This window comes from Lepidochelys olivacea (genome assembly GCF_965140295.1).
Source record: "Lepidochelys olivacea isolate rLepOli2 genome assembly, chromosome: 7".
NCBI classification, from domain to species: Eukaryota; Metazoa; Chordata; order Testudines; family Cheloniidae; genus Lepidochelys; species Lepidochelys olivacea.
In genome coordinates this window covers 91,179,121-91,458,764 of record NC_140417.1, presented here as the reverse complement: position 1 = coordinate 91,458,764, position 279,644 = coordinate 91,179,121, and the positions used below count along the sequence as shown (strand labels likewise).

The window sequence follows — 279,644 nt, the reverse complement described above, 5'->3', positions numbered from 1 at the left end:
GTCTGAAAACATCACACAGAGTTAAACTGTAGGAATAAAGACTGAGAAGGGGGACGAGACAGGAAGCATTTGTATTCCCATTTTACCAGTGGGGAATTGAGGCACTGAGAGATTAAGTCTTTAGCATAATAAGGGATTTGCAGGATTGGGGCTGGTAGTGATGTGATAATATAGGGCCAGACTGATGTGGCCTTCACATGGGTGCTTGAGGAGAATACAAGGAAACCTCTACAACTCAGTCTCTGAGCTCCCTGATCACAGGGACTACTCCCCTATCGAGCCTGAGGGGTATACACTGACCCCAAAGTTGTGAGGTAGAGGTGAAGCCAATTCCACCTCCCACAATAGAAAGAAGGATCCCCCTTCATTCCAGGAAACTTGGGGAGGGGACTGTGCCTTCCTGAGCTCCCCTTGAGGAGGTGCAATCACCCCCAATGTTGGCCTGTGTCTAAATGGCACCATTTATCAGTGAAAACTTTGGAATTGCCCTGCCAGATCAAATGCAAGGAATAGCTAGCTCAGTGTCCTCATCTCCAATAGTGGCCAAAACCAGCAGCTTCAGAGGATAGCATAAGAACCTCACAGTGGCAAGATGTGGAATAACCTTTCACAGGCTTCCTGCTTCCGATATAGTTAAAGAATCTCTTGGGTTTTTTTTTCCCCACTCTTTGCTGTTTTCTCCATTTTGGCCTTTCTAATTTCTAGTTATTTAATGAATGAGTGAAGCACGCAAAGTGGTAAAACCCAATAAGTAACACATACAGCTATGCAAGGTGTATTGGTTTAATTTGATTTATTTTTATTTATACACATTTCATACACTTCCATCCTTTTCTCTGGATTCTCCTTGACATATTTAAAAAATACAGTTACAAACAACTCCGGGACTCTCCTTTTAGCAATAAGCATACATACATAACCTTGCAGCCAAAAACATTTATGAGCATTATCATCTCCCGCCAAAATCTTCCCAATCCCTTAAAGCTAAGAGAAACAAATAGGCCTCAAATTGTGTCCTGAAACAATCATGATTTTTTTCCACCAAAACCTTAGCAGTTTTTTTGGTTTTGTGCCCCCCGAATATCACTTTATGAAATTACCTTTTCTTGTTGAAAACATTCAAACAAACACATGAAATTTTGTATTGCTGAGGCTAATGTTATTTGAATCAGTCACTTACGTGAGGAAAATGAATCCCGCTATATTATTTAGTGTGAATTTTCACAACTGTCACAAAAAGTGAAATTTCCACCTTCACATTGAAATATTAAAATTTTTAGGATTTTCATTTTCATTGTTCAACACATTTCTAGGCATGGGATAAATTTGAAGCCATAAAAATCTCTCTCCTCTAAGAAATCAAATTCAGATCCTTGAGGATGTCCTCGAATTTCCTGCAGGATAGACAATATGGTAATGACAAGTAGTGCAAATCCAAGGAATCATAGCAAACACCTTTGTTAACCCTACAATTAGTTCAGAAACAATGCTTATTTCATAGGAATCCTTCTAAATCCTGCTTAATTCTACCATACTAATATGCAATTCTATGGATGTTTCTTCATCAGATCAATGATTTCACTGTATACTCGCTCAGGAGCATCGAGACCTCAAATGAAATCAAAATGGGCCCAATCAGGAATATACTTTTCATACTGTAGATTTGTGAGAGTAATATTATTATATCCTCCAGGTCCTCAAGCCAGTCCTCGCCACCATACCACAGTGCAGTTGGAACTTTCATATTTTCTAACCTATACAAGGGGGCTTCAATCTGGAAAACAAATTAAACACCTTTAAAAGTGAAAGCCTGTGAGGTAGTAAGTTTTAAACACAAAATATTCATCTGTGGCTTGATATCTGCCTGAAGTTCTGGGTGCATCCAGAAAGAAGGCAACTATTTCATTGTTAGATGTAGCTAGAACATTATTAAGTTTCATGGATTTCACTGGAAAGTCAATAGAAAAACAACAGCTGGACAGGGACAGTGGACAAACACCAAAGAATTTGCAATGGTGAAAATATTTTGAGCAGAGTATTGAATAATTCAAATAAATCAACTAAGATGATATTTTCACTACAATCAGACAGGAATCCAGCTCTCCATGCAGCTAATATACCAATTCACTTTATTCCCTCACTAGAAATATTCTTGCTGTAGTACTCTGTTTATTTTTACTTTTAAGAGATCACAGATTTTTCTTACCTGGTTGGATTTAACTTCATTCTCCTCACTGCCATAATCAAAATATCTGAATTCTCTTGTTTTAAATGTCTAAGAAAGAAAAAATATACATATTTTAATATTCTTTATTATTTGTTCTGTCCCAAAGTATCCTGAAATGATCAAAATGAATAGTGGATTTTAAAAAGAAACATTAGAAATTAATTAGACATTGTTTCTATTAAAAAAGGAAACACTAGGCAGCTTTTCAGAATGGAGACTGATATCATGATCTTGTTAAAATACTTGCTTGCTTCACTTTCAAAATTTAATTCCAGACTGATAAGGCAACCAACCAGAAGGGTTTTTTAAAAAGTCATGCAGCCCTAAGACTGAGTGCATCATTTCAATACTGGTCCACAGTTCGCATTCTGTGTTCATTCTTACATTGATCAGAATTATATTCTTTCTGAGATTCTATGCCCACTGATTTACTGGTACAAGAAGGTGTTTGCAGTTAAGCAAAGAACCAACAGAAATACAATAGATTTTTCAATATAACAATTAACCTTCTGTAAACCAGAGCATTAAAGTTGATGGTTGAGAACTCTTGGAGATTATCCAAGTTGATTCAGTTATAGTTGATAATGTAGTTGGACTAGGGACATATAAAATATCCCTCTTCATGGCTTTGAGACATATGAAATAATTCTTTAATATCAGACAGGGAAATCCATTAGAATTTTGTCCATCGATTGACAGAATTTGAAAAACGACTCCACATCCATGAAACACAAAGGCTTACTTTCCATTCTATACAAAGTAATCACTGTAATTTACAGCAAATAACTATGTTCATGAAACGATAGAAAGTTGACATAGGCAAAGACACCAAAATCGAGGAATGGGCAAATATATGGGGCAGTGTTCCCCACTCCTCAATAAACACATTATTAAAAGAAAATTACATTAAATTTATCAATTTTCTCACTCCCCTTAAAATTAAACATATTTATGGTACAGGGATAGAGCAAATGCTAAAGAGAATGTAACAAAATAGGATGATTTCTCCATATATGGTGGAAGAGGTCAACAATTAAAACATTTTGGAAAACCATATGGGAAATCAGGATGTCAGCTGTCAGATAGCTCAAGTATTTTTATTAAGTTGTCCTGAAAACTCTGCATCTTATAAAAGCCAGAAATAACTGATCACTCATCTCCTAGTTGCCACTAGAAGTACTATAGCAAGATGGTGGAAGAGGAGTTACGTCCTGAAACTACTGACTGGTATCAAAAAGTGTGGGGAATTCTGGTACTCATCAGTCAGGGCTCTACAAGGGAGAAGATACAAAGATCGTTACTTAGAAATCTGGTGGAACTTTTTGGCATATGCTGGAACAGGGTCATTCCCAGCCACCAAACCTGATAGTATTAAAAAAAAAAAAGTTCTTAAAGTAAGGGGAGAGAAACCCTTTCAACTATAGCCACAATTAAACTTCAAGGAAAAAAGAAAAAAGATTAATAACAGAGAGTTTTGATATAAGAAGTAAAACAGGTTACATATCTAAATGTAAGAAAAACAGAAGTTTGGACCTAAACATACAGTAATGAAAGACTTTAACTGATACGGAAGACGAAGAATAGAAAAGCATCAACCAAAACATGTGATCAATACTACAAGCTGAAGAAAGCAACTGGTAGCAAATCTTGTTAATACAGCTTTAGGGACTTCCAAAGGCCAATTCATAATTGTGTATTTGTGTACATAATAAGTTTATTTAAGCTGTAAACAAGTTTTATAAGATTTCTGTTATAAAAGAATGGATCTATTAATAATAAGGAAAGGAAATTTAGTCCATTGGAATGAGATTACTATTTTATCTTATTATCTATACATATATTTTGTTTTCATATTGTAACAGTGAGTGTGCATGGTATTTTGTTTTAACCAAATAATTTATTCCAATATTTTGATAAATGTTTCTGTTAAAGTCTGTAATAACTTATTTTAGACCTTATTCTCCTCTCACACTGGTTTTCAGACCAATATGAACCCAGTTCATGCCACTCTGATCCATGTGTGAGGGCGTCTTCCCTGTGTGGCTCTCTCTAGGGAGATTCAGCCATCTCTATGTCAATGTTTCCCTTCCTTTCCCTATAGAAGCCCCATCATGCATTGTTTGTGGAGGATGCTGGAAGGACTAAACAAAGGAGTGGGTAGCCCAGCACCAGGGTAAGATGCATATCATCTCTCCTTCATTCCTAGGGGGTATCCTCTGAAAAACTGATATAGGCCCAGGCTGTATTAACTTTTTTGCTAAGCCATTCCCTCATATGGTCAATGAGAGTCCCTGAGAGCATGGTTATAATGAAGTCGCATTACAAGGGGGCTTTGGGGAATGGGGAAGTGTTCTACTGGGCACTGGATGCTAAAACACAGGATGGAGACACGGGTTTGGGTGTGGCCAGGTAGCCTTTTCTGGGGAACAGGGCAAGTCTTGACTCCTGTATTGATCCTCCTGCTCCCTCCCATGGGATGATACTGGGGGGATCTCCAGGAAAAATTCTTACAGAGGTTTCCTCCCCAAACAGCCAATGCTTTCAACAGCTCCAGCTCCCACCCCTCTTCTATCTCCTTCTCTCAGACCCCAACTAAATGGCCTTTCATTCAGCTTCCTACAATCAGTGGCTCTTCAAGGCAGCACAGCTGCTTCCCTGTGGCAGCTGACTGTAGAGGCTGGGCTAGGAAGGGAAGCACTGTTCTACCTTTGATAGACTGTTGCTATCACTCCTGTTCCAGAAAGACATCAAAGGGAAGAAGCTGCTTCCCCACACAGGTCAGCTACAGTGCTCAGCTGTGCAAGAGAAGACAGGTGTGATGCTTTGAGCAGCCTCTGGCTATAGGAAGCCTCATTAAAGCTGCATTAAAACTCTTATGTCCATATCCTGACTGAAGAGGTTAATTTTAAGCACATGAATAGTTTTACTGAAGTAAAGACACACACTTTTAAAAAATCATATTCTTTTACCATGGACTGCCTTTCCTAGTGTAAAGATATGTTATGTAATTTACCAATCCATCAGCCCCTCTCCTTATTCATATCTCACCTAATGACTCACCTCTGCCATGAAGTCTATGGAATGTGATCTGATTCATGTACTAAAGTGAAACTTAGGGCATGGCTACACTTGCAGGTGTAGAGCACTGTGAGTTAAACCAGCCCTCGGAGAGCGCAGTAGGGAAAGCGCTGCAGTGTGTCCACACTGTCAGATTCAAGTGCACTGGCATGGCCACATTAGCAGCTCTTGCAACGCCACAGAGCTGTGAATTGTGGTAGCTATCCCAGCATGCAAGTGGCTGCAATGTGCTTTTCAAATGGGGGGGGGGAAATGGGGTGGAGTGTGACAGGGAGTGTGTTGTGTGTATGTGGGGGGAGGGGGGTGGGGGGGGTCGAGCATGTCAGCATGCTGTCTTGTAAGTTCTGACAGCAGCAGACCCCCCTCCACCATGCCTCTCTCTCAAACACTCACAGCAAGCAACATTCCACACTAATGGTTGCTTTGTCCTGGAGCAGATAAGCAGCTGGCTGTCAGAAACGGAGCTTTGAAAGGGCATATCCACATTCCTACAGCTGAGTTCAAAACAATGACAAGAGTGGCCACTTGACTTAAGGGGATTATGGGATTTTTTCCAGAGGCCGATCAGAGCGCAGTAATGCAACACCTAGTTCACACTGACATCGGGGCATTTCAGCCGAGGCACAGCAAGCGTTATGCTTCTCGTGGAGGTGGATTACCAGGAGCTCTCCAGCTGCAGAGTCCAGGTACGCTAAGTGCCTTGCCAGTGTGGACGGGTCGTGAGTTAGGGCACCTGAGGCTGCTTTAATGCGCTCTAATTTGCAAGTGTAGCCAAGCCCTTAAGAAGGAGTCCTGCTCACTAAGGTGATCACATGAACTAACTGAGACCCCTATCCTGCAAACACTTATACAGGAATATGAGTCTCCACGTGATTTAATTTATGTAACCCTGTCCAAATCCACCTGCTCCTTTTGTGCCCCTTTTTTGTTATGTGATGTATAAACTGAAGATGGTAAATGGCTTCCAGCAGAGACCCAGCTAGTTATCTGTTTGCAAGGTACCCACTTCACCTTCAGGTATGTCACAAGAAAGAAAAAAAAGCCATACACTGTGTAGAGCAGGGGACTAATGGTGCACTTCCTGCGTAGATGAAGGCAAAAAGCTGAAGATCTCACGCTTCATAACATACCCAAGTTGTGTAATCTACTGCACACATGGCAACAAACTATTCATGCACATCCTTGTCAGGGTTCCTTCCCCACTCTGAACTCTAGGGTACAGATGTGGGGACCCGCATGAAAGACCCCCTAAGTTTATTCTTACCAGCTTAGGTTAAAAACTTCCCCAAGGTACAAACTTTGCCTTGGCCTTGAACAGTATGCTGCCACCACCAAGTGTTTTAAACAAAGAACAGGGAAAGAGACCACTTAGAGACATCTTTCCCCAAAATATCCCCCCAAGCCCTACACCCCCTTTCCTGGGGAAGGCTTGATAATAATCCTCACCAATTTGTACAGGTGAACACATACCCAAACCCTTGGATCTTAAGAACAATGAAAAAGCAATCAGGTTCTTAAAAGAAGAATTTTAATTAAAGAAAAGGTAAAAGAATCACCTCTGTAAAATCAGAATGGAAAATACTTTACAGGGTATTCAGATTCAAAACACAGAGGATCCCCCTCTGGCAAAACCTTAAAGTTACAGAAAATAGGAATAAACCTCCCTCTTAACATGGGGAAAATTCACATAAAACAAAAGATAAACTAATCCATCTTGCCTGGCTTACCTATACTGGTTGCAATATTGGAGATTTGGAGTAGGATGGGTTGGAGAAGATGGATTTCTGTCTGGCCTCTCTCAGTCCCAAGAGAGAACAAAATGTAAACAAAGAGCACAAACAAAAGCCTGTCCTCTCTGCTCCCCACAAGCTCCAAAAAATATCAAATGTCCAAGTCCAGAAGTCTCTTTATGGCTGTGTCTAGCCTAGCATTTTATGTCAAGTTACTCACTGGTGCAGCCACACAAGTGGTAGCCATGGTGGAAAATTTAATATTTTGATCTTTGCACGTTTTCTTTTTTAAATTCTAATGAAAGAGAACATTAAGTTTAAGGGGGTGGTTTACGTTGTGTATGATGATAATGATTTATGATTATATGGCAATGATATCTGAACTCGGTGTCAGAGTTAATAAAATTGCACATTATTTTGCATGAATAAATCTTAACACCAGTGCCAGGGCAAAACAAAACAAGGATCTGAGATGTAAAATTTCAGGTAGTTCTCTCTCTTTCATGAATAAATCCAAATTCAAGTATGATCAGACAGGACCCATGAGAATATAAAATATCAGAATTGGCTGCATAATATTTAAATATAAACAGTGAAATAAAGCCATTTTATATTTCAGAAACTCTACCTGGCTCCAATGGAGCATAGTTTTTACAGACATTGAATCTGGAAAGCATGACAGGTAGATATCAATGCGACTCTGCAAGAAAACATTTTAGACATTTATCTTCTGACAGAAATGGATGGAGTTCAATTCATCTTAAACTAAATACCATTCAGTTCAATAACTACAGAAGGTGAAAATATCTGTACTTTAGAAAGTCTTACTGAAAGGGACCGGGAATACTGCCACTAACAAACAAAAACTGGATTCATTTCCAAGAACGGAGCTAACTTTTTTAAATGAACATTTTCACTTTACAGAGTAACAGCCATGTTAGTCTGTATTCACAAAAAGAAAAGGAGTACTTGTGGCACCTTAGAGACTAACCAATTTATTTGAGCATAAGCTTTTGTGAGCTACAGCTCACTTCATCCTTGATTATCATACACATTGTAAGGAAAGTGATCACTTTAGATGAGCTATTACCAGCAGGAGAGTAGGGTGGGGGGAGAGAAAACCCTTTGTAGTGATAAACACCCATTTTTTCATGGTTTGTGTGTATAAAAACATCTTCTGTATTTTCCACAGTATGCATCCGATGAAGTGAGCTGTAACTCACGAAAGCTTATGCTCAAATAAATTGGTTAGTCTCTAAGGTGCCACAAGTACACATTTTCACTTTAGTTCTACAAAAATGTAACTATATTCAGCACTGTTCAGATATATGTAATGAACTCCACTATGACAGAAGTTTTGCAAACCATTCAGTGAGACTGACAATTTTCAAGTAAATCTGAACTAAGGTATGGATCCATATGGTTTTCTAAACCAGAAAAAACATAGTAACTTCAGCTCAGTTTCCCTCTGAGTAAGGTTGTTCCTTTATGATTGTAACAACATTTTGACTTTCATGACAAAACCATGACTTAAGGTTTCTATAACAAATCCTGGAATCCTGGCCAGCCTCTGTTTAGCAATACTCTTCCATAATTTGTTACAAATCTGAGTCTGATTCTGCCCCACTTGCTCGCATTGAGTAGACCCTTACACAGTAGGTAGTGTCATGAAGTACTCCGCAGTTAAAATAAGGGTGGCAGAATCTGGCACTGTATGTCCAGCACCGTGGAATATGGCGAATAATCAGAGGATTTTAGTGGTTTTAAACTGTTTGCTCATCGACTTTTGCAGGGTTTTACAGAGCCATGTCTTTTCCAAGCTTTTGCCATGCCAAACAACGAACATTAACTTTTTCAACCTCATAATCCACGTGAAATGAAAACCTCAGTTTCCAATTAGACCCATTTACCCAAACTCCAGTCATGCAAAATATTTCAAACTGACAAGATGGCAACACCTCTGTGAAACTAGTGATCAGGGCACTTCTAGAGATTTAGATAAAGTATAGATTACAGATGGATGACACTAAGGTCATGTCTACGCTAGAGAGCTTACAGAGGTGCTGCTGTAAGGTCTCCCCTATAGCCGCTCTATGCTGACAGGAGACCGCTCTTCCGTCAACATAATAAAATCACCCTGAACGAGTGGTGGTAGCTATGTCTGCAGGAGAGCGTCTCCTGCTGATATAGTACTGTCCACACTGGTACTTATGTCACTGTGGTGGGGTGGCTGCCTCACACAGGCAGGAGAAGGATTAAGGCAGCCTTTGAGAGGCTGCGCAGAACCCTGCCAATCAGGAAAAGGTTTATTGGGAAAGCCAATTAGGAGAAGGCTTTCTGGAGCCCATATATAAAGGGCTGCTCAGCAGAGCAAGGGGTAGTCTCTTCTTGGAGGGCAAAGGAGAAGGACTGTCTGCCAAGGAGCACTGGAGATACCCTACCCTACCCTACCCTACCCTACCCTGCCCTGCCCTGCCGTAGCGGAGCAATAGGAGATCTCTTGGCTGACCATGCCAGACTGAGGCCCTGAAGCCAGGCCAGGGAAGGTGCTAGGGCTATAGGGGAAGTGGCCCAGGGAAAGTAGGCAGCAGGAATAGGAGGAGGGGTAGTAAGTGGCAGCCAGCTACAGGGTCTCTGAGCCGGGACCCAGAGTAGTGGGTGGGCCTGAGTCCCTCCCCCATTTATCCCTACTTGCCAATGAGTAGAGTGGCCTAAATCCAGAATGCAGTTTGCCCCTGAAGCCAGGGGCTAGACTAGAGACTGCAGTTGGCCATTGAGGCAAGTGGAAGGACTGAGGACTGCCTGTCCCCCAAAAGTGGAGAGACAGCAGGCTGGGGCATAGCTGGAGGGCTGTGCCCTGAAGAGGACACTGCAGTCTGGGAGAGGTGAGATCCAGATGGTGCAGATAGTGGAGGAAGTGGAAGTAATGGTGAGTGAGATACTGCTAGTAAAAGGTGCCCTGGTAGTCCAAAAGAGCTAATTTCCAGTATGATCAGTAGGAGGCGCTGCGACAGTGGGTCTGCACCTCTACAGCCACTCAGGGGGGCATTTATTCACAACCCTAAGTGACATAAATTATACCGACAAAAGTGCTAGCGTAGACACAGAGTTTGCAACTAGAACCTCTCAAACTATCGCTTGAGTTCAGAGCTTTTTTTTTGGGGGGGGGGGGGAAAGCGGGTCCTGTTAATATAACTTGTTTTGTAAGGGTGATTTAATTAAGTCAAATAGTCTAGCTAAAGGGAAAAGGGCAGCTAGTGTAATGCGTTAGAGAAGTATCTCAGCCTCTATGATACTCAAAGCTAGGGTGGCACAAGCCTGTGTCCTACCTACATCTGCGTTTTTCATCCACGTCATCTCTGTTCTATCTAGGTATCCTACCAAGAGGAAAAAACAATCATTCTGTTTGAAATGTCACCAAACAACATTCCTCCCTGGCTGACGCTGCATCGGTAGGTGATAATTATACTTCAATTTGTCTGTAGGAGAGGAAATGCTGGGCTCTTCTGCAGCCACATTTATTCTGGAAATACTTGTGCAAAGAGAGTGGTTCTACACAGATGTCTCAGGCCTTGCCTACAGCAGAGAGATTTGTACATGTTAACTTGGCGTAGTTTCTGGCATTAGTCACAGCCCTGAGCCAGGAATACGTCACCAGCTGCACCTTCCCCACATGCATTGTGATTTGGAGACACTGCTCTTGGTCTTAATTCCTCCCCTGCTTCCTCTTTGCTCTGGGGCAGGATGGGAGAAGAATTGTAGTTTGCTGCTGGCCTATACCATCACTAGAAATAGATAATTTTCATATCCTAGAAAAGGCTTGAACTATACTCTAACTCAGTGAGATTTGTAAAAATGTAAACTAGGACCTTGAAATAGACCTAGAATTAGACAGGGAGTCAGTGGAAGTTGCATCTACACTAGACTTTTTTACATCTCTCACCAGCTAGCAGAATTAACAGGAATGATAGAGTAGATAGAGTACTGATATTTTTCACCACTGAGTCTACCAAACCTGTTCAAAGCAGGTCTAGATGACGGAAGTAAAAATGCTTGAGTGAGATGCAGCAGTTATGCTCATGTTCTTTTGCAGGTTGGCTGCTACGTACTATTGAGTGTATGTGTGTGGCTTTTAAAGAGCTATATGGCTATACATTGGGTGTATGTTGTACTTAGATTATTTTTTCTTTTCCCTCTATATTTTTCCTGATGCCCTCACAGTTGTTTCCTGCTGGAATGTGAACCCAATAATGTCAGAGTTCAAAAAGAACTTTCAAACCTACAAAGTTCAAGTGGTTTCAGAACAACAAAGTGATTCTGCCTATGTTCAGTAAAAGATTTTGGACTGAGGAGTATTGCATTATGTTCACACAGTGCATTTGAATGCAGAGACTAATACTTCAAGATATTAAGGGCCTTGTTTTCCACTGCCTTGTGCTTACTGTAATCATTTACTCCTGCCTGAAGTGAGGGCAAACAAATGGACCGGCCCATCCTACAACATCCCAGCCAACCTGCACTCCCTCATCTGCCACACACAAACTTTAGGAGGCAGTGTCAACATGTTAGCCTACACGGGGATCCCACTGGTAATGAAAAGAGGCCAATTTTGCTGTTAGAAATTAATTATCCATGCATACGTGGCCAAACAAAAGTTAGTTCATTTTAAATCACTAAACCCATACCATATTTAGACTCTTTTCATTAAAACCCCCGAAGACAGAAAAGACCAAGGAACAAAGCTTCTGAAATACTCTGTAGTGGCACACCTGAACAGTAAATTTGCTCAATCTCTCTCTTCACAGACAACTCTTTCTTGCTGAGAATAGTCTGTAAAAACGCAAAGACATTACTCATTGTGATGAAGTGGAGGGTTTTCATGGTTTTTTCCCAACAATTTACATGCAGTTGGGGTGGGACGCAGTTTCCCTGGTTGTTACTGGTTTAACGAGGTGATGGGAGAGGGGAGTTTGTCACAGAGGACCTGCGACGGAACTTGGGACCCCGACCAATGGCCTGGAGAATGGATACCCCAGCAACTGGTGACTGGGAGGCCCAGCTTGGGAGTCGCAACCAGTTCTGGCCAGTGGGAGGACAATGTTGCTGCAAAGAGTTGACCCCAGTGACCTGACCAGCCAGTTCCAGCCAGAGGGGACAGAGGACAGCAGAGAGGAGGCCCAGGAGACCCTGTTTACCTGGACAGAAGACAATGGACAGAGGCGAAGCTTGGGGGAGGTGATATTAGATGCCCTGTTGGGAAGCAGGGGGACTCGGGTCTGGAGAGAGGGAGCAAGTAGAGCCCATCTGGATGCAGGGGAGATTTAGATGTGCGGTGCTGAGGGACGCAGTGAGTCTGTGGCACGCATGATGGTTTATATACTCATAGTACTCACCATAGCAGGGAGTGGGAGTGCTCAGGGGTGTGGAGGAGCATGGCTTCATGTGCAGGAAAGCACAATGCTACGGATTCCAGGACTGTAAATTTTCCCCTTAGCTCCTTCCTCCCTGGCAGTGTTCTAATAAAATACTGTGCCAAGAGTTGCAGCAGTAGGGGACTGATAAAAGCCATGGAGTGGGAGGTATCAGTGATGGACAGAAATAAACAATTTTATTTCTTTTATACATGGAGCACAGAGATCCTTAAATCTCCTTTTGAGTCACAATTTTAGTTAATTCATTTTAAAATAGTCCAGGAGATTTCTCCTCCCTCAAGACTCTTCTGAACAATGAAGTTATTCTACGAAGCCTCTAAGACCAACCCACCCTGACACATGACAATGAAAGTGTTGCATTCTTCTCACACTGAATAAGGAACTTTCTTAGAAATAAGGAAAATAGTATAATTCCTAAATTTTCTCTCTCCTGCTCTATATCCTTCACCGTAGAATCTCTGCTAAAACCTTTCCAAGCCCCCTCCTGCCCTGTTTCCTCTTACAGATTTAAAGAAACAGTACACATCTTCACACAACCTATGATGAGTAAAATATAAAACAAAAACAAAAAAGTGCAAGATCTGCCAAAAAATGATAGAATGAATCATGCAAGCTACAGAGAGCAAAAGATCTTCTTCAGGTCTGGGAAAGGTAATCTGACCTGACCTGAAGAAGAGCTCTGTGTAGCTCAAAAACTGGTCTCTTCAGTTGCACTTCAATGCACTTTCAACACAGCAACCTTAATAATCAATTATAAAGAGAGATGAAGATATTCATTCTCTACCCTAAACAAAAATTATGGAAACTCAATGGTCATGACCTTGAATAAGTTATCATATTTTCATATTTGTTCTTGACTGAAAATGTGAGCATCATAAGTCCCCCGGGAAATTAAGAACCTTTCAGGGAGTTCTCATATTACTAGATCCTTAAGTGCTAACTTCGTGTCACTAGCAATTAAAGCTTTACCAGCTAAAGTGCACACAAGCACAGTGCTTCCCCGCTTTCAGATCTGACCATGCCTTACCCATTGGTTGTGATGCCTACAGAAAACTGCCATCTGCAAGGCAGATAGCTAGTTGATATCACTGTTATTTATTAGTGCTAGTGCATCTAATTACATCTATGAATGGTACACACAAGTAGGATAGCTAAAACATATTGTTGTTGTCACCCAGTCCTCTTTCCCTCATCACTTGTTTATTTCACCCTCCTGTTACATCTTATCTTTTAAGTTATAAGCTTTTGGGAAAGGAACTGTCACTTACTATATACAGCAGATAATACAGTAAGGCTCTAATTTTGATGACAACAATTTGATTTCTCTTACCGTACCCAAGATGTACGTAATAGCCAACGTAATACAGTTTCTCTTGCCCAGTTTTCTGCAGAATAAAGTTTATTATGGCAGGAAGGTCATGTGTGGCCATTTCGTGAAAACTGCAACATAAAATGAAATTACATACATTAAGAAGTTATAATTACTGTCCGTGGGTGCAGAATGCAGCATTTTTGAATCAGAGACACAGCAAAGCTCACTGATCATTTCAGCCACCATGGGATTTAAATCTTTGTCTCTTTATGTAGTAAAGATACCTTTTCATTTTTACTTTTAAAACTGACATATTTGGGCTGGTCTTCGTTAGGAAAATATGGTGTGATCTTAGCATGTGTTAAAATCACACTGAAGACAAGGCAGTTGTAGTTTTAACCTGTGTCATCAAGTCAAGGTAATCCCTAGGCTTGAGTAATGCTTGGACATAAGGAGAGCTGGTTGGAGAGGGGTATGATGTTCACTGGGTTTAACAATATGTTGGGGTGTTGCATATGCTGTTTACAATGGCATTCTAGCAAGATTAGGTTATTTTTGGAATTGGTTTGGGGTAGGATCCATAAAGAGACTTAACCATTACCTTGCTCAGCATCACACCATCTAACTTTTAGGTGCCTAGAAAAACACTGCAATCCACAAAGTCAAGTTAGTTACCGAGGCTCTCAATACAATGAATGGTGAGAGATATCTAAGAATGCAATCCACAACAACCAGCACGGTAGGTGGAGGGCCTGCCTAAGGTAGATAATGGGAGACACCAATGACAGGAATGTGTGCTAAGCTTGGCTCCTCTCTTGGAGATAGGTGTGTAAGTCCAGAATTCAGAGAAGTGCCTCTCTCTGCTTAGTGAGCCACAAACTTTAATTCACTGCCTGGAGTCAGATGGAACCCAAGGCATTTCTTGAGGGAATGAAAAAGGATTCCTGCCTCACACCACAAAAGACAGCTGGAAGAGAAGGTGATGGTGGTGCCCACATTCTAACTTTTAGCCTAGTAGTTAGAACCTGGGATATGGGAGAACCAGGTTCAATTCCTCCCTCACTGCCAAAAAATTTGAAGAGGCGACTCCCACCTCCCAGGAGAGCTCTCTAAATCCCACTGAGATATGGGATATTCTGACATGGGGCCTCAGTCTCTGCTGTTGAAGCTGTTCCACTGTGGATAAATAATGAAAGAGTGACTGGAGCAGAGGAACTAGACTCAAGTTCTCTTGCCTCCCAGGTGGTGCCCTAATCCCAAACCATGTACCTCCCAAGGCTAGGAGGATCACAGCCATCACTCCCAAGAGGAAACGAAGGATGGTGGTTGTCAGTGACTCCCTTCTGAGGGAGACAGAGGCATCCATCTTCTGTTCTGACCTGGCATACCAGGAGGTGCGCTGCCTCACAGGGGCCTATATCAGAAACATTACAGAAGGATTGTGGAGGATCATCAGGCCCTCTGACTACTACCCCATGCTGATCATTCATGTGGGCACTAATGATACTGCAAGGCATGACCCTGAGCGGATCAGCAGTGACTACAGGGCTCTGAGAGTGAGCGTAAAGGAGCTGAGGGCACAGATAGCGTTCTCATCAATCCTTCCAGTCAAGGGTTGGGGCCCAGAAAGACACAGACACATCCTGGAGGTGAAAAACATGGCTGTGCACATGATGACACCAGAAGGGCTTCAGCTTCCTCAGACATGGGATGCTGTCCGAGAAGAGGGACTGCTGAGAAGAGATGGGATCCACCTATCACGGGAGGGGGAAGAGTATCTTTGGATACAGTTGGCTAACCTCGGAGGTGGGTTTTAAACTAGGTTCAACAGGGGCAGGAGAAAAAATCCCATAGGTAAGTCCAAAACATGGAGACCTGGGTGAAAGGTAGAAATCTGTTGGGAGGAAGGTGTGACACTGCACCACGTATTCTTCAGTGATATTATTATGACAATCAATGTAAGTTTATGCATGATAAGTCATGTGAGGTGCTATTGGAAAGGTTATTTACTGAATATGATTATCCTATTTGTATGTATGTATCATTTTTGTATCTGAAGTTAGGAATATTGACTATATATTTGTATTACAAATGTGTTTACACCTGGGGAACGCCCACTAGGCAAAAGGCTCTTGGTCTAGATGGTTGGCTGGGAAGGGCCCATTCAAGTTAATGAAGCACTAGGGAGAGCAATAGGCCTTAGAAGAAGCTTATTTCCCACCTGGGGGCTTTCCTGAGGATGCTACAAATAGCGTCCGACTCATGACTGCTGTGACACTACAGGGACATGTCACCAGGTCACCTGGTGCTGGACTCCATTTTGGGATAACAGTGTTTTTCCACTCATTGGCGTGGGAACCATGCTTTGAAACAAAGGATTCTGGCCATATGCAAAGGCTATTTAAGGCAGGGGAGCGATATTGTGGTTCTTCACTGACTCCCCACACAAAGAGACTCCTGGAAACACCTGAGAAACAAAGAATGAACTGGGGGAAGTGCTGGACCCAGGCTAAAGGGATGTTTAGCCTGTGAATGGAACACCCCTGGGGTTTCTAAACCAGTGCAGCTTGCCCCTTAAGAATCTGCAGCCTGCCTGTATTATCACTTAGGGTGAGGATCTGCTATTCATATCTAATGTCTTTAGTATATTAAGCTTACTTTGTGTGTTTTTGTTTATTTGCTAGGTAATCTGCTTTGATCTGTTTGCTATCCCTTATAATCACTTAAAATAGATCTTTTGTAGTTAATAGACTTGTTTTTGCTTTATCTAAAACCAGTGTGTGTGGGAGTCATAACTCAGGACAGAGGGAGGGGGCAAATTTCATGAGTTTATGCTGTACAGTTCCCTGTGCAGGGCAAGACAGTAAAGTTTTGGGCTTACACTCCCGAGGGGGGTGCATGCCTGAGTAGCTGGGAAGTTCCTTAGCTGAGCCTTCCCATGCAGAACTGATCACAGCATCTGCATGCAACTGCAGCTGGGTGTGTCCCTACCTATGTGTGTGCTGGTGAAAGTGCAGGCTGGACACAGCAGTACAGTGTAAAGGGAGCCCAGGATGGTGGGTCAGGGAGGCTCAGGGGTACCCCAGTTCCAGGTGGCACCCCAGGGGGAATGCATTACGGATAGAACATGAGCAATCACAGCAGGAACAAAGAAGAGACCAGAGGGAATAGAAAGGGGAAACACAATTAATGTCCTAGATATCTATACACTAATAGAAGTAGTATGGAAAAAAACAGGAAGAACTAGAAATACTAGTGAATAATCACAATTACAATATAACTGACATCACAGAAACTTGGTGGGATAATTCACATGATTAGAATATTGGTCTAGAAGGGCACAGCGTGTTCAGGAAGGTCAGGCAAGGGAAAAAAGAAGAGATGTTGCCTTGTACATTGGAGATGTGTACACCTGCACTGAAATTGAGTTAGAAGGGGAGGCAGACCTGTTGAAAATCTCTGCATATGGATAAAAGGGGTAGAAAAAAAGTGATGTCTTAGTAGAGGTCTACTGTAGACCACTTGTACAGGAAAAAGAGCTGGATGAGGCTTTTTTTAAGCAACTAAAACTCAGGACTTGGTGGTGATGGGGGACATCAACTACCCAGGCACTGGTTGGGAAAATAATACAGCAGGGCACAGATTATCCAACAAGTTCTTGGAGTGCACTGAAGACCACTCTTTTATTACAGAAGGCAGAGAAAGCAACTAGGGGAGAGGCTGTTCTAGATTTGATTCTGACGAACAGGGAGAAACTTGTTGAGAATTTGAAGATGGACGGCAGTTTGGGTGAAAGTGATCATGATTTGATGAGTTCATGATTCCGAGGAATGATAGGAAGGAAAACAGCAGAATAAAGACAATGAACTTTAAGAAGGCAGACTGTAGCAAACTCAGGGAATTGGGAGGCAAGATCCGGTGGGAAGCAAGTCTAAGGGGGGGAAAAAAAGAGGTCAGGAGTGTTGGCAGTTTTTTAAAAAGAAACATTATTAGGAGCACAAAAGCAAAATTATGCCAATGTGTACAAAAGATTGGAATAATAGATTATTAGGGTTGGAAGAGACCTCAGAAGGTCATCTAGTCCAATCCCCTGCTCAAAGCAGAACCAACACCAATTAAATCATCTCAGCCAAGGCTTTGTCAAGCCGGGCCTTAAAAACCTTTAAGGATGGAGATTCCACCACCTCCCTAGGTAACCCATTCCTGTGCTTCACCACCTTCCTAGTGAAATAGTGTTTCCTAATATCCAACCTAGACCTCCCTCACTGCAACTTGAGACCATTGCTTCCTGTTCTGTCATCTGCCACCACTGAGAACAGCCTAACTCCCCTTCAGGTAGTTGAAGGCTGCTATCAAATCCCCCCTCACTCTTCTCTTCTGCAGACTAAATAACCCCAGTTCCCTCAGCCTCTCCTTGTAAGTCATGTGCCCCAGCCCCTTAATCATTTTCACTGCCCTCCGCTGGACTCTCTTCAATTTGTTCACATCCCTTCTATAGTGAGGGGACCAAAACTAGATGCAATACTCGAGCTGTGGCCTCACCAGTGCCGAACAGAGGGGAATAATCACTTTCTTTATCTGCTGGCAATGCTCCTACTAATGCAGCCCAACACGCTGTTAGCCTTCTTGACAACAAGGGGCACACTGCTGACTCATATCCGGCTTCACGTCCACTGTAATCCCCAGGTCCTTTTCTGCAGAACTGCTGCTTAGCCAGTCAGTCCCCAGCCTGTAGCAGCGCACGGGATTCTTCCTTCCTAAGTGCAGGACTCTGTACTTGTTCTTGTTGAACCTCATCAGATTTCTTTTGGCCCAATCCTCCAATTTGTCTAGGTCACTCTGGATCCTAACCCTACCCTCCAGCATATCTACCTCTTCCCACAGTTTAGCGTCATCTTGCTGAGGGTGCAATTAATCTCATCATCCAGATCATTGATAAAGATGTTGAACAAAACCGGCCCGAGGACTGGAAGCATGGTAAGAGACCACCTTGGCTTAACCAGGAGATCTTCAGTGACCTGAAACTCTAGGAGTCTTACAAAAAGTGGAAACTAGGTCAAACTATAAAGAATGAATAAAATAAATCATAATAAGCACATAGGGACAAAATTAGAAAGACCAAGGCAAAAAATGAGATTAAAACTAGCTAGGAACTTAAAAGGTAACAAAACATTTTACAAATACATAAGAAGCAAGAAGACGACCAAAGACAAAGTAGGCCCATTACTCAGAGAGGAGGGAAAGACAATAAGAGAAAACGCAGCAATGGCGGAAGTGTTAATGCCTTTTTTATTTCAGTTTTCACCAAAAAAAAGTTAGCAGTGTTTGGACGACTAACATAGTGAACATCAGTGTAAATAGGAAAGAATCTGAGGCTAAAATAGGAAAACAACAAGTTAAGAATTTCTTAGACAAATTAGATGTCTTCAGGTTGGCAGGGCCTGATGAAATACATTCTGAGAATACTTCAGGAACTGGCTGAAGAGACCTTTAAACCATTAGTGATTATCTTTGAGAACTTATGGAGAACAGAAGACTGGAAAAGGGCAAACATAGTACATATCTATAAAAAGGACAACCTAGGGAATTATAGACCAGTCAGTTTAACTTCAGTATCAAGAAATGTAATGGAGCAAATAATCAAACAATCAATTTGTAAGCACCTAGAAGATAAGAAGATGATAAGCACCAGTCAACATGGATTTGTCAAGAGCAAATCCTGTCAAACCAACCTAATATCTTTCTTTTACAGGGTAACAAACCTTGTGGATACGAGGAAGCAGTAGATGAAATAGGTCTTGACTGTAGTAACTTTTTTTTACTGTACTCGAAGAGTAGTTATCAATGGTTCACAGTGAAGCTGAAAGGGCATTGTGACACTACACCCCACATTCGTAATAGTAATTTTGTACAAGATGGGTCATGTAAAGTGTCATTGGAAAAGTTATGATTTGCTGAATATAATTATCCTATTTGTATGCATGTATCATTTTTGTATCTGAAGTTATAAATATTGACTATGGATCTGCATTTCACTGTGGGCTTACTCTGGAAAACACTCACAGCCAGCCTTTCAGGTACTACAATGAAGAAGCCAGATTGTTGATGAGCCAGTAGCACTAAAACAATGGGCTGTGGAATAGCTTAACCTTCCTGTGGACATTTCAGCCAGCCTGTAAGTAATGGCTGCTATGACTCTGCAAGGGCATGTGACCAGGCACGACTCTGGACTCCATTTTGGGACGTCAGTATTTTTCCACAAACTGGTCTGGGAAACAAGTTTGAAACAAAGGGCTCCTACCCTGTGCAAAAGCTATATAAGGCAGGAAGTAATATCATCTGTTGTTCTTGATTCCCCCACAACTCGACACCAGAGAAGCTCCGAAAGAAAGAGATTTGGAAGCAGGAAAGGGATCCCAAGCTGCAAAGCAAATGCAGCTTGTCCCTTAAGAATCTGCAAGCCTGCTTGTATCATCAGCCAGGGTGAGAATCTGCTAATTCATATCTTATCTTTCTACTATTTTAGGCTTAGTTTTTGGTTTTGTTTATTTACTAGGTAAATTGCTTTGATCTGTTTGCTATCACTTAAAATCTATCTTTTTGTAGTTAATAAACTTATTTAATATTTTAACCTAAATCAGTGTGCCTTTAAGTGAAGTGTCTGGGGAAAAAAATCTCAGCTTGGTTACCACAAGTGTGCATATTCCTTTCCACATAGAGGGAGGGGCAGACATATTAATAAGCTTACACTGTACAAATCCCTGTGCAGTGCAAGATGATATCATTTTGGGTTTATACCCCGGGGGGGGGGGGGGAGTGCCTGGGAGCTGGGAAACTGGCTGGGGTCAGCTGTTTGTACTTGGGTGGCTTAGGTAAAGCACTCTCACGTAGCTCAGGTTGGGTGTGTAGCACCATCTGCTGTTGTGGGAAGTGAGCTGTAGCTCACGAAAGCTTGTGCTCAAAGAAATTTGTTAGTCTCTATGGTGCCACAAGTACTCCTTTTCTTTTAACAGGGCCTCGGCAAGTCTGGCTGTGTCTCCAACCAAGGAAGCAGTGTGAGCAGGGCCAGTCCAACTGAGTGGTTAGAGAGGCGCAGCGGTTTCTCACAGCTCCCAGACTGCACCCCAGGGGTGACAACCCATCACAGACATATCAAGTAAGGTCCTGCAGGGATCTGTCCTGGGTCCAGTTCTATTCAATATGTGCAGAAATTATTTCGAGAGTGCACTTATAAAGTTTGTGGAGGATATCAAGCTGGGAGAGGTTGCAAGCACTTTGGAGGACAGGAGTAGAATTCAAAATGATCTTGACAAACTGGAGAAATGGTCTAAAATAAATAGGATGAAATTAAATAAAGACTAAGGCAAAGTACTACACTTTGGAGGGAATACTCAGTTGCACAAAAGCAAAATGAGAAATGACTGCCTAGGAAGGAGTGCAGCAGGAAAGGATCTGAAAGTGATTGTGGATCACAAACTAAGTAAGAGTCAACAATGTAATTCTGTTGCAAAAAGAGCAAACACCATTCTAGGATGTATTAGCAGGAGTGTTGTAAACAATACATGAGAAATAATTCTTCCATTCTGCTTGGCACTGATAAGGCATTAACTGGAGTATTGTGTCCAGTTCTGGGCAACAAAAATGATTTAAGGACAAGAAAACGTGACCTATGGCAGGATGGGAAACACTTTTTCTATCAAGGGCCATTGACCCACAGGAAAAAAAAATCAATCACGGGCCCCACACAGCTTCGAAGGGGGGGCGCCGAGGCTTGGGGCTTCCTGTCCACGGTGGGGCGAGCCAGCGCTCATGGATCCAGCCCCTCGGGGCTGAGGCTTGGGGCTTCTGGCCCACGGCACCAAGACTTGCGACGGCCAGGTGAAATTAAGCAACGGCACCAGGAGCTGCAGCTAGTGAGAGATTTTAAGAGTAACAAGAAAGGTTTCTTCAGGTATGTTGGCAACAAGAAGAAAGCCAAGGAAAGTGTGGGCCCCTTAATGAATGAGGGAGGCAACCTAGTGACAGAGGATGTGGAAAAAGCTAATGTACTCAATGCTTTTTTTGCCTCTGTCTTCACTAACAAGGTCAGCTCCCAGACTGCTGCACTGGGCATCACAACATGGGGAATAGATGGCCAGCCCTCTGTGGAGAAAGAGGTGGTTAGGGACTATTTAGAAAAGCTGGACGTGCACAAGTCCCTGGGGCCGGACGAGTTGCATCCGAGAGTGCTAAAGGAACTGGCGGCTGTGATTGCAGAGCCATTGGCCATTATCTTTGAAAACTCGTGGCGAATGGGGGAAGTCCCGGATGACTGGAAAAAGGCTAATGTAGTGCCAATCTTTAAAAAAGGGAAGAAGGAGGATCCTGGGAACTACAGGCCAGTCAGCCTCACTTCAGTCCCCGGAAAAATGATGGAGCAGGTCCTCAAAGAATCAACCCTGCAGCACTTACATGAGAGGAAAGTGATCAGGAACAGTCAGCATGGATTCACCAAGGGAAGGTCATGCCTGACTAATCTAATCGCCTTCTATGATGAGATTACTGGTTCTGTGGATGAAGGGAAAGCAGTGGATATATTGTTTCTTGACTTTAGCAAAGCTTTTGACACGGTCTCCCACAGTATTCTTGTCAGCAAGTTAAAGAAGTATGGGCTGGATGAATGCACTATAAGGTGGGTAGAAAGTTGGCTAGATTGTTGGGCTCAACGGGTAGTGATCAATGGCTCCATGTCTAGTTGGCAGCCGGTGTCAAGTGGAGTGCCCCAGGGGTCGGTCCTGGGGCCGGTTTTGTTCAATATCTTCATAAATGATCTGGAGGATGGTGTGGATTGCACTCTCAGCAAATTTGCGGATGATACTAAACTGGGAGGAGTGGTAGATACGCTGGAGGGCAGGGATAGGATACAGAAAGACCTAGACAAATTGGAGGATTGGGCCAAAAGAAATCTGATGAGGTTCAATAAGGATAAGTGCAGGGTCCTGCACTTAGGACGGAAGAACCCAATGCACAGCTACAGACTAGGGACCGAATAGCTAGGCAGCAGTTCTGCGGAAAAGGACCTAGGGGTGACAGTGGACGAGAAGCTGGATATGAGTCAGCAGTGTGCCCTTGTTGCCAAGAAGGCCAATGGCATTTTGGGCTGTATAAGTAGGGGCATAGCGAGCAGATCGAGGGACGTGATCGTCCCCCTCTATTCGACATTGGTGAGGCCTCATCTGGAGTACTGTGTCCAGTTTTGGGCCCCACACTACAAGAAGGATGTGGATAAATTGGAGAGAGTCCAGCGAAGGGCAACAAAAATGATTAGGGGTCTGGAACACACGACTTATGAGGAGAGGCTAAGGGAACTGGGATTGTTTAGTCTGCAGAAGAGAAGAATGAGGGGGGATTTGATAGCTGCTTTCAACTACCTGAGAGGTGGTTCCAGAGAGGATGGTTCTAGACTATTCTCAGTGGTAGAAGAGGACAGGACAAGGAGTAATGGTCTCAAGTTGCAGTGGGGGAGGTTTAGGTTGGATATTAGGAAAAACTTTTTCACTAGAAGGGTGGTGAAACACTGGAATTCGTTGCCTAGGGAGGTGGTGGAATCTCCTTCCTTAGAAGTTTTTAAGGTCAGGCTTGACAAAGCCCTGGCTGGGATGATTTAATTGGGGATTGGTCCTGCTTTTGAGCAGGGGGTTGGACTAGATGACCTCCTGAGGTCCCTTCCAACCCTGATATTCTATGATTCTATGAACGGGATGGATCCGGCCTGCAGGGTCCCCATCCCTGACCTAGGAGGAAAGATTGAAAAAACTGTGTTTGTTTAGTCTGGAGAAGAGAAGTCAAAAGGGGGACAGGACAACAGTCTTCAAGTATGTAAAAGGTTGCTATAAAGAGAAGAGTGATAAATTGTTCTCCTTAACCACTGAGAACAGGACAAGAAGTAATGGACTTATATTGCAGCAAGGGAGATTTAAGTTAGACATTAGAAAATCTTCCTAATTGTAAGAGTAGTTAAGCACTGGAACATATTATCTGGGGAGATTATGGAATCTCCGTCATTGGAGGCTTCTAAGAACAGGTTACACAAACATCTAACAGAGATGGTCCAGATAATACTTAGTCCTGCCTGAGTGCAGGGGACTGGACTAGATGACCTATCGAGGTCCCTTCCAGTCCTGCATTTCTGTGAGTCTAACTATTGGATTACAGAGTCATTCCCACTCTCTCCTTCTCTGATCTAATGACTGTTCCACTGTGGATAAATCGTTAAACAGTCACTGGACCCAAAAGGGAGTGAAAATGGGAATTATTCTGTAAGTCAGTTGTTAGGGCACCCACCTGGGAGGTAGGAGACCCCAGTTCCAGTCTTCCTGCTACAATCATTCTTGCATTATTTATCCATAGTGGAACAGCTTAAACAAGAAAAACAGAGAGCTCCCACATCAGAATATCCCATAATTCAGGGGTTAGAGAATGCTCCCGGGAGGCTGGAGACCACTCTTCAAATCCTCTCCTCCTCTAGCAGTGAGGGAAAAGCTGAATCTGGGTCTCTCACAACCCAGCAGAGTGCTCTAACCCCTGGGCTAAAAGTTATGACAGACAACAAAAACTCCTCCTCTTGCTGGATTTTGAATGGGACCCGATACGACAGGTGGCCTCCGAGCACCCCTGCAGGATTGGGCCCTGCATGCAACTTTGGCAGCCATATGCCTGGTGTGTTGGTGAAGTGTTTCACTGGTTTATGAATCACTCTGGGGTGGGAGATAGGGTCTCTGGATGCCTAGAGGGAGGCTGCAGTGTGCATGGCCAGAGGCAGAAATTTAGGTGCAGAGGGATTTTTTTCACTTTGAAAACGGTTCCGAGTGAGTCTAGGCTTCAGTGGGAGTTTTGAGGATCACAGTGGAGCCAAAACTGGAACTTAGGTGCCTACATACCTTTGTGGATCCCACACTTGAACACCAGCAGATGTGAGTAGCAGAGTAAATGGTTAAATTTAATTAAGTCTGAGTGGTATAAGCATGTCAGCTGATATAAATTACTGACCTACTGGTAGAGACAGTCATCAGCCCATTACAATGCTTTTGTCACTATGTTGTGTCATAAAGAGTGCAGTGCAAAGAAGCTGGAATGTACCAGTGAATCCAACCCATTTATTTAAAAATATAAAAATCCCTAAAATATAAAATAAAATAGTAAGATTTTAAAAGTTTCTCTGCCGTTCAATTTAAGGTACTTATTATCTGAAGGTACCTTAAAGTATCTGTTATTCCTCCTGGTCCGCGCTAAGGTTGTAGTGTTTTCTTGCCCAGTAGTTCACTCTGTTATTTCCAATCCAAACATCATAGCCAGCATCTGCTAGTATGAAGCCCAGGCTGCTGTTGGCCATATTCGCAACCCAGGTGGTTCCCTCTAAAACTAAGCCATGCTGCAGAAGAACAGGCTGAAGACCTGAGAAAGAAAGAGAGGGATTATTTTACAAAAGTAGAATCTCTCTAATAGGATAATAAAATAACACTTGACTCCCTCTCCTTGGATTTCTTTCACAATGGCACATCTATTGGAAATATTTGCTACTAGCAGTCGCATACTAGTTACATGCCATTGTAGGCAGTGTCATCATACCACACTCGCCATAATCTTATAAAGCTGAGTCTTGAAGTAAATTAGGTTTTTTGTCCCCATTGCTCCCCTTGGAAGGCTGTTCCACAACTTCACTCCTCTGATGGTTAGAACCCTTCATCTAATTTCAAGCCTAAACTGATTGATGGCCAGTTTATATCCATTTGTTCTTGTATAATCGTTGGTGCTTAACTTAAATAGGTCTTCCCCCTCCTTGGTATGTATCCATCTAATGTATTTATAGAAAGCAACCATATAGAGTGACCAGATAGCACGTGTGAAAAATCAGGACAACAGGTGGGGGGCAATAGGCGCCTATATAAGACAAAACCCTGAATAATGGGACTGTCCCTATAAAATGAAGGCATCTCCCCTCAGCCTTCTTTTGGTTAGGATAAACAAGCCAAGCTCTTGAGTCTCCTCTCATAAGATAGATTTTCCATTCCTCGGATCATCCTAGTAGCCCTTCTCTGGACCTGTTTCAGTTTGAATTCATCTTCCCTAAACATGGGAGACCATAATTTCACACAATATTCCAGATGAAGTCTCACCAGTGCCTGTAAAATGGTACTAACACTTGCCTTTCTCCACTGGAAATACCTCACCTGATGTATCCTTGGACTGCATTAGCCTTTTTCACGCCCACATCACATTGGTAGCTCGTAGTCATCCTGTGATCAACCAATACACCCAGATCTTTCTCCTCCTCTGTGGCTTCCAACTGATAAGTCCCCAATTTATAGCAAAAATTCTTGTTGTTAATCTTGCCCTTTGTACTATTAAATTTCATCCCATTTCTATTACTCCAGTTTTCAAGATCCTCCAGATCTTGTATGATTTTCCAGTCCTCCTCTGTATTGGCAATACCTCCCAACTTTGTGTCATCTGCAGATTTTATTAGCACACTCCCACTTTTTGTGCTAAGGCATTAACAAAAATGTTAAATAAAATTGGTTCCAAGACTGATCTCTGAGGAACTCCACTAGTAACTTCCATCTAGCCTGACAGTTCACCTATGATCCACTGTATGATCAGTATGATCCATTGTACTCTCCCCTTTAACCAGTTCCTTACCCACCTTTCAGTTCTCATATTAATCTCTAATCTTCTCCACTTTAACTAATAATTTCCCATGTGGAAGTGTATTGTATCCAGGTAGATTAGATCTACTGCATTTACTTCCTATAAAAAATCTGTTATCTTCTCAAAGAAGGAAGTCAGGTAGGTCTGGTGCAATCTACCTTTTGTAAAACCATGTTGTATTTTATCCCAGTTACCGTTTACTTCTATGTCCTTAACTAATTTTCTCTTTCAAAATTTTTTCCAAGATTTTGCATACAATTGAGGTCAAACTAACAGACCTATAATTTCCCAGATCACTTTTTATTCCTTTCTTAAAAACAGGTACTCTATTAGCAATTCTACAATCATAGGATACATCTCCGTGTTTACAGATTCATTAAAAATCCTTGCTATTGGTCTTTCACTTTCATGTGCCAGTTCCTGTAATATTCTTGGATGAAGATTATCTGGGCCCGCTGATTTAGTAAAATAGAGCCATACCTGAGTTCTTACAATTTCCTATGCCAAAGGGAATTCTGTTGATACTAAGATAATAGCCATCGTCTGTCATAATTTCATACTCCTCACTCAGATATCCTCTGTAGCGAATGATCTCACTCTGCAGGAAACAAAACTAAGGTGTTTTCTAGAATTGTTTGCACTTTTGACATTATCTGGGGGCAGTTAGGAGGGCGTCTCTCACATGGAAGTATCTAGAAAGACTTATTTCTGTTTAAAGAAAAGGAGTACTTGTGGCACCTTAGAGACCAATCAATTTATTTGAGCATAAGCTTTCGTGAGCTACAGCTCATTGCATCCGATGAAGTGAGCTGTAGCTCACGAAAGCTTATGCTCAAATAAATTGATTGGTCTCTAAGGTGCCACAAGTACTCCTTTTCTTTTTGCGAATACAGACTAACACGGCTGTTACTCTGAAATCTGTCATTATTTCTGTTTAATTTTCATAAGCTTTTACAGTTTCCAGTTTTCAGATGAGCCAGTAAACAAATCGGTGTATGTACAACCTGTCCCAAACAAGGAAGTACTGAAACTAGGACAGCTCATTTTTCACTACTTGTCTTCTTATACCATAAGAATATTTCCATTAAGATGGAATCAGGTTTTCTGGAAAGGTCTTGGCTAACCTTCAAAAAAATATGGAGGCAGAAGCTGATTTAAACAAATCTCTAAAGGATGAGAGGTGAAATGTAGAAGAAAATAAAGAGATTGGCTCTGGATTGTTGAATGCACTCCTCTTAGAAGACAAAGTTAAAAGGAGTACACTATTGCCCCATTCTCAGGCAGAGTGCATCTGGGGAGTCTGGAGATATGCAGTCACTGGGTTTACCTGTTACTATTATATTTACTTTGTAAAGTTCAGCCTTGGAGATCATTGGGATAATTATTATTGTACTCTCATTTCTGTCTCCATTTCAAACCTCTTCCTTAGCCTCCTTAGAATGAGCAGGTAACTGGACACAAAAGATGGCACGTGCTTCTGCCCACCAAGTGCCTCCAAACCCTGTGCAGCAAGGAGATAGCAAGGGCTGACCTTGCAAATCACTCCTTACAATCTTGGTTTTTAAAACTTCTCTTTCCTTTTCTTTGTTCTTTGCTGTATATCTGTGTCCCTCTACCATGTACATGACAGTTCTTTGTGAATATGGCATTGGATGTGATCCAGGTGCCAATATATTGTTTGTACATTTAATTCATTTTAGTTTATTAATTTAAAATTTACAAGAGGTCATTTCATATGCACCCAGCCCATATTCTTTACATACATTGCATTTCAGAATGGTGAGATATTCCTGTATCATGTAATGGACTGCTCATAATTAAGCCTCCAAAAGAAACTAAGAAAGGTACTTGTGAGTTTGTTTTTAGTTCTTTACCAGCAAAAGACTAACACATAAAACATGCTCAGAAAGAAAATCTGTAATTTATATTAAGCTGGGATCTAATGGAGCATTATGAAATAATCATAACCAATATACCATATATGCGAAACTAGGCTGGGTAACATATTCAGTTATTGCCTCACCTAGGAAGCAGAATTTAGTAAACTTAAAAACTGTCTTGCTCTGGTTACTCAGCTCTTTCTTCAAGCCAAATATGTTCTCTTCATATTAGAACACATGTAACCATAAGGGATAACAATGTCTCAGGATAATTGTAGGGAAGGAACAGTGGGTTCACAGAAATGTGGCTTCCCCTCTGCTCCCACAGGGTAGTAATTACTTGTGGCCTACATCATGCTCTCTCTCCTGCACTGGCCAGTGAGTAGGGGGTGATGTTAAGGCTCCAGTCTTCTCCCCTGCTTGCTCCAGGAAGGAAGGAAGCAGGTGAACTCCTGTATACCTGGACACAAAATGTAGGTAGCCTGTGAAAGGGGGAGTCTTATGCCCTTTTAGTCCCCTGAATAGACATATAGCCCAAGTTACAATCCAGCCTTTAATACTCCCATGAAAATATTACATTTCTTTTTAAACTGACAGCTATTACTTTGATTAAAAAACAACATAAAGGAACTATTCACTTTACGTGCCTCTTCCACCAGCAGGACTACACCGAAAACAAAAGGCTGCTCTCTCGAACAAAAACATAGCCAAGGTCTCACTTATTAGTCCAATATAGCCTTCAGCAAAGGAACACTCCAGGGGCTCATTTTAAGAAAGAAAAAAAAAGTGTGAGAAAACAATTGCTACATTGGGGAAAGAACTTGGTTAAAAGGACACTCTGTTAATGAAGAAATTAGTTCGGATGTTATCAATTCATAATACACTTCCCTACTCCGAACCTTTTCTCCAGCAACAATATGCAATGCACAATATTCACAAATGCTTCAGGATTTGCATCCATTCTCCTGAACTCTCAATTCTGTGGGTCATACACGCTACCGTAATAAACAGCCACATCTTGGTTCTGTGTGAAACAATGCACCAATTAACAACATGGATGTAAACACATCTTGGCTTTGAAAAATTGCAATACACAGATGCAAAAAAACCCAGTATTATAGTATTACTCAAAATAGGAAACAAATATTAGGGATAGTGTTTCAGTTGTTTGGCCTCATCCATGTACAATGCCTTTCATTTAACACATCAAGATGATCACGATCAGATGAGTAACGGAATTACATCATTTTTAAATACTGAATCTTTCAGTTTGCCCAAGTTGTCCATTTTCCCAGACAGATCTTTCCTTTCTGTGGGAAAACTAATAGACAAAGCAGGAAACTCCACTTAGTTCCACCCACACAGAGTTTCCATCAGATTGGGGAGGAGAATTTACTCACACGTGTGCAGACTAGTTTTAACAGACTATTTATTTGAACTGAGTTTCAAGCAACATCAACCCTCATTCTCATCAGCCTAACTTTTGTTCACATCACAAGTTGAATACAGTGGGTTCCAGTTTTCTGTTTATAATTTGGTTGGGACTATGGTTACTCATGAAAGTGGGTGTTTATTACTATGGCATAGGACCCAGCCAGTGAATGCAGAAACATTTAAGCTACTTTTAGAAAATTAAACCAAAACATAACTACTATTCCAGTCATGAGATGCTACTGCATAGTGCTTGCTCAGTGTGCCAGAAACATATGCTTTGTGGCATGTTCCCTTGGCAAATTTCAATTTCTGAAATTTCATTGGTTTGGCACAATCCTGTAAAATTAAGGTTTAGAAGAAGTAATCACAACCGTAAGTTAATCATTTTAAATTCACTGCTTACATTCATTTATTCAGGTGTACAAAATTATGTTAAAGTTAGGAAATGTCAGTTTCCAGTATAACATCAATTCATCCCCCCATGTGTCCATACACAAGCAAGAAGAGAAATGGCCATTTTTAACAGTTTATATCTCAAAAGATAAATTGAATTTCATGGGACAGAGGAAAGGCACTTCTATAGTCTGAGGGCATTCCCCCTGCTGAATTCCTCCCGTGCATTTGAACTGATTTGTGGTTATACTTCTGTTATAAACCTAAGATTGTGTCAACCACATTAAATATAAAACATTGTAATTGCAAAGGGAACATAATAAATCCTCTATTATCTGGCACCCCTGTTCTCAGGAGACTCATGAAATATCCTCTGGATGGAACTCAAAGTACCATGCATATCCTAATGTTCAGGTGAATAAATCTTCTGAAAACCACTGCTGGAGCATACACCTTCTGAGAGCCATAAAGGAGTTAAATCTATTAGGTACTTATTGCACTATCATGTTTTCTAATCTTTATGTCGTTTTTCCATTAAGTAAAGATAGATGCACCCTCAGCAGACTTCCCCATCCCCCAGTTCTCTCCTTCCTCATTAAAAACAATACAGACCTCCTCGTTCCTTCAGAAGGAATCCGACAGCCAGCAACAACATCTCTATCTATAGAACTGTCAAAATGCTCTACAGATTTGTTCTGATACAATAACCATGTAATTCAGAGACAATTTATTTATCAGTCTATCTCCAGAAAGGTAACCAAAAAGCAGTTTTGATTCAGGGAAAAAGAAGAGATTACCAGAGTTCACTTGCTGTACCAGATGGGAATCAGATGCCTTAATGGTTGCGCTGTTGATGGCCGTAATTTAAATGAAGCAGGAGAGAGAAAAGAGAATAAATCACACAGAACTTTTCTCCCCAGCTTGTTATTACATCAGTATGTTATTATTAAAGAGTGTGCACAACAGCATCTCTGTTGCCTCCCTTTATTATTAATATTAATAAGCATAATTTTGCAGGCTGTTATCTGCTTTCTAAGGAAAGACTCAAGCCTTGCAGCTAAAAGACTGATTTATGGTTAGGAATTTCAGCTATGAATACGTTTACCTACACATAGTCACAGCTACTGTCTCTGTCCGTAATGCACAACTGTTTATTCTCAATTCAACCTAGCAAAACTTAGGCCAACATAGCAAGATCGCGCTCCATAGTCCCAAAGGTCATGGTTTGCTACCTTTGGGGCACAGTCAGATGCCCAATCTTCCATGTGAAACTGCAGCCGTTTCACATCTTTTTGGAGCAGCTGTGAAATTTGCTAAAACGGCTTGTGCTCGCAGCACCCTGAGCCATCCAGAGGTGCACAGACAGGATAATGCAGGAATCTGCTTTTTGGCCATCCCTGTTCCACTCCGACAGTTGGCTCAAGACTGGTGGGATTTTTTCCAAAACTGCAATTCTGTATTTTAGTAGCCAATGAAACGACTATTAGGGTTTTGTTTTTTTTTTTCCAAAAATGATCTCATCCATGCTGAACAGGAAAAAAGTGTCAGGAAAAAGCTGGAAACAGGAAAAACCTGTTTAAATATGACTGTTGCTACTGTGATTTCAGGACTAGAGGGAGTGTGCCTATGGTGCTTTCTTCATGCTCCCACCCCCTCAGGAGCATAGGGAATCTGTCAGTTTCTGCCTTTTTTTTTTTCCTGACACCTTTTTCCTGTCTCTGTCACCGATTGACAGGTCTGGTTTGCTCCTTCAATGTGGCATAGAGAAGAGACCCAATGTCATCGCGTGACAGCCCTCCTGGAGCAGGACAACCCTGCAGTGAGCTCTGCATCTATCGTTAAGTGGTTAATCAACAAACAAACTTAGAATTCAGCTGTCTGCACCTTTAACCTAGTAAAGGAACACAAAAGGTGAGGTACATTCCAAAAGGCCATGCCCTGGCCCTGAGGGGTCTGGAACTGAGGCACTCCTCTCCATCCTGTCCCAGCCATTCCACTGAGATGGTGCAGGCAAGCCCTCTTAACTTGCCAGCTAGCTCCTGGGCCTGCAAGGAAGTCTTGTTGGTACACTGGGAAGAGTGGGATTTTTGCTAGTCAGGGGATGTTTCAGGGCACTGATTAGCATAAAAAGACTTGCTTTCTCCACTGAAGTTTCTCCACTGAAGGAAGAAAGATCATATGTCTAAACCAAAACATGCCAGGCAAAACATTTTGAAGACTCAGTGTGGGCATGTGTGGCTCTCCCTCGCTGTCAGTCTCTGAGGGAGGCCATGCCCCTTTGCTGACACACTCCTGAAACCACAGTCTAATAAAGGGGGAAATACAAGTCTCCGACTCCAACCTTTAGGCAGGGTAGCGCTGGGAATAGTTCAGGGGCCCAGGCCCTCAGCCAGGGCGGGGCACCAAAAACAGGGTCTAAGGTGCCAGCAGGGTTTAGGGGGCCAGCAGGGGTGACCACCACCACAGTCTGTCGTCCTGGCTCTGGTGGGTGACACACAAATGCAGGCCTCTTGGGCCTACAAAGGAGGAGTGCTGCCACCCCAGGGGTGGCGGTAGGGGGATGCAGGCCCACCCGACTCCACTGCATCCCAGCCCAGGGCCCTAACAGCAGTCTGCCACTGGGTCAGCAGGGAATCCCACCACAACATGCTGACCACGGTTCAGATACCCCTGCAGCCAGACTACAGTTGGCTATCCCCGGGCTCCTTCCTCCCCTTCCCTCCAGGGTCATCCTCCGTTTCCTCGGGGTATAGCTTCTCAGCGTCAGGCATGTCTGGCAATCCTGGTCCCTGGGAGGTGTCCTCGGGGCAGCAGAAGTCTTCCACGGATTCCAGCTCCAGCAGTAGGCTGGAAGCATCTGCCTTCCTTGGCAGCTTCTGCTCAATTGAGCTGCAGGGCCCGCCTCTTATACTTCCTGTTCCTGCTCTGCCCTTCCACTTCTGGCATGGTGGCCTAGGTCTTCTGGGTTCTGCCCACCAGGGGGCACCTGGCACTCCCTTGCTGTCAGTCTCCGGGGGAAACCACGCCCCTCTGCTACACAGCAATAGCTTTCTCCAGCTTCTATGGCCCCTTGTTCCTACAACCCTGACCCGCAGCTGGGTTCTGTCCCTTGCATACATCAAGCCAAACAGTAGTTCCTAGGCTGAACTTTAAATAATTGAATATAATCATGTAATTTAACTATTCAGAAAAATTACCCATCAAATTTGACAAGAAGTTAGGAATAATTAATATATTTGCAGAAATCAGGGAGAGCCCATGAATGATTCAGTTACTTGTATACAGTCTCAGGGTTCCAAATCCTCTGTCTGCTCTGTAGAAGCACTCCATCCCCATCAATGCATCATGTCTCTTTTCACAGGAATGCAGAAGGATGTTCGTAGGCAAGTCTTTTCTGTTCATTCAGTAACAGGCTGAGCAATAATCAGCAAACATTTGTAAAGATAAAATCACTGCTTTGGGTCAGAGCGAGGGACTTGAACCACCACATCCAATGTGAGTGCCCTAACCAGCGGGCTATAGTCTAACTCTCGCTCTGGCACAATGAACATTTAATTTATACAAAGTGGAACAACTCCCACAGTAAATTAACTCTATAGCCCAGTGGTTAGGCTATGGATATGGGGCACACAGATTCAAGTCCTTACTCTGAATCAGGCATCCCTCCAAATCAACCTGCAGAATAGATCTTGTCCATTTGGTTAACTTTACAGGATATTAGACAGTAGCAGCAAACTCATCAGTCTCATTTAGCTGGTCCAAATATGAGTAACCACACACTGGAGTCACAATATCAAAAATGTTACAATAGCACATGTATTGGTAACCCTTCACAGAACAGGAAGCTGTGTGCCATGCTCTCCATGATGGTGTGACACCATGGTATATCACCAGCTGAGGAAGATTGATTTGTTCCTTGTAGATTCCTTCTTCAAGATAGCTCACAGAATGGACAGCTGCCAATTTGTCAAATACTGCTGTGTTGGGGTCCAGCACAGGCAAGGATACTTTAAATGACATTTACAAAGGGCCTGACACAGTTGATGATTTTGTAAGATAATGTGAGTCTTGGTTTGGATGCAGTATTACTAATCCCAGATTTCTAAGAGTGTTGAAAGGCACTCTTTTACAAAGTCTCTCTCTTCTCCTGGTTCTGAGACATCTGGGCCATTACCAAATAAGGAGTTGCTCATCTTTAATAATTTCAGGAATTCTCTCTTGTTCCAGATCTTTTAAGATTTTGGTTATAATAGTTAAACATAGCTTCCAATTGCTTTTTTATTGTTTATATTAATGTATTAATTTTTATGTGTGTCTATTTGAACAATATAGCAATGCTGTGCAAATTATAAATAATTTCTTCTATTGCAAACTTCTTACTCTTGTTGTTATGAGCTATAAAACCTTTTCTACTTCATGTTCATAATATCTAATATGACTTTTTATATGTTTCATATTAACCAACAAACCCAAAATAGATTTAACAAACTTGTTTAAATTATGCAGTTTCCTTTTCTTAAAATCTTCTCATTTTGGTACCATTTCTTTCTTTGCTATTGGATTTTGAGCTTGTTCCTGATAAATGTTATTACATTCAGTAACAGGGAAATGTACGCAATGATACATTTATTTTGGTACCTTGGCCAAATGTAGCCATATTTTCAGTGATAAAAGAGTTAAAATTACATTGTATATACACACATACATACATAAACTATACGTTATTAAGCAAAGTTCCAGATATTGAGATAGCAATTAAGCCACTTGTTGATTCAGGCTTTACATTGGGGCATCTTACACTAGGTCTGCACTGCAACTAAACACCTGCAGTTGGCCCAGGCCAGCTGACTCAGGCTCAGGCTGTTGGCTATACAACTGCAGTGTAGATGTCTGGGCTCAGGCTGGACCCAAGGCTCTGGGACCCCATGAGGGGGGGAAGCGTCCCAGAGCCCGGGCACCAGCCCAAGTGTCTCCATCACAATTTTATAGCCCTGCAGCCTGAGGCCCATGAGCCCAAGTCAGCTGATATGGGCCAGCAGCAGGTGTTTAATTCTAGTGTAGACATATCTTAGAGAAGCAAGGATCACAATCTTCTCTAGTGTTGTAATGGGTGTGGGCAGTTCATGAGTTGAAAGATTTTTTTACCACCCGTGTGACCAATCTGTATGCTGTCTATGTAGTGAAGAGGAGGTTACTCACCCTGTGCAGTAACTGACGTTCTTTGAGATGAATGTCCCCATGGGTGCTCCACTTCGGGTCAAAGTGCATCCCAGTGCCTTCAATCGGAGATTTCTACAGCAGTATCCCTATGGGCCCTGCACGCGCTGTGCCTACCTCTCGAGCGGTCAGTGATTGAATAGCGTGTGCACAGCCCGGGCTTCTCAGTTCCTTCTTTACAATGGAGTGTGTTCCAAATTCCAAAGTAGAGGGGAGGAGGGTGGGTAGTGGAGCACCCACAGGGACACTCATCTCGAAGAACGTCAGTCAGCACAGGGTGAGTAACCTCCTCTTCTTCGAGAGAAATATCCCTGTGGGTGCTCCACTTCAGGTGACTGAAAAGCAGTATCCCTTAGGATAGTTGGGACTTCAGATCAGGCAAGGTGACTGTTGACAAGACAGCTCTACTCACTCTGGTGTTGGACGCTGCAGTGTGGATGAGAGCATGATGATTGGGGAAGGTAAGGTTTGATGCCCAGGTAGCTGCCTTACATATGTCAGAAAGAAGGACATTACAGAGAAAGGCCGTGGAGGTGGAGACAGCTCTGGTAGAGAGTGTCCTAATTAATGTAGGAGGGTGTATTTGCCTCAGTTGGTAAAGTCGTATGCAGTCAGCAATCCATTTGGAAAGTCTCTGTAGAGATAGCGTTTTCCTGCGAGTGCTGAGCAGTACAGACAAAAAGTCTGGGGGGTTTTCTGAACGGTTTTGTTCTATCCAGGTTAAACGATAATGTTCTGCAAACATCAAGAGTGTGCATTGCTGTTTCAAAGGCATTAGTGTGAGGTTTTGGGGAAAATGTTGGTAGGTGTATAGGTTCATTGAGGTGAAAGGAAGAGTGTTCACCTTAGGTAGGAACTTTGGATGCGTGCGGAGTGTGACCTTATTGCAGAAGAACAGGGTATACGGAGGGTCCGCCATAAGCGCTCCCATTTCTCCTACTCATCTGGCAGATGTGATTGCTAGGAGGAAGGCGGTCTCCATGGATAGGTGGAGAAGGGAGCAGGTAGCCATTGGTTCAAAGGGTTTAATTCATCAGGATTTTGAGGACTAGGTGTAGGTCCCAAGGTGCAGCAGGTAGTTTCATGTCCGGGTATAACATCTGGATACCCTTCAGGAAACTTTTGGTGATTGGATGGGCAAAGACGGTAGCATTGTCAATCTTATGGTGAAAAGCTGTGATTTCTGCGAGGTGGACCTTGAGAGAGCTTGTGGAGAGGCCAAATGTTTTAAGGTATAGCAGGTAATCTAGTACCATTGGGAGTGAGGCTGGAGAGGTCTGTTTGTCAGTGCACCAAGATGTGAACCATTTCCATTTATGCAGGTAGGTAGTGTGTGTGTTGTGTGTTCTGCTGTTTAGCAAGACAGTGCGCACTTGATCTGAACATGTTAACTCCTCATTAGAGAGCCATTGATGTGCCAGGCCTTCAGGTGGAGACGTTGTGCGTCAGGGTGAAATAGTTGTCCCCGGCATTGTGATAGGAGGTTGCTGAGCAGGGGAAGGGGGATGGGTGGCTTGACCAACATGCGCATGAGAAAGGGGTACCACAGTTGTCTAGGCTATGCTGGGGGCTATGAGAATGATGTTGGACCTGTCTGTTCTTATCCTCTGAATTACTTTGTTCAGCAGAGGCATTGGTGGGAACACATAAATGAGAGTTTCGGTCCATGGGAGCATAAAGGCATCTCCCTGCAAGTGTTTCCCCAGGCCTGCTCTGGAGCAGAATGTCAGGCATTTTTTGTTTGTTGCTGTGGCAAAATAGATCCAGTTGGGGATAACCCCAGGTCTGGAAAATGTTGGAAAGAATGGTGTTGAGTTCCCACTCATGCTGTATGGGGAACGATCGGCTGAGCTCGTCTGCGGTGGTATTCTGAGAACCTGACAGGTATGAGGTGGTGATATGGATATTGTGTTGAAGGCACCAGTTCCAAAGTTTTACCGCCTCTGTGCAGAGGGAGTGGGACCGGGCTCCCCGCTGTCTGTGGACATAAAACATGCACGCGATGTTGTTGGTCATGATTCGAATTCGATGGTTTTGGATGATCGGAAGGAAATGGAGGCAGGCATTGTGTACGACCCCGAGCTCTGCAAATTTATGTGAAGCTTGGTTTCCGAAGTGGTCGAGAGGCCCTGAGTGGTGAGGTGGCCCATGTGTGCTCCCCATCCTCTGAGGGATGCATCTGTAGTGATGGTAATTGAAGGGGGATCTTGTTGGAAGGGAATCCCAGTACAGAGGTTGATGGGAGAGGTCCATCACAGAAGTGAGTACTTGACTTTCTGGGGCATAGTTAGTAACTTGTTTAACCTGTGCGTGTTTGGTTTGTATACCGTGGCTAGCCAACCCTGAAGGCATCGCATGTACAGGTGAGCATTTGCAACCACAAATGCGCAAGCAGCCAGGTGTCCTAAGAGCTGCAAGGAATCTCAGACTGTAGTCTATGGGCTGGCACGTATCTGGGTAATAAGGGTGCCCATTGTGTGGAATCTGTCCTGGGGAAGAGATGCAAGACCAGCTGTGGCATCGAGGTGGGTGCCGATGAAGTTGATTTGTTGGGTAGGTTGTAAGGTAGATTTGTTTTTGCTTATTTGCAGAGCCAAGGTGCGTAAGCAGTGAAGGGTTGCAAGAGTTGCGTGGTTCGCTTCTAACTGAGTGGGGAACTTGAGGAGACAATCGTCCAGGTAAGGAAATATGAAGATCCCTTTTTTTCTGAGATGTGCTATTACAACTGCTAGCACTTTCGAGAAGACTCGTGGTGTGGTGGAGAGGCCAAATGGGAGGACTCTGTATTGGTAGTGTTGCGCTCCCATGGCAAACATGAGGAAACATTGATGAGCAGGGTGGATAAAGACATGCAAATATGCATCATGGAGGTCAAGGTTTGAAAACCAATCTGCTTGCTCCAGCATCGGAATCATCATTGGGAGAGTAACCATTGGGAATTTCTGTTTCTTGATGAACTTGTTCAAACATCGAAGACCAAGGATAGGGCGCCAACTGTCATTTTTCTTTCCGTCAAGAAGTAGTGGAAGTAAAACCCTTTCCTTCTGTGTTGAGGGGGTACCTTCTCTATTGCTCTGAGATGCATGAGGTGTTGTATCTCCTGACAGAGCAATTGTTCATGAGAGGGGTCCCTGAAGAGGGATGGGGTGGGACAGTGGGTGGGAGGTAAGGAGAGGAAGGGGATGGCATAACCCGATCTGATGATTTCCAGGACCCATCTGTCCGTAGTGATGGTTTCCCATTTGGCAAATGTTGTCCAAAGAAATGGGTGGTTAGAGTTGGCACTGGAGAGGGTGCGAGGTTTTCTATACCCTCGACCAAGACTTCAAATCTGCTTATTTGGGTGAGGAGTGTGGGTCGCTGTTGTTTGCGGAGGGCGATGTCATTGGTTCCTGGGTGTATCTCGTTGTTGTGGCATATCATATTGCCTTAAAGGTGGATGTTGCGCAAAGGTATGGTAATGCTGTCATTGGTATGGCTGATATCTATATTGTCTCTTCTTTGAGGCAGGTGTTTGGACACCTAAGGATCCGAGTATTGCACGTGAGTCTTTCATGGAGTGAAGGACCTCACTGGTCATAGAGGTGAAGAGTTTGTCTCCATTGAAGGGGAGATCTGAGACAGTGTTCTGTATCTCCTTGGGAAAGGATGAAGCAGCCCACCATGAGGCCCACCGCATGACGATGGCCATGGCTGTGGATCTGGCCGCTGCATCCGCAGCATCTAGGGTGGCTTGAAGAGCTGTCCGGGAGACCAATTGGCCCTCGGACACCACTGCTTTAAACTGTTGTCGTTTATCCTCTGACACATCATCAATAAATTGCATTACTTTAGCATAATTTTTGTGGTCATATTTTGCTAAGAGCACCGCATAGTTCACTTCTCTAAATTGCGAAGTGGAAGAGGAATACACTTTGCAGCTGAAGGAGTCCAGTCTCTTGTTATCTTTGTCAGATGGGGTGGATCGGAAGTGTTGGTATATATTCTTCTGGTTGGCTGCGTCGACCACTAGTGAATTAGGTGAGGGGTGGATAAATAGAAACTCAGAACCCTTAGATGGGACAAAATATTTGTGGTCCAGTCTCTTGTTAGTGAGGTTATTGTGGCCGGGGTCTGCGGGATAGTTTTAGCAGGTTCCATAATGGCCCCATTAATTGGTAGGGCTATTTTGGAGGAGCTTGCAAGGTGTCGGTAAGGTTGTGGTGTGTTTCAGGTACCTCCTCCAGGGTAATCTTGAGCTCCTCTGCTACTCTCTTAAACAACTCTTGAAAGTGAGAGAGCTCATCAGTAATGGAAGGTGGTGGGGGTACCATGGCATCTTGTGGTGGTATTGCCATAGAGGAGGTGTGCGGGGCAGTATCCTCTGCAGGCATGGCAGCCACTTCAGGTCTTATCTGGGTTTCATTGTAAGCCGGCAGTGTGGAGGGTCTGACAACTTTCCTCCAGGCAGCCTGTGGAACACCTGAGTGTGTTGTGGTGTAGTTCCATGGACCCCAGTGTGGCCATTGCCTGGGAGGGGCATAGGTGGTCCCATCCAGGGATTGACATACCAGTGTGGATAGCCATGAGGATATGGAGACCGTGCTGTAATGTGTCTCCCAGTTGCAGGTAACTGAATCTGGGGAAAGTATTGAGAAGAAAACATCTTGTCATCATATTCCTCTTCCTCCTCCTCCTCCTCATTGGAGAGGCTTGAAGGGGTAGGGGAGAACTGAAGGTAGGGTGCTGAAGGTCTTGGTGATAGATTAGTTCTGAGAAGAGGAGACTCAGGGGCATGGGACACCCTTAATTTTCCTGGCTGTAAAAACTTAGGTGGAGCTGACTGACAAGGGGCTGGTGCTGGTGCCGGGGTAGATGGTGGAGGCAGTGTCTGCTGGGGCATCTGCTGATGCACCAAAGGGTGTCCCGGGGGTGCAAGCTGCCTCAGAGGAGTAGGTGCCCCTGAGGTAGGCACTGTTAGGGAAGCTGGAGACATCAGGAGGCTCGGTGCCGAGAGCGTCGGCTGCAAAAGTGGCGCCGCATGATCAAAGGACAGTGCCGCAGCCACCACTTGTGTTCTCAGCACTGTAGCAGCTCTCAGCACCGTAGTGACAGAGGTGGCTGAGGGAGAGCTGAAAGAGGCAGGCAACTGAAAGCCCTGAGCCTCGGCACTGGGTAGCGTGGCAGCCAACTCACGGTCGGTGCCTGAGGTGCCTGCTGAGTTAAAGGTACTAAGCTGCGGAGCAACGGTTACCAGAGACAGGAGAGCTGGTTTTGACTTCTTCCCTGAGGGGTGGCCCCTGAAGCAGGAGGAAGCTGGCCATTTTTTTGTTTTGCCTCTGGAGTGTCACAGAGGCTTGCCGCCCAGGGTCAGATGCTGTTCTGAGGGAGTTTTCCAGGAGGAGCATTTTAAGTCTGAGCTCCCTGTCCTTGGGAGTCTGCACTTTCAGTTTGGTACAGTGAATGCATTTTTGGGGTACATGAGACTCCCCCAAACAGCATACACACTGGGAATGACCATCCGAAATGGGGATGGCATCATTACAGGAGGCACATCTCTTGAAGCCTGGGGAGCTAGGCATGTCTGTAACCACAGAGGTGTTAGGTTTTTAGTCATTTGAGTTAATATTTAGATAAGATACATTAGCTGTCACATTTACTTCTGAAAAAAAAACAAAAAACTAACTAGCTAATCTCAATGAGCACTACTGAACTTCATCTCTAGCTGGGGACGATAGAGAAGGAACCAAGGAGCCCGGTCCGTGCACACGCTGATCAAACACTGACAGTTCAAGAGGCAGGCACAGCGTGTGCGCTGCCTGTAGGGGTACAGCTGTAGAAATCTCCGATCGAAGGCACTGGGATGCACCTTGACCTGAAGTGGAGCACCCACAGGGACATCTCTTGAAGAAGAATAAGGCTAAGATTTTCTCACAGGGGTCATAGAAGTTACAGAATCCATGACTTCCAGAGACCTCCATGACATTTTCCGCTTCAGCTAGCCATCAGCTGGCTGGAGCCCTGCAGCTCTCAGCCGCTAGGGATGGTGGGGGGGCACCCCTGCCACAACTCCCAGACACTGGGAGCAGAGGGGAGACCCCCATGGGACCCTCCTCCTTCCCCATTTTGTCAGGGATATTTTTAGTAAAAGTCAGGGATAGGTCATGGCTTCCATGAATTTTGGTTTATTGCCCGTGACCTGTCTTTTTCTAAAAATATCCATGAATCATCTGCTATAGGGGCTGCAGAGATTACATTATGCAGTTCTATATTTATAGGGATTACCAAAACAGGAGTCTTAATTGGTAAGACAAGGCTGCACTGTGGTCCCTCGCTGGCCGCTGCCAGCTCCAAGGGAGCGGCACCGGGGGGCAGACTGATGTGACTGCTGCTCCTGCGGAGGCAGGAGGAGCAAAGTTTTGGTAACAAGTTTACTGCTTCCCCACAAGCACTTTGATTTAATCCTTAGTGGAGCACAGGATACGGTTCAAGAGGTGAATATAGCTGGACCGCTTGGGAATAGTGACCATAATATAATTAAATTTAACATCCCTATGGCGGGGAAAACTCCACAGCAGTCCAACACTAGCATTTAATTTCAGAAAGAGGGAACTACACAAAAATGAGGAGTGTTATTGAAACAGAAATTAAAACGTACAGGGCCAGAAGTGAAATCCCTGCAAGCTGCATAGAAACTTTTTAAAGACCCCACAATAGAGGCTCAACTTAAATGTATACCCAAATTAAAAAACATAGTAAGAGAACCAAAAAAGTGCCACCATGGCTAAACAAGGTAAAAAGCAGTGAGAGGCAAAAAGGCATCCTTTACAGAGTGGAAGTTAAATCCTAGTGAGGAAAATAGAAAGGAGCATAAACTCTGGCAAATGAAGTATAAAAATATAATTAGGAAGGCCAAAAAATAATTTGAAGACCAGCTAGCCAAAAGACCCAAAAAGTAATAGCAAAAAAATGTTTAAGTGCATCAGAAGAAGGAAGCCTGCTAAAGAATGAGTGGGGCCAGTGGATGATCAAGATGACAAAGGAGCACTCAAGGTCGATAAGGCCACTGCGGAGAAACTAAATGAATTCTTTGCAGCGGTCTTCATGGCTGAGGATGAGAGGGAGATTCCCAAACCTGAGCCCCTCTTTTTAGGTGACAAATCTGAGGAACTGTCCCAGATTGAGGTGTCATTAGAGGTGGTTTTGGAACAAATTGATAAACTAAACAGTAATAAGTCACCTGGACCAGATAGTATTCACCCAAAAGTTCTGAAGGAACTCTAATGCGAAACTGCAGAAATACTAACTGTAGTATGTAACCTATCATTTAAATCAGCTTCTGTACCAAATGACTGGAGGATAGCTAATGTGACACCAATTTTTAAAAAGGGCTCCAAAGGTGATCTCAGCAATTACAAGCTGGTAAGCTTGACTTCACTACTTGGCAAACTGGTTGAAACTATAGTAAAGAACAAAATGGTCAGACACTTATCTATATCTATATCTATATCTATATAGACACACACAGAGAACATGAAAAAATGGGTGTTACCATACCCACTATAACGAGAGTGATCAGTTAAGGTGGGCTATTATCAGCAGGAGAAAAAAAAGACCTTTTGTAGTGATAATCAGTATGGCCCATTTCCAACAGTTGGCAAGAAGGGGTGAGTAACAGTAGGGGGAAAAATAAGCATGGGGAAATAGTTTTACTTTGTGTAATGACCCATCCACTCCCAGTCGTTATTTAAGCCTAATTTAATGGTGTCCAGTTTACAAATTAATTCCAATTCAGCAGTCTCTCATTGGAGTCTGTTTTTGAAGTTTTTTTGTTGTAGTATTGCGACTTTTAGGTCTGTAATCGAGTGACCAGGGAGATTGAAGTGTTCTCCAACTGGTTTTTGGATGTTATAATTCTTGACGTCTGATTTGTGCCCATTTATTCTTTTACGTAGAGACTGTCCGGTTTAGCCAATGTACATGGCAGAGGGGCATTGTTGGCACATGATGACATATCACATTGATAGATGTGCAGGTGAACAAGCCTCTGATAGTGTGGCTGATGTGATTAGGCCCTGTGATGGTGTTCCCTGAATAGATATGGGGACAGAGTTGACAACGGGCTTTTTTGCAAGGATACGTTCCTGGGTTAGTGGTTCTGTTGTGTGGTTGCTGGTGAGTATTTGATTTAGGTTGGGGAGCTGTCTGTAAGCAAGGACTGGCCTGTCTCCCAAAATCTGTGAGAGTGAGTGATCGTCCTTTAGGATAGGTTGTAGATCCTTGATGATGCGCTGGAGAGGTTTTAGTTGGAGGCTGAAGGTGACGGCTAGTGGCGTTCTGTTACTTTCTCTATTGGGCCTGTCCTGTAGTAGGTGACTTCTGGGTACTCTTCTGGCTTTGTCAACCTTTTTCCTCACTTCAGCAGGTGGATAGTGTAGTTGTAAGGATGCTTGATAGAGATCTTGTAGGTGTTTGTCTGAGAGGTCGGAGCAAATGCGGTTGTCATCTCTGAATAATGTCTCTACCAATTATAATGTCCGGTGACAGCACACAATTAAAACAAGTGTTGAATTATTTGTTCTTTTCACAAATTCACAATGTAGTCAAATGCAAGTCATATGATGTCAAATATATCCCATAATATCTATGTTTACGTGTAAGTGCTCACAACTATTTGAAAATCCAAGCACTGTGTAGGAAATATGAGAAACACACTCATTCTTTATTCTTGGTTCATCTTTTCACTGAATGGGGACCGTAATGTCACAGCCCTACTCCGTAAGGGACCTGATTGGTTTGTCTTTCAACAGATTAGCTGTTCACCTCATAATTTTTCAGAAATAGAGTCTACAGCCTTATCTCTATTCCTGACTATTGCAACATACTGTCTGACCTCCCTAACTCCTGTCTCATCTCATTTAGGTCCATTCAAAATGCTGCCGTGAAAACAGTCTTCTTCATTCGTTGCTTTGACTGTGCCCTACACCGTGCATTCAACTCCCTCCACTAGGTGCCCCTTCTACACCACATCAAACACAAATGGTTGATCCTCACCTTCAAGGCCCTTTGCAGCTCAGCTCCACTTTTCTATTTCAGGAAGTTTTACCCTTCCCCCATCCCTCCAGCTGCACAACAATGCTGCCCTCTGTTGCACCTTTGCACAGCTGTCCACCTTTACCACAAACATGTTTGGCCTTTCTTCCCTGCTGCCCATTACATGAGTCACCCTCTGCAAATCAATTTACTCAGCCATTATTCTGTCCTTCTACAAATCTCTCCCAAGATGAACCTTTACCGTGAAGTCTTTGATACACTTCCTAATACTAATGATTAGGCAATTTGCTTGTTAACCACTTAATATTTTGAAAAAACCTTGAAATCTGCAAAATTATGCAAATAGCAAATATACATAACGTGATATTCCTATTACTGTTACCTTCTCCTTTCCTTCTCTGCTCATCCACCCACCTGTCATGCCTTTTCTTTATTGAGCTAGTAAATTCTTTGAGGCAGGCACTGCCTTTTACTGTGTCTGCACCCAGTACAGTGGGGCCCCGATCCTGATTGGGGTTCACAGGGCACTACAATTACAGAAAAAAATAGTAATAATACCTGAAAGCCCAGTGTTTCTCTTGGCTCACTGAAAGGGTCTTGTCTTCTAGATGACATTCCTCTACTATCAAAACATCATAGCCAGCATCTGCTAGAATGAAGCCCAGGCTGTTTGTGGCCAGATTAATGATCCAACTGGTACCATCTGTAAGCAAACAATGCTGCAGAAACACAACAGGCTTGGTACCTGAAAGAGAGATGCACTGAATATATGTAACAAAAAAAATATTTTGTGACACTGCTAACAAAGTGACATCCATAAAGTTAGACATTGTGTGTCTCAGACTTCCAGTCTAGCATCAAGTGCTAAAAGTAATGAATTTGTATTGACAGTAGCCATGTACTAGTAACTGAGTTTTCAGGACCTAAAAAGAACTTCTCTTCCTCATCTCTTGTGTTAGAGTCTGTAATATGATAACAAATGTCTGTAAAACAACATTACTGACATGCTCTAAGCTCTCTATTTTGAAAGTTTCAAAGAAAATGTCTTACCATGTGTGGCTGAATACTAACCAGTATGACTCCTACTGCATTTGATATTTCTAAGATTAATATGTAAATTATAAATACATGGAGAGATGTATCTCAGTTTTACCAAGTGTCCTGCCAAATAGAGGCATCGAGGGCCAGATGTTCAGCTCATGTAGTTAGTAAGTGGTGTCAAACAATCATTTGACAGAGAGTTTTTACAGAAAGGCATGAATGACCCGGCACATAGACAGACATGGAGTAACAACTGATAACCAATCTCAGATCACTTCTAGGAGCTCCCTGTGCCCATTTCACTGACATACGCCTACACACAGGGTGTAAACCTGGCTACATTATAGACCATGGCAAAACTCCCACTGACTTCAGTGAGGCCATAATTCTACCCACAGAGTAGATATTGTCCTTGTTTCACTGACATACACCTACAAAGAGTGTCCAGTTTGTTGGATCTTGGAAACTGCCTTCAGGAAACTTTCTTTGTGATCTTATCAGAACTGAACTTAGTGGCCATTAGCCTGTGATAGGGTCCTCGGGGGCTAGGTAGTGTAGTGGTTAGTGCGCACTTGTCCTCCACACACTCTCTCTCTCTCTGAGGCAGATGGAGTTTCAGAAGTGATGTCTGGTCCCTGACCCCAAACTAAGACTGTTAGGGCCTTCCTCCTGCATCTGGGCTTTTGCCCTTAAGTGGGGTATGGTAAGGGGACCAATGCACTCCCACTCCACCAGCTCCCAGCCCAGGGCCCAGTGAGAAGTGATACTGGCAGATTCCTCCCTGTAGAGAGTAAGTCTGCCACCCTGGATTCCTGGGAGTTTATTTTGAGAAATATGAACTCCAGAGTCAGAAAATGAAGAGTTAAGATTGAAGTAATCAGCCCTACCACCACACTATATAGACATATACCTAAAAATCTAGGCCACATGTTAATATTATAAATCTCTTTTCACATTGAATTAAGAATTAGATAATAAAATCTTGTAACTGTCAGATTGTCTTTCCTATATCTACAAAAATGAGGAGTCTAGTGGCCACCGGACTCCATGTTGTTTTTGTGGATACCGACTAACACAGTTACCCCTCTGATACTTTCCTATATCTGTATTTCAAGATTCATTGTATCAGATTCTTCCTTTCTGATCCCTTATTAAAAAAAAAGAACACATCTAGAATTTGAATATTTAAGCTCTATTTGTGTTGAATGCAAAGGTAGGTAAACAGAGATAACATACAACAGATCTGGAGATTTGTTTCACATTTATTTATTTTGCATATGTAGAACAATCCTCAAAATAACTCTACCTTTTCCCTGCACTCTCGTTCAACAAACTAATTACACCTCTTTGTGGTCTGTATTAGTAATCATTTGGGTCAGTTCATTACCTCAGTCCTGTGACAGCAGTAAGGACTGACCCTGGTCAGATGATTGGGGTGATGAAATAAAGTCTCTAGTCCTGATCATCGGCTGCATTAGGTCAGTGTAGCTCCACTAATGTCAAAGGAATGATGCACATACTCAAAGTAAACCAAGTGTGAATCTGATGAAATGAGCTGTAGCTCACGAAAGCTTATGCTCAAATAAATTTGTTATTCTTTAAGGTGCCACAAGTACTCCTTTTCTTCAAGTGTGAATTGGTACCATTGTGATTGCATGTCTAGCCATATTTATCAGTTGTCTCCCATACCCTCAATTAAATTTTATAGAAAAGGTCATCTAGACACCAGAGTGAAAGAATTATCTTGGAACCAGACCTTCATGCCTGTCCATGATGTGCTTTATTTCTAAAACTTGGCACATTAGAAAAACAAAAGATTTACATTTACAATGCATATGCATTGTATACTGCAACTCAATATTTCCCTTCTTTGGATACATTTGTGCTGCTCCCCTAATACTGAAGTTCATTAAAGAGAATTTTATTAAAGTAAAGTAAATTCATCAAGTATAGATTGTTACATATAAGAGTTTTGTAATTCATTAAAAACCAAATAAGACAGATATCAACAGAAATGAATATAATCCTTGATCCCAAAGCCATATTTTTAAGTATTCTTCCTCATCAAGTCGAGGATTTCATTATACACGCGCTCAGGTGCATCAAGGCCCCAGATGAAATCCAGGTGGTTCCAGTCAGGAATCACCTTGTGGTAAACCAGATTAGTGACTTGTGGGAACAAAAAGGCAACATCCGTAGGGTCAGCGAGCCAGTCATTTCCACCACTCCACATCGCAGTTGGGACTTGCATGTCTGTCACATTGTATAAAGGCGGAATATCCTTAAAAAAAAAAAAAAAAGATTTCACAAAAGAAAACAAGTTTGGATTGGAATGCAATGAACAATCAGTTACACATTACTAGAAGACTATTTTAAACAAAGAACTTTATAATGATTTACGGTAGTTCTTGAAAGAGAAAATAATTCAAATTAAACATGATGTGTAATAATTGTAACTTAAATATCACAATTTTGATGACAATAGAGAGAGAGCTTAAAATGAGTGTTCTCACACGAGTTTCATCAATTTCTGGCTCTGAAAGAACGCATTCTTATTCAATGTGTTGTAGAATTTTAATGACCTCAGAAGTTACACCTAAACCTTACACTGAAACCTCCACTATCGTAGTCTGCTGCCACATATAGAGGACATTTTCAAAGGAACAATCACACAGCAGGTAAGAGACTTCAGGATACTCAGACAAGATAAAAACAAAACAAAAAAGAAACCAAAATTCAGGATCTCTTCTGTTTCCTTCTCACAAGCCTGGTTTTGTATCTAGAGTTTCTGAGCCACTGAGAGCTTATCTATGTAGAGCAATAATGCAGATGTTCAGAGTGTGATTTCTAAAGTGCACTAATGTGTTGCTCATTAATAGGTCCCTGTAGACCTTGCTGGTGTGAACTAAAAGTTCCCTAGTGCACTGAGAACTTTTAGTTCACACCAGCAGGATCTATATGGACCAATTAATCTGCTACTTGTTAGTGTGCTTTATAAATCACACCTGCATAGTCCACTTTACTGCTCCATGTAGACAAGCCTTCTTTACATTTTACCTGAACACCTCTTTTCCTCTCATCTTATGACTGTAAAATGTTTGGAAGTAAGGATGAGATATTCAAGTAAGATTATATATATATAGTATCTAGAGGGCTACATTGATTCATCACCACAATATTTTTCCATCAGATGAGTCTTCAGAGCACAACCGCTGAGCTTCCAGGCAATGTCTAAACTGCTTTTCTTCCAGTTAAAAACTCAGCTCTCTCTGAGGAGGTGCTATGCCTCTTGCTAGCGGAAGCCAAAGACTTGCTTTTGAGTCTTTTCATGCTTCAAATATCCTGCACCTCCTCGCAGCCCCCAATGACCCAGCAGACAAAACTCGAATTCCTCCAAACAGACTGGTCTCCTTTCTGACTGGTACGCAACCCAGCAGGTTTTTAGCAATAATATAATGGTATTAGCAACGACTTCATTTATATTTCTGTACTCTATCCGAACTAGAATTTACAGATGGATTAAGAACAAGGAGTGTTGTGGACCACAAGTTTCAACTTTCCAGATATTTTCATTTGAATTTTCAACCAGGAACTTGGGATGCATCATTTTTGTAACTGAGTTTCCTAGTTCTTTTAAAGAAACCAACAGTAATTGATCAGACATGAACACAACAGATTTTATATTTGAGATTAGAGATTCAAATTGGATGGAAAAGTAAGAAAATTCCAACTAGTTTTTTTCTGCTTTGAAATAAATTAGACCTTATTTTAAAATATGCTCTATTATAACCATAGGCACAGAGATACAAATGTATACTGGTGACTTACTACATAAATATGTTAAGTGTGTGGTTTTTTTTAAATAGAGGACAGTAAATTCAGTGGAATTTCTCTGGATTTATACTGGTATAAATGAGAACATAATTTGTCCCCTAATATGGAATTTTTTTTAAAGTATAGCTTTTGCTTGGCTACCATAGCTTTTGCTGTCAAATGGGATAGTATGATGCCCACTCTTTTTTTTTTTTTTTTTTACAGTTTTTTAAAGTGAAAATACTAAAATGTTTTCACATTTTACCTTACCTGATCATAGTGGACTTTGTTAGACGGTATTTCGCAGTCATAAGCTTTCAGTTTACTACTTTTAATTGCCTAGAGTAAAAATTAAAATCAAATGTACATGTTTTAACTAAAACAAGGAAAAAAATTGTTACTGAATTTGCCCCCACAAAGTTAGCCTTTGAAACAAGCCACTGCAGAGGTTTGCATAATTTACTTCAAACTGGATTCTCCAGGGTCCAACAAAGAAAGGATTTTAGGATAAATAAACTGGGATTAGATTGACTCAGGACCTTCTCCCTGATCCAACAAATGAACAGGATCGCTGGCCTATGGAAGGCCCCAATCCTTAGGGGAGGGTTGGAAGGACTTGGCCTATTGAGGTCATGTAAGACTGAGTGCTTGTTCTGAGCTTAAACTGTGATGAACTTGTGACCACAAGGAATCCCCTGAGTGGGGGTTTGTCAAGGTTCCTCCCCCACTCTGAACTCTAGGGTATAGATGTGGGGACCTGCATGAAAAACCTCCTAAGCTTATCTTTACCAGCTTAGGTCAAAACTTCCCCAAGGTACAAAATATTCCACCCGTTGTCCTTGGACTGGCCGCTACCACCACCAAACTAATACTGGTTACTGGGGAGGAGCTGTTTGAACGCGTCCTTCCCCCCAAAATACTTCCCAAAACCTTGCACCCCACTTCCTGGACAAGGTTTGGTAAAAAGCCTCACCAATTTGCCTAGGTGACTACAGACCCAGACCCTTGGATCTTAAGAACAATGAACAATCCTCCCAACACTTGCACCCCCCCTTTCCTGGGAAATGTTGGATAAAAAGCCTCACCAATTTGCATAGGTGACCACAGACCCAAACCCTTGGATCTGAGAACAATGAAAAAGCATTCAGTTTTCTTACAAGAAGACTTTTAATAAAAAATAGAAGTAAATAGAAATAAAGAAATCCCCCCTATAAAATCAGGATGGTAGATATCTTACAGGGTAATTAGATTCAAAAACATAGAGAACCCCTCTAGGCAAAACCTTAAGTTACAAAAAAGATACACAGACAGAAATAGTTATTCTATTCAGCACAATTCTTTTCTCAGCCATTTAAAGAAATCATAATCTAACACATACCTAGCTAGATTACTTACTAAAAGTTCTAAGACTCCATTCCTGGTCTATCCCCGGCAAAGACCCAGCATACAGACAGACACAGACCCTTTGTTTCTCTCCCTCCTCCCAGCTTATGAAAGTATCTTGTCTCCTCATTGGTCATTTTGGTCAGGTGCCAGCGAGGTTACCTTTAGCTTCTTAACCCTTTACAGGTGAGAGGAGCTTTCCCCTGGCCAGGAGGGATTTCAAAGGGGTTTACCCTTCCCTTTATATTTATGACAGGGTTGAAGGACTGCTCCTGCAGAATCCATATTAGGGTGATGTCTGGTGAGTTTATTAGCATGCATGTAGGTTCTTTTATTGTTTTAACAGGTTTTCTGTGTAGTGTTTTTAACTTAAGACTAAAGTAGGCTTGCATAGGAAGTGCTATGTCGTACCTTCTAACTCTAGCAATTTTACCTGTTAACCGTTTCTGAAGAGAAAGCAAGCAGGTGTCCTTGGGCAATCTGCCGCTGATGGGAATAACACAGTGAAGGCAGGGAACTGTGCAGCCTGGACATACCCAGGTCAAAAGGGATTGACAATGTGGATTTCCACTCCAGAAAGCCAATGGCTGGTGAGCTGGAAGCCTAAGAGTGGGTGCTCTTGCTGGACCACTGAGGGGGAATACAGCTGCTGCTGCCCTGAACTGAGACAATGGCATGTCTTCTCTATCATTCCTTTATAGAGATAAAAAAAGGATATTTTGTTGATTATATTTCCATGTATCCTGGGTGGGGACTGGCACCGAGTACTAACTTGCAAGCTAATTTGTACATTATACAGGGAAAAAAGAAACTAGCAGTGCTGCCCTGTGAGGTTGCTCTGTATTTAGCTATGTTCATGCCTCTGCCAAGTTCTCTGCTTGCAGAATATACTAAGCCACATATACTAAGGGTAGACAAAAGTATGATTAAGGGACGATTAGTTCTTTCAATGTGGCAATGCCAGCTTGATTGATAAATTGTTGGCACTGAGAATAAATTATGACAATAGAATAGGAGACTGGCCCTAAAATCAATTTTCAAACATCAGGTACAATTGTTACATAATGATTGCAGGGTACTTTATATTTCAGAAGTTCTACCTGTTTCCCGTGAATCACGTTTTGTACAGAGGTTCCAGCTGGGGCATGTGTTATATACACATATATTCAGCTCTGAAAGGAAACATTTATATTTCATAACAAGTTTCATCTCACGAATGGATCTACTTATTTATCACAAATCAATGTTGGCAATTTCAAGGATAAATCTGTTTTGCAAAAAATATCTGAGGAACAATTGTTGTTTAGACGTACCATATTTAAGTTCTTCCCTATAATCCACATAGCTCAGACATGAGGTTGCCACAAAACTCTGATAACATGACCAAGCTGCAAAATTCAGCAACAAACAAGTCAGCAAAAAAATTCTGTCGTATGAATTCTTTTACGCCAACTACAGTCTGTAAAATTACAAAGATTGGAGATAAAACCTTCCCTTCCCTCTATCTGCCAATCAAAGAATGTCTCCTACAGTATATTCAAGTTCTGTGTTCAATACACATTTAAATAACTCAGGTGATTAGGAAGTGGAATACTATTCGCCATTCCAATTGTCCTCACAGTTAAGAATTTTTCCTTCAGATTTTCTAATCCTTAATTATTTCCTTCGACTTACGCCTTTTGGATAGACTTAAGTAATTCCTCTCCCTCCTTGGTATTTACAACCTTCAGACACAGCCAAACTACCACACTATCCCTCCGTCTTTTGGCCAAGCTACAGGAGCATAGGCATTACTATACCAGATCAGACCTCTGGTTCAACCAGTACCATTACTGGTCTCTGCAGTACCACATACTTCAGAGGGAGATACTAGAATCCTTATAATAGAGAATCATGGAACAACACGCCTGAAGCAATAAGGCGAAAATCCCTTGTTTTGTACCTTACCTAGTACAGCTGGATGTACTCATTAACCATATAAATGCCTAATCCTCCTTTGAACCCTGCTAAGCTTTTTCCTTTTAGAGTTTTAGATTTGTTGCCCTTCAGTTTTACTGAATGCTACCTTTTTCTTGTATTAGGAAAAGAGGTAAGTGGCAATGCTTTGTTATAACCTCAACACCATTTTCTATTTGATAAACCTCTCATGTCTCCTTTTATTCATACACTCTCTGAATAGTCCAAGATTTTTTCATTCCCCCATGACTCTGAAGTCTGCCCTTCCCTCTAATTGGTTTCCTAATTCTGCTATAATATACTTTATGGGTAAATTTTAGCACAGTAAACACAGATTATGGATTAAGATATGTGACTAGTTTTAATATTTGTGCAAATTTACACAGTAAAATCTCTGGAAATCCTAGAATGTCTTACTTCATTTTAACTGTTCTGTCCTAATGGGTTTTAGAATCCCCACCAAAAAGTCCAACTAACTTTGGTTAACAGATATTCTGTCTAAAAAAAATCACCTACCTTGATCACTGCATCGGGAAGCAACGCAAGCTTTGTCAACAGGCTTTGGGCATATTTAAGTGTGGCTATAGGAGCGAAGGCAAAATACATTTGGATTATTTGAGCCAGCTGGGGCATGGTTGAAAATGCTATGAAAGCTGAAAATGAAGAAAGAGATGTACAAGTTACTATTGCAAGGAGTTCAAGCACAATGTTTAGATTTTGTGAAAACTATTTTACAAAGTGAAAGGAGAACAGAAATGTTGAGAATTTTTAAAGGGTCAATTGAAAACACAGGCTGTTTACAATGTAAACATTCCCTAGCTACATTTGCAGTCGACACATTGCAAAAACCCCCATTGAAGTATGAAGATAAGATGACGACACTTTCAGTCTGAAACTGTCTTTCAGATTAAAGTAACTTGAATGGAATTTAGTGCCTTTGCCTTGCTTAATAAAACACTGTTGTGGAACAAAGTTTTGCTGGCTTGTAAATAAATAGTGTCCTGTGTGCATACTTCAGGTTTTCCTTAAAGCGTGATTATAGTCAGAAGAACGACTGTCAGAATGGCACCTCCTACTTAGATGTCCTTCCTTGGTATTGCCAGGCCCAGATTTACTTATCTGAGCAAAAGAAATAAGCATTTATTACTCATTAGCACTGCAGAAACCGAATAACTATTGTGATGCTGAGTGGGCTGCTACTGTGGTTCATGTATCAACAGAATTCTTAACTGAATTTCTATGTTCCTGTCCACCCTAGGATAAAATGGTTTATTTTACTATGTGGCAGCTACTATGAAATTCTAAACCTAGAGAAGACAGGGCAATGGTATTTTAAAATGTAATCTGCTTGTGGACATGTATTGTTAAAACGTGACCTAACACTTTCTTTCTAATGTGGACAAACCCAAGAGCACAATCTGCACTTCATGGTGTACACCTTAATTTCACCTTAACCACACACTCCAGCTGGATCAGCGTTATTGGTGACGGTGATGAGCAAGTCAAAAACCAGAACGTGACGTTCAGATGACACAGCTATCAGAACATGATATTGCCCTAAAAAGTTCCCCTCTGGTCACATGTGATATCTCCAGCACAGCGGAAAGTGTGTGAGTGTGTGTGTAGCGGGCTGGGGGAGGTGGAAGAGATCTAGACTTCAAAGGACGGAGAGTTCAATTGTTAACGACAGACACTGCATTCCCCTCAACTCACCTGTCGTGGTGCCTTCGGAATGTCCAACATAATACAGTTTCTCTTGTCCAGTTTTCTGCACAATAAAATCTATCACAGCTGGATGGTCATATTTAGCCATTTCATCATAGCTATAAAAGGAAGGGTGATCATCTTTATGTCAGTTGTGTAATTGTCTGCATTTGAACACCAAAAGCCTTAGAACTGAAAAACAGTCATAGCACTACAAGCTTCTCCATATTATTCCCCCCAAGCACCTCAGATGTTTTTAGTCCCCTCTACACTGGGCCAGGAACTGACATAAGGAACTATATTTAAACTAAAAAGAAGAGGAGGACTTGTGGCACCTAACCAATTTATTTGAGCATAAGCTTTCGTGAGCTACAGCTCACTTCATCGGATGCTTATGCTCAAATAAATTGGTTAGTCTCTAAGGTGCCACAGGTCTTCCTTTTCTTTTTGCGAATACAGACTAACACGGCTGTTACTCTGAAACCTATTTTTAAACTCTGTTCCAGCTACACCAAACAATATAGATCATAGGCACTAACTGTGTTTAAAAGAAGAACACATTGTTTTAGATACTAACCAAACTTGTATTTTGCAACTGCAGCTGTTTTTAGTGCCAGGGTTGCAGGGTTGTGCAGAACCGTTTTACTCCTTTCGTAAATTCACACAATACAGTCAGTAATTTGACTTAACGGATTTATCATGTACCACAATAATTTTAGTGTTCATCCCCAGAGAACTCCAAATACGGTATCAACAGAGAAAGACAATACGACCTACGTGTTTGTGTGTGTCCACTAATTCTGAAGGTGCAGTCTGACATCTCAAGGCCTGATTTTTTTAGATGCTTAGCAACTCCAACTCCAATTGACTTCAATGGAGCTGGAGATTTCAACTCGTCTGAAAATCCAGCTATAAATTGTGAAATTAGAAATTAGTGTTTTGGCTTACTTCTTACTTTATCAGGACAATGGATTCCCAGCATCACTTTATAAAACAAAATAAATTGGTCATGTCATAGTTTTCCCCAAAACTACAGTCTACCTGAAAGCCCAGAATTCCTCTTGGTGCACTGAAAGGTTTATGTGTCGTCTGGACCAAGTGTTCCCTCTGCTATTTCCTATCCAAACATCATAGCCCGCATCTGCTAGAATGAAGCCCAGGCTGTTTGTGGCCAGATTAATGATCCAACTGGTACCATCTGCAAGTAAACCATGATGCAGAAACACAACAGGCTTCGGACCCGAAAGAGAGAGAGAGAGACACACACACCAAATATTCCACACAAGCAAAACTTCTGTGACGCTGATAATGAAACAACACTCATGCTTCATAGTCAAATTCCTAAATCTAGCATTAACCTCTGGAGAGAGATTTGTTGAATTGCCAAGGACTGTATTTTAAAGGATTTTAATTTAAAAAGACATATGTCCTTACAGTAGGAAGATTGCATAGACCCCTTTCATTTTTTGTGCAAGTGGGTCTAAACCCAAGAAAAGTGTCAGGGGAAAATGGTGTTTCTCAAATGCATCACTACTAAATATAGAAATCTTTAGAGAAGATTTAAGAGAAAGGCTTGCTATTACCATAGCTACATGCAAACAGAGAGTATCTTTCAGGATTAGTCCTATTGTACTTGATTTTCAAATGATTTGATTTTGATATGTAGTTTAGGCTCCAAGCAGTACATGTCTGGTTGTATCTTAGGTTAGTGAGCATCACTCTGATTATTGGATCCAGGATTTTGTTGTCTATTGGAGAGAATGCAAGCAATTGGGCTCCGTTTCCTCAGGTACTCCACACCTGTTCCCATAATATCAGTATCTCACTGCATTAGTTTCTCTTGCTCTCCCCCACACTCAGTGTCCACGTTTATTCCCCATTCAGTAGCTTCTGATAAGTGATATATGCAGCACTCATATATACACACAGTTTTGTGTAAGTGACCTAGAATAAATAAGTATCTGCCAATCATCCCAGCTCGATCTCAGTTGTGAACACTTGTCCCAAAGAGCTGATATCTGAAGTACACTAGTAGGTAAAGGAGCCTTCCCTTCCACTTCAGGAAAACTAGCAGCTCAAGACCAGAAGGGGAATCACTTAATGTCTTGCTGCAGAGAAAGTGGTTCCAGGGACCAAAAGGGTTTGAATGGCTAGGAGGGGGTGCCACTACCAAAGAGCATTTCTAGCCTTCACCACAATCTTGACTAAGTTCACCACCAAACTCTCAGTCCCCTTCTCCTCCAAACCAAACAACCACTCACTCCTGCTCTGGAACCTACCAGCCACAGTCTTCCACCACCAGAGGCCCATCTCTCCCCCCTTCCTTTCCATAAATTGATGTGATAGAAACATTTCACCAGCCCTGGTACTCCAACAAGCAGTTTAAAGCTGACAGCGTAGCTCATGTCCTTAGCATACATATGGTCTACTATATACAATTAAAGCCCTCCGATCTAACAGCCAAAAGGTCTATTTACAACTGAGGCTAGTTAAATGATTTCTCTACAAAATTAATACAGCTGGCACAGAAAGGTATTCCATTTTGCAGAGGATTTCACTATTTTGAAATATGGTTTCATTTCAATTCGGAACAAATCCCCAAAATTTCAGATTTATCCACAAAAGGGAATGGAGTCCTGGCTTCAGAGCAGTCCACCTGGTAGGCTGCCCTGGAGCTGTGTGCCCTGGAAACCTGGGCTTCAGAGGAGCCAAGGTGGGCAAGGGGACAGGAAATTAAGCATGTGTCCATTGGAAACCTGCCTCCCAGGCAGGGTTCTGAAACCTGGCTGGTTTCCAGAGGATCTTCATTAAAATTGAACCATCTCCATGTCACTCAGTCAGCAAATTCTGACAAAAAGCTTGCATCTGCAGTGACTCAAAATTAAGTGTGCAAAAATAGATTGACAGAAGAAGAAGCTTTATACTACTTCAAAAGAAACCATCTCCAAAGAGCACTACGAAGAAGATGAACAGTGGATGCCAAGGAAGAGATTGGTTTTCACATTACATAGGCAAACATTAAACTAAAACAGTAACCGAAATTTACACAGCATTCAGACAAACGTATGAAGCTTTTATATGAATGATGTTCATATATGTCTATAATAATACTGATGGCTTAGTGGTTTACGTTTGAAATGGATACCAAAAAATTTGGAAAATCTGTTAGGTTTTTGCTTACTCCAAATGACTTATTTTCAGACTTATAAATGACAGGAGTTAGTCAAAAAACATCATAAATTTGGGAGACTGCACAAAGAAAAAGAGACAGAAAACCCAGTACCAGTCTCACTGGAGGGATAACAGCAGTTTACAAAAACACTATACAAAAATACAATATCAGCATGAATTAAATATACTTTATCTATTACTTCTACAGTTACTGTCCCCCCATTCTGTAAAGGTTCCCCCTTTATCTATTACTTCTACAGTTACTGTCCCCCCATACTGTAAAGGTTCCCTGAACAGCAACAAAGCCTACAGACTGATGGTCTCTGTTTTAGACTTGTGGCTGGTGCGTCTTCTGGACAAGAGATAATGTTGCTCAAGGCAGAACAATTCACTTAGACCTCAACATTTAGATTGCAGCAGTGGCACTTCAGTCCTCCTAGCCTCTTTTTCACATCCATAAAGGTTCATACTACCGGGACTCAGTTTTCCCATCCACACAGGCAAAAGCCTTTCATCACATCAGCCTTCAGTTTGTCTCCCGATTTTGCTTACTCCCTCTTTTCCCTGACTTCTATGTAGTGCTCCCACTTTTCCTCTTGTGCTCCCTCGCCGCCCAGTACTCCTTTGACTTTTAGGAGACCTTTACCTGCATCTTTATTCTCCCTGGTTCTCATATACACTTCACGGTCCTCTAGCAGCTTTTAGAGTGCTTCTCTACAGCATTTTCTGCCACCTACCATAAAGACAATTTGCACTGCTGATGTGTTCTCTATGGGGACTAAGAGTGGAAAGCAGGGTATGGGCATGTTTGAGGGTCCTTGCAGGGACATTGTTTAATTCCTGCAATGCTGAAGTTACAGATGAACTTTTCCACAGCTGGAGGCCAGGACTAGACTGTCACATGCAGGAAAACTAGCATTCAGGTAACTCGGGGTAACTCTCCTCCATTCTGCACAAAAATATCACACACATCCATGCAGAGCAGACAGAATGCCTGCTGAAATGCTTAGGAAGAACAGTAGCATAAGGGATAGAAATACAAGATGGTTCAGTTGATGTATAAGGAACTTTTGTTCATTGTCATAGTCAGTAAACTGATATGAAATGAAGACTAGTATGTCTGTCAGCAAAAACATTCAAAAACTTCTAGGCTTAATTTTTATAGCCACAAATCCTTTCTTTCATGCATATTATAGAAATTAAAATTTATATTCTACACCACAAACATCCCCATAAAACTAAAACTATAGAGAAAAATACTGGCTCCCCGTAACAATAGTAGAACCCCATCTTTAGATTTGCAGAATTTGCTAAGACCCCTGAAAACCTCCTGTATGTATTGCTGTAATCTAGGTCATATTTAAGACAGGGAGGAATTTAAGGTTACAACAACTTTCCTATTTAATACGGACATAAATTTTACCTGTGTTGTCAGCATTTACTTTCTCATGAAGAATTCTGTTAACACTAAGGATATAGCCGTCTGCTGTCACATCATCATGCTCTTCACTAGGGTACCCCCTGTATTGAATTATTTCACTCTGCAGGAAGAAAAAAAAAATAAATCAAAGGCTTTGGTCTCAGACTGCCAACAGGTTTTCATTTTTTGAAGGCTTTCCTAGGCCATGTATTTACTATTAGGGGGTTTTACTGGACGTAGTTTCTGGTGGGATATTTTCAAGGAATCTGAACTGTGAGGCATTATCTATTATAGCCTCTGTCAGTTTATTCCACCAAATAAGGTGAATTAATAATGTATATTTCATTGTTTCTCAGAGATTCCCCCGACCCAACTCTCTCTTTAATACATTACTTACAATATTCATATACATTCAGGATGGTCATTTGACCTGCTGTCAGAGAGTCCTTGCATCAAAACAATTCCATGGATCAAACATGGTACAGCTACAGAATGCCACATCTTGGGTCAGCCTAGAATAATATGTTTCATATTAGTGCTATCTGAATCATGCTTAACTCCTCCAAGCAGAATGTGTCCTCACCAGTTATGACTAAGTAGCTTAATGTTCCATATAGTCTGCCTAAGAAAACAAGTTACAATGGGCCTGCAAAACTCAGGAACTATGCTATGTATTCTTGAGCACCGTCTTGTCCATTAACACATAACTTTTATAAGCTGAAAACTGCAGGACTGAGTCCTGTTTTCCTGTTGCTTATTTTACTGGTCATCATATACTATGTTGGGCACAAAATATTCAGCCGGGGCTATGTGAAGCTCTAGGCTGCACTGATTATGCTGTGTTGGGTCTCAGTCCTGTAAAACAGCAGTACCACACAGAGTGTCAGAGACTCAGTAAATGTGGTGTAAAGAGCCATAATTACTTTATATCTTAATATCCTGTTCATTACAGATACTACAGATGGGTCTGAGATGTGAAGTTCAGATTCAAACTTAATCAATCAAAATTAATGGTTCAACCCATGAAGGAAATAGGAGTTAGGTGCAAAGCTTCGATCAATTTTTCCAGGGTAAGAAAGACAAACATTTTTCATTCCCTTCTAATTAAGCCAATTCCTTCAGCAAAGAAGAAAATAACCAACAATGCAATTTAGAAAGACAGTTCTCCACTGCAGTCTCTTCTGTATTGTCCTTTCCATCTTTCTCCTCTTCTTCCTGGGGAGCAACCTGTCCCTCCAGCAGTTCTTTGTAAATTATCCACATCTTCATAGGAATTAAATCATTTATCTGCCTTTTCTGGAGCATTAACTAATCTAGCTTTTTCACCATTTAGGATCTTTTTTGGCTGGACACCATAGTGCAAAAAAACTTGAATCCTTTCTCCTGGAGATGTTGGTTTACATTAACAAACTAGAATGTCTAGCATTGAGAGTCTATTTCTACATCCATAGTTGTAAGCTGATTACCTTGAAATATTCTTACCAAATACAGTCTAAGTCTCTAGCAAGCCTCAGATCTTCCCCTGGGTGCTGGAGACAAAAAAGCTCTCTTATAAGTAGTGGGGGCATGCTCTCAACAGGTTTTGAAGTGCAAACTGCAATGTGCCCAATCGCTAAATCAAATCCTTTATCTTCAATTGCAATGATACGCAAGTCAGAAGGAAGTTAACATGCTGTTCTCCTGGCTCCCTTTTAAGGATTTTAGTCATTCCTTCATTTGATTCAAGTTAGATCTGCCAGTGGGCAGGCTTTCTTATTTTACACTAGTGGGCAGTATTTCAACTTCATTGTGCACTTTTGGGATCTTTCAGGCATCCCATTCTCTGGTCCACTTCAGTGAGCCTCTCTTTACAACCATCTATGATGGTCTAATGGATTTGAGGGTAGCTTGTAAAGCTATGACATGTTCGAAGACATATTCTTTATCACCTCTTGGTACTCTTTGAAAAAATGTGTTTTCAATTCCCGCCCCCCCCCCCACCATCTCTTGCATGCATTATTAGCTACAGAGTTTGCAAGCAGCAAATACTGTAAACCAATTTAAAATTAAAAAATTAATATTACAGCCATCCTAAGATGCTTTTGATATCGGAGAGTGTTTTTTCTATTTAAAGTATTTTCTACTCTGAGACTTCATGTAAGCAATAGTAAACAACATAACTAAGACTGAAATGTAGCTTCTAACCCTTGCTAACTCTCAGAAACATTTGTTTTGTGCTAGAATTTGTTTTAGAATTGAGAAACACCATTTTTAGTTTTCTATGTATGTACATGGCAATGGGAGGAGAGAAATGCTCTCAGACTCCTATGCATGCACAAATGTGCTGATTGCTTTAAAAGGCGGATATAGTTTTGTTCAGATTTAGCAGGTCTCTTAGGCTTTAATAAGCAAGATTTAAGACACTTATATCTTTAAAACTACTGAATAAGTTATTTAAAGTTTTTGACTAATGAGAACCAGGATGCGGAGTCTCAAGTTGTTCACAGTTTAAACAATTAGCAAGATTCTCCTTGTGATTTTGCAGTCTGTTTTGGGTGTTTTGATAAAGTAAAAGAAACGTGTCTTTGAATTAAGTTTTTGGCAAAAAAACCTAAATATTGATTCAATGTGAATATCAGCTACATGTTAACAGTGTGTGTCTTTTCTCACTGAATTGAGCATTAAATATTAGAATCTCGTAATCGTTGCATTAGCTTGCTATTTATCATTCAAGATTGTTCTATCAGATTCTTCCTTTCTGATCTTCTAATTATGAAACAAAAGAAAGAATACATTTCTGAATTTGAACATTTAAAGAACTTTACTTTTATTGAATTCAAAAGCTATGTAAATAGAGCTGATAGATTACAGTTGCAGAGATTTATTTTTAGTTAATGGCACACATCAGCTAATACGTATATAGAACAATCTCCTCCTAATAGCCTTTTTCTACTACCTTCTTCTTCAAGGGGACAATAAAAAGACATGCCTACTGGATCTCTTCATGGTCTGTATTGATAATCACTGGGATTAGTACAGAATGACTTTTGGTCATGTGACAGGAGTATTGACCCTGACCCCAGGTGGCTGACTGGTACCATGAAATAAAATCTGGCCCAGATCCTCAGCTGCATTAAAATCAGCATAGTTCCAGTGAAAAAGCAATTACATATTTAAAAAGTAATTAACAACTTGGGTGCTTTTCTGAATTTGGGTATGTGATTGCATGTCTAGTTTAGCCACATGTATCAGTTGTGCCCCATGCATTCAATTCACCTTACAGAAACGGTCAACCAGACACCAGCTAAGAAAATCATCTTGGAAGCAGATCTACCCTCCTATTCATGATGTATTTAATTTACGATACATACTTTAGAAAGCAGAAGACTTTAAACTTGTGTGTGGTGCTTTTAAAATGTACGTTGCTAGTTGAATTACTTTCTTTGGATACGTATATGCTGCTGACCTAATATTTAAGATCATTAAAGAGAATCTTATTAAAGTAAATATAGTGAATATAGACCATTATGTTTTGTATGCAAACAGTTTTGTAGTTCACTAAAAATCAAGAAAAACAGATATCAACAGAAATTAATCAAATCCTTGATCCTATAGCCACATTATTTTCACGGGTTTTTCCTCATCAAGTCAAGGATTTCATTATACATGTGCTGAGGTGCATCCAGGCCCCAGATGAAATCCAAATGGTTCCAGTCAGGAATCGCCTTGTGGTAAACCAGATTAGTGACTTGTGGGAGCAGAAGGGCAACATCCTTAGAGTCAGCGAGCCAGTCATTTCCACCACTCCACATTGCAGTTGGGACTTTCATGCGCTTCACATTATATAAGGGAGGAGTATCCTTTAAAAAGGGGGGTTTATAAAAGAAAAAAAAAGAGTTTCATGTCACTAGAGGATTATTTAAAACAAAGAACAACTTTATAATGGATTTATTGTCATTCTGGAAAGGATAGCACTGAGGACAAGGGAGTTGTGAATCAGAAGTTTTGAATTTCCCTGACAGTTCGTATTTGAATTTTCAACCAGGAAATTCACTGCATCATTTTTGGAACTAAGTTTTCCTAATTTCTTTAAAGAAACAGTAACAGAACAGAAACATGTAATATGCAAGGTTAGACATTCCAACTGGAAGAAAAGACCAACTAAGTGATTCTATTTTGAAATAAATTTTGAAAATGGTTCCTAGCCTTTGCTATCTCTCCCCCTCCCCCTCCCCTTTTTTTTTTAAAAACAGAAAGACAAATATTTCCCCATTTGGAGAGGTTTACCTGATTATAGTGCAAACGGTTGAACCAGATTCCCCAGTCATAAGCTTTTAGTTTACCAGTTTTAATTGCCTAGAGTATAAGGTTAAAATCAAATGTATATACATTTTAGTAAACATAATTGTGATCATTGTGAGGAAAAGATAGGTTCATTACTTCATACATTTGCAGATTTTTCACATGTAGAGGCTAATAATTCTCTCTGCCTTAAAAACCTGAGGGGGTGAAATACAGGGAGACAGCAGCTGAACGAAAACTGGGTTGTCATACTACCCTGAGGTAACTGGAATGCACGTAGCAGAGCAAGTCTGGTGCTTCTAAACAGATATACGGCCACAAGGGGAAAGTATTAAAAATATATGGTTACACCATGTTTACTCTGCTATATCTATCTATAATTTAAATAGCATGACAGAAAAAAATTGATATTTTGTTTGCTGCAGTCCCATGTATTCTGAGTGTGGGTTGGCAGTCAATATCAATTTGCAATATAATTAACATCTTACTCAAGAAAAAAAACCTAAGGCTTTGTCTACGCTTTGTCTGTGGTAAGTCGACCTAAATTACGCTAGTCCAGCTACATGAATAACATAACTGGAGTCGACGTAGCTTATGTTGATTTACTGCAGTGTCCACACCACACTGCGTCAACAGGAGACACTCTCCCATTGACTTATCTTACTCTTCTTGTTCCGGTGGAGTACGTAGTCAACTGGAGAGTGCTCTGCTGCTAAATTTAGCAGGTCTTCAGTTCACCAGACCTCCTAAACTGACCCCCGCTGCACTGATCACAGCAGTGTCGATCTCCAGTAAGTGTAGACATATCCTTAATAGTAGTGCTGCCCTATAAGCTTTCTTGCATTTAAGGTATTTTCATGACACTGCCAAGGGTCTGTTTTGCAAAACATACTGTGCTAGGCCATTAAGGGATAATTAATTTTTTTGATGAGGCAATGCCATCTGGATTGATAATTTATTCTGAATGACAACGTTTCCTGACAGAATAGTATCGGAGACAGACCGTAAATCAATTTTCAAATACAACATATAATTTTTACATTACGATTGAAGGGCACTTTATGTTTCAGAAATTCTACCTGTTTCCAATGAATCATATTTTGTACAGATGTTCCCGCTGGGGCATGTGCTGTATACACATGTACTCGGCTCTGAAAAGAAGTATTTAAATTTCACAAGAAGTTTCATTCAGGAAGCGGCTCCATTTATTTATCACAAATCAATGCAGACAATTTCAAGGATAAATCAGTCTTTCCAAAAAACAAAAACAAAACAAACACCCTGATTTATACATACCATATTTAAGTTCTTCTCATTAAATCCACACAGCACAAACAGGATATTACCACAAATCTCTGATAAACTCATATGGCGGCAAAATTCAACAGCAACCACCTCACCAAAGTAATTGTGGGGTAAAAAATCTTTATTCCCAAAAATAATCTGTAAAATTACAAAGATTTATATTTATTACAATTACAGATATTGGCGATGAAATCTTCCCTTCCCTCTATTAACGCTAAACTCAGATGTAATATAGGGGACATTCTATGTTCAATGTATATTTAAATAACTCAGGTGAGGACAGTTCCACCACTTGGAAACAGTCAACTCCCTATTCCAAAAGTTTCACTGTTAAAATCTCGATTACTATTTTCTAATCCTTAATTAATTCTTCCTAGTTTTCCTCTTTGGATACTCCTAAATAATTCCTCTCCTTCTTTGGTATTTGCAACCTTCAGGGTCTACTAAACTATTGCATGGTCTCTTGGCAAAAGTTATTGGCATTACTGTGCCAGATCAGGCTAGTGGTCCAACTAGTCCAGTTATTGCTCTCTGCAGTAATACATGCTCCAAAGGAAAATACTAAAATCCTCATAATGGAGAATCATGCCAGTGGGAGGAAGTAACTTCCAAACTCATGGCAGCTCATGCTTAGTTTATACCCTGAAGCAATAACGTACCCTTATTTTGTATCCTACCTACTATAGCTGGATACCCTCATTACCCATAGAAATGTCTATCCCTCTTTTGAATCCTGCTAAGCTTCATCCTGTCAGAGTTTTAGATTTGTTGCCCTTCAGTTTTATGGAATGCTAACTTTTTCTTGTATTAGGAAAAAGGGTAAGGTAGAATGGCAATGCTCTGTTACCATCTCTACACCATTTACTATTTTATACACCTCATGTCTCCCTTTAATTCATACACTCTCTGAATAATCCAAGATTTTTTCCACTTTCCCATGAAAGTGAAGTCTGCGCATGACTCTAATCCATTTTCTAACATACTTTAAGGGTAAATTTTGGCACTGTAAACACAAATTATGGACTAATGTACGTGACTAGCTTTGACAGCAGATTGCACACTAAAAATCGCTGGATATTCTACAGTGTCTCAACTCATTTTAGAATCCCCACCAAAAGGTCCTACTAACTTTGGCCAACAGATATTCTGTGTGAAGAAATTGCATACCTTGATAATTGAATTGGGAAGTAATGCAAGCTTTGTCAATGGGGATTTGGCATATTTCATTGTGACTACAGGAGCTAAGGCAAAATACATTTTGATTCTTTGAGCCAGCAGGGGCATGGTTGAAAATGCTATGAAAGCTGAAAATGAAGAAAGACATACAAGTTACTATTGTGGAGTTCAGGCACAATGTTTAGTTTTTGTAAAAACTATTTTACAACTGCAATGAGAACAGAAGTGTTGAGAATTTTCAAAGGGTCAATTGAAAACAGAGGCTGTTGATAATGTAAACATTCTCTAGCTGCATTTGTAGCCCACACCTTGAAGTGCAATGCTAGGTCGCAATTTTCAAAAGACTCGATTACTAGGAAGTTCCCATTGAAGTTTTAGGATGAGAGGATGACACTTGCAGTCTGAAACTTTCTTTCAGGTGAACTTAACTGGAATTTAGTGCCTTTGCTTAGCTTAATGAAATGCTGTGTTAAAACAAGGTTTTGACTATTTGAAAGTAGAGTCCTGAGTGTGCATGTCAGATTTCCCATAAAGTGTGATTATACTCAAAAAAACAACTGTCAGAATGGCACATCCCTACTCAGATGTCCTTCCTCTGATTTACTTATGCAAGCAAATGAAGTAAGAATTTATTACTCTTTTAGCACTGCAGAACCCAAATAACTATTGTAAGGCTGAGTGGGGTCCTACCATGGTTCATACATCAAAAGAATTGTTAACTGAATTTCTCTGAGTCCACCCTAGTATAAAATGGGGTTTTTTTTCTATATGGCAGCTACTGTGCAATTCTCAACCCTAGAGAAAACAGGGCAATGGTGCTTTACAATGTTAGTTGGTCAAGGTGAACCACGGGTGTTCAAATACAATATTCCTGCTCTCTGTTAGGATTTTATAATGTGCTAGTTGAAACATGTTAACTCACATGTTCTAGTAATACACTTTCTTCCTAAAGTGGACAGGCCCAAGATAAAAATCTGTACTTCATACTGTGCACCTTAACTACACACTCCAGTTGCATCCAGGTTATGGAATGATTATGTGCAAGTCTAAAAAGAACAGAACATGACTTTCAGATGACAGAGCAACCAGGACATGACATTACCCTAAAAATTCTCTTCTGGTTGCATGTGGTATTTGCAGCACAAACAAAGGGAATTGGAACCAGGGTGCATGTGGGTATGGGAGGCGGATGTGTGGCAAAGGAGAGAAGAGATCTAGCTTATAATGGACAGTTATTTCCATATTTAATGATACACCGTATTCCCCTTAACTTACCTATAGTGGTGCCTTGTGAATGGCCAACATAATACAACTGCTCTTGTCCAGTTTTCTGCACAATAAAATTAATCACTGCTGGAAGGTCATATTTAGCTAGTTCATCAAAGCTACAAAAGGAAAAATACTATCTTTAAGTGTAATAGAATTAGAAGTCTACTTTTAAACACAAAATGTCTTTGAACCATAGAATAGGCATCGCACATGTACTGCAAGCCTCTCCAAATTGTTCCCCCAAAATGCCTCTAGTGTTTATAGCCCCATCCACACTGGGCCAGAAACTGAAGTAAGGAATCATGTTTAAACCCCTTTTCCACTGTATCAGTCAGATTGATTCACTGGTCCAAACTGTGTTTAAAGAAAAACAAACCAAGATTTGTTGTTTGAGATACAGCTCTCTCATATCCATGTTAGCTGCAACTATGTTTAAACAGAGTTTCTAATGGCAATCTTGGACAATGACTGTCAGATACTGTAGCAAAGCTTTTGAACTTTTTTGTCCTTTGGTAAGTTCATATTCTAGTTAAAAGGCATTTGATTTAATTTATCCTGTCCTCATAATAAATTTAGTAATTCCAAGAGAACTCCAAGCATGATACAGAGAAATAGACAACAACACCTTCATATTTGTGTGTCCACTAATTCTGGGGGTGCAGTCTGACGTATCAATTGCCTGATTTTCTGAGATGCTTACCATCTACAACTGCAACTGACTTGAATGGAACTGGATGTATTCAACACCTCTGAAAAAATCCAGGTGTAATTGTCAAATTGGGCATTCAAAATTATTGGACACATTTTAGTGTTTTAGCCTAACTCTTTATTAGTTTCGCACTGAAGTAGTGAAAGCTTTCATAACACCACTTTATAAAACAAAATAAATTGATCACATCATTGTTTTTCCCAAATTACAGTCTACCTGAAAGCCCAGAATTTCTTTTGGTGCACTGAAAGGGTTATGTGTCGTCTAGACCAGGTGTTCCCTCTGCTGTTTCCTATCCAAACATCATAGCCTGCATCTGCCAGTATGAAGCCCAAGCTGTTATTGGGCAAATTGGTAATCCAGGTGCTGCCATCTGTAAGTAAACCATGCTGCAGAAACACAACAGGCTTTGGACCTGAAAGAGAGAGACAGACACATGCTGCATATTCCACACAACCAAAACTTCTGTGACATTGATAATAAAATGACACTCATGCCCCAACAGCCAAACTCCTGACTCCAACACCCAGTTCTAGCTGTAGAGGGATTAAGTTGAATCGCCAGAGACACTAATGTGGAATTCCTTAAAGACACTTCTTACAAAAGGAAAACTACATAGAAGTATTCTCTCTCGTACTACTGGGTGTTAAACAAAGAACAATTTTATGGAAAAAATTGTGTCTCTCAAATGCTATCACTACTAAATATGGAAAACTTGGGAAAAGATTTGAGGGAATGGCTTATAATTACCATGGCTAAATGCATACTAAAGGTGTACTTCAATATTAGTCCTATTATATTGATTGTCAGAAAACATATTTGTTGTGTACTTCAGGATCTAAGCAGTACATGCCTAGAAAGCTGTATCAAGTTAGTGAGTTTCATCCTGATTACTAGATCTACAGCCTCTCTCAGCCTCTTCACATAGTCCACACTAATTCCCATAATAACTGTATCTTGATGCAGCAGTTCCTCATGATCTCCTCCCACCATCATGTGGCTATGTTCGTTCCCCTCCTAATCATTGCTACAATACTGTGAATCCCGAAGTGGGGTCCCTCGACTTCTGCGGGTCTGACGTGGGCTCTGCTGAGATCTGCCCCGGAGCGAGGGCCAGCACATACTGGAACAGCGTTCCAGCTCTTTTTCCATGTAGGGTATGCCATTTTGTTCTCAAAACGGCATCCTCTGCACAGCATGACCTCTGACGCACTAGGCACGCCAGGTCATGCTGGAAGGGCCGTTCCAGTAGTACCAGAAATTAAAGGGGTCCAGGACACTTAGTAAGATGCCAAAGAGTTCATTGGGGGAAAAAGTTTGGGAACCATTGCTATAAAATTAACTGGTTTGGGGTTTTTTTTAAGTGTCATGGAGTCAGTGCCAGAGAACCTTATACTACTGCATTTCAGACCTTTTTCCTTAAAGAGCCCTGACATGAACCCCTTTCACTGCACTTACACCCATGGACACCATAATTAGTAGTAATTCCAGTTTGATCTATGTTGTAATCACTTGACCAGGGGACCTGGTGTCCAGAGTACACTGGTAAGTACAGGAGGCTTCCCTGTCCCCTCCTGAAAACAACTAGCAGCTCAAGCCCAGCAAGGAAATGACTGTGTATTTTACTGCACAGGACGTTGTGCCAGAGAACAGAGATTTGAACTGCTTGAAGGGGATGCTGCTTCCTAAGAGTTTTTCTTGCTTTCATAGAATCATAGAATATCAGAGTTGGAAGGGACCTCAGGAGGTCATCTTAGTCCAACCCCCTGCTCAAAGCAGAGCCAATCCCCATTTTTGGCCCCAGATCCCTGAACGGCCCCCTCAACTCACAACCCTGGGTTTAGCAGGCCAGTGCTCGAACCCTGAGCTATCCCTCCCCGCCATTCTTTCACTAGGATCTTGACCAAGCTGGGACTAGCACCATTCACCTTCCTGCCTTTGAACCCCCTACTGTCTTTCCACAGTTGCCCACCTCTCCTGCTTCCCCATCCCTAACACCATTGCAACAGTTTGTGGAAACATTTAACCACCCCATGGCACTCCAACAAAGCAGTTAAAATAGACAACATAGCTCAAGTTCCCGGGAGAGCCCTGCAGTTCCACGGATACAGATTTCTATCCACAGACAAATTTGTATCCATGGAGGTCTCTAGTCACAGAACATTTTTTGTGAGGGGGGTTGGAGTCGGAGTGGGGTCGGTACCATACTGGTAAGAGTTAAAAATCTACTTGTATCATTGGTGTTGATGGCCCATTAAGGGCACTCAGCACTCACACTGGGCCATTGAAGAAACTCATCCCACCCAGCAGGTCTTCCGGCAGATCCCTCAGACAACAAGAAGCTGATGGCAAACCATGCAAGGACATGTGATATGCTCCTGTGACCCTGGACTCCATCTTGGGCCAGTAATTTTCCATACAAATGGGCACTGGGCTTTATTTGGGATGGTGAATTTCCATGCACATAGAGGATATAAATTGTAGTTGGAACATCTCCATTCTGTCTTCATTTCCTGCTTCATTTCTCCAGACTGGATTTCTATCAAGGAAACTTTGAACAAGGACTAACGATTCCCAATCTGTTTGGGTGATTCCAGAGAGGCTTTTTACAAGTTAGCAGACCATTCCACCACTACTACAAACCTGACATAAATGATTGCCAAGTGCTTATATATATATATATACACAATCTATTAACCATTTTAACTCTCTTTTCTTTTAAGAAATCTTTAGTTAGTTTACTAAGGATTGGCTGACAGTGTGGTTTTCGGGTAAGGTCTGAGATACATATTGACCTGGGGTAAGTGTCTGATCTCTTGGGAATGGAAGAACCTCACATATGGGGAAATGTATTTTCAGTAACCACTCAACTTATTAGACCAATTTGTCTGGATGGGAACCAAGGGCTGCAATGCCTAAAGGGAACTGTGTTTGACTTCTTGTTAACCAGTGTGGTGATACAGAATTTCTTTGTTTTTGGTTTGGTGAATCTAATTATAGAATAAGTCACCAGTGTTTGGAGGATTGTCTGTCCCATTTCTTGGGGTTTGCCCTAAGCATGGCATTCTCAGTGTGGCCCATCCCGGGCACCCAGTCATGAAGGGTTTTCACATTACGTAGGCAAGTGTTAAACAATAACCAAACTTACATGAATTCAGACACTGTTCTGAAGCTTTTCTACGACTGATAGATTGTTGAAACCCATCATAAACTTTCTGTACTTCTTCCCCATCCCCTTATCATTGCTGATCATCACTTCAATAACAACCTCATTTCCAATCCAATAGCTCCCCCTGATGGATTCATTTAGCCACACCATCACTCAGTGTACAATGGAAAAAAACAAACCCCCCAAAAACAAATACACATTGGTAACATTCACTTATTTAGATTTTAAAATATAAAGAGATGCTCATCCATGGCTCTAGATGCCCTATCATCATCATCAACACGACAAATAAATTCACAGCAGTATTAAATAATCACTTTACACTAACTCAACAGACACCTACTAAGACTGCTTTACATCTCGATAGTTTAGCTGCGCACCATACCCTTTTCTATCAGTCCTGCACGGTGACACTTCCCAGGCTGTAAAGATTTTCCCTTAAGTAGGGAAATGCTGAAAGGCAAAGCAAAAAAAAAAAAGAACAAAACAAAAAACTTCTCCAGGCTGGTGGTCTCTGTTTTAGGTTTGTGGCTGGTGATTCTTATGGATAAGCAATAACGTTGCTCTCGGCAGGACAACTGATTTAGATCTCAACACCTGGATTGCAGCAGTGGCATTCTAGTCATCCTGGCTTCTTTTTCATGCCCAACATGGTTTATACTAACAAGACTCAGTTTTCCATACCCACAGGCAGAAATCTTTAACCTCTCCTGCCTTCAGTTTGTCAATTTTTTTTTACTCCCTCCCCATCATCTCTCCATTCCCCATTATTTTGCTTGTATTTTTCCTCTTCCCTCCCACTTCCTCTCTCCTCGCCTCCCTCCCCATTCAGTACTCCTTCCCTTGTCCTCTCACTATGCTGAGATCCTCACCTGCATCTTCAGTCTCAGTTCCTCATATACCCTTCACTGTCCTCTTGTGACCTTTAAAGTGCACTTCACTGCAGAATTTTCTTCCCATTTTTATACAGTTAGCACTGTTTAGCTATACTCTAGGGATTCGCAGAGGGGAAGCAGACTACCTGTACATTTGTACACTTTGCAAGGACAGTGCTCAACCTCTACAAGGTCGCTTGCGGATGCAGAGTGGACAGGCTTAGTTTAGAATAAGATGCAAACTTTACATATAAAGACTCTTGTCCTCTTGAGCATTTTCATAATTTGTTTGAGCCGCTGCATTTGGTTATTTGTAGTCTTCAAAAAAGCAACAGTTGAGAGGAATCTCTTATTCCAAAAGAGTTCCCATTAGACAACCATAGAGCCCATCTATAGTCAAATGGCAATATAAATATTGATTTTCCCCATAACAAAAAAGTTTTGGTTTATAAATTTTAAAGAAACAAGTGATCACATAAATTCAGTATTGAAACACTGAAAGTATGTAAGAGATTAGAAACCTAACCGTAGTAAATGAGACAAGTAGTTTAACATTCAGTTATTTGTTATACATGCTTTAGTTTAAGCCATGGGATCACACAGATAAAACAGATGACTAAGTGAAAGACTGGTTACCCATTTGAAGACTGACAGACAAAAAAGCCCAGGAAATAAGCACTTCTCTAACAAGGGCCCAGATCACCCCCCTCTGCTCCTAGGATCATGGGGAGGCTGAGATCCAGTGGCTCCCTAGGGTACAAGCACAGGGATGGTGTTGGGACTATTCAGTAATACTCTTTCCCCACTGTCAGTGCCCTGTGGAAGCTCCACTAATGATGCTCCAGAAGTCTTCGGGCAGAACTAGAACATAACTTTGTTCTCTGTGCAACCTACTACGCAGCCACAGGACTCTGCCAATGGCAGCATGGCTTCTGTAGGACCAGTGCTGTCAGCTGGGGATTGTGGGGGTTAGGAATAGTGCAGAGCTGTGGGGTAGAGTAGGCTGTGGGAGGAAAACCCTTTCAGGGCAATACAGGGAAGGGCCTTCTCCATAAATCTGCCTTTACTGGATGGAAACTCCATGAAACCAAACTCATGGGATTTTCTGGGACCCCTGTAAGCCTCTTGAACATATGTCTATGGTCTAAGTTAAATTCCTTCCTAACCTAACCATAAGGATACAGCAAGTGTCCTGTTTAATACTGACATCAATTTTACCTGTGTTGTCAGCACGTACTCTCCCTTGAGGTATTCTGTTAACACGAAGTATGTAGCCGTCCACGGTCACAACATCATACTCTTCACTGGGGTATCCCCAGTAGGTGATGATCGCACTCTGCAGGAAGAAAAACCAAAGTCTTTTGTCTTTAAAAACAGACTGTCAACAGGTTTTCAAAGGCTTTCCTAGGCCATGTATTCACTCAGGATTTTAACTGGAATTCTGTTTCAAGGAATACTGAACTGTGGGCCATTATCTATTGTAGGCTCTGTCGGTTTAATCCACAGACTTACACATTTAACTACTAGCAATGTACATTTCAGTGTTTCACAGAGATTTCCCCCCACGCTTGGACACTTTACTTACAATATTCATAAATGTTTCAGGATCTAAAGGTGTGTTAACAACATGTCCTTGTACTGATACAGTTCCATGGATCAAACATGTCACAACTACAGCCAACCACATCTTGGGTCTCTTGGGAAAAAAAAAAAGTGTGCTGTGTTAGTGCCCTCAGAATCAAGGGTAACGTACAGAAACCGTATCAGTTATGACTTAATGTAGCTTACTATGATTCGTGTTTATTCTGCAGTGTTATATTCTAGGAAAAATATTATGAAGTCCTGTTTTCTGCGTGGTTATTCTACTGGTCATTAATTGCTAGGATAGCCTCAAACAAACAACAACATCACTCACATAGTTCAAGACTCAGCAGATGTAGAAACAAAGCGTAGATAACACTTGCACTGTACCTTGTTAATACATGGTTTACAATAACAACTAGAGATGGGGTTGAGCTGGAAAGCAACTAGAGCTGGATCAAAACTTATTCAGCATTTGATGGCTTTGGACCCCCAGGTTTTGGTTTGGCTCCCATGTCTAACAGCAATAACAACTGCTGAATCCAGCATTTCCTTATAGTTGACGTCCAGCTGGTTTAAAGCCTTCCCATCCATATACACAAGGGCTACATAATCAAGTGCTAATCTCTATGTTAAGCTAATTGGAGAAGAGTTCCAGAAATACTAGTAGCTAATGTACAGGACAATAATTCTCTATCAATGCCCCGCACATACCATCTGAAATTGTAAAGTGTATTAAAATAGACTGGCATATGCCTAATTTTTAATTTCTATTTTCATTGTAGACTATCTCTCAAATTCACTTCCTTCTATCTTGTCACTGAACCCAGAAAGTGCCCTGTGTTTCCAATCTATTGCTTAAGTAATACAGACCTGAGAGAAAAGGAGGACTTGTGGCACCTTAGAGACGAACCAATTTATTTGAGCATGAGCTTTCGTGAGCTACAGCGTAGCTACAGCTGTAGCTCACGAAAGCTCATGCTCAAATAAATTGGTTAGTCTCTAAGGTGCCACAAGTACTCCTTTTCTTTTTGCGAATACAGACTAACACGGCTGTTACTCTGAGACCTGAGAGAGGCCTCTTTGGACTAATCTCTGTTGGTATCTGGCAGGGGGAAAAAAGTCAGATGCAAAGAAAACCTATCACTCTCAACAATATTTGTTGGGTAAACAGACCACTCTAATAGAAAGTTAGCAGGTGTCTGTCTTTACAGGTTATTATAATTTTGTGGGCACATGTATTTTTATTAGCTAATGAATCTAGGAGTTTATTCTTAGTTTGCTACATAGCCTAGCCATTAGGAGTTCCAATCCTGCAAACGCTTACACTTGCCGTAGCCCCATCAAAGCCAATGGTGCTACTAATGTGAGCAAGTCAAACAGGACCTGTCTTGTGATGTTGAACAATGCTAAGTATTGTAGTGAATAACATGCCTCCAGTGCAGCCTGATGTGCCAGGATGGCCTACTTACTGCTGCACACATTCCAACAGCAGAGAAAGGGATATGACATCTTTTTGTAGTTAGAGTGGGTCTGTATTACATTTCTCTTGCACTAATCAGATCATAAAGTGATCTGTCTCCCATCAATGCACAGAAGAATAGGTGTACATTTTCCACCAGCATTAAGTGACAGAATAGCTCCCTTTAAGGTCAATCTCACCTGCCTCTTCCCCTCTCTAGGCAGTACTATTATGATAGTATGGAAACGTGTGTACTCATCTAAGGAGAAATTTTGCAGGCATCAGTATTTTGTATGCACAAATATTTCTTTTAATACAGCTAAACAAGTCTACCCAGCAGTTTGTCATCTTTTTTGTCTCTATCTGATTCTGAACAATTCAATATATATGGTAAGAGCCCAAAACAAAAGAAGCGCTTTATTTCTAGGCTTGGAAGGATTACATTTGTATTGGTAACTATCGATAAACATTAATTTCACCATACACATACAAACAGACAAAAAAAATTTCCTTTGATAATAGAAATGTATACGTAGGCAAAAAAAATGCTGTTTGAGAACTTATTAGAGGTGATTTAAGGATATTTAATTTCCATGTTTTGACATGTTAAAACTTTATAACCATTAAAACACAAATTGTCAACATCACATTTGAATCTCAACATCTCTCATTAAGTATTGTCTGACTCCCTCCCATAGTTTCCAACAGAGAAAATTTAAATAAATAAACAGAAAAAAAGCATAAACCCCATAATTTTGTGCAACTGTGCAACATTTAAATTGGTAAAAATAAAAAATCCTATAAAATAGATGTTGACATTACCTGTCAAAATCATATATATATAAATTTTCTATTTCTGCCAAGTCTATTTATTTCCTTTAAAAACAAAAACAAAAAAACTGGTTAAAAAGAGTTGCTTTGTCTATCTTAGGCTTATAGTGCTCATGATCATAGTGAAAGTGATACAAGAATTTACTACAACAATTTTTAATACATTTTCTAAAAATACAGATGTAAGCATAAATCACACCATATTACACTGATTAACACACCCTACAAAGGGTGTGTTGATCAGAACAAGTATCACACACACATTCTATTGTTTTGTGAACAGCCCATCTCTAAATTATTTTTCCCGGTACTACACCTACCACCTAAAAAGCACAGGTTACCAGCTTCATGTAGATACAGGAGTAGGATAGCTCCTTTGGAGGGATTCAAGGACAGGATTCAGAGCACCTGTGATGGACAGTGCTAAAACAGGTTTCAGAGTAACCGCCGTGTTAGTCTGTATTCGCAAAAAGAAAAGGAGTACTTGTGGCACCTTAGAGACTAACCAATTTGGTTAGTCTCTAAGGTGCCACAAGTACTCCTTTTCTTAGTGCTAAAACAATGTCAGGTTGTGGGAGGTCAGAGGAGAAGGAACAGTGACAGTATATGGCACTAGGGAAACTAGTCTTCCCCTCCTCCCCCGACTAGCATGGTTTGCTGCACTTTGTGTCCCTCACTAGCCAGACCTTCTTAGTATTTGAACTGTGGCTGGGGAGGCAGGGAGAGAAATAGGATAGAAAGAAGAGATATAACTCCATCAGACTGTTACACATGTAGGTTATCTGCCACTCTTTACAAATCTAGCTGAAGTCAGAATGCCAGCTCGAACAGGTTGTACTAAATTCTATTTCACCATTCTGCAAATATTTATGAAGGTTTTAATAGTATTTTCTTTAGTGAGATGCTTGATATTTTAGCAGGCCCTAATTGCATTGGCTTCCAGTTATCTTATTTGTCAAGAACACTGTCTTTGTTAGAGTCTCCATTTATTATAGGATAAAGCAGTAACCTACTACAGAAGAAGTGTTCTGCACAAATGCTTTTGAAAATCTTTAATAAAAGAAGATATAGCTAGGAGTCAAATGGGTTTCCCACAAAATGGAGTAGAAACAAGAATGCTGGCCAAAACATATTAGCGAGGGAAAAATCAATATTTAGGTCTTTTAATCTGTACCTTTAATGCAAACATACTTCCAGAGCCAAAACCTATTTCTCAGGAGCAGTGATGTGGTGGAGGGAGCTTTGGGACCGTTCATTACAAAATACATACAGACACTGACAGAATATGAATTTATGCTTGAAATATCCTTTTCTTTGAAGGTTACAGCACATGCAACAATATTAATATATCTGCCTAACCTCACAGTTGTCATTAACAAAAAAGTCTAAGTACTAAAATACAGAGTTTTGGTGTAAGTTTTGTAGACTATAAGGAAGAAAGGTTTCGCGTTTAAGGCACTGGGTTAGGAGTTGGTATATGTAGATTTGTAACTGGCTCTACTATAGACTTCCTGTGTGATCATGGCCAAGTCACTCAGGCTACATTTTTCAGACATGGGTAAGTGGGTGCATTGTTCGCCCTGTGAGCCCTCAGAGGAACATGGGTGTCATCCACAACTCCTAGCCCACTTTCTTTCAGTGCTTTTGGGTAGAATGCCCACAGTATGGAGTTGAGTGGTTCTGCCCATGGGCTAGATGATATAATCAGGTGCCCTCCTGACTATGGAATGCCAGAAGTCCTCAAGGCAGTAAACTGAGATATGGTAGCCGTGTTCCCTATAGACCTTTAGATAGGTCCAGAGGCCAGTGCGCCCAGAGTAGCAATGATCCAGAGAAGGACAAAGCATGCATGGCAATTTTGTGGCCCTCTCCAGGTCCTCCCTCAGCTCACCTCTCAGATACGTCACAGTGGCGATCTGGGGTTATTCTGACTAAACCTGATAAGGAAACATACAAGTTGGCTGCCCTGATAATATCCAGCACTCCTTTTTTATGCAATCCCCCTTTCAGCGCTGGCTGAGTACCTGTAAGATGTATTAACAGGAGAAAGGTCACTCACAGTATATGGACAGTTCCAACACTGCTGTTGCTTTGACTCGTTTCACTGTGCCCCCTCCTCATACTGGTGTGCTTAAAGAATAGAGCTACTTAGCCGGGCCTTCAGTGAGACAAGGTGTCAAAACACACTTAGGGCTAGTCTACACTAGAAGCACCACAACGGCACTGCTGTGCCAATGCAGCAGCGCCACTGTAGCACATCTGGTGAAGATGCTCTATGTCAATGGGAGAGAGCTCCCCTGTCAGCATAATAAAACTATTTCCATGAGCGGCGGCAGCTATGTTGGCGGGAGACTGTCCACACTGGCGCTTAGGTCAGTGTAACTTACATCACTCCGGAGGGTGGCTTATTTACACCCCTGAGCAACATAAGTTATACCAACAGAACCTCTAGCGTAGAGAAGCCCTAAGGCAGGGGCTACCACGCTTGAACAAAAAATAATCCAAACTCAAACAAACAAGTTAAAAACAATAACTATAAACTGTATGTAACAATTTTATTAAAGACAAATATACAATAAAAATATTAAATGATTGAAATCATTAGAGATATTAATACTGCTCTTTAATTATTAATGGCTATGCTGGCAATCACACTAGGGCATGTGACCACACACTCCCTAATGTTCCTACCAAAAGTGTCTCCTCCTTCAGTCCCCCACATTTCAGGTACCCAAGTGGTACATGTGGAGGCATGTTGCAGGCCGGTAAGGAGATGCTCTTAGAAACACACTTTATTATACTGGGAATTGTAGTGCAGATCTTGATGATCTAGGCAGATTAAAGCCCTTTCACTGATGGAAGGTGCCTTAATGGTATAAGATTAAACCTTAACTACCTAGCTAGCTGTAATACAGGATACTCACACAGGATACTTCCTTTTCTGGCTGAGCGCTCAGAAGACTGGTGCAAGCATGCAGGTCCTTCCTGGGGATCACTGGAGAGGAACTAAAACATCCACACCCTTCTGGAACAGTGCTGACAGTCTTTAAAGCTTGGTTCAGATGCAAGCAGGTCAGGTCTCAGGCTCCAAAATCCTAGATTGGGTGTGGGCTGGCTGCAGGGCAAGCAGGCTGCAGGTGGTGGAAGGAGAACCAGGCTGTCTCCTTCTGTTGCTGTCAAGAGGGGGCAGGAGGAGCAGATTGCACCCTCATGAGGCTCTTCTGCGGGCTGGGGTTACAGACAGGTCACTGCTGGGCCTGGCAGTGCTATGCTGGCCAGCTATAGGGAGACCTCCTCTCTGCTTCGCTCCCAGGCTGGTCTTGCCACACGGAGGAAAGCAGGGCTATTTGTAGCCTCCCTCTTGCTTTCCCAGGCATCCGGGGCTGGGCCCAGGGTCAGAAACTGCTTTCAGTGCTGCTGCTTGCCTGTCTTGTGCCGTCTAACTGGCTGCTGGGGACTTCAGTTGTCTCTCCTCTTCCCATTGGAGGAGAGTTGCCAGGGTGACGGGGGTGGGGGAGTTGTGTCCCCTTCCTCTTCCCTACTGCTGCCAGGGTGGACACCAGTGCAGGACTCTGTTGTGGACCCCAATCCCACAAGGTGCATCTCTTCTCTTGGGACACAGCCCCCTTGCTATTAAAACCAACTTTAGCACCAAAATATGAATTTTTAAAAAAAAATAATCACAGAAACCTAGAGCTGCAAGGGACCGTGGGAGGTCATCTAGTCCTGTCCCCTGCACTGAGGCAGGACCAAGTAAACCTAGATCATTCCTGACAAGTGTTTGTCCAACTTGTTCTTAAAAATCTCCAGTGAGGAGGATTCCATAAGCTCTGGTATAGGCTTCCAAGGGAGGTTAACTACACTTATAGTTAGCAAGTTTCTAGTATCTAACCTATATCTCCTTTGCTGCAGCTTAAACCCATTATTTCTTGTCCTACCTTCAGCTGATATGGAGAACAACTAATCACTATCCTCTATGATAGCCTTTGCATATTAGAAGACTCTTATCCGGTCCCACCTCGGTCTTCTTTTTGCAGAATTAAACATGGCCAGTTTTTTTAACCTTTCCTCACAGGTTAGGTTTTCTAAACCTTTTACGATTCTTGCTACTCTCCTCTGGACTCCTTCTGATGGTGGTCTCTGAATTTGTGGTCTCTCTAAACAGACATGCTAGTCACAAGCAGAGAGTATAAAAAAAAATAAGGTTACAACGTATCTACCCTGCCACTCCTTTACAGCAGTATGGTACAAAGACAAAAAGGGAACATTTAATTTACTATATTCTGATGTATCCTGAGTGTGGACTGGCACACAGTACTAACATGCAAGCTAAGTGGCACCTTATGTAGAGAGGGGAGAGAGAGAGAGAAAAGAAACTTGTAGTACTGCCCTATTAGTTTGCTGTGCACTTAAGATATTTTTATGCCACTACACAAGCACAATTAAGGGAGAATTATTTCTTTCAGTGTGGCAATGCCATCCAGACTGATAATTTATTCTGAATGCCAACATTTTATGACAGAATAATATGGCAGACTGACCATAACTCACCCAGTTTTTTTTAGTCCTTCCTCAGAATAAAAGATTTAGAAAACCTGCCCTATTTTTGTTCTTCCCCCCTGGACACTCTTTAATTTGTCCACACCTTTCTTAAAGTGTGGCACCCAGAACTGGACACAGTATTCCAGCTGAGGCCTCACAAGTGCCAAGTAGAGCAGAATAATTACCTCCTGTGTCTTAACTCCTGTTAATATACCCCCTGAATTATATTAGCCTTTTTCACAACTGCATAATATTATTGACTGATTCAATTTATGGTCCACTATAACCTCCAGATCGATTTCAGCAGTTCTAGTGTTTAGCCCCTTATTCCCCATTTTGTAGTTGTGCATTTGATGTTTTTCCTTCCAACATATAGTACTTTCCACTTGTTTTTATCGAATTTCATCTTGTTGATTTCTGACCAATTCTTCAATTTATCAAGGTCATTTTGAATTCTAACCCTGTCCTCCAAAGTACTAGCAAGCCCTCCCAACTTAGTATTATCTGCAAATTTTATAAGCATACTCTCCACTCCGTTATCTGAGTCGTTAATGAAAATATTCAATAGTACCAGACCTAGGACAGACCTTTGCAGTACCTCACTAGATACGTCGCCCCCCTTCCCCCCCAGTTTTACAGTAAACCATTAATAACTACCCCGAGTACAGTCTTTCAACCAATTGTGCATCCACCTTATAGTAATTTCATAGACCACATTTAGTTAGTTTGCTCATGAGACTATCGTGTGGGAACGTGTCAAAAGCCTTATAAAAATTAAGATACATCACATCTATAGTTTCCTCCTATCCAGTAGGCCAATAACGCTGTCAAAGAAGGAAATTAAGTTGGTTTGGCATGATTTGTTCTTGATAAATCCACGCTGGTTATTCCCTAAAACCCTATTATCCTCCAGGTGCTTATAAACTGATTGTTTCATAATTTGTTCCAGTATCTTTCCAGGTATAGAAGTTAGGCTAATTGATCTATAATTCTCCAGGTCCTCGTTTTTGTTGAATGGTACTATGTTTGCCCTTCTCCAGTCCTTTGGGATCACACCCATCCTCCATGGGAGTCAGAAACTAGGCCTAATTACTAGCCAAAATAATGAAGGCATAGGCTTTTCCACCCACCATTCCCTTTGTGGGTCCTTAAAGAAAGACTCTAGGGAGAAAAATAGGCTACTGGAGCAAGTTTCACCATTGTGGCTGCCACCACCCCATTTCCTGGACTTTCATCATCCTGATCCTGAGAGATGTTCTGACCAGACCGGGCCAGAGAAAGGGACCTAGGTGACATTGCCATCTCTACTGGCTCCAGCTGAATCCGAAATATCATCTGGATGAAATGGGATCTGACTAACAGCAGCTCTAGCCCACCTCAAGTAACTTCTCTTTCCCCAAAAAGACAGGTATGACCATCTTTGATACCATCTAGAGAGACTGTTTAACTGGGGGGGGGGGGAAGCAGCAGGGATTCCTTCTAAAAACTCTACAGAAAAAGGAACAAGGGATGTTGTTAAAATGAAAGCATTACTTAATACTTTACATTTCAAATGGTTTAACTAATTTTCCTTCATTTCTTTATCTTTAATTAAAAAAATCTTTTAGACCTTTTAATCATGTGTTTACCATATTAAGCAGGCTGAGGTCTCTGTATACCTAATCCCGCAGCCTGTTTAATGTTGTTTAATGTTGGACAGTGACAGGATTATGTTAACACCTTTGGCCCATATATTCCATCTAATACAACAACGGAAGTACAACAGGTATTTCTCAAGAGTGTGTGTGTGAGAGAGATATATATATGCAACAAGCTTCAGTCAGTTACAAAACGGGCACTTCAGAGGTGCAGCTATTTGGCTCTGCCACAATTAAAAGGGCCAGCTCCAGAAAAGCACGCTGAGAAAAATATATTCAAGAACTGGGGATCCCTGCACTCAGGAAAGTGAGTAGGGAGCAGGAAAACACCAAGGAAGGGATTGCTTCTCTATTGTGTATATCACCTTCATCACATCCATATGCACATACATTGTAATAGGAGAACTAATGAGATGAGAGAACTCAAATATTAAGAATACCCCTAGATAAGAATAAGTACTGAAAATTAAAATACATTAGTGAACAAGATACCTACCATAATGCAGCTTTAGAGTATGCAGCAGCCATACCATTGTACCCTACAATTTTGTCCGCTTTTATGCTCTAAACAGGTTGAAGATGGATCAGTATTTGGATGGCAGACCTCAAAGGAACATCAAGGTGCTACAGCAAAAGGTAGTAGCAATTCAGCTGACACTCTCATTTGGTGGCAGTATCAAACCAACATCTTGGCACAGTGTTAAGGGGAGTGTCCTTTTGAATGAAATTTGAAATTGAGATTCTGACTATTTATGGTCACTAAAGAATTATGGCACTTGTAAGGGTAAGGGAGCTATCCCAGCTATCACAAAATGTATCACTATCTTGGGCACCTTCACTAAAGGCTAAATGTTCTAGCTGGAAAACTGGCAGTAATTGTGATTTAATGAGCTCAGTATTGGGCCCATGGGTTACTTGCTACTTAACTAGTGTCCTACCACATGCATCCTTCATACAGAGGTTTCCCTAGGTCTTCTGCTCCTTGGTGCACACTTCAGCAATAGACTCTACCCTGGAGTGGTTATAGCTCTTGTAACCACTCTTGAAGAACCTCCGATATGAGACAGCTCATTACATTATCAATATTTACTGATTGCTCTTGAAAAATTCCCAGGTTTTTGAAAAAGCCAGTATATGTGTTTTTATTGATTTTCACCTGAATTTTGGCTTTTTTGGGACCTGGAAATTTTTAAGAGGGCAAGTAGACTGGCCCATACTAAAGGGCAGGATCAGAAGAGGGCTCTGCCCACCAAGGGGACTAGTACACATGGGTTGCAGCCTTCCCCTGACCTCCTGACCCTTCAGTGCAGCCCAGTTTGCTTCCCCACAACTTGTGCGGGGAACAAGATAGGAGAGGAGCCAGGTTCCAGTAGCCGAGACAACCCACCACTGCAGGGAGTGGAAGGCTTCCTCAACTGGCACATGGTGAGTACCCTCTGAGATTACCACCCCTCCACCCGCCTTTGATTATGGGGACCCCTGCCCCACTTGCTGACTTCCTTTTCATTTTTACTGATACCCTCCCATTTTTTAAAATTTTTGAATTAAACCCGATAAATTCCTGGAAAATAAAAAATGAAAATAAAGGGCCTAACTCATACGTCATGTAGTTCTTTCTGGGGGCACTCTTGTCTCCCTCTTTCCAAGCAACCTTGGTGACTGACTTACCAGCTGAACATAGAGAGATTTTCCTTCTAACTGTAAATCTTTGGTTTCCAAACTCTCATTGATGTCTGTATTCACATTTAATAAACTCACCTTCTGTAAAAACACCAACAGGGACTCCATATATCACTCTTATTTTCTTCTGAGATTTCACTTGTACTCATAGCTTTCTGACTGCTTTAGATGCCTACCTCTAAACCCAGAACTGTAATGTCCAGCTGACCCACTTCTACTGGATTTTAACTAGAACAGCTCACCAAGGAAAATCTACCAGTCCCAGGAGAACCAATCCTGTTTATCTATAAATTATATTGATGAATAGTAGGCATAGCACATTTCCTAATCATACACCAGACTCTTTGGTAAAATAAATCACTCCCAAAACACACAATTAAGTAACATGAAAAGTTATGATTCATAAAGGAAAAAGTAAATCTAGCAATAGAACACTACTCAACTCATTGCAAAACTAACTTCTCTTGGGCCTAAAAAGTCTTCCAGAAGATAACTGTAAAATGGGATTCAAAACAAAAAAGGAATCACTTTAAACTACATTGAGCCCCAGTCACTGTAATGCATGGAATGTCTTAACTGGAGATGTATATACACCTGCCTACTGTTTTTTTCACTCCATGCATCTGATGAAGTGGGTTTTAGCCCACAAAAGCTTATGCCCAAATAAATTTATTAGTCTCTAAGGTGCCACAAATACTCATTGTTTTTGCTGATGCAGACTAACATGGCTACCACGCTGAAATGTTTACAATGGTTACCACGCCTGTTACAAATAGAAGTGTTACTGGCCTGTTGCCATCTCAAGCTCAAGTTTTCTTGAATATGAGCTCAGAATTAATGGAGGTATATAAGAAGCCTTTACATTTTTCTAAAATCAGATAACTATATTCAGAAGTAAAGCCATTATCTACCCCAGTTGAGAAAATAACCTAGATCTCTATAATTTGCCTCAAACTTAGTAATGAGCTCAGTTTCCAACTGATAAAAGCATTTTCTACTGAAAATGTATGTGGTTTGAAAGCCCCCCATTTTAGCCTGATCACTTTTTATAGTATGATACGTAGGATTTGCCAGCAGCAAACACTAGAAATACTAGAGTGTTGCAATCCACAGGTGACTCAGCTATGTCTACACTAGACCTTAGAGCAACACAGCTGTACCGATGCAGCTGTGCACTGTAAGAGCTCTCGTGCAGCAGCTCTATACTGACGGGAGAGAGCTCTCCTGTCAACATAATTAAACCACCCCCAACAAGTGGCAGTTGCTATGTCAGTGGGAGAAGCTCTCCTGACAACATAGTGCTGTCCACACCACCACTTATGCCAGCTAAATTTATGTTGCTCAGGGGTGTGTTTTTTCACACCCCTGAGTGACATAAGTTTTGCTGACATAAATGATAGTGTAGACATGACCTTAGAAACAAGAGGCAGTATGGCAGGACAGGGAGCCAGATGTGGCATGATTTGTAGTGCAGGGCCCTTTGGTTGGACTGGATATGGTCCATAGTGAGCTTTAATTCACCACTAGATAGATATAAATCATTGCATTAAGAATCATACAATTCATTTAAAAACAGCACGCTGCACTGTGAGATGTTTGGGACAAGGGCTGTCCCTTTTGGAATATCTGGAAGATGTCCAGTACATTGCAGATTTTATCAGACAAATGATTGAAATTTCCTAAACTTTGGTATATGCCGAAGCAGCCAGGACAATGTGGAAGATGTATAGATTAAGATGGACAAGCCATTAAGAATTCATGGTGGGATTGCAGGGGATGCAACTGATTTCATTTTTCTAAGGGGGTTCAATTTACAAAAGTTTTGGAAACACTGTAAAGGAAAATGATAAATATGGTGACCACACTAAGTATATTTGCAAACTACACGTTTTGCTATAATGCCTAAATGTCCACAGATATAAAGACTCGAAAGGTTACATTTGTTATTCTAGTTAACAGCAGGTTGAACGGATTTTTCTATTCTGAATTCAACAAACCATTTATTAAAGGAGTTATAGGCAGCTGGGCAGGGAATGGAATGGTTTTGAGGTAATGGGTCGTCTCGTCCCTAAAAGAAGGATGAACTAAAAGAAAGATAAAGAATAGAAAAAGTATACTAAAAATACCCACTACTTTAATAATGCTCAAAATCTTGGAATTCAACCCCGGCTGGGGCAGACTGTACCAGACAAAGATTACAGCCAAACTTCTCAAAAGTAACCCACGGGAGCTCCAAGTCCTTGGCATCTCTGAAAAAAAAAAAAATCAGGCTTTAAGCCCCAGATCCTCAAAAGTATTTAGTAGCCTAATGCCTCATATTCCTCTTACCAGCCTCCTATAACCCCTGTAATAAATGGTTGGTTGCAGTCAGAAGAAAAAAAATCTGTTCAACCTGCTGTTAACTAGCTTAATAAATGTAAACCTTTTGAGTCTTCATAGCTGTGAACGTTTAGAGCATGATGACTTTAGGAGCCTAAATACCTTGAGGATTTGGCCCTAGGTGCTTCAGATTGGTACCTAGAAGCTGACACACCCAAAATAACCAGTCAGAGAACACTTCAATCTCTCTGGTCACTTGATTACAGACCTAAAAGTGGCAATACTTCAACAACAAAAACTTCAGAAACAGACTCCAAGGAGAGACTGCTGAATTGGAATTAATTTGCAAACTGGATACAATTAACTTAGGCTTGAATAGTGACTGGGAGTGGATGGGTCATTACACAAAGTAAAACTATTTCCCCATGTTTATCTCCCACCCCCCACTGTTCCTCAGACATTCTTGTCAACTGTTGGAAATGGGCCACCTCGATTATCACTACAAAAGGTTCACTCCCCGGCTCTCCTGCTGGTAATAGTTCACCTTAAGTGATCACTCTGGTTACAGTGTGTATGGTAACACCCATTGTTTCATGTTCTCTATGTATATAAATCTCCCCACTGTATTTTCCACTGAATGCATCCGATGAAGTGAGCTGTAACTCACCAAAGCTTATGCTCAAATAAATTTGTTAGTCTCTAAGGTGCCACAAGTCCTCCTGTTCTTTTTGCAAATACAGACTAACACGGCTGCTACTCTGAAACCAAAATAAATGGTTACTTCTGAAAATACAGTATATCCTATGGCTCCTACTCTTATCTTCTGAGGTGCATGATCTTCAACTGAGGCCAGAATTTGGTCCTTTGAAATATATGTTGATAAAGGCTCTTTAGAATACCTACTGAATAATAATATTACAGCAAGAACATTGGAAACATTGAAAGTTTACAGCATAAACTACAGAAAGTTTTCCACCTTCCCACACTGTGACTTTCTACTATTCGGTTCTACAGTTTTGTGGTGGTTGTTATTTCTAACCCACTTCCCAATTTCTGCAACAGTTGGCATAACCGTTGACCGCCATTTCCTAATAAAACATCATATCGAAAAACTGATGTCTAACCTTAGACCTGGCCTTTGGTTTCCTTTCTGCTGGCCTATGCCCAGTCACACATTACAGTGGTGATTTGCTCACTCTTGCTTAAAACATAGACATTGCCACACAAGGTACCATGTACAAATAGCAAAAGAGGCATGTGCCCAGTCTCTGGACTGGAAGAAAGGCTTAACTGTGAAGTTGCTAGTTTTTTTTTTTTTTTTTTAAAAAGGAAGACTGCAATACTTTAAGAGAGTCAAATAATTAAAACAGTAAAGGAAGAGAGACATTCAGAGTTACAGGTTTCAGATGAGACTGGAATAAAGCTAGTCAGTGAGGAGGAGAAATACTTGGAGGGGGGTGGGAAATGTGAAAATTAAAGAAAAAGAAACAGTACTGGCATAGTGGTGACCCTTGCCCATGGAGTGAGTCAGACGTGGAGAATCTGAAACGCTAGTCATAGGTTGATGCTTGCAGAAGGTACTGACATTATTCTCTAGAAAATGTCATTAATACTGTATTTGAAGTGCAGAATTCTTTGTGATGAAGCACTTCATATTTTGTTTTAATCTAAATGCATGGAAAGGAAAAGTGTGTGACGGGAAGGGGTATGCTTCCCCCCCCCATTCAGTGTTTGTTCTGTCTTTTTTGCTACCAGTGAAAGACGAAAATAAAATAAATCCCCTTTGCCTGTTTCTTATGCTAGTATTCAAAAGATTTACAAGAGAGTTAGAAGGTTCAGTGTTTAAAATGTTGCTGGCTGTTTAGGAGCTGTGTTGCAATGTGGTATAGCTTGAAAGTCCATCCTGAAAGAATATGTGGAAGGACAGAAAGACAGTATTTTCTTAAGTGCTTTAGATACAGCTGAGTGTTTTTCTTACTCTGCTGTACATAAGAGCACAAGAAAGTATGTTAAAAGAATGGGGGGAAAAATAGTGGACAAAACACAGAACCTCTGCCTCATTCAGACCCTGCTTCATCCAGCATAGGATGGATGGTATAATTCAATATTTTGTTTTATCCTCAGTTGTTCAGCGTGTGGCTCCAGGCCTTATTTACTGCATACTATTCAAACCTTGCTTTTAATACAGAATTAGTAATTTCCTCCGGGGTGTTTGTATGAGGTTCAACAGCATACTGTCAGAGTGCTTCACAAACACTAATGAATTTATTTTCACAACATCCTTGTGAGGTGAGGTGGTGGTTGTGATGCTGGCAGTTTAGGTGCCAGCTCATGCCAAAGTCCGTAGGCCTCACTGAACACTGACATAGCTGAAAACCAGTCTGGCCTACCTGTGTGTTCGTTTTGTTAAAATAGGTATTAGATTTATAGAAATGTGTATAGTGTTTGGATGTTATGAAATGCTTGAGAGTTGCTGCATGTATCAATATCACTCATAATATCTGTATCCAATGTTATAAGGTAATATATTAAGTGATTGCTTTAACTATGAAAGTGTTTGCTATGAAACAGGAAACTCTCACATTCAGGAAAGAAATATTACCAAGTGTGAAATACTAGTTTACCACAAGAAGTGTCATCTCCTGCCCAACAAAAGAAGGCCTATACGCACCAGACGAGAGAACACAGAGACTAGATTCACAGAGTTTAACATCAGTCACTCTCACCATCATTAGGGAGCCTTGTCTTGACTGGCAGAAACAGTTCTTTGCTATACGCTATTAACAGCAAATTCAGTGGATAATAAAGTCACTACCATCCATGAATGAAGCCCCTTAATTTATCTCTATAACTGAAACTTGAATGGAGGACACTGCAAGATTATTATTAATCTAGATGAGTCTAGTCACATATCAGCATGAGTTATGTGGTAACTGGGGAGTCTGTGGTCATGTATCTGACATCAAATTTAGGCCTTTGTGCTAAAACTAACTGCACATGTGTCTTTATAATACTGCATAGCCTGTTGTAGTCGGGGGAAGGCTTTCTGCGTACTTCAGTGTTTATATTTAGTCTTCTTTAGGAATCCCTCTTATTCCTATAGAGAATGTTAGGTTAAGTTAATAAAGCCAACTACAACCTCTTAATTATCCATGAGGCTTACAGTGGTTCTGAGGAATCCCTAAATAACGATCTTTCTGTTGGATTTCATGAGTGTTACATGCCAAGCTTCCCTTAAAGAAGATACAACTTAATATATTATATCCTAAGAAGCCATGCCAGATTGTAATTACATTCTTATGCAGTAAGTCTTGATTTAATATTTGTAGGCTAAATAACATTACTTACCAATGTACTGTGTACAGCACAATCAGACATATAAGTAGTACACATAATATACACGACAAGTATTACAAATGGAAAGTGCATGATAAAGTATAATGTTGTATCTGATGTTACTAATTCAAATAGAATTTTAATTAAAGTTATACATAGCTTTAGCAATGGGGGTAGGAAGTTGAAATTTGGCTGGGAAAGGGTCCTTGTGGAGGAAAAGGACCTTCAAGTGCTCTGGTGAAAATTGGTTTTGATTTGACTGAGTTATATGTGATGGAACAGTGTACATTGTAAATCTGCAGTTCAGTTTGTAGGATTATTTATATATATCTGCAGTGCTGAGAGCAAAGACTGGCTGTATTGTAGGCCTCTCTCTCAGTGCTTCTTTTAGGTCCTTTATGCTGTTCATCAAGCCCTGCCTCATCCCTGTTCATCTTTTAAGAATTCAGCCTTGCAAAACGGATAGTTATTTACTTGCATGTCCCTAACATAAGGATTGATCATAATAAAATGGAAAGTTATTCTACATGCCTAAGAAAAAAATTCAGCTGTCCAGGATCAAGTAAATATTGTGTGCAAGATACAAATTTCCATCTGCTATGTATTGAATGAGGCAGAGCTTATAGCAGCCCACCTCATTTGTGGCATATCTTGTAAGGCGCATCAAGCAGTCTGTATGTACCTTGTAGTGTACAAATATTCAAACAAGCTCCTCCCTACTAACCTAGTAAGACACATGAGACTGGATGCTCTCATGAGGTCTGACTTTTGACATTTTTCCTGGGGAAAAGAAAAAAGTGAATTAATTTTTTTATATATATAACAACATTTAAGGTTGCACAGTTAACCACTCAGGTAAGCACAGTTAACCTCATCTCCATCAGGCCCCAATCCAAAAAGCACTTCAGCATGTGCATAATCTCAATAATGCGATTAGTTCCGCTGAAATCAATGAGACTATATGTACACTAAGGGCTTGGCTACACTTGCAAATTAGAGCCCCAGGTGCCCTAACTCACGACCTGTCCACATTGGCACGGCACTTAGAGCGCCTGGACTCTGCAGCTGGAGTGCTCCTGGTAATCCACTTCCACAAGAAGCATAACGCTTGCTGTGCCTTGGCTGAAACGCCCCAACGTCAGTGTGAACGAGGTGTTGCATTACTGCGCTTTGTTTGGCCTCCAGAAAAGTCCCATAATCCCCTTAAGTCAAGTGGCCACTCTTGTCATTGTTTTGAACTTAGCTGTAGGAATGTGGATATGCCCTTTCAAAGTTCCATTTCTGACAGCCGGCATGCTTATCTGCTCCGGGACAAGGAAAGCAATTACTGTGGAATGCTGTTGTTGAGAGTGTTTGTGAGAGAGAGGGGGGAGGGAAGGGGATCTGCAGCTGTCTGAATTTACAAGACAGCATGTTAACATGCTCTCAGCCCCCCAAAAACCCACTCTCCCTCCCCCCACATACAGACAACACTCCCTGTCACGCTCCACCCCACCCATTTGAAAAGCATGTTGCAGCCACTAGCATGCTGGGATAGCTACCACAATGCACTGCTCTCTGTTGTGTTGCAAGAGCTGCTAATGTGGCCACGCCAGTGCGCTTGAATCTGACAGTGTGGACACACTGCAGCACTTTCCCTCCTGAGCTCTCCAAGGGCTGGTTTAACTCACAGTGCTCTACACCTGCAAGTGTAGCCATGCCCCAAAGGTTAATCACTTGCTAAAGTGCTTTGCAGGACTAAGGCCTCACTACATGTCACAAGATGTGACTTACAAGGTTGTATGAAACAACTGTATGATATTCTATAGTACATTCGCATTTCCTAACAGTGTGCTTAATCATTGGACTTTAACAATCTTTTAACATCATTTTAATAGTACAGAAATTAATCTGAGGAGAAATATTTTAAGGCAATTAAAAGGGTTCATTGAAATGCATATATAAATGGAGACAGTACTTTCCCGAGTATATGCAATTCAAAAGAATTTTAGTATCATAATTATTGGTGGCCTTCTTCTAAGGAAGACATTAAAATATCTGACCTTGTATAGCTCTAAATTATGAATTTAATTTAAATGTTGAAAATTATAGGATGTCATGGGCAGCAAATCCTATGGGCCTGTGGTGCCTGGACACCAGGAATATTTTTGTATTCTTGGCCCTGGGCCTGGCTCCAGCAATGTTTGGGTCCGGGTGTCTCCCTCGGCCCCACCTTCTGCCCCCCCCCCCCGCCCCGGGGCCCCCACTCACCACGGGCAGCGTAGTGGAGCTGAGCGGCTTCCTCCCTACTCACTCCATGTGGTTGCCAGCCCCTCCCTGCAGCCCCTGGGTGAGGTGGGTCTGTGTCCTGCCCCAAGCGCCCCTGCAGCCAATGGGAAGCTGGGGTGTAGCAGGACATGGAGACTCCCCGCCTTCCCTGCCTAGGAGCCCCAGGTAAGCGCTGCACCCCTGCACCCCCTCCCAGACCCTGCACCCCCTCCCTCCGCCCCCCAAACTCCTTCCCAGAGCCTGCACCCCCACCCCTTGCCCAAGCCCAGAGCCTACACCCTAACTCCAGCCCAGAGCCTGCACCCCTCACCCCCTCCTGCACCCCCAGAGCCTGAACCCAGCACCGAAACTCCATCCCAGAGCCCAACCTCTCACCCGTCCTGCACCCCAATCCCCTGCCCCAGCCCAGGACCTGCACCCCGGACCTTCTCTCCCCCACCTAAACTCCCTCCCAGAGCCTTAGACAGGTGGGGGGTGGAGTGGGGCGGGGGCGGCTTCTGGGCATCACCGAAATTTCTACAAACCTGCCACCCTGGAGTCTCTTCATGCAGAGTCACTTGCAGGATTGGGCATTCAATTAGCTGACTTGTCGTTTGACTCCTGTAGAGGGAGTGTGGCGGGCCGGAGGAGAGAGGGGAAGATATGTATGCGGCGTGTGTACGGATCGTGCTGGGCAGGGATTTGTTTATCTAGGGTCGGGTACGGAGTACACATATGTAGTTTGTGCGTGTCCCTGTCTCTGGTGTGCGCACGTGACAGAGCTCGCCCATGGATACAAAGCAGTGGGAACCCCGCCCCATTGTGAAAGCTCGTCCCCCGCCCTGAGCCCCGGCAGCCAGGAGAGGCAGCGTTAGTACGCGGCCCTCTGGGGGCCGGCTCCGACAGGGTGGCGCTGGACTGTCACTGCGGGCCAGCGGCCCGGCTGCTCCCCCTGCAGGCGAGCGGGGCTGGGGCAGGCTCCGCCGGGCACCGCGCTGGTTGGGCCCGCAGCAGCAGCGGGAGGAGCCCGGGCCCGCCGCCCGAGCGCAGGCTCACTACCGTCGTCCGGGGACAGTCTGGGTGGGAGAGCCGGTCTTTTAGTCACATCTCCGTGTAGGCCAATGGCCGGCGCCGCCGTGGCGCGGGTGCTGATCGTGGGCGCCGGGCTGACCGGCAGCCTGTGCGCTGCGCTGCTGCGGAGAGAGCTGCCCCAGCGCCCGCTGCGCATCGTGCTGTGGGACAAAGCCCGGGACGCAGGTGAGGCCCTGCCGCGGGCAGAGCGGCCTCTGCAGGGCCGGACAACTCCCCGCCCATGCACGGGGACAGGGGAGCAGGGATCAGCCCCGGGCACGGGCGCATAAGCACTGGGGATGGCACCCCGGCTCCGAGCCAGGCATCAGCCCCGGGTCAGCGCAGAGCCCGGGTGTTCGCATGCCGCAGGGGAGGGGACGTGAGCAGTGCCCCATGGAGACTCTGCACAGCATAGCAAAGCTGCCAGTCGGGCCTGACGACAGGCGCGGAGAGAGGGACTCTCCTCCCCAGGCTACTGAGCGGGGCTGGGGCTCCAGCATGTGCTGAGCAAGAGCGAACAGCTGTGCAGGAAGGAGGCCAGCCGAGGGCTCTGGGGGCTTCGCCTGGAGGACTGGGGCGCTGACCGCCCCTAGGGGCCAGAACCAGACATACAAACATCCTGCTGGAACGTCATTTTTGTAACCCCCCTCATGTTAGGCGCTAACTGTGTCCGGGGACAGTATATGTGGGGGAGCCTGGCCCTCTTTTAGTCACGTCTCCATGTTCCCAGGAGGAAGAATGAGTACAAGCAGGAGCCCGCACAACCCTCGCTGTACAGCGGATCTGGGAGCACAGTACATAACGCTTAGGCCCGCCTATGCCCCAAAGCATCAAAGGTGAGGTGGTGAATGAAAAGCTGTTGCAGCTGTAAAAGGATTAGGAAAAGTAACAAGCGAACGAGCGTCATCTTTTTAATAATTCATGGTGCACTGCCCAGTCTAGGATACAAACGTACAGGTGATGACACTGATCCTTTAAAAATAATTTTCAGCTGTCAAAGGGTAGTTATATATTATAGCATTCTCTTACATGGGTTACTAACAACACCCTTGTCATTGTTTATGGGATTTGTTTATTTTCTGCAGTTTTCTCATCTTGGACAATTAAAAATAATCTGTGAGGTCAGTTTCGTTTGTGTTTTAGTAAGTTTCACTTTTAGTAAGTTTCACTGTTGAAATTTCAGAGGAGGATTTATTTGTCTTAAACCAGCTGGTCAAGAGGAAGCTTTGTTTAGAAGTATGTGTGTGTGTGTGTGTATATTAGTTGGTTTTAAAAAAATCAATTCACAGTATTTAAATTTCAGGCTGCACATAAATTGACAGTACCTTTTTATATGATTTGAAATATTACTGTTAAAGTAATTGTATTATTGAATTCAAGAGACCGTTTTAGCCATTATTTTTAGTGCATTTTGTAGGTAAGTGGAATGAAGATCAGACTCAAAATAGTCTGACATTTTAAAATTAGCAGATTTACAAGTATGTGGCATAGATATTAATTTAGATATAGTAGCACTTGTTTGATGTGAACAACCTCTGCTAGTTTTTAAGTATCAAAATGTCATCAAATGAAAGCATGTATTTTAGTGTAACAAATTTCTTAAATGGGTCCAATAAACTATAATGACAACACTGGACCAGGACTGTATTGTGATTGTCTTATTCATGCACATAGTTGAAGTTAATAGGACTGCTTATGTTCAAGTCTGTGGTAGTTTGGCCTTGGGAAAGTAACAAATAATCAGACTGCATGTACTCCTCAGCAGTGTCCTCACTAGACAAAGATGCAAAACAGTAGTAAGAAAGCAATTAAATTTCATGAAGCATGTCCTTTTGCCTGCCATGCTGTGCATTCCAGGAGTTCAGTAAACTTCTGCCATTCTTACTCATGCTGAGTGGTAATTTACTAGTCTGCCAGTCATTCCACCAATCACAGTGAAAGTATTCAAGGAATGAGGTACCACTTGGTGTAAACAAGGGTGACAGAACTGGGCCTACCTAAGTAGCACAATTAAGGGAATAGTTTTGGATGGCAGAATAGAATACAGAGAACCAATTAGAGGTTTGCTTGGGCTTAAATTTTAGGCCCTGACCCAAATTCAAGCCTATTTGACCCTGCCCCCCAAACCTGAATCACCACTGCTGACTTCTGGCCCTGGGGTTGGTGTGATTGCAGCTGCATTCATCACCCCTGCTGTACCATGGCTGGCTGCAGAATGAGAGACTCTGCCACTCTGACACACTCACTCCACAGCACACACAGCGCACAGGGTGGTAGAGGTGGCCAGCAGGAATGAGGATAAGAAGAGCCGAACCAAGCAGGTGGGTTTGTTTTCCGACCAGATCTGGATCTGACACTTCTCCCATTGAGTTTGGCTCGGGTTGCGGGGTTCTAAGCCAAATTCTGCCTTGAGTTACTTTATACACTGTCTGTATCCTGATTGGAGTCAGAGGCATTACATGTGAAAAATCAAGAAAAACTTTTGGAATTTGTCCAGTTTTCCTTCTAGGCTACTGAAAATTAAAAACAAAACCTCAGACTTACAGAGTGTACTGTGCCATCAGACTAGCAATAGCATATTCGTTGAAAAGTTCTACAGGTTTTATAGAAATGTTACTTCCTATCTTAAAAAAGCATCATATCAGGTGTCATTAAAATGGTTTTACACTGCTTTCCAAATGATAGCTTGTCTAATATATTAAAGTTATGTCTCTCTCATCTGGAGGTATTCATCTTATTGATTATCTTAGGGACCCTGCTTGACTTGGCACCTTGCCTAAGTCTCAAGGGTCTAAATGGTGAAAAATGCCTTTTTCCAGTGGCTCTTCACTCTGTCCTTCCAGGTGAGGATCTGACCGCAGAGATCCATCCAGGCTAACGTAGCTCACTGTATCTGAAAATAGCAACAGTGCAGAGACTCCAGCCTGGATAAAATACTGTAGTGTTTGCTTTGTTAGTGGTCCAGACTGCCATGAGTACATCACCTCTCTGCTGTGCTACCTCGGCTAACTCCTAATCCGCTTCCATTATCAAGTCAAGGCCTTGGGTTTGATCTTTCGTGCTGTCAATGGTTCAAGGCCCAGGTTCTCTGTCCGAGACCTCCTTAACAACTGGAAAAAAATACAGCTCAGAAAGCTGAGGGCAAAGCAAGCATGTCACAGCCAGACACATCATTTGCAAAGGGAGGGGTTCAGCTGCGGAACAAGCTTCTAGAAGAGGTCAGGCTAATCCAGAGTTTGACCACTTTTAGCGCACATTGCAAAACCTCTTTAACAAGGCCTTCCACCATTCCAGATTTGGGGGTGAGAGGTGAAAGGGAAAAACCACACACAAATATCGATCCCAAAACAGAGCTGACTGCCAGGCAGGGCAAAGAACAGAAGTCTCAATCTACTAGGAACTATGCAGACCTAATGTACCAGGGAAGTACTTAGATTTTACAATGATAGATGCTGTGGAAAACTAAGGCAGATAGTGGCTGAGTCTAGTTGGAAAGTTGGGAAATCATTGATTTCCAGTGGCATGAAACTTTTTATTTCTTGCCTTATGGAACTGTGAAATATCAGACTTTAAAGATCTGATGCCTTTACTGCTATAAAAAAAAAATTATTACCTGGGCCAGGGTAATATTTTGGAGAGAAGGAGAAAACTGTTTAAAATAGGGGTGACTGTTTGAAGCTGCTCATTGGTTTGGAATATTACAATAAATCCTTAGGAGCTGGGTTAGTGGGCCGACAATGTAATGATAGGTAATTGATGATAAACTGTACAGGACATCTTTTGTAAATACCAGAGGAAGCAAAGTTGCACCTGTTAGAAGATACTCGAAGTCCAGCTCTGACATGATCTAGAGCTTTCACAAGAGAAGGAAAGTGGGCAGTAAGTTAAATACTTTTAGCTCCAGACATCATTTATCTTCCTGCCACAGTAAGTCAGAATTTCCAACTGATGTGAAACTTTCCAACAGGATTGCAATGGGGAGAGCTAGGTGGGTATATTGTCTTTCCCTTGAAAGAGATCAGTCCTTATGAAGTAGTGAAAAGTACATATAAGGTCATTTTTATTTATGTAATTATTAGGAATACATTAATACTAAACATATATAGTTCAGCTTCAAACGCCAGTTGAATAGGTTATAGAAGACAAAGGTTATATAGTTTGTGTGTTATGCCAGTCTAATTGCTATGATTAACAATTAATGCTGCTGTTACTGTTCTTGCAGATAGTTAGCATGTATATTTTGTTTGATTTTTAGCTTCTACGAGGACCTTCTGGCCCATGATGTGTTGAAGCCATTGACTGCCCCTGTGGAAGGCATGGTGATGGAAGAAGGATCTCACAATTTTGTGACACCTCAGGGAATCTCTTCAATTGTCAAGCATTATTTAACAGAGTCAGGTAGTCTTTAGACATCTTGTGTAATTAAGAACTCTCCGATAATTATCCTTCCTTTGATCAACAAGGAGTGACCCAGGCTCCCACCCACCTCTTGAAACTACTGTCACTTGAATGTGATAGAAAGTTTTCCCTTGCACCCCAGGCTTAGTATACCCTCTGGAAAGGGGTCTGAATGCAGTGACACTGCACTGCTCTCATGTCCTTTGGTCAAGGAAGCTTGGTAGCTGAGTGTAGGATTTGTATATGTGAGGCTTCGCATGATGGATTGGAAAGCATGCCTTATAGAGATGGACTCCAGGAACTCAATCCTTTTAGCTGAACAAAGTGAGGATTAAGGGGTGACTTGATGAGTCTGTAAGTGCCTACATAGGGAACAAGTATTTGACAATGGGTTCTTCAATCTAGCAGACAAAGTTATAACAAGAGCCAGCAGCTGGAAGTTGAAGCTAGACAAATTCAGATGGGAAACAAAGTAGTGAAGGTAACTCACCATTGGAACAGTGTCCAAGGTTTTAGTAGATTCTCATATCACTGAGAATTTTGAAGTCAAAATTGGATGTTTTTTCTAAAAGATATGGACTAGTTCAAACAGGGCTTATTTTGGAGAGAGTTCTGTGGCCTGGGTTATGCAGACTAGATCATCACAGTTGTCCCTTCTGGCCTTAGAATTTAGGAATCTATCATGGCACACTAGCATTTTGAATGGATATGGCTTGATACAGTCTATTTGAAGCTGAAAAAGACTAGATTCTTTTTCATAAAAATGTTTCATGCTGACATCTTGAAGATGTTTAAATGGGTAACGTCTAATTTGCAAAACTTTAAAAACCAAGTCTCTAATCTTGTAAGCATTTACACACATGTAATTTCAGCTGAGTGAGCAGTCCTGTTAACTTCAATGGGACTGCTGGCATGTGTACATTTATGCACATGTTTAGGTGTTTACAGGATTGGAGGCCAAAGTTATATTTGCACTCTTTGCTTTATCAATATAGTCCAGATCCTTTAGGATAATGATAATTTTGCCATTTAATTCTGTGGGAGTAGGATCATACCTTGAGTGAGAGGTTTAGGGGGAAATTTGAGTCACATAAATCTGGAGTAACTGCATCTGACCAGAATTTGGAATTTTTAAACTAATGTATAGTATTGGTTTAAACAGTGTTCAGTTGATGATCTGGGAATCTATCAACTGACTGTAAAGCCTGGTGCTGAAAAGGAAGATTTATTAACTGTTACAAACAGTTTCAGAACATGTACTTGTGATATAAAGCTGTACTATATTTAGAATTGTTTACAAAAGACTAAGGAGCAGATAACCAAGCTGATATAAACTGTCATAGCAGCATTGCTGTTTTTCTTTGAAAAGCAGTGGAATTTGAGGGTTTTGTTACAGTATTTAGTGTGTGTTCTACCTCTCCATGTTGAGATAGATTTGCAACATCAACAGATGAAAAAAGTGTTAATATTAAAAACTGTTATAATTGTGATCATAATTCATTAAGTTTTTACGCCCCAGTCCTGCTAACACTTAGGCATGTATTTTAATCATGTGAGTAGTTCCACTGATGGAAATGGGACAGATTAGGTGCTTAAAGTTAAGCACATGCTTAGCTGTTTGTAGGACCAGGACCATAGTTTTGATTACTTGTGGAAGTTATTCTGATATTATGCATGTTCTCTACTATCTGATACAGAATTGTATGTATTAAACTATTCTTTTTTGAAGCAGGTGCAGATGTCTTCTATGAACATCATGTAACACAGATCTACCTCAGAGGGGGGAAATGGGAGGTCTGCAAGAAAACAGGATCCCCAGAACAGTTTGACATAGTTGTTCTCACAATACCTGTTCCACAGATTCTTCAACTTCAAGGTGACATTGTGAACAGTAAGTCTTCCTACAATAAGTATTTAACACAGAATAATAATTTATAGTATGCTATAGCAAAGAACCTGTGAGTTTGTGACCAGTTCTCATTTCAGAAAGAAGGAAATATTTTGTGGATGCTGTAAATCAAGTAGGGGTGCATTGTCCAATAAACATCAGATTATGTTTTTACAGGCAATATCTTAACTGAAACCCAGTTTTCGGAAGAGAAAATCTGTTCTTTTGGAAAAAATGAGAATTCTGGTCTGTAATTTTTATATTCATAGTAAAAACTGGGACAGAGCTGTAGTAACTAGAATTTTTTGTTTGGCCCAGTGGAGGAGAAAATATAAATAGTCCCTCAGCAGTCCCCCAAGTGGCTGTTTACTGGCTTACTGCCTCCTTCAAGGCCTCTGGTTATAGGAGTAAATAAGCAGCCTTCTAACTGAGAAGCTTGTTGGGGTGAGCAATGAATACAATTTTAGTAACATCTGCAGTTTCAGGAAAAGTTTATGTTGCAATTAAACAACCGCAGATGGCCCATGTCAGCTGACTCAGCTATAGGGTTGTTTCATTGCAGGGTAGACATTCTGGCTCGGATCCTGCAAGCGCAAGTCAGCTGATACCGGCCAGCCGCAGGTGTTTAATTGCGGTGCAGACATACCCTCAGAGACATGAAGTCAAAACCAATGGTGGCCTATTGATTGACCAGGACTAGCCACTGAGGGCATACTGCCCAAATATTTTAAGTCCTCAGTTGACTCCCTGAGCACTATCGTATGCTGATCTTTAATGCACATAGATGACTGGGACCAGACTACCTTAGAGACTGCCTCTCTTTTCACTGCCTACAAAACAGTGAATATCAGAGACATTAGCTACCTGTGTCCAGAGTGAAATAGTAGAAGCAAAGGGTGCAGCTACTGCTAGGCTGTGGAATAGAGCAGGGCAGAAAAATTTGGCAAATAGTAAATTTCCTGAAGAAAAAAAAAAAGCAGCATTTTTCAATGCACTGAAACCTTTTGCTGGTTTCTTGTGTTGAATTCAATGAATAGCTTTGGCTGAGGAAAAAAAACTGAAAACAAGAATTTCAGAAATGTTGAAACTGATCATTTAAAAAAAAATGCATTTCTAAATGAGAAAAGTCAAATCAATTCAACATTTTCAAAACCCCCAAAACGCGTTTCAGTAAGCAAATAGAATAAAACCAAACCAAAATAAATCAACTATTTGCTCAGCTCTACTGTGGAATATCCTGTCAGAGAATATTAGCATGAGCTCTAGTCTGACTGTTTCCAAGCCCTACATAAAGCTAATCCACAGTAACCGAACCTAATGAACAAAAAGGAGGGGAAGATAAGGAAAGAGCGAAGAACAAAATCTCAAGTATAAGCACCATGTCTAGAATAACAAAAGCAGAGTCCATGTCTGATGACTGGAGATAAAGGAAAATATTTTCATTCCAGTCTAATTCCAAGTGCCATTCCTTTGCTATGGGACAAATAGTGCTTTAGTGACTATGGAAGAGTCTACTCACCATAGGAGTGTCTCTCGTGGCCGGGTGGCATAGCAGCCTCTTCTTTGGTGCCCCCTGCCAACAGCCACTCCAATACTGTAACGGAGTGCCTCTTCCTTTGACTTGGCCCTCCAGCCAGGTCACTTTTAATCCTACCCCTTCCAGGGTAAACCAAGCCCAACACACCAATAGTCTGGCAGCATTGAACCAGAACTTTAGCACAAACTTCGGGATTTGTGGACCTTACAGCCCTTGACTCCAGCAGCTTAACACCACACCCTAGGGGGTGTCATTAGAGAACTCAGGTCCACCTTCTACTCTGGGTTCCAGCCCAGGGATCCTGTATGAAGCAAATAAGGTCTGTTCATTCAGATCCTCTGCTATATCTTTGGGGTGCTTTTTACTAGTCCTATCTCGTTAGTCTCTTCTTCAGATCCCCAAAAAGGGGAACCAAACTAGTTATGATAACCAAAAGGTCCCGTCCCGTCCCAGACCAGGCCCAGCTGCCCCAAAGAGGCATTGATCTTAGCCAGGCCTTCCTTCACAAGCCTAACTCAGGAAATGCATTCCCTCTACCAGTCACATTTTACTGAGCTGAGCCTTTCCTCTTTATCTCCTCCCTCCAGGCTTGATGCCTTACACAGGTGTAATGGGGTGGGGCTGATTGGGCTCAGAGGCTCTCACTATTAACCCTTTTCAGTCAGTGTGGGGTCTGTGTACCCCATCTCAGTGACCACCTCTGCCATTCATGATTTTATATACTCTCTCATAATTCCTCTTACCATACATAATTCCCCTTTACCATACTAAATAATCCTGTTCTCTTTAACTCTCATTTGGAGGAGATCACTTCTAATTGTCAACATAAACAACATCATGATTCTAATAATTTTTGTAGCCCACATGTAGACCTCTTGTTTTATTAAATAAAGTTGTTTTGTTTGAATATTTAGGTTTGAATGTGGGTTTTTTAAATACAAAGTTATACTGATGGTAGTTAAAACAACAACAAAAAACCTGGCTAAGACAAGTCACTAACCTAGCCCTGGACTTTAGGCGTTTGCTGAAAAGAGTACAGTGATATTTTAATAATTTGGAGTAGATTAGAAATGGGGTATAGATCAGAGAGAGGAAGAAGGACTTTGTCTATATAATAATATCACTATAGAGAAATACAATAAAGTGACTCTTTGACTCGAGAGAAAGAAAAGGTGAGATATCAAAAATTTGGAGTAAATTGGTTGGGAGGCCAACATTCCCAAGAGAGTGCTCCAACAGTCATGGTATTTTCTGTGTAATTAAGAAGAAAGTGTAGTGGAAAGTGTGTGTGAAGATTGTCAGTCATCTGTAGTGGATAAATTGATGTATGGCCAAAAACAGTTCTGCTGTCAAACTACTGGCTGTATTTGGAAACAGTGTTTTCACAATAAGTCAAGTTATTTTTTTTTTAACTGAAGGAATATCTCAGGTGGAGTGAAAAATAAGGGGAGTAGAAAGAAGGTGTAAGATAAACATGAACATTGCTAGTATATATTTATCAGGACTGGGCATGCAAGCCAGTGCTGGTTTAAAATTGGGTTTGAAGAGTGCTGGGTGATGAACCAGGGTTCACAGGCGTTAAGTAGCATATAAGCTATAACTGCCATCTACTGGTTAGGCTGAAATGGTTTTTCAAAGTAAATTGAGTTGGTGTTCAATTTTACATGGACAGAATATCTGGTAAAAGAATATACAAATAAAGAATCAAAGTCTATTTTCTGTACTAACACACACGTCATTTATGTAGACTCCCCCAACTGGATAGGACACTAGACTCGTGTCTCTTAGTTGGATGTGTTGCAAATGTTCAGTTCACAGGTTTTTAAGTACAAGTGAATGTGTGTTTGTGGTGGTTTCAACAATATGTTTAATGACCTCAGCGTGACCGTGGATTTCTCTCTAATCAGCAGAAGAAGGCACTTGTCCTCGTAGCAATCAGTTGAGCCAAACCTATGTCAGGGCTTGAGTGACCAGACAGTAAGTGTGAAAAATCGGGACAGGGAGTGGGGGTAATAGGAGCTTATATTGTTATACCAATAAAATAAAAACCAGCAGGATCTTATTAAAGGGGAAAAGGCAAAATGCCACATTATTGTGACTATAGAAAGAATCATAGTAAGCAGTTAGTTATAGCTATAACATTCCATTCAATTTCATATTTATTCACACATTCATTCATACATATACACACACACACACACACTCAGGTTCTGCAAGGTTGTTATCATAGTTACCAGCCTTAGAGTTGCTCATGCCAAGCCACTGGCCAGGTGGCCTGGACATGAGGGCGGAGCAGGGCCTTGTCAGATGCTCACCTGATGCTCCTGGAAGTTGGTTTGCAGAATCAAACCCCAAAGTTCTCACTTTCTAGAGTCCATTTTTATAGGAATTTATTCCTATGCCAGTCTGTGGGAATTGCTTCATCATGCTGTTGCTGAATCAATCAGCAGATGGCACACTCCTGACGGCTCTGTGCTGCCAGATGTTATCTTGTTCTTTGGTTTTCCCATCCTTGAGGCTGTTGGGTGGATTCCAGTCTGCCAGTTGGGGGTCCTCTGGTTATTTCCACTTGACGCCTTCTTCAGCCGATGGACACTGGATTCTTAGGCTGGCACCTCCCTGATCATTCAGTTATTATCCACACCAAGCATCCATCCACATACATCCTCTATCTCTATTTTAATCACAATTGTTAACAAAGCAAGATGAATACAACAAAAGGGCGGGGAGTCTCTGGGTGCTGTTTCTGTTTTTACCGAGTATTGCTTTGAGTCTCTCTCTGTGTGAGTAGTTGTTGTTACAAAGAATTGCTTTGAGAACAGACTCTGTCTTAGAATGTACTAACAAAATTAGCCGCTTGCAAGTTTCAAAGTGTAGTGTCTGTTCTCATCAGTTTAATCTCTTTTGATGAACACTTGCAACACCTGCTCTGAAGATGGATTCTCCTGCTGCCATTTTTGAAAAAATTGATGCTGCTTTGAAGATGTATTCTGCTGCTGGTACTTTGGAAGGAAATCCTCTCTCTGCTCCTGAGACATCTCCAGCTGCACCGTGTACCACCACTGCTGCTGCTCCACCGAAGGTCTCTTGGACAATGACTACAAAGAAGATCCTAGGTGCCTCCAGGACATTGCAGACCAGCAGCACGAAGGGGAAGAACGGTGGCTGCTCGAAGGACCCCCTCCAAGATGCTGTTCCAGTAAGATCCTGCATCCTGAGGCCAGCCTGTCAGGACATCACAACCATCACAATATCTCCCCTGCTCCCCAGAAGCACCAGCCGCCGAGGGACAGCCCCCCCCTGCCTTACAGCAGCTGCCGACGGAGAGCCCCCCCGCTCTCCAGCAACACCAGCTGGCAATGGAGAACCCCCCCACCCTGCAGCTGCAAGGTGTTCTGAGGCGACCACGTCCCACCCCCGCAGCTGCCCAGGTTCCTGACGCTGGTGGTGCTCTCGCTGCTCTACACACCATCAAGAGAGGAATCTCCACAGACGGGACCAGCATCTCTCCAGAGACCACCCAGAGGGATCCCAGGACCTTGTCGGATGCCTGCCCAGCCGGACCTTTCGACCCAAGCGCCCACACCAGGATGAACCAGACAGCGATACCACTGATGCTGCTGGAACCACCCTTCTGCAAGGTAATGAGGACACCATCTACCTGCAGTACCCCCTCCCTGCGGACGTGCTCATCTGCGGACGTGCTCTCCGCCCTGAAGCTTCTCACGAACAAGGTCAGCTCCCAGACTACTGCACTGGGCAGCACAGCATGGGGAGGAGGTGACCAGCCCTCTGTGGAGAAAGAAGTGGTTTGGGACTATTTAGAAAAGCAGGATGAGCACAAGTCCAAGGGGCCGGATGTGCGGCATCCGAGAGTGCTAAAGGAGTTGGCGGATGTGATTGCAGAGCCATTGGCCATTATCTTTGAAAACTCATGGTGATCGGGGGAAGTCCCGGACGACTGGAAAAAGGCTAATGTAGTGCCCATCTTTAAAAAAGGGAAGAAGGAGGATCCTGGGAACTACAAGCCAGTCAGCCTCACCTCAGTCCCTGGAAAAATCAAGGAGCAGGTCCTCAAGGAATCAATTCTGAAGCACTTAGAGGAGAGGAAAGTGATCAGGAACAGTCAGCATAGATTCACCAAGGGCAAGTCATGCCTGACTAATCTAATTGCCTTCTATGATGAGATAACTGGCTCTGTGGATGAGGGGAAGGCAGTGGATGTGTTGTTCCTTGACTTTAGCAAAGCTTTTGACACGGTCTCCCACAGTCTTCTTGCCAGCAAGTTAAAGAAGTATGGGCTGGATCAATGGACTATAAGGTGGATAGAAAGTTGGCTAGATTGTCGGGCTCAACGGGTAGTGATCAATGGCTCCATGTCTAGTTGGCAGCCGGTATCAAGTGGAATGCCCCAAGGGTCAGTCCTGGGGCCGGTTTTGTTCAATATCTTCATAAATAATCTGGAGGATGGTGTGGATTGCACCCTCAGCAAGTTTGCAGATGACACTAAACTGGGAGGAGAGGTAGATACTCTGGATGGTAGGGATAGGATACAGAGGGACCTAGACAAATTAGAGGCTTGGGCCAAAAGAAATCTGATGAGGTTCAACAAGGACAAGTGCAGAGTCCTGCACTTAGGACGGAAGAATCCCATGCACCGCTATAGACTAGGGACCGAATGGCTCGGCAGCAGTCCGGCAGAAAAGGACCTGGGGTTACAGTGGACGAGAAGCTGGATATGAGTCAACAGTGTGCCCTTGTTGCCAAGAAGGCCAATGGCATTTTGGGATGTGTATGTAGGGGCATTGCCAGCAGATCGAGGGACGTGATCGTTCCCCTCTATTTGACATTGGTGAGGCCTCATCTGGAGTACTGTGTCCAGTTTTGGGCCCCACACTACAAGAAGGATGTGGAAAAATTGGAAAGAGTCCAGCGGAGAGCAACAAAAATGATTAGGAGACTGGAGCACATGACTTATGAGGAGAGGCTGAGGGAACTGGGATTGTTTAGTCTGCGGAAGAGAAGAATGAGGGGGGATTTGATAGCTGCTTTCAATTACCTGAAAGGGGGTTTCAAAGAGGATGGATCTAGACTGTTCTCAGTGGTAGCTGATGACAGAACAAGAACAATGGTCTCAAGTTGCAGTGGGGGAGGTTTAGGTTGGATATTAGGGAAAACTTTTTCACTAGGAGGGTGGTGAAACACTGGAATGCGTTCCCTAGGGAGGTGGTGGAATCTCATTCCTTAGAAGTTTTTAAGGTCAGGCTTGACAAAGGCCTGGCTGGGATGATTTAGTTGGGGATTGGTCCTGCTTTGAGCAGCGGGTTGGACTAGATGACCTCCTGAGGTCCCTTCCAACCCCGATATTCTATGATTCCACCTCCTCGGTGGCGTCACCAGCCACCTGAAGAGATGCCACAGCAAGCGGGTCGCCTTCAGCTGTGCCCTCTGCAGCCTGCCCTTCGAGACGCAGAAGCAATGCAAAATGCACTAAGTCACCTGCAGAAAACTCCTCAAGGGAATAACACAGTCTCCTGTCCCGGCTCCCAGCCCTTCTGCTGCGCGCCGGCCCGCTGCTCCTGAGCCTCAACAAAGAAAAGTGATCTTGCAAGCTGCTGTCAAGAAGCCTGCCCCCGTCGCCAGGCCAGTGGAACGGGATGCTGCGATCAAGAAGGTACCTGCTGCCTCTGGGAACATCACCCAGGTCCTCACCAGCAGGAGGCCTGTCTCACCCTCTCATGTCGCCAAGCAAATCTCCATACTGAGATGACTCAGTGCTACCTTGCCACCTGTCCAGCACGTCCCTATCCCCAGAAGGATCAGCGCCCCACCACGCATAGCTGCTCGAGATCCTGTCGCCGGACGAGCCAGCGCCACCCCTCAGACCGCCCTGTGAACTCCAACCGCCGGAGGAGCCAGAGCCTCACCTCAGAACACCCTATGAGCTCCAGCAGCCAGAGGAGCCGGCGCCAAGCCTCAGAGCACCCTGCGAGCTCCAGACGTTACTGGAGGAACCAGCCCAGCAGCCACAGCAAAGCACTGGGCCTTCATCGCCAGACAGCCCAGCACGGCCCCCAAGTCCATTCTGCAGGACACTGCCTATGGGAGATCTCACGCTCCAGCAGTAACCACCCAGGCAGCAGCCACTCATAGAAGGACCAGCGGTGTCCCAGCAACCCCCGAGCCAGACCGCGTCTCTCCAACCACTAGCAATGCCAGCATCCCACCAGAAATCCTGCCCCAGCACCCAACTGAAGGGAATCCTGACCCACGAGATAGACAGCAGGCTGACCACGCAGGCTTTGAGCCTGCACCACATGAGATCGAGGACCATGCGGGCCAGCAGCCGATGGTGTGGGCCGCCACTCCGTGGCAGACTGCCTGGACCGAGGAGCTACAAGCGGCAGCTTCCTTTGACGAATTCGACCTCCTCGTAGACAGGCTCACCCAAGGCCTCTCTGCGGAAATCGCTCCCAGGAGAAGTTTGAACCAGGAGAATGCCCCGCCTGCCCACAGAACGCCTGCTCCAAACCACAACACCACCACCGGGGAGCCAGAAGTAGAGATGTCAGCTGCCGCTACGATCCAGCAGTGGCTTTAAGGATCCAAAAGCTGTACTGGGCAAACTGCTCCAAGGCCATGAGGGAGATCCTAGATGAGCCCTCACCCTACTGCACGATCCCATCTGAGAATCTCTACAGCTACTTCAAGGATGTATTCGACCGCATAGCCTGGAATGACTCGCAGCACCCAGAGTGCCTCTGCCCCCTGCCCCGTGTCGATGAAGCAGGTGTCCTGGAAACTGACTATACGCCCAAGGAAGTGATGGCCAGACTCTCAAAAACAAAAAACACAGCTCCTGGGAAAGACGGCATCCCCTACAGCTCCTTGAAAAAACAAGATCCCGGCTGCCTGGTCCTCGCCATCTTCAACCAGTGCAACCGATTCTGCCTGACTCCCAGCTCCTGGAAGAAGACCATGATGGTACTGGTGTACAAGAAGGGCGAGCCGGAGGACCCCAGCAGCTGGAGGCCCATCTCCCTCTGTTCCATGATGTACAAGCTCTATGCCAGCTGCCTGGTGTCGAGGATCACGGAGTGGTCGGTGAGTGGGGGAGCCATCAGTGCCATCCAGAAAGGCTTCATGTCCTGTGAGCGCTGCTATGAACACAACTTTATCCTCCAAGCCACCATCGAAATGGCCAGAAGGGCGCTGAGGCAGTGCACGGTAGCGTGGCTCGACCTGGCTAACGCCTTTGGGTCCATGCCCCACCACCACATCTTTGCCACGCTCCAGGAATTTGGGATGCCAGAGAACTTCCTTCATGTGATCCAAGAGGTGTACAAGGGATGCAGCACCACCATTCGCTCGGTTGAAGGGGAGACCACGAAGATCCCAATCCGGAGTGGAGTTAAGCAGGGCTGTCCCCTCAGCCCCGTCATCTTTAACCTTGCCATGGAGCCATTGCTGCGAGCGATCTCCAATGGCACAGATGGCTTCAACCTCCACCGTGAAAGGGTGAGCGTCCTGGCTTACTCGGATGACCTGGTCCTGACCGCGGACGACCCAGAGAACCTTCAACGTATGCTAAATGCCAGCAGTTGAGCTGCCGATTGGATGGGGCTCCGCTTCAATGCAAAGAAGTGCGCAGCTCTCCACATCGACGGCAGCAAAAGGGAGTCGGTGTGGACGACAGCGTTCCAGATCCAGGGCAAGTTCGTCATCCACCTGGTAGAGGGGCAGGCGTACCAGCACCTCGGCATGCCGACGAGTTTCCGTGTCTGGCAGACACCCGAGAACACCATCCAGATGATCTTGCAGAATGCCGCCAAGATTGACACTTCCCTGCTAGCACCGTGGCAGAAGATAACCACCCTGAACACCTTCCTGATCCCCTGCATCTCGTTCGTCCTAAAGGGATCCGCCGTGGCGAATGTACCCCTCAACAAGGCAGACAAGATCATCTGGCAGTTGGTGAAGAAGTGGCTGTTCCTTCCCCAGAGAGCCAGCAACGAGCTGGTCTACATTGCTCACAGGCATGATGGTGCCAACATCCCCTGCATGGGTGACCTGTGTGACATCGCGGTGATCACCCACGCCTTTCGCCTGCTGACGTGTCCTGACTCCATGGTAAGGAACATCGCGGCAAATGTCCTCCATGACGCAACAAAGAAGTGGATCGGCAGAGCCCCCTCCAACCAAGACACCGCCACCTTCCTGAGCAGTTCCCTGGATGGCGAATTCGGATGGGACGGGCGCGACATCGCTTCACTGTGGTCCTGCGCTCGCAATGCCATGCGTTGCCTGGGGAAGCGCATCGGCTGCCGCTGGGAGTGGTGCGAGGAGCACCAGGAGCTGGGAGTCCTGGTGCCGCAGATCAGGTCCGACGACAATGCCATCATCACCCCGAGCGCCAGGAGCATGCTGGAGAGAACCCTGAAGGCAGCCATCCACTCGCTTTACATGGAAACCCTGAAGCGTAAACCGGACCAGGGTAAAGCCTTCAAACTGACCAGCAAGTGGGATGCCAGCAACCACTTCCTTGCCGGGGGCGGCTTCACCCGTTTCACCGACTGGCGGTTCATCCACCGTGCCCGGCTTAACTGCGTCCCGCTCAACGGTGACGTCCGCCACGGGAACCGAGACAAGTGTTGCAGGAAATGCAGCTACTCCAACGAGACCCTGTCCAGAGCCTGGCAGCTGCGCCACAACACCATCCAGAACCGCCTGGTGAAAGCCATCGCACCGCGCCTGGGGGAGGTCGCTTTGAACTGCGCCATCCCCGGTACTGACAGCCAGTTGCGACCTGACATGGTAGTCACCGACGAGGCCCAGAAAAAGATCATCCTCGTTGACGTCACAGTCTCCTTTGAGAACAGGAGCCTGGCCTTCCGTGAAGCCCGAGCTCATAAGCTGGAAAAATATGCCCCTCCTGGCCGACATCCTTAGAGCGAAGGGCTACGAGGTGCAGATGGATGCCCTGATCGTCGGAGCCCTGGGCACTTGGGACCCCTGCAACGAGCATGTGCTGTAGACCTGTGGGATCGGTCGATGCTACGCACAGCTCATGTGGCACCTCATGGTCTTGGACACCATCCGATGGTCCAGGGACATCTACACTGAACACATCACTGGCCACTGACAGTACCAGGAGGTGTGAGCCGATATGACATCATGCATCAACTATGGGAAAGGGACTGAGAGACTTTTTCCATTGGACCATATGAACTGGAACCATAAACTCACTGAACATTAAATCCCACCAAATGAGGGTAAATCCATCCTCATCATCGTATCCACTAATTATACTCCACACCTGAACATAGCCATTATATGAACAACATACCCCCATATCTCAATGTCTGTACTTTGACCAGTTAAACTTTTACCCCCAATCGGGGAGATTGCAGATTATGTATTCCTTACGCCACCTGTTCCTAAACCAAATTTTGCACCCCTTGATAATCTGTACTTTATTCCCAGATAACCAGAAACTTCTATGCTTAAACTCTGTACTGTTTTCTTTTTACTTCAGCATCATCTGTACTAACACAGTTAGCTGCTTGCAAGTTTCACACAGAGAGGGAGAGAAACAGTACCAAAAACCAAGAGACCTCTTAATTAGTAATACCCTGGAATTTAAACTATGGGGAATCAAACTCATTCGTGATTTTAATACAGAACTTCTTTAATATGATCCAACAATATAAGAAAAAGACCCAAAAATCCGGACTGTCCCTATACAATCAGGACATCTGGTCACCCTAGTCAGGGCAGCTATGGTTGCACCAAATCTGCCTGAGTAGCTGAAGAAAAGTAAAATCTAGCACCATCAACTGAAGCTGCCAGCTGGTTTGCTCTTGCAATGCTTATACTGCAGCAGAAGTAAATGTGCAGCTATAGATGTCCTTGAGAGAGGCAGAAGTGAAGACGGGGACCTTTCTGAAGGCCCACCTCACTCAAGGTTAGCAGTCTCCTTTGAGGCCACCTACTGCTTCACCGGCCATGACAATTAGTTCAGCTGTGGTGGTATATGTGGCGGCATTGTGCTGAATTACCCATGTTTCCCTGCACAGCTGTGCGGATGATTCCCCTTATCAAGGCCTGACAAAATTGCGTTCCTGGTTAGTGAATTACTCTCAAAACCTAGAGATGGTACATTTCTATTAATGTAGCGCCTAGGAGCTCTAGTCTAGTCTAGCTCAGTACCCCATTGTGCTAGGTGCTGTACAAACAGAACAAAAGACAGTCACTGCCCCAAAGACATTGCAGTCTAAGGGTATGTCTACACTATGAAATAAGTTCAATTTTATAGAAGTCGATTTTTAGGAATCAATTTTATATAGTCAATTGTGTGTGTCTCCACTAAGCGCATTAAATCAGCGGAGTGTGTCCACAGTACCGTGGCCAGCGTCGACTTTTGGAGCATTGCACTGTTGGTAGCTGTCTCACAGTTCCCGCAGTCTCCGCTGCCCATTGGAATTCTGGGTTGAGCTCCCAGTGCCTGATGGGGCAAAAACGTTGTCGCGGGTGGTTTTGGGTACATTTCATCAGTTGGCCCTCCCTCCGTGAAAGCAATGGCAGAGCATCGTTTTGCACCTTTTTTCCGTGCAGACACCATACTGCTGTTAGCAGATGGTGCAGTAGGACTGCTAACCGTTGTCGTCATCCACCGCTTCCGCTGCAACTCTGCTCTCTCGGTGCCATGAACCCACCTCGCAGGTCCTCTCGTTGTTCTGTACAAATATCTATTCTCGTGGCATTCGTTGTCATCCACCGCTTCCGCTGCAGCTCTGCTTTCCTGCAGACAACATACCATGGCAAGCATGGAGGCCGCTCAGCTCACTGCTGCTGTTGTGAGCATTGTAAACACCTCGCACATTATCCTGCAGTATGTGCAGAACCTGCAAAAGCAGGCGAGGAGGCGACGATAGCGTGATCATGATAGTGATGAGGACATGGACACAGACTTCTCTCAAAGCACGGGCCCTGGCAATTTGGACATCATGGTGGTAATGGGGCAGGTTCCTACCGTGGAACGCCGATTCTGGGCCCGGGAAACAAGCACAGACTGGTGGGACAGCATAGTGTTGCAGGTCTGGGACGATTCCCAGTGGCTGCGAAACTTTCGCTTGCGTAAGGGCACTTTCATGGAACTTTGTGACTTGCTTTTCCCTGCCCTGAAGCACAAGAATACCAAGATGTGAGCAGCCCTCGCAGTTGAGAAGCGAGTGGCGATAGCCCTCCAGAAGCTTGCAATGCCAGACAGCTACTGGTCAGTCGGGAATCAATTTGGAGTGGGCAAATCTACTGTGGGGGCTGTTGTGATCCAAGTAGCCAACGCAATCACTGAGCTACTGCTATCAAGGGTAGTGACTCTGGGAAATATGCAGGTCATAGTGGATGGATTTGCTGCAATGGGGTTCCCTAAATGTGGTGGGGAGATAGACGGAACGCATCTCTATCTTGGCACCGGACCACCTTGGCAGCCAGTACGTAAACCGCAAGGGGTTCTTTTCAATGGTGCTGCAAGCACTGGTGGATCACAACGGACTTTTCACCGACGTCAGCATGGGATGGCTGGGAAAGGTGCATGACGCTCGCATCTTCAGGAACTCTGGTCTGTTTGAACAGCTGCAGGAAGGAACTTACTTCCCAGACCAGAAAATTACCGTTGGGTATGTTGAAATGCCTATAGTTATCCTTGAGGACCCAGCCTACCCCTTAATGCCCTGGCTCATGAAGCCGTACACAGGCACCCTGGACAGTAGTAAGGAGCAGTTCAACTATAGGCTGAGCAAGTGCAGAATGGTGGTAGAATGTGCATTTGGATGTTTAAAAGTTCGCTGGCGCAGTTTACTGACTAAGTTAGACCTCAGCGAAACCAGTATTCCCATTGTTATTTCTGTTTGCTGTGTGCTCCACAATATCTGTGAGAGTAAGGGGGAGACGTTTATGGCGGGGTGGGAGGTTGAGGCAAATCGCCTCATGGCCGATTACACACAGCCAGACACCAGGGCGATTAGAAGAGCACAACTGCGCGCCCTGCGCATCAGAGAAGCTTTGAAAACCAGTTTCATGACTGGCCAGGCTACGGTGTGAGTTCTGTTTGTTTCTCCTTGATGAAAACCCGCCCGCTTGGTTGCCTCTACTTCCCTGTAAGCCAATCACCCTCCCTCCCTTCAATCACTGGTTTCAGAGGCAATAAAGTCATTATTGTTTCAAAATCATGCATTCTTTATTAATTCATCACACAAATAGGGGGAAAACTCGCAAGATAGTCCGGGAGGGGTGGGTGAGGAGGGAAGCTCTGGGTGGGGTAGTGGATGAGGGAAGGCGGGAAGGACAAGGCCACACTGTACTTCAAAACTTATTGAATGCCAGCCTTCTGTTGCTTGGGCAATCCTCTGGGGTGGAGTGGCTGGGTGCCTGTAGCCTCCCTCCCCACATTCTTGGGCATCTGGGTGAGGAGGATATGGAACTTGGGGAGGAGGGCAGGCAGTTATACAGGGGCTACACCTGAGCATGTCAGTTTGTTCCCCCATTAGCCTCAGCATTGCATCCTGCTTCCTCTCATCGCTCTCCTCCCTCCTCTCAATGCGTTCATTTAACACTTTTCTGGATTCTGCCATTGTTTGCCTCCACGCATTCTGCTGAGCTCTTTCAGTGCGGGAGGACTGCATGAGCTCTGAGAACATTTAATCTTGAGTGCATTTTTTTTCGCCTTCTAATCTGCGCTAGCCTCTGGGACGGAGATGATAGGGGGAGCGTAGAAACAGCAGCTGTGGGAGGGAAAAAAGGGAGAGTAGTATTTAAATGATACATTTTAGAGAACAAAGGAAAGACTATTTCACACTGAATCAAGCGATTCACATTACATAGCATATGTGCTTTTGGTACAAGGTCGCATTTTGCCTCTTATATTGAGTGCCTCCTGGTTTGGTGTGAGACATCACATGCTCGGCTGGGCAACAGAATTTGGCTTGCAGGCAGCCATGGTAAGGCAAAGGGTTTCGGCTTCTTCAGCCTTCATAACATGTGGGAACTGTTTCAAACAGCAGTACCCTCCATTCCCATACCAAACAAAGCCCGTTGGGTTGGCCATTTAAAAGGAGGGGCTGTGGTTTTGGGTGAATGTGCAGCACAACCCCACCTCCCCCTCCCCCCTGTTCTCTGGGATGATCGCTTCCCCCCCACACTGCATGGCTAGTATCAGGGAAGATCCCTGTCAGCCAAACACGAACAGCTCAGCATGAAAGGGCCTCCCCACACCGCGTGGCTAACAGTGGGGATGATTTCTTTTCAGCCAAAGGCAAATAGCCCAGCAGGAACGGGCACCTCTGAATGTCCCCTTAAACAAATTTCCCATATTTTAACCAGGTGATCATGAATGATATCACTCTCCAGAGGCTAACACAGAGAGTACCTGTACCAGGAGAGCTTCATGGAGATGTCCCTGCAGGATTTCAGCTCCATCCCCAGACACGTTAACAGACTTTTCCAGTAGCTATACTGGCCACGAATGCATCCCAAGTTTCAGGGTAAATTAATAGTTAAACACGCTTGCTTTTAAACCCTGTATTATATTTACAAAGGTACACTCACCAGAGTTGCCTTCTCCGGCTTCATGATCCGGGAGCTCGCCTTGGGAGGGTATCGGCTCCAGGGTGATGAACAGTTCCTGGCTGCTGGGGAGAAGGAATTCTCCGCTTGCCTGCTGTGTGCTATCCTCAACCTCCTCCTCCTCATCTTCCTCATCCACAAAATCCTCATCCCTGTTACGTGAGGACTCCCCCCTTGCAGGTGTCCACAGACAGTGGTGGGGAAGTGGTAGGGTCCCCCCCTAGAATTGCATGCATCATAGAAGCAGCATGTATGGGGTCTGACCCACAGCGACCGTTTGCATCCTTTGTTTTTTGGTAGGCTTGCCTCAGCTCCTTAACTTTCATGTGGCACTGCTGTGTATCCCTGTTGTGGCCTCTGTCCATCATGCCCTTGGAGATTTTGGCAAATATACTGGCATTTTGTCTTTTTGATCGGAGTTCTGCCTGCACGGATTCTTCTCCCCATACAGTGATCAGATACAGTGCCTCCCGTTCGGTCCATGCTGGAGCTCTTTTGCGATTCTGGGACTCCATGGTCACTTGTGCTGATCAGCTCGCCACGCTGGCCAAACAGGAAATGAAATTCAAAAGGGCTTTTCCTGTCTACCTGGCCAGTGTATCTGAGTTGAGAGTGCTGTCCAGAGCAGTCACAATGGAGCACTCTGGGATAGCTCCCGGAGGCCAATACCATCGAATTGCGCCCACACTACCCTAAATTCGACCCAGCGAGGTCGACTTTAGCGCTACTCCCCGGGCCGGGGAGGAGTACAGAAATCTATTTTAAGAGCTCTTTAAATTGACAAAACAGGCTTGTCATTTGCACAGGTGCAGGGTTAAATCGACCTAATGCTGCTAAATTCGACATAAACTCGTAGTGTAGACCAGGGCTAAGAATCTGTTATTAGAACTGAGATTGCATGTTTTGTTTGGAGTGGAGGCATGTGTGTGTCAGCAGTGGCTGTGGAAGAGGTAACAGAGGAGGTGAAATCATAGTTGTGAATTGCAAGAGAAGAGCTTAGGATGTACCTACTGTGTTGCTGAGATATTTAGGGCTATGCTGGTGATTTATGTACCCAAGCCTTAACCGGTTTCAGTGAAGCTTTTTGTTTTAGTGGATTTAAGTTGTATAATTGTGTAAGTGCGAGGCAGGATATTTTGAAGAAAAGGAATGGTTTAGAACTAAGGCTTGAAATGCCCTTAGTTTAATTGCTCACATCGCAGGACTTTGATACACTACAAGTCAGAAACTGAAGCCAAGAGACAAAGAGAAGGCTCAGTGGCATTGTAACATTGTTACCATGGTTTCAGAGTAACAGCTGTGTTAGTTTGTGTCTGCAAAAAGAACAGGAGGACTTTGGCACCTTAGAGACTAACACATTTATTTGAGCATAAGCTTTCGTGAGCTATAGCTCACTTCATCGGATGCATTCAGTGGAAAATTTTCAGTATTTTCCACTGAAAACTTCCGATGAAGTGAGCTGTAGCTCACGAAAGCTTATGCTCAAATAAATTTGTTAGTCTCTAAGGTGCCACAAGTCCTCCTTTTCTTTTTATTGTTACCATGATAAATATAGAAGTACTTAAAGAAGAAATGTGTGATAACTGCAATGAGGGAAGGGGAGGTGTGACATTAAAGGGAGATAAGTCACCTGTCCTCAAATCCACAGAGAGCCCTAATCATGCTGTTAGCCCCCACATTCAGCAATACATTCCTTTGCTTTCTGATGTATCATTATCCATCTTTTGATAAATTCTTAATGAAATTAAAATATATGTGGCTCTAGACTGACTACCCAGCTGCTGCCCTTTCACCAGGTGCTGTGTTCTCCCTCTCTGCTGTCACTCTGGCCTAGAGGTCCTCAGTTAGGTCCTCCCCGCACTGCTAGCAATGGTTTTCCTTTCTTGGCCAGAATGAACCAGGATTTTGTTCTGAGAACCTTTGCTCACAAACAGTGAGTCTCTAGCATTGCTGCAAGCATTCCTATCCATTCTAACTGTGTAAATTATGCTAGACCCAACCGTGTTTAAACGTGTTTGTCGCTATCACCTACTGAATGGCTTTTGATAAGATATTGTTTGTACAAACCTGTAGGTGAGGATTGTGAAACGAAAGTGGTGCTAGAGACCTCAGAGGTTTAGATCGGTTAGTGTGTGCCAGTGTTTACATCAAAAGTTAAGAATCTATTAAAGTGTTCATTGATCTTGAATGCAGCAAATTGCTAATCAGATGTGTCTGACAAGTCTTTTCCTTTCAGAACTAATGGGACTTGTTCCTTCTGTCTCCTTTAATATGGAAATGCTCTGTTCTTACTGTACTTTTCCCCCAGCTTAGAATAGTTAACTGCCTGAATATTGTACTTTAATTGTTATTCCATATTACTTATGACTGAAAACCACTAAACATATAGCATGTTTTTCTAAAAAACAGACTAATTGGAAAATTTGACCCAACGTTTACAGAGTTGTTTCTCTGAGGCTCCAACATCTATGTTTAGGTACCTGAATAAAAGTGGCCAGATTTTATTCAACATGACTAAAACCTGCTGCTCCCAGTAACTTCATTAGGGTTTGTGGGTGCTCAGGACTTCTGTTAATCAGGCAGCTTTAATTTAAGAGCCTAAATATCAATTAAAAAGCCTGACTTTAAGAAGCCTAACTGTTTCCTTACAGGTAATTTTAGAGTTTAATTTGCAACTTTGACAGATTAATAAAATCAGGCTTATCAATTAGAAAAGGGCCAGGGACTTCTCTTTTATGGGCTGACCCATTTGTTTATTTACACCCCGCTAACAGAAGTGAGGTGTCTGTCAGTTGGCCAGTTTGATGCGCTTTGTTTTAAAACAATGTTCATTTACTTACCAAATTTTCAGACTAAAACATCAGACTATACAACAGTGAGAGACATTTGGAAAAACTAAGTTTAATTTGCCTGGGCAAAGGTTTTCATCTGAAAAACTTGAAGCTTAACAAAGTGAACTAATGAACCACGCTAAAAAACTGTAAGACCTCTATTACATTGGGACATATTCTCTCTTTCTGGCCTCTGCCCTCTCCGTTGATATTTAATAACAATTCCAGGGATAGACTAAACTGAGAATTTAGACACCTTTGTGTGCATTTGGAGGGGAGGGGGGTGTTGCAAAGGAAGGAGATGGCCGTAAATTAGCTGCTTCTTGGCTTCCATTCCAGAACTATTATTTGTGATGGTTGGTGTTACGGCTGTCTGCTGCAGAGTTGCTCTTCTTTTGGGGCATGCTTCAAAGGTCATTTTAGTCAATTCGCAGTATTTCCATTTAGCTGTGTCCTTTAGGTGGGACATTTTTGTCATCTTTTCTTCCTTGAAGAGTCCAGAAGGAGAGGGTACAGAAGGGTACGTAGCTGAACTTCTGTACTTCATTCCCACCCCAACCACAAATAAGTCTAAGCAGTTGTGTTTTGTTGTAGTAGCTGAGGAAAAAGGAGTAATCAACGGTAATGGATCCCATAAGATGTTGATCTCAATTTAATTTTTAAAAGTGTGAACGGAAAAGCAGTTCTTATGTAACCAATTATACTGATTTCTTTTGAAATTATCCTTCGGTATTAGCTGGTATTCACAAATAAATTGTATGAATACAGTGTTTCCTTGCAGCTAGAGTGGAGTTACCAAGAAAGTGAATAAAACTAGACTCCTATTTTTTTCATTGAAAAGCCTTTGGCACTTGACAGATTAGAAGCTTTCTGAACCTGGAAGTATACCGGAATTGTCTTGTGGCAAATTAGGAAATTCTGTTTAGTTTGTTGCAACATCTTTAAAAAAACAGTAGGTGGCAGTGGTTAAATAATCTTTGGGACAGCTAAATCTGTAGGCCTAAAACAATTTCAACTAGGTTTGTGCATAGATTTTAACTGTAGCCAGTGGTTGTGTTTGTGCTTCATATCTTTCATTAGCAATTCCTGAAATTGCAGAACAGTATAAAGAAAATAAATGGCACCTTTCTGATTTTACAAGGTCTCTCATAAGTGCAGAAAAATAAAAATCAAAGCAGGAATTGTAAATTAAAGGATTCAACTCTACAAAACATACATTATGTAATGAATATTTTAGAGATGCTAAAGCAGCTGGAATCTCTATTGAAATGAATAATTTTTGAAGAATTATAGGTATGAATATACATTTGTGAGTGGGATTATTAAGCAACTAAAATTCTTCTTTTTTGTATTTACAAATTTAATAAGTTTTTGTCTTTCAAGTCTGTTCTAGAGAATAAGCAGTTTTTACATTGTAAAGCTGAAACATTTAGTAAATGATTAATGCAACAAATTAGGGTAAGTTTCATTTATTAAAATATTAAAGAAGTCATTTTGGTCCAAGTCAGAAGTTACACTTTTGAATTGAGTAATCTATTAACAGATGTTTAAAAAAATTTTATTTCCCCTTACATATCGATTTTTCATGTGCTATATGAATATAATTAGTATAATTCAGCAAGGAGACATGGCAATATAAATCATGAGAGCAAAGGTCATGTCTTTTCACCATTCCCCAAGTCTTTGGCTTACATTATTGCATATATTTTTATAGAAAGATAGAATGTTTAAATTTGATCCTATTCCAGGAAGGCACAGCAGGGCTTGTCCAAACTTAAGTGAACAATTAGGTTCAGTCACATTACATAACATGACTGAAAAGTGTACTGTAGACAGGGACAATACTGTAGTTTCAGCTGGTTGTCATGTGCTTAGTGTTATGATATAATACCGTATGACTTATTGTTTGTGCTCTTTTAAAACTACATGCAAATATTTAAAGGTTATTAGCTTTAATGTGACAAATTGTTGATAACAATATGGCATTTTCAAAACATGAAGTATAAATTAACATTTCAGATGGAAGCATTCTAATAATAAATGTTTGATGTTTTGAGAATAAACCACATGAACTGATGTCACCAGAACAACTCGTAGACTCTACTAGGGGTGACAAACATTCAGAGAGGGCCAAATTCCAATTTTAAGTGTGGTTGGTAGGCCAGGGTATAAATATAGATATCTCTCAATACAGAGCAAGACCCCTAGTAATGTCAAAGGGAGTTTTGCATGAAGATCAGGATTAACAGAATGTGGCTCTTGGTAATAATTAAAAGGTTAGTTATATTCTTTATTATTTGCTGAGTACCTAATTGTCATATTCAGCATTGCTCAGTGGGAAAATAGGCTTCCTTTAGGAACACTGGTATTTCTGTCTTTTACTTCCCATCCTTCTTTCTCCGTTTCTTTCCCCCTCTTTGTCTTTGTGTGTGTCACCTTTGTTCTTCCCTCTGCATTTCCTTTGCTGTAGCAACTCCTAATCCCACCCCTTCCCTGTTGTATTTGCTAAAATGGTCAGCAATGAAGTACTTAATGTTGACATTGAAGTGAACTTTAAAACTGACATGCAGATTAGGTTAATGGGGCAATGGAGTTCACAACTCAGAGTCATTGTTTCACACTCTCTCAGAGAGGTTACCTTTGTTTAACATTTGGTTTTCTTCACCACCATGAGGGCTAGAAAGTTACTGCTTGTTGTTTAATAACTTAAATTCTGAACAATTGGAACATAATCATACAGGACAATGCATACAACAAGTAGGATACATTTGGCTGGCAGACTGTGTTTGACCCTTCTGGATCTTTTTTTTACATGTCTGCTTACCTAGTATGATTATTTTGGACCTGCTCCTGTAGCTATTAATTAAGCATGTGAGAAGTCCTGTTAAAGTCATATGAATAGTCACATTGACTTCAGTGGGACTTTTCATATGAGTAAGGGCTAGAGGATCAAGCCATCTGTGTGAGTGTATATGTATACAAAATATCAGGAGAATAAAATATGATACATGCAGGAAATTGGGTCCAGTTTGTATTTTGATCTGATTCCAAATACTGCCTACCCTTGTCAGCTGAAAAACAGAGTCCCTGTCCTGATAGTTCGCAGAGTTTTTGGCCAGACTGAAACATTACAAATAAAACACAAAGCTGGAAAATATAATAGTGTCTCACATGTATGTATTTGGCTATATTGACAAGTACAAGACTAGAGGCTTATTTGTGGGGGTTTCAAAGGGATCAATTCTCTCTCTGGTCCTTTTCAACATCTACATGCAACCACTAGGTGAACCGGTCAGCCGAGATGGATTCAAGTGCCAAACAGAGCTCTACCTGTCCTTCATTACCTACAGACCGCACCACTACTACCAAGATAGCCCAGTGTTTGGATGAGATCAGATCATGGATGAAGTACAGCTGGCTGAATTGAATCTGAGCAAACCCAAGGTGATGCTGGTGGGCAGAGGAAAGTATTTTGAGCTGTTTGCAGCCATGGTGCAGTCTCCTTTGCTTGAAGGTTCATATCCACAATTAGCCAATGCAGTCCATACTCTTGCAGTCCTCACTCTAGGAGTACTTTTGGATTCCTCACTGATGCTGAGCTCTCACATTGCAATGGCCACAAGTAATGCTTTCTGCCATCTCTGGTTGGCTAGAGGACTTCATCCCATCCTCTTGGATGAAGACCTGTCCTCAGTTATTCATGCCTTCATCGCTTCTCAACTGGATTGTTGCAATGTTGTATACCTGAGCAAAACATTTTCTGCATTCAGGTAACTCCAGCTAGTATAAAATGCTGCAGCAGCACATCTACTGAGCAACACAGGCTGCCGTGAGCACATCACACCTATCCTCTGCTGTCTACACTGGCCTCCAATACAATTTTGAACTAAGTTCAAGATAGTCCTTATCTTCAAAGCAATCCAGGACTTGGGTCCAGGATACCTAAAAGACCGTCTAAAGCTCCAGGACAAAGACCATGGTCAACAACTAAGCTCCTTTAGCATGAAGGAATTCTCAATGATAGGAGTGAAGTTCATCAGTGCAGGAGACAGAACCTTCTCCAGGTGTGGTCTGAGACTGTGGAATGAACTCCCCCAGGAACTACAGACCATCACAAACCTCACCATTTTCTGCTCCAAGTGCAAGGCACATTTCTTTCACCTTGCTTTTTCTAACAGAAATACACAACAGTATATTTATTTAATAATAATAAATAATAAGCTACCAAAACAAGTCTACACCGATTTTTATACCAGTTTAACTAAAGCAATTTAAAAATCACATCTGGCATTAACATGGTGCAGCTTTTCTGTGTAGACAAGCACATCTTGCTTGGGGCCATTTTGGCAACCTAGAATTGCTGGAGCATAGACATGCTCCAGCCACACTCCCTACATTAAGTGCTGTGAGGGTTGGTGGGACAGAGTTTCTCCATGACCTGGGGATGCCCTCTCTGTAGGATAACTCCCAGCTGACCAGATCCATCTGTTTTAAAGCTCCTTTGTGCTGTTGGAGTAGCAAAGAGAGGCCCTCTCGTAACAGAGAACTGTGTTCAGGCTGCTAAGCTTGGTTCCCATTTTTTCAGGTGATATAGAAGATGATTTATTGGCAGACAATATCTGTATTAAAATATACTATTTAAACATAGAAATATTAGCCTCAATAGAGCAAAGCATACCAAATAAATGCTTTCAGTTTTGCTTGTCTCACTACTAAACAGATACATTTCCATTATTCCAGAAGTCTGTTTCCCCTTTTCCTTCCAAAAGCAAACAATCTTTTTCTGTACATCAGGTTTTGCTTGATGGAGATGGGCCTTAGAGGCTTAACATTGGATTTGACATGTGTACCTTTCCAAAAAATGTAAAGACGCTGAATAATTCTGAAATTTGCTCCCTCCTGGGACAAATGTTTAGTGAGTAATATGTTTTCCATATAGCCTAGAAGGCTTGAAAGCAGTGGTGGGTGTTTGTTTTTCAGTAACTTCTAGATCATGTATTGATGCTAAACTTGACCTTTCAGCTTCTGGATGCAGAAATACCTTAATGTCTGACCTCAAAAATAGCAACAATCTACATTTTAGCCTCATCTCTACACCCCGTCCCCCACTGATAAAATCCCTCTTTCCTAATTTTATATTATACCTTTTTGCTGAAGAACTGTAAAACTTCTTTGAAAAAAGATGTTTTTCCTCACACAACTGAAGTATGTGTAGTTGACCATAGGATGAGTTGTGGGATTTTTTTAATTTTTTTTTTTTTTACACTTAGGCTGAAATAAAATGTAAGCTTAACTTCATTCCTATGGCAAAATCGCATTAATTCTTTTGGTTTTAAAAGGATACATTTGAAAACCTGCTTTAAAAAGCTCATCCAGATTCACAAACTATTAACCCTGATCAATTACTTTTGAAGATTTTACCATCATTATCAGACAAGGGTCAACAATTTTATTTTATATGGCATAGAATCATAGAATATCAGGGTTGGAAGGGACCTGAGGATGTCATCTAGTCCAACCCCCTGCTCAAAGCAGGACCAGCCAGGGCTTTGTCAAGCCTGACCTTAAAAACTTCTAAGGAAGGAGATTCTACCACCTCCCTAGGTAACGCATTCCAGTGTTTCACCACCCTCCTAGTGAAAAAGGTTTTCCTAATATCCAACCTAAACCTCCCCCATTGGAACTTGAGACCATTACTCCTTGTCCTGTCCTCTTCTACCACTGAGAATAGTCTAGAACCATCCTCTCTGGAACCACCTCTCAGGTAGTTGAAAGCAGCTATCAAATCCCCCCTCATTCTTCTCTTCTGCAGACTAAACAATCCCAGTTCCTTCAGCCTCTCCCCTATGTCATGTGTTCCAGACCCCTAATCATTTTTGTTGCCCTTCGCTGGACTCTCTCCAATTTATCCACATCCTTCTTGTAGTGTGGGGCCCAAAACTGGACACAGTACTCCAGATGAGGCCTCACCAATGTCGAATAGAGGGGAACGATCACGTCCCTCGATCTGCTCGCTATGCCCCTACTTATACATCCCAAAATGCCATTGGCCTTCTTGGCAACAAGGGCACACTGCTGACTCATATCCAGCTTCTCGTCCACTGTCACCCCTAGGTCCTTTTCCGCACAACTGCTGCCTAGCCATTCGGTCCCTAGTCTGTAGCTGTGCGTTGGGTTCTTCCGTCCTAAGTGCAGGACCCTGCACTTATCCTTATTGAACCTCATCAGATTTCTTTTGGCCCAATCCTCCAATTTGTCTAGGTCCCTCTGTAACCTATCCCTGCCCTCCAGCGTATCTACCACACCTCCCAGTTTAGTATCATCCGCAAATTTGCTGAGAGTGCAATCCACACCATCCTCCAGATTATTTATGAAGATATTGAACAAAACCGGCCCCAGGACCAACCCCTGCGGCACTCCACTTGACACCGGCTGCCAACTAGACATGGAGCCATTGATCACTACCCGTTGAGCCCGACAATCTAGCTAGCTGTCTACCCACCTTATAGTGCATTCATCCAGCCCATACTTCTTTAACTTGCTGGCAAGAATACTGTGGGAGACCGTGTCAAAAGCTTTGCTAAAGTCAAGAAACAATACATCCACTGCTTTCCCTTCATCCACAGAACCAGTAATCTCATCATAGAAGGCAATTAGATTAGTCAGGCATGACCTTCCCTTGGTGAATCCATGCTGACTGTTCCTGATCACTTTCCTCTCATGTAAGTGCTTCAGGATTGATTCTTTGAGGACCTGCTCCATGATTTTTCCGGGGACTGAGGTGAGGCTGACTGGCTGTAGTTCCCTGGATCCTCCTCCTTCCCTTTTTTAAAGATTGGCACTACGTTAGCCTTTTTCCAGTCATCTGGGACTTCCCCCGTTCGCCACGAGTTTTTAAAGATAATGGCCAATGGCTCTGCAATCACAGCTGCCAATTCCTTTAGCACTCTCGAATGCAACTCATCCGGCCCCATGGACTTGTGCACGTCCAGCTTTTCTAAATAGTCCCTAACCACCTCTTTTTCCACAGAGGGCTGGCCATCTACTCCCCATGTTGTGATGCCCAGCGCAGCAGTCTGGGAGCTGTCCTTGTTAGTGAATATGTTAAACTGGACCTGTAACTCAAACAGTTCTTGCTTAAGATTTTATATCCATCTTTAAAAAGGGGTTAACTATACACACTGCTGTAACTGAAGTTTGTCCTTGTAGAGCTCATCTTTCATCACTATCGACTCCCTGAGAATAATTATGTAAACTAAGAAAGGGAATTTGAGGTAAAGAAAGAAGGCAAATTTTGCTTTAGACCTACAGTGAAATCCTGGCTCTATTGATGTCAAATGCAAAACTCCTGTTGACTTCAGTAGGGTCAGAGTTTCATTCAGTATCATAACTTCCACGCGTATGTGGGATGTTAATCTTATTAAAATACAGGAATAACTCTCATAAAGAATGGGTCTGAGGATATGCTCTGCAACACCTGTTCCAGTGCTACCAGATGGCATGGTGATATGTGGGCACATAAGAAATTATATAGCTAGACAGACACTGTAATGCTAAAACAGGAAGGTAGAGACCTTCAGTATTTGCAAACATGCTGCACTATCCATGGCTTTTTATATTAAAATGTTTAAAATTAATCAAGATAATGGAAAGCAAATTTGACATGAGTTTGCAAGGGGATAAGGCAGCATAAAAGGTCACTGCAATGTACAGAAATGTTGTATCCCAGAGAATGGTGGTCATACATGAATTGGGATACACCGAGCATATTGCTTTCAGTTTTGGTGCTTCATTATAAGAAGAAGAGTGACACACTTGGTTACAATTATTAATGTTTTACAAATGAGTTGACTCTGCCTCAATAACTTGAGTATCCAGGTAACAGGTTTTTCTAACCTCAAATAAATTTACGGTTTGGAGATTTTCAATTCTCCATGTGAAGTGAGAAAGTCAGTTCTCCCAACCATACTCCCACTAGCCTTCTAATGTGGTGAATCATCTTTAAAAGTCCCTTGATAATGCCCATATAATATCTACCCCAATGAACTCTGATCCAGGGCTACTAACCGTGAGACCAGATAAAACAGGCAATAACTGCTACTGTTCAAGAGGTTTTGGGGGGATTGGGATTTTTGTGTGTGTAATAAATGTACTTTTCTGAAGCAGCACACTTGGAGGTAAGATCTCACATTCATAATGTACGAGCTTAGTACACAGTTTCATTAAAAAATGAAATACTGTTTATGAGCTTTAATATAAAAAGTCAGCTGTAAGACCTCTCAGAGCATTATTAGTCTCATGTCCTTTAATTGTAATTTAAATATTCATTATCAGTGCTTCATCCTGTGACTGATAAGAAGGTTGCAAATGGAGTTGCAATTATTCGACCAAACTAGAGAAAATTGTTTTGTACAATAGTAAATTTTATAATGAATACTATCCCTAAAAACAACAAAGATTTTTCTGAAATTTTAAAAAATAGTTAATATTAGGTAAAAGGATTTATAATTGGAACACAATATAGTAAATCTTCTTATGCAAGAGAGGCTACAGGATCTCACTATGGAAAGATGAGTCAATACCATTCCCTGAGTCCTCCCCGCAAAACGTCACTTTCCATGTTACAGCGGATGACTACCTGGTCTGATTAGCAAATTGGATCAACCTAATTGCACAAATGACAGCAATCTGGTCTCAACAGTTGTGTTATAATTAGTTGCAGTTCTGTTTGTGAAGCTTTAGTTAAAGATTTGTCCATCAGTTCTCAAGCATGTGGCTCAATCAAGCTTTACTGCATATTACTCATAGTACTCTGAAACCTGCATATTATAGTATATCCTCCTGCTCATAGAAAAAGAGCAAAGCAAAATTTTAAAAACTCTCTGGGTTTTCATTAAATAAAAGAGTCTGGCTATCTTATCACAAAACTAATATATGGTGAGCATTTCCATAAAGCATAGGAGAGAAAATAGATATTTTCAGGAAGTTAGCACACTTTGGTGTCAAATTTGCTATGTTTTAATCTCGGCAGAGAGGGGAGCATTTTTGGAAAATTTGATCAAAATCCATTCAGCTACTTCAAATTAAGGAATGGTTATTTAAATATAAAATCAAAATCCCATTTTGTAAGGCACTATTTTGCTCACATATAACTTAAAAGTGGCTGAACTTTGCAGTTTGGAATGTTTTATTGTTTGCAACATATATTTTCAAAAGCTGAGCTGTAGCTATTTCTGAACTCAAACTTACCTAGTTGGGAATTTTTAGATCAGATATAAGGACCCAAGATGGAATTTATATGGAATTTGGCATGATTGTAACTCTAATCTGAAAAAAAAAAATGCCAGGGAATCTTTGCTGACAGGAAAAAGAATTAATTATCCTTAAAAAATAATTATCTTTATTCACAAAGAATTAACAGAAGGGAGAAATATTGATCACATCAGTATATCCAGGGTCTAGTGATTGTCACTGTCATTAATTTTCAATTGAAAACAATATGCAAAAAGTAAAAATTTAAATTCAGAAAATAAATGTTTTCCTGTTAACTTTAATAGTTTACATGTCGATATACCTTGGCCTTTACAGGGTGATATAAAGATTTACTAATGTTAGAAACATTCCTAATGGTGCTCAAGGATAAAAATGAACATTTAAATCACTTCCAAAATGAGAAACAGTGGGAGCTATTTCTGCATTTAAAAACCCAGAGGATTTTGAGTAATATGTGCAGTACGGGATGCCACACATTAGGAAAGATGTGGACAAATTAGAGAGTCCAGAGGAGCGCAACAAAAATGGTAAAAGGTTTAGACAACCTGACCTATGAGGAAAGGTTAAAAAAATTGGGCATGTTTAGTCTTGAGTAAATAAGACTTGGTAGGGACTGGAGCAGGGGAGGAACATGATAACAGCCTTCTAATATGTTAAGGGCTGTTATAAAGAGGATGGTGATCAATTGTTTTCCAGGTCACTGGAGGTAGGACAAGAACTAATCGGCTTAATCGACAGCAAGGGAGATTTAGGTTAGATATTAGGAAAACCTTCTAACTGTAAGGATAGTTAAGCTCTGGAATAGGCTTCAAAGGGAGGTTGTGGAATTCTTATCATTGGAGAGTATTAAGAACAGGTTAGACAAACGTGTCAGGGATGGTCTAGGTTTATTTGGTCCTGGACTAGATGGCATCTTGAGGTCTCTTCCAGCCCTATATTTCTGTGATCGCTGGACAACAGTAGAGACAGTATTTTACAGATATCACTTTAAGCACTGGGGGTCCTACAGATTTTCACCCCTTTATTCTGTTGAACCACCAGGTTTTCTTGACCCTCCCCTTTTGAGATGGATGATCACAGCACCCTTCCTTCCGGCCACATATTCCTCTTTCACAGACGGTAGCTTGGGAGGAGCAGGCGTGTGCCATAAGGATTCATAAAACGGAAGCTTAGTACACTGATACTACGCTGACCATCTGTTTTATGTGGAAACCATGTTGTAGCAAACTACAGAGAGCATGGCTGAGAAAACTCATTTGCAAGATCCACAATTTATTGCTATCTTGTTGGGAATGATGAATAGCACTCAGCTCTTATGCATGTGCCTGCAAATGTTATAGCATGCTAGGACATTGGAAACCATGTAACAAACATTTCCAGGCAACTTACCCTGGCCACATATCAAAACCATTTTAAAATTCCTCCCAAATCTTCTCTCAGGTTAAACATATATCACCAAGGCGCACACGGCTACAAACTACAAGATACACAGTAATTTGGGTTTTTCCTCTCATTTACCCCCAGGCTTCAGCAGATTGTAAGTGCTGTTGTTTTGCCTTTGAGGGTCATTGGGATGATACCAATATTTCGTTGTAATTTGGTGTGGCATCATGCCATGCCATGTATCAGATATTGTAGTGTGTAGATTAGCTTTAAGATTTCTCAGGCTGAGTTACAGCAGGTGCCTATGCTTTCCTTTACTCTGTGCAGCATACACACATGGAAGCATATGGGGTTTTTAAAGCAGGTAAGTAGGTTGCTGATCATCATTTCATGAGGTCAGATTTCTGCTGCTTATGATTTCATTTTATTTACAGTAGAACCTTAGAGTTACAAACACCGAAGTTATGAACTGACCAGTTAACCACATACCTCATTTGGAACAGGAAGTACACAGTCATGCAGCAGAAATGACAAAAAAATAAAAGAGCCAATATAGTACAGTACTCTGTCAAACATAAACTATATTTTAAAAAAGGGGAAAGTTTAAAAAAAAGATTTGACAAGCTAAGGAAACTGTTTCTGTACTTGTTTTATTTAAATTAAGATGGTTAAAAGCAGCATTTTTCTTCTGCATAGTAAAGTTTCAAAGCTGTATTAAGTTAATGAGTGTTCAGTTGTAAACTTTTGAAAGAACCACCATAATGTTTTGTTCAGACTTATGAACAACTCCCATTCCTGAGGTGTTCGGAACTCTGAAGTTCTACTGTAGTGAGCAGCTACCACATGTACCCTCAGGAAAAACATACCAAAGAGTAACTTTGTCTTTTGAGCAGCAACATTTGTTACAGTGTATTGACAGGAGGTGATGTTTGTTTCTGTACTGTCTGGTTCCTTATACTCGTGCTATTGGCAGGTCAGCAGCAAACGATAATTTTTAAGAATTCCTATTTCTGTAATGCTCTGCCACCTCCCAGACCTCTGTTCCAGTGCAGTATTTGTGGCTCTTCTGATTCCAAGTATAGAGAGAGACTGAGAACCAGATTTTCAGTTTAAGCACACAATTAAATGCCCAAAGTGTGTGTACAGTTTCACGCTGTTATTCAAATTGCCTATGAAAATTAGATAATTTTGTACACAGATGGCTACTTGAGTGTGATTACCTGATTAATATGCACAGTGACACTTGTATATGCGATGTGCATAAGCAGTAGCATACCTAATCTCTTTGGAAAAATCTGGCCGGAGAGAGGTCACAGAAAGAGAGAGGTGTTAAAAAATGAATAAATAAAAGGATAATAGGAGAGAGATCTGCAGTATATGATATTGGTGAGGCAATAAGAAATCATTCACTAATTTCATGAGTGAAGTATATTTTTTCTCCTTAAAATAGATCTCTCAATCTGTGCTTTCTGTCAATGACTATATTTTACCTTAGACATATAGATATTTGAGATGGGGACACACAACAGTGAATCCTCTGCTGGTATACTCATTTCACATTGCTATTTACATCTCTGGGTTAACTCTAGAGTGCTATTGAACTGTGGAGATACAGATCTTGGGAACCCACGCTGCAAGAAGTACTACTCATTGGATCATCATTCGATACAAAACTTTTTGCATGCTATTAGTTAAAGAATAAAGAAATTCTCTGGGGACAGGATATTTGGTTTTATCTGTCTTTTATGTTAACAGCAAGTGGTGTCATCTGAGCATAGTGCTGGGAGCAAGAAACTACTGAGTTGTAATTGTGGTTCTCACATAAATCTTCTGTGGCTTTAGGGAAGCCACTTAACCTTCCTGCCTCAGTTTCTCAGTTGTTAAAAATGGGGATCATACCTACAATACAGGTATGCTATGAGAATAAATTGGGGAGGACTTGATTATGAATAGACTAAAATTTCTAATTCGAATACCCTTCACCTCTCAGAATCATGTCCACCTCTCCGTTAGTACAGTGCTAGGTAACTGAGAAGTATTAAGTAGAATACTATGACTGAAGAATACCTAACTCTGATATAGTGCTTTCCATCAGTAAATCTCAAAAGTACTTCACAATCTTAAATACATTTGTGCTTACAAAATCTGTGAGGCTATATGTAATTTGTTTTATTTTAGACTTATAATGTGAACTGAAGTACTACAGTAATAGACCGCTTTCAGTATTGCCTGCAATACACAGTGAACCAGTTCATCATTCCAGTACAGTCTTGCTGGCTCCTCAGCTTCTCTCACCAACACCAACTAACTCACTTTCTTAATATAACTTTACCTTTGCTGCGGGAGCTCTTGCTGTTCCAAGAATGCATGACAAAATTAGATTGTATTATATAAGGGGTTTGATTTATGGGGGGGGAGGAGTGACTTTTTTTTTTACTGATCTTTAAACTTGTCTTTTGTGTTGGGCATTGCAGAGCCAGATCTAACAGAAGGCAGAGTTGTGAAATACAAGGAATTGTAGGGGTGATATATACGTACTGTATACAGCCTGCACACACACAAAAATCCACCCGAGGCCAAGGAAATCTCCAGTATTTGCTCAGAGAAGAGATCATCACATGCTCAGTACTGGAAATTACACATCCTTATTGAAAGGTTTAGCGGCACTTCTCAGCTGGTGCATTCCAGACCACCAAATAAAGTCATGACAGAGAACTTAAACAATTTAGCTTTCTTTTACATCTTCCACATTAGTCTCTTTCTCTCGTTATCAAAACATTCTTTTAAAGTGGAAAATAAGGAAAGAAAATATGGTTTCGTTTAAAGGAAAGCTGGTTTGTTACTCAATTGGCATTAAAGTGACGACTATTGTCACGTCAGCAGCACATTTTACAAACTGTTTACAAGACTATTTTATAAAAAAAAGTTTAGTAGTAATTCTGAGGAAGATTATGCTCCACATCAGTTAAATTTTTAACTTAAATGTAAAGTTGTGGAATTTCTCCATCCGAGTTAAACGAAATTGGTTTTAACTCACGTGGATTGTTTTTAGTATACAAAGGACTCAACATCTGGTATATACTGCCAAGGAATAGACACCTTATAAGCCCCTAAAAGGTCCAGCAAGCTTTAAAAAAACCACCACTGCAAGGACTGATCCCAAATGAGCACTTTACACCAATTCACCACTGTTAAACTCAGGAAGTTGGAGAGGAAAATGGTTTGTATAATAAATGTTAGCATGATGTGCTGTGCAGTTACTCTGGACACTGCTAGAGAAATTATTTTATTATTTACCAATATAAACTAATTTTTTTCACAACTCAGTCTACTCATGCATTTAGATGATCATTACCCCAGCCTCATGCCTCTCAGTATATTCTCTCATGAAATATACCAAGACTGGGAGGAGCAAGCATTTCTTCTTGCAGCATAATGCTTTATTTAAAACTTTTCAGAATAAAATGTCTGTAATTTTTAAACAGGTGCTGACTTGTGTACCTATGCTTCCACTCACACCAACCACTTGTCTGTAGAGGTCTGCTCGGGCCTAATTTTAAAGGCCTAACCCAAACCTGACCTGAGCACATCAGACCTGAACCCAAGTCTTTTTCAGACCTGGTCCAGACCTAACGTTTTCCTGTGAACCTGTATCATTGCCCCCATCTCATCCTTGGTATTAGGCCTGGTGGGGTTTTCTGCTTTCTATGCCTGGAATCCACCTCTGGCCACTTTCTGCCCAAGTGGTAGCAGTTGCATTTCCTGCTCCTGCCAGCTGCTCTGGCTTTGCTGCACTGTGCGTGCTGTGGAGCGAGAGGTGCTGTGACTCAGCATATTCACTCTGCACCACGGGCGGAGTGCAGCAAGGTGGCAGCAGCCAGCAGGAGAGTGGCATGCAGCCACTGCTGCTCAAACCCCACAAGTAGGAGGTGGTGATCAGATCCAACCGAAGGCCAAGAGGATCTGGTTGTTTTCGGACCTGACTCAAACCCAAGCCAACACGTTCCAATGGGTTCAGGTTTGGTTTCAAAACTGTATGTACGTATGTACGTATGGTGTGTGCGCGCACTCACACACCCTCAGGTCTCCAGTTTGTGTCTGCATGTGATTGTCTAGGTGTATGTATAGACACATGCAAACAAGCTCACCTGCACATATGCACTTGTAAGAGTGAAAGTAGACATGACTTGGGGCCTCACTCTCTGTATGGTTGGTATGTTTTTGTTCACTTGGATGACAAACAATTTTAAATAAGATATTTTAAAACTATTTTTTCACCTGAAATTCTGTGTCTTTGTGCTATAAAATAATTATCCTTGGCTTCTGTTTCGCAGAATAGGATTGTACTCTATCAGTAGCCTCCTTGGAATTACTTGGGAAGTAAAGTGCTACCTACCACGAGAAAGGGTATCTGAATCTGGTCTAGAGTGGATACTGAAATACTGATCTAGAGTGAGATACTGAAATAAAATGTGTGGTTTTGTGCTCAACCTCAGATTTAGCTTTGATCTTTCATAAGCGTCTAAGAATTTCCTGCGGTCTCCTGGCCTGACTGTATCCAAGCAATTCATTTAATCCCATCATATTTCTAAAACTACTTTTAAATCCTGTTTTGATTCTAGGGTCCCACAACTCCCACCCCTGGGCCATCTCCAGAATTTATGTGTATGGCAAGTATGGCCAAAAGAAGGAATTGTTTCATACAGACATTTCAAATATGGTTGCAAAGTCTTCTCTTGAGATCAATACATGCATTTTGCTAACATTGTCCATGCTGATTGCCGTGCAAATTATACACTATCAGTTATGTTGATAATCAGTAGCGAAGGCATACACCGTGTGTGTCAGAAAATTCTCTATTTTCATACTTAAATAGCGATACCAAAAAACCTCCTATGTATTATGAAAATTCCAGCATGTCTGACCCTGGGCAAGTCACTTAACATCTCTGTATGTACTCCTCTGTAGAGTAGATTTAATACTTGCAGTGTCTTACCAGACATTGTGAGACTTATGACCTGATCTGTTCCTGTTGAAATCAATCACAAAACTCACATTAGGAAAACTGATAGGAAAAAATAAATTCCATTTACTTGACTAATGTGTAAATACCTACTCACTTTTTAAAAATGCATGTCATTTACTCAATTCTTTATCTTTAATGATTTATTATGAGAGGTCATGCTTACTTTCTTTGTGTGATTTTTTTCCGTGTATATGATTAGTCAATATCATGAACCAAGTTTTCCATGACTCCCATCTACAATCAATGGAATTTTCGCCTTATACTCAGAGAAGAATTTGGTACTTTCCATGCAATATAGACTTTGAACCATACATAATAGATAGTTTGTAGATTTCCAAGTGAAGACAAAAGCCTTTGTTTCACTGCATCACATCGTTGAAGAATAGATAGCTATCAGAAAATTTGTGTCCAGCTCCAATTTAGACTTTGAACTGAAGTTCTTCCTTATATGTGCTTCTCTTTTTTCTTTTTTTAAAAAAAGGTAGCTGTAGGATTTAGTCTTGCACATTTTCTTTGAGCCCAGTTATCTCAGTTCTCCCTTTTCTTTTACAGTAATATTGTTAACTGTCTACAGCTTGCAGGGTTTCTCTACATTCCTTAAGCATATTCTGGGAAAAGGGACAGTAATCAAAATCTGGTCATGTCAGTTTTCATAGTTTCAGAACATAACATGTTCAAAGAGGAACAGTAATAGTAGTTTGTACTTATAATTAGAGGTGAGGTGCCTAAATAGAGAATAACTATTCATTCAACTCATTTTAAAGTGCAATTGTCATCTCATGGCAACATCTTTGAAAGACATACTGTTTTGCTGTTGGTATCCATGGTAGATTATTATTCCAGAGGAAACAATTATTTCTTATGTCCTTGCATTTTTAAACAAGTGTCGGGGAAAGGGCTTCTATTGAATAGCTTTAAGGTAGAGGAAAATGAAGATGCATTTAGTGAAGTAAAAATCCAAATTAGGTCTTGTCTGAATATAATCCAGTTTGAGTGAAATTGATCAAAACTGCCAGTTAGTCCCATACTCTTATTCCTGTTTCACAAACTTGGGATGCCACTTGTGCAGGGAAAGCCCCTGGCAGGCCCGGCCGGTTTGTTTACCAGCTGCGTTCGGATGATCGCAGCTCCCACTGGCCGCAGTTCGCTGTGCCCGGCCAATGGGGGCTCTGGGAAGTGGTGCGGGCTGAGGGACGTACTGGCCGCCGCTTCCCGCAGCCCCCATTGGCCGGGCACAGCGAACCATGGCCAGTGGGAGCCGCGATCGGCCGAACCTGCGGATGCGGCAGGTAAACAAACCGGCCTGGCCCGCCAGGGGCTTTCCCTGAACAAGCGGCATCCCAAGTTTGGGAAACACTGCCATAGGGAATCTTGAATGTTTTACTCACTACTGTTTGGAACCTTTGGCATTTTTTTATTTTTTTTTTTTTGTTACGATTAAGATTGTTAATGGCTACATATGCCATAAATTGCCCAAATCTAAGAAAATGTTAATATTGTAGTCCCAAGAGTTGTTTCTTCAGGTTCATTATGGAAATTTTTTAATAAGAGTGATTTGCTTTGGAATAGTGACACAAACTGCTATGTTACTGCTCTTCTAAACCCTGAGAATTAAAAGGAAAAAAAAGGGTCATATAAAACCAGTGGAGGAATAAGGTATGCGTGCATCTGAGAACCGATTTTGAGCTTCTGCTTCCAGTTTACCACTTCCATACCCTTTATAGCACGTACTTTACCGAAGAAACGAACCACTGAATTATAAAATTACTCCTTTATCTGAAATGTGGGTAGATGCCATTGGTTTTGGCTGAAGCAATTTTTAAAAAAAGAAAAGAGACTATGTGCTGCATCATTGGCAAGAGAAGCTGTAAAGATCACATTGGTGAGAAAGGTCATTGCTGGAATAACCATGAGTTTGTGGTTTGAGGTGATTGAAGAGTGTGTTCAGAAAATGAGTGACAAGATTGAGGAACTGTCTGCAGAAAAAGAGGAATTGCAGCACATAATTTTGACCTCAGGAATGAACAGAAGAAATGAGAAGTAGGTAGCAGAAGAAACTCCAGTTATAAAACTAACTGAAAAAGCTTGCCGATCTGGAAAAGGAGGGGCTTAACCGAGAGTGGAGGGGACAAGTATCTGGTCATGGTTTTTCAAAAAATGGGTCCTGGAAAAGGTGCAAATGGAAATTGAAATTTACAGTTAAAATAGCACTGCCACAGATTCAGCAGCAACAAGGGCATTTATGTTGGGATCCACAATTTTAAGGACTCAGGGTGAAATCCTGACCTATTTAAAGTTAATGGCAAAACTCCCATTTATTTTATTGGGGCCAAAGTTTCACCCTAATAGTGCCCTTTGGAAGCATCAAGAGCCACCAGAGACCCTGAAGAACACAGTTGCCAGTTCTTTGTCCAGGACAAGTTGATGAGGAGCCAAAAGTGAAGACATGAATTTTCTAAGGAAATAACTCCATTCATCGCTGCTTGAGAATGTAAATAGTATAAATAAATCTTTTGTTGAGGGGGAAATAAAAAGATGGTTTCCTTGGGGGGGAGAGGTAAAAAAGTTAATAAATTACAGTTTAAAGACTGCTTTTGGTTTTGTTTGTGGTTTGACTGAACAAATGTGGCTGAGATTTTCAAAGCAATCTAGGGGATTTAGACACCTTGTTCATTATGGAAGTTTGTGTCTAAACTCCCTAGGTAGTTTTGAAAATCTCTGCCGCATTTTGTAGCCAGAACAAACAAAATTAAAAATGAGACTGGATATAATGCTTCATTTCCTAAGAATGGAGTTGTGATCTATGATGTGCATTTGAATCAGACTCCTTGATTAGAAACATGAAGAAATGCATCCTTACAGAAAGATGGGTTACTATGCAGGGAGAACTATGTACAAATGAAACCCTTATTACCCTGGGCAATGTTTATATGTTGCACTTCACAAAAGAAGGTAGTGTAAAACATTCTGATATAGCGCAGACAATTAGAAATCTTGTACAGAATAAAATATGGGTCAGGTATTTCTATTACTTCTAGTCGTATAAAAGATTACACTCCCTTGACACAAGTAAACAAGACTCCTAAACCAAAGCTATTTTAGAGGAGGGTTGGTCTGATGAGTCATACATCCACTCTTGTTACAGGCATTTCGAGTTCAGGTCTCACTACAGCCGTAAATTAAACCAAATGCTGAATTGACTACTTCTTGATAATTGCCCTACCTAGTTCTTCCTGCAGCCCAATAAGCATTATAGCCTTGCTGGATTGTGCTGATGGTCTTGGAAAATCTCTTGCAAGTGAATCTTGATCACATACTAACTGATCTCCACATTTGGGGTCAGGAAGGAATTTTCCCTCAGGTCAGGTTGGTAGTGACTGTGTGGGTTTTTACCTTCCTCTGCAGCATGGGGTGGAGGTCACTTGCTCAGACCATCTGTGTATCTCTCAATCAGTTTTTTTGTTTCAGGGGCCTCGAGCAATGGTGCACATTGGTCACTCCTGTTCTCAGACTTTCACATATTTACTAGTTTGGGCTCCCAAGAGCTGTAATACTTTGGTCTAATTCTGGTTGTTGGCATGATATGAGGATGGCTGGGTGTTGTTTAATGGCCTGTGATGTAAAGAAGATCAGACTAGATGAGCTGCTGGTCTCTTCTGGCCTTAAACGCTATGATTCTATGCTGTCCCAATAGTGACTAACCTTAGAGATTTGATAATCACCTCCCACTTGTGACCTGCACTGTTAAGAGGACCTCGACAGAGGTGTCTACTGGCACAGTCTTAAACCTGTTCTGAAAGGACAAACTCCTGTGCAGAGAATAAGAAAAAAACTATTTTAATAACCCAGATGAAAGTAGCAAAAATATAGCACAACTGTAAATTGATTGCTATAACCTCTACCAAAACCAAAAACACTTCCACCAAATCTCAGGCTACTCACTAAAATCAGGGAATCTTTTAATACTTTAGTCACAGTAAAATCCCAAATAATCTACTGTATACATGAAATTGAAATATTACAAAAAACTGTTATAAAAATAAGAATGTGCAACAACTTTTCAAAAATAAACCTCTTGTTGTTATAATCAAATACTCCCAGGGAGTCCCAGATTCTTAGACTAAAAGAAAAGGAGTACTTGTGGCACCTTAGAGACTAACCAATTTATTAGAGCATAAGCTTTCGTGAGCTACAGCTCACTTCCTCAGATGCATATCGTGGAAACTGCAGCAGGCTTTATATATACACAGAGAATACAGGGAACAATACAGCAAACAGGGAAAGATTAAGAATGAGCTCTCAAAAATGGATACTCTCATAAAAAACCAACCTTCCACACAAGCTTCCTCGTGGCTGGATTTTACAAAAACTAGACAAGCCATTTACAACGCACACTTAGTTTCTCTACAAAAGAAAAAGGACACTAAACTTTCTAAACTACTACATGCTACAAGGGGCCACAGCAATGGTTCCCTCAACCCACCTAGCAATATTGTTAACCTATCCAACTATACTCTCAGCCCAGCAGAAGCAGCTGTTCTATCTCGGGGCCTTTCCTTCTGCCCCTCCACCCCCACGAACATGATACAGTTCTGTGGTGACCTATTTTCGATGTCTCCGACTCAAGGAATATTTCCAAAATACCTCTGAACAGCATACTAATCCACAGAGTTCTCCCTACCAACACTACAGAAAGAGGGTTTCTAGGTGGACTCCTCCTGAAGGTCGAAACAGCAGACTGGACTTCTACATAGAGTGCTTCCGCCGACGTGCACGGGCTGAAATTGTGGAAAAGCAGCATCACTTGCCCCATAACCTCAGCCATGCGGAACGCAATGCCATCCACAGCCTCAGAAACAACTCTGACATCATAATCAAAAAGGCTGATAAAGGAGGTGCTGTTGTCATCATGAATAGGTCGGAATATGAACAAGAGGCTGCTCGGCAGCTCTCCAACACGAGTTTCTACAAGCCATTACCCTCTGATCCCACTGAGAGTTACCAAAAGCAACTACAGCATTTGCTCAAGAAACTTCCTGAAAAAGCACAAGATCAAATCTGCACAGACACACCCCTGGAACCCCGACCTGGGATATTCTATCTACTACCCAAGATCCATAAACCTGGAAATCCTGGGCGCCCCATCATCTCAGGCATTGGCACCCTGACAGCAGGATTGTCTGGCTATGTAGACTCCCTCCTCAGGCCCTACGCTACCAGCACTCCCAGCTACCTTCGAGACACCACTGACTTCCTGAGGAAACTTCAATCCATCGGTGATCTTCCTGATAACACCATCCTGGCCACTATGGATGTAGAAGCCCTCTACACCAACATTCCACACAAAGATGGACTACAAGCCGTCAAGAACACTATCCCCGATACTGTCACGGCTAACCTGGTAGCTGAACTTTGTCCTTACCCATAACTACTTCACATCTGGGGACAATGTATACCTTCAGATCAGCGGCACTGCTATGGGTACCCACATGGCCCCACAGTATGCCAACATTTTTATGGCTGATTTAGAACAACGCTTCCTCAGCTCTCGTCCCCTAAAGCCCCTACTCTACTTGCGCTATATTGATGACATCTTCATCATCTGGACCCATGGAAAAGAAGCCCTTGAGGAATTCCACCATGATATCAACAATTTCCATCCCACCACCAACCTCAGCCTGGTCCAGACCACACAAGAGATCCACTTCCTGGACACTACAGTGCTAATAAACGATGGTCACATAAACACCACCCTATACCGGAAACCTACTGACCGCTATTCCTACCTGCATGCCTCCAGCTTTCACCCTGACCACACCACACGATCCATCGTCTACAGCCAAGCTCTGCGATACAACTGCATTTGCTCCAACCCCTCAGACAGAGACAAACACCTACAAGATCTCTGTCAAGCTTTCTTACAACTACAATACCCACCTGCAGAAGTAAAGAAACAGATTGATAGAGCCAGAAGAGTTCCCAGAAGTTACCTACTACAGGACAGGCCTAACAAAGAAAATAACAGAACGCCGCTAGCCGTCACCTTCAGCCCCCAACTAAAACCCCTCCAACGCATTATTAAGGATCTACAACCTATCCTAAAGGATGACCCAACACTCTCACAAATCTTGGGAGACAGGCCAGTCCTTGCCTACAGACAGCCCCGTAACCTGAAGCAAATACTCACCAACAACCACATACCACACAACAGAACCACTAACCCAGGAACTTATCCTTGCAACAAAGCCCGTTGCCAATTGTGCCCACATATCTATTCAGGGGACACCATCACAGGGCCTAATAACATCAGCCACACTATCAGAGGCTCGTTCACCTGCACATCCACCAATGTGATATATGCCATCATGTGCCAGCAATGCCCCTCTGCCATATACATTGGTCAAACTGGACAGTCTCTACGTAAAAGAATAAATGGACACAAATCAGATGTCAAGAATTATAACATTCATAAACCAGTCGGAGAACACTTCAATCTCTCTGGTCACGCAATCACAGACATGAAGGTCGCTATCTTAAAACAAAAAAACTTCAAATCCAGACTCCAGCGAGAAACTGCTGAATTGGAATTCATTTGCAAATTGGATACTATTAATTTAGGCTTAAATAGAGACTGGGAGTGGCTAAGTCATTATGCAAGGTAGCCTGTTTCCTCTTGTTTTTTCCTACCCCCCCCCAGATGTTCTGGTTTAACTTGGATTTAAACTTGAAGAGTGGTCAGTTTGGATGAGCTATTACCAGCAGGAGAGTGAGTTTGTGTGTGTATGGGGGTGAGGTGGGGGGGATGTGAGAAAACCTGGATTTGTGCAGGAAATAGCCCAACTTGATTGTCATGCACATTGTGTAAAGAGTTGTCACTTTGGATGGGCTATCACCAGCAGGAGAGTGAATTTGTGTGGTGGGGTGGAGGGTGAGAAAACCTGGATTTGTGCTGTAAATGGCCCACCTGATGATCACTTTAGATAAGCTATTACCAGCAGGACAGTGGGGTGGGAGTAGGTATTGTTTCATATTCTCTGTGTATATATAAAGCCTGCTGCAGTTTCCACGATATGCATCTGAGGAAGTGAGCTGTAGCTCACGAAAGCTTATGCTCTAATAAATTGGTTAGTCTCTAAGGTGCCACAAGTACTCCTTTTCTTTTTGCGAATACAGACTAACACGGCTGTTACTCTGAAACCTTAGACTAAAAGAATAAGTGAATTCAAGAAATTCTGCATTGACCTGTACAAATGATCCATAGTTGATCAGAATACCGATTAATTATAAATACTTAATGAAAGAATATTTAGCAAATATCAAATTGCTGATAGTTGTGGATTCACTGCAGATTGAGGGATTTATCACAGAAGAGGAAATTGAGAAACCAGTTGGAAAGTGTGGTACTTAGGACCTTAATTTCTCTAAAACTTTTCTCAAGACATTTGATTTTTTAAAAAAGTCCAAGGATGAAGGAAAATATAGTCATTTCAAGACTCTGGAAAGGTTTATAAATCTTTGCTGCCTACAGGGCAGTTTCCCTGATCAAATGACACAAAAATTCTGACACACACTTTTGTCTCCGTACTAAATGAATTCCTTCTAAAACTCATGAACTCAAACCAAACCAACTTTATGCTAGATCTACAAGTCATTGGTAATTTGCAAAACATTTTGAATATGCTGACCACCTCCCTACAGATCACCTCTGTGTATTTTGAGAAGTCCTTTGTGTAGAGTGGCCTGTTTTAGTTCCGATCATAACTATCTTTGGGTCAGATGAACATTTTGATATCTGGATAAAGACATGCCACATGATCCCACAAACCATGCTGAGGTTTCCTCTCACTTTTTCAAGTCCTGTTGATACCAGTCAGCTCTGTGTTTTGGGGAACCAGGGCACAGTATCTAGCCTGACTCATGAAAGACACCTCCCCCGTACACCAGTCTCGTCTTGAACCAAAACCGAACAGAGAAAAGGCTTGCAGAGAGCAATGAAGGGCGGATGGGATACACACCTAGACAGCTCCTGACAAGGGTGACAAGATTAAGACATCTCCATTAGCATACAGAATGGAAAACAGAGACAACTCCCCTAGACTCATCTGCATGAAAGATGGGACAGGGAGACATCTCAATTTGCATACAGAATGGAGAACAGAGAACCACACTGAACTCTGGGATCAGAAAAGCAGGGATGTGTTAATGAACCTATGCCTGCACACACCCAGCTCAGCAATTATCAGACTAATTCTAGTAATAAATCCTTTGCTGAGATCCAAAATACTGAAGCAGCCTAGTTGCATGGTGAGCTCCCTGGAAGAAAACACCACCCATAGCCAAGAATGATCAGCTCCTATTGCCTAGCCTAAAGAAAACCCTTGAGTCATCAGTTTACCCAGAAACAAATTTCGTGTTCTCCCTTGAACCGTTGTATTTTATCTACAAACCCCCCTACCTGTGTCCAAGTAAGAGTTCTGATGCTTAGATCTAAACTATGCATCAGTTCCACTGGGACTCCATCATCTCCTGACTGATTGTGCTGGGGGCTCTGCCTGTCTCCTGCCCTTAGGACCCTGAGCTACCCCCATCACCTGGGAACCCCGACCAGTTCAAGCTTCAGGGAGCAGTGAGATCCCTTCCTTTCTCTCTCTCTGTCTGTTTTCCTTTCTACCTCAGGTATTAACCTTTAATAATGTATGTTATGTTGGTTTAGGCTCTCCTTGTGTAGTTATCACTATTATTCAATAAATAACTTTTATGGTTAAGCTGGTTGCTTCTCTCTCTCTCTGAACTTTACTCTTTTGTGTTTTTAGCTTCCCTGATTTACTCTGCAGCAACGCTTCTTTTACCTAAACTAAAGGTCTCTGTAGTGCCCAAAAATACTGTGGGGTTTGGTCATCAAGTGGTTACTTCTAGTACAGTCGTGACGTGAAAGTGGGATAGGGACGTGTTAAACCTGTGGCACATAACGGGGGGAGAGCTGAAAGTGCTGCTCAGTCCAGCCTATTGAGACCAGGGGCACATAAGGGTGACAGCTTGAAGGTGCTACTTAACCCAGCCCAGGGACATATGAGGGGATCAGCTTGAGAGTGCTGATTGACCTGGTCCACTCTGACTTGCTCTGTTAGTGTGCGGGTGTGCGTGTTCATCTGGTTCTAGGGCTGGAGGAACCCAGTCCTGGGGAACCTAGGTCCTGCAGGATAGCTCCATTGGGAGGGGACTTGCAGAAGGAAGGAGTAGAGCTCCGTATGAACATACAAGTGACATAAGCAGTACATTAATATAATTACAGAACCCAACCCCTCCCCCCGAAGAGTAACCCTAATAAATGAGCATACCCCAAAGTAACAGGCACATCTGGTAACACTGTGGAATCCAAGAGCAGGGTGCTCTTCGTCCTAGTTATTATTTGACAATAGAGTAGATTCTTGGCAGAGACAATTAGGAACTAGCCAATGTTTTAAAAGTCTCCAAGTAGGCCAAAATGGCACTTTTTGCTCTGTGGTTTCTGTTACATAAGTTAAACAGGCAGTCTTCAAACATTTAACTACTATTGACAACTTTGGCCAATTAGGCTACAAACTAAATCTTACCAAAATGGAGACACTAAGATCATGATACAGTTTGCCTTTACAATATCTTCTGGATCAGTGAAATACATGTGTGAAGGTACCACTAACTTCAAGGACATAGTAGGGCTACACATCTCCATTACACCTCCAACATCACAAGGAAAAAGAGAAAATAAAAAAAAAGACAACATGGGCAGAAAAACAAACTTTCTCATAGCAATGGGAGATACAAGAGCTCTGTTACAGATTAACACTTTTCCATGTTTGTTATAACAAATCTTGAGGTTCCCATATTATCTAAAAACTTTGTTCTCTTGCCACAGTTGGCAAAAGTTAAAGAATGAGAGTTCCCTTTATGTCTGTGTGGGAACACAGAAGCCCATGAGGCCTTAATGTCTGAATTTAAAATTCTATTTCTGGGGGCAGCATAAATAGTATACCTAGTGGAATAAACGTATTTTCTATAAAAACTTACTTTTGTCAAAATTGCATTTGAAACTAGAACAGCAGAGAGGCTCATGCAAGCCTTAAACAGAATTGGTACAGATATCCAGGGATTTTGCTGAATTTTGTCATGAATAGCATAGCAAATAAGAGTACTTTTTAAAAATGTTTCCCCCCCCCATATTATGTTTAGTCTGTTTGTAATAAAATGGAGCTCTGTGTACAGGTCAGCAGGTTTATGCACAATGAATTCAGAATGGTTTCCCAGATGTTCATGTTTAACTAACAACCATATTCCTGAAAGCAGTAATGCTTTCAAAGGTTCTCTCTCTGATCAATGTCTTTCACTGTTCTCAGCTTAGTGATTATAGTCTGTCAGGAAAATTAACCATGTAGCCCTCAGCTCGATTCTTTGGAACTTTAGATACAGGAGGGATATACTGGTAGAGAAGGTACAGTTGCCATCCTCATTTGAAATAAGATCCAGATATTTGGTCTAGTGATGGATCTAACATTCACGTTGTTTGTCAGAAAGATTTGGAAAAAGGGGGGAGAAATGGGCAAGATTATGCACAATGGACATTGTTTATATTGTGTTTTGCTGTGGATTTCTCTGCATTTCATTGAGAGCTAGCCCATGTAGTGCTGGGGTTAAAACACATCACTACAGAGCTATAGTCTAGGAGGATTTTAGATCTTTTCTCATGTTAGAAATTTAGTCTAATGTGGCTAAGTTTAAAAGTACTATAAGCCATAAAAATAGAAAACTTCCACTACAAAATAAGCCATTGAGAGCGCCAATAACTGTTGTGAGGAGAATTGTAATGGTCCTGCGATACACTCAAACACTGAGCCTACTCCACAGAAACAACCCAATGCTTGCTAAATTTTACAACTCCATCACGTTACCCCACAAGATTCCATGTAATAATATATTTTTGTTTATCTTTCATTAAACCCACAAACTTCTCATCTCCCACCTGACAATCCATATGACAAGACCCTGCCATGCACCCCTACTGATAATCTACAGAACTCAGTACAGAAAAGAGGCATATTGGATCTCTCAAGGTACACATGATCATACATGGGGGCAGGGAAGGGAGAGGGGCTGAGACCCCTTCCCAAGGGGCAGGGCCGTCCAGGTTGCCTCATATCACAACTGCAACTGTGCCAAGTTTCTCCAACTAACCCCTCCACCAGTCAGTACAGTTACACATAAGACAATGAATGCAGTGGGCATGCAGCTAATTATTGGTGGCTATTGCCAGCTCCAGTGGGGCAGAGGTAATTGTTGAGATGTGCCATAACTGTATTTCATGGTTTTCAGAAGTTTGATTTTTGCTGAACTCAACCTTCTGGAAGGGCATGAGATACCACTGGGCAATCTTTAACTCTGAAGTAGGTGCAACTGCAAAATAATGCCAACCTTATTGTGCAGGCTGCTCCCACAATTGTCAGCCAAATCCTAAATAGTCCCCATCCAATAGGCCCTGTGTGAAAAAGAAGTGGGTAGTACAGCACCCTTTGAGGAAGTAAAAGAGGGACAGGTTGAGCATCCCAGTGAGATCTGTGAAGATCCCCAAAGTCCTTGGAATAATCTGCATTCGCTTGCTTAATGCAGCACTGAGTGAGCACTTGGCTCCCCAATGCTGCTGGGGATGATGGTACTGTCTGTTAAGTTCCTATGCTTCAAAAATCAGGTTTCTATCCAGCATCCCTCTGTTGCAAGCAACAAAATGCAGGAACTCAAGGTGAAGGGAAAGAATTTTTAAATCTGGCCGTGGGAATGGGATAGAAGGATGGAATATTTTTCATGGAGGAGGACTGGATACGGGTGGCACGGATGCTAGCTTCAAACCATCACCACCATGGAGGTCTTCCAGTGCCCTCTAAGGTGGATCTCGATTTGTATGCAGGTTTCACAACCTGTCTGTATTCAAGAACAGAGTAAGACATTTTGTAACAAAGCAAAATGGTTCTCCTTCCCTACAATACAGGCAGTGTACTGTTAAGTGGCTATATATAGTCTAACGGTCCTTAATTTTGAACTTTTTTTTTTTACCAGTTGCACAGTAATTAAATATTCATTATCTTTAGAAGTTTACATTGGACTGTACTTCAAAAACTATCAGCACATCAACTTAAAATATACAACTTCTCTGTTGTAATCATTTGAGATGCACTTCTTACAATTAGTTCATCGGTGCAGATGTTAGCAACTCACATGGGACAGCTAAAAATGTTTTTTCATAAATGCCGATAAGAAAGTCAGCTGTAAATCATATGCTTGAAATAAAGGAGCCTGTATCTTCCTGTGGGTAGCAGGGATTTCTCAAGACCACGCCATTATAAAATTAAAGTTTTAATTCTCAGGTTAATATTATTCCAGTGTTTCTTTTATTGATTCTTTGTGCAGAATAGTGGACACCTCCCCTTGGATTCTCATTAGCAAACTACTGACAGAAACAAATTTTTAGATGTGGATATGTTTGTATTTTCTAAGGTAGGGAATACTGCCAATCCATACACTTTTAGTTCGATTTAATATCTCATATCTTTGGGATCTTGACTGATGGCTAACAGTAAACATGCCTAATTATTCTTTCATGCAACGTAGCCATTGGCAGTGATTTTGATGGCAGTAATTTTCCCTGCTGAGACTGCAAGTCATGATTCATCAGTTTTATTAGGATTATGAACCTTACCCAAGACTTTAAAAGTTTGTGGTTGATGATATTATTAACTCTTTAAGTATGTTCAGAATTAAGAAACACACACCGTATGGTCTTCAGCAAGAGGCTGGAAACAAGTGCAAAATTAAATTTCTAGTTTGCAGTTTCTCAGCCAGATGCTCATTTTTATGGTTGTTCATAGTTGTGGTACATGTGTGTCATCAAAGCATAAAGTTTAGATCATATGACTGAAGCCTCAGAGAAACAGAGGAAGGCTATTGTGATACCTAATATCAGCACACAAAAGGGCTTTGCTAGTATCATCCTAGCCATTTTAGACATTCCTTGAGCCCCCTTAATGAGAATGATAAACTTCCCCACTGTGTAGGTAGAAAGGTGCTCCATGAAGCTTTTGCCTCCCGAGGTTTGCTGTTTATGCTGTTGGCAGCCAGGCAAACAGAGCATTAGTAGTAATGATTGCAGAATAGAAAAACCTTGTTTTTAACAGGGAACCCTGTGTTTCTCCTATAGCTCTGCCTTCCACAGGAAGTACTGTGAGTCAGCTGATTAGCAGAGCAGACAGGGCTGTTTCTCAAGTGCCAGGCCTGAACCCCAAAGACTGAGCGGGGTGTGTACTGACTGAATGTGGTTGAACCCGGTTACCTTGTCCACGCTTCAGAAGACTCTAAAGGCCCCTTCTAGAGTACAAAATATTTATTACCTTGAGCGATCCATTAATACTACCAAATATTGGTGCCTGGCTCAGTGACATGGCTGATCTTGCAGCTAATGAATAACTGGCATTCCACAGAAAGGGAATGCCTGAAAAATTCAAAGAAATTTGGGCTGACATTTTAGAGGTCTCCGATTAGCATAGACCGAGAAGATAGATAGATATGTCACTTCCCCTCCCTTTATCCTAACCCTCTTTCTTTATTTTGTGCATTATGATGAATCTTGTATTTTGATGTATTTGGAAAAATTAACTAAAAATTATAAATTTAAAAATCTATGTCCAGAATAATCCAGTTAATGGTGAATTCCCAACGCTTGCCTGTGTGTTTGTCATATCCAGGGTTTATCCACTAATTACACAGTGCTAGAATTTTGAATCCATAACTACATTTTTTAATTGGAATCCTATCCTGAGAGCTCATAATAGTTCATTACTTCTTACAGGTTTCTGACTGGCCATCTTATACAACCATCATTTCTTCTCCCATTTCCTTATCTATAAAAATATTAGTCATTGTTTTTCTAGTCTGCTTCAATCTATTCTACTCTATCTTTTGCCTTTGCAGTGATTCTGCTGAGAGGAAAAAAGAGAGGGGATAATCTCAGTTCAGAAAGAACTACTATATAGATTAGGATCAGATTTGTTCATGCAGCCTTGACATACATTTTACTTGTCTGGGCAAGTTAAAAAACCCTTTTGACTGTCCCCTGGATTATAAGTCTGCAACTCAAAAGCTGCTGGTGACCTTTCATATAAAATACTGCCAGTTTCACAGTATTCAAATGAATGTATTTTTTGTTTAAACTATACCAGAAGTTGAGGTACAGCCATGACACATGGGAATAGAACCCTTAAACTTCATTTTCTGTTAGTTAAAATAGCATCAGCTGTAGGCAAAGCACTGTTTGAAGAAGCCTGTGGAGGTATTTCAGCTTCCTAGTTCATAGTCAGTTTTTCTAACTTGTTCAGTCCTGTTCCGTGTCTGTTCTGTGGAAACCACAAAATAAGTGTCTTAAATTGAGCCATTACAAAACCCTTGTTTCAGAAATCACAAAGAATTAGTCTGATTTAAGAGCTAACTGCCTGTTCATTTGCCAGAAGTAAGTCTTCCTTTGGCTATAAGTTAACATAAGCACATAGGAAACAAATAATTTTTTTCTAACCTCCGATATGTAAAAATGAAAAAATTATTAAAATTGAGTCCAGACTGTCAACTGTTCAGTCAAATTTAAAGCCAGTACAATTTAAAACAGACCCTCAAAACTGAATATTTAATTAAACTCACAGATTTTTCAGTCTGGTTGGTCGCTTGTATAGTTCTTACAGGCTAACTTAACTATCCCCTCTTTATGAGAAACTGAAAAAAAAAATCAAACTGCTTTGCTTAGAAAGCAGTCAAATAAGAGGGGATTTGGTAGAGACAGACTCAATCAGCTGCTCCTAGTTACCTTTTCTCATAGTAAAAGAAAAATTGGGTATTCAGTTGTATTGAAAGACAGGAATGTAACTGATAAAATATTTTAACATAGAACCTAAATAAACTGTGGAACTCTTGATGCCACAAGACATCATTGAGGCTAGCAGCTCTGCTACATACGCAGCTTATCCCTCTGGTGAGCCTGGGGCTTGTCATAGGGAAGACCCTTTCAGATGAGCTTTAACAGGGCTACCAGACTAGGACTCTTGTTGCAGAAGCTAATTTGTCCTAGAGGGGCTTGAGGAGGGGATAGTACTGACACAGGCTTACTCAAATAAAAAAGTGTAGACACTACTTTTACAGCCAATTCTCTAATATTGCAAGAAGAGTTGCTAATTTAAAGCTCAATGACTGAGTAAGACATTGATGTCTAAAAAGGAAACAGGATAATAGACAGTTTGATAAGGAGGCAGCCATCACTAAGATACCATAGTCCAGGGAAACGGGATGTGCCCAATCCGTGTGTCTTCATAGTGGCAATATATTGACTCTTTTCTATTTTATTGTTGCCCTAGAGAATTTTCAGCACTTTACATGTAATAAAATTGTTTTTAGTGGATAATTTATAAAATTAGTTTCTATTTTCTTCTTTGGGAACTTATACATTTCATCTGAGAACTGGTAACCATAATTGTAATACTTAAGAGCTCAGATTCATAGGTGTTGTTGCATGCTTTGTAGCCTTTTTCATTAAGAATATGCTCAAGTGTTTTGATGATTATATTGTATATTAGAAAGTATCTCTAATCTTGATATTTCTGGGAGCACAGAAAAGAAACTCACTATTTTCGCTGGATATGGGCCCAGGCATACATCTCTCATGTGAGTCATCCTGTGCAAGGCATGAGGAAAAAGTTGCCGGATTGGACCCTACATTAGCTTTTGCTTCATCCCTTTTCTTTCCCATCCCCTTGGGTTCTGCAAATGAAGAGGACACTGTGCCTGGACCTCTTCCTTGGCAAGTTTGGGGGGGAAACAGCCTGTTTAGCATTCCCCCTCTTCTAAATGCACTCAACCCCCAAAAAGAGTGATTTACAGGACCAGCAATTACACAGAAAGGCAGGAGTCAAATGGGGTGAGATGGGACCATGAGAAGAATGATGCTTTGTGCATCATTCTTAGATACCACAAATGTGAGTGTAGTATAAGTGCCTAGGCAGATAAATCTTCCTCCGGCAACCAGCAGGGAATCCTCTTAAAAGTTCATCAGCTTTTCAGTTTAGGCTATGCTAACTGTTGAACCCCTACTCTCTGGGGATGTTTCCAGGGCACCATTTCCTGGCAGAGAAGTTCCTTTGCAGCCAGGCTGCCAGAAACAGGACGGTGGGGTTCCCAGAGCTGGTTTGTAGGCACAGGCTTCTAATGGCTCTGGACAGGACCTCCCGCTCTGATGCTGTGGCCAAGAGGACTAATGCAGTCCTGTGATGCATAAATAGGGAACCCGTGAATAGGAGTAAAAAGATTAAATAACCTCTGTATTTGGCAGTAATGGGACCACTGCTGGAATCCTGTGTCCGGTTCTGGTGTCCCTAATTCAAGAAGGATGTTGATAAATTGGAGAAGATTCAGAGAAGAATGATTAAAAGATTAGAAAAACATGCCTTAGAGCAGTGGTCTTCAAACTGTTTTGTGGAGGAACACTGGGGGGAGGCGGGGTGACACCCAGCCCCCAGCCAGCCCTGGCCCCAGCCGCAGCTCTGCCCTCATTCCCTCTGCGCCCCCAGGACCAGCTCCAGCCCCAGCAGCAACCACAGCTCTGCCCCCAGCTCCGCCTTCAACCCAAGTGCCTCTGCTGAGGAACCCTGGGCAGTACTGGAGAGGGGTGTGGACAGAGTCTATTACTCGTAAGGGTGGGTGCAACAGGAAACGTTTGGGCACCACTGCCTTATAGCGATACACCCAAGGAGCTGAATTTATTTAGTTTAACCAAGAGAAAGTGAAGGGGTAATTGGATTACAGTCTGTAAGAACCTATATGGGGAACACATATTTGACAATGGGCTCTTCCATCGAGCAGTGAATGGTATAACACAATCCAATGGCTGGAGGTTAAAGCTAGACAAATTCAGACTGGAAATAAGGCATTAATTTTAACAGTGAGAGTAATTAACCATTGGAACAATTTACCTAGGTTCGTGGTGGATTCTCCCTCACTGACAATATTGCAATCAAGTTTGGGTATTTTTCTACAAGATCTGCTCTGGGATTTATTTTGGGGAAGTTTTATAGCCTGTGTTTTACAGGAGGTCAGACTAGATGATCACTGCAGTCCCTTCTTGCCTGGGAATCTGTGAATTATGCTATGAATCATCCTTTTTTTTTTCCTTTTTTTCTCCCCAGTGGGGAATTACTCGAGTCGGGACTTTTAATTTACTGAGAACTAGTGTAGCTGAAATTTGGTGCAATCAAAGCTCTTAAACCATAACTATATTACAAGAGTTGTGGAAACTTAACAACTGCACTGTGATCCTCCACAGAAAAGTCAGAATTTTTCTCAGTTCCTATTGTGCTTACCCAAATGAGGAGAAATTACTGTGAAAAAGAGGACATTGCAGTGAATTAATGCTTTTGATTTTACTTTGAGGTTCAAATATATCTTGCGGGAGAAATGACTTGCATGTTTTGGTTTTAGTTCAGCGCTTTAACCTTAATAGTTTTTATGTTAAAAGGAAGTTTGTAGCTTATGGGAATCCCAGAATGAATGAGCAAAGAGTGGGAATTATCATATGATCTAAGAACCGTGTGGGTCTTAAAGCCCAGATGCAGAAATATGCAAGAGACATCTTAGAGGTAGGCGTTTATTGTAGTTGCACTCTGGTGGGCTATTCCTCTGAAAACTTAAAAGTATGACTGGCACAGGATGTATGTTCTATATATGTTAAAAAATAAATGGGACCTTTGAACTTAAAAGAATATTAAACAAGTATTTGCTGTACTATCAATCTGATCTCATTCAGTTATTTATTGTTTGTTTGGCCGCTAATGTGCGCTTTGTGTGGGCATTGTTCTTTCATGTTCATTTTAAAGGAGCTCTCACTCATTCTTATAAAGTTCATATACACCAAATTAAAAGAATGTCTTCCTGTCCAAAATGTTGCAATACAAAACTTAATGTAATTATATGAGCAACTTCTGTAGTATGAGAATTGGCTGTTCGATATTTAACAAATAGATCTCCCTATCACCATAAAAAAAAAAAGAGTGGGAGAATGCTGATTTTACAACATTATAAAACATTTAATTTACTGTCAGAAAATGAAAAATTAAAGTTTTATTACACATTGCCAAAAAATGGTATTACTCATCTTAAAACAATATATTTTAAGGACATTGAAATATACAACTAGAAACATTTTATAACTTTTTTTCTTCCTGCAGAGGGAGATCTGGGAAAACACAGCCAAATATTCACACCCTTCTTTCCTTTTATTTATTTATTTTGTAGTGAATAGTTTTACAAATGAATTGGCCCATTTTTCTTTTATACAATTTTCTGTTGAACTGACAATGTTTTAGTTCAGTTAAACTTTTCCTCTCATTGAAGACATTCTTTTTGAGCAACCATGCACAAAGAATAATTTGTTATCAGGAAATGTTGGAGAGTTAGACTCATAGTTGATGATCCAATATTTGGATCCGCCTCAAAAAACGTGTGTGTCTGTATCAGAGGGATTTTTTAGTTTTCCAAAATGGAGGTGCAAAAAAAATCTAAAGTCACCTCTGATGAACCAAACCCAGGAGTTCACTGATATCACAAACAGGTTGTAATGCTGGAATACTGCAAACGCTCCTCAACTATTTCCATTCTAGTGAAGCTACAAGTAAAATGTTACTTTAAATGCATGTTTCCCATCAATTTCAATCCCCATTACATTTTACAAATCACAAAAATAGAGTTGTCAGAGAGAAAGTGAATCCTGTATTTTTTATGTCATGTATGCTTTTATCTATGTCAGTAAACCCAGCACTTTGGATTTGTGTTTTATCGCAGATCGTCAGGTGCGCTTTTAGGGGATTTGCAGCTTTTGTTATGAAAAATGCTAATGTATTTCTTTTTATAATAGAAAAAGACCTATGAAAATGAAACAAACATACTATATAGTGAGTGGAAGAAGAATGAGCCATTTTTAAAATATCAACCATGACAGTAACTTTTTAAACAGATTTAAACATTTTATGATAAATCTTTCAAAAAAAATCTTTGACTCCTTTACATGCCTGTTACCATGTCACCTGTGTTAATAGCATGAATTAACTACATTAAATATATTACAATGCACATTACATATATTTTATATTTAATAATATATTTAAAGTAAATACATTAAATTAGCCTCCCACAGCATGCAGCACAAACAGTTACCCTGTACCCTCCCAGCCAAACTTAATAAATAAGAATGATGGTCTGTTGTCATGTCTCTCACATTGTGGGTAGAAAGTAAGAAAATAGATTTTAATAGAACATCAACTGCATGGATTTTTACTTTATTTCCAATCCTTAATGTGTATATCCTGGGAATGCCAATGAGTAAGTGTTATCTGATCTGTGGCATCATAGAACCATAGAATTGTAGGGCTGGAAGGGACCTCAAGAGATCTTGTAGTTCACACACCTATACCCCTCCTAATGCTGAGGCAGGATTAAGTATATCCAGATTATCCCTAACCGGTGTTTGTTTAACCTGCTTTTATTCCACAACCTCCCTAGGTAACCTGTTGCAATGCTTAACTATCCCTATGGTTGGAAAGTTTTTCCTAACATCTAATCTGAATTACGTCTTGCTGCAAACTAACTTCTTGTCCTGTCCTTGGTGGACGTGGAGAACAATTGATCAAATATGTAAAGGTTCTCATAAGGAGGACAACAAAGATTTATATCAGGGGGTAGCCGTGTTAGTCTGTATCCACAAAAACAATGAGGAGTTCGGTAGCACCGTAAAGACCAACAGATTTATTTGAGCATAAGCTTTCGTGGGTAAAAAACCCACTTCTTCAGATGCATGTCCCCACTTCTTCAGATGCATGTCCCCCTTCAGCCCTTCTGTATGTTAAACATGACAAATTTTTTCAGCCTTTCCTCATAAGTCATGTTTTCCAAACCCCCTATCATTCTAGTTGCTCTCTTCTGGACTCTGTCCAATTTGTCCACATCTTTCCTAAATCATGGCACCCAGAACTGGACACAGTACTCCAGCTGAGTCCTCACCAGTGCCAAGTAAAGCAGGACACTTACTTCAGTGTTTTACATACAACACTCCTGTTAACACACCACAGAATGATATTAGCATTTTTCGGTACTGAACACTGTTGGCTCATATTCAATTTGTGATCCACTATAATCCCCAGATCCTCTTTCATCAGTAGTACTGCCTTCCCAGTTATTCCCCATTTTGTATTTGTGCATTCGATTTTTTTAAATTGAATTTCATCTTGTTGATTTCAGACCAATTCTCCAATTTATCAGGATCATTTTGAATTCTAATTCTGTCCTCCCTAAGTGTTTGCAGCCCTTCTAAGTTTGGTATCAACTGAAAATTTTGTAAGCGTACTCTCCACTCCATCATCCATGTAGTTAATGAAAATATTGAATAGTATCAGACTTAGAACAGACCTCTTGAGGACCCCAGTTGATAAGTCCTTCCAGTTTGACACCAAACCCGTGATGACTACTCTTTTAAAATGGTCTTTCAACAAGTTGTACATCTATCTTATAGATGAAATTACTAGACTCTATTGCACTAGTTTTCTAATGAGAATACCATGTTGCACTGTGTCAAAAGCCTTACTAAAGTCCAGATATATCATGTCTACTTCTTCCCCTCCTAACCACTCAGCTAGTTACCCTGTCAAAGAAGGAAATTAGATTAGTTGTCAACTGATCTCAACCCACGTTTCTCTGGCACAGTGGAACTCTCAACAATAAGAGGAAAGCTCATCTGTGTGAAAGACAGAACTTTCTGTGGGTGCCATCAGACTGTGGCATGAACTCACACAAGAGCTAAGGGTCATCACATACCACATCACTTTCCTCTCCAATTGCAAGACATTTCTTTGATCTTGCTATGTGTTCGTTAGTAAAAGGCAACAGGTATATTTATTTAAAAACAAAACAAAAACCCCCACCAAAACACAACTCTCTACTGCATATGCTTCCGTTCCTGGGGAGAGGATGCAGAAAACAAAACAACAACATGTGACAGATGTATAGTCACATTGCTTAATGCACTATTGAAAGGCGCTCAAATACTACAGTGAGAAGCACTGTATAAGAATGTAGATAGACTAGACTAGAAATAGACATGGTTTGTTCTTGACAGATCCATGTTGGTTATCACCTTATTCTCTAGGTTAGAACAAATCAATCATGGATAACACAAAGAAGTTTCCCCTAAAGTAGACAAAGTCCTAAACCTAAACCTATTTAGATTACAACTGATACTTTGAACTACTGAATGAGATCCTGAATCCCCTCCCCTCACCCCCTTGAAGCCAGTGGAAGTTTTGCCACTGATTTCAATGGACCCAGGATTTCACCTACAGCACCTAACGCCATTTCAAGAAACAAGATTTAAACTTTTAATAGAATGATTCATGAATCTCTCAGTGGGCAAGGAAAATGGAATGAGAACTAAGCCATCATGATCTAGTTTAGTAAAGATCTGAGTTTTTCAGACAAAGTTCTGAGCACATTATACTTTTGGCTGAGTAATAGTCTTTACAGATGCTATGCCTCGAATAGGCTCACCCAAATAGGAAAAAAACCTTTAGATTTAGAGTAGGAGCTTACTAAATATCTCATATTTTAGCAGCTTGAGCATTGCAAATTGTATATATGTATGAATAAATGGAAAAAAATAGTGTTCTCTAGTGATAAACTTGAAATACCAAACACTAAAACCAGGAAATTCCAGATTGCTTCCACAGTACTACATAGGGATCACTGCATATACTACATTCTGTTCCTGTTTTTCTTATTAAATGTAAACTTTTAGGTATTGTTTATCTTGCTGTGTCTCATGAAAACATAAGGTGTGTAGCCTGGCTGTTAATTTTAGTGGAAAAACCTTAAATTTTGGAATTGTTGAGCTCTTGAGTACTTGGTCTTATAACGTGTTTAATTGTTAATACTTAATTTTGCATTAACCTCTTACTTACATAATAAAAGGTGAGCATCATTTCATATTTCTGGTTTGCTGGAGTAAGAGTGTAGAATTCAGCAATAATACTTTTGACTTCTGTGTTGCCTAAGCAGATAACATCTTGGGGCTTTAAATATTAGTTAAGCAAGCAACATTAAGAGTTCTGTGTGGCTCAAAAGCTTGTCTCTCTCACCCACAGAAGTTGGTCCTATAAAAGATATTACCTCACGCACCTTGTATCTCTAATAAACTGGAAACAGTTGCTGAGTAATCTGCAAGGATAGGATGTGCGCACTTATGCATGAGTATTCGGAAAAATGAAATGACGTCTTTCATGTAGGCTACTCTTTCCTCTACTGAAGGTGATCTCCCAAAGTGTTGAGTTGAGCAGGTATCAGGAATTGTGAACCATTTTGTATGCTATTGTGATTGGCAGCAGCATAGTGGAAGGTATAAAGTATGCAGTGGGCATGCCTTTTATTTTTGGATGTTCCCCTTTTGAAATAGCAGAGTGTGAATGAAAATGCTAGTCTCGTTATTTACTTGAGTAGTCAGTGGGAAGAAAGGATATTACATTATGAAGTGATTTCCAAGAATGAACTGGTGGCTTTAACATACTGTAAAATTATGCATGCTTTTTAAACACTTTTAAAACAGTGTTAAATTTTAAACACTTTACAGAGACCAAAGAATAGGTATAATTCAGACAGTAGGAATACAAGGTTCTCTATGACAGGTTTCAGAGTAACAGCCGTGTTAGTCTGTATTCGCAAAAAGAAAAGGAGTACTTGTGGCACCTTAGAGACTAACCAATTTATTTGAGCATGAGCTTTCGTGAGCTACAGCTCACTTCATCGGATGCATATTGTGGAAACTGCAGCAGACTTTATATACACACAGAGAATATGAAACAATACCTCCTCCCATCCCACTGTCCTGCTGGTAATAGCTTATCTAAAGTGATCATCAAGTTGGGCCATTTCCAGCACAAATCCAGGTTCTCTCACCCTCCACCCCCCCACACACAAACTCACTCTCCTGCTGGTAATAGCCCATCCAAAGTGACAACTCTCTACACAATGTGCATGATAATCAAGGTGGGCCATGTCCAGCACAAATCCAGGATCTCTCACCCCCCCCTTTCCCCCCCCTGCCCCCCAGGGACACACACACACACACAAAAACTCACTCTCCTGCTGGCAATAGCTCATCCAAACTGACCACTCTGCAAGTTTAAATCCAAGTTAAACCAGAACGTCTGGGGGGGGGGGGGGGGGGTTAGGAAAAAACAAGGGGAAATAGGCTACCTTGCATAATGACTTAGCCACTCCCAGTCTCTATTTAAGCCTAAATTAATAGTATCCAATTTGCAAATGAATTCCAATTCAGCAGTTTCTCGCTGGAGTCTGGATTTGAAGTTTTTTTGTTTTAAGATAGCGACCTTCATGTCTGTGATTGCGTGACCAGAGAGATTGAAGTGTTTTCCGACTGGTTTATGAATGTTATAATTCTTGACATCTGATTTGTGTCCATTTATTCTTTTACGTAGAGACTGTCCAGTTTGAGCAATGTACATGGCAGAGGGGCATTGCTGGCACATGATGGCATATATCACATTGGTGGATGTGCAGGTGAACGAGCCTCTGATAGTGTGGCTGATGTTATTAGGCCCTGTGATGGTGTCCCCTGAATAGATATGTGGGCACAGTTGGCAACGGGCTTTGTTGCAAGGATAAGTTCCTGGGTTAGTGGTTCTGTTGTGTGGTATGTGGTTGTTGGTGAGTATTTGCTTCAGGTTGCGGGGCTGTCTGTAGGCAAGGACTGGCCTGTCTCCCAAGATTTGTGAGAGTGTTGGGTCATCCTTTAGGATAGGTTGTAGATCCTTAATAATGCGTTGGAGGGGTTTTAGTTGGGGGCTGAAGGTGACGGCTAGTGGCGTTCTGTTATTTTCTTTGTTAGGCCTGTCCTGTAGTAGGTAACTTCTGGGAACTCTTCTGGCTCTAATCAATCTGTTTCTTTACTTCCGCAGGTGGGTATTGTAGTTGTAAGAAAGCTTGACAGAGATCTTGTAGGTGTTTGTCTCTGTCTGAGGGGTTGGAGCAAATGCGGTTGTATCGCAGAGCTTGGCTGTAGACGATGGATCGTGTGGTGTGGTCAGGGTGAAAGCTGGAGGCATGTAGGTAGGAATAGCGGTCAGTAGGTTCTCTATGCTGTCCAGAAACCCTGGCCCGAAAGGGCCTGCTTTTTGTCCTTACAGTAATCTCCATGGCCCATTCAATCCTTGGCCCGTTTGCTGAGGCTGACAACAAAGGAATCAACTGTGATGCTTATTTCTGGTTCGTGGAGAACTACATTATATACTGAGAATCAGAAAATGACAGTATGGTCACTTCCTAAAGCATGCCTGCTCATGTGGCATTGAAGATACAACTCAGGCTCCTCTGCTCCAGAAACACCGACCCCCCACCCCCAAGTTGATCTGAAGAATAGTTTTTAGTTGTAGCAGTATGAAAAGTTTGTATCTTCTGTGGATCTGATAGAGGATGATAGTTATACATGTTTGAACTGGTCTGATTTTTTTAAATACATATATTTAAATAATCTGTACTTTGTAGATGATCCAAAGTTGCTGCTTAAATAGCTCTCTTTGGGGTGCAGGTTCAGTTCTAAGGTTCCTTTTTCTTTGTGTGAACATTGAAGATTCCATACCCATGTTTTGTAAAAGTAGCAGTTTGTGTTCATGGTTTAAAATAGCTTTCATTGATGTTAGCCACAGTTTAATCTCTTTTTTCTTCATCTCGGTCTACTGTGCCATGGGTCACACAGTGGAATAAACAAATGATCTGATTCAGGAAACCTTATCGACTATTTTTGTTTGGAACGATGGGATGCAATGATGGGAATCCAGTGGTAAAAGAAGCATTTAATTCAGAGGATGCCCAGTGTTCTCTGCAAAATCCATTTGTTGTGTAATGGCTATACTGTAGTGGCGCCTACTTTAATTAAGGCTCTGACAGTATTTCCATTATAAACTATGTTTTAAGAGGTTTATTACTCAACTGTAAAAATGTGCTCCAGGCTGAGACTTGATCATAGAAAGTTTCAGCATAAAAGCATTTTCTTAAATTTTGAAAAATAAATTAGCTTTAAAGTTACACAAGTACAGTTTCAAAGACACTATTCTTCAGCTGTGCAACTAAAACAGCTTTTATTTATGAAAAGAAAATGTGTTCTACTCACTTTTGTAAACAAGAGGGGTGAATTTAAGAAAGGCCAACATCAAATGTTTAACTTAGGATACAGTTGATAGTGAAATGTGCATTTTAAATTGTTACACAATTTCAATTTTAGTTTCAATATTTAAAGTATCATCATTATTATTATTATTAAATATTTACATTATGGTAACACCAAAGACCCCAGGGGAGTTTGAGGTCCCATTGCACTCTGTGCGCTACAAACATAGAAAAGAGACAGTCCATGTGCTGGAGGGTTTATAATTTAACAGAAGAAGGGAAAAGATAGGAATGTAACCCGTAAACTAATATGTATGGTGACACGCAGACAACTCTGCTGGTTACATATGGTGCAGATGGTGTTTTTCCAGTTGCGGCAGAGGTAGGAAATTAAATTTTAGTGTTGAGGCAGGTTTATGCGTGAGCTGGTAGAAGGTAGAACATCTGTTAAGCTTTGTGGCCTGTGTGTGCTTCATTTATTGGCCTTTTTTCTTTGGTGGTTTTTTGGGGTTGGCCTCCTGGTTAACTAGATGAGTTTCTATGCTATTTGATTAATTACTCTGCTGTAGGAGAGACAATTTAAATCCTAGTGTTGCAACTTCAATAAGAATGGCTTCCTTTCTCAACAGTGCTTTTGAGGAAGATGGATAGAAAGCTGGAACTCCTTTCGGCAAAAAATTGGAATGTGTGCGTCTGGCCTTGGGAGTTCTCTAGTGCATTACTCAGTATTAGAATTCTGTGTGTGCTTTCATGAAAAACTGAATGTTTGCAAGGAAATTACTTTGTATTTCCTTTTCTCAGGTGTGAAACAGCTCTACTGCTTCTCAGTAGCCAATGCAGATTGGTGGAAACTTGGTGCACACCCTAAGATTATATTTTTCTTTTTGACATCTTGTTTGAAAACTTGTTTAAGGAAGGGATCTGTGTAGCCTTTACGGGTCTTTGGTACAAAAGGCAGAGTGGTCCAAGCTTACAAACACGCTGCATTGGGTTTTTATTTCCTTAAGAGGTTTTTACTGTTACTGGGAGTTCATTTCAGTAGTACATAACTATCCCAGCTATGTGTATTATATACAATTTCCCAGACCTCCTTTAGCTGCTGATTCTGGTATTAGTTACAAGCACAACTGTCCTGTTAACATAAATTAGTAATAGAGCAAAAGTATCAAGCTCCCAGTGCAGATGCAGATAATGTTTGAAACATTCATTCATGGAATATCAGGGTTGGAAGGGACCTCGGGAGGTCATCTAGTCCAACCCCCTGCTCAAAGCAGGGCCAATCCCGAACTAAATCATCCCAGACAGGGCTTTGTCAAGCTTGACCTTAAAGACCTCAAAGGAAGGAGATTCCACCACCTCCCTAGGTAACGCATTCCAGTGCTTCACCACTCTCCTAGTGAAAAAGTTTTTCCTAATATCCAATTCTGCACTAAGTGTCTAGTCATTATGGTTCAGAGTTACCCTTCCCACTATGATTGGGCTATTCACCTCAAAGTAGTGTTAACTATGATATCTAAAGTGACCATCCTAACAATCCAGTCTTAAAATAATTCAGGCATACATTGGTAGTTATACAATTCAGTCCAAATAACTGTGTGCACAAAGGGGAAAGTAATTAAAGGGCTGAATTAACTGTTACCTAGAAATCCTTACAATCACCTTTTCCATCTGAGGGATACTGAATGGAACAATAACTTCACTATCTACAGGTTTGCTTGGACCATGTTTTATTCCCCAACTTCAAACAAACTTTCCGTTGTCATCAGTGGGATTTCCACTGTCGATGAAAGATAGTCCCTACTTTGTAGTGCTACCGCTGAGCCATGCACCTAATTGAAAATGTAATTCTACCCTCTCTACAGGGTGAGTTTGATTCTGTTGGTGTAGAGATGTTTGCTCTAATTCTGTATCATAAATTCTGCATCAGTTTTTCCTCACATTCTTTTTCTGAGGGACTTAGCTCTGTCAGACAGCCTCATTGATGAAAACCATGAAGAGTATCAAAAGAAACATGTCTGAGACCTTGTAAAAGATTTTGAAATGTCAGTGGTGTACTCTATGAAAGCTAATGCGGTCTTGGGATGCATCAGGTGAGGTATTTCCAGAGATAAAGAGGTGTTAGTACCGTTATACATGTCAGGCACTGGTGAGACCTCATCTGGAATATTGTGTGCAGTTCTGGTCTCCCATGTTTAAGAAGGATGAATTCAAACTTGAACAGGTACAGAGAAGGGCTACTTGGATGATCCGAGGAGTGGAAAACCTGTCTTATGAAAGGAGACTCAAAGAGCTTGGCTTGTTTAGCCTAACTAAAAGAAGGCTGAGGGGAAATATGATTGCTCTCTATAAATATATCAGAGGGATAAATACCAGGGAGGGAGAGGAATTATTTAAGCTCAGTACCCATGTGGACACAAGAACAAATGGATATAAACTGGCCATCAGGAAGTTTAGACTTGAAATTAGATGAAGGTTTCTAACCATCAGAGGAGTGAAGTTCCGGAATAGCCTTACAAGGGGAGCAGTGGAGGCAAAAGACATATCAAGCTTAGTCTTGAAGCCAGATAAGTTTATGGAAGGGATGGTATGATGGGATAACCTAATTTTGGCAATTAATTGATCTTTGACTGTTAGCGGTAAATATGCCCAATGGCCTGTGATGGGATGCTAGATAGGGTGGGATCTGAGTTACTACAGAGAATTATTTCCTGGGTGTCTGGCTGGTGAGCCTTGCCCACACGCTCAGGGTTTAGCTGATCGCCATGTTTGGGGTCGGAAAGGAATTTTCCTCTAGGGCAGATTGGCAGAGGCCCTGGGGGGGTTTCGCCTTCCTCTGCAGCGTGGGGAATGGGTCACTTGCTGGAGGATTCTCTGCTCCTTGAAGTCTTTAAACCACGATTTGAGGACTTCAGTAGCTCAGACATAGGTCAGGGGTTTGTTACAGGAGTGGGTGGGTGAGATTCTGTGGTCTGCATTGTGCAGGAGGTCAGACTAGATGATCATAATGGTCCCTTCTGACTTAAAGTCTATGATTCTATATACAGGTTTTGTATACATGTGTACAGTATGTGTAATAGGGTTGCATCTACAGTGTGGTCATTTCACAGTTTACTGAAAGTCTCACAATATTTGGTGTTTTCTTAAAGCTCCAGTTCCTTGAGTTATGATTATCTGAGAATCTTACTTTTCATTTTTAAAAATGAAGGTTGTAGGTTGGATGGCTGTAGAGAGAAGCTTTAAAACATGAAACTGTGAAGGCTCAAAACCTGGGAGGAAAATAAAAAGAACCCAAAGATTATTAATTTTAAGTCATGATTTTTGGAGGCCTGACTCATGATTTTTGAATGGTTGGATTTGGAAATACTACATTCATATAAAGTAGTCTTAAAAGTTGTTTGTCTTCCAGGACTGTTTCTGTCTAACTATTCATACAATATAATAGAAGCTATAGAAAGAAAAGGAGTACTTATGGCACCTTAGAGACTAACAAATTTATTTGAGCATAAGCTTTCGTGAGCTACAGCTCACTTCATCAGATGCATTCAGTGGAAAATACAGTGGGGAGATTTATATACACAGAGAACATGAAACAATGGGTGTTACCATACACACTGTAACAAGAGTGATCTGGTAAGGTGAGCTATTACCAGCAGGAGAGCGGCGGGGGGCAGGGGGAAACATTTTGTAGTGATAATCAAGGTGGGCCATTTCCAGCAGTTGACAAGAACGTGTGAGGAACAGTGGGGGGGGGGTTACTTTGTGTAATGACACATCCACTCCCAGTCTTTATTCAAGCCTGAGTTAATTGTATCCAGTTTGCAAATTAATTCCAATTCAGCAGTCTCTCGTTGGAGTTTGAAGTTTTTTTGTTGAAGAATTGCAACTTTTAGGTCTGTAATTGAGTGACCAAAGAGATTGAAGTGTTCTCCGACTGGTTTTTGAATGTTATAATTCTTGATGTCTGATTTGTGTCCATTTATTCTTTTACATAGAGACTGTCCAGTTTGGCCAATGTACATGGCAGAGGGGCATTGCTGGCGCATGGTGGCATATATCACATTGGTAGATGTGCAGGTGAACGAGCCTCTGGTAGTGTGGCTGATGTGATTAGGCCCCATGATGGCGTCCCCTGAATAGATATGGGAACACAGTTGGCAACGGGCTTTGTTGCAACGGTAGGTTCCTGGGTTAGTGGTTCTGCTGTGTGGTGTGTGGTTGCTGGTGAGTATTTGCTTCAGGTTGGGGGGCTGTCTGTAAGCAAGGACTGGCCTGTCTCCCAAGATCTGTAAGAGTGGTGGGTCGTCCTTCAGGATAGGTTGTAGATCCTTGATGATGTGTTGGAGAGGTTTTAGTTGGGGGCTGAAGGTGACGGCTAGTGGCGTTCTGTTATTTTCTTTGTTGGGCCTGTCCTGTAGTAGGTAAGTTCTGGGTACTCTTCTAGCTCTGTCCATCTGTTTCTTCAGCTATAGAAATGCTCTTCTCATTCTTTTCACTGCTGTTCCACTCTGGTACACCAAGTGGCAGTGCTATCATCATTTCATGCATGGGCATGTCCCTCTGAACAAATCTGGACATCCTGTGTTTCAAATGCAAATGATGCCATCTCTGTGTGTTTTTATAGTCTCTTGAGCCTGTCATCCAAGTAAACTTGGCCACAAGCTAGGAGAACCACCATGCAAATTGTTTCAGTTGGCGGGGAGGGAACACTACTTTCAGGCTGAGTTGGCCACAGCAAAGCCCACTGAGCTGCAGGGGAAGCTCACAGCAAACAGAGGCCCGTTTATGTTCACTTTGTCTCTTCACAGCCTGTGTGGACACCAAGAAACAACTTCCATACTCTGTTTTATTTTCACTTTTTTCCTTACCAGCTGCAAATCAATTTGGGATACTCCTTTAATTCTTCTGTAATTGATACTAATTCCTCTTTTTTTCCTCTTGTTTTCATGACCTCTTTGTCACTATGGCTCAGTTGCCAAAATGAGAGGCTTTCTTGAAACAGCTGTCCCTTAAAATGGATTATCCAATAAAGCCATCCAGACAGTTGCTATCTTCAAACTGGGAGCCTGCTTGTTAGCTGTCCTAGGCAGGAGCTTTATTTATAGGGGCTTCCCTCCAATCATTGATTCAGTTTAGTCTTTCTAATGTTAAGTCACACTCAGCATGAGCAGCCAGAGTCCTCCTTCACTCAAGAACACTAGGATGCAAGAAAACAGATATTTTTGTTTCAGATATATTTGTATTTTGCCTGCGAAACACATGGGAAAAATAAAGGCAGGCTTGCTCTGTGTAACTCACACTCAACTAAAGCAGTCGGCACTGTGGAGACTGGCCTAGCCACTCATCCACAGAGCTTGTTTCTCATGGTGCACCTTTAAAGCAGCTTTAGTGTGCTCAAGAGTCAGTGCAGCAAGACACCTCTGGATCTCCTCTGGTCCAAATTCATTAGATATGGATCCCCGCTGCTTGCAAAAACACAGCGTATATTTTAGCCAGGGCCATTAGGGCTTGTCTACACTAACATTTAATTCATGGCAAACTGGTGTATAAATCTACCCTGCACTAGCCTAGTGTCCGTGTAGACCTTGCTGACATGTGCTAACAGTTCTTTAGTGTGCTTTGGACTACCCTGCTTTTGAAACAGGAGCTTTCCACAAACTAAATGCTCACGTTGACAAGCTCTAAAATAATTTAATCTGACCTCCTACATATCATAGGCCAGGAATCGGCAACTTTTGGCTCACGGCCCACCAGGGTAAGCTCCCTGGCGGGCCGGGCCAGTTTGTTTACCTGCTGTGTCCGCAGGTTTGGCTGATAGCGGCTCCCACTGGCCGCAGTTCGCCGCTCCAGGCCAATGGGTGCTGCGGGAAGCGGTGCAGCCTGAGGGATGTGCTGGCCGCCGCTTCCCACAGTACCCAGCATGTTCTCCCCATATGGAGTCAAGTCACCTCTAACTCTTCTTTTGGATAAGCTAAATACATAGAGTGAAGTCTCTTTTTTCTGTAAGGCATTTTCTCCAGTTTTCAAATCAGTTTTGTAACTTTTATATGCACCGTCTCCAACATCCTTTTTTGAAATGTGGATACTAGAACTGTATCCATCAGTCTGAGCAATGCTGCATGCTGAGTTAAATCACTTCCCTTCTACTCACTATTCCCCTTTATTTATTCATTCATCAAAGGATCACATGAGCCCTTTTTGCCACAGCACCACACTGGGTTCTCATGTTCAGTTGCTTGTCCACTATGATCTCTAAATTCTTTGCAGAGTCAGTGCTTTCCAGGACTTAGTCCTTTTTCTGTAGGTGTAACTTGCATTCTTTTTTCCTAGATGTATAATTTTTCATTTGGTTCTATTAAAAATGCATTGTTTGAATGGACACAGCTTAAGTAGCACACCAGATTTGTCTATATGACTGCCCTGTCCTCATCATTATTTACCACTCCAGTGTTCATGTCATCTGCAAATTTTATCAGCAGTGATTTTATACTTACTGCCAGATAATTGATAGAACATTGAATAGCACGCACCTAGTACTGAGCCCTGCAGAACCTTACTAGAAGCACCCCCATTTGATGAGGATTCCCCATAGGCAATTACTTCTTGAGATCTGTCATCTAGCCAGTTCTTAATCCTTTGTTAATATTGCGTAGTGTTAATTTTTTAATCAGAATAGTATGTGGTGCTGCCTTAGAAAAGAAACTATATTGCATCTCCAGTTATCTTTATCAACCAAACCTGTACTTTCAACCTGTACAAAGAATAAAATCAGGTTTGTTTGATAAGACATATTTTCCATAAAACATGTTGACCGGCATTATATTCCTATGTTTTAATTCTTTATCAGTCGAATCTTTTATCGGCTTTTCCACTGTTTTGCTTGGGATTGATCTCAGGCTAGCCATCCTATAGTTACCTGGGTCACCTCGCTTGCCCTTTTAGAATATTATCACAACACTAACACTCTTCCAGTCTTCTGGAATTTCCCCGGTATTCCAAGATTTATTAAAAATCATCAACAGGCCAGGTATCTTCTCAGCCAACTCTTTTAGAACTGTTGGGTTCAACGTTATCTTGGCCTGCTCATTTTAAAATATTTATGCCTCTTAGATAATGTTTAACATCCTCCTTCATTACTAATGGACTCAAACATATGGATCAGAACCTTCTTTCCTGTCTGGGAGAAAACCGGTTTTCTCCCTTTGTCTTTACTATCAGATACTATCAGTAAGTATCCATAGTTGCTCTCATAGTGTTCATACATACATATCACAATGATATTAATCACCAGCGTGTCACCGCTTTTGTAAAAGACCTTACTCAATACAACAGTATTTTATTGTGTACAATATTATTATTAAAACTCCTTATTGTCCTTAGCCAAAGGTGCACAGAGTATTGTGGTGATGCCTCTGTTCTCACTGTTCAGTATAGTGAACAACAACAAGTTGCTCTTTTGGTTGAAAATTCTGCTTCTTGGCCTTGGTTCTGCAGTTTCCAATAAAAGGTTGCTTAATTTTATGCTTTCTCAAGAGAAAAAAAGTAATTCAAGATTTTCACATCTTCCATTACAATGGAAATCTTCAAGGAATTTTGGTAAAATCTGCTAGGGAATTTCCTAAAACCTGCAGAATTTCTGCAAGAGTTTCATTCACACTTCCTACTCTGCCACTTTAATTTATTAATACGAGGTATTTGGATATAAACAGAGTCCTTTAACATCTTAACAAGATACTAAAGTGAGATATCTGTTACTCACAGTTTATGTTTCTCTCGAATACCTACAGCCCCACTACAGGAAGCCAGCACTTTGCAAAAGCTAAGACAATTACCACCACTGTAACCCTACATTTTTAGAGACCATAGCAAGTGTCAATCAGTTGAGTAACCCAGGCTGGATTTATGACCTTGTGGTTAGCACACTGTGGGTGAAACCTGTGTTAGAGGGCCATTACAAGGCCTATGACTGAAGTGCTGCATAGTCTTTGTCCTGGCCCTGTGCATGGGCATGAATTTCACCCTGTGAAACATGGGTTTGATTCCCAGCCCAGTCTCTCTCTCTCTCTCTCCCACCTAGTCAACTGGGGTCTGAGTCATCACAATGTGAAACAAACTAGCAAGATCTGGGGAAAAAGCCAAATCTCCATTCAAAGATGAGTTACAAGGAAAACAGATAAAATGTATATGACCATAGAAAACTTCAGACTTCAATATTTTCAGTATGAAATGAGCAACAGTTGTATTTAGCAATTAACCTTTTATAGAAAAGATGCACATGCGTGCTTGGGCACTCAGAGGTGAGGGGCTGGGAAATGAATTTATTTTCTCATATAAGAATTGCAGTCAGCAGTAACTGTTTAAAGGAAGGAGGGCAGGACTGTATGCCAAACAAGCTTATGTTAAGTGCACTTGATGGAGTGCTTCATACAGCTCTTCATTTCTTAGTGTTATACTGAGTATATTGAAAGCAGAGCTTGGTGTTTAAACAGAGTCATTGGCAGAAGTTGGGTGGAAGCTATGCTCTTGTAAGGGGGTTGTTGTATCCTTGTCTGAGAACCTTTCTAAAATACCTGCTCCTGTTTGGTGCAATCTGATGTATTCCAGTTGTAAAACAATTGCTCTTTGGAAGTATCTTTAAAAGCTGGGGATATGTTAACAGTGTCCAAAGACGACTATTTACTAACACCAAACACCGAAAAAATCCCCTTCATCCCCCTTTCCATCTTAATGCTTTATAACATAACATGAAGCCACAGTAGAAGGAACAGCCTGTATCCCTGCCTCGAATAAGTCTAACCTTGAAGAAAATGAGTAGACCCTCAACTTGGCATTTGCCCTAAAACATGTAGAAAACAAGGACAGAAAAGGTGACAAAATTTTGAGGAGACAAAATAATCCCACACAAATCTGTAGTCACACAGGCAACAATGGCCATTCTGGAGATATTAAAATATGATCTAGGCTAACCCTAATTATTTAGCCACGGCATCTAGATACCCAGCAATACTGCCATGGCAGAAGGATTCATCCCATCACCTCCCCATGACTCACAGAGAGATAGGATGCCTGCCATGGAAATGCACAAAAGTATAGGAAAATAAATCTCTCTCTCTCTCTTTTGAGATCTCTAAATTATTCTGTTTCTTTCTTCCTTTTCCTCACCATTTCATTTTAGCCCCATATCTGTTATCATTTGTATTCCATTTTCTTTTTCCTTTTCTGTCTGGAGTATCTCTAAGAATTCTCTCTCCTTTGTCTCACCCTTTCGTGTCTGTGTCTCTGAAAAACACACTTTTCCTTCCACTCTTCCTTTTAAAAATTATCATTCTGTATCCTGTTCTAATTCCTTCCTTCCTCTTTACTGCCTCATGTCTCTTGCTCCCTTACTGTTGTCTCTGCCTCCTCGTTTCTTCATTCTCATCCATCCATATCTTCCCCCCTCCCCCATGTTCTCCCATCTGCAGTCCACTGTCAGTCCCAAATTGCCCTCTTTCCTCACCGCTGTGGATCAGATTAGGTTACCTGTTGTTATGATCAGATTATGTTACCTTGTGTAAATCTGAAATAACTAAAGTCAGTGAAGGGGAAATTTTTCTTCTTTGAGTGACAGCAGCATGCACATAATTCAAAGATGTTCAATGGGAAAATAAGAGTATTAGCTTTCTTATATTTTATAGACTGTCAGTTACAGTTCTCAGCTGTGTGCTTCTTGAGGCAGCTAAGGGCAAATACCACTGAAATTGTGCCTCATTCAACAACTTCAAAAAGGAAATCTAGCTATATTCAAATTGATTACAGCATTTTTTCTGCACATGTTTCAGCCATTGAAAATATAGCTCTGAAAAACTTATGTAGTTCTGTGTGTGAACAAAAATGGTGTCAAATGACATTCACTTCTCCCTGCCCCAAAATTGTTCGTCCGGTGAACTAATTGTGAAGTCTTCCTACTTCAAGCTTTTTGTAAGTATAAACAACAATATGTAATACAGAGGACTATTTTATCCAGATAGTTTTTTTTATTCTATCAAACAGATTTGAATCAGATTTCAAAGCCCTTAAAGGCTTCTCAAATAAAAACAAAGCTGGAGACGGAAATTTTTTGAATGTACAAGTACATTGTGGGGACTATACAGCAATTTCCACTCAAGTCTGGACTTGTAAATTATGTATTAGCTTTTTAACTGCTGAGAGCATCACCTCTATTATTTAATAGTGTGCCTCATCAATAAATTATAACATTTCAATATTATGCAAATTTATATCAGTATTTGTGTTCTTGAAACTACACACCCTAAACTCTCAAATTATACATTACAAAGTAGATAAAATCTATTTGTAGAAGCTATCACTGGACACTACAGATTATAACAAAGTTCCATTTTTCTTTCTAGAAGGGTAAGTAAAATTATGATTAATTTGATTTCCAACTAAAAAGGAAACAAATAGTTAACAGTAACACAGGTGAATTGTATGCGTTTTTTTTAAAGGCATTATGGGATATTACATGTGAAAAGAATGCTTCAGAAATTCAGATGAGTGAGAGTATGAATAAGAGTGTTCAATAGATAGGTATGCAAACCTGTATCCAAAGTCTGGATCAAATTTTTTTTTCATCCTTGTAAATAGTTTTTTTCAGTAGTGCATATTGAAACAAGACTAACAAAAAGAGTACTAATAACAGAAAGAAAATATGTTCCTTGCAAAACACAACCAGACCATAGAAATCTTTGGATATTAATTAGGCAATACATAGAAAAGGAAGGCATGTAATCAATGAAGAAATAGTTCTATAAATTGATATGTAGCAATTTCCCAAACAAACAAAACAGGATAATATGTAATATATTGTAAGAGTGACTCACCCCAACCACCCCCTCATGACTACACAGAGCATTGGAGGGCCTTCCTCTCAGTCACCTCTGTCAAACAGCTGTTTAGTCCTGCTGGTGGTCTACTTTCCTACTGGTGGTCACATAGTCCCATAACTTCCAGGGTAAACCAAGAGTCCAGCAAACCATATTCTAATGCCTCACATTGGGTCTTCAGCCCGACTCTGGAGTCGGTAGTCTTTACCCCTTGTTTCAGTGGTGTTTCAACATCACCTTACTCAGTGGTCTGATACAGAAACCCAAAACCTCCCTCTCCTTTGGGTTCCAGTGTAGGGACCCATTAATAAGCAGCCAAGGCCTGTCTGTACAGACCACTTCCTACCTCCATCAGTCTTGGGGTTTTCCTGGTCTTCTCCTGGGCTCACTGTCTATTGGCATGTCTCTCCCTTGGCCTCTTCCCCAGGTTCACTGGGAAGCCTCTTAGCACTTTCTGCCACCCAGCTGCTTCTGCTGCAGGAGAATTTCTTTACTGCCCTAGCAGGGCAGTCCCTGACCTTGCAGGAGTCTTCCTGCTCCCTACAGGCTCCACCAGCACAAAGAAACCTGGGCAGACCCACTTCCTCCAGCTTTCCTTCACAACTGCCTTAGGCTCCCTGTTGCTGCCTACCTTTCTTCAGGGAGATTATCTGCCTCCAGCTCAGTAAGAGCCAGAGATCTACTCTCCTTCCCAATGAGCCCCAAACTGGGGCAGCTTCAGACCTTTTAACAGGTTGAAGCTTACTGCAGGTGTAGCTGGGAGAGGCTGATTGAGCATACAGTCACTAACCCCTTCAGGCCCAGTGTGGGGTTTTTAAACCCACATCACACATATCAAAAAGTTTAAATCACCAACTGTCAATATTATTTGAATTCTAATAAAATTTAAAAGCTTTAATGGAAACATTTTCATACTGCTTATTTTGGGCCAGAATTATTGCTATTGGCTATGTTTATACTATTACTGAATTCAAAGCCATTCATATGGAAACTGTAGTGAGCTGGATATCTCATTTTCACTATCTCACACACTTTTGCTTTTATCTTTACTAATGAGCTATATGGAGAGGAAACCTGTAGCTTCATCAAAAATAAATTAAATAAATAAAAAAATCCCATCACTACCAATGTAAAGTTTGGATGGAAATAAAACCCAGACCATGAAACTGAAAGTCAAATATTCTGCTTGAGCGGGTCTGTCTGTGGGAAATGGGATATATATCTTCAGGTTTTTTTGGCTCATAATGATTTAATATAAATTACTGTATAGATGACATTTGACTCCAGTTAAGATCCATCATATTTTTGCTACTAGGAAGTGCTCCATTGAAAGGGTTGTGGGAAAGGAAAACATACTTGCATATGTGGTTGTGTGTCTAGGAATTAGATAGTTTGGGGAGGAAATTATAAAAAATTCATCTTATGGCAAAATACTGGGCTTCCTAGAGGTCCCCGGTCTGCTTACTTAATGCTACAGTAATGCACCTACACTTTTAAATAGGACTGACAAATTAATTATTTTTTTATTGTTAGCAGCTCGATTTTCTCTTGCACATTCCCCCTCCTCCTGTGGAAAAGGAAATATTAACTGTCTTTATAATGGAAAAGCTTTCATACCAAGTATGTACATACACAAGAGAGCACCAAAATAAAGATAGGTATTTAAAAATTGGGTCACCCTTTCAAGGGTGAAGAGGAGGGCTCCCCAGTCAGCAAGCCAGAAGCTTAAACCTGATCCTGAATAAGTAATATACAATCTAATATGTTAATATTTTATTGTAACTTTCCCTTAATAAGTTTTTTAAAAAGACATTAATTTTTTTCTCTGGGGGTGGTGGGTTTTTATATGTCAAGGAATATGTGAACATTTTTTATTTTAAAAAATACTACCTTTTCCTCCACACCAGTTATATTAACATTTCCTGGGGAAAATGCAGTACAAAATAAGGATAAGAACATAGCAGGATTGGACACATATGGATAATTATGTGAGAGCAGGGGTGGAAGGAACAAGAGTTTGGATAAATACATCAGACATAAACTAGTTTCTAAGTGAATGGATTACCAGAAACTTCTCCTATGCACAGGTTATTCCATAACTGACCACTTCAGGGTTCCTTGCCCCTATCTGTAAAGCCTCTGGCCCATAGGTCAGTGTCTTCCTCCCTTTCCCTCCTATAACTGCTCCTTTCCCAGTCCTAAAAACTAGTTGAAGATTGAGTGACACTACTCACCCCTCAACAGCAGCAAGGCGGAGGGGATATTCAGGCCTGGTATAAACAGGTGCAACTCAGATGACTTCAGTGTAGTTACACAAGCTTATGCCGGGTCTGAATTTGGCCTATTGACTCCAAGTTTGACATGCCCATTGTGGATCCTGCACCAGCCATTGTTTAGGCAGCAGTCTGAAATGGATGGAAAAATCATTATTTTAACATTTTCTATTAAATTAAACATTAAGACCGTAAATTTTAGAACAGCTTCAACTCAGCCTCATTTCTGATATCTGAAAATAATTCCAGCTGTAATTTTGCTGGTGTCTTTTATGCATTTGGAAATCTGCCTCACTACACAAGCTCATCAACTAGACAGACATCTAAGTGTTACAAAAATGTAGCAGTAATTATCTGTAGATGCAATGTCTTAAACTCCTCCTGAGACTCAGTACCTAACTTACGAACATGCTCAATACTGAAATGAAGGAAGGTTGGGCAGGAAACATTGGGTTCTGAGTCTGTCGGGGTGAAAGTAGATATTATGAGCCAAGGGAGGGAGCAGGTTCTAAATTTGGAATGGTCAGGTGAGCGGAGAGGGTTGAGCTTTATGGGACCGCTGATGGGAGGAGGTCAGAGGAACTTGAGGAGTTCTGACTTGAGGGGGGTTATGTTATGTTGGCAGCGTGGAGCGTTAATGGGCAGGGGGTGAATTGATGAATGTGAGGGTGGTGTACGTGAGTGAGGGGACATGGGTGGGGGAGGTAGAAGGATAAGAGCTAAAATGAAGGTTGGGAGAGAAAGTGGCTGAGAATGAAGAGACTGGGGGTGCAGGGAAAACAGTGAAAGAGTCAAAGACTAATAAATACTGTTTTCTCTCTTCCTGCCAAATCCTTTACTTCAGTGTTTCCCAAACTTGGGACACCACTTGTGCGGGGAAAGCCCCTGGTGGGCCCTGCTGGTTTGTTTACCTGCCACATCCACAGGTTCGGACGATTGCGGCTCCCACTGGCCGCGGTTTGCCACTGCAGGCCAATGGGGGCTGCGGGAAGTGGCGCAGGCCGAGGGACATACTGGCCACCGCTTCCTGCAGCCCCCATTGGCTGGGCACAGCAAACCGCAGCCGGTGGGAGCCATGATCGGCCGAACCTGCGGACGCGGCAGGTAAACAAACCGGCTGGGCCCGCCAGGGGCTTTCCCCACACAAGCGGTATCCCAAGTTTGGGAAACACTGCTCTACTGTAATGTGTCCCAGAGTTTTAATCTGAAAGTATGGTTACAGAAGAGTGAGCATCCTTTTCACAATCTCCTCTTTTCCCACCAAAACCCTCCTCCATGACAAACCCGCACCTGCATCCAGGGTTTAGGCTGCAAATATGGGGTCAATCTGCAGAGGAAAGGTAAGAGGGACTTTGTTACTTGCAGCGCCCACCTGTATCAGTCTGCTCACATTATTATTTCTTCTACTTCGTACACCACCACTGGGTTTATCATGTATTTTCTACTGAAGCAGTATTTTGTGGTGTGCTTTCTACCAAATATTTTACTATAGTACAACAACATTATACTGTTGTTTGTAGCCCCAAAGATAGGCATTTCTTCTGCTTATCATAGTGGATATATAAATTGTTATGTATGATTTGTTCTTTAATTATAATTTGAGGGAAAAGATACTAGTTTCAGAAAGTAAAGGAACATATGCTTTAATTAGATAACATATTATACTATTTTATTATTGGGTTTAGGATGTTCAATTTCTGTACACATTTAATATTAATAAAGTGAATGTTTAAAAGCTTGAAACAATACAAGTCAGGGCTGATAAGTTGTTACAAGCACTGAAATGCAAGAAATCAACCAAAATGCATCCTATAACTTACATTATACAGTATAATGAAATCAGTATTAAGTCAATTCTAATAGTGGTTATAATTGTTGCAGAGGAGAATTCAGAGATTTAAGTAAAGTAGGTAAAGTCTGTTTTACTGGTTAAGAAACTTGGAGTGACTGTCACTAATTATTGTTATTCGTTATTTATTTAGTCCCAATGTACTTGACACGGTCTAGTTAGTGTATAAAAAAAGAGAGATCCTATCCCAAAGATCAAATAAAAACTGGGAAATCCAGATAACTTAGGGGTTTTGTTTTCTTGCTTTCCATTCCTAAGCATTTGCTCTCCACAATAACTGTGCAAATGTTCGTGTGTTTCTCTCTCCCTCTGCAGCTATTTATAGAGGTGAGATCAAGTTCCAGATTTTGTGTGAGTGTGTTAGAAGCAGGCATTTACTTCTTAGCTAGAAGCTAGGTAACATACCTAAATTTTAAGGCTAACTGGCATTTTACTGAAGTGTATGGGTAGTGCTTACACTTCAGAGCTGGCAATCTGTGTATACTAGCCATCAGGATACCAAAATTGTATAAATGTCCTGGAGACAGAGGGAGGAAGTCTACTTCTGCTCTTTCTTAATTTTGGGGTCTGTCCTCCCTCAAAGTCTGGTCATAAATATCAGTTTCAGATTGGCTTCTTTGGGAATTAAAGGCTTACAAAGCTCCTTTGGTTTCAGGGGCAGTTTTCTCTGCTATGCTAAAATAGTGCATATAAAGATAATGCCTGACTCTTGTTGACTCACACTGGCATTTGGTTGTTTCCTGCTGGAATCAGGTGAGAAATTCTGAATCTCTTTACTTTATACTGTCTGCACTTTTCTGACTATAGTTATTTCACACTTTCTGTCTTACTCTCTTCCTGTCTATCTTTTGAAACTTCCAGTGTTTCCTCACTACTTAGTATGTTGATAGACTTATCTACAAATTTAAGTGCAGGTTCTGATGCTCTTTCTTTGAGGGCAGGGCAGGACTTCCCCCCTCTCCCCCCCCCACTTCCAAGCACACACTACCAGGCCCCGTCTCCTTTAAGACAGTGTATTTTCTTAAAACAGGCAAGTAAAGAAACAGGAAAAACAGTCTTTTAACTCACTCCTTTGTTTCAGGCAGCAGGAGAGAATTCTGGACCTCCTACTCCTGGCAGCTTCCCAGTTTTAGCCCAGCTCCCTTTAATTTACTGGATTGGGCTCACTCTGACTCAAGGGAGCTGGGCCCAGCTCTGCGCACAGGGACCAGGGACCTTATAACAGAGATATAAGTAAAACAGTTCTGTATGACTTCTCTTTTGTCCTTCTGAAAGACATTAACTGTATTGGCTGTCAACTGATTGTTAATTGAATTGTTTGGAATAGTCAGAAGAGAATTTCTCTGAGCTCCAAGAGACCTCACATCATCTGTCTTTGAATATAGTTTACTCACCCCTAAACTTTATCCCTTATATCCGGAGGATGTAAATATTCTTGAATTAATTTGAACAAAGTTGAGTTAACATGTGTTTTGCCAGTTTGGGCAGTTGTATCTGCATCTGGGATGTCAGTACAGTAGAACCTCAGAGTTACAAACACCAGAGTTACAAACTGATGGTAAACCACACCCCTCATTTGGAACTGGAAATACACAATCAGGCAGCATCAGACACACCAAAAAAAGCAAATTTTTTTCCAGACGATTTGAAAAAAAAGCAAATATAGTGCCCATCTTTAAAAAAGGGAAGAAGGAGAATCCCAGAAACTACAGATCGGTCAGCCTCACTCAGTCCCCAGAAAAATCATGGAGCAGGTCCTCAAGGAATCCATTTTGAAGCACTTGGAGGAGAGGAAGGTGATAAGGAACAGTCAACATGGAAAGAGTCATTTACAAAACCTAAACTTAATTTCCCCAATACTAATTTCTCCCTACTGTTACTCGCACCTTTTTGTCAACTGTCTGTAATGGGCCACTTTCTTACCACTTCAAAAGTTATTTCTCCTCCCTTGGTATTCTGCTGTTAACTGATTTCTCGTTAGACTGACCTAACACTTGGTAAAGCAACCCACATCCTTTCATGTATTTATACCAGCTCCTGTATCTTTTACTTCATACATCTGATGAAGTGGGTTCTAGCCCATGAAAGCTTATGCCCAAATAAATTTGTTAGTTTCTAAGGTGCCACAAGAACTCCTCTTTGGTTTTTTTTTCACTAGCAGGGTGGTGAAGCACTGGAATGGGTTACCTAGGGAGTGGTGGACTCTCTATTCTTAGAGGTTTTTAAGGCCTGGCTTGAGAAAGCCCTGGCTGGGATGATTTAGTTAGGGATGGTCCTGGTTTGAGCAGGGGGTTGGACTAGATGATCTCCAGAGGTCTCTTCCAACACTAATCTTTTATGAAATAATATGCAGTACTGTGTTAAATGTAAACTACTAAAAAAATAAAGGGAAAGTTTAAAAAAAAAGTTGACAAGGTAAGGAAATTGTTTCTGTTTTTGTTTAGTTTAAATTAAGATGTTAAAAGCAGCATTTTTCTTCTGCATAGTAAAGTTTCAAAGCTGTGTTAAATCAATGTTCAGTTGTAAACTTTCAAAAGAACAACCATAACATTTTGTTCAGAGGTACAAACATTTCAGAGTTACAAACAATCTCCATTCCCGCGGTGTTCGTAACTGAGGTTCTACTGTATTTGGTTATAAACCCAAATTTTGGTCTCTGGGTAGAACCCACCACAGTCCTTTTTCCCAGTGGTGAGAACAAAACTAGGTAAATAGGTTCAAATAAACATTAAGGGTCTGATTTAACATAAAAGCAGTGAAGTTAAAGATAAAACTTCAGGGTGTGGGTAATGCATATGCAATATGCTGCAGGGCCTAATCTCAACACGAAGCTATGAGTGAAGCATGGAGTGTCAGCATTCAGTCTGCATTGTCTTTACTTCTGTACCTTCTCTGACTCTTAACATTTAGACGTTGACCTCAAGCTTTGTGGGTTTGGTTGAATGTTATTGATAGACTCTCTTGTAACGTTTTTTAGAAAAAATGCATTGAGACGTTCTTCATTATTTATTGGCAGGGTTAAAAGCATGTGAAACTTTTCTCAATGCCTCAATACGTACTAACAAGTTAAAATATATGGATGAACTGTTAATTCTTCCATGAAATGAAAGTTCAAAATCAAGCATGAAAAACCATGCTAGTTTCCCTTCAGTTCTTGCTCTTCTCTCCCATCCCATATTTTCAGAAACTTAGTTCTTCACGTCTTCACTTCTGCAGCAGTATTGTGACATACGGAGCAATGTGTAGGAGTGTTTTTGCTCGTGCAATAAGGAACAATGAAGTCCAAAGCAATACTGTGCAGTGAAAGATAAGGCAGAATGCCTAAAGTTCAAGCAAATTTTTTATCTATTTTCTTTTGATGGAATGAACTTTTGCAAATAGAGAGTGAGGAAATATAAATCTTCTTTGAGTAGTGTCCCTATTGATGTTCCTTTCTAGGCGTGCTTGTGTCCCTATGCTGCTGATAGGAGAACTTCAGGAGCAGTGTCCATTAGGCCCACACATGCATTGTCTCTCCTTGTGCTGTGCCACAAGGTTAGCCAGCACGCACTGGCTAACCCCCTCAGTTCCTTCTCAACCGCCCCTAGCTCGAGACAGAGCTCCTCGCAGTCCATTAGGATTGTCACTCTATTCACAGTTAGATACTTAGTTCTTCTCTTAACTTAGCGTAGCTGTAGTTTTTTCTTTATCCTTTTTTCTTTTTTCTTGCTTCTTTTTCCTCGTTGTGGATCCTACCCACAAAGAGGTATGCCCAGTTCACTGGGCTTCAAGGAGTGCTTCACTTGCAAGGAGAAGGCCGCATCCAACAAAAAAGTGTGGATCTTGTAAGGACAGAGAGCTCCAACAGAAGATCATCTTCATAGAGGCAGCTCTCAAATCCTCCCAGGACCTGCGCCACCATTCAGCTGGCAGACGTGAGTCTTCAATCCACAGTCTTTAGATGTGGAGGGCCGTGGGGAAAAACCAGTTGCTGACTCCTCTCACAAGTCATCTAAGAGGAGAGTGTGAAGTCCTCAGTGAGCCCCAAGATAGCCGTAAGCGATCTCCATCTCACTTGGTATCTTTGGCATAGAGACCATCTAGGTCCGAAATCCATGGCTTGTGGAGACCCAGAGCACCAGGTACCGCTGACATGCCCACAGACCCGTTGGACATGGGCACCAAGTCATCTGCACCAAGAGACAGGAGTAAGCACTCTACTAAAAAGGTGCTGATGGTATGCGAGTCAATCACTACTGTCACTGACGCCTTATCCACCACTGGAGTGACTGGTATGGGCAAGATCCCCATTCTCCCTGGCACTGACTCCGAGACCATCAGTATGGGCAGAATCCCACCATGCCAGGGACCTTTGTACATCAGACATTCCAGAGTCCCTGTGCTGGCTAGTCTCACGGCACAGCACTAGGAGAGACCATGCATGTGCGGGCCCTATCTGACACTGCTCCCAAAGTTCTCCAATCAGTAGTGTAGAGATGCAAGCACACCTACAGTGGAGCACCCACAGGGACACACATCTTGAAGAACTATCATTACTGCACAAGGTGAGTAACTTCTTGCCTATCATTGTAAATACTGTACATGCTGTAAATACTGTGTAAATACTGAACATTCTGATCACAGGACGTTCGTTCTGGAAGCACTAGGACAAAGTCTTGGGTATTGATCTTTATTTTTCTGTCACAGTTGCTAACAGCATCTGGTCCTATGCTTCTCTCTGCCCTGACTTCCCACAGATATTTATTAACATGTCAATATTGCAATTACATGTTGTCAGTGCCATTCCCCCACTTATCACAGATAGCTTTCTTATAATCAAAATTTGACTTTGCTTTCAAATTTAAAATGAGGTTTGTTGTATATTCTTCTTTGCATATGTTGGAAAGTATGGTATGTTATGTAATCTCTGTCTCATGTGAGTCTCAGATAATCTGACAGATCATAAAGCCATCTTGCATGACAAAATTTGTCAAACTGGGAAGCCAATTGCTTGAGGTTCTGCTCCCTCTCTTGCCCCTTGTCTCTTTATGACAGGGCTAGCCAGCCAGTGTCCAACTTTGGAGGTAGTACCACTCCTGTTTGACTCTACTGGGATTGGCACCACTCTGCTTCTTTCTTCTCCCCTGGTCCTAACTCCCCCTGGTACAGGCAGTGAAAGCTTGTCATGCTGGTTTCCTTCCCCACTGCAGAGCGAGTTATTCTTTGTATGTTAACAACTCTACACATTAAAACCATATTCATAGTTATGTAGTTATAGCTATACAACTAGCCCTGTAAGTATGTGACCTAAATATTTTGTAGTAACAAGTTTCCATATCTATTCAGAGTATTGTAAAAACCATAAACTCAATATGGTTCACGTTGTTCAATAAATGGTTCACACAGTCTTTATGCCTTCAGCTGTGACTTGTCACATGCTGAGTGATTAACTGTAACAGTGTTCTCTCTCAGTCCAGTTCAACAAAATTAGCATCCAAGGAAGTATATGGGGGCTCGTCATGCCAAGCAATGTATTAGTCTTCTCTTGGGTGCTAATAAATAGAGCCAGGTTTACTGCAGCATAAGAGATTTAGAAAAAGTGGTTCTAATAAATGGTACAGCAAGAGTGAGACAATGTAGAGTCAGACTCAGTCAAAAGTAAACTAAAGAGGAATATAAAGTGAAACAAAGCTCTTTATGTACATTGTTATACCATGCAGTATAATTCTACCCAAAACATTAAAAAAGAAGAAAAAAATCCCAGAGGTTTTAAGCTCTTCTGAACATTGCTGATAGAATGGATAAACAGCCAACATTTCCCTAGAGAAGTAAGGGTTGCTTGAGAAGCAAATTACCTATTCTTCTTAGACGGCTAAAGCAGCCTACTAATATTCCTATCATTATGCAGTGACCCAGCATCCATTTAACATGATTTCACCTCATGAGTAAAAATATGGATATAATTTACAGCTGTTTTACTACAGGAACAAAGGAAGGTGGAAACCTCCCCCTGACTAGGTCCACTGCTTTAATGTTCTAGGAGTTGTTGACAGTACCTTTGACTACTTTAATAAAAACACCTATTGCTTTTGTGGCATCTTCAGAGTGCTATTGAAAACTGAATAATTCTCACAACAATACTGCGAGAAAGGTAAGTGTAATTAGCCCTATTTTAGCAATTAGAAAACTGAGACCTGGGAAGGTTAAGTGCTTTGTCCAAGGCCACATTTGCCAATAAAGGACAGAGCAGGACTTAGATCTCAGAAATTCCTCAGTTGGAGCCCTATTCTAATTCCATTAGACTGTGATGCCTCTGCTACACAGTACTCCCACTTTCTTCATATAAATGATCTATAAAAATAGAAGGCAACACCACACCATCAGCGTGAAAGTATCGACAACAAAAATGTTACTAATAGCAGCCTGGCGTTCAGTCATAATGCTTTGTATGTGTATGTGCATTCACTTTAAACCTTTTGGCTATGGACCAAAAATGTATCTGATGGGTACATTACATATTCAGCAGACATACAAGACTTGTTAACATGAGGCACCAATGGTAGCAACTGAGAGGTGCACAAATCCATATTTAGAACCCCAGAGATAAGCAGAGAGCCAGATGTCCTGCTGCCAAGGGATGATTAAAAATACAAATAATCTCAATAAAAAGTAATGCAAAATCCAGATTAAATAAAATGTATTGACAGCTATTGATTTATCAAAATATGAACAAATCGCAGTGATGCATGTCACATTGATGGTAAGGACATCCTCAAAGCAAATGTTGGCATCAGAAAGAACTAGCTTGTGCCAGTTATTAACAGAATAAAAATGATTACTTGGGCAATAAAGTTAGATAAAGACTCCAAAATAAGATATCATGTAATACTTCCATCTGATCCCAGATATTTCCCTTGCCTAATGCCAGTTATTCCATCAGACTGTAATGGTTCCAACTCACCACCATGATGCCTCCTGCTGATTGTTCTGGGACTTAGCTCCATCTTTTCGCAGGGCGCCCCCCTCTGGTGGTGTCTCATCACCATCATCACTTCTGCTCTGGACCTGCGTCCCTCAGGACACAGCCCTCCAGCCATGCCCCATTCCGGTCTCCCCCACTTCCTGGGGAACAGCAGTCCTCTGTCCAGCTACTTGCCTCCGTGGCCAGCTGCAGCCCAAGGTTCTTGCCACTTGCCTCAGTGGCAAACTGCAGCCCTTCACTGGCCACTCCCTTCAGTGGCAAAAGGGTACAAGGGTGGGGGGAGACCCGAGCTCACTCAATACTCCGGTTCCGACCCAGGGACCATCTAGGCAGCAGCCACGTGCTGCGTCTCCTTCAACCCCCGCCATTTGTTGCCCTGGGCCACTTCCCCAGAGCACTAGCACCTTCTCTGCCCCTATATCAGGGCTTCAGTTTTCCAGCCAGTCAGGCTGGAGCTCCCTCTTGCTCCACTGATCTGGCCCAGCACTGCTCTGTCCAGGGTGCTGGCGGTTCCCTCAGCCCTTCAGGGACCCAGTCCTTTGTCCCTAGGCTCCCAAGAGGGAACTGCCACCTCTGCCCCACAGCTCTCTTTGTATATGGGCCTGCTCTGCCTTGATTGGCTGTCTCTCTGAAGACAATCAGAGGATGATCAGGAGGATGCTGGAAAGGAGCTGCCCCCTGAGAGACAGAATCTTTTTGAGACTCAGGAACCTTACCACAACCAAGCTACAAAGCCAGGCCCAGTCCTCCCCTGATACAGTGGATCCCTATTCCTGCTCTGCATTGGCTGAGCCTGACAGAAACCCAGGCCAGGACCAAAGAGTCAGAACCCCTGGAGAGAACTTTGACCTATGCAAGTACCTATGTTCATAATTTATTATCTATTATGACTGGTGGTGGATGTGAGCTAGGAGCTCCCGCCACCCTCCCGCTCACCCTTTTTGCTATTTCAAAATGGCACTGCCAACATGGCCCAGTCACAGTCTGTGCCCCACCCCACCCCTCACCAGCAGATTCTAATAACGAAGGCATTCATCTGTGCAAAATTCAATTTATTGAGACAGTGCTTACAGGAAAAGAAATTGGATTAGTTTTTCATAGTTTACATGAGGTATACATGTACATTGCATGCCGGTCAAGACCACAAACAATACTGCTTGATTTAGTCCTAAACAGAGCACAGGATCAGGTCCAAGAAGTGAATATAGATTTACAACTCCGCAATAGTGACCATAATCTAATTAAATGTAACGTCATTATAAGAAGAAAAATGCCAAAGGAACCCACCATAGCAGCATTTAATTTAAAAAATAGGAACTGCACAAAAATGAGGCTGCTAGTTAAATGGAAATTAAAAGGAACAGTCACAAGGGTGAAATGCCTGCAAACTGCATGGAGCTTATTTAAAAACACCATAATAGAGGCTCAAACTAAATGTATACCCCAAGTATAAAAAACTAGCCATAAGAAGACCAAAACAAATGCCTCCCTGGCTAAACAGAGTAAAAAAGGTGGTTAAAGAAAAAAAAATCCTTTAAAAACTGGAAGTCAAATCCTAGTGAAGAAACTAGAAAAGAGCATACGCTGTGGCAAGTGAAGTATAAAAGAATAATAAGGCAGGCCAAGAAAGAATTTGAAGAACAACTATATAAGGACACAAAAATTAACAGCAATTTAAAAATAAAACAATACTTCAGAAGCAGGAAGCCTGCCAAACAGTCTGTGGAACCACTGCATGATCAAGGTGCTAAAGGAGCACTCAAGGAAGACACAGCCATTGCAGAGAAGCTAAATGAATTCTTAACATCAGACTTCACTGCAGAGGTTATGGGGGAGATCCCCACATCCGAGTTATTCTTTTTAGGTAACAAATCTGAGGAACTGTCTCAGGTTCAGGTGTCAATAGAGGAGGTTTTGGAACAAATTGATAAGTTAAATAATAAGAAGTCACCAGGACCAGATGGTATTCACCCAAGAGCTCTGTGGGAATTCAGATATGAAATTGTAGGACTGCTAACTGTGGTATATAACTTATTGCTTAAATCAGCCTCTGTACCAGATGACTGGAGTGTACTTAATGTAATACCTATTTTGAAAAAAGGCTTCAGAGGCAATCCTGGCAAATACATCCCAGTAAGCCTAACTTCAGCACCAGGCAGATTGATTAAAACTGTAGTAAAGATCAAAGTATTCAGGCACATATATAAATAAACACAAAATGTTGGGGAAGAGTCAACACGGCTTTTGTAAAGGGAAATCATGCTTCACCAACTCATTAGAATTTTTTGAGGGAGTCAACATGTATGTGGACACGGGTGATCCAGTCAATAGTGTACTTGTACTTTTGACAAGGTCACTCACCAGAGGCTCTTAAGCAAAGTAAGGAGTCATGGAATAAGAGGAATGGTCCTGTCATGGATCAGAAATTGGTCAAAAGATAGGAAGGGTAGGAATAAATGGTCAGTTTTCACAATGGAGAGAGGTAAATAGCAGGATCCCCCAAGAATCTGTACTGGGACCTATGCTGTTCAGCAGATTTATAAATGACCTGGAAAAGGGGGTGAACGGTGAGGTAGCAATACTTGCAGACAATACAAAATTACTCAGCCGATAGTTAAGACCAAAGCTGACTACGAAAAGTTACAAAGGTATCTCACTAAACTGGATGACAAATTGGCAGATGAAATTCAATGTTGATAAGTGCAAAGTAATGCACACTGAAAAAAAATAATCCAGCTCTACATACAAAATGATGGAGTCAAAATTAGCTGTTACCACTGAAGAAAGAGATCTTGGAGCCATCATGGGCAGTTTCCTGAAAACATCCACTGAACATGCAGCGGCAGTCAAAAAAGCTAACAGAATGTTAGGAACCATTGGGAAAGTGATAGAGAATAAGACAGAAAATATCATAATGCCACTATCTATGGTATACGCACAACTTGAATACTGCAAGCAGTTCTGGTCACCTCGTCTCAGAAAAGATATATTAGAACTGGAAAATGTACAGAGAAGGGCAACAAAATTGAGTAGGGATATGAAACAGCTTTCATACCAGGCGAGATTAAAAACCTGGGACTGTTCAGTTTAGGAGAGAGACACGTAAGGGAGGATATGAAAGGGGTCTATAAAATCATGAATGGTATATAGAAAGTGAATAAGAAAGAATTATTTATCCCTTTCACATAACACAAGCACTGGGTGACCCCCTACTTAAGTTAATAAGCAGTAGGTTTAAAATAAATATAAGGCAGTTCTTCACACAACACACAGTCAACCTGGGAACTCGTTGCCATGGGATGTTGTGAAAGCCAAAAGTACAACTGGGTTCAAAAAAGAATTAAAGAAATTCATGGAGGATAGGTCCATCAATAACTGTTAGCCAAGATGATCAAGAATGCAACCTCTGGCTCCAAGGACTCCTAATCTCCAGCTGCCAAAAGATGGGACTGGACTACAGGGGATAGATCACTCAACATTGCTCTGTTCTGTTCATGGTCTCTGAAGCATCTGATGCTTCACACTGTCAGAAACAGGGAGGTAAAGTCACACCTAAGAACCCATGCAGGCAAGAAGATCCAGAGGCAAGGTAGATACTTGCCTTTAATTTAATGTACCTGCCCCATCCTAAATTGTTCCATTTGAAATTTTTTACTGTTGCATTTTGAGTTTTGTTTGCTCTGTTGCAGAAATTAAAAGGTTTGTGTGTAGTTGGTTACTTAAGAAGATTGGTTAGTTACATGCATTTCCAGATACAAAGATATTATTTTCCAGTAGTTTCATTTAAAACTTTATCATTGTTTTTTACTGTCCTTTCATAATAAAACCATTTACAATAAATGTGACGATGACTCATAATAGATGTAACACAAACTCCTTGACAAAGCTGAAATAATTGATAGGGTTTTGCAAAAAGCACATAAGGAACGTTAAACTTCAACCACCCACACACACTAGACGGTGCTTGCAATGACTACATCCCAACACACACTCCACAAGCTAACATGTTCAGGCAGGAGACTCAAAATATGAACAATAAACACCTTGACCGCATTCCCCTGGGTGTTTGTGTTCTCTGTAGGATGTCTTGTTGGCTGGTTGAACCTCCGAGCAAGTCTCTGCACCTCAGCCTCTCACCCATCAGTAAGGCTTTCCTGATTGTTCTTACAAATGTTGTGTAAAACATAGCACAGAGCTATAATGGTTGGAACTTTTTTCTGCTATTACAGAAGCAGAGCCATCTGCCTTTCAAACAGCCAATGCACACTTGACTACCATTTTTCAGCTATTCAGGTGATAGTTAAAGCGGTCCTTTCTTCTGTCCATGTGGCCTGTATATGGCTTCATTAGCCAGCATATGAGCAGGTAAGCCATGTCTACCCGAATAACTGGACCAGCCACCACACCATTAATGTCCACATTGGTCCTGAGGGTGAACAGTCCTTTCTCCATTAATTTAAATAGTACTGAGATCAGAAAGATCCTAGCATCAGGGTCCCTTATGTCTGTAAAACTGCTGCGGTATTCAATCATTCCTTGGAGCGCCATAGAGAAATGCCCCTTTCTCTTTATAAATTCTGTGCCCTGGGGAGTTCCATCAGTTGCCCTAATGAAGTTTGGGAACCCGATGTGTGGAAAGCTATCATTAGTCTCCTGAGCATTACCCAGCTTCATGACCTTGCTAAATAGCACCTTTTCAATGGCATAGCAGACCTGCAATAAGAATGACTCCAACGGGTTGATCTCACCGTGCCTAATTGGTTGGCTACAGATGGCAACATTCTGAAATGGCCAGCTTCCAGATGGCAATGGCAGGCTGTTTCTCCATGAGTATTGGAATACTGTCACTGAAGCTCTGGAGTCAGTTCTGAACAGATCTCAGAAAAGGTACCCGTCATCATTCTGAAGTTCCATCACCACTGCTGGTCACCTCAGCTCTTCAAAATGATCCTCTCCCACCAGTCCATGCTGGTTTCGTGGGCCCAGAAATGGCACTGAATGTCGTGTAGTTAATCCAGGAACCGCTCAGTGTCCTATGATTCTTCCACCTCATCCTGCTGCCACCACTGCAGAGTATCCTCCTGCTGCCAGAGAAGCTGCTGCTGCCAGAGAATATTCTCTTACTCCCACATCTCCTTTTCAGTGGCGCAATGGCAGAAGTCCAGTGCCGAATTCATCTGGATTGGAGAGCTGTGGTACAGCCCGAGCAGCCCATGTGTATTTGCACTTGTCACGATAGTGGTGTGGAAAATTGTCGGGTCCATTGTTTGCTGACAGCAATTTGAAATGCCACAAGACCTCCCAGAAAGGAAGTACGGGATGGAGACGGCGAAAATGTGGGATTTTTTAAAAAATATTTGAACCCAGTTGGCTTTCCACAATTCACTGCTAAAACAATCCCCACATGCATGCTGCTCAGCAGTGAAGCAAAGGCCCAGGGGATACCCTCCGAGAACTCTGCCCTCAGTCGACAGCAAACTGCTGCTGTGTGTTCATGTGATGTGTACTGAAAACGGAACGGGTGTCTCTGTGCATGCTATCAGTATAACTCGCGAGTTACCTAACACACATCAACAATCTGTGCATTAATCCCCCTTGCAGACACACCCTGAAATAACTAGTGAGAACTATTTTCTGTAACTAATAGGTTCAGTGATTCAGTTAACCCAGCTGGTGCAGGGAAATTGGACTAGGGGAGGGATATATGTTGGGTGGAAAGACTTTTGTATGTATTATTCCAGTCACTTCTTAATGGATGTCAGGAGAACAGAATGGGTGGCAGATTAGCTTGCTGCTACCTAAACTTCCTGTTTTTGCCATGATTCTAACCTGAAGAGATGTTTTGTGGTCTAGTGCAACCTATTCAAGATATTGTTTAAAAGAAATAGATAGAGAATAAGAGATGTCCTTCATGTTCTGCCATAGTGATCCCATTTCTCTTTGTAGAGCATGATGATTTGTTCTGTTCCCCATTTTTCTTTTTTGAGGGCTACGGTCAATGGCTATTGAATGTTGTTTGATCATAAGTAGGTATTTTGCGTAATATGAGCTGCATTGTTAAACTTAAGAGAATTCTTCAGTGGAAAATATAGTTTTTGGAAGAGAAAGAAACTCTCACGCATCTAAACCATTTGCGTGATTCCATATGGCTATGATACCAAGCAAAACAAAATAAAATGGTCAGGAAGAATCTAGCATAGTTTTGAAAAATCAATGCAAGCAGATGAACATGACAAATTGGGATCTGGGCTGATGAAAATAAAAAGAAGAATACCTTCAAGATAAACATAAAGCTCCTTATACATTTCACGGTACCATGCACTGTTCTTTGGTGCAGGATACAGCCTCTTCTGTTGTGTGTTGTGCATTACTGATTCTTTGGAAAATAAATATTGATGGAATGAAGATATAAGTGAGTGGTGGTAAAGAATTGAAATGATAGTGGATGCATTATGAGGGCCAGTATGGAGGAGCAAGATCTATCAATGGTCTGTGTTATGCAGGAGGTCAGACTAGATGATCACAATGGTCCCTTCTGGCCTTGGAATCTATGAATTCTTCAAGGAATTAACACAGAAGTTTGGACATTCAAAAATAGATGCCTTCATGATGCCAGAAAGCCACAGGATTCCAATATTCTACTTGAGAGAGCCAGAGAAGCATCTCTAAGAAGCTGCAAATAATGCATTACCTCAGAATTCAATCTCTCAGGGTCTCCCCCACCCAGTACAATTGTTGTCCAAGGTCATTCATGCCTGTACAGCCTAGGAGGCCATAGTAATTTCATATATTGGTGCTTTACCCCATTTGACTAACTATTTAGGTGGATCTGCTATCCCAGGGACTGTGCAAGGAACAGAATCCAGTGAGTCCTGAATTTAGTAGCATGGCTGGCTGAATGGAAAATACTGAGAAACATAAGAAACTCTAAAGAGGTGATAAATAAGTTCTTTGTACCTTTGTGGTATTTATATTGCCATCCATACCCCTTATTTTTTTCTCTTCTGTCTATATCCTGTGAGTTCTATAAAAGAGAAAATGGGCCAATTTTTCTTGTATCAAAAAGGCATTTCCCATGATCGATCCATCCATCCCCTCCTGATTTGCATATGTACTCTCTACCGTAGTTATTTATTTAATCTGACATTTTTATAGTGCTAGTTACAGATCAATCTGAAGGTTATAATTCCATGGTGTCACAAGGTAGCACCGGCCCTTTAAGAGGGAAGAAGCCAGTGAACCTGTGACTCATCAACTGCTTCCTAATTGGGCCATCTAAATGACATACTTGATGAGTTGGAGTCAGTCAGAAAAAGGGAAGAGAGAGTTCTCTAGGTTAGTCAGGAAAAGGGCAGATGAGAGCTGCCTGGGAATGAGATATTGGCAGGTCAGAGGTGCCAGAGGCAAGCAGACTAGAGGAGGGCCCTGAAGGAAGCTGTAGGTGGTTCCTGGGTGAAGACTGAAGGCAAGAGCAGCTAAAGGGGGTTTTCTGGCTGATCACTGCAAGCCAGAGAGTCAGGGCCAGAGGGCTGAAGGCCAAAGAGCACCAAAGGGATTTGCCTGCTGCCTTCAATGCCAGAGAGCAAAGGTCCAGAGAGGGCTGAAAGCAGGGGAGCAGTGGAGGGACTTGCCCTCTGACATCTCCATGCAGGATAGCTGGAGCCAGAGGGCTGAGAGCCAGGGAGAGTGAGGAATGCTCCTCTGATGAAGATGAGCTCCCAGCGGAGAAGCTGTGGTGGCGGGCGTGGGGAGGGTGCCTGCTGGCAGGAATGGGATTGCACTCCAGCTGGGAGAGCTAGGGTAGTTGTCTTGATAAAAGGACACATGCGGGCTGAAGAAAAGCCCATGTGTGGCGGCAGGCTCTGGAGCATGGTATGTGCTATGTCAACAGATTAAAGCATGTGGGATTTTAAGGACTAGATACACTGGTGGTGAGAAATGGATTATATTTGGATACTTTTGTTATGACTTGTTTGAATTATGTTTTTGTAATAAACTGTCCCCCAAGGGGGTATTATTGAATCAAGAGAAAGCCCGGATGGAGTTACTGGGGACCAGAAGAAAGGGAAACTGAGGAAGGTGCACCTGTTCTGCCACAGGATGGCATTCTAGGCAAGGATCCCCATGACACGAGCATATGTTACTAGCACTATAGTATGATGTACAACATACCAAGTTGTTGTTAACAATAAAAAAAGCTTTGGAAGATCTTATTCTGAAGAGAGAATCTATGGGAAGGCCTCCAAGTGGCCCATCTTCTGCACTGTACCTTGAGGTGCCTCGATCACAACAACAAGTGAGGATTTGCAACTCATAAGTCAGGATCATCAGTAAGAATATCTTATCAGAGACAAAAAATTGCCAGATAAGCCAACGTTCTTCTATTTATGGCTTTGAAAGCTCTCAGGGCCATTTCTAGTGGTGTCATGCCGTGCCTGGAAAAAAACCTCATTTTGTTGTTCAGCTTGAGTCATGCTACAGCAGATGCAAAAGTGATTTGCTAAGCATTTTATAATTAAGATTATATAAGCAATGTGCTTTCACATCTTAGCATGAACAGTGAAAGGACTCAGATCTAGAGCTGTCCACTCTGAGGCAGGAAATAAAAGTGGCCCAAGTTGACACAAAAAGTGCATCGTATTGGGAGTAATTAATATGTCCATGAAAGAAAAAGATGACATTATTATTCATCAGCATTTCCAAACCTAAATGCCTACAGTTAGGCTCTTAAGTCCACATTTAGGCACCTAAAGAGAAGTGGCCTGGTTTTCAAAGGTGCTGAGCACTTGCAGCTCCCAGTGATTTCAATGGGAACTAAGGTTATAAATGATAAGTGAAAACAGGGTTTTATGATGGAAAGTGTAAGGCAACCTTAACTACAGGTGTCATTATAAGCTGTGCCTACAGTCAGATAAAACTGTACAAAGTAATCAGAGTTATGAAAAGCAAGTCTTGTATGTTCCCTGTCATTTACAAAATTATATTTGAAGTATCCTCAGTTGGCCTTTTATCTAGCATTTATTAGTTAGCCAGTTTCCTGGGGCTCTGTGTATCTCCCTACCCTCCATGGATGCCCTGAGAGCTACTGAAAACCCCTTTAGATCTGAGGAATCAGCGGGATTGGTGAGTCCTACTCCTGTCTGCTGTGCAATGAAACAACCTCCCACCACCTAGAAAGTCTGATGGAAACTCCCATGTTAAATCACCCCTCCATATTTTTTTCCTCCTCTGTGTAGATGGTGATGCAACCATAAGGAAATGTTTGCAGTGGCCCTTGCAAAGTTGCTCATATGGCCTGCGTCTTCAGATTTATAAACTTCAGATCCCATTGACCCAATAGGCCTGCTTCTCTGTGAACTCCCATTTTAAACTAAGATTTACTTAATTTTGAACAATGGTGATCTCCAAAAAGAGCATAAACCTGTAGATGTGCTAAACTACAGGAAAATTCTCATTCAGAGTATGGTATATTACAGTGTACCTAAAATGGTGTAGAAGGCTCTGGCACAGATCCTCAACTCTTAATTATTATAGCTCCATTGACTAATGGAACTATGGACAGTTGACATGACCCAGGGATCTGCTTCTTTGTGCAGGGGTCAGCAACGTGTCCATAGTAAAAATTTTGAGGTCTGTGCTAACTTTTCAAGAAACGTTGAACGACTGAATGATTCCGCCCCCCCCCCCCCGCCCCACGTTCATCACTGAGTACGGTATTTTGTCAAGTGTCTGTTGCGCAACATGGTGGTGCCAACTGCTGCCTTTGTGTGTGAGACCTTTGCACTGGAGTGAATTTCACCCACAAAGCAGTAATCCACCGTGAGTGTACAAGTCATAGCATGGTTGTGTTCCTTTTGGGTTTTCAGCCCCTATAGAACACAATATGGCTCTCAAACATGACGACCAATCTGGTTTATTTTCATTTAAAATATACAGTTACCAATTAACCTGACTAAATGTTACAATGTTAATAAAAATATGGCCGGATGATATTTTTATTAAGATTTAATAAAAGTAAGTTAAGTCTTTAAATAAAACCCTGCCTTTAAAAATGAAATTTAATACCTAAAGTCCTTGTTCCACTTTCTCAATAACATGCTAAGAATTAAAATAATTTCCACTGAACAGCATTAGGCTACATGCTGATTTATGCAGCATATATTAAAACCAAATACTGCAAAGTATATTCAGTTTTTATTAAAGGAAAAATTGTTGTTAGACATTTTAACATTATAGAATGGATTAAAGGATTTAGGATATACACATGGGAAGGGTACAATTATGTGAATGAGCAGACTTCTTATGAAAATCTTTTAAAAAAGAAACTCGTAAGGGCTTTTTCTAATGAGACCTAAACCAAATTTGAAATCAGGGTGTAACATCATATTGCACGGCTGCTAAAAAACACTTTCACGTTAACCAAGGACATGATTGTTCTCACCTAAATAAGTACCAGATTTCTGTATCTAATATAAGTGTATACAGTAGTCCTACAAAGATTCAATATTGGCTACATACCCAGACTGAAGAGACTGGAGTGGTGTCTCTCAACTTTGCATCACACAGAATGCAACTCTAAACTACTGTTTTGAAATGTTGTAGGTGTTTGTGAAATTCAAACAACAACAAAAAATCTCCAAAAAAATGTTATTTCTTTAAAAAGACAGAAAAGCTGAAGGCATGTCCATCTCATTATTGGAGAAAGTAAGTGCTATATTTTCCCCTGTATGGTGTGACAGGGAGCAGCAATTCTTGGTTAGTTTTACAATTGGGGTGGGGCAGAGAATGGGAGAAAAAGGTAGTATGCTTCCCCACTCTCATAGCTCCCGGCTGCCTCTCTGCAACAACAACAACAAAAAAGTGAGCAGAGCTCCAGCTGAATTTTGAGGGGAGGGTAGAGGACCTGGCCTAGAGAGTGGAGTCAGGGACTTGGGGCACATGCTCCAACAAAAACCCATTGTCACTTAGTGGGAAACAGCTGCTTAAGTTTCTATTAGCAGGGTCAACATTAACTTGCTCTATAGCTTCATCCTCCATTGGATGGGACAGAATTGTATAAAAGCCACCAGAAGGGCTACTAGCAGCATAGGAACTGAACAAACTAGATTGCCAATGTTGGGAAACGGTATGGGGAGCACTTCATGTGTAAGGCAAAGATCCATTAGATTCAGGCCACAGTTCCCCATGGATCTCCAGCCTATGGGATTGATAGATCATCTTCCAATCTCTTTCATCCTATCACCTGCCCTTGCTCCAGGAGGAGGCAGTATGGTATATTTTCAGTTTGCAGAATTTTCAGTTTAAGGTTTCTCTTTCTACCAAAGAGAAAGAAAACAGTTTTAGAAGTGTAGCATCTCATCTCCTTTACAGTAAAGATTGACATTAGCAGATCATGTTATGTTATAGCCAGGTAATGTATATTCTTTTATGAAAAAGGACTGGAGTGTCTTATAATAACAGAGTAAACGTGTATTAAATTTGTCAATAGGATGTATGGAATGTGTGTACAAACCTAATACCTGTCAAAACCCATTACGAACATCATAAAACTCATTGTATTGTCATTCTTTTTAATACCTTCCTCCCCCCCTCCCCATTTGAGTATATAACTTAATAAATATGCCTTTTTCAAATCTTCCACATATCACAAACTTTAGGTAATAAAGTTTATAGCAAACCATTCTGGGCTGCAGTGATTTAGACATGGCACTCACTAATAGTAAATTGTCATCCTTTATCTAAATGTTATGTTGCAGTCTTAAATATATTACCCAAATGGAAACTCTGCATATTAAAAATATAATGTTTTTAATTGCCATTACTTTGCAAACGTTAATGTAACTACATTTAAGTACAGTGCTGCCTTTTAAACCCTGAAGACATTTGATAAGGAAACATAACTAGCAAATGATGTCTTTCTCATAACCTTTGCTACCACCTACGCAAGTAGAGAAACAGTAAAACAGTCTGCAGCTTGAAATGGTCAGTGCAGTGGCAGAAGGCCAGCATCATTTCGCAGCGTCAGCTTAAAAAAACCTTAATGATTAACAAATGGGTTGTTGCCTGAAGAGTCCGTCCTTTATGACCACCAAACTGGTGGCCTTTTAAAAAGTAGCTTTTAATTGTTCTGTAGGAAAACATAAAATGCATCTAAAAACTCACAAAGGAAGACATCGTTGTCATCCAAGCTGACTTCATTGTATGGATGTCGCAATAATGTGCCATTTTAAATAACTGATGTCCCAAATAAAGGTACAGTAGCATTTGGTGAGGAAATGTAAGACTATATATGGTATGTCCAAGTACTAAGCAGAGCTGCATGTACCACTGGTTCTGTTTTGTTCAAATCTGTTAACATGATCTTCATGCTAAAAATACCTATGTTACGGTTTAACCACAGAGTTTCCTTTTGAAATTAAAATAGCAATCAGCAGCAGCCTAAAAATATTGCCGGTAGGCCAAGCAATTTGTATCTAATTAACTAGTTTAGATTCATTGCCACTGTACGGTAAGTCAGACACTGCCAATAAAATCTTCTTAAACCAATCTGTTGAAGAAAAACAAAAAATCTGCATGTTTTGTTGGCTGAATAAGCATCAGGAAAGTATACAGCTTCAGAAATAAAATGTTACATAAGACCTCTCATTTGTTCAAACCTGTGCTCCTTAATGGGATGTCCCAGTCCAGTGTTTGGGAACTCTAATGGGCACCGATGCACATCAATTACTTTTTTACATTCCTGATTAGCCCATCCAAGTGCAGGACGTGCAACATCACATTAAAATCAGTTAAAAACTGGACACATTTTCCTAAAGCCAGGTCTGTGACAGCATTTTCCAAATGCCCCTCAGGGGTTAGTTAGCTGGGGGAGGGCATCACAGAACAGTGGCAGTGCAACTTTCCTCCTGCTGCCCTGCTAAAATGAGGCGATCAAAGATGAGCATGATTGGTTTCATCTTCCTGAAGGAGGAACCAAGGAGTCAAAAAATTAGGTGTGTGACAAAGGACATCAGATTGCTCTCTGGCTTGGGGTGGCCCATGCTATCCCATTTCCTCCTTCAGAATAAATTCATCTCCAAACAGCTTGGCTCAGTTTCCAACTGAGCTATCTAAGAGATAACAGTTTCAGTTTCTTTTCTGAATAGTTTGAGGTAGGAATTAATACAGACACACTAAAGAAACCACATTAGAAATCACGGGTAAATCCTCAGCTGCATCAGAATTCTGCTCAGTGCAGTGTGGGGGATCATTGGGCTGTCAGGGATTGGCTCATCCCCAGATATAAGTTAGAGCAGCCCTCAGGATGCTCTAACTTCCATCTACTTATAACAGCCCCTTGGGGCTGCTATGATGACCAGGGATCACCAGAGCACACTCTGACCATGTCTCCAACATACTTATGTAACATCAGCAAGGAACGAGTGGCTTAGAACTGGCATAGTACCATCTAGGCTTTCACCCCATGCTAGGAGAATCCCAACTGAGCAGCTGGGGATGGTGGTCAAAGCAGCACCAACAGTCCCTAGCAGGGCCAATATCTAACAGCACTCCCACCAGAATTAAATGAGATAGTCACTGAGTGCAAAGTGTCCAGTAGAAACAGATACTAATTGAGAAGAGTGATGTTTTCATAACAAAACCCCCTAGATATAAAAAATCCCTCAGTATCCTCACACCATATCACTACTCAAAATTATCGTTTTGAACTATAACTTTGAATCGTAGGGTTAGACGGGATCGCAAGGGTCATCTAGTCCAGCAGTTCTCAACCGGGGATCAGCAGCCCCCTGGGGGACCACCAGCCCTTTCAGCGGATCTGCAGTGCCCTGAAGCTGAAGCCTGAGCCCCGGCACCCCCTCAGCGCTAAAGCCGGGAGCCGCGGCACTGAAACTCTGAGCCCCAGTTCCCCCAAGGGGCTAAAGCCAGGACCTACAGGTCTGAATCTCAGAGCCCTAGCAAAACCCCAGGGGGCTGAAGCCAGGAGCTGTAGGGCTGAAGCCTGGAGCCATGAGCCCCGGTGCTGCTGTGGGTCTAAAGCCATGAGCCCTGGTGCCTTCAAGGAGCTAAAGCAGGGAGCTGCAGTGCTGAAGCTGGGAGCAGGGGGCTGAAGCCCTGAGCCCTGGCGCCCCCCACGTGTAGAAGCCCCACCTCCCCACAAGGCTCAAGCCCAAGCCCATGGCCCGGTTTCATCCCCAGGAGGTGGGGCTCAGGCTTACAGGTGAGCCCCGAGGTGGGGGCCACCCAACGTGTCAGTCAGTCTCACCACCTTCCAGCCCAGCCCTGGCTCTGCCCCCAAAAAACCTTGCATGCGAGAGCTCACTCCTTGGTTTCTGCCCTGGTCCCAGTAACACCAGCCTCGCAGGTTACATAGCTCCATTTACTGGATGTAAAGGAGCCATTTCAGTGGAATTTCAGGACAAGTTACAGAGCACAGGGGAAATTGTTCTGAGCGTAGACAATAAATATCAGAGATGGATAACTTTTTAATTCGGCCATCAGCTTAAAAACAACAAAGCCCACAGAGAATTGATACCAAACTTCCCTCAATAAGTTCAACCACCGGAAAGGCTGAAGAATACCGAATAGGTGATGTGAGTAAGAAACAAAACCCTTATTAACCTGGCAACATTTTGGAAATATGAAGACAGCTATTTGAATTTTGGCTTTATTTGTTCTGGAGGTGGAGATACACCTCAACTGCAGTGTGTAATTTGTGCACAAGTATTGTCCAATGAATGTTTGAAACCCTCCAAATTGCAGAGAAATTCAATTACAAGCATGAAATCTATTAGGATAAGACCATTCATTTTTTGAGTGAAAGGCCAAGGAACAGCTTGGTACTAAAGCAGTAATGAAATCCACAACTACTGCCGATAAAAAGTTTGAGAGTTCATCCTACATAGTGGCACAGAAAATTGCTAAAACAAAAAAATTGCATACCATTGCTGAGACTTTGATAATGCCATGTGCTATTGAAATAACAAGGAAGTGTTTGGAGAGAAGGCCAAGGTACTGACAAAAGTACTGATATCAAATGACCCTGTCAAATGAAGGATCACTTCTATGTCAGAAGACATAGTTTCTCAGTGTATTGATCGACTGCATGCAAAGGATTTTGCTATACAACTAAATGAATCCCCACACATTTTGAAAACGTTCCATTTACTTGCCTAAGTTTGGTATGTGTGGCATAAGGAAATAAAGGAAGAGTTTTTGTTTTCCAGAGAGCTCAAGACAACATCAAAATCATGACATTTTCAAACTGTTAGATGGTTTTAGGATTTCAGCAGAAATCAGCTGGACTAATTGCATCGGGGTCTGAACTGCTGGAGCTGCAGCAATGACTGGAAAGCATTCTGGTGTTGTGCAAAAAAATAAAAGCTGTTGCACCTTGCACTATTTGGATGCACTGCTTTTTACATCAAGAGGCACTAGCTGCAAGAGATATTGAACCAGTTCTTTACAGTGTTCTGAACACAGCGGTAGCACTCATTAATTTTATGAAATCCCGAGCAACAAACTCCAAGTGTTTAGCTGCACCTTGTGAGGAAGTGGATGCAGAGCCCCATTTCTTGCTCAGCCATCTCACCTTTGTATGCATATCTCGAGGCAGAATGCTTGCCCGTACATTTCATCTCAAGGAAGCATTATGTACTTTCTTAGCGGATAAGAAACCTGAACTTACCGAAGTGCTGAAAGATGATGTGTGGTTGACAAAACTGGGTTACCTCACAGACATATTCATGGAAATGAATAAGGTGAATAAAACTGTGCAAGGTGGAAACACTAATTTTATTGCCCTGCATGAAAGAATTGTGGCATTCAGAAGAAAACTACAGCTCTGGAAAGTTCTGTGGGAGCATTACTGATATATTTGAGCTCTTACATTCTTTCATTCAGGAATGAAACATGGACTTTGACATAATTAAACCTCAGCTAGCAGTGCATCTGTCTGGTCTGCTTAACAAATTTAATGGTTATTTTCCCAAACTCACAACAGAACAAGCTGCTACACACATGGGGACTACAAACCCCATTAGTGAGAAAATTGAAGCTAGTTGTCCACCCAATGTCCCATCAAAACTGTTAGAAGAGCTCATTGACATTCATCAGACAGATCCCTCAGAATCAGGTTCATCTGGAGACATTTTGGTGCGAATGTTCCAATGAATACATCACTGCTTCTTCTGCAGCATGGAAAGTTTTGATCCCCTTTAGTACCACCTACTTATGCGAAGCCGGATTTTCAGCCATGACATCACTGAAAACAAAGGACTGAACCAGGATGAACACTGATCATGACATGCACCTGTGCTTGTCAAACATACCCCCATGTCTTGACAGAATTGTTGATCAGCACCAGCAACAAATTTCACACTGAGTAAAAAAAAAAATCAGTTTTTTTTATATTTATAGCTATATTGTCCTTTTATATATATGTGTTTGTGTGTGTGTATATTTGTGTAACTATCCATTTAATACAGCTTTTAATGTACTGGATATGCAGAAAAACAGTTGTGGCACAAGTGGGCCATGGAGTTTTTATAGCATTTTGTGGGGGCCTCAGAAAGAAAAAAGGTTGAGAACCCCTGATCTAATCTAATCTTCTGCCAAGATGCAGGGTTTGTTGTGCCGACCAGGGGCTGGCAATCTTCAGCACTCGGCCCATCAGGGCAATCCTCTGGCGGGCCGCGAGACATTTTGTTTACGTCGACTGTCCGCAGGCATGGCCCCCTCCTCCTCCTTTTCCCCCTTTTTAAAGCTGAGCACTACATTAGCTGTCTTCAGTCTCCTGGAACCTCTGAGATTTCTTCAGCTAATTCCATCAGTGCCCTCAGGTGGATAGTATCTGGTCTCGCTGATTTGAATTCATTCAAATTGGTCAGAAGATCTCTGATGTGTTCTTTACTTATCCCAATCTGCAACCCTTCCTATTTATTGTCTGTGGTAACTTTGCTAGTTATCCGGTCACATGTTATTTTTTGTGAGAAGACTGAAGCAAAGTAGGCATTGATCAGCTCTGCCTTCCTATCATCTTCCATTACCAGTTCACCTTCTCCATTGAGCAGTGGACCTACACCGTCCTTGATCTTTCTTGTTTTTCGGACATATTTGAAGAACCCCTTCTTGTGGTCTCACATTCCTTGCCGGCTGTGACTCATCTTAAAACAGAGCTGCAATTTATTTGTTCTTATAGTAGGTAAATAGTAAATAGCTTTTAGATTCTAAATTATCATGGTTTATAGAAAAGATTTTCAAGATTATGCAGCAATTGTCACTGTCATTATAACACAAACTATAATATTTACATATCTGATATTTCCAAGAGCTATTATCCAGTGTATTTTTATATTTTCAATGCCATTAAAGTCAGCTCGAGAGATATTGATGCCCAGCAACTTGGAAAATATCCAACTCTCACATGACAGTCAAACAAAACTGTAATACTTTCCCACTCATCCCTGGAAAGGGACAAATTTTCAACTTACCTCAGATCAACATCTACACACAAATTTGCCCATGTATTTTTCTGCACATGCAAGAACTGCATTTGCACACAGACTGGGTAGATTGTTTGCAGATTTGATATGCAGACAGGAATTCACACAATTTTTACAAGCGCAAAATTAGGGGCCACAAAACTTTCCCCAAAAAGTACTATTTTAACCTCAGCACCTTTTTTCCTTGCTTTCTAAACATGGTCTTCTCTTATTTTGCCTAGCCCTGACCAATACTTGTAGTAAATGGTGTATAAGGAGGCTCATATTACACTGTGGCAGAAATTTATGATAGTAAGATGGTCTGTATGGGGTTCTGTGTCTTTTACCCATCCTGTCATTTTGGAGATTTCTAATCTCGCCTTTGAACCATTCCACTCCTTTCTTCTAACTGCCTAGTACACCATTAGCATTTATTTCACTACTATTTAGCTGAATACTCTTATGCAATACTTTAGTATCCACAACAGAGGTGCTGTTTGCTCAGTCCTTTCTGGAAAGTGAAGTTGTTCTCAGCAATGTTCTTAGTCCCAGTCAGACTGATGAACAGCTAAGATCCCTTGAACTTTGTGTGTTTAAGTAATATTTCTGTTTGTTGGCCCCTCAGACAGGCAGAGTGTATCCCTTCTCTGTCTCTTTTTAAAATGTGCTACAAAACAGTATAGCAGATGGGCTCCACATAAAATTTCAGAGGGACCTCTTTACTTCTCCACACACTCAAAATTGCAAATCCTAATCATGCCACAGCCCCTGAACTCTGTGCCAGACTGATAGTTGAGCTGCACAGCTTCCTGGTTCCTGAGCAGCTGAGATTCCAGATAATCTCTATAGCCTGTGGCTAGGATTCTGGCCTCCCTGTCCCTTTGAACAGAAGCTAAACTTCCAGACTGACTCTTGGCCTCCCTTTTTGCGTCCCTGATTTCTAAGCTGGTAGAGAACTGAGCTCACTCCTGAGATCCTGGACTGACAGCTGGACGCTTGGCTTTCCTGCTTTGCTTTTGGCCCTGGTGTGAGCCCTAGATTCTTGTCCCCCACCCCCACGCCCAAAGAGGTAGTGAGACAAACATTACAGCATTGGAACAGCAAATAAAAAGCACATATTGTATTTATTGAATGTTATAAATAAGTAATAAACCAGCCCTCTGTCAGGGTCTGGTGAAAAAACAAATGGAGTACACATACTTCCTTGCTTTGATATAATTTAATTACTAGAGTATATTGATTATAATGGCATCCACTAGTGTTGGTGTTGTTAAGGTGTTGTGGTATTTTCCATTGTAAACCTTGATTTCCAGGACTTAATAAAAGTTGCTTTTAAAAAATCTCTAGAAGCTGAATCTTGTACCCTGTACAAGTTCATGGTCTGAAAGCAAGGGTGGTTTCTTTTTCCAAAATGTTATTAAAATTATCTTAACTATTGTTGTTAGAATGAAAAAATTATTAGTTATGTTATGGTTTCAGAAACATTAAAACAACAATCCAGTTCGGATTTAAACCAATATAAGTAAGGAAATTCAAAGCTAAGGCACTTACCCTGTCCTTATTTCAACCTGGTGTCCTCAGTATAAAAACAGAGTCTATGAGACATAAAATCAGACACTCTTATGAGATCCTTGCAATAGCTATGTTAAATTGGACAAGTTAAATACAGAGTAAAAGCCTTAACTCTAAATGTACTTTTTCCTGTGTATTTCACGCCATACCATTATCTTCACATATGGTACGTGGGTTTGTCGTTGGGTGTTTCAAGACAAGAATGTATCACTTAACATGACTGCACTTGTGTACTTTATTGTAAGCTATGAAAAACTTTGTAAAATAACTTTGCTGCAATATAGATTCCTGCCTGCTATACAAAGTTTGTTTTACAAGAAAGGTATCTAATCTGTGAATTTTTTTCTTTGCTTGCCACAAGCCCTTATATGGAAGGTTTATAGTTTAGCAACTCTGATGGCAATTTAAGAATTTAGATTTAAAAATTCAAATGAGGATAACAGAGATACAAATAATGAATGGCACAAAGAAGGTGAATTGGACTCATTTACCCTTTATCGTAATACAAGAAAAAGAAGACACTCAATTAAATTGAAAGACAACAAATTTAAAAACGATAAAAGGAAATATTTTTCAACAATGCACAGTTAACCTTTGGAACACATTGCCACTACATCAGTAGGATTCAAAATAGGATTGAACATTTATATGGATATTGAGGACATCCACTGTTATGTTAGATAGGATTAAAACAATTGGGAGGGACCTACACCATTACACTTCAGAACATTTGCCAACTTCTCACATCTAGGGCTAAGGAAGAAATTTCCCTTATGGAAGTATCACAGTTATCAGGCTAACTACACCACTGATCCCTCCTGGTCTCAGCCATCACCTCTCTCTTGGAATAGAATCACATGATTTTCCCACTCTCAGACTGGGCCTTGAGCTGCAGTCCCCAGGTGCAAAGCAGGATTAACTCAGCAGACATGACTTATGTTCAGTATCTGCTGTTCTGGTCCCACCAGGAGCTGGCTAATACAGTGACCAAGCAGCCTTCTTAAAAGTGAAGTCTTCTTTGTTTAGCACAAAAGCATTTCAGAGAAAACAAATCTTAAAACAATGAAACAGTCTGTACACCCATCTTGCTTATCAGGTGTCTATCCATTTTCCACCCAGGAATCCTGGCAGGTCTAAGCTTCCTATAAACCTCCTGATACTTGTAGGGTCTAGGTGGTGTAGTCTGTTACCTTAACTCACAAACTATTTCTCCTCCCCTGCTTTGGGGAAGAAATCACTTTTTTAACTGTTTATAGCCCTTTTACCTCCCAGCACTGGCAAAACAGCTGTGCAACTTTGGACTAGAGCCTGGAAATAGGCCATTGTCCTACTATATACCCCAAGTGTTTGTTGGGAGGTTGCTTATCTAGATTTATTGTGTTGCTTCCCTGCTTGTTTTCCAACAGACCCCTATTAAGCTAAACCAATGCATTCATACAGGACCTTTACTTCGCTGACCAGGTCACATACACCAGTCATTAAATTATTCCATAGCCACATTCTTAGATAGCAGCTCCACGTCCACCTTGGGCAGATTATCCCATAATTGTCCCTAGAGAGTTTCTACAACTTCCTCTGAAACAGCTGACAAGATATTCAGAGGTCCCCTGGTTTGTTCCAGTGTAGCAATTCCTTTGTTCCTAAGATTGAGGTTTGCTGTTCTACCTGCAGTACTTTGCAGATTTTTTTCTATTTGTGCTAGGGCAGTTGCCCCTCACACAGCAGTGTTTTACCAGGAAGTTCAGAAGACACAGCTTTTCCAAAGAGAAAATGAGCCAAGGACATCTGTCAAACTAGCCTCAATATTCCGGTGATATTTTAGATAAAAAAATTCAGGTCTCATATTTATTTACTTAAATGTTTATTTTGCAGTTTTATATATTTTTCAGATCACAACTAGAATAAATGTAACCCTTCTGCCAGGGGTTGTCAGCAGCAAAAACAGACAGGTTCAGTGTTGCAGGTTTTCCCTCTAAAGACTGAAATAACACCAGCTTGAGCTCCCCATCTGGAAACCCAGGAAATGATGTATATCACCCTATGTGCCCTTGAGGAGCGATACTTCCCCACGCACAATTCTTCTCCCCTAGCAAGAATAGAACCCAAAGGTTTAAAACAAAGAGAGCTTTATGCAGGTGGGGCACCTGGGTGTGGAGAGGACACAAAAAATAGACATGGGAAAACCAGCAATTAATAAATTAACAAATTCTGTGAGTTAAGACTCCCAGCCTAAGGTGTCACAGTAGTTCCAACCTCAGACTTCCACCTGCATTTCTGAGTAACTAATGCATTCTAGCCACTTTCCTCCTCCCCAGTTCCCCCACTCACAGTTTATTGTCCTGGGCCAGAGATATCCCAGGATTCTGGCAGGTCACTGCTACCTGGACTGCTCTGGAGTCTCTATCAACTCACTTCAGCTTCAGTTGCTAGCTAGGGAGGCCCACACCAGAGTCTATTGGATAGGCTACTGATATCTCGGCACTTTCAGCTCATGTATCATCTTAAAGCCAGCTTAGCTTTGTGCCCTTCATTGTTTTGTAGCTGTTCCAACTCAGCTCTTTAGAGAATGCTCAGTGGTACCTAGAACCCTTCACAAAATCCTTATCAGAAAAAAAACTCCCAGCAGAAAATCAGAGTCACTGTCCCCTTGTAGTCACTGTTCATAGGGGTTCAGGGTTCCATACCCAACTGTGCTTGACTGTAGTGTCGGTCATGGTGGCCACAGGCACAGTTAGTGTCAGTCAGCGGTTTTTTTCATTTCCCAACAGAGTCAATAGCATTTTATTGCCCCAGACTCAAAAGTTAGCAGCATTTTAACCAGAATACCCCAAACTGTTGCTTAACCAAAATGCAAATGAGGCCCAGCCCATTCAGTCATTTCCCCCTGTTCACCAGCAGATGCCAGCACAGAGCTCACATCTGGCGTTCACAAGCAGCTGTGAGCCGAAGGCCTATTTCACTACCAGGCATCAGTAGTAAGCACTGTACAGTCTTAGGCAGGGGTTCTCAAACTGGGGGTCAGGACCCCTTAGGGGGTCATGAGGTTATTACATGGGGGGTCACGAGCTGTCAGCCGCCACCCCAGACCCCGCTTTGCATCCAGCATTTATAATGGTGTTTAATATATTAAAAAGTGTTTTTAATTTAAGGGGGGGGAGGTCGCACCAGAGGCTTGCTGTGTGAAAGGGGTCACCAGTACAAACATTTGAGAATCACTGGTCTAGGGCTTCGGGGCTTATAACATTATTATTCATAGGGGTTTTTTTATATTACTGCCTAGGGACCAGCCAAGAATGGGGCCCTGTTGTGTTAAGCTCAGTAGAAACAGAGAGAATGGCTTCACGTGCAGCTGGGGAGGGGTGAGATTCCCAGCTCTTGTTGACATACTCGCACTAGCTTCATTGAGCTAACACACTCAAAATAGTAGCGTAGCCAGGGTAGCACAGGCAACGGTGGCATAAGTTAGCTATGCTGAGGCGAAGCCCGTGGGTATGTACTCAGTACAGCTAGCCCATGCCGCTGCTTGCCGTTGCCTGGCTCCACTACAATTTTTCATACACTAATTCGGTGAGAGCTATCATAAGTATGTCAATGCAAGCTGGGAATAACACTCCTGGTTGCAAGTGTAGACTACTTCCAGAGTGGTAGACAATCCCTGCCCTGAGGAGTGATAGGATACACAAGCAGAGCGAACAGTGTGATGGCAGCAAATGTGACATGAGTTCCATTAGTTTGTTTTCGTAAGGAGAGGATTAGCTAAATGGAAAGACAAAGGAAGGCAGAGAGATGAGGGGGCCAAAGCTGGTGAGAAGAGGAAGGAGGAATAAGAAGGGAAGCTGTGAAATGTGTCTGAGGTGAACAGATTGGAAGGGAGGGGGAGGAAGAGGGTTGGAGCTAACAGCGAATCTACACAGGTCAGAAAATGTCCAGTAAAAAAATGTAGAAAATACTCTGAGGACATCATCAGCATCTGTTGGTTCCTGTTCAAGCTGCTTCTGCAGCTGCTCCTGCCAGCTTTGGTCTCTGACTGGCTCCTCCTCGGTTTTTCTTTTCCCAAGGCCACATGGTGGTATTGGGAGGGGAGACGCCCTGGGTCCTAGTGTCTCCAGAGGGGAGGTCGCCCCTGAACAGCTCTGGGTCCTGAGGGTGCTTGAGTAGGGGTATTTCGTTCATTGTGAAAACTAACAACAATGGTAATGCTGGGCAAGTGTAATCTCTTTTTGCTCTGGAGTGAGCATTTAGCAGAGGCTGCTCTGTCTTTGTTGCAACCAGGTGCTGCATGAACAGCTACTAGAAATGGTTCTGGTAACAATGATTCCTGAAAACACTGACACTTATTGCAAGCAAGTTTGTACAAGCTGCTTACCCTACAGAGACCACACAAATTGCAATGGTTTTAAGCAGAGTGATTTGTTGGGATAACTCCCAGCTGTCTCTTTAGAGAAAAGAAGACATTTTATTTTGATGTCTGCTTTGACTACCTTCATCTTTTGAGCCTAGAAAGAAAAGGTACTTGACAAAACTATCTTAAAAATTCCCAGACTTACTACTACTATTATATTATTAATTATAAATAACAAATTATTAATTATTATTATTATTATTATTATTATTTGTATAATGGTAGCACCACAAGGCTCCAGTCAGTATCCAGGGTCCCAGTGGGTGGGTGCTATACAAACATATACAGTTCTAAAAGATAGCTCTTGCCCCGAAGAGTTATAACCTAATTACAGAGTGGACATAAGAGTGGACAGAGTAGACAGGAGAGAGGGAGAAGATGAGAGTAACAGTAATGGAAACACACAGTAACATGGACTGGTAGTGTGCATAATTTGCAGGTTTATGGGGTTTATTTAGTAAGAATTGTACACACTGGGAATTGTTGCACATAGAGGGGAGAAGTGATCAACCAAGCCGAGCAAGTTTAGAATGTGCATCAGCTTCTAAAATTCTGTCCTGACATTATTGTATTCCAGCTCCTGACAGACATTGCCTGATTCAGGAGTTCTTGAATGAAATCACCAGATTCAAAAGTCCTGATTTATAATCCTGGATCCTACAGTTATTGCCTCAGCCCAATAAAGTGTAGAGAGAGAATATGTGATGGTCTAGTGTGTTCTAAATATTTTATTACTAGGAGTTTGGGACAGCAGCATTACTCACAAGTGGCAAGGCCAGCCACATCATCGTTTTTCCATTTGCTGTATGTTAATTACTATGGGAGGAAGATTGCTTTGCTAGGAGTATGTCACTAACAAGAACAGAATAAAATCAATCTATTCCCTCTTGCTGAAATGTCACTAATTATCCAGTTGCTATGCTGCTTAGCTATTTGTTATACTATAAGGACTATAGTTGGATACAAGTATTCAGTATGCCTAATAATTCCTTAATAAAAATTGCTAATCATTTTGCTTTTGATGTAATTCAGTGTAAAGCTAGGTGTTTTGAGAATTGGGCTTGTGTCTCTCCTAGACTGGCTTCTTGTTATTGAATCTGTAAAACATAATAATGAAACGAGAAGCTTCACATATGACAGGAGAACTCTGATATCCCGTAATTGTGCTTCATCTTTATTATCTACTAACTTCAGGTCTCAAAGACCTTGTTGAATATGTACTTTAGTGGTACAAAAATATGAACCCTGCCTTTGTCATAGTAAATAGTGTAATTGTTGCTGTTTGCTCAGATGAAACAATAATTTTTGAAGTTTGTCATCTGCTGCTACAAAAATTTTCTCCATTTTATAAAGATTATAAAATTATGAAAATCAATCAAAACTAATAAATATGGAAAAAGAGAAGAGTTGGTAACAGAAAATTTTGATTTAGAATTGGACTAAAAGCTTCTAAATAAGCTTAAAATACACACAGCTAAAAGAATCACATTTTATTTTAAATTCCTTTGGATATTTTTCTCTATCCTTTCTATGGGGGTGGTATCTTAAATCTTGACTTTTGCACAAAGTACACTTACTGCTGAATAGTTAAAACTATTTCAGTTGTTTCTCTTTATTCTCCGTTGCTCATCAAGTTGCTTATCATTTTGTATGCTTGAATAAAGAGTTAAAATAGGATGAGGACAGAAGACATTAAACTAGATGGATTAAGAGCAATTCCTTTGTTTTAGGGTTTGCAGTTCTTCCTCTTGCTCACCATGAATTGCAGTGCTTGTGTGTGCTCTGGAGCTGCACTTGGAAGAGATAAAGCATTGGCAGCCATGAGCACCATGCACTGACAAAAATGCTTCCCACCGTTCCCCTGAAACATAACCTTCCTTAGCCAGTGAAGATCAGTGCTGTGTGCTGGACCCTGTGCTCTTGCTGGCCCATCACCTGGCAGTAGCCATTCTTCTCAGTTGATTTCACCTTATGGATCATAAATGATAAAGCACCATTCTCAGTAGCCCTACCAGTGGTTCAGTGCACTTTTCATCTCCCCCCCTATAAGACTGAGCCCCAAAGCCTAATCCAGTAAAGCACTTAAGCACATGCTTAATTTTAAGTGTTTGCTTTAAATCCCATGGAAGTCAGTAATAATTAACACTGATATCAGTAGAATGTAAGCCAATCCCTAAAATTAAGCCTAAACTTAATTGCTTTGTTGAAATGGGATAGACTGCAGAATCAGGACCTAAATCACTATTTTTTCCAAAGTTTCAAGGGTTCCTAGATAAAGAGTTTGTTAATTATGTACAACCGTTTTGTTTAGGCAGTCACATAGCCAATAGTGTATAGGCTACTTTAATTTTCTCACATGAGCAGTCCCACTGAGTACACCAGAACTAAGGGCTCCACAATCAGGCTCCTCTCATAAACGCTTTAAGTCAGTGTCTGCTACTGGATAAATAGGATATAAACCACTAGTAAAAAGTGAGTTTATCTAGGATGCACTTAATACCATACCTCTAAAATGTTTGGATAAATCACGCAGAAAGTAATAAGAAGCTTTTAGCTTTTAATATTAAGTGATAAACAGACTGAGTATCCTAGTCCTGTTTTAGGAAAAAATTAATCAGCTTAGCTATCGTATTCACAAGTTTAATGCTTTGAGAGAAAAGTGATTGTCTAATTTGTTTTTCCACAGTAATTAAGGAAAGTCAAAAGCAGCAACTGGAATCTGTGAGCTACTCCTCTCGCTATGCTCTGGGACTCTTTTATGAAGCTGGCACGTGGATTGATGTCCCCTGGGCTGCACAGTACATCACCAATAATCCCTGCATACGCTTCATCTCCATCGATAATAAGAAGCGCAATATAGGTCAGTGCTCCTATTATTTCCCTTAAACACAGTAACAATAGAGAGTGTAGATCATGAAAAATGCTGTTTAATTGAGTGTTGCTATTCTGAACAGAGCAAGTATTTAACTCCAAGCCACAGGGGATAAAATTTAATGTCACATTTGGCCTGTAATAAAAATGCACTATGAAACCAGGGAAGTTTTCAGAAAATCATCACCCAGCACATGGTTTGTATTACTGAATTTATTAAAACAGTGTCAGAGGATTTAAAACATCAAAATGTTACTATTCCAAGAAATAGTGTACATTCTATTATTTCAGAGTAGCAGCCGTGTTAGTCTGTATTCACAAAAAGAAAAGGAGTACTAGTGGCACCTTAGAAACTAAACATTAATTCATGCACATGCCAGTTTATCTACCATCATCTATTATTTTACAACTCTTGATCTTTCCATTGAGCATGCTTGGAACTGTTAATGAATTATATAATCAAGCCTGATCAGTCTAATTCAGTGTTAGCTAGTTTATTTTTTCATCATGGAAAATCTTTGAGATTACAGTATGTACAGTATTACTTCACAAGACTACTTTGCAGAGTGCTGCTTAAGAGCTTAGCAGGCATTCTGTGAGGCTTACCCTTCTCATCGCTTTGTTGAAGATAGTCAAAAAATAGATATTATACTGTACTTATTAATCATTGTTAGCAAGAATCCCATAGGAAAACTACAACTCTTGGATCATGTTAAAAGTAACTGCCACTGACTCACTGTGACCTTGACAAGTCAGTGAACTTCTGTTACTTCATCTGTGAAATGGGAATAATAATCTATCCATTTTTGCAAAACACATGGATATTTGTGCTAAAAAGTGCTGTGAACTACTGAACAACATGGGCGAGTAAGGATTCTCAGGATCAGGCGCTATATAAATACAAGGTAGTATTATTTAACTGAACTGAAGCAGATGAACCTAGAAATATTTCTTTTTAATCTATCTTGTTCAGTCTGAACTGATTGAGTTTAAATTCATACTTCGTATATGCACTGATCAGCATCTAACTGTGAAAGTACTCAGGTGTGCCCATCACTAGGGTTTCCCAAATACCAACAAAATTATAAAGTAATCATATCAGAAAGACTGAATTCATTTTTCCTTGTATTATACCAAATACATGGAATTTTAAAACTATTATTGTATTAATTACCATCTTTAGGAAGTAAGGCAAGCCATTCTTTAGCATTATTATTGTGGGAAAGCTGTGGCAATGAGATGATCTCATATTTCCCTCAGGCAGCAAGAAAACCTGAGGTTGTTCTACTTACTGGTGTAAGGGTACAGCTATGGACCAGCTGCCTGGAAAGGCTTGCCTCCTGCTATATAGTTTTCACCCTGTTTTCTAACTCCAGCATCCCCAAATAATACAGCTGTCAAGTAGGTCTCAGAGAGAGAGGCCATTCCTGAGATATCCCAGGGGCAGCTCATGTGAGATCATTAAAGATCACCATCTGGACCTTGACCTGAATCCAGTAATGAACAAGGAGCCAATGTAACATAACAAGTTCCAAAGTGATATGCTTAAGTCTTGCTGTGCTGCTGTTGCATGCTCAAACTTCCTGGTTTTCTCTTCCGTCCTCACATTTGCAGTAGCTAATTGTGGTAGTCAGGCTTGGAGGTGAGAAACTTCTATTTTGATGTGGCCAGGTCCCCACTTGGCCACTGGGGATGATCACAGGCATTTCTTGTTCCTGTTGCATCACCTTGAAGATCAGAGAGTGTGTGTCCCCAAACTGAGGGTGATGATGTAGTTTGGGCCATCATTTCTAAGTATTTCCCTTTTCCCACCAAAATCACCTGGCGTCTTTTTCAGATTTTGTTTTAGCCAGTGACTCGTACTGCCCCAGGCATACTGACTGATGGTGCTGTTTATTGATGGCACAATTAACCAACTGTGTAGCAAGTGTTTTGGACATATTAATATGTTACTAAAGATCATCAAAATTTATATATTCAAGATGACACACTCTTTCCACCTGGTAGTGTAGGCTCCAAAGTATCATGATGATAAATTCTCTAGGAAAGTGCAATTTCTCAAGAAAAATGAACTGCCTAGCTGTTGCAGGGTTTGAACAAGCTGAGGACCAGCAATTGCAGATGAACTGCCTCCCACAAGGCCTCATTACAACATATAAAGAGCCAGCCAGCTCTCTCTTTTGTACTCGGTTCCTTGTTAACTTGAATTTTAGAAAATTAAACTTTGTTCCAAGAAAACTAGTCGTGGAGTGGGAGAATAATGCATGTTAGCAAGAAAAGAGAAATATTTCTGATGGTGGGTGCTCCTGCATAGCATTGGAGGTTTGAAAGACATGCCCTTGCTCTGTTTATTAAGGATATTTTAATAAATAAAAATATAAACATCTGAATAGCACAAGTAAACTGTCAAGGAGAGATTTTTGTTTCTTTATACACAACTCCTAATGTTACGGGAATATGTATAATTACACACACACAAGTAGCATTCAATGTGTAGTTTACTTATATTAGCAGTATAGTAACTGAAACACTGTTTTACAAAGTTTTCTTTGATTAGTTTTAGTATATATATAAATAGTTTACACTTTCATTTTTCTCTTACTGCAGCCTTAATAGGCATACATTGTGTTTAAGTAAGAAATAGTTGCTTAAGCACACACACACAAAAGGTGGCAAGTATTAAGATACAAACAAAACATGGTGGGGGGAACAGTGCCCCACTACTTTTATGTACAATAATGTATACACAATACGTTAAGCAAAGATTTTATATTATCTGGGTTTTACATTGCCAATGAAAACTTATTGGTAAACAACACAGAACTGCAGCCTTGAAGAGCACTACAGCCTTCTGTTATGGGAATCTCAGTTATTTTTCAAAGTAATAGATGTTGCTAAAATAGATATATGCGTACACCGTCTGCACAAAGACAAGGTTATTTATAGCTGTTACATTCTATTGCTCGTTACAGAAGTACCAACCTTTTCTTTTTTTGTTTACAAAAGACTTGGTAATTATCACTTTGACTCATCTAGCAAATGACATCAGATAAGGAAAAAGAAATAAATAGAACTTTATAGTGGTGGTTTGACTTTTTGCTGGTGAGATTTCCAAATAAAAAGTGAACAATTTACTGTTACTAAAATCATGATAGGATGCCGTTTGTTATCAAAGCTAGTCAGTTGTCTCAGATTGGCAGATGAGACGTAAGCCAAGAAATAATACAGGAATAGTAATTTTGTTCATTTGAAGGAATATGATGTTCACTCATGGCATTACTGTGCTTTCACATAGGCATTGCTTACCACTCTCTATTGATCAGGTAAATAAATATTTTATGTTGTATTTACTGTACAGAAGATGCAGGCCATTAAAGTATATCATTGCTAGGAGACCCACTAGCTGTATAAAATAATGTACAGTATTGAGGTGCTGCTCAAGAGTCCCCACTCTGAGTTACATTATAAGACTTGATCCTGCAAAGGGATCTACATAGGTAACCCTTGACTTCACTGTTTGCTGGGGATCTTCACAGGGGACAGGTGGGGAAGGAATCCTCCACTGGAGCAGCTCTGAAGCCGCTATAGTGGCCCAGAGGGAATAAACTCAATGGCTAGTGTATTCCCTCTCTGCAAAGGAGAGCTGCTCTTGCTTTGGTTCCCCAAATCCCTGTTCCTATAGGGTAGGGGACTTTGCTAACAAAGAGGAGGGAGCACTGTCTGTCCCATCACACTTATAGTATGTCATTGAGAAAGAAATTCCAACCACTCCCCTCAAGGAAAACATTCCCTTTGAATCTACTACACACAGCTACTATAAGACCAAACTTGATCTCACAGCTATGCAACCTTGTTGGCATCAGTTGGTTGTGCAGGTGCATAGGTGAGGGCAGAACTTGGCTCTGTAAATAGAGACTAATTGATACAGTTTGAATACTCTGATTCAGGAGCAAAACGAAAGGCTCTGGATTTCTTTGATGATAAATTATTCTGTGCAGTTTTCAGTGTTGGCCTAATTTAACTCTACCAGAGGAACTCTGTGGCCTAGTAATAGCAAGTCTGCTCCGATGGGGGATACGTCAACACAAGCTGACTCCAACTCCTACTCTGGTGGGTCAGAAGATGGCAAGCACAACCCACAATGGGCCGAGTCAGACAGGGAGTGGATAGGCCATGGCATCCAAGTGGTGCACTGATTCTGTGGTTTCCGTGGGCAACCTCCACCATAAAGGCCCTGGGGACTCAGAGGATGCACACTAAATCCCGTGGCGCCCACAGGGCTGTACCAAGCCCTGCATTTGTAAAATCTGTACAGGGTTTTAAAATGCAACTGTTACATATCCTCACTCTCACTTGAGGATTCTAGCTTCTTAACAACCACAGTATCAGGTACTTCAGCTGTCTCACCTTCCTGATTTAGATTATAAAACAGAAAAATCAATAGTAACGATTATTCATTGATTGCGCCATTCCCAGTATCTACATGGAGTATGCTCAGCCAGTAACCTCAATGGAGTCTCACCTGTATACACCAGCTGAAGAGCTGACCCACTGTTTTTTAATGAGGCTCATACCTGCAGATGTAGTGTTCTTGAACATTGCGTCATGAAAAGATCCTACTTCTATTGTATATTAACTTCTCTGCATAGTATCTATGTATATTAAAGAGTTAGACAATAGGCTGTTTTAAAAATCCCATTAATATTTATAAGGGACAATGGGAATTCTTCAACAAAATTATTCCAAAAATCATATTTGTAAGACTGCAGAATCTTTACATTCTAAAGGAATAAAGACAGATGACATACAGAAGGTAGCAAGTTCCGTTCTCTTATTTAATCAGCTATGTCATTATATAATTTAAAAGGAAGAGGAAACACATTTTCATGGTTTCAGGCTCAGCATAATTCTTAAGTATCCTTTTTACATTGTAAAGGGAAGACTCCTTTATCCCTCAGTACTGATGGAGCAGTTTTAGGAATAGGCAACAGCTAAAGTTTTGTCTCATGGAAGAGTCTACAGCTTATTACATGTGGATTTCCTTCATAATCCCATGCCTAGTCTGCCTCCTTATTATGAAGCCAGTCAGAAACAATCATGAGGATAAAGAAATACTAGATCAGAAATCTAATACTGCTCATACTCCTCTTACGTGAGTTCTTCTAAGACGTACGTACATTACAGTGATACCATGCAGAATAAAGAACCTCTGCAAACCATGGGAATTTTTAAGAGACATTCAAGATCAGTCTGTTCTTTTACCAACCAATAAAATAGATTCCATTAATACTGACATTTTGGAGGAAAGTCTGTGTATTTTTCCTGTTTCTTTTAGGGTCTAGAATTTTATTAGTTATTTTTAGTTTAGATGTAATTTTATTAAATCTAGATCCTGACCTCTCTTCTAGTCTGAGGAATTGAACTGTTCTTCCCTTCCTGGAAATAGTGAGGCAGTTCAGCTGTATCCACAAGGTTTCAAGGAACAAGTGAGGCCATTCCACTTTAGCCCCAGATTCTCTGCTGCTATTGGCACAGAGTGGCATTTATGCTCTCCTTTGTCAGTTGTCTGCCTAGCTTTAATAGCTTATTTTGCCTAACAGAAAGCAAAATCCCAACCCCCACTCTTCACAGACAAATTGGATTTTTTGGATAATGTAAGAAAGTACTCCATGCCTCGCATTAAGTGCCATCAAAATCTACCCACTAGGAAACAATATCTTTCCTTTTTAAATCTTCTCTTCTAATTCCAGGTTTTGTGACACTGGTATCCTCCACTTCCCTGGAACATGAGGGGAAAAAAACCTGGTAGATTTTCCTCTGTGAAAGATGACACCGTTCTTATGGCAGCCTTATAAATAAAGATGTTCTAGTTGCAAACTGAGGTTTATAAGTCCCTTTGGCTACTGATGTGAGGGAGAGACTTACCAAAAAATTCCCAGCAACCCCTGTTAATAATGGTGGGATTCCCAGTATAGACAGTACTCTGGTGACCAGAACAGTTTTTGCCACTGATTTACTAAACCTGCTTGGAAACAGGTATAACCAAACAAGTGGTGAAAATGGGCCTCACTCCCCAGGCCGCAGTGTTGTTCCTTCTAGTTGTAGTATTGTTCAGCTGAACCAGTGTTAGAACCAGTGGGAATATTTTTCTGGACTTCTGTATTGTTGGACACCTTAGTGATTACATGGAAGTAATTTCTTCTGTTTTGCTAAAGCCAGAAGTTAGGGTGTGGCTATTAGTTGTTTCAGAGCTCACAGTGGCTTTTGTTTTGTTGAAAGTTATTGAGTCTTCTCTCTAAACCACAAAGCAGATACAGCAAACACAGGCTGTTGTACAAGTTTTCTCACACTCCCTACAAACGTGCTTCAGTCAGGAGCCAGCGCGACCACTTCTAAGAGTGAGGATGTTCTCTGTACATTCAGTCCTTGGCGCCTCTGTGGAGGCAGAACAAGGGTGTTAATGTGGTAATGTTTTGTCGGTGTCGGATCTTTTTAGCATAGGAACTGAATAGTGATCACCAGTTCAGGCCAAGCACATAACATTCTCTCAGGGTGTATAATTATCTTTGGACAAATACAGCTGGCTTTTATTTTATTTTTACAGAAACGTTGGCCTCTTCTCTGTGAGGACTGCCCAATACTCACTTCAACAGCTATTTGAAACAACTATAGGGTCCTTCACACGGGGTCAAATCCTGACCTTATCTTACACAGGACTAAAGAGTACAGACGTTCCTTGTTCTTTTGCATGGGCACTCAGCACTAACCTGATCAAAATTCAGAACAGAGAGGAAAGGAATTCAAGATGTTCACCCAATATTCTCTTGTATAATTAAAACAGCTCACAAGCTAGAATATCTCACTGTTTTTAGGCCTTTGTCTTCTGAACCTGCTGCTGCTTTTTAAATCTACCATTTTCCATTTCTTCCTTCTCTTCATAAAAGGTATAGTTTTCAGCTTCTCTGATCTCAAGACTGAGGCATCCCAGAATCAAAGGTAAGTTCTCAGGTCACAAAATATGTAGAGACTGACCCTGTGCCAAGCACCATTGTAATGTTGTCGGACTATTTGCCATCTGCCAATAGAGCACTAAACTTTGAATATTCCTGAACTCCACTTTTTAGCTGAGCTAAAGATACAGTTTGCCAGAAGTTTTCGGGCACATCCGGTAACAAACATCATCACACTGATCACAGATTGCTGCTATCTTGAAAGCTCTAAATTTTCTTCTAAATTGAATGATTATACAGCCTGACTTGATAGAATTTCTGGACCAACATTCTTTGTTTTATTTTTAAAGATAACAGAAGCTTTTACTTGACTAATAGAAGTGATCTAGTTTTTAAGCTGTTAATATTGTATGCTATATATACCAAAGTTTCTTTAAAACCTTAAGGGCCATATTCTGACACCTTTTCCTCAGTTTGAGTAGTACCTTATTCTGTAAGTAGCCTCACTGAAATCAGTAGCAGTATTTGAAGAGTCAACTATTACTCAACATAGAATGAAAAGAATTGACAGAATACAGCACTAAAACAAATAGAAAAATGAAAGGACTTAATTCTCCACTGTGTCCAAGCTCTGCTAGGATGCAGGGTGGAGGCAATATTGAGCCAGTTGCCGCTCCCTGATAATGTGCGAGTTAGCCCTTACAGAATTTGGAGCAGTTAAGGGCCTGCTCTAACTTATGCCCGTGGAAGATGGATGTAGTAGAGCTCTGCTCTGATACAACCGCTTCCTGATTTTAGCATGCCTCATTCCTTCCCCTTCACCAAAGGTTAGGGGTGGCTGCCACAGCATCTGCCTTTGTCATCCACATCCCTGCAGAGATTTCCCCTGCACAAAGGGAATTCTCTGCTGACCAGCTCCAGCCATAATCTGTTCACTTTGTGCCTGTTCAGTAGCGCAAAGCAAAGAGAACAGAACTGACGCAAAGAGCCCAAAATATTTTTCAAATTTTATTCACTATTTAAACACAGAAGTCATTTTTCAGCTAAGACTCTGGTGCTAGAGACTTGATGAATTGTTGCATCATGGATAATGTATTGTATCTTTCATTAAGATTCTTTTGAGCTAAAAGTTTAAAATATATCTGTTAAACTTGAGTGAATAAAACTGAGTTTCCAAGAAGAAAGGCTTATAGAAAAGGAGTGAACAATAATAATTTGCCTAAGTGCTTTAAATCACAAAATTAATACAAGTGAATGCTATCCAAGCCAAATACAAATAAGCACATTTCATGAAGCTTTCCCATTCAGAATCTCATACTCTCCTTTCCTGATTCTCTTTCCTGCCAAATTGTGTGTTTTGCAAGATATAAATGCATGAAAAGACCACTTTTCTTTTCTGCTTCTTACAGGTTTTGAAAAAGAATCCATTGAGATAATACTCCAAACATAACATAATATATTATTCTTTTCTGTATAACTGAAAGTAAAATGAATCTTCAAAGAGATGGATTTAATCTCTGAATTTTTCACCTTTAATCAAGTATTGCCATTTGTCAATATTTTGTGACATGGTAAACAAGAAAAACTAGTCCAGTTATGACTATGTCCTTCATAATTCATAAGAAACTCAGTGTATGAACTTATATTAAGTTAGTTTTCCGCTGTTGCAGTATATGGTGGTAATATTGAGAATAAAGACATTGATCAGCTGGAGAAAAACACCTGTTTTGGATATGCCTTTTAGTGAATTCTTGTTAACACAGATGTCTGTCAATAGGTCCAATATTTTTCAAGGATCATTTCTCACTTGTCCCTTGTGATCTGAAGAGACAGATGTTAAACTGAATTATTGGCATTGAGCCAGTGGGTTTGAGAGGAGTTACCAGTGTCAGGAGCTTGATAAAGATGCCCAGAGACTAAAGGACAGACTCTACCTTTTAAAAAGTATATTTGCTGCAGATCCTGAAGTCAAAGGAGGCTGAAACATCAAGAAAAAAAATGCAGGAAGAAATTACTTCCCTTGCACTAGTCACAGCTAAATTACCTAAAACAAGGTCAGGAAACTGAGGCCTGCTTATATGGATTAAATAGCTATGGGTATGTCTACATAGCAGTGTAAATCCAGCTCTGTGGGACTCGAGCCCACACGCACGGTGTTTATAAGCCCAGGTTTGAGCATCCACACTGAATATTGACCCTGGGTTTAGACTTTCTGGACCCACCTCTCACACCCAGGCTCATGCGTCTATACTGCACTATGCAGAGCTAAGCCAAACCAGACTATCCCAGGCTTCCTAGCATCCTCCCCAGCTGTAGCAGCTCTAGTCCTTAGTTTGTGGTGCACTGTGGGAAAACTTAACTGTTCATCCAATGGCACTTTACAGGAACTTGTTGCAGCTTGCCAACACTTCCTGCCGAGCAGTCTTTTGAGCTACATGCTCCTGGCAACAGCAGTCTGAAACATGGAGGAGTTACCATTTGAAGAACTTGCCCTGCTTGCACTTTCACTCCTGTGTCAGGAAATGGGCAGAGCAGCTGGTGGACATTTCAGTGGCATTTTCTGATCTACCGAAGGCACTTTTGGAGGAGGACAACGATGATACAGACATGGCAGACTCAAGCTGGCTGATGCGGCTCACAATTCTCAGTGTAGTTGCTTATGCTAAGGAGTGTTGACTGGTGCTTCTAGAGCAGGATCACAAGCACGGGCCATGCAGATCACATAGCCATGCAGAGCTGGGAAGACCAGCAATGGCTCCAGAACTTTTGCATGAAGAAAGCTTCATTTCTGGAGATTTGCAAGCAGCTTGCTCCAACCCTCCACCATCAATGCACATGCATGAGGGCTGCCATAACCATCTGGAAGCTGGCTATCTCAGCCTGCTACAGGTCCATTGCTGAGCAGTTTGGTGTTGGAAAGTCAACTGTGGGGGCTGTCATGGCAGAACTTTTTGATGCAATCCGGCATGTGATTTACCCAAAGGCGTTTGGTGTAAACAATGTCCCTGCAGTAAATGCTGGTTTTGATTGGGATGTTATTTGAGAGAATAGGGTTTCCAAATTGTGCCAGGGCCATCGATAGGACTTATGCGCCCATAGTTTGCTCTTCTCATGGAGCACGTGAGTACATAAACCGCAAAGGGTACTTCATTGTTTTGCAGGCTCTTGTCAACCACAGAGGCTGATTTGTGGATGCCAATGTGGGTTGCACAGGAAAAGTTCAGGATGCCAGAGTTTGCACCAATAAGGAGTCTATCTACCTTCCTGGACAGACCAGGATGCTATTCACACCAAATATAGATTAAAAGTTAAAATTGGAAAGGCACTACACATTTCTGTCCATTTCAGTGTATAAATGTAGTCCATTGTGGCTACACATACACCAGCCATGGTTCTCACAGGTCAGTGTTTGTGAAGCCATGGTTTTCCTTTCTGTCCTCTGGCATGGACTGGTAAGCGTAAGGATGTGACCCATGATGTCACATAGGATATTGGGGGACATAGGGAGTTGCTACCATGGAGTTCTCTAAGGACTGCAGAGAGTGGGGAGTCCAGAATTTTTGAATCTTAGGTCAACCAGGGTCTGCACCATTTGGGTCTGCTGCCTCTCTCTCTCATTTTCCTGCTGGGACTTTCTCCTCTTCACTCTTTCCTTCTCCATGTCCATGGCAATTTTTTTAGACTTATCAGCAGTTTACAGTATCATTGATCATGAGCTTTTGGTGGTTCAGGTGTGGACCTTGGCTTGGGCAGACTAGTTCACATTTTATATGTTTTGTTTTTTCAGGACAGGAGAATCCAAGGGATGCCCCGAAGGTTCTCTTGTCTGATTCTACAAGGCTATGTGCTAACGCCACTTCTGTTCAACATGTATTTAAAAAGCCATTGGGGGAGATAGTGAGATGGTAAGTGCAATGGGGCTGTGCTGTGCTGCCATCAGCATGTGGATGGCATACACTTCTAAGTCTTTTCATCTGAATTGGATGGCTCAGTCTAATATGCCATTGTATAGATGGGATAGGGTTTGGGATGGATGGAAGTGAGCTGGCTGAGACTCAATCCAGACAAGAGAGAGTTGATACTGCTTGTTAAGAACATGCATTTTATAAGAGATAATTTCCCAGGTAGGAGTGCTTTATCCCACTAACTACATCTGCTTTTTGTATCATCATTATTATTAAAGCACAGAGAATGTAAGTATTTGCTTTATTCCAGCACTTCAACTTTGCAAATAATTTTTGGATGCCAAAATATATGGTCAATCAAACTATGAAGAACAATTGGATTATTCCAATGATAATTGAACAAAAACAAAACAAAAAAAACAGGTTTTGGTCTGAAATTTATATTTACCTTAAAATTAATTTTCTGATTCTTACTAGCTTTTCATGATAATTCAAGTCTCATATTGCTCCAGAGGTTGTCCTTTTGGAGCAACCTGAAATATGGTTTCTGTGTGCCATGAACGATTTTGTGTTGTTTATGAAGGATTATTTCTTGTGTGTATGTAAACCTACATGTGTCTATGATTAATTTTTATAAAAAACTCTGCCCCACTCCTTGAACTTTTACATTGATTTTGATTTGTTTGGTATACATGTTTCCAATTATCTATGTTTATTTTCTCTTTATGTCTCAGGACATTACATATATTAATTTGCATTGCAAGATATATATGAGGAAAGATAGGTTAAAATAAAACCAAACCTGCAGCTGACACATCCCATCGCGAGATGGAGTTTCTCACCCTTGGTTAACAGTTCATAATAGTAAAGGAGCTGCTGCTAAAATGAAATGCCCGCTGACAGAAAGGGATTATGCACAATCACACATGCAGTCCAGATGAGTGACATCTCCCCCAGTTTCTGTGCACATCGAACAGCAGGTGCAGGCTGTGTGCTCCCCTGCAAGGCCATAGCACTTCTTGCCCACCCAGACACAAGCAGCACTTCCCTTTCCCTTCCACTTGCCAGCATCTCCTTCACCTCTCCATCTTTTGCCAAGTAACAGCAGCTCCTTCCCAGTCCCCTTTTCTCTGACTCACTACCCACTGCTGGGCACGGGAAGGGGGAAAGGGCAATGGGTGAAATGAAGGGAGAGGAAGGTAAGCCAGAGAAGAAAATAGTCCATGGTAGAAACAGGAAGAGGAAAGAGAACATCATGAAAGGGAGAGAGAGAGAGAGTTATATGAGAAAAGTAAAGTAACATGTTACGAGAGAATGAAAAAGATGGACAAAAAAGAAAAAAAAGTCAATTTTAAGGTTTGTACGCTGTGTTTTTAAATGCACCATGGGGTCAATATAAATTGACAGAATAATTAGTTATGATACTCAGGCTCTTAGAACACTTGATAGTACATCACATCACTTGTGGTTGTACACCATGCAGTTCTTCAACAGTTCAGATCTGAAAGAGGAAGTGCTTTCTCCTTTTGACTCATACTTTCATACTCTAGCTGTCATGGGTGTGGCTGCTTGTCTGTGTCAGAGTTTGGGATGTTATTTGTTTAAATTACGCTTGGCATTTGCTGCTGTGTTTCAGAGAGTTCTAAAAGGATGAAAGCAGCAATAGGAGTCCTGGTTCTTGACAGATAATCACAATCCCCTTGAGCTACAGTAGGCAAGTGTGCTTTACATTTTACTATGACCTACCCTCCAGAATATTAGAATAGTCATACAGAAGAAAAGTGGGGTCATGCCACATGGTTGGAACTTGTTTATATTTTGACAGCAGAGTGGAGCTAGAACATAGGCAAATTTGAAATTTCATAGTGAAAAATAAATTGTGTGATTGCAATCAGCTAAAGTTAACTTGGACAAATCCAATGCATACTGGAAGAGCTGTAACAGACAAACTTATCTCATATAATTTTACTTTTGTGAGCTAACATGCTCTACCACACTACTGTGTTTACAGAACTACAATGAAGTTGGCCAAGATCTTGGCCATTTTTAAAGACTCTGATTTGCTCTGTTTTTGTTTTTGAACGTTAGCATCCAAGAATAACCCTTAATTTTAAAAAATGCCCTTCCAATAACCACTGTTTTAAGTTCATAGCTGTTTAGGTTTCAAGCGAAATTACAGGAAGTTCTCTTCTGCTGTTCCCAACAATAACACATCTCCTGATTGCTGTTCCTCATTGCTGTGTGATACAGTGACATGCTGTGTCTTCTCACTTTAGCTAATAGGAGCCTTTCCCTTTTTATTGTTCTTCTTTTCTGCCTGGGAAGCTTCATGATTTTACATTATTCTTTGTATTTGGTGGCCAGTGTAAACACATAGGTCGCTGGCAGTAGGCTGCCTCAAAGCCCGTGCCACTTAACTCTTTGCACCTAAGGTGAGTATATTTACTATGTGGTGCTGAGGGTGTGTATGCTTCTTAGGCAACTTGCTTCCCATGTCCCCAAAATGTGGCATGCTCTCCTTTCCAGTGCAGTTCCATCGCTTTTCGTTCCCTCTTTACAATAAATCCTCCTCTAGATTCCCAGCTTCTGCTTTTAAAGTCTTATGAAAAGGGCTGTCCTCCCACAAATATGCTCCATACAAGGAAGTTCCTGTGACAGTTAGGCAATATATCTGTGTTCTGAAAGAATCATATCTGATTTTCTTCTAGTTCATCTGCAATCATATCTGATTTCTTTCTAGTTCATTTCCTTCTAGTTCATCAGGCTTTGCCGCAGCCTGCCTGCCAGACGGCCTCTGAGCTGGGGACCCCATGGCTTCCAGGGTCTATGTCTCTGGGGCAGCCCACCAAGCAGACAACCTCTGAAGTGGGGACCCCAGGGCCTGCAGCTTGGGGGCAGCACTGCCTCTGTGGATTGGAACCAAACCCAGAAACACACAAAAAGGGGTTGGGGAGCAGACTGGGGCACGGGCAGTGCATTCAAGAGTTTTGTTTTGTTTTACATTGATCTGTAATGCTCTTAGGCTTTTCAAAAGTAAAGTGTATGTGTGTGTGTGTAAGTAATTCATTTGCTAAGCCTATGTTTCCTTGCTTTACTGCCACATGGACCCTGAAGGCTGTAACTAGGGGAACCAGAACTCTCCAGCCATGGGGACTCTGAAGGGAATGTGTCCAAGCAACTGGGGGCCTCAGGAGGTCTGTGACACTGGTTCTGTGGATTTGGCAGATTGGAGCCAAGAATGATGTCAAACATGCACCTGTGAGACCCAGATCTAGGAACAATCTATCTCTACCGAGACCCAGGGAGCTTAGCAGCATGTAGGATTCAATTGTTGGATCCCATCGCAACAGGCTGGTGTCTGTCAAGGGAGCAGGACTGCAGCAGGTTGTTTCAGTCCCCACCATCAACCTCTATTGCAGACACTTGCAGCCTCCCTCCTGTTATTTCTTAGACTGAAATAGAATAAGACCCAGCATCAGGGGAAAGCTGATCTCAATGAGTAGTCTTGCAAGGGAGAGGACCGTTACTGGGCAAGGGAGTTGGACTCAGTCAAGATTCACTGCAGTAGGATTCCTGACCCACTCTTCCCTTCCAATGGGCTCACGTCTTCCTTCCTCCCCATAACAGCAATCCCTAATGGGCCTGATGAAATCTCTGGAAATTAGCCAGACCCAAATTACATGCACCAGGGAATGTGATAGGTTCCCCAAGAGCTTCACATTCTTCTGTAGAACAAAACATCCAACTTCTTATTTACTCGCATCCATTTGTCATTTTCTGATACACACTTGTGCATAATTCAGAATGAGCAGCAAATAACTTGACATCTCTGCAGAGATGAAAACCCAGGCTCAAATTGTATATCTATCAAACTAAGTCATGGTATTAAACCCTAATAAAGAAGAACATTCTGCACTAACAAGTGAAGTTGTTAGTATTGCTGGCCTGATTTAGTACATGGTCTGCTTAACTTAAAGACCTCTGTTTCACTTCCCACTGTAGTAAATGGATGTCTACATCATAAATGGTACCTTACCTAGATATATCTGCTCAATATAGGCAAAAAATCTTTGGAGGGGGGGTCACAAAAAACCTTGGGGGAACAAGAGTGTGCATCCAATAACTTGAGGGAGGAACTGAAGCCACTTTGAAAATGTAGCCTTAAGTGTCTACACTATGTGTCTGAGTCTCTCCTAAAGATACATTGAATAACTTTTAGTAGTAAGGATGGTGGCTGGTACCTGTAAGGTATTCTGTTTAATTTCATTTTAGGCAGACTGACATCCATGACATCTATTATCAATTTCCACAACTAAGTTTTTAAATTTAGGAGCAGTGTAACCAATCCTTAGTTCAGTTGATTCAGTGAAAGTTTTGGGGTTATTTTTGAAAGCAGTTGTCTTTCCTTCTGTGTCACCCATACAGAGTCTTCCGAATTTGGGCCATCTGTTGTTGTGCACACCAGTGTACCATTTGGAATTGCACATCTAGAATGGGATAAGGAAAAGGTGCAGCCGATAATCCTGGATCAGCTGGAAAATATTATGCCAGGTCTGCCTAAACCAACTAGCATCAAGTGCCAGAAGTGGAGATACTCTCAGGTAATTATCTATCATAAAGAATGATCTGTGAGTAACAGAGAGGCCATCATATTACAGCTTACTCTGAAGAAAACGATGTTATAATATTGAGCTCTTGTATATCTGTACAATCAATTTGTAGACTGCTTTACAATCAATCATTCTGGATGAAAGCTACTATATGGATATATGGGCTGTCAAGGTTCCTCCCCCACTCTGAACTCTAGGGTACAGATGTGGGGACCTGCATGAAAAACCTCCTAAGCTTATCTTTACCAGCTTAGGTCAAAACTTCCCCAAGGTACAAGATATTACACCTTGGACAGGCCGCTACCACCACCAAACTAATACTGGTTACTGGGGAAGAGCTGTTTGGACGCGTCCTTCCCCCCAAAATACTTCCCAAAACCTTGCACCCCACTTCCTGGACAAGGTTTGGTAAAAAGCCTCACCAACTTGTCTAGGTGACTACAGACCCAGACCCTTGGATCTTAAGAACAATGAACAATCCTCCCAACACTTGCACCCCCCCTTTCCTGGGAAATGTTGGATAAAAAGCCTCACCAATTTGCATAGGTGACCACAAACCCAAACCCTTGGATCTGAGAACAATGAAAAAGCATTCAGTGTTTTACAAGAAGACTTTTAATAAAAAATAGAAGTAAATAGAAATAAAGAAATCCCCCCTGTAAAATCAGGATGGTATATATCTTACAGGGTAATTAGATTCAAAAACATAGAGAACCCCTCTAGGCAAAACCTTAAGTTACAAAAAAGATACACAGACAGAAATAGTTATTCTATTCAGCACAATTCTTTTCTCAGCCATTTAAAGAAATCATAATCTAACACATACCTAGCTAGATTACTTACTAAAAGTTCTAAGACTCCATTCCTGTTCTGTCCCCGGCCAAGACGACTACAGACAGACACAGACCCTTTGTTTCTCTCCCTCCTCCCAGCTTTTGAAAGTATCTTGTCTCCTCATTGGTCATTTTGGTCAGGTGCCAGCGAGGTTACCTTTAGCTTCTTAACCCTTTACAGGTGAGAGGAGCTTTCCCCTGGCCAGGAGGGATTTCAAAGGGGTTTACCCTTCCCTTTATATTTATGACACGCCCCCCAAATCTCAGCTAGGGTGAAACACTGGCTGGGATTTCTTCCTGGAGCTCTAGGAAAACAGAGTTAATAAGACACATGCATCTCTAAATATACTACCAAGTACATAAAGACTAACAATATTTTCCACATCTCAAGGACGATTTTAACCAGTTGATTCTGGGAAACTTTCACGGGAGAGTGCATCAGCCACTTTGTTAGAAGCTCCTGAGATGTGTTGGATGTCGAAATCAAAATCTTGGAGAGCTAAACTCCACCGAAGAAGTTTTTTGTTAGTTTCTTTGACGGTGTGAAGCCACTTTAGTGCAGCATGGTCGGTTTGCAGGTGGAAACGCCGTCCCCAAACATATGGGCGTAGCTTTTCCAGAGCGTAGACAATGGCATAACATTCTTTTTCAGTGACTGACCAGTTGCTTTCCCTCTCAGACAGTTTTTTGCTGAGAAACACTACAGGGTGGAAATCTTGATCAGGTCCTTTCTGCATTAAAACTGCTCCCATACCACGCTCGGATGCATCTGTGGTTACTAGGAACGGTTTGTCAAAGTCTGGGGCCCTTAGTACAGGGTCAGACATGAGTGTCGCTTTAAGCTTGTTAAAGGCCTTCTGACACTTTCCGGTCCACTGAACAGCATTTGGCTGTTTCTTTTTGGTTAGGTCTGTCAGTGGGGCAGCGATTTGGCTGTAGTGCGGTACAAATCGTCTGTAATAACCGGCCAAGCCTAAGAAGGATTGAACCTGTTTCTTTGACTTTGGGACAGGCCACTTTTGGATAGCATCCACTTTGGCCTGTAGGGGGCTGATAGTTCCTTGACCCACCTGGTGTCCAAGGTAAGTCACTCTGTTTAGGCCTATTTGACACTTCTTAGCCTTAACAGTTAGTCCTGCCTCCCTTATGCGCTCAAGGACTTTTTGTAGATGTTCCAGGTGGTCTGCCCAGGAATCCGAAAATATGGCCACATCGTCAAGGTAGGCGACTGCATATTCTCCTAATCCCGCTAGGAGACCATCTACAAGTCTTTGGAAAGTGGCGGGTGCATTTCGCAGCCCGAAAGGGAGTACATTAAATTCATACAGCCCGAGATGTGTGATGAAGGCTGACCTTTCCTTGGCAGATTCATCTAGCGGTACCTGCCAGTACCCCTTGGTTAAGTCCAAGGTAGAGATGAACTGGGCCCTTCCCAGTTTCTCTAATAGTTCATCTGTGCGTGGCATGGGATAGTTGTCTGGGCGAGTTACAGCAGTTAGCTTATGGTAGTCCACGCAAAAACGTATTTCCCCATCTGGTTTGGGAACTAGAACCACTGGAGATGCCCATGCACTTTCAGAGGGGCGGATTACACCCATCTGTAACATATCCTGGATCTCCCGTTCTATAGCAGTTTTAGCTTGAGGAGACACCCGGTAAGGTTGGACCCTAATTGGGTGAGCATTACCTGTGTCAATGGAGTGGTATGCCCGTTCAGTCAGTCCTGGGGTGGCTGAGAACGTTGGCGCGTAGCTAGTGCACAGCTCCTGGATCTGCTGTCGCTGCATACGCCCAAGGGTCATGGAGAGGTTCACCTCTTCCACACCACCAGCACATTTCCCTTCGTAGTAGACACCTTCAGGCCACTCAGCGTCGTCTCCTCCCTGGGCTGTAAACTGACAAACCTTTAATTCTCTGGAATAAAAGGGCTTTAGAGAATTAATATGATACACCTTAGGCTTTCGGTTGGAGGTGGGGAATGCTATGAGATAATTAACAGCTCCCAGGCGCTCCTGGACCACGAATGGCCCTTCCCACGATGCTTCCATTTTATGGGCCTGGAGCGCCTTTAAGACCATGACCTGGTCTCCTACTTTGAAGGAACGCTCTCTGGCATGTTTATCATACCAGGCTTTTTGCTCTTTTTGAGCATCCTGTAAGTTTTCTCTAGCAAGGGCTAAAGAGGTTCGGAGGGTGTTTTGTAGGTTGGTTACAAAGTCCAGAATGTTAGTTCCTGGAGAAGGTGTAAATCCCTCCCATTGCTGCTTCACCAACTGCAATGGCCCCTTAACCTCACGGCCATATACAAGTTCAAATGGGGAAAACCCTAAACTGGGATGTGGTACAGCTCTGTAGGCAAAGAGCAACTGCTGCAATACTAGGTCCCAATCACTGGAGTGCTCATTTACGAATTTACGTATCATGGCCCCCAAAGTTCCATTAAACTTCTCCACCATGCCATTTGTTTGATGGTGGTAAGGAGTGGCAACCAAGTGATTTACCCCATGAGCTTCCCAAAGGTTTTTCATAGTTCCTGCCAGGAAATTAGTCCCTGCATCTGTGAGGATGTCGGAGGGCCAACCTACCCTGGCAAAAATGTCTGCTAGTGCCTGGCACACACTTTTAGCCCTGGTGTTGCTTAGAGCTACTGCTTCCGGCCATCGGGTGGCAAAATCCATGAAAGTCAGTATGTACTGCTTTCCTCTGGGTGTCTTTTTCGGAAAAGGACCCAGAATATCCACAGCTACTCGCTGAAATGGGACTTCAATGATGGGGAGTGGCTGGAGAGGAGCTTTGACCTGGTCTTGGGGTTTTCCCATTCTTTGGCACACCTCACAAGACTGGACATAGGTAGAAACATCCTTGCCCATTCCCTCCCAGTGGAATGACCCCCCAAACGGTCTTTGGTCCTGTTCACCCCAGCATGGCCACTAGGGTGATCATGGGCTAAGCTCAAGAGCTTGGCCCGGTATTTAGTTGGAACTACCAACTGTCTCTGAGGATGCCAGTCTTCCTGGTGTCCCCCAGAAAGAGTTTCCTTGTATAAAAGTCCTCTTTCTACAACAAACCTGGATCGATTAGAAGAGCTGAGAGGCGGTGGGTTGCTCCATGCCGCCGTCCAAGCTCTCTGGAGGCTTTCATCTGCTTCCTGTTCGGTCTGGAACTGTTCCCTTGATGCTGGAGACATCAGTTCCTCATGGGATTGTGGACCTAGGCTTGGTCCCTCTGGAAGCGATATAGGGGATGGAGCTGTTTCTGTTGACTGTGAACCGCTCTCCGCTGGTGCACTATGTTGGGATTCAGGCTCCGGCTGAGCCTCTTGTGTAGGGTTATCGGCTGCTGCCAGTTCAGGTTCGGTGGGGCCCTCTGGTGTTGAGGTTGCAAGTACTGGATTCAGTGCTGACACGGGGTCTGGTGTTGGTTGTTCGGCTGGTTCCGGTTCTGGGACTGGTTCCGTCTGGGTCTCTGGGACTGGATCCACTACTGCTGTTGCAGACATTGGCCTGGGGTCCAGGTCCATCACCTCTGACTGGGTCCTGATAGAAGTTTCCGGAACAGAGCTAGGCCTCACGGCTTGTTTAGCCTGGTTGCGGGTGACCATTCCCACCCTCTGGGCCTGCTTCACATGATTGGCCAAGTCTTCCCCCAACAGCATGGGGATGGGATAATCATCATAGACTGCAAAAGTCCACATTCCTGACCAGCCCTTGTACTGGACAGGCAACTTGGCTGTAGGCAAATTGAAAGAGTTGGACTTGAAGGGTTGAATCGTCACTTGGATCTCTGGGTTGATTAAATTGGGGTCCACTAAGGAAGCATGGATAGCTGACACTTGTGCTCCGGTGTCCCTCCACGCGGTGACCTTCTTCCCACCCACACTCACAGTTTCCCTCCGCTCCAAGGGTATCTGGGAGGTATCTGGGCCTGTGGACCTCTGGTGTGATTCCGGTGCAATGAACTGTAATCTGTTGGGGTTCTTGGGGCAGTTGGCCTTTACATGCCCCAGCTCGTTACACTTAAAACATCGTCCAGCTGACGGGTTACTGGGGCGAGGAGGGTTGCTGGAGAACGGGGTGGTGGGACGATAAGGGGTCTGGAGGGTTCTTTGGGAGGTAGGTGGGGCTTTGGGCAGCCCCCGGTAATAGGGTGTGGTCTGGGGTGGTCCCTTCTGGTCTCCGCTCCAACTGCGACCAGTTTTCTTCTTCTCTGCCACCTCCACCCATCTGGCTCCAATCTCTCCTGCCTCAATTACAGTTTTGGGTTTCCCATCTAGGATGTATCTTTCTATTTCCTCAGGAACACCCTCTAAGAATTGTTCCATTTGCATTAGGAAGGGCAAATTTACTGGAGATTCAACACTTGCTCCTGATATCCAGGCATCCCAATGTTTTACAATGTGGTAGGCATGTCGGGTAAATGACATGTCTGGTTTCCACCTTAGGGCTCTGAACCTCCGACGAGACTGCTCGGGTGTTATCCCCATTCTGACTCTCGCCTTGGATTTAAACAGTTCATACTTGTTCATGTGTTCTTTAGGCATTTCAGCTGCCACCTCAGCTAAGGGTCCACTGAGCTGCGGCCTCAGCTCTACCATGTATTGGTCAGTAGAGATGTTGTACCCAAGGCAGGCCCTTTCGAAGTTTTCTAAGAAGGCCTCAGTATCATCACCTGCCTTGTAGGTGGGGAACTTTCTGGGATGGGAAGTGGTACCTGGAGAAGGATTGCTAGGGTTTGTTGGTATATTCTGCTGGGCCTTTATCCTCTCCATCTCCTCCACATGCTTCCTCTCTTTTTCCTTCTCCTCCTTCTTCAGCCGCATGAGTTCTATCTGTCTTTCTTGTTCCCTTTGTTTTTCCTCAGCCTGAAATTTGGCTAATTCCAGCTGTAGTCGAGCTGAGGATTTGGCCATTCTAACCTCTCTGTTTTTAACTAACTTTACACCCGAGGTTTAGAAATAAACAAACAAAACTTGGCTGTAAAATTTTGCTGTGCTGGAATAGAATACCTATTCTCTGATAGTGATTGTCAGCCTACAGAAAAAGACAATTCCCTTGTCTCTGCTCTGGGCCCAAATTAAAGCAAAAAACCTCCAACTACTTGGAAACCTGCTTACCCAGCCCAAAGAAGAAAAAAAATTTCTTTTCAAACCTGTGCTCCTTGTAAAACAAAAAAAAAAATCAAAATCCTAAAAAAAACCCTGCCACTTTTGTCTCCAGGCAAATGGGTAGAGCACACACCCCCTATTTACTTTTAGGAAGAAAAGAAAAAAAAAAAAACCTCTGGGTTGGAAGACTGTGAATTTCCCTGCAGGAGTTAAGTACCCTGCCTCCAGGCAAAGAAAACCTGCAATTCACAAGATAATCCCCTTTTGTCTCTGCTTGGCCACAAAGCAGAGAGAAACCAAGCTGCTTTCAGTTTCAAAGCTGCCTTCTGGACTTCCTAAGAATTCCTTTTTAAAATCTGTATTTCTAGTTCAAAAAATCTCAACTGGATCTCAAAATGATTTCAGGTTAATCCCACCACTGTGCCACCATGTCAAGGTTCCTCCCCCACTCTGAACTCTAGGGTACAGATGTGGGGACCTGCATGAAAAACCTCCTAAGCTTATCTTTACCAGCTTAGGTCAAAACTTCCCCAAGGTACAAGATATTACACCTTGGACAGGCCGCTACCACCACCAAACTAATACTGGTTACTGGGGAAGAGCTGTTTGGACGCGTCCTTCCCCCCAAAATACTTCCCAAAACCTTGCACCCCACTTCCTGGACAAGGTTTGGTAAAAAGCCTCACCAACTTGTCTAGGTGACTACAGACCCAGACCCTTGGATCTTAAGAACAATGAACAATCCTCCCAACACTTGCACCCCCCCTTTCCTGGGAAATGTTGGATAAAAAGCCTCACCAATTTGCATAGGTGACCACAAACCCAAACCCTTGGATCTGAGAACAATGAAAAAGCATTCAGTGTTTTACAAGAAGACTTTTAATAAAAAATAGAAGTAAATAGAAATAAAGAAATCCCCCCTGTAAAATCAGGATGGTATATATCTTACAGGGTAATTAGATTCAAAAACATAGAGAACCCCTCTAGGCAAAACCTTAAGTTACAAAAAAGATACACAGACAGAAATAGTTATTCTATTCAGCACAATTCTTTTCTCAGCCATTTAAAGAAATCATAATCTAACACATACCTAGCTAGATTACTTACTAAAAGTTCTAAGACTCCATTCCTGTTCTGTCCCCGGCCAAGACGACTACAGACAGACACAGACCCTTTGTTTCTCTCCCTCCTCCCAGCTTTTGAAAGTATCTTGTCTCCTCATTGGTCATTTTGGTCAGGTGCCAGCGAGGTTACCTTTAGCTTCTTAACCCTTTACAGGTGAGAGGAGCTTTCCCCTGGCCAGGAGGGATTTCAAAGGGGTTTACCCTTCCCTTTATATTTATGACATGGGCACTGCCATTTTACAGGTATACTGTATCCACTGTATACAGGACTCTTAAAGCTAAGTGCATTATCAACTATCCACAGGTTTACAGAGAGTAAGTAGGTTAAAATCTGATTATGAAGGATAATCAGTATCCATAATGCATTCATCCATAGTTAAACTTCTACATAAAGAATACGGCAAAATAATTTTCACTAGCTGGGTGTGGGGTGGGTGGGTTGAACTACTGAACATTTTTAGCATTTTTTATCCCTTTTGTACAAAGAATAAAGTTACCCAGAGTTCACTATATGTGAAAGTAGGGCATGTTGTAAGGGGTACAGCAAGGAAATAATTCAGCAGCCCTTTTCTCATGGACCCATGCATTTCAACAAGATTTTTGCTGTATTATTTAATATAGTAACTCAACCTGCCTTTTCCAGGTGTTGGTGAATAGGTGATAGTATTAGCAAAATTCCCAACCTACTGCTGAGAAGCAAATACTCCCAGTGTATTTGGCCCAGTTCTGTTTGCCAGTACATGAAAATTAAACGTAAAGTAAGTTATCTTAGGGAAAATAACAGAAAAATGTGGATATTTTAAATGTCTCAAAAAAACCCCAAAGGAAACGGTTAGTAATTTCCGAAAGCACTGAAATATACAGTATGTCGATGTTTACTCAGAACCTCTTAAGTTAAATGACATTGGCAAAATTAAACCTGGACATTCATGCAAAATGTTTACTTAAAGTAGTTAGTTACTTCAAAGGTTTTTACTTTCTATGAAATCTGCAAAAGTGACTGTAAAGGACTGGTTGTAAGTTCTGTTCATGTTACACTGGCTTGCAACCAAGTTTAAGAATCTGGCCTAGTTGGTAACATTTTTTCATTTGCTATAAGCTACATATACAAAAACATATTTGCCAAGTCAGCTCCCAGTTCACAATGTTTTTAAAAATAAATTGTGTAGCTAGGAACTTAACATAGTTTCATATTTTTCTTGAAAATCATTTGTTACTTTTATTTAGAAACATGTGTTTTATACATTTTCTTTGCTTTTTTGTGTTAATAAACATCTCTCAATTTTTTTTAAATAAAAACATTCAGGATATCCAAACCCTAGGACAAAACGTTGTTACATGGATTCAAATTCCTGAAAACCATTTACACTGAAAATACTCATGGAGTTCTCTGATTAGTAATCATTTAATATTATTTTATTAATTCCCACAGTGCCTATCATTATGGCAGCTAGGTAATTTAATTACCATGTTTATTATTATAGTTGATAATTCCGATTACAATAACACCCAACATGCCAATAGCATGCTGCATGCTTTAAGTCAGAAGCATGATCCCTATCCCAGAGAGTGAAGAGAGACCTTGATTGTGGAGTAAGCGCAGTGCAGGCTTCTGGATCCTGCTCATATGAATTCCATTACAGAATCAAGACCAGAAGAGATAGTCGCTAGACAAAGGCACTCAAAACAGGAGGTGAGGACTGACTTTAGTACACATGTTGTTAATAGGTTCATAGATTTTTTAAGACAGAAGGGTCTATTAGATCATCTAGTCTTGTATAACACGGATCATTCAGTTTCACCCCTTTGCCCCTGCATTGAGCCCAGTAACTTCTGTTTGACTAACTCCAGAAAGGTATCCAGTCTTGATTTGAAAACATCAAGACATGGAGAATCTACCACTTCTCTTGGTAGTTTTGTCAAAAGGTTAGTCACCCTCACAGTTAAAATTTATGCCTTATTTCTCATTTTGAATTTGTCTGGCTTTAATGTCCAGCCATTAGGTTCTTGTTCAGCCTTTCTCTGCTAGATTAAATAGCTTTCTACTGGCTGGTATTTTCTCTCCGGGAAGATACTTATAGATTTTAATAGTTCCTTTTCAGTCTTCTTTTTGATAAAGATTAAACTCTTTAAGTCTCTCACTCTAAGGCATTTTCTCCAGCCCTTGAATCATTTTTTGTGGCTCTTTTCTTCACTCTCTCCAGTTTTTCAACATCTTTTTTAAAATGTAGACACAAGAACTGGGTACAGTATTCCAGTATTGGTCTCACAGATGCTGTGTACAGAGGTAAAATCATCTCCAAACTCCTATGTCCTACTCTCCTGTTTATACATCCTCATTAGCCTTTTCCCCACAGCATCACACTGGGAGCTCATGTTGAGTTGCTGTCCACTATAATCCTTAATATAATTAATAAATTATTTTAGTTAAGTATAATAAATTAGATAATGTATTAATAATCTAATTTTATTTAGATTCTTCTCTTCTACATTATCTGATGTCTATCTAGTTCTCACTTCAAGTGGAGGGGTATGGTTTGAGGGGCTATTTAGATTAGGTGTGCTTTAAAGAAAGACAGGTGGAGACATGGTGACTGGATCAAGGAAGAGCTCACAAAACAAAACCAGCTGTTGAGCTAAACAAAATAAACCCATCTTCCATTGCATTATTACAATAGAATGCTATTGTAGCATATTTTGCAAACTTCATTTAATTGTGTTCATACATCACAGTGCTCTTAATTGTAATATTCTGTTTAACTGCTATATGATGGAGTTTTATCATGGGGCTGTTGGTGGTATAGATCCATATGTATTGTGTATGGTGTAATTCTGGTTTATTTCACCATGAGAATGTGTATTAAGTAAAGGACTAAAAAAAGGCATTTAATTTCATGGTACTGAATAGAATTAACAAGTACATTCTCCAAGATAATTTATACCTTGTGAGCCCTTGCAAAATGCGTTTTCCCTGAGGGTCAGATTTTTTTGGGGAGGTGATAAAATCCACACACACTGCTAAATATTTTATATAGAATGAAACAATAACAATTATTTTATAATAATGGACCTTACTTTGCATAATAGGCTCTTTTTCTCATCTTTCTAAAATACTGTATTTTGCCATTATCTTTTCTATGTCCTGGAATTTGTCCATTTTTCAGTAATTAAAAATTAAACCACAACATAAATGCTATTATATGCTCTGCCCATTTTTTAGAAGTTGCTAGATTCAAAGATATAAAGTCCCTAAACAATTTACAACTCTACCCACTCCCCTCTCAACATCCAGTGACAGATGGTTTCACTCACAAGCCATAGCCTTCTCTCCAATCACCAATCATTTCAACCATTCCCTTTCTCATTTTATACAGTTCAATAATTTTTATATTGTTTCCCTGTAATTTTAATAGATATAACAAGAACTCTGATATTATCATGACTTCTCTTTTAGCGTTCTACAGTAGTTAAGTTTTCATTCTCAGGCTGAAATTGGAGCCTAATGTTTCTGGTATCAAAATATTTATAAAATACATGTTTTGTTCATGTAAATGCTGCAGAGTGACAGCAATTTTTTTAAAAAATGAAAAAAGGCTCACTGGGTTGGATTTTCTGGATGAGACCAGGGTTTTAATCTTTGATCAAACAAAAAGTATGTCATTAAAACCAAAGGACTATATCAAGCATACCCACTTTTAGGCATACTCTTGACCTTGGCAATTGAAATACTCAGGATAAGTTTCAAGAGAAGATATAAACAGGACCAGTACAAAACAAACTCATTTATTTCAACACCTTTTTAGTTTATATCGCCATTCCATAGGAAGAATTATCATGAGACTTTAACATACTAGGAGAATGTAGAGAACTCTCAAATTTGAAAATAATGTTGACATAAAACTGAGCTATTATCTTGATAAAACTCCATCCCTATATCAGAAGGAGGGCCCCATACAAATAATCACTACTCAAATTAAATACCTGAGTACAGAAATCACTAATTTCCTTAAAATTAGCTTTATTTTAAATTATGATAAGCTGCTGCCACCAAAGCAAAAGGAAATAGAAAGATATATGGGTCTTCTCCGTGACTCTTTTAGGCAGGATTTGTCCTGCTTGTTAATTAAATACAGAAGTTATGTCTTTCATATGGGCCAAACACAATCCAGGATTAAAATGAAGACATTACAATTACCCATAGAGGATGAGGGATTAGTGCTTCCAAACTTTGACTGATACTACTTAGCAGCACAGCTACACTTCTGTATCCCATGGTTTAATTATGATAAGACTATATTAGCATCTAGAATCAAAGACTTCCCTATTCAGGATGTCTCTTTGATAGAGTCGCTTTACATGAGGGGTGCGGGGGTGTGGAGAATAGCCTACACAATATGGCTAGAGGATGGCTTTGATGACCGCTTTCTGGGCAGTGTCTTTTAAAAAAGTCCAGAAATGTCCAGCATTGTTACATGCAGAATGGGGTGACTTACAAATATGGACCTCAAATACATTGTTTTGATTAAAATATACAGATTCAAATGATCACCTTGTCTCATTTGATCAATGCAAAGTCATATTTAAAAGGTTGAATGCTCACCGTTCTCTCATCATTTACAAATTAGAAACAAAAAAAATTCACAAGGGGAAAATGAAAGATTGAATGAGCAACATACAAAGCCTGTCCCCCTACTAGCCCTTCCTCCATTGTTTATGCTTGATGACATTGACCTATTAGAAAAACTTTGAAATAACTACTGACCTGAATGGAAACATGATCTCTGGCAGGGTATACAGTACACAGACCAGACTAAATTATTTCTCGTGTTTAATATTAGATGATGGATTATAATTTGCTGCAAATTCCCCTTAAAGAGTTGCCTCCTGAAAGGAAGGTGCTTTTCTAACCTGCTAATAATGTAAAACACAAAAGGATGGGGTTTTCTTTTGTAGTTGGTCCACATTGGAAAATACTGGAGGTATTCTATGCCATAAGGTGTTTACATAACAGAGGGTTGGATGGATGCATTATAAATGCAGCTCATACTCATCATCATATTCTTTTCAGTGTCTATGAATAATTGAGCTTGTTAGTGCTTTTTTTAATGCCTCCTAATTGGTCAAAAGTGTAAAAGTGACGCAGATTTGGTTGCAATGGGGGAAAAAAAGTTACCCAATAGTGAGATGTTCTTTACTTTTTTAATTGTTTAGATATTTTACTTTTATATTTTTCTATTTTTGTTAAGGGCATGTTAATACTGTTGATGATATTACTTAATATTGTTGGGCTTTTGTCCCCATTAAGCCCATGATTTGGTCATCCAACTTTGATCCTTAATTTGACCCATAGCATTCTACATCGGCGTGATTACTATGTACATTCTCTCCCCCCACACACTTATTCTATTTGCTCAGTTAAGACACGTCCAATGAGAATTATATTCTGCAGAGTATTCATTTCTCTTCCGGTTAATTACTGAGTTAGTATATGTGACCTTCTGTTGTCAGCAGCAAATAAAAAAACATAAGGGGTGAAGTTCTGATCATACTGAAGTCAAAGAGCACAGATCCCATTGATTTCAGTGGGGCCAGGATTTCACTAATAAACTGGAGCTTACAATTGTACTCCAAGGTAACCTGGGTCAACCAAAACACATTTTTGATCCAAGAGAGTTTAGACAGTCAAGAAATGATGGAGGGGAAAATTGCATCTTTCACTTTTTTCCTCCTTAATCTCTAGCATTATTTTCCTCATTTCTACCTTGTTATCTCCCAAATTTCTGTTGTTCTTTGTTTTTCTTTTATTTGTCTCTCTCTGGATTATTTTCTTTTTCAACTCCTCCAGTCTTATTTTTCCTTCCCTCCCTCCTTTCTCTGGCTACTTTTTTCCCACGCTCCTCCTCTGTCTGTTTCTGTCATCAACTTCCAACACAGTTCTTATCTTCTTTATTCCCTCTCCCTTCTCTTCCGGCTTGATTTCACTTATTTTAAGTCCACGCTGCCACTCCTGCATTAGCTCTTACAGTGCTGAATAACTGCTATGAGCTGCTTTGAGAAGTAACAATTTCATACAATACGGACATTCAATCTTGTCACATACAATGGAAACGTGTTAGAACAAGGTGTAAAAATGTGAAGCATGGTTTAAAAAACCATCATGGTCTTTTACTATGTTGTTTAACACATTAATACCATTAGTCAAGTTTTCCTGGCATAAAACACATTACCAAAAATAAACCCTCTTTCCCCCTCCATGAATTCCAAGTACCTTGAAATTAATAGACACTGACTAAATGAAATTTTAAAAACATTTTATTTCAGTAAGTGTTGGCATCATCTGGATTCTCCCACTGACATGGTCATTTTAAATTGGATTTTCCCTGCAAGGTTGCCAATTTTAAACTCCCCAAATATTCTATTGAGTTGTTTTTTTTTATCAATTGGTGTATTATATAGGATTGGGAAAAGAGGTTTATGGGTTTCTATTACTGGGATACTGAGGAGCAGCTACATAGATTTAATATTATCAGTGGAGGAAACTGGGCAATGATTGAACCAATGCTCTGTAGCTATACCCTATTTGATGTTTCAATGTTACAGACATTTCCTGCTTTGCAAGATTTGCCATCTGAACTCTTAAATGTTATAGTACGTTTATGTGAAGACTGATTAAGTCATTTTTTAGTTAACGCTTTTTGTGGCACATCTCCCATCATGCACTGAATCTCATCTTTTGAAGGGATTTCCTCTTGTCTTCTACAGTGCAGCCTTGGGAGAAGTATACGGATGTTTAGATGTCTGTGGGTACTAATTATAGTCTGTACGGAATGGGAACTGGACACCTAACTGCCCTTTGTGCCTTTGAAAGTTTCCCCAAAAATATTTTGTGGTATCACTGACATCATTTAAACATTTGGAACCTTTTTAAAAGCTGAGAGTATTGGCTATGCATGGGATTTCTTTTTAAAAAAAACTGCTCCCTTGAATATACTCTGCTGCATCTCAGTGAATAGTTGTGTCTTCTTCCTTGGCATAGCATAGTTGTGTTTTCATTATAGGGGAAACTAAGATGCCTACTCTTCTCTCCATGTACTAGAATTTCCACTAAAATTAACTGGAGTAACCTGCGTATGTAAGGGCAGAATTGGACCCTACAATTTCTAGCCTTTCATATATGGGCATGGTGGTATGCTGAGACACTGAAATTAAAAGGGAGTTGTAGTTTTACACATACAGGTAGAATTGGGGCTTTAGTGAGGAACGTATTTGATTATTTTTTTACCAAAGCATTCACTTCTGCAATTATGTGCTCTTTTAATCGTGTTCTGATAGTTAAGTGACAGAAGTAATACACGTTTAGAAAAAAATAGTCATCCCAGTGTTAAAGAAGGCAAATGTGCTTTGCTATACAAGGCTGCTTTAAAAAGAAAAAACAAATAACCCAATCTAGATTTAAAGACTGCAGATTGAGCCTGCAAAGCTTGGTACTTAGAAAAAACATCTTTTTATTTGATCTGGAAGTGACTGAGACACAATGAATCTGGAATCTCATAATGCCATTTTTATAGTCACTTTTCAGAGTAGAACCACAATTTCCCTAGCTAAGCTATATTTATTTGATGGACAGTAAACTAAAGGGCTGAAATTGTGGCTTTTCTGATAAAGCTTTCAGAAGCCCTTTTGTGTCATAATTTTCCCTCCCCACTTTGATAACTGTACCAAGACACACTATACCAGCATAAATACCTTTATGCTGATGTAACTGCCCTCACTAGAAGGTTGCACCTATTTAACAAATTCAGGTATTTTACTGATTTAGTTAAATCAATGCAAAAACTGTATGGACCCTTTGTTTGGACAGTTATTTGCCCTTCAAAGCAGTTGCTAATCACAATAAATTGTAACAAGCCACATTTATATTGCTAGGAATGATCAGAGTGGCTTGGTGACTAGAGGCTTAGACTGGGACTCAGGTGACAGGAGTTCTATTCCTGGCTCTGCTGAGTGACTAGGGGCAAGTCACAATACCTCGGGTTGCCTCAGTTTTCCCATCTATAAAATGTGGATAATGACACACTGGCCTCCTCTGTAAAGTTCTTTGAGACCTACTGATGAAAAGTGCTGCATAAGAACTATGTATTATTATATTTATTATGTATAAATTCTGTGTTAGTTTCCTTGACCTCTTCACTCCTTATATTGTTCTTTTCCTATAATCCTGAAGACCTTCAGTACCTCCCAGCTAGAGAAAATTACCATATGATCCAGTGATAGATGGTTACCATATATATAAATATATTCTGGTGTTTATATTCTTTGGATTTCTGCTTTGTGAGATGAGACAGGTTATTAGGACATAGGTGAGATCTTATCCTTCTTTGTTTGCATAACCCAGCGTGATTCTTGTCTTAAAGCATTTCAGTGTGCTGCGGTAGTTTGTGGGTTTTTTTGCCTTATGGTATTGGTTGAAGTTTACATTTTTATTAATTTTTAAGTAAAAACAATATACAGTACCAGGACTGTCAGTCATGAGTCCCCAATGTGATGAATACAGTATAGTAACAGATGATGAAGATTGTTGCAGGCACTCAGTAGGGATAGTAGAAAATCTGCATCTAATATCTCTACCTAGAGTGGACTTCTAACAGATTGGAGCCCATCATGTGGGTTATAAACATATAATTAACTATAGCTCTTTCTTGATCCTCTTTCCGCAGTGACAGATAACCAAACCTGCTCAGTGAAAATAACAGTTCAGCTTATTTTAGTTTAATATTTGGCTAGGGGAAAACTGAGAAGGTTCATTAATCTACGTTCTCTAAGAAGATATTGATAAGAGTACTGAAATCTTTAGAAACAGTACTATAATGCCAACAGAAACTACTATATGTAGAAATGCTCCAACAGAATGACAAGCATGGAGCCCCCTATTTGTGTGGGGGGATACAGTGAGCTGCAATTTAGGAAACCTAGGTTCAAGAACATGCTTGGGCTCCTAGACTATAGGCAGCAGAGATGAAAGTTTATAGAAGTGTCTCATTTGATTTGCAGTGTACTGCTCTGGGGAATGAGAAGGGTAGTTCAGATATATTCTAAAGCACATAACAAAAACATACACTGGACATTTATTAAGGATCTGCTGTCTAAACCTCAGGCAATAAAGAATTAAGGCTGCCACTCTGTCCATAATCTGCTGTACTGGGCTATATGTTAAAGAGATTGAAAGCGAGTCATTTTTCCTGAATAATATGCCTATCAGACATCCAGCTGTGTGTGAGTGACCCTTCTCGCTAATGTAAGAAGCCATGCCTAGCTCTCTTCCTCAAGAGGATTGGTTATTGTAACGCACAGTTTCTGAGGGAGGGACTAAAAATGAGGAAGGACTGAAGAGAGAAAGGAGAAATTATGTGGGAACAAGAGTGGTTCCTAGGAGTCCAGCTCCCATCTTTGCTCTCAGGGGACAGCAAACAAACCTCACTCAGCCCATTTGGGTAGATGCCATCCTACTGATAATGGCAATAATAAGGATTTTATAATACCTCTCAGGTAGGGCCCCAGGCCACAGTTCTGAATTGATAGTATTACATATATGAGCCCAAAATTGTAATTTTCTTTCTCAAGATGTTGAGAGATTCTAGCCACTCATGGGATACATAAAGCAGGGGCTGTAGAGAAGAGACTGGGTGAGCCCACCCTACCTTCACATTCCTTAAATCCCATACCTTGCACTTCCGGAACCTGGACTAAGGGAGAAAATGTTGGTGCATTGATTGGTGGAGGAAACCCAAAAAAGGTATAGGTGGGGCAGGCTTTCTCGGTGGCTGGTGGTCTGGGGACAGACTTTTTATTTACTTAATACTGGCGATATACTCAGCACTGAACAAGGCACAAAGCTAAAGACTGTTGCTGTCCTGGTATGCTGTGCATCTGAAATACAAACACTCGGAAGGAAAGATGCACTGTGAAGACCAGAGGAGGGAATAACTTAGATTGGTGATTATTATTATGGGGGTGCAACACACTGCAGCTTGTGTGCAGTCCTCAGCATCCCTGGGAACATTCTGTGCCTCTGTTCTCTGCAGGCAGATTGCCTGCAGAGACTGCCATTAGTGCAGTGCCCCTCTGCATACCCCTTGAGCAGCTGTGGCTTTAAAAGCTACAATCTGGCCCTACATTACGTTTCAGGGCAAAGCAAATTTTTTCAGCCAAGTGAGCCCATCAATATGGGGTTTTTTAACGGTCTTACAGATCCCTAACTACACTGGCAGTAGCAGATGTCACTATAATACAGTGCATGATTCATTATCTACTGTATTCTTTGCCATCCAGAGAGGCTGCTTTTATCTGGGCTTGTTTTTCGTAGGTTTGGAGGGGCGGGGGGGTTAAGAGATGGAATGGAGTGAAATCAACTGGCTACACGATGTTGTGGCTTAAAACAGTTTCATAAAAGCAGATTCCTTCTGTTATTACAAAGCTAAAGCTGCTGCATGGCCATATTCTGTAAGTGATTTGTAGTGTACTATACCCCATGGTTTGTTTGAACCATAGCCATGAAAGGAAAATAACCCATACTAATGCAGATGAAAGCCCTACTGAGAATTCACCAATTTACCACATCACCAGTTCTTAGCTGTGGGTCACCATTACAAGGTGAATTACTAGAGTCTGGCAAGGGATTTCAGTCAAAATTCGCACATTTAAAACAAATGTCAGACTGCTTCATAGTTTGCAGCTGCAAGGACCCAGGCTGAGAGACAGGGAATGTGAAAAATCACTTCCTCCTCCTACTGCTGCTCTCATCACTCCTCCCAACTCATGCCTGGGCACCAAAGAAGCTGACGCACATAACAATCAGTTGAGGAAATAGTACTCCTGTATGCAGCACGCATTAGCACCCCAACCCAGCTTTCCCTAAGCCCCCTATTAGCTGTGGTCCATCCAATCAATCACTCTTCCGTAAGTATTTCACTGTCCTACACATGTAGGAGACAAATATTATTATAGGATGTCAAGATTCCTCCCCCACTCTGAACTCTAGGGTACAGATGTGGGGACCTGCATGAAAAACCTCCTAAGCTTATCTTTGCCAGCTTAGGTCAAAACTTCCCCAAGGTACAAAATATTACACCCGTTATCCTTGGACTGGCCGCTACCACCACCAAACTAATACTGGTTACTGGGGAAGAGCTGTTTGGACGCGTCCTTCCCCCCAAAATACTTCCCAAAACCTTGCACCCCACTTCCTGGACAAGGTTTGGTAAAAAGCCTCACCAATTTGCCTAGGTGACTACAGACCCAGACCCTTGGATCTTAAGAACAATGAACAATCCTCCCAACACTTGCACCCCCCCTTTCCTGGGAAATGTTGGATAAAAAGCCTCACCAATTTGCATAGGTGACCACAGACCCAAACCCTTGGATCTGAGAACAATGAAAAAGCATTCAGTGTTTTACAAGAAGACTTTTAATAAAAAATAGAAGTAAATAGAAATAAAGAAATCCCCCCTGTAAAATCAGGATGGTAGATATCTTACAGGGTAATTAGATTCAAAAACATAGAGAACCCCTCTAGGCAAAACCTTAAGTTACAAAAAAGATACACAGACAGAAATCGTTATTCTATTCAGCACAATTCTTTTCTCAGCCATTTAAAGAAATCATAATCTAACACATACCTAGCTAGATTACTTACTAAAAGTTCTAAGACTCCATTCCTGTTCTGTCCCTGGCCAGAGCAGCATACAGACAGACACAGACCCTTTGTTTCTCTCCCTCCTCCCAGCTTTTGAAAGGATCTTGTCTCCTCATTGGTCATTTTGGTCAGGTGCCAGCGAGGTTACCTTTAGCTTCTTAACCCTTTACAGGTGAGAGGAGCTTTCCCCTGGCCAGGAGGGATTTCAAAGGGGTTTACCCTTCCCTTTATATTTATGACATAGGACTTGATCCAAATCCCACTGAAAGATTCCTATAGATTTCAGTGGGCTGTGGATCAGACCTACAGACTTCACAGTCATTTTCACAGCAAATAACTATTACCAATACTTTGTGTCTATGTGCCTATACTGCAAATGATCATTGCCCCTCCCCCCCCCCAAAATACCTATTTTATAATAAAAAAATATTTAAAGGTAATGAAACATGAGAGAGAGAGCACTGTATAGACAAAAAAGAACATTCACTGACTATCACAAGACATTGAAAATTTAGAATCTGGGCGGATTCCTATGCAGGATTGTAATATGACAATTTTACAAATAGTGAAGAGAGAGCAAACAAAAAGAGAAGGAACGTGGGTGGTGGGAATGGAGAGCAAATTCTATAAAACAGGTAAAAGCAATGCCATATGTCGGGGTGGCCAACCTGTGGCTCCGGAGCCACATTCAGCTCTTCAGAAGTTAATATGCGGCTCCTTGTCTAGGCACCATCTCTGGGGCTGGAGCTACAGACACCAACTTTCTAACGTGCCGGGGAGTGCTCCCTGCCCGACCCCTGGCTCTGCCACAGGCCCTGCCCCCACTCCACCCCTTCCCATGCCCTCCCCTGACCCTGCAGTGCCCTCCCTCTTCCCCCCCAGGGCCTCCTGCATGCATCGGGAGGTGCGGGGAAGGAGGGGGAGGTGCTGCAGCAGGCTGCTGACATATTACTGTGGCTCTTTGGCAATGTACATTGGTAAATTCTGGCTCCTTTTCAGGCTCAGGTTGGCCACCCCGCCATATGTTAACATTATTTTCAAGTATTACAAAGTGTAGTAAAATATATACAGTGTGATAGAGAGATCTATATAATGTAAAGCATAACTGCTTATTCAGTTTTTTGCCCAGTGATGCATTCTATTTAATATGCAAAACTATTGCTCTCTAATCTTGCCAGAAAGTGTATATAGAAGTGTCATTCTTAAATTAGAATTACATTGCTGTTTCAGACATGCAAATATCAGATGGATCATTATGAAGGAATGTGCCATGGCTCGCATGGATAGCGTTGATCAGAAAATTGTGATGAAAAATAAATTTCAGTGAAAAATTGAAACAAAAATTTTCATAGTCAGAAAATAGGGGGAGGATGGAATCTTATCTGTACTCATGGCATTTCCCTCCCACACTACTTCATCCCCGCTATTTTCCAATGTGGGACACTTCAGTTGTGTGTCATTTTTACATTTATGATACAAATGCTGATATTAATTCTTTGTTAATCTGTCATATTATATACATTTTTACAAAAATAAAAAGTGTAAAGTTTTTTATGTTTGCCAGTCTTTGTGATAAGAAAATATAAAATAATGCAGCATCACGAGTGATAAGTAGTATCTTCATCTGTAACTGATGTTAAGACAAATGTGTCCTATGAGGTCTGTGTGTTTTCCCAACAGCATCCTTGACTGGTATCCCATTTTTCACCTGTTGCCAGAATAGCATTCTGTGGTTTACATTATGTACAGTACAACTACATGGTTGTTTGAAGCTGCTGTCACTTATAAATAACACCTCTGCTTACCTCAGGGATGGTTTTGTATACTCCAGAGGGAGTTTGCATCCACCTCTCCTCAGTTAGAAAAGAGTTTAGTCCAATGCAGATAAGGGAAGTAAAAAAGTTGAAAGTGCCATGGAGATCCTCACATATATTATTATTTATTTCTCAGTACCATAAAAATACACAACACTTTATGATGCAGATGAAGAAAGACTGAAAAATAAGCATGTTTAAGGTTTCTAAACTAGTTGGACATGAGAAAGTGAGATGAAGATGCCCTTTTAATAATTCAGTGTAGTTTCTTTTATCTGTGCTGGAAGTTTGTTAAACTCTAGACAGAAAGTTTGAACTCTTGACATAGATCTGTGGTTCTAGCCTTTTAAAGAGACTGGACAAATTCCATATCTATAAACATGTAAATAGTTATTGCCATTTGCATCAGTGTTTGTGCTGGTCTCTGCTCCGTTTGTTTATATTACTCTGTGTTTCGGTAAACAGGCCTATAGATGCTAAAATAAGTACCTTGGGAATTCCACAGAACAGCCTTTTCCCAAAAAAGAACACACAATGAACAAGTTAGAAACACATGTGAGCCACATTCCACCCTAGATTTCAGAGTAGCAGCCCGTGTTAGTCTGTATCCGCAAAAAGAAAAGGAGGACTTGTGGCACCTTAGAGACGAACTAAATTTGTTAGTCTCTAAGGTGCCACAAGTATTCCACCCTAGGTTACATGCACATGACTCCTCACTATTTACAAGGTTCTCAGGTCCATTCTGACTTGCCCAGGTCAAAGCACGGCTATGGAACCAAATTTTTTATCTCAGATACACATAGGGAGTTAAAGGGAGATTCATGCATGTCTCTGTATTTAGCCCTGTCAAGGTCCCTCCCCCACTCTGAACTCTAGGGTACAGATGTGGGGACCTGCATGAAAAACCTCCTAAGCTTATCTTTACCAGCTTAGGTCAAAACTTCCCCAAGGTACAAAATATTACCCCCGTTATCCTTGGACTGGCCGCTACCACCACCAAACTAATACTGGTTACTGGGGAAGAGCTGTTTGGACGCGTCCTTCCCCCCAAAATACTTCCCAAAACCTTGCACCCCACTTCCTGGACAAGGTTTGGTAAAAAGCCTCACCAATTTGCCTAGGTGACTACAGACCCAGACCTTTGGATCTTAAGAACAATGAACAATCCTCCCAACACTTGCACCCCCCCTTTCCTGGGAAATGTTGGATAAAAAGCCTCACCAATTTGCATAGGTGACCACAGACCCAAACCCTTGGATCTGAGAACAATGAAAAAGCATTCAGTGTTTTACAAGAAGACTTTTAATAAAAAATAGAAGTAAATAGAAATAAAGAAATCCCCCCTGTAAAATCAGGATGGTAGATATCTTACAGGGTAATTAGATTCAAAAACATAGAGAACCCCTCTAGGCAAAACCTTAAGTTACAAAAAAGATACACAGACAGAAATAGTTATTCTATTCAGCACAATTCTTTTCTCAGCCATTTAAAGAAATCATAATCTAACACATACCTAGCTAGATTACTTACTAAAAGTTCTAAGACTCCATTCCTGTTCTGTCCCTGGCCAGAGCAGCATACAGACAGACACAGACCCTTTGTTTCTCTCCCTCCTCCCAGCTTTTGAAAATATCTTGTCTCCTCATTGGTCATTTTGGTCAGGTGCCAGCGAGGTTACCTTTAGCTTCTTAACCCTTTACAGGTGAGAGGAGCTTTCCCCTGGCCAGGAGGGATTTCAAAGGGGTTTACCCTTCCCTTTATATTTATGACAAGCCCATTTATGTCAAATTAGTAGGTTCTGGGATGGCAGTGTGTAAAGAAGCCTGCATCAGCCAACATGCTGAAATGGCTTATACCACAAACATTCATTCATACCAAAGGGCAATTCTGACCTTAGGTTTTAGAAATGTGACTAGACTCTTTGACATGCTATACAAATAATATCTAACTAGTTGCCTGGTATTCTCTTTACAGTTTTCAGAAAATTAGTCTGCACATGCTATCGCAAATCCAAAAAGTCTCCCTTTTCTCTTGAATTGATTTTACAATTCTTTGAAGAGTGAGATATTTCTACTCTTAATACTTAGTGCAGTTCTATCTCTGAAGACCACAGTCACAAGCAAACACACACATACACACACACTCCTAAGTATAGTATTTATTTGGCTGAAAGTACATTGATTTTCTAAATAAAGGGATTGTATGGAATTATAGCAGTACCTGCTCATGCCCAGGACACAAAAGTCCAGAGGATGTCTCAGTTACAAATTTCTATTTGTAGTGGTGTTCGTAAGTGGCCATGAAAATTTTCTGCAGGTAGGAAACTAGCATGCAAGGATTCAGCCTAACTAGGGCGGAATTATTTTTGAAATATACAGTTTACTTTCTTTTCTTTTTTTTAAGAGGGCCTATAAGAAGCTCTTACTTTAAAAAAATTAAATGAATGTTTATGCATTTGGGAGTCATATTACAGAATAATCTTAAGCATATTTACCCATTAGTCTACAAATCATAACAATCCTTAGCTCTTGTGTTTCACTGGTAGATCTCAAAGCACTTTACAAAGGAATGGTCAATTTTTGTAGTTGAGAAGAAAATGTCGTTTGTTTCTCACAATCAATTATTTGTCTTTTTCATGCATGATACAACCTCCCTGGATCATTCACAAGGCCTTTAGCCTGTCCATGTTTAAATCCCTCTTGTAGATCCACTTCAGCTGCACTTCCTAACAGTGAAACAAGTTGACATCTATGTAAATTGCTCACTGTCATTCCCCTAACTTGCATCTAATTGTCTCTGTCCTTTGAGCTCCTCTGAGCAGGGACCATCCCTCTTGATTATTTGGAAAGCCCATAGCACATAATAAACATAATCATAAATAATTAATATTATAATAATGTGGGGAGGAGTATATGAATGATCTAAGGTCATAGCTAAGTGCTTCCTAAGGGCCAAATGGTCACTGGCACTACTTATGAGAGTAAGGTGATCATATAGTTTGGCTATAAAGTATTTTCATGAGCAAAACCAAAATGTCAACATTGTGTGTGATATTTTGGCCCTTATTGCCAGAATCTGATACAGTATGCAGAGTAATAAATATTTGCGTATCCTTCTTCCCATATATATATATATATATATATATATTTTTTTTTTTGCAGGTTACAAAAGCCATCCCCAGTTGTCCAGGACAAATGACTCTTCATATGAAACCTCTCCTGGTGTGTGGGGGCGATGGATTTACTCATTCCAACTTTGATGGGTGCATAGATTCTGCCATATGTATTGTGGAGGCTTTAAAGACTAATTTATAAAGCTGTTTACATATCATTTTAGTTCTATGGTGAATGTTACCATGATGTTAAATTTTAGTGTATTGTTGACCTGATTGGCCTACATTTTACTTTAGAAAAAGCATCAAAAATTGCTTATATCTGTTTGAATGGAAATAAATTTTGAGGACCCTGGAATTTTGCTGTTCTACGATAAAGGAAACTTTTCTGATGGCCTGATTCCACTATCTTTTTGCCCATTGATTTCATCTGGTGTTACAAGCTGAAAAGGTAAAAGATACTTTTGAAATGTCATACTGGACAACGCAGTACCTTTAGAAAGGCCCCTAGGCATGTCTGAAAATTTTACCCTAGGAATACACAGTATTGTTAGCTCTTGATCTTTGCCCAAAACTCTCAATGAGACCCGTGCGCATAGGTGCTGAAACTGCGGGTGCTGCAGCAACTCCTGGCATGACGTGGTTTCCATTATAAACAGGGTTTACAGTTTGATTCAATGGCTCTCAGCACCCCCGCCATAAAAATTGTTCCAGCACCCCTCTGACTGGGAACCCAGCACATAGAACCTGTATAACAAGTGGCTGTAACCGTTACAAGCACACTTTTCAGATGTTGTTGCCAAAAGTTGAGCTGCTAAATCCATAGTTAGGTACCTAAATAAGTGCCCTTTTTCCCCCAGAGGTACTGAGTACCCAGCAACCCCCAGTGAAGTCAGTATTTTTGAAAAATCAGGCCATTTATTTAGGTGCCTAACCTGACTTGGGAGCCTAACTTTAGGCACCCATGTTTGAAAATCTTGGCCTACATCAAGAAGTTCTTCAGGAGCTATATAGTACATATTCCGAATAAAATCCTTTCCTTACTATCTGAAGTCATGGAGGTGACAGAGTAGAGTAATATCACCACCTAGTGTGTCCCCCAGATTAACCAATATGAACCAGCCCCCCCCCACATCTCAGAGGGACCCTACTACCACCAGGGGAGGGAGGGAACACACACAGCCCACAACAACTACAAACCATCCAGCACCAAGAAGGGGGTGGGGCATCACATGGGGGTTGGCCCTGCCTGCATGCTGTGGCAAGAGCCAACACGTTAGATTAGGACCCAGGCCAGCCCTGCAGGATAGGAGCTGCTGTGGGGTGAACATGGAGGAGGCTCACTCTCCAACACCCCCAGGGGCAGGACCTGATATCCCACACCCCACTGGGGGAACACACACAGCTCCAGTTGCCATACTGCATAGGGCCCAAAATTATTTCACCCAGCACTGCCCCCAACCATCCAACATACGTTTGACAGGTCATCCAGGTGCAGAGTGGAGTGAGTAAGGTTGATCACTGGGGCTCTGGAGAACATGGGGTGGGACACATCTCACTGCTTTTCTAAAAAGAAGCAGAATGTACTCACTGCCTAGAGTCAGCTGCATTACCCACTGGGCTAGTCAAGGATCTGAGTGTCTCTCCAAGGCAAAAGATCACGTCTGTGGAGCTATAGTGTGCCAGCCAGGGTAGTTGCTGCCTACATGTCCCCATCGCTGTCCTCATCCCTGCCCCCCACACTGTTACACTGCAATCCTACCATGCAGGCAAACAGTGGCTCCCTCTCCCCTCACTGACACACTTGTGCTGCACAGCGTTGGGCCCGAATGTAATAGAAAATCCAGCATCCAGTGCAAGATGACTGATAACATTATTATTTACTTAATTAGATCATAATCTGCTTTTTGTGTTTCTTAGGTGGTATATTTATCTTTATTTATTACTAGTCAAGTAACACTGGCTTTAAATTCAGAAGATGTTACTGACAGCTTTCTGCAAGCTCAGAGAAGGATTTCTTTCTTTGCTTCTAGAGATGAAGTACCAATAAAATGTGTTGCCTACCCTAAAAGTGGTGCAACCAGAAATAAACAGCCTGTACATGTGAAAGGAAGAAAGAAGAGAGTGCTAGAAAGAATACAGGTGGACATACAAATGTACATATCTCATGTCACTAGATTTGTTACCTCATAGGATTGTCTAATATATACTTTTGCATCTGGGCTGTAAACACTAAGTTGTAACACCAAGTTAACGTCAATGAATTTAACTAACACACACAGCCAATTACTGGACCAGAAAAGAGATACACTTAAAATAGTTCAATATTTGCCAGATTAGTGGTTCAGAGAATAATGTATCATGCCTCAGTTCTTTGACCCTTTGCTGCCTGAAGAGAAGTTGATTCTTGATCCTCTTAAACAGAGCGCACTCTAGCAACTATAGAAAAGGTACAGAAGCAGCAACTAGAGAAGAATGTGCCATTGCTTTAGTGGATAACAAATGTAAAGAAAAAGTGTATAAAAGGACGTCACCGAGGAGAATTACATAACAGTGTGATAACAATAATAAAGTTGTGATGGCTTTCCAGGTTCAGAGTTAGGATATGTGGAATAGCTCAGTGGTTTGAGCATTGGCCTGCTAAATCCAGGGTTGTGGGTTCAATTCTTGAGGGGGCTATTTAAGGATCTAGGGCAAAAATTGGGGATTGGCCCTGCTTTGAGCAGGGGGTTGGACTAAATGACCTCCTGAGGTCCCCTGCAACCCTGATATGCTATGATACAGTAGCTACACTAAAAACATTAAAACTAGGGCTGTCAAGCGATTAAAAAAATTAAACGTGATTAATTGCACGATTAAATAATTAATCGCAATTAATTGCAGTGTTAAACAATAATAGAATACCATTTATTTAAATGTTTTTGATGTTTTCTACATTTTAAAATATATTGATTTCAATTACAACACAGAATTCAAAAGTGTACAGTGATCACTTTATATTTATTTTTGATTACAAGTATTTGCACTGCAAAACAAAAGAAATGGTATTTTTCAATTCACCTAGTACAAGTACTGTAGTGCAATCTCTTTATCATGAAAGTTGATTTTACAAATGTAGAATTATGTACAAAAAAAACTGCATTCAAAAATAAAACCAAGTAAAATTTTAGAGCCTGCAAGTCCACTCAGTCCTACTTCTTGCTCAGCCAATCACTCAGACAAACAAGTTTGTTTACATTTGCAGGAGATAATGCTGCCCGCTTCTTGTTTACAATGTCACCTGAAAGTGAGAAAAAGGCGTTCTCATGGCACTGTTGTAGCCAGTATTTAAGATATTTATGTGCCCGACGTGCTAAAGATTTATATGTCTCTTCATGCTTCAACCACAATTCAAGGGGACATGTGTCCATGCTGATGATGGATTCTGCTCGATAACAATCCAAACCAGTGCGGACCAACGCATGTTCATTTTCATCATCTGAGTCAGATGCCACCAACAGACTTGATTTTCTCTTTTGGTGGTTTGGGTTTTGTAGTTTCTTTTTAAAACTTCTTTAAGACTTGCTCTTTTAAGAATTCTGAAAGCATGCTCCACACCTTGTCCCAATTAGATTTTGGAAGGCACTTCAGACTCTTAAACCTTTGGTTGAATGCTGTAGCTATCTTTAGAAATCTGACATTGGTACCTTCTTTGCGTTTTATCAAATCTCCAGTGAAAGTGTTTTTAAAATGAACAACATGTGCTGGGTCATCATCCAAGACTGATATAACATGAAATATATGGCAGAATGCGGGTAAAACAGAGCAGGGGACATACAATTCTCCCCCAAGGAGTTCAGTCACAAATTTAATTAACACATTATTTTTTTAACAAGCGTCATCAGCATGAAAGCATGTCCTCTGCAATGGTGGCCGAAGCATGAAGGGGCATACGAATGTTTAGCATATCTGGCACCTAAATACCTTACAATGCCGGCTACAAAAATGCTATGCAAATGCCTGTTCTCACTTCCTGGTGATATTGTAAATAAGAAGAGGGCAGCTGCATCTCCTGAAAATATAGACAAACTTGTCTGAGCAATTAGCTGAACAAGAAGTAGGACTGAGTGGACTTCTAGGCTCTGAAGTTTTACATTGTTTTGGTTCTGAGTGCACCTATGAAACAAAAAAAAATCTACGTTTGTAAATTGCACGTTCACGACAAAGAGATTGCACTACAGTACTTGTATGAGGTGAATTGAAAAATACTATTTTTCATTTTTACAGTGCAAATATTTGTAATCAAAACCATATACACTTTGATTTCAATTACAACACGGAATACAATATATATGAAAATATACAAAAACATCCAAAATATTTAATACATTTCAATTGGTATTCAATTGTTTAACAGTGCGATTAAAACTGCAATTAATCAAGATTAATTTTTTTAATTGTGATTAATTTTTTTGAGTTAATTGTGTGAGTTAACTGCGATTAATCGACAGCCCTAATTAAAACACATATAATTTAAGTAGCCACGATTAAACTACAGTAAACTCTAGATTTAGATACTTTGTTTTGATAGACCATTTATAGACGTACAATGGCAGTGATATTTCTATGTATACATTTAAATAAACAACTAATTCAATAAGACCAGACCTGAAATAAATGAATAAAAAATTGTCTAATTTCTTTGAGAAATAACTGTCGAAATGTCAGATATTTTTAACCTACTCTAGTTCTGTGAAGTCATGTTGTAATTGGTCAGACATTTTGTGATGATAGGGTAAATTTTTAGGCCCAAATTGTGAGCTCAACTGTAAAAAGTACATGAACATTCATACAGTCACAACAACAAATGAGAATGGGAAAAGATACTAATGGGAGATAGAAAGCCTGAATTAGTCCAAACAAAAAGGCTCACTGATATAAACTTAGGGCTGTGTTAAGATCATCCTTCATAAACAAGAAAATGTGGCTTCGGAAATTAATGAACCAAAATTGATGTGTCGGATATTAGGCCTAACTGGTGGACAAAATAATGAGGAGATGGGAGATTCCACCCACCACTCACTTTTGGGTTCCTTAAAGAAAAAGAAGAAAAATAGAGACTGGGGGGTGGGGGGAGGACAGGAATGTGAAAGTACAGTTGGAGACTACTGGAGAAACTTTGCCGTCATGGCTGCTATCCCCACCATCTGGGGATCCCGGATCAGGATAACGAAAGGTGTCTTGACTAGACTGGGCCAGAGAAATGGACCCAGATGATATCTCCACCTCTACCAGCTACAGCCGAATCCCAACCACCAGCTGGGATGAAATGGAATTGGGCTTTACAATAGCAGCAGCAGCTACCTTCTTCTCAAGACAGTTTATTACCATCTAAGAGACTGTCAAACAAGGGTGTTTTTTCTTCCAAAACTCTCCAGCTAAACAGAAAGGGAACTCGGGATGCTGTTAAAATGAAAGCCTTATTCAATGTTTTACATTTCAAATATTCTTCCTTCTTTTCTTTATCTTTAATAAAAGATTAAAATAATTTTAATGGTGCATTTGCCATGGTAATAAGCAGGCTGAGGTCTCTGTATGCCAAACCGCACATCTTGTTTAGCACGGTTTAATGTTGGACAGTGATTGGGTCATGTTGACACCTTTGGCCATATATTAAATCTACATGAATACAACAGACATTCCCTACTGAAGTTAGACACTTATTTTAAAATTTTATTTTAGTTAGCCCCTCCACTAAGGCTATGTCTACACTGCACTTTCGTCGGTAAAACTTTTGTTGGCCAGGGGTGTGAAAAAGCCTGACCAACAGAAGTTTTACCGAAGAAAAACACTGGTGTGGACAGCGCTTTGAGAGTGTCTCCCGCTGACAAAGCTACCGCCCCTCGTTGGGAGTGCTCTCTCCTGCCAACAAAGAGCGGCTACACTGCGTACCCTACAGCGGCTTGGCGGTAGTGACACGGCTGTGCCGTTGTAAGGTGTGCAGTGTAGATATAGCCTAAGTCGTATTTAGCCATTTGGAAGTATTAGGTATTCTTCTGGTTTGCAGCAAGAAAAAAAAATGTCACTCTGAGAGCAGACAAGGTGGGTAATATCTTTTATTGCACCAACTTCTGTTCGTGATACAGACAAGTTTTTGAGCCACATAGAGCTCTTCTTCAAGTCTGGTAAAGGCACTCCCAGGGTCACAGCAAGGTGGAATAGATTGTTTAGCATATTGTAAGGGACCGATCAAGGTAGAGTGGCCTGTTAACACCTCTGCAGGCATAGGACAGTTGGTGGGTGGAGACTGCACGTATGTACGTAGTTAGTATATATTCTAAGAGGCCACTCTTCCTACTGTTATTACCTCACCCACCTTGTCTCTCAAATATCCACTACAACTGCACTGCATACTCTCAAGCCAGGCCTATACGATAAACTTACATCGATATAACGACGTTGCTCAGGGATGTGAAAACTCCACATCTCGTAGTGATGCCGTTATACCGACCTAAGCCCAGGTGTTGACAGGAGTTCTGCCGTTGAGCTAGCTACTGCCTCTCCGGAAGGTGGATTAACTACACCGAAGGGAGCAGCTCTCCAAGCAGCAGAATAGCGTCTCCACTGAAGCACTACAGCAGTACTCGCACAGCTGCGTGGCTAAGTGTAGACCTGCCCTCAGAGCACACATATTAGCCCATGTGTCCAAGAAGTTACTACCACTCAGACTGCTTTTTCTTAATAAGACCCTGCATCTTTTGGGGGTATCTGAAAGCTCTGACAAGAAGCCAATATCGAATACAACAATGAAATCACTATGGTTTCTTTCTTTAATAGTGTCCGTTACTAATGTTACATTGTAAGTTACACTAAACCTAAACATTTTCTTAAACTTTAGCTTTTATGAAGTATCTAAATATGCTTCATAGCACTTCTGCTTTTAATATCAAAGTATTTCTGTTAGGTATATCTATTTAAACAAACAAAAACCTGGACATGTGCAGCACCGTACAAATCACAAAGGAAGCCAGACTTCAAATGGTCCATGTTGTTTAAAGAACAGGAGTACTTGTGGCACCTTAGAGACTAACCAATTTATTTGAGCATAAACTTTCGTGAGCTACAGCTCACTTCATTGGAGGCATATTATGGAAAGTGTAGAAGATCTTTTTATGTACACACAAAGCATGAAAAAATACCTCCTCCCACCCCACTCTCCTGCTGGTAATAGCTTATCTCCCACCCCACTCTCCTGCTGGTAATAGATTATTTAGAGTGATCACTTTAGATAAGCTATTACCAGCAGGAGAGTGGGGAGGGAGGAGGTATTTTTTCATGCTTTGTGTGTATATAAAAAGATCTTCTACACTTTCCACAGTATGCATCCGATGAAGTGAGCTGTAGCTCACGAAAGCTTATGCTCAAATAAATTGGTTAGTCTCTAAGGTGCCACAAGTACTCCTTTTCTTTTTGCGAATACAGACTAACACGGCTGTTACTCTGAAACCTGTCATGTTTAAAAGACCATTGAGACCAAGCTGTGGAACTTTCTCATGAAACCTATTGCCAGGAATAGTGGAAAGCGTTGTAAACGTGCCCATGTCACTCTTGGAGGAGCAACGCATGGACACAACACTTCAAATTCCAAACAAGAACTTCAAAAAAATTAAAAATACAGAGCAGCTGCAAAACACTGATCACTTTTGAAATAAATGTATTCAAGTGAGAAATGAATTCAGTTGTTACTTGATTTAATACACACTGACTAGTAAGCACAGTCTTAGTTGAAATGAACCTTTGTGATGCAGCGTTGAAGAAGCTTTATTTATAAACTGGTTTCAGAGTAACAGCCGTGTTAGTCTGTATTCGCAAAAAGAAAAGGAGTACTTGTGGCACCTTAGAGACTAACCAATTTATTAGAGCATAAGCTTTCGTGAGCTACAGCTCACTTCATCAGATGCATATCGTGGAAACTGCAGCAGACTTTATATATACACAGAGAATATGAAACAATACCTCCTCCCACCCCACTGTCCTGCTGGTAATAGCTTATCTAAAGTGATCATCAGGTGGGCCATTTCCAGCACAAATCCAGGTTTTCTCACCCTCCACCCCCCCACACAAATTCACTCTCCTGCTGGTGATAGCCCATCCAAAGTGACAACTCTTGTAAAGTTGTCTTGTTACCAACTTGGAAATACTGTTCTGCGATTCAATCAGGGTACATTCTCTCTTCAGAACAGGAATTCCTTAGAATTTATTTTCTCCATTAGAATATGATATCACCAGAAATCAAGAGCAATATAACATGGTTGTTAAAATGGACTTCGATTGAAATATATGAATGGTGTATTTGAAGACCAATTTCCTTAAAAGCTGAGCGATTTTGAATTGGATGGTTTTAACTGGGAAGGAAATCACTATCTCACGGAGGAATATAAATCCATTCACCCTTCACTTTTTTTTAAACATAATTTGTCACATCAACTTTAATTACCAAAGCCATTTGTTTTAACGAGGGCTTTTCTCCCTCACATCCCGTCTCCTTTTTCATCCTGTATTGAAGCCACAAAATGCTGAATTTGTGACTTGTCAATAGTTTCCTCTGCAACAAACCATGGAGTCATAAACACAAGATAATGACTTCACTGCATTTTCAAGCAGAAAGAGGAACTGAACTACAAGGGGAAATGCCCTAATTAGAAAGCACACCTTACATAGTAGTAAAGGGAATCCAGGAAAAGTAAGCACCCCCCTCTGTATTCCTTGAGCACCCAGATCTCCAGCTGAATTTATAAGGAGCTTGGGTGAGCAAAGAATATAGTATGCCTCATGTACCTGTACTCAGCTATGCTGTCCTTTCAATTTTGCTTTATGCAAGCCCCTTTTTAAAGGAATCTTTGTGAAGAATGTTATGGAGTGAATGCAGTTACTCAGAATTTGATTAAGTAAACCGCCTACATTTATATATTTAGAACCAGTTGTGTCATTAAATCTCCAATAAGGAAATTAAAGTACCAAAATCCAGACCCTGCTGCTTGGAAGAAAAAGAGAGAGAGCGATATTTATATTGTATCACCATACAAGAATTTAGGTATTTTCCCTTCCTTTATAAAATTGTTTGCCCTAGAATTCTTGTGAGAGTCAGCAGTCATTTCTGACTAGGATCAGCTGTACATGTATCAGTTACACGTAGCTGGCAAGCAAAAATTTTGCACTGTTAAAGGAAGATGGTTGCTGTATAAAGCTGTTCTTAGAAATTAAGCAACAGAGAAAGTGCTGAGAACAGGAATATCCTCAGACAATTGTATTGTGTGGAATTGCCAGCTAAGAAATGACGCATGACGAGGGTTGGGTTGAAATCTGATAACTGCATACCTCTGTTGTGTTGTATGACAAGGCCACATACTGCCGGGACTTGATAAAGTGTAGTTGTCATAATTTAGGAGAGGGGGGAAAGTCTATTTTGGTGGGGAAAGGTACTTTGTATTATTATGTATAAACAAAAAGATACAAAGTAGTTGTATCTATAGATAAATTCATCACAGGTATCTTATTCACTAAGAAAAAAGATTTTAAATGGTCATTAACGTTAGTGTTCATTCTAGTCAGTTTAATTAATGAAATTTAAAGTCTTTGGCCCATTTAAGACCCTAAAGCTCATAATAGCTTTTATCACAATGTGTAAATCAAAGTAAGACCTCAATCATGCGGAGACTTATGCACATGCTTAACTTTACATGTGTATAGACATCAGTGAATCTACTTGTGCGTACCCATCTTCGCAGGACTGTGACCTATGTTACCACTCAGGCTGACGAAGTAGTCTGTGTTGCAGCATCTGCTCAGTGGTGTCTCAAATTACATGCTCATACTACATTGCAGTAAGATGGTAGCTCTTACCAAGAGCCACCAACATGTACTGTTTGTTACAGGCATGCTGAAAACAATCACAACCTGAAAATGATCCGGAACATGAATTTTGAATATACAGTATGTCTTTGAATCTTGTACTCCTCTGCACCTGTAAAACTGAGGAAGCACAGAGCCACAGAACTGATCTCCCCTTTCTGAGTCATTGCTTTGACCTCTTTGGGAGACAGGGCCAGTGCCAAAGCAGAACAGCCAGGCATCATGAGAGGTACTTCTAATAGAAGGCGGAGATTGGCAGGAATATCAGGGGCAATTCAGACAGCTGGACCTGTCTGCACTTCCCTCCTCTCCAGAGCCTACTCATTTCTTGTCTCTGCTGCATAGCCATTGGTTGACCATGCATTCTTACATGGTAAGTTATACTGCTGCATGTAGGGAAAATACCATGTAAAGTCACGTGTTGCTTAGACACCTCTACCTTGTCTCTTGCAATGTACCCACAACAATGCAGCTATTGTGTAGAGACCACAGAGAGTAAGTGTAGCTACACTATAGGGGAAGGATATTACCACATAGTTGTCTTTCCCCTCTTTGTAACCCTTAGCCCCTTTCTGACGATGTCTGCTTCCTTCCCCACTGTGCAATGGAGAGGAACAGATAGCTATCATTTAGTAAATACATTTTTAAGAAGCTAAAAACCAAATTCTGATGTCATACAACCATTCACAACTCCTGTTGACTTCAGTGACTCAAAGGTATGAGTTGCAGTGTGCAAAATCTTTCCAATAAAATTGAAAATCCTGAAATTCAACATTTTTGCATGTTGTTAAGAACTGTAAAACAGGCTCATTTTTGTGGAAAATTTTGCTATGATAGGCACATTTCTTAGCAAAAAGGGAAGTGTTCCTCGTACAAATGGGACCCTTTGTCCAAGTGAGGATGGATTTGAAGAGACAGGCTAACATTTGCTTTTTCACTTATTTTTGATTGGAAAAGAGCCATCTCATTGAAATGGCAACTAAAGCCAAATCTGAAACTGTTAAATGCAGAACATTTTGTACAAAATCCTGGAAAACAGAAACTGAGAAGATAATACTGCAACTACTGTGGTTTTTCCTTTGTGAGAGTGAGACCTAGTATTTTGAAAATCTCAACTATCAAGAGTAAGTCAAAAATCTCCCCCAAATGAAATAATTAAAATTAAGATTGCTAATTGTGGTAGCAATGCCTTCTATTAGAGACAGACTAGAATACCGCAAGCCAAAGATAGATAAGGGGAAATGATTATGATCCCATCCTCCAGCAATCTGATTACTATGGTCATTATTAGACCTCAAAATATCTGATTGCTTTTATGATGAGATTACTGGTTCTGTGGATGAAGGGAAAGCAGTGGATGTATTGTTTCTTGACTTTAGCAAAGCTTTTGACACGGTCTCCCACAGTATTCTTGTCAGCAAGTTAAGGAAGTATGGGCTGGATGAATGCACTATAAGGTGGGTAGAAAGCTGGCTAGATTGTCGGGCTCAACGGGTAGTGATCAATGGCTCCATGTCTAGTTGGCAGCCGGTATCAAGTGGAGTACCCCAAGGGTCGGTCCTGGGGCCGGTTTTGTTCAATATCTTCATAAATGATCTGGAGGATGGTGTGGATTGCACTCTCAGCAAATTTGTGGATGATACTAAACTGGGAGGAGTGGTAGATACGCTGGAGGGGAGGGATAGGATACAGAAGGACCTAGACAAATTGGAGGATTGGGCCAAAAGAAATCTGATGAGGTTCAATAAGGATAAGTGCAGGGTCCTGCACTTAGGACGGAAGAACCCAATGCACAGCTACAGACTAGGGACCGAATGGCTAGGCAGCTGTTCTGCAGAAAAGGACCTAGGGGTGACAGTGGACGAGAAGCTGGATATGAGTCAGCAGTGTGCCCTTGTTGCCAAGAAGGCCAATGGCATTTTGGGATGTATAAGTAGGGGCATAGCGAGCAGATCGAGGGACGTGATCGTTCCCCTCTATTCGACATTGGTGAGGCCTCATCTGGAGTACTGTGTCCAGTTTTGGGCCCCACACTTCAAGAAGGATGTGGATAAATTGGAGAGAGTCCAGCGAAGGGCAACAAAAATGATTAGGGGACTGGAACACATGACTTATGAGGAGAGGCTGAGGGAGCTGGGATTGTTTAGCCTGCAGAAGAGAAGAATGAGGGGGGATTTGATAGCTGCTTTCAACTACCTGAAAGGGGGTTCCAAAGAGGATGGCTCTAGACTGTTCTCAATGGTAGCAGATGACAGAACGAGGAGTAATGGTCTCAAGTTGCAGTGGGGGAGGTTTAGATTGGATATTAGGAAAAACTTTTTCACTAAGAGGGTGGTGAAACACTGGAATGCGTTACCTAGGGAGGTGGTAACCTTCCTTAGAGGTTTTTAAGGTCAGGCTTGACAAAGCCCTGGCTGGGATGATTTAACTGGGAATTGGTCCTGCTTCGAGCAGGGGGTTGGACTAGATGACCTTCTGGGGTCCCTTCCAACCCTGATATTCTATGGTTCTATGATTCTATGATAGTATAAAAGACATAGATTTTTTAAGGCCAGAAGGGATTATTCTGATCATCTAGTCTGACCTTCAGTCATGACTGGTCCCATGTTCTGACCTGCAATGTTATGATTGTTCACCAGTTAGCTTACAAACTGACAAATGACCACTCTAGAATTAGAATAAATTCATATTTTTTTTACAAAAAATAAAGTCACAGGAATGGAAATATGGACAAAATATTAATATATCTTTTTAATATTTAACTCATTATTCCTTGTGAGAAAAAACCGTATCTGCAATCAACTAATCAAGAATAAATTTAAGCCAAAATATTGTCATCTGGTCAGATTTATTCCATATTAGTCTTTCAATAGCTGATGGAAATGATATCCTAGCTTCCTTTCCATTTCTCCCTTATCTATCAATCCTTTCAAATTAAACCTGTCCAACACGTTCAAAAGATGAGCCAGGGAGCTTAAATTCATTACTCTACTAAACACCAAAAATCATGGACTGAGCAGAGATATTGGATTTATTATTTATTACAACAATCTGTAGCCCACTAACTCCTTTTTTTTCCTATAACTGCAGAGGTGTTAACAGGCCGCTCTATCTTGAAAGGTCCCTTCCAAAATGTGCTAACTACTTATGCTAAACAATCTGTTTCACCTCACATTTTGCTGTGACTCTGGGAGTTCCTTTCCTAGATGTGAAGAAGAGCAGAAGTTGGTCCCATAAAAGCTATTACCTCACCCACCTTGACTCTCAAACAAACCAAACACCAAGACTCAGTCTCCTTTGATCATTTTAACCATTATGTTTAGGAGAAATTGGAAACCTTTCTGAAGGGTTTTTTTCCCCCTTTGTTCTCTAGATTGTCTGTAGCTGAGAGGGACATGACAGATGTTCTAGAGGATTTGAAACCACAATATTTTGTACTCTAGTCTCACATCATTATTATCCTCACTCTACAAAGGGGAAAAAACAAGTCACAAAGAGATTGACTTCCCCACAGGAAGGCCAGTACTTGGTGACGATACTTCAGAGGCCACTAGATGTAGTTGAAAGGAGAGTTGCAGGATCTTTCAAGGGCACTGAAGAGACTAGTCAGATAAATTTCCTGCACTTTTGCCTGGTTAAGCATAACCTTCAGTTTATGAGACAGGTAAATCAGGTAGAACCTGGCTCCCAGTATGGTACCTCAAGGCTACCCTTCCTCACTAAATGCAGCAGTTAATACCTTTTCATCTTTTTTCCCCTCAACATATACCTCCAATGCAGAAACTCCAGAGGACTTAGAGATTTAAGAAACAGATATTACTCAGTATTGTTAGCACAAGATCGTGACATTCAGGGCTCGGCTACACTTGCGAGTTACAGTGCAATAAAGGAGCTCCAGGCTCACTAGCTCACTACCCATCCACACTGGCAAGGCACGTAGAGTGGCAAGTGGAATAACATTTGCTGCGCCCTCACTGGAGCACCACGGCACCAGTGTGAATGAGGTGTTGCTTTACTGTGCTCTGATCAGCCTCCGGAAACATCCCATAATCCCCTTAAGTCAAGTGGCCACTCTTGTCATTGTTTGGAATTGGCTGTAGGAATGCAGAAATGCCCTTTGAAAGCTCCGTTTCTGACAGCCAGCTGCTTATCTGCTCCGAGACAAAGCAACCATCAGTGTGGAATGCTGTGTGAGAGAGAGAGAGGCGGGGGTGGGGGGGCAAGTGGGGTCTGCTGCTGTCTGAACTTACAAGACAGCACGCTGACATGTTCTCCCACCAAAAACCCACTCTCTCTCCTCCCACCTACACACAACACACTCCCTGTCACATTCCACCCCACCCCACCCCCATTTGAAAAGCACGTTGCAGCCCATAATGCACCACTCCCATTGCTGCTGCAAGTGCCACAAATGTGGCCACACCAGTGCACTTGAAGCTGTCAGACTGCAGCACTTTCCCTACTGCGCTCTATGAAGGCTGGTTTAATTCAAGTTTCAGAGTAACAGCCGTGTTAGTCTGTATTCGCAAAAAGAAAAGGAGTACTTGTGGCACCTTAGAGACTAACCAATTTATTTGAGCATGAGCTTTCGTGAGCTACAGCTCACTTCATCGGATGCATACCGTGGAAACTGCAGCAGACATTATATACACACAGAGATCATGAAACAATACCTCCTCCCACCCCACTGTCCTCTGTGTGTATATAATGTCTGCTGCAGTTTCCACGATATGCATCCGATGAAGTGAGCTGTAGCTCACGAAAGCTCATGCTCAAATAAATTGGTTAGTCTCTAAGGTGCCACAAGTACTCCTTTTCGGTTTAATTCAAAGCGCTCTACATCTGCAAGTGTAGCCATGCCCTCAGAGAGGGCCTAGTATACCATTTGGTTAGATAGTGGTGTGAGCTCAGGAGCTGGATTGGGTGAGGTCACACTTGCCTGATGGGCAGGTACTTTTTCCTTGAGTCTGCCATTTTGTGCCCCAGAATATAACCTTTCACTTTAAAGGTCCTTATGCTTGCAAAAAAAAACTTCAGAAGAAGTGATGTCTGCCTAGTCTGCAGACACCCTGAAATGATAGCTCAGAGAGGAATGTACTGACCCTTTTAATCTCACAGCATGTTGATTCCGGAACCTAATGGTGCTGATTTAAATATTGATACTGTTAGGAGGATAATCACATTATGAACATCTTCACAATCTACTCTGAGCAGTGTCTCTTTTTGGCATCACAGATAGGGCATGGGTAGGTATGCCAAGGGCCTAGTCCCTTTGTAGCACCCCCTCAGGTCATGGCAGGGCCATGTACTTACTCAAGTTACAGTGATCCAGGTTCGGGCACTTAGCATTATCAGCCCAAGATCAGAAATTCAGCTCTCCAGCTGAGTTTTTTAGAGGTTTACCGCCTCCAGAGTTGAGAGGCAACAACAACAAAAAGTCTTAAAGAAGCCACCATTCACTTTTCCTTCAAGGGAGCCAGAGGCAAGCCACATTCCAGCTTAACATTCTCTCATCAATCATCAGGGAGCATCTGGTGGTCGTTGTTAAAAGTGCAACTCACCTTCCTCTGAGGGAGCTCAGACAGTCCATAGGCATGGCAGCAGACTCTACCCTCTCTCCATACCCTCCCTCATGAGCTGGAATGATCAGGAATTTACTGTCCTCCCAGAGCTACCCACTGGTAGCATCTTCCCACTTTGAACTCTTCCTCCAGTCCTGACATGCCTGCAGGTGTGGTGGGGCAGGGCCACTCAAGCCCATAGCAACACTTTAACCCCTTCCTGCCTGCTGCAGAGTTATATTCCACTTATTTCTTTCTGATCACTGTGTGCACCAGTGTCAGGGCATCCTGTTCAGGATCCTGTGGATGCTGAAATGTTCCTAGTCTGAGTTGTAATAAAAACTTGTGACCAGCTGATAAGACAGGCAAAAATACAGGCTACATAACAGACAGGCTTCTGTTCCCTCTGAGAATTCCCCATTCTCCTCTCGGCTACAGCCACTACTTTGACAATGAATAGCCACTTCCTCTTTGAAGTATCAGCACCCCCAACCCAATAACAACAATCTCTACCAGCCTCCCACATAGGAAGAGCAGCACAAGCAACACCCACACTAAGCTCTCAAGAACAGCACTTAAGGCATGAGAAAGATGGCTCGGCGTCAGGGCACTAGCTGGGAAATCAGGAGATGTGAGTGCAGCTGCTGGTTCTACCTCAGACTAGCTGTGTGACCTGAGATAAGTCACTTAATCTATCTGTACCTCAGCATCCACTGCTTAATTGGGAAGAATACTACCTCCCTGCCTCTCGGCATAAACTCTCTAGTGTTTGTGATTTGCTCAGATACTAGGTGATGGTGCCATGCATAGACATATGGGGACAATGGAGTGGGTGTCTGCCTTCACTGGCTAGAGTAGAAGGAAAGAAGATTGGCCCACTGCCAGGAGTGGGGACAGATATCTTCCTTGTAGAGGTGAATGGTTTGAGGCCATAATATGGGGGGAAATTTGGAGAGGAGGGTGGTTAGGAGTTTTCACTGGGGAGTGGCATGTGATTGTAACCTAGCACCAAGGCATGAACTCAACCAGTCTGCTCCTAATCCATATACACCGTGTACATTTGCTGAAGCTCCTATCATCTGGTAGATCTTAGAGGTTAATTCCTACATCTTTCAACCTTCACTCACTACACTGGGGTGGGGAAACTACGGCCCGCAGGCTGCATCCAGCCCTCAGACCTTTTAATCTGGCCCTCGAGGAGTGGGGTCGGGAGCTTGGCCCCCTCCGGCGCTCCAGCCAGGTAGCAGGGTCTGCAGCTTGCCCCACTCCAGTGTGTTTAGGACCTGCGTGAGGGCATGCATGTTACTGCGGCTGCACAACCCAAATGTGCCTCACGCAACATCAGAGCCTGGAACATGCAAGCTCACATGCCTGCTATTTGTTGGCTTAGGTGACTCTGCTGTTTTCATATTGTTAATTTTCCATTGCTGAGGATAAAACAAAGAGTAGCTGGCCAGGGAGTGCCAGCTGCATTGTTCGCATTAATCAAAAAGGGTGTGGAAAGGGGGCAAGTTTGGTTTGGTTTAATTATTGTAATATGTTACATATGTATATTTGTATGTATATTTATACTAGTAAGTAAGATTTAATGTTTATTTTCACTAAAATGTATCTTTTAAAAAAATAATATTTGAATATCTCTGAATTGTTAATTTCATGGGCATTCATGGCCCACCATACAATTTCCATACCCAGATGTGGTTCTCAGGCCAAAAAGTTTGCCCACCCCTACACTCATTGTCTGCTTGTAAAATTTCAGCAACATGGCCTTGTGCATGCTTTTTCACTTTACTTTAAAAAATAAAATAAACTAAGACCAAACCCCAGACTGAGTTGAGTCGCTGTTCAGTGGACAGGTAGCATTTCTGAAATTTATAGGCTGCACGATTTTTCTATTAAAGGCTAAATAAATCATAATGTTTTCAGATGGGTTTAAAAAACACACCTTAGCTCTTTAGAGTAATGCTTATAAATTGTGTATCAGAGTTGCATCAACATGTCACCATAAATCTGCTCATCCATAAGAAATGTTCAAAGATCAGGGGGAGGGGTGTGGAGGGGGAAAAAGCAAAAACTGGCAAGGAGGGGAGAAGGGGAAAAAAGACCAGACTTTAAACTACAGGTTTCGAATATGGCACTGATGATCAAATAAAAGCAAAAATGAGACAAACCATATTTTTCTTTGTGAGGACTCTAACTCCTGTTCTATAAGTCTATAAGTTGAAAGAAAATAATTTCACCACTTTAAAAAGAAACAAAATTAGAGAGAGGAACTTGCACACAAAGTACCCAGGGACTTCTGTGTGCAACCATCATGTTGTGCTAACCAGGACGGGGGGAAGCCCTTAGTTTTGCAAGGAAAGCAGGAGAGGTATTTTTGGAGACAGAGCAGTTAATGGCCTGCGCACTGGAAAGTGTGCTCCTTTCTTTAGCATCAGTCTTTCACACTTAATTTTTCCCTAATGTCTTCTCCCACAACCCCCTTCCATACTGGTCAGCTGCTATGAGAGCATTTACTTTCAGCAGGCAGGACATATGACCTTTTCAAAATAAGGAACCTTATTCTGATCTCATTTACACCAATGCAAATCTGGTATAGCTCTGCTGAAGTCAGTCAAGTTCCACCAGTGATCTCAGAATCAGACACAAAATCAGTGTCAACACTTCTCTATGGCCCAGCCTATTGGATCTAGCATTGATATAATCAGTGCTAGAGCTGAAAAGTCAATTGCTTGCTGCTGTGAATGTGCCCGTGTAACACCAAAAGGCCTCAGTTGTTGGTTGGCGGGATCGAACATGGAACCCCTGGAGCTAAATGCACAAGCCTCTGCTGCATAAGCTAAAAACACCACACCAAGGAGGCATGGGTTACACCAATTCAGAGGGGAGCAGCAACTGATTAACCTGGTTCTTTTTAATCACTTTGTAGAGAACTCCCTTCCTCATTCCCTCAGAAGGCCCAAATCATCCTGATTTTACAGGGGTGATTCCTTTACTTCTATTTACTTCTATTTCTATTAAAAGTCTTCTTGTAAGAAAACTGAATGCTTTTTCATTGTTCTCAGATCCAAGGGTTTGGGTCTGTGGTCACCTATGCAAATTGGTGAGGATTTTTACCAAACCTTTCCCAGGAAGTGGGGTGCAAGGGTTGGGAGGATTTTCGGGGGAAAGACGTGTCCAAACTACGTTTCCCAGTAAACCCAGTTAGAGTTTGGTGATGGCAGTGGATATTCCAAGGATAAAGGATAAAATTAATTTGTACCTTGGGGAAGTTTTAACCTAAGCTGGTAAAAGTAAGCTTAGAAGGTTTTCATGCAGGTCCCCACATCTGTACCCTAGAGTTCAGAGTGGGGGAGGAACCTTGACAGGGGAGCATAGTGGCCACTGCCCAGCATCAAAGGGGTTAAAGGATGAACTAAGAGGCAGTTTGAATAAAAGTGATGTACAACCAATAGACCAGTTCTTAAAGGAATAGTGCCAAGGTAAATTAATTGGCGGAGCATCGCCCCACCACAATACACATACAGAGAGGGCCTTCTTTACGTGCCTGTCTCCGCATGGCAAATCACCAGTTTGATTCCAGCTCAGCCAAAAGCAACCAGAAATTGTTCCCATCTCATGGCGGTTTTGTTGTAAATTGCTGTATGCCACATAAGCATGGAAGGCCTTTCAGGCTTATACCCATTCCTAATAAGGAACTATTCACCATCACAACTAGTTCTTGCAGGGGCTTGAGCTCCTGGGAGACTGTGCAGCCCTCTTTCCCCCAGGAGGTGCCTCTCCACTTCTGGGCTGTGCCACATGGGTTGTGTGTGAGGTATTACTGCAGTCATGCTGCTTGTGCCGGCCCTGGCCCTGGCATTTGATGTGGGCATTGTGAGCAGATTGCTGTGCTGGTCCAAAATCTCATTCAAATAAACAAAGAACTTAGATGTGGATTTTTTTTTTTAAAGTTTAAAATGAAGCTTAATAATTTGGGCCTATAGGATTTCATCAGAGCCACAATGCCTGTCTCCAAAATGTGGTTTAATTATGTGTTTAAAGAGCTCACAGCTTCTTCAACACCCACTGGAAGACCTGCAGCTCCAAAAGGGCAGATCTGCATGTCTACTAAGTGTGAGCTGGCAGATCCTCCCCACTCCCCCAAGAAGGGGATGTGGTTTGAGCAGACAGCACTAAATACTAATCACAGTCAAAAAGAGGCAGATCTGGGGAGAAAATGTTCAGTTCAACTTAATGTCAACATTATCTGAAATAACTTGCACTCTTCGGCATCTACATCTGTGTAGTCACTAGGGGACTGCTTGGTTACAAGTGTATTTACACATCCGTCAGCTGAGTCAGTGACCTAACTGCAAAGTGTAGCACTGAGAAACATTATGTGGATTTGTGATGCTCCCTGGAGGGCTATGGATCCATAAACTAAGATATCAACCAGACAGACATAGGAATTTGATCAATGTTAATTTTGCTACAATGGTACTCAGTTTATGCAAAGGAAAACTCTGCCCATTCTTCTGAGAGCGACACAGTGACATGGCAAAGCTTAAACATGCCTTATTACACAATATCCCACTTTAGTAGCATCCCAGAGAGGATCACAGATGAAAAGGACCTGCCTTCTCTCCAACTGTCTCATCTATCCCTTCAGAGCCCACCCATTTCTTTTACTCCTTCCTCAGACCTTCTTTCCAGTGTCCCCAGGCCTAGCCCAGTGATTGTGTCAGTGGTGTCTTCCTGAGTCTGAGGACAGCCTAGACAATGAGTCTGAGTGGCATGAACTGTTCCGTCCATCTCCGGATGTGTCTACATACAGTATTTCCTACAACTGAACTATATTTCTAAACCCATTTACTGAGCTAAACAAGCTACACTCATCTAAGCACTTTTCTATCAAACTGTGTCCACACTAAGGGGTTGCACCAATTTAATAATGTTGGTTTAGAACCAATATAGTTATATCAGTGCAAAACCGAAGTGCTGTTAACTCTGAGATCGCTTGCTCTCTGAGGATACCCCAACCAACAGCACCACATCAGAGGACTCTGTGGGAAAGATCCTATGCTGATGCCACTCCATCATGGAGTAGTGTCAGCAGAAGTCTCCCAAACACAGAACGCTGTGTCAGGTAGGTGAGGTTTTCTAAGGGGACCCCACCCCAAAAGGAACGCAGGGAGCAATGTGGAGGAGAAAGGGGAGTCCTGAGCCTGCCCAAACAGGAGTGCCAGGGCAGCTCCCATGAGCACAGCCCATGACTGAGACGCCCCAAAAAGCATCAGACATTTATATGGCTAACAATAACATCCAGAGTTACAATAGTAAGAACTGAAAATACAAGAGTTTTGGAAGAGACATAAATACGCGGGCTTCAGGGTTTAAGACTCCAAATAATGAGGGGTAGAAAAAAACTTAGGGCAGATTATTCTATAAATGCCTTCTGCAGAGCTTCTTTTCCTACGGGCTGCTGTCAGAGATAGAATACTGGACTAGACTGACCACTAGCCTGATCGAGTCTGTCTATTCTTTTGTTTCAGTGGCCAGCTCTTGTGGGGAGTGTGATGGGTTGGACCTCTTAAGGTGCCACCTGATGTGCTAAGATACCACTGAGCTCACCTGTTCTGCCAGCCAGGGCATCCTTTTTACCTGTCTTGCTGAGACAGGCTATTAAGCCTCCTCCAGCATACACACAAGCAGGGCCACACTCAACTGCAGAACAACACAGACACTGAGATTAGCTCTTGGAATCCTCAGTTTAAGAGACTTGTCCCCGCACTCAGGTGTCCACCTCCCTTGGAGTGCAGACCCAAAGGTATATTATGAAATACGCCTCCTCCCTCAATGTGGACGAAGGTATGCACAGCCTTTTTACACCCCGCCCCACAATTATGAATTGCACAAATGGAGTTATATTATAAACAAGGAATGAGTTTATTAACTACAAAAGGTGAATTTTAAGTGGTTAAAGGGGTAGCAAACAGAACAAAGCAGATTACTAAGCAAATAAAACAAAATATGCAAACTAAGCTTGTTTCACTAAAGAAATTGGTTACAAATAGTAATTTCTCACCCTAAACATTGTCACAGGTAGATTACAGAAAGTCTTGAAAGGCAGTTACACTGGGCTGCAGCTTGAGACTCCAGGTATTTCCACTCTCAGACTAGACACCCTCCCAGCCTGGGTTCAACCCTTCTCCCCACAGTTCAGTTCTTGCTCCCAGGCGTTTCCCAGTGTGTCTTTGGGTGGAGAGGCAGACGAGAACCACGATGATGTCACTCCCCTGCCTTATATAGCTCTTGTGTAAGGTGGGAACCCTTCATCTCCCAGTGGAAGAACACTGGCATTCCAAGGGGTGGGTCCGGTACCAGGTGGCTCAGACCCATGTCTCTGCAGGGCTGGGGCAGCCATTACTCATAGGCTGTCTGGTACATCCACAAGGAGACTAACCTCTTTCACAGTCCATTGTCTCTGCTAATGGACCATTAGCCCTGTCTGGCTTTTCCACTGTTGTACCTGAAGGGCTAGTTGGGGGTGACACCCAACGTAGCACATTTGAAATAAAGACACAGTCAATATTCCTAACTTGAGATACAGAACTGATATAAGCATACAGATTGGATAATCACATCCAGTAAATCATAACCTTTCCAATGATATCTCACATGAGCCATCTTGCATAAGGCATATCTCCATTATGTCATATCCATATCATAAGCATATGTTCATAAAGACTATGGAGTGAAACGCCGCAAGGGGGCCCTGTCACCTCCAACCCAAGCAGAGGCAACAGTGCAGTATGAGGCCACAGTGCCGGAGCACTACTGCACAGGTTTCCATGTGAGGTATGCCTAGAGACCTGGATTGCTTTGACCTGGCCTGGTCCGTCTGTCTGAAATATCTCTAGCATAGCTGGTAGGTATTTCTAATTGCCCTGGGCTGGGAGACTTGAACATAGCTGGTTTTGGTTCACAGCAGCTCACCCACTCAGGAGGCGTGTAGACACACTCTGTGCCTGTCAGAGCTTCTAGCTCACCTTACAGCAGACAAGTGAAAGGTGACAAAGGTGAGGGTGACTTTTACAATATCTGGATTAAACAAGACTGACGACAGGTACTATGGACCTCTACTACTATTTCAATCAAGGAGCAGCAGTGGATCCAATGGGACTCAGAGGCTGGGAATCATTACGGTAAAAGCTGGACCTATACTTCAGCTGAGGGGCAGACACAGCCTTTGGGCATTCCTTTACCTGCTCCACCCCACCAATCAGATTCATTTCCCTCTTAGCCGGATTAAATCTAAGCTATTTTTAAAAAGAAACAACACAAAAACCCTACAAAGGAAGAACAGTCTCTGTCTAAACATGCTTGCTTCCCAGTTTGTTCCCTTTAGCTTCCTAGAGTTGGATTGCAATTTAATATTGCTTGGATAAAACGTCTGGGGCCCAATATTAGGAGAAAAGAGTGGTCAGCCTCTTTTAGGATCAGTCCCTATATCAACTATATCAGCCTCTGTATTCCCTAGAATGGAATAACTTTGCATTTTATTAAAGATTATCTCTACTCTTTGTCAAGTTGCCTTTCCCATTAACTGTTTCCATATGTATTCTAGTTGCTTTACAAAAATCTCTCCATACTTGTACTCTCCCACTTATTCTAATGGTGCTAGTTACATAGCATATATGTTACAAGAAGCCCTGTGGTGAAGACCTAAAACATCCTGGAGTGCATTCAACCCCCTGATTTTCTTCCCCCACCTTTCTTCACTAATGCCTTTCCTTATGAATGAGCAAAAATTCTCTGCCCTCATTATTCCTAATTGCACAAGATCAGTTTTAGAGCTGCATTTCTGTGATTCTATGGGTTTGATTCCCTGTAGAAAGACAATTCTGTGATGAAAACCACAAATGTCAGTTCAGTGGGCCAAACTGTTAAGTTTGTCTTTTTTTCCAGTGTGTGGATCTGCTGCATCAGCTGAGAGAGAGATTATACCTCCATGCTTCTGTTATACATTGATAGAGCAACAGTTTGAAGACACACACACATTTCTGAACAGTTGCACCAAAATTGCAAATCATTGTGACTGACAAGTTCCTGTTTGAAAAATGCAGAAATAGTAGCTGAATCGACATAGCATGAACTGTGCAATTATTTTTAAGCATCACATCACTGGGCAACATTTTTTTTCAGGATTTAACTTATGCTAAATGACTTTGAAGTGAAATAATGAGCTGTGAGACTCATAACATGTTATTAAGAGTTTGAGATTGGGTTTGGCATTTGTGATAGGGTTTGGCAATTCAAATGATCTCTAAGGGAAGAAGGGATATTTCTGAGCTGTTGCACTCTGAATATTTTGAGCCACTGAGAAGTGAGGGCTGTTTTTGTCTTTAATCCAGGTTCTGACTCTGATGTGCAGTTTGTAAGCTGCTTTGCACTGCAGAGTTGAAATCCTGAAATATCAATGATGTCACCTTCTGCTGCTGTTCTGTAGATGCTACTGCACAGACTCAGTATCAGCTCTGCTATAATTTTGTTAATTCTCTCATTTGGGTTACAGTTTCGGTCAAAACAACATGTATCAGAGATGATACAGCTGCACCATTTTGAAACATGCCTAAAGCTTCCTGAGACTGGAGTGTTATGAAAAATGCACAGTACTAAAAACAAGACGTCAGTGTCAGTTTTCAGAAAAATGGATCAGTAAAGTGGAGCTCTTGGCATGGCTCTTTATAGGAGGATTGGTGCAGTCTGTCTTAGGCCTTGTGTAAAATATTTCAGTGAAACCTTCAAATGATGTGCTTTTTTGGTCTTGACTTAATTTCTGAATTTTTTTAACTAGATTTATCATCTAAAATCATAAATAGAGCGAGTTAACAACGGTCCTATTTGACACACTGTTCAGTGATCTCACTAAATTAGAAATGAAGTCTATTTAATCATAAAAGAGAACTGAAGTGTATTAAAACTACTTACCCAGCACAGGAAGAATTAGTGGTAAAAGCTATTTCTGCCATCACAGATGATGCTTTAACCCTTTGAGTTCCACACCTCATGCTAAGTCTTTTAATGCTGCCCCGTTGTTTCCACTGGGATACAGCGTAGGTTAGTCAAAGCCAAATGATTGACCCGTTGGGGAGCGTTAAATGTCTAGGAAGCACAGAGCATTAAGTGACAAGACAGTTAATATCCCTGAGTTCGTAGGACCTTTCTTTTTCTCTGAGCCCAGCCTTGTGGCAGTAAGGAGAGCATTTAAAGCTCTTGTGCCTTACTGCTCTATGGGAGTGTGCACAGAATGAACGTACTGAAAGGCTGTATATGGTTATAAAATAATAGAATGAGAGAAAGCGTTATGCCAATGAAATTAAAAACAGCGTTTTTCAACAGGTCTGTTGAGGTATAAGTCACAAGGGTGAGAAAAAAATTCTAAGCTTTGCTGCAGCCAAGATCTGAAATGTAAAAGTGATTTCCTCCTATATGCACAGGGTTTGTGTGTCTCTCTACTGTGGGAAAATGAACTTTTTTTCAGTCACCCCTGACATCTGACCGCTCAGCTGATCACGAGAACATTGTGGTAAACCACAGCTCAACTTGAAATTATCTTTTTTAGAACACAGTTCCTGTCGAGTTGGATGGCACCTCCTACATCACCTGCTCTTCAGCTGAAAAGCCCTTCCTTTCTTACCTCTATTTTTTGCTCAGATCTGTATTGATATAGATTGTGCCTTTCAAAATCTTTAAAAGAAAAATGCATTGATCTTTAAGGGCCAAATTCTGCAGCCCACTGGGACTACCTGTGTGATTAAGTGCAATTCAGCATGAGTAAGGGTGCCAAAAATTTTCCCAAAATAGGCAAAAGACATTTAAAGAATGTTGGAAAAAAGTACACACGGCACCCATTTTGCAATTTGAGCTTGATTTTAAAACGTGATGTATGGAAGCATTAAAGAACTCGCAAGCCAAAACAAACACATCTTTTGAATGTTCCACAGAACAGAGATCAAGCAAGGCTGTGTATATACAATATTCCTGCTGTTGTAACACCCTTTGACAGTTATGGTATCTTACTTTATGCCTAAGTAAGGGCAGACAAATGTACTAAAAGTGAAAATCTGGGAGGAAACCATCGTAAATACAGTAGAACCTCAGAGTTATGAACACAGGAGTTACAAACTGACGGGTCAACCACACACCTCATTTAGAACCAAAAGTATGCAATCAGGCGGCATCAGAGAGGGGGGGAAATAGCAAATACAGTACAGTACTGTGTTAAACGTAAACTACTAAAAAAAATAAAGTGAAAACAGCATTTTTTCTTCTGCATAATGAAGTTTCAATGCTGTATTAAGTAAATGTTCAGTTGTTAACTTTTGAAAGGATCATAATGTTTCGTTCAGAGTTACAAGCAACCTCCATTCCCGAGGTCTTTATAACTCTGAGTTTCTACTGTAAACAAATGCCATCTTGTTTCTTACCTTCCTTCTTTTAGGGAATTTATACACTGTGGCTGAGTTTTAGCCATGGGGTTCTAGACCCCTTGTGAGCTGCCTTACAGCATTGCCCTGGTAGTGCTTCACAGCCGCTCCAGAGTCCTGAAATGTTGAACATCTAGGGGCCCAGTGCACAGAGCTGGCTGTACTCCTCAATTTCCAGTCTGTCTGGAAAGGGTTCTGGCCAGAAGTGAAAGTAAGCCGGTCCGGTCCGGTTCGGCGTACCGACAAGAGCCAGTACAGCGTGCTGGACCGGACCGGCTTCCTCAGGCTGGTGATTTAAAGGGCCCAAGGCTCCCTGCAGCAGCCAGAGCCCCTGGCCCTTTAAATTGCCACCCAAGCCCGGCTGCCAGAGCCCCTGGGTAGCGGCGGCAGGGCTCCGGTGGTGATTTAAAGGGCCCAGAGCTCCACTTAGGTAGCAGCAGCTGGAGCCCCCAGCCCATTAAATCGCCCCTGAGCCCTGGGGCTCCCAGCCACCTCTGCAGTTAGTAGCTCTGGGGGTGATTTAACAGCCTGGGTATTTAAAGGCCCACCTCTTCTGGTTGAGGCCACACCTCTTTCAGTTGAGGCCACGCCCCCCCGCTCAGGACTCCAGAGTACCGGTAAGTTCTTTAAGTTACTTTCACCCCTGGTTCTGGCCAGTAATGCACTGCTCAACTCTAGTCACTGGAATATAGGTCAGCTTTTACTGGTCTCTACTCCAAGCAAGCCTGGATCACTTGGGTCATAGCCTATTCCCAGCACCTTTCTTTAGCTACAAGAGAGACACAAATAAATGGGGGATAGGGACAGATTAGGAAGGGAAAACAAGAAGACAGAAGAAGGAGAGAGGATCATTCTTTGTCATTTTCTGTCTAGCACATTTAATTTAAATTCCCAAACTTTCTTGACCTTTTTCCTCAGTCACCAAGCTAAATAAAATGTCTTGGTCCTGCAGCCAGGCCAGCAGACTGAAGGTCAGCATGCAAGGCAGAACGCAGCTGCCAATTATTTTTGCTACAGGCAATGACTTTTCCTTAACACTTGATTCCACTACTGAAGAGAGCGGATAATGTGTGTAGTTGTCTCAGATCGTTGGAGAAAACAAATGACTTGCAATTACTGAACAGTTCAGATACAAAGAGATGGACCTGCAGATGTTCTTTTTCCAGCAGGTCAGTGATGTGTCACCATAATAGCTACTGGCCTTGTAAAATTACCACCTCTTTATTGGGACATTGTGTGGAAGTTTAAGTCCAAAACCCAGGTTTTCAGTATTGCCAACTTTTGCCATTTTGTATTTAGTGCCTTCTTTAAAGTTCCAATTCCTGGAGTCATGCTGTTATGTGCAAATCTCAGCTTTTCTTTTTTTTTTTTTTTTAAAGGAAATATTTAGTCCTCATGATCTGGGAGAAAGGCTTGAAAACATGCTCCCTTCAGGCTCAAAAAACAGAAGGCAAATAAAAAGAATCCCTTGATCTCTTGATTTTTAAGCCAATCTCTCAGCTTTGGGAGGCCTGAGTCAGGAATTTTGAATCCTTGCTGTTGGCAGTACCTGGTTTTTCAATAGTTAAGTCAGCCTGATTCCCACTCACCCATCCCACCCCCCAAAAAGGGGGGTTACAAAACATAAGAGGAATGGAAATATTTTCATGATATTTTGTCAGTCAAAATCATTTGTTTTCTTTAAATATTCCCCTATGATGTTTCCAACCCCACCATGATAGGGCTTGGGTAGTGAGTTGGAACCAGAATGTGAAACAGAAAATGAAACTGACCAGCCTGCTTTGTGTTCCTTTAGCACTGTAGTTCAATAGCTAGTGTGTCCTATAACAACAATGAATTGTGTTTTGTTTTTAAGTTTTAATTGAAAAGGATAGGACTAACTACTGTGCTTCAGATCCCCGCTGTGATTTCATTCCATGCACTTTAGGTCACGTCTGTGGTCCTATCTCTTGAGAAACAACTACCACTTGTCCCAAACTGGGCTTCATGCAGCCCTGGGATATCACAAATTCCACTAGTATAACCCATAGCTGAGGATGCTGGTAGCAGTAATTACACATGGAAATGATTTTCAGTAGCTTAATGTCTCCTTTGGAGAGTTGGTTGTGAATGGCTGGTGCTGGCTGAGGAGAAGGCATAGCCCGAGCATCTGAGTGATGCACTCATTATCTGCACACCACTAGGCAGCAGCCATTGGCAAGGCACCTGTGCTTTGTTACCCTTCAAAGCTACTCTCCCAAGGCAGAACACTCAAGGATGGGAGCAGTGCAAATACCCACCAGCCTGCCCCTATGAAATTAATTCCCCCATCCACCACACACACCTCCCTCTCGCCGGTCTGAGGCCAGTTGAGAGCCAACCCACACCCTGGAGAGCAGCCACAGGGCTGTTCTAAACTGGATTTTGCTGATATGGTCCCAAAGGCAACAGTCCACTGCAAGAAATAGCCAGAGTGCAGAGGTGTTCCAGTCATGCCCCTTCTCCATGGCCATTCCCCCCACACACTTCCTACACTGGAGCCAGTTGCCTTCAGGCTGACTAAACCAGCTTGTAGCCAGCCAAGAATTCTCCTATGCCACAGGGCTACCCCTGTAGCCAGTTGAGCGCGTTTTAATAATCTGCCTTTATGTTGCTCAAACAGTACACTCCCTGACATCTAGTTGCACCCATTTACTGACACGTTACTTACAAGTTGGCATTACTTGCACAGTAGTAAGTGGGTGCAGGTAAATGTCAGGGAGTGTAACACATATTGCCATATACATCGCCTCTGAAGTTTGCCCGAGCTGTACAGATTAATTACATAAAATGTGCTGCCTTTGAACAGTATATAAGTAAATTATTTTCTGCACATGAAAGATCAGATAAAAAAGCAGGTGTATGAACAAATTGTTCTTTTTACATTGCAGCGAACTGGAGTCTTTTTCCCACACAGGTTTACACTCTGAGTTTATAATGTGCTCTGGTATTCTTCGGTGTGGTGGGAAAGCTTGGAGAGTAGAAGAGCTGTTTTTCCTTCTGCAAAGGAGAAGTGAGAATATTCATTTCTCTCCAGTGAAAGCTCTGCCTTCATTGTCCCTGCATATGAAGAAGTAGTTCAATCCCTATCGAAAGAAGGGGGAGCAAATCTGGCTGTAAATGGAGTGCATCAGCAGTACAGTGAATCGCTCAGAAAGTGGTGGGAATTTGCAGACAACTAATGCTCTAACAAGAGTAAGAGACAACTTTCCAGACATTATGAAAACAACAAGAATAGCAATAATTGAGAGGGCTAAGAGAAGGGATGACATCACTCAACTGCAGTTGGAGTAATGCACGCAGGAGCAGAGTGTACTGCCGAGATGTCTGCTCTACAGCTGTAATTTTAGGAGCTGCTTCAGATCTGTGTTATGTGATTCTGCTGCAGTGTTTACACTAAAGTCTACATTTTATTCAATTTAGAATAGAAGTACAGAGTTATGAAAACAGCCAGGGAAAAGAAAGATGAAACTAGACCCCTTTATTAGTCAGAAGAGATTCCCTGCTGCTTCAGTGACAATGACAGTATCCATTGTAGGGCAGAAAAATTTTCTCAAGTGACTTGAAAAGATTTTAGCTCTACTGTGGTTAACCCATCAGAGGCCTCTTCCTGTAGCTCAGAGGACAGCAAGATTCAACATGTGCTGGCCATTTGGGGAACAGATTCATAATGAACAGATAAGATTTCAGGAGGCCACAGAGACTTAAAAAAGTAACCTTCTGACACTAATTTAGCAATTCTTTTTTTCCCTTTTTGTTTTATACATTGCAAAAGTTTTTTATACCAAATATTAATGAGCTTGGAGAGCTATTATATCTCACTGATTTGATTTTAAAAAGCTTTATGTCAAAGTATTAATTTATTTAATTGATTTGTAAGATCCTTAGAGAGCAGCTCTATGCCGAAAAAAGGGCTATAAAAATGGCACCTTCTTACCCAGTAGATCTGCTCTTCATGCTGTATTCAGGATCATATCTGCTTACTTTAGTGACAAAAGTACGTTGTTGCTTCTTTTGACTCCAGTTAGCACTACAGACCCAAATAGCTATGGGAGAGTGAGCTGGAGTTCATTCTGGTTCTCGCACTGTTGACAAACTTGTGTGTTAAGTTCCAGGGCCAGCTTCTATCTACAAACAAGGACTTTTCACAAGTATAACTGAGCGCAGAGTTGGACATCTGGATTTGTTATGACACCTTTATGATGATGCATGAGCACACCCCATAGACTATCACACCCCACAAAGAGCCCTTATTCTCTATTCCAGCCAAGCTACCGTCAGCAAAGGAATGGAATGTGGTACAAGCTGGATTTACTTTGCCCCCTTCATATTGTGGGGACATTCTGGGTCCTGCCTCGCCCCTGGCATCAGTTAATGCAGCCCAAGGCACTGGTCTGTAGGAGCTGTTGCGGTAGCCACTCCTAAGATGCCACTTTCCCCACAGCCATGCCTTGACATGCCTCCTATTCTGGTGGTTACAAGGTGGTTAGCGTAGAGCCAAGGATGCCAGCTTCACATGCTCCAAGGAAGTGCCTGCACTAGAGGTATTGTTTCAGCCCTTTTACATTACCGGTGCAGCATAAAGGAGAACTGGAGACTCAGGTCCAACATCCTGAAATTCACTTTGGAAATCACTGAGGGAAATAAATATACTCATGAGACCATTTCCAGACCCTTTACAGAGCAGGGCCATACTCTAAGGAGAAGCAGCTCCTCAGTCAAGCCAATCAGAAAGAGACTGTCTGGGGTTTATTACAAGTACATGACAGCCAACTGCTCTTTTCTTACATGTAAAAGGTCAACAAAGAGAATCTCACAGTATTATTGATAAGGTATTAAAAATGTCTACATCTGTTGTGCATTTTGTTAAACCTTTTAGACACCCGGCAAACCTGTATTAGCCTAATCTATATTCTCCGGTGCTCTGAAACGCTCCTGTTTTGCTATTACTGCTGACTCCGTCTTGACTCAAACTGTTCTGCTATGGAACCCACTGGGTAGGTCTAGGAATACCCCCATTTCAGGAGCTACTACTTTAGCTTCATCTCCTAACACTCTGAATAAAGTTAAATATGTACCTCTTTTAATGCTTAAGTAATAATGCTCTAACCAGACCTTCTAACGGCAGATGCCCCAAACATTAGTAAATTAATGCCCACAGCATCCCTGTGAGGTAGGTACTATTAGTCTCTTTTGGCAGATTGGGAAATGGAAGCAGAGATATTAACAAAATTACACAACAAGCCTATGGCAGACCCAGGAGTATAGCTCAGAGCTCCTGACTCCCTAATCACTGCTTTAATCGCCCATTCTGTAGTTGTAGTGGTAATATTTAACATGTATATTGCTGTAGCATCTAAGGGCTGCAACCAGGTTAGGGCCACATCGCACTAGGCTATGTACACACATAATAATGGCAGTCTCAGCCCCCAAAACTGCTCCTTCCTGTCTTTAAGACTTTAAATAAAAATCACTGAGTGATGAAATTCTAGAGCCAAATTCTGTTCTTGGCTGGACATCTCCATAGGGCTGGTGCACACATTCAAGAATGTGAGCTCTCAGTGACTGTCTTTTTGTTCTGTTTCTACAGCACCTAGTACAATTGGACCCTGGTTCATGACTGAGGCTCCCAGGTGCTACAGTAATACAAATAATAGCAAAATGTCCCCTTTTCTGTGTAGGGGGTCATAGCCTGCTCTCCTTTGGATACCAGGACCACTCATGCTTAGACTACTCATGAAATTGTTTCTGCCTGCTAAGATGTCCGTATTCAGAGCTAAGCCAACCTTCTGAACTGCACTAGGAAAAAAATTTTAAATACAAAGTTAGGATATTTTGACAAATTCTGAGCCATTTCACCCACAATGTAAAATCAAGTAAAGGGAATTTAGTCCCAATTCATACTGTTAAAAATCTGGGAGGCATTAAAGATCAGCTCGTATCTTTTTAGCCACAGCTGGCACCAGAAGCATAAGCTGGAGGCAAGCTGCAACAGGAGCCCCAGGAAGGATTCCTGCTGCTGACTCAGTCAGAATTCCTCCTAAGGGAGCATACCACCCTTCCGTGATTTTATTTGTTTTTGGAAATGGTCCCATGTGCACTCCCTTACCATACCAAGTGAACTCAGTCAGGGGCTATGGAGGAGGAATGAGATCATAACCCAACTGTTGCTCCATCTCTCTTTCCTTCTTCCCAAAAGGTTAACTTCACACCACCAACAGGCCTAGTCAAGAGCAGAGCTTGCATTTCCCAGTGGGATGGTTTCTAGCCACTGCCCATAGTGGGAAAAGGGCAATAGTCCACCTTGCGTCCTCTCAACCACCCATGGAAGGCCAAACACAAACTACCCCTAAGCTAGGAACCTTGACTTGTCTTGGGGAGCATTTCTAATCCCCTTTGGAGCTCTTTTGCCACCTTTCCCATATATCCTCTACTTCACTGTACTTTCAACTGCTGCATTGCCCTCCTAAAATTGGATGACAATATAGTCCTGTCAGGCTCTAAGGCTCAGATTCTCAAAGGTATTTAGCTGTTTAACCCCTTCTGAAAGCAAGGGGACTTAGTGACTAAAAATATCTTTGAGGGTGTGGGCCTACGTCCCTGCCGCTATGACTCATTCATTACAAGTTATGCAGGTCTTTGAGACTGAAGTTTGTAAGAACAATTTCACTAAAGTTTTGTTCTTTACATTGAAAATAAAACTTATTGAAACTTTTACTTAAGCAATATTGTACAGCATGTGAGAAAGAAACATTAGCAACACTCAGAGGGTGAAGTCTTGGCCTCATTGACTTCAATAGAGCAGGCATTTCGCCCAGAATGTTTTATATTTTTTCCTGTAACAGAAAAAAAGCATAGTTCATGGAGGGTGGGTGATATTTTATTCTCTGTAAGAATGTTAGGTGTGGTGATATTTTTGCCTGGCTCTAACTGATTGATAAAGTGCACAAAGTAACAGAGATTGCTGAAGGGAGAAGAGGTTGAAGAGACAAGGAGTAGATTTTCCAGAACCGTAGGCTTTGACTTTTGAATACTGTTATTTTCAGCACCTATTTGGTCCATCATTGTGTTTCAGGCCTGTAAATGAAGCTCAGGCACCATGGAATTGAATGAGTAAGTACTGTATGCAAAGGTCCCACCAACCAAAGCTTCTTTATAGTAACAAACTTGGACTACATATAAATTCAAACCCTGAGTTTTCTCTGAGGCATCTACTCAATATCATCTAAAAGCAACTGGAGGAAGGAGCTTTCTTACGGGATTTACCCATTCATTCCACCCTTGTTCTTCTACAATTGGTGGTTCCCTCATAGTCCACAAAGTAAGAAAAAAGCCAACAAAATTTTTTTAATTCTGTTGCATGTTGTATGTTCTAGAGAGCTGGATTTCTTTGGTGTTAATTATTTACGGACAAAAATCCGAAGTGGCATTCATTGATTTACTGTCAACTCAAAGGACTCCATTTTAGCCAGCCAAGTTTGTGCCCAGTAAAACTAGTAATTTTAGAAAGGGACATCTGTTTAAAATGAATTTTTATACTGATCACAAAAGCTGAAGTGAATACTGTGTATTACACCCAGGCAGCTTTCTTGCACGGACATATGCACACAACACTGTTTCTTCTGATGAAAACAGTACACATTTAAATATCAAGAGGACAAAAAGAAATCCCCACAAGGAATGCTCAGAGAGGGTTAATTTTATCCCCCACCCCTTCTTTTTCTTTTTCAGAATAATGAAATTAGTTGTTCCATAGTTTCTTGAAGGGCCAAGCTCGGTCTTCTTACAGAACAATACATGCTGTGCTCTCTATGTGAATGCACTTATGGTGAACTTTGAGCTACACATCTGCTACAGAGAAGTAACTCGTATTCCCAATTGGCCATTACCAGCAGAAGATGCAGGGTTCATCCATGCTTGAGCATATTTTTATTAGAGATACTTCAGCCTTACAGGCATAATAGATTGGTAGTTACTATTTATACACCTCATTAAAATGCACCCTCAAGTTTTATTATTTCCATTTGGTAAATGAAAGCAGAAGCTCTATATTACAAAAGGTGGTGAATATGGAACTAATATATAGCATATTAACAGCATAATCCTCTTTGTTTAACTCACAGCCACAGAAGTGTAAATGAGACTGAACTAGGAATTTCCTCGGGCCATTTTTCTTTTCTGTGTGAATTAACATGAAAGGTCTGGGTGAAGTGATTGCTGAAAATTATTGATAACAATCCATCTTTAGGGAATAACTTTTCCCTTCAGAGCTCTGATTTTTCTGGCTTCTTTCAAATGTTCTCCCTTGAACTTTGATTAAATGAAATGATGGAGGATGGAGAGGGGGAAGAGAGGGTTAAGCAGGAGAGTTTGAATGAGATAGTGCTGCTTATCTGCAAACAGCACTTCTCTCTCTCTCTCTCTCAACCTGATTTACACATACTCTGAGCTGATTATAAGTGATTTATAGAAAAACTGATTCCATGGCCTGTGTTCAAAAGATCAGAGGTTAAATTCATATTTGATGGGTTCAGTAAAACCCCCTCTAACCAGCAGCAAAAATGCCTTAGCTCATTAGGTTGTCTTTGTAAACAAGACGTTTGCCTTAGCGGACTGCCTGGTAAAATATTTTAGATAAATATTACTCCCT

The 279,644-nt window shown here is 41.6% G+C and overlaps 3 protein-coding genes and 1 long non-coding RNA gene across 17 annotated transcripts; 1 reads left to right on the top strand and 3 right to left on the bottom strand.

The window, feature by feature from the left end:
• Window positions 1–47,467: 47,467 nt before the first annotated feature.
• LOC311523248 (lipase member M-like) lies at window positions 47,468–59,406 on the bottom strand. Its single transcript, XM_084633020.1, has 8 exons — window positions 59,309–59,406; window positions 58,915–59,032; window positions 57,604–57,611; window positions 55,362–55,552; window positions 54,330–54,439; window positions 53,133–53,269; window positions 49,548–49,616; window positions 47,468–47,745 (listed from the first exon to the last, which is right to left on the bottom strand). Exons 1-8 carry the CDS (start codon window positions 59,321–59,323, stop codon window positions 47,512–47,514), a joined length of 882 nt encoding a protein of 293 aa, XP_084489146.1. The 5' UTR covers window positions 59,324–59,406; the 3' UTR covers window positions 47,468–47,511.
• LOC311523532 lies at window positions 50,713–52,067 on the bottom strand. Its single transcript, XR_014712357.1, has 3 exons — window positions 51,974–52,067; window positions 51,761–51,832; window positions 50,713–51,353 (listed from the first exon to the last, which is right to left on the bottom strand). It is a non-coding gene; the product is annotated as an uncharacterized lncRNA (long non-coding RNA).
• A 2,330-nt stretch (window positions 59,407–61,736) lies between the features above and the next one.
• LOC311523530 (lysosomal acid lipase/cholesteryl ester hydrolase-like) lies at window positions 61,737–198,634 on the bottom strand. Of its 11 annotated transcripts, XM_084633607.1 has the most exons (13): window positions 91,876–92,112; window positions 91,334–91,445; window positions 89,808–89,863; window positions 85,559–85,677; window positions 73,281–73,391; window positions 72,914–73,031; window positions 67,868–68,066; window positions 66,949–67,058; window positions 65,665–65,801; window positions 64,489–64,635; window positions 64,272–64,343; window positions 63,178–63,246; window positions 61,737–62,750 (listed from the first exon to the last, which is right to left on the bottom strand). In XM_084633607.1, exons 4-13 carry the CDS (start codon window positions 85,673–85,675, stop codon window positions 62,517–62,519), a joined length of 1,314 nt encoding a protein of 437 aa, XP_084489733.1. In that variant the 5' UTR covers window positions 85,676–85,677; window positions 89,808–89,863; window positions 91,334–91,445; window positions 91,876–92,112; the 3' UTR covers window positions 61,737–62,516. The 11 variants fall into 11 exon arrangements, with proteins under 11 accessions (XP_084489733.1, XP_084489738.1, XP_084489740.1 ...); XM_084633612.1 differs by lacking the exon at window positions 63,178–63,246; XM_084633614.1 differs by lacking the exon at window positions 85,559–85,677.
• Window positions 92,215–247,936, top strand: RNLS (renalase, FAD dependent amine oxidase). Of its 4 annotated transcripts, none has more exons than XM_084633618.1 (7): window positions 92,215–92,587; window positions 93,132–93,237; window positions 96,657–96,799; window positions 98,529–98,690; window positions 205,724–205,897; window positions 221,189–221,364; window positions 245,102–247,929. In XM_084633618.1, the coding sequence occupies exons 1-7, from the start codon at window positions 92,452–92,454 to the stop codon at window positions 245,252–245,254; spliced, it is 1,050 nt and encodes a 349-aa protein (XP_084489744.1). In that variant the 5' UTR covers window positions 92,215–92,451; the 3' UTR covers window positions 245,255–247,929. The 4 variants fall into 4 exon arrangements, with proteins under 4 accessions (XP_084489744.1, XP_084489745.1, XP_084489747.1 ...); XM_084633619.1 differs by having other exon boundaries at window positions 98,532–98,690; window positions 245,102–247,927; XM_084633621.1 differs by lacking the exon at window positions 245,102–247,929 and adding an exon at window positions 216,646–216,763 and having other exon boundaries at window positions 221,189–221,323.
• The last annotated feature ends 31,708 nt before the right edge of the window (window positions 247,937–279,644 follow it).

Coding starts and splice junctions, on each gene's coding strand:
- LOC311523530 (XM_084633607.1), bottom strand. CDS start 85,675: ATGCCAAGGACTTGGAGCTCCCGTGGGTTACTTTTGAGAAGTTTGGCT. Junction 73,392..85,558: donor TTTTGAGCATTATTAAAGTA/GTGGGTATTTTT, acceptor TTTTTTCCCAAG/AGACCCAAGATGTGGTTGGC. Junction 64,636..65,664: donor TTCCCAATTCAATTATCAAG/GTATGCAATTTC, acceptor GTAATTTTACAG/ATTATTTTTGGGAATAAAGA.
- RNLS (XM_084633618.1), top strand. CDS start 92,452: ATGGCCGGCGCCGCCGTGGCGCGGGTGCTGATCGTGGGCGCCGGGCTG. Junction 92,588..93,131: donor GGACAAAGCCCGGGACGCAG/GTGAGGCCCTGC, acceptor CCATGTTCCCAG/GAGGAAGAATGAGTACAAGC. Junction 96,800..98,528: donor GCATTATTTAACAGAGTCAG/GTAGTCTTTAGA, acceptor TCTTTTTTGAAG/CAGGTGCAGATGTCTTCTAT.
- LOC311523248 (XM_084633020.1), bottom strand. Junction 54,440..55,361: donor GAGGAATTCTGGGCTTTCAG/GTAGACTGTAGT, acceptor TTCCTTTTATAG/CTATGATGAAATGGCTAAAT. Junction 53,270..54,329: donor TTCCGAAGGCACCACGACAG/GTGAGTTGAGGG, acceptor CTTCATTTTCAG/CTTTCATAGCATTTTCAACC.